Source organism: Eleutherodactylus coqui, chromosome 10 (genome assembly GCF_035609145.1).
Source record: "Eleutherodactylus coqui strain aEleCoq1 chromosome 10, aEleCoq1.hap1, whole genome shotgun sequence".
NCBI classification, from domain to species: domain Eukaryota; kingdom Metazoa; phylum Chordata; class Amphibia; order Anura; family Eleutherodactylidae; genus Eleutherodactylus; species Eleutherodactylus coqui.
In genome coordinates, this window is record NC_089846.1 from 25691707 (window position 1) to 25980064 (window position 288358).

At 46.1% G+C, this 288358-nt stretch overlaps 9 protein-coding genes and 1 non-coding gene across 16 annotated transcripts in view; 5 read left to right on the top strand and 5 right to left on the bottom strand.

Moving 5' to 3' along the window:
* Nucleotides 1–8333: 8333 nt before the first annotated feature.
* On the top strand, nt 8334–9117 carry PIGH (phosphatidylinositol glycan anchor biosynthesis class H). Its single transcript, XM_066580643.1, has one exon. It carries the CDS (start codon nt 8409–8411, stop codon nt 8967–8969), a length of 561 nt encoding a protein of 186 aa, XP_066436740.1. The 5' UTR covers nt 8334–8408; the 3' UTR covers nt 8970–9117.
* Nucleotides 9118–14043: 4926 nt separating this feature from the next.
* Nucleotides 14044–36588, bottom strand: PIP5KL1 (phosphatidylinositol-4-phosphate 5-kinase like 1). Of its 3 annotated transcripts, XM_066580645.1 has the most exons (11): nt 36484–36588; nt 35956–36049; nt 31481–31654; nt 29837–29890; nt 28102–28256; nt 25626–25750; nt 21272–21306; nt 20103–20158; nt 19906–20018; nt 17155–17317; nt 14044–14684 (listed from the first exon to the last, which is right to left on the bottom strand). In XM_066580645.1, exons 2-11 carry the CDS (start codon nt 36001–36003, stop codon nt 14252–14254), a joined length of 1356 nt encoding a protein of 451 aa, XP_066436742.1. In that variant the 5' UTR covers nt 36004–36049; nt 36484–36588; the 3' UTR covers nt 14044–14251. The 3 variants fall into 3 exon arrangements, with proteins under 3 accessions (XP_066436742.1, XP_066436743.1, XP_066436741.1); XM_066580646.1 differs by lacking the exons at nt 35956–36049; nt 36484–36588 and adding an exon at nt 34240–34653 and having other exon boundaries at nt 29837–29887; XM_066580644.1 differs by lacking the exons at nt 35956–36049; nt 36484–36588 and adding an exon at nt 34240–34651.
* Nucleotides 36589–42569: 5981 nt separating this feature from the next.
* DPM2 (dolichyl-phosphate mannosyltransferase subunit 2, regulatory) lies at nt 42570–49045 on the bottom strand. 2 transcript variants are annotated; one of them, XM_066580648.1, is made up of 4 exons: nt 48939–49045; nt 48762–48851; nt 45875–45977; nt 42570–44112 (listed from the first exon to the last, which is right to left on the bottom strand). In XM_066580648.1, exons 1-4 carry the CDS (start codon nt 48939–48941, stop codon nt 44054–44056), a joined length of 255 nt encoding a protein of 84 aa, XP_066436745.1. In that variant the 5' UTR covers nt 48942–49045; the 3' UTR covers nt 42570–44053. The 2 variants fall into 2 exon arrangements, with proteins under 2 accessions (XP_066436745.1, XP_066436744.1); XM_066580647.1 differs by lacking the exon at nt 48939–49045 and having other exon boundaries at nt 48762–48928.
* A 20903-nt stretch (nt 49046–69948) lies between these two features.
* Nucleotides 69949–119926, bottom strand: EEIG1 (estrogen-induced osteoclastogenesis regulator 1). Its single transcript, XM_066580649.1, has 11 exons — nt 119154–119926; nt 95693–95813; nt 93601–93630; nt 89829–89945; nt 87660–87706; nt 87353–87492; nt 84161–84265; nt 79570–79759; nt 77531–77652; nt 76896–76965; nt 69949–74860 (listed from the first exon to the last, which is right to left on the bottom strand). The coding sequence occupies exons 1-11, from the start codon at nt 119297–119299 to the stop codon at nt 74815–74817; spliced, it is 1134 nt and encodes a 377-aa protein (XP_066436746.1). The 5' UTR covers nt 119300–119926; the 3' UTR covers nt 69949–74814.
* A 20311-nt stretch (nt 119927–140237) lies between these two features.
* Nucleotides 140238–158984, top strand: RBM34 (RNA binding motif protein 34). Its single transcript, XM_066580651.1, has 12 exons — nt 140238–140289; nt 142830–142946; nt 145342–145504; nt 146071–146210; nt 148762–148954; nt 150308–150367; nt 150495–150538; nt 152748–152831; nt 152927–152990; nt 153093–153135; nt 156096–156214; nt 157789–158984. The coding sequence occupies exons 2-12, from the start codon at nt 142879–142881 to the stop codon at nt 158077–158079; spliced, it is 1269 nt and encodes a 422-aa protein (XP_066436748.1). The 5' UTR covers nt 140238–140289; nt 142830–142878; the 3' UTR covers nt 158080–158984.
* Nucleotides 158985–166866: 7882 nt separating this feature from the next.
* Nucleotides 166867–174392, bottom strand: LOC136579705 (zinc finger protein 271-like). The gene is made up of 2 exons (XM_066579767.1): nt 174320–174392; nt 166867–169035 (listed from the first exon to the last, which is right to left on the bottom strand). The coding sequence occupies exon 2, from the start codon at nt 169022–169024 to the stop codon at nt 167510–167512; it is 1515 nt and encodes a 504-aa protein (XP_066435864.1). The 5' UTR covers nt 169025–169035; nt 174320–174392; the 3' UTR covers nt 166867–167509.
* A 14265-nt stretch (nt 174393–188657) lies between these two features.
* LOC136580251 (non-structural maintenance of chromosomes element 3 homolog) lies at nt 188658–207487 on the top strand. Its single transcript, XM_066580656.1, has 11 exons — nt 188658–188735; nt 190854–190915; nt 193459–193566; nt 195284–195347; nt 196517–196596; nt 196675–196769; nt 197408–197487; nt 203205–203247; nt 203330–203392; nt 205088–205202; nt 207155–207487. The coding sequence occupies exons 2-11, from the start codon at nt 190865–190867 to the stop codon at nt 207281–207283; spliced, it is 828 nt and encodes a 275-aa protein (XP_066436753.1). The 5' UTR covers nt 188658–188735; nt 190854–190864; the 3' UTR covers nt 207284–207487.
* LOC136581194 (small nucleolar RNA SNORA11) lies at nt 192435–192566 on the top strand. The gene has a single exon (XR_010787066.1). It is a non-coding gene; the product is annotated as a small nucleolar RNA SNORA11 (small nucleolar RNA).
* PFKFB1 (6-phosphofructo-2-kinase/fructose-2,6-biphosphatase 1) lies at nt 207299–282028 on the bottom strand. 4 transcript variants are annotated; one of them, XM_066580654.1, is made up of 14 exons: nt 281687–282028; nt 242576–242701; nt 240361–240457; nt 237291–237357; nt 234564–234638; nt 231017–231073; nt 230806–230927; nt 219986–220193; nt 219355–219501; nt 217333–217437; nt 214343–214472; nt 212139–212201; nt 210531–210595; nt 207299–209392 (listed from the first exon to the last, which is right to left on the bottom strand). In XM_066580654.1, the coding sequence occupies exons 1-14, from the start codon at nt 281733–281735 to the stop codon at nt 209333–209335; spliced, it is 1371 nt and encodes a 456-aa protein (XP_066436751.1). In that variant the 5' UTR covers nt 281736–282028; the 3' UTR covers nt 207299–209332. The 4 variants fall into 4 exon arrangements, with proteins under 4 accessions (XP_066436751.1, XP_066436752.1, XP_066436750.1 ...); XM_066580655.1 differs by lacking the exon at nt 281687–282028 and adding an exon at nt 265536–265717; XM_066580653.1 differs by lacking the exon at nt 281687–282028 and adding an exon at nt 253472–253722 and having other exon boundaries at nt 212139–212198.
* Nucleotides 282029–283984: 1956 nt separating this feature from the next.
* The window catches only part of APEX2 (apurinic/apyrimidinic endodeoxyribonuclease 2), a 14628-nt gene continuing 10254 nt past the window's right edge, over nt 283985–288358 (top strand). Inside the window, exons 1-3 of the mRNA XM_066580657.1 lie at nt 283985–284134; nt 286760–286875; nt 287102–287185. Coding sequence (XP_066436754.1) covers nt 284106–284134; nt 286760–286875; nt 287102–287185 — 229 coding nt within the window. The 5' untranslated portion in view covers nt 283985–284105. The remainder of the gene's footprint in view (nt 284135–286759; nt 286876–287101; nt 287186–288358) is intronic.

Below are 288358 nucleotides of genomic sequence, written 5' to 3' on the forward strand. Positions count from 1 at the left end.
GCCTTAGGCTATTTTCATACAATGGATTTCACCGCTTATTTTTTCCACGCAGAATCTGTCTGTGTTACTAGTATATATCAGCAGAGGGGGCTCTATTTTTACCATGTAGGGGCACAGGGGATCTAATACTACTATATAGGGCACAAGGGGATTTACTACTACTGTATAGGGGGGAAAGGGTGCTCTATTACTACCATATAGGAGACAGCAAATCTTTCCCTACTATATAGGGACGCAAAGGATTCATTACGGTAGTACTGTATAGGGGATTTACTATTATATAGGGGCATAGGGGATTACAACTATATAGAAGCACAGGGGCTTACTACTACACAGTGACACAGGGCACCTGGTCACATGTGATCTACTACTGCTATTATATGGGGGGGGGGACAGGGGATCTGTTACTACTATATAGGAGCACTAGGGGGCTCTATTACTACTATATATGGGCACAGGGGATTTATTATAGGAAAACAGAAACAAACTGAAGGACTCTTTTTACTACTATATACGAGCGCAGGGGACCTAATACTAATATAAAGGGAAAGGGGATCTGCTACTACTATATAGGAGCATGGAGAATCTATTACTATATGGGGCATGGGCGCTCTATTACTACTATACAGGGCTACAGGGGATCTATTACTACTATATAAGGAACAGGGGATCTGTTACTAATATATAGGGGCACATGGTATCTATTACTACTATAGAAGGTCATGAGGGATCTATGACTACCATAAAGGGAGATCTGATACTACTGTGTATATACATGGGGCTCTATTTCTATCAAATAGGGGACAGGGGATCTATTACTACTACATCAGCCCACAGGGAAACTATTACTACTATATAGGGCTTAGGGGATTTATTACTTCTAAATAGGGGCAGAAAGGGAGCTCTATTACTGCCATGTAGGAGACGGGATTACTACTATATAGGTGCACAGGAAGGCTCTTATTACTACTATATAACAGCACAGGGGGGCTCTTATTACTACTATCACTCTATTTCTACTAATGGGGGATAAGGGATCTATTACTACTACAAAGGTTCACAGGGGATCTGTTACTACTATATATCAGCACAGGGGTGGCTCTATTACTACCATATAGGGGAAAGGGGATCGATCACTACTATATAGGGACAGAGGTGGCTCATAACTTCTATATAGGGGGCAGGGGATCTGTTACTACTGTATATCAATACAGGGGGCTCTATTTCTACTATAGGGGAAAGGGGATCTATCACTACTATATAGGGACAGAGGTGGCTCATAACTTCTATATAGGGGGCAGGGGATCTGTTACTACTATATAGGGCACATGGGATTTATTATTACTATATAGGGGCATAAAGGGGGCTCTATTACTACCGTGGAGGAGATGGGATCTATTACTACTATATAGGTGCATGAGGATTTATTACTACTTTATGGGGGCACACTGTATCTATTACTATTATATGAGGGCACAGGAGGGCTCTTATTACTACAATATATCAGCACGGGGATGGCTCTATTACTACCATATCAGGGAAAGGGGATCTTTTAATATTACATAGGGGAACAGGGAATCTATTACTACTATATAGGGGCACAGGGGCTCATAATTACTATATAGGGGCACAGGGAGTCTATTGCCACAATATAGGGGACAGGGGATGTTACTACTATATATCAATACAGGCGGGACTCTATTACTTCCATTTAGGGGCAATGGGATTTATTACTACTATATAGGGGCACATGTCTATTAGAAGTATTATGTACACACAATCTGTGTAAGGTGTATTATGTCATTTATAGAATGCCTAAATGTTGACGATGACCTGCCTAAATGGAGTCCGCTCACGTGGACCCCCATTTACATCTCGTGCACCCCAACATTTTTTTCTTGCTGACATGGACCCCCAGCAAGTCAAAATCGACCCCTGGAGGTCCATATAGACCACTCTGGGAGCCACTGATATAGTGCAACATTAGGACTCTTATTACTACTATATAGGGGCAAAGGAGATCTGTTACTACTATATAGGGGCACAGGGGGTGTGGGGGCTCTATTACTACCAGGGGAAAGGATTGGCTGCAGGGTGTCATGTGGGACATCTGGTGGACTCGGGCATAGAGAGGTGGACTGGCTCCTGGTGTGCAGTTCATACCAGAAGAGAGAGGAACTACTGGCTACCTGCTGGGTGCTGAATCAGCCTTACAGGTATGGCCACATTGAAGCAAGGATTTACTGTTTAGATGACGGGGTATCCCTGGTGCTGTTGAGATGATAGCTGTATTCCTCGGACGTCCATGACTGCCCACGTGCTCCCCTGCCGCCCCTAGTACATGTACTTTATTACTTTGAACCCAGATACTTGTTTATGTAATTGGGACTGGTACTCACTGCAACATAGAAGACTTTACTACCAGAGTCTTCCTTACAGTGGAGTTTCCTACAGAACAGAGACTGTTACAATGTATCAGCCCGTGTAAACAGGCAGTATCACTTATGAACGACTGCCTGTTTACTGTGAATGGAGCTGGCTGGAACGATCCCTGGGTGCTGATCCTCCATTCATTAACAACAATTACTCCTGTGTAAAAGTGCAGAAACTATTATCGCTAGGACGACTGATTGGCATCTGTGCCCAACAGGCCGTCTTGTATAAAAGGGCCCTTAGTCCTCTGGGGACATCTGTGAAATGTTTGCTCAGGTTTGATTGGCTCCGACCTGATCGGAAGTACAATAGACTGCAGCCTTGTCTCAAAGGCTGATACCACAACCTGGTTCAATCCGGGCCTCAGTAATGGAGCTGTGTGTTCGAGTCCTGGAGTCTACACCTGACACGAGGATGTGGCCCAGTTACACTGGTGTTACCCGAAAGGCCAGGCTGAGGTAAGACCCCTATCCCCGGAACCTAGGGAGGGCCCTAACACCATCTCGGACCCCCAGTTTCAGCTTCATAAGGCGATAACATTTAATTTTGCAATATAATGTTAGAACTTGTTTTACAAGGTTGTAGAGCTATTGCTCTACTTACTTCTCCATTAGTATCCAATGGTTATGATGACCTATAATCTCCTGTGTTGTACTAGTCAGGCCTTCAAATTCTGTAATAATGACAGTTTGCACAGTTATGAATGAGCACTGGCCAGTAACAGGCAGTGGGACATTGTGGGAAATGTAGTTTTTGCACTTTCCGGTGGCCATTTTAAATATCAATCTGGAAATCTGAAGCTGGCTAGGAAGCAGCGGTGGCGCAGGTTGGCAAAAAAAGGTACTGGGGTTCTATTTGATGATTTAGATCACAAGTCAAATGTAAGGCTTGCGAACCAAGTCCAGCCTGCCACCTTATTTTATGTGGACCACTGACTGTGCAACAAACCCAGCAAGAATTCTACTCAGCTCCAGTCCAGCAATGGCAGTGCAGAGTCTGTGGCCGCTGACCCTTCCGCACCCCAGTGACTGTTTGCCCCTTCCAGTATGCAGCGCAGACTCCCAGGGGAGAAGTCAGTGGTCACAGCCTCAGCAGTGGATGCCGCCGGACTGGCGCTACAGGCTGGCTGAGTGGAATGCCTATAGGGATGCTGTCAGACCAGAGAACAATAGGGGGGGTCGCTATTGCTACTGAGGCCACTGTGGGGTTTACTGTTACTATGGAGGCTGCTATTACTTCTGGGATCACTATGGGGATCACTATTACTACTGGGTCCACTATGGGGTGCACTTACTACTGAGGCCACTATTGAGGTCACCTTTAATACCAGGGGCCACTATGGGGGTCACTGTTACTACTATAGCCACTATAGGGGTACACTGTTACTACTGTGGCCACTATGGGGTGCACTTTCTATTGGGGCCACTATTGAGGTCACTTTTACTACTGGGGCCACTATGGGGGTCACTGTTACTACTGTGGCCACTATGGGATGCACTTACTACTGCAGCCACTATGAAAGTCACTGTTACTACTGGGGCCACTATTGGGGTCACTGTTACTACTGTAGCCACTATAGGGGTCACTGCTACTACTGGGTCGACTATGGGGTACACTTACTACTGCAGACACTATCAAAATGACTGTTACTACTGGGGTCACTGTTACTACCGGGACCACTATCGGGGTCACTGTTACTACTGGGCCACTATGGGGGTCACTGTTATTACTGGGGCCACTATGGGGGTCACAATTACTACTGTAGCCACTGTGGAGTGCACTTACTACTGCAGCCACTATGGGGCTCACTATTAGGGCTCACTCACACAGGCGTAAATGCATTTCAACCGTGCAAATATTTTTGGTTGTATTTGCATAATCGAAAATCAGTTACACCCGTGTTTTTCATCCATTTCGGTGTGTTTTTATGTGTATTTGCACGCGGAAAAAAAGCATAGATGGTCCATTGAAATGGTGTCCAAATATGCAGTGAATATGTAGGTTTCTGCGTATCCACTGCGAATATGCGCCGGCCCATTAATTTCAATGGCTTATTTTGATGTGTAATACTCACCAAAATAGGTAATGATGACACGTATTTTGTTCGTGTGATTGCACATCATATGAATGAACCCACTGAAATCAATGGGTTCTATTCACTGCATATTACGTGCACAAAAATTGCGTGTGTAGTAAGCTGCGCAAATACACTCGTGTGAACGAGCCCTTACTATACAGTCTTAGGGTGACTACCCCCTACAGTTTTTTTTCACTGCGAAATTCGCAGCGTTTTTTTTTCTACAGGGGTCTATGGGACTTGTAATGTTAAAATCGCGATTTTAACATTACAAGTCACATAGACCCCTGCAGAAAAAAAAACGCTCCGAATTTCGCAGTGAAAAAAAACTGTAGGGGGTAGTCAGCCTAACAATTACAATCAGCCCATTGAAGGCAGCCATAAGGCTGATGTGGCCCTCGGTAAAAATGAGTTAGACATCCCCTGATTTAGCTGGACATTTGGAATAATGGTAGTAAGTGGAAACATTACGGAAATTTTGAAAATTTTGCCCAATTTCCGGAATACCCCTTTGAGGGGCATAAAGGGACCTCTATTACTTTCTGAACATTGGGGGTATTACTTTTCTGGGGCCCAAAGTGGGAATTATTACTTTGTGGGGGGCACAACATAGGCAATATTTCATGTGGTGGTCACTACAGGGGAATTATTACAGTGTGTTGGTAGTATTATTTTATGGGGCACAAGAGGGGGCACTTTTACTGTGGGAGACACTGTGAAGGGCGTCGGGAATAGTAGCAGGATGGGTAAAGTTTGCAGAGACAAGTTGTAGTTTTAATAGATCTTTATGGCCGCATCAAGAAGAAAAGAGAAAGTGGACAACTCCAATCAGAGAAGATGTCACTTGTGATCGCTGGAGGTAACTGTAATCACTATCACTGTGTAGAACTGGTATTTATTGATTATATGCCCTGGGTGAAGCGGCGCCCCCCAGGACCCGAGCCATCCGATGTAGAACGCGGCAACCCTGGCTCACGCCTCAAACACGCTTCATCCGGCGGTGCTCGAGAAGTGCTAAACGGCTGTAGAGGAAATCGCAAACGTCTGCAGACTTCATCCACTACAAATTGATGCTCAGAACCTACAACCTTGCCCTCCATCACGCCAAACAAGTCTATTTCACCTCTCGTCTCCTCACTATCGCACAACCCTAAACGGCTCTTTGATACTTTTCACTCCCTTCTCAGCCCTAAACCGCAGCCCCCGGTGACGGATCTCAGTGCTGTGGAGTTGGATGCCTTCTTCAAAAAGAAAATTGATGACATCTGTCAGGAAATAACTTCCCAATCCCAGACTAGCCCTGACCCTAGTCAGCACTGCATCTAGCTCCTGCTCACTGTCTATACTCAGACCAACGACAGAGGAAGAAGTCTCCAAATTGCTCTTATCTGCTCGCCCCACCACCTGTGCAAGCGACCCCCTCCCCTCACACCTCCTCCGATCCCTCTCCCCAGTGGTCATCTCCCATCTCACCATTATATTCAACCTCTCTCTGACCTTTGGCATCTTTCCTTCTTCTTTCAAACACGCCATCATATGCACACTGCTAAAGAAGCCGACTCTGGACACGACTGATGCTGCCAACTACCGACTCATCTCAAACCTCCCCTTCATCTCCAAACTACTAGAACGCCTGGTTTACTCCCGCCTTGTAAGCTATCTATCAGAGCACTCTCTCCTTGACCCCCTACAGTCTGGCTTCCGACCTCAACACTCGACAGAAACTGCCCTTGCAAGGGTATCCAATGACCTACTGACAGCCAAATCGAGGGGCGATTACTCCCTACTGATCCTCCTCGACCTTTCCGTAGCATTTGACACTGTTGACCACAAACTCCTCCTCAGTATGCTTCGCTCCATCGGCCTGAAGGACACTGCTCTCTCCTGGTTCTCCTCCTACCTATCTGACTGCTCTTTCAGTGTCTCCTTTGCTGGCTCTACCTCCCCTCCTCTTCCCCTTGCTGTTGGGGTCCCCCAAGGCTCGGTCCTCGGACCCCTCTTTTTCTCTATCTACACAGCCCCAATTGGACAAACCATCAGGAGATTAGGCCTCCAATACCACCTGTATGTTGATGACACCCAGCTATACACCTCTTCCCGTGACATCTCTGCACCGTTCCTCCAAAACTTCACCAACTGTCTGTCTGCTGTCTCTAACACTATGTCCTCTCTCTAACTAAAACTAAACCTCTCTAAAACTGACCTGCTGGTATTTCCACCCTCCACTAACCGACCTCCTCCTGACATCTCCATCTCAGTGTGTGGCACCACCATAACTCCCAGACAACATGCCTGCTGCCTTGGGGTCATATTCGACTCTGATCTATCATTAACCCCCTACATCCAATCTCTGGCCCGAACATGTCAGCTGCACCTCAAGAACATCACAAGAATCCGCTCTTTTCTCACTGTGGACACGCTAAAAACGCTTACTGTTGCCCTCATCCACTCCCGGCTTGATTATTGCAACTCGTTGCTGATCGGCCTCCCCTGCACCAGACTCTACCCTCTCCAATCCATCCTGAATGCGGCAGCCAGGCTCATCTTCCTGTCCAGCTGCTACTCGGACGCCTCTGTCCTGTGCCGGTCACTGCACTGGCTGCCCGTTAAATACAGAATACAGTTTAAACTCACTGCCTTCATCCACAAAGCCCTCCACAGCGCAGCGCCCCCCTATATCGCCTCCCTCATCTCAATCCATCACCCAGCCCGGGCTCTCCGCTCTGCTAACGAAACCAGACTGAGCGCCCCTCTAATTTTACTGGGTAAATATGGATCCGTATTTGTCCAGTTCAAAATAATACCAATTGTTACGAATACGGACAAAAGTAGCGCATGCCGCGTTTTTGCAACGTGGGCGTAAAATATACAGCCATGTGAGAGGCAAATCGATTCACATGAGCGCCATATTACTGTCCGTAAAACACAGACCAAATACACGGTTAAAAATACGCCCATCTAAAAGCGGCCTCAGGCCACATTAACACGGTTAGATTTCTAACATACAGGAGATGTAATTCCACATTTCAAGGCCGGCTTTACATGGGCGTATTTGTGCGTGTAAAATTGGCGTGCGCGTAACGCAGAGAATAGAACCAATTGATTTCAATGGGTTTGTTCACATTTCCGTATTTTTTGCGCGCATTTCAGCTGCATAAAAAAAAGAACATGCTCTATTTTTCTGTATACTTGCGCACCAAAGATCCGCAGAGAAGTCAATGGCGGAGGGGAGGGGGTGCAAATGCAAGCGCAATACATAAGGACATGCGTGAAACGCTGCGTAATTCTGTTGAAAAAACGCACATCTAGAACTCATTAAAACTAATTTGCCATTTCAATCGGTGCGTCTTTGTTTGCCGAATGCAAATGAACATGTCATGCGGGCGCAAAAAGGGCGCTGTGTGAAGTCGTCCAAAGTCTGCGGACAATTACCGCTTGTGTGAAAGGTCCCTAAATGTATGTCTGCCGGGGACACTGATTGCAAAAAAAAAAAAAACTACTCCAAGCTGTGCTCTTTGTGTAGGATAGGGTTAAATATTAACCCCTCGCGGACTGTTCAGGGCGATTTCAAATGTGCAGTTTGGATGTCAAAATTCAGCACTCATGTTAAAGGGCGAGTAGAAACGCCTCTCTTTACTATTCGCTCCTTCTTTTGACTTCAAGAACTGCGTCAAACCGCTACGGGCGACCGCACCACCACAGGAAAGAGTTAATCTTTAACCTTTTCCTTTCCAAAGTGTAGTTTACAGCAGCTATTGTCCCTCCTCCCTCTGGAGGACTGGTCACATGATGATGACATCATCACTATAACCCCACAGCCATCTACTTCCTCTGTGCCCGGTCACATGGTGGTGACATCAGAGCAGTCCCTTTAACTCTCTACACTCCAGCATACACAATGGAGGAGAAGGAGTATTCGGACATCTACGGCAATACGATCACACTGCAGCAGCAGTCGTACAGCGACACCTGCCAGGACTTCACCATCACCAGCTCCAAGGTCTCCATCCGCTCCCTCACCACCTGGACGTGCGTCGTGTGGATCATCGCTTACGTCCTATTCGTCTGCACGCAGCAGACCGCTGTCCTGACAGTCGCCATCTTGTTCTCCATCGTAGGACTTCTCCTTTACTTGCATCTGGTGAAGGTAGATCATGAGTCCTTGCTGATCCTGGGATCCCTGGGGATCCAGAGAACTTCGACGTACGCCTCCGGGCGAGAAAATACGGTCTTCATAGAGATGTGCAGAGTCCAAGACGTGGTCATCAATGAAGGCATCTCCATGCACCGGGTCAACTACTATTTGTGCCTCCTCCTCAAGGATCCCAGTGACCCTCAGGCCGGGGTGTCCCAAGTCATCCCGGTCTTCCAGAGTTGTCAGCCCCGTCTGGACTGCCTGGTGGAGGTCTACCGGAGCTGTCAGGAGGTTTTAGCTCACAGAAACAAGGTTGCAAGTTGACATGAAGCTGAGAAGAAAGCCGGACTTGTCTGGAGATCCGCCTAGAAGAACGCTCTCCTTGAGTTCTTGTCGTCTATTGAATATTTTGTTTAACTGTTGTATCTTACGAGGCGCCCCTAATTGTTAGATAAATGACGGGTACTTTTTAGGACATTGTTCCCCTTTATTGATTCAGAGGAAGGTCGAAACTAAAACCCCGTAAGCATGCCTTTTATACTTGCGATCGCTGTATTTTTTAGCGCGAATGTCAATAGGACTTTCTAATGTTAAAAACGGATCGCACAAAAATCGCAAAGCGCAAACCCGTGATTTTTGTGCAATACGTTTTTAACATTAGAAAGTCCTATTGACATTTACGTTAAAAAAACGCAGTGATATCGCGATCACAAATGTGAAGGCACCTGAGGCACATTGCGCCAAACTGGCGGGCTTTGGCATTGCGCCTGACAGAAGGTTAAATACTTTTGGGCACTCTTTTTGACTCAAAAAGGGGCCTCGGCTCTGTAATAAGGGAGTGCGGCCTAAGTTGTGTCGAAATTTTGGTGCAATCTTTGGCGTAAACTAAGCCAACTAATAGGTGGCATAAGCTAAAGGTGCGTTTATACGAAACTATTATGGTTCAAACCGATTTAAAAGGCTATTTAGCCTAATAAGGTCCAGAAGTGTTTTGTTTTTCACGGAATTGCTTACCATATTGTGCATTTGCGCAACTCCCATAGATTTCTAATGGGACCTTTTGCTGCGCAATAAGATAAACCAGGTCCTAGTTTTTTGCGCATGCACATCAATGGGTTCTATTCTCTGCGCACGTATATTTTATGCGCACAAAAAAACGGTTGTCTGAAGAAGCGCTTAAGGTACCTTTTAAGGTTTTTTTTTTTTTACACGGGGCGATTATTGCCCAAATAATCCCTGGAAACAGCAAACTTGGGTATTAGTTGTCTCACACACACGTGGCCGCCAATAGCACACTGAGCGAGAAATTTCTCAATTGTCCTACAACTATATGGAGGGAAAAATAAAGTTCTGTCTGTCAGAAGATGGCGGACAAAAATAATAATTTTTTCCAGAGATTTTATTTTTTTAAAGTAATTCTTAAAAAAATGTTGCACCCTCATAATGGTACGAACCCACAGTGTGTGCGCTGCAAAAACAGGACCCCCCCAAAGATGGTGGAATGAATTACGTTTTTTTTCTATTTCACTCCATGAGAATTTTTTAAACCTTTTTTTTTTTTTTTTTTTTTTTACTATTTAGCGTACTTATATGGTACGCTAAATAATACTATAGGAAAATACAACTGGTCCAGCAAAATAAGCCCTCAGACGTCTACGATGATGGATAAATAAGAGTTATGATTTTTTGAAGGTTGGGAGGAAAAAAACAACAAAAAAAAGGGTGGTTCTTGAGGGGTTAAAGGAAGTCTGCTGCGTCATTTTTGCACCTAATCCCAATTTACTGTAAAATGGGGGATTTGTGACTGAAGTGGTACCAGGTGTTGCTAGCCGTAGACTAATGCTGGTGGACCGTATATATGTAGGATCGAGCTTCTGTACGCGCCGATTGCACATGCCAATAAAGACGAGGCAGCCATTTTGCGGTACAAATCACGAAGTATAAGAACTCGCCAGTAAGCGCTGTATTGCTATGTGCTTCCCGTCTCACTGATGCAGCCACCTGTTTTCTGTACCGAGTCCCACATCTATTGAGGCCCCCCGGTATATTTCGGTAATCTGCGCCATATTCCCCGCTGTGTGTGAGAATACCACCTGCACTTATTTCAGACCGGTAAACAGTGGCTCCTCTCACAAATAGAGTATTGATGCAGCGAACACTGTGGAGGCGGCCATTTTGTGAAGTACGCTAGCGCATACTTGTTAACATTTTTTTGAACCGTGATCAGGGTACATCGCAGCGGCCCGACCCCATCTGTGCCGCCACAGAACAGCGACATATCAGAGGCCAGATAGTGCTACTGATGCTGATCAGACTACGGCTCTAGGCCAGGGGTATCAAACTCCTTTTCACCGAGGGTCACATCAGCATTATGGTTGCCACCAAAGGCTCCAGGGGCTGCAGTAATAACAGGGCTCAGTCCGCATTCACCCGACGCCGCAGTGTAGGACCAAGATAGCGGCCACGACCCTGGTACCCAGCGGCAGGGCGCAAACCAGTCTACAGCGCTTCAGAGGTCTTCCAGGCACAGCTCAGGGCCCTCCAATCTAGAAGAGGCTCTTCTGCGTCCGCACCTTGCGGGCCTCCAGTTTGACGCATGTTCTAGAACAGGGGTCCCCAACTCCAGTCCTCAGGGACCACCAACAGGTCATGTTTTCAGGATCTCCCATAGTAAGAACACCTGAGGCACCGACAATAATTACATCCCCTGTGCAATACTGAGGAAATCCTGAAAACATGACCTGTTGGTGGTCCCTGAGGACTGGAGTTGGGGAACACTGTTCTAGAAGAAGGTTTTAGATCTGTTGTCCAGGATTAGAAAAAAGTGTCTGCTTTGTTTTTAGAAACAGCGCCCCTCCTGTCCATGAGGGGTTGTGTGTGATATTGGAATTTAGCCCCAGTCACTTAAATAAGTATGTGCTGCAATACCATTCACAGACTGTGGGCAGGAGTGGCGCTGTGTCTAAAAACAAAACATCCTTTTTTCTAATGTTGGACGACCACTTTAGGAGTGACTACCAGAGATCTGCCTCCTGGGGGGAATAGGCGAATATAAATGAAAATGTTAGACTGCAGTTGTGTCACTGTTAAAAAACCAATACAGCTACAAAATGGCTGCCATCTTTTTGTGTCATGGCTGAAGTCAAGTGGAATTATGTAAACTATATTTGTTATAACAACTGCATTTCACGGCAGGCTGAAAAGTGCGGTTTGTACAATATGAAGGCAGCTCGCCCCCTGCTGGTGGCTTTTAACGATAAGTCCTCCAACCGTAACTTTGGCATAGGCTCCTGCAATCTACACCAGCTAGCCAGAAGGACGCAGAAGGCTCGGCTGTCCACCTTCCCTGGAGGACGCAGCCAGTGCTTGGCAGAGGGAGTGGCGCCAGCACGGGGAGCGGGTGCCATCTTGGATTCTGAGCTCCGCCGCACCTCCACACCGCTCTGTTCAGCAACTCTCAGGTGGTGGCACAGCTTTGCCAGCCCTACCTTGGCACCTTAGGGTAGGAAGCTTGTCACTAAAGAGGTGGAAGGGTAGAAACCCCATCATAGTGCAAAGAGCTTCACAGTCGTATTAAGGAGTAGGTACATTTAGGGCTCATTCACACGAGCGGATGCAATGTCTGTTTGTCAAATCCGCAGTGTTTTCATAGACCGAAACTGCGCAATACTGACCGTATTCGTCACGTGCGCGAGAAGGTCCCGTAGATTTCTCCTGCCTTCATGCGTAAATACATGTATCACGCATATTTACACAATTCCATTGACCTTACTGGGCAATTTCAGTCCGTACAAAGGACCAAAATAGGAGATACTGCGATTTTATCATGCACGTAAAATACACACGTGAAAAGCATATCTCTGAATACCCCACTGCAAATCCATGGGGTTTAACCCTTTCAGCTCCACCGTCAGAGGTCTTCCAACATAATTAGTGAAGCCTGTACAGCTCCAATGTCGGAAGACATCTGACAGGGTACACTTACAGTGTTTCTGCCGGCTGCCCGTGGCTCCCAAACGCGTCCCAGCATGTAGTCACTGACTTTAGCCAGCAGGTAGCGCCGTTGTATAACTTCAGAAACAGCAAGACCCCCTAAGAAACCCTGAATCCTAAAATGGATTGGGAAGGGTTAATACAGAACTCGTGTGAATGAGCCCTTATAAATGGCCCTTTGAAGGTGACCATAATGTTGATGTGGCCCTTGAAGAAAATGAGTCTGAAACCCCTGGTTTAAGCCCTTTTAAGATGGGAGGTGCAGCCTCCATTGACTTGTTTTTCCAGCACATTCCCCAGACGCCCAATGGACTGAGATCTGGAGAAGTTGGAGGCCATGTCATCACCTTGAGCTCTTTGGGCATGTTCATCATTGCAGCCCGAGCATGCTCTGAGCGTGGAAAGCATAGTACCCAGGACTGGGGAGAGGCGGAATACAGCTGGCCAGGAGTGGGAGGGAGCTGATAACGGTCACTAGCAAGTACTACAGTCCTGGTTTCTATGTTTTCCATGCTCCAAGCATACTCTCTATGCAATGATGAACACGCCCTTTGTCTTGCTCCTCATCCGTTCCTGAACAGATTTTGCACTGCGACCGGCGCATTCTCCTGCTGAAAGAGGGCGCTGCCATTAGGGAAAACCACTGAAGGGGGTACTTGTCTGCAAAATGTTAGGTAGGTGGTCAAATCCACATGATGCCAGGACCCAGCAGTACATTGCCCAGAGAATCACAATCCCTCCGCCGGCTTGTCTTCTTTCCATAGTGCATCCTGGTGCTATCTCAGCCCAAGGTAAGTGACACACACAGCCAGTCGTCCACACGATGTAGAAGAAAGCATGATTGATCAGACAAGGCGCCATCTTCTATTCATCCACAGTCTAGTTCTGATGCTCATGTAACCATTGGAGGCACTTTCGGCATTGGACAGGGGTCAGCATGGGCACTCTGACCGTCTGTGGTACACAGTAAGGACCCGACCGTATTCTCTGGACCAGAACTCGGAGCCTCATACGCACATATGGTGCTCCGAGTTCAGGTCCAGAGACCGGTGGTCAGGCCGGGACACCCTTCTGCACTGGGATCAGACCAGATAGGCTAGTCTTCACTCTTCAAACGCAATGAGTCTTGGACGCACATGACCCGTTGCCAGTTCACCATTTGTCCTTACTTGGACCACTTCTGGTACTACTAACAACTACATACCGGGAACACCCTACAAGACCTGCCATGTTCGCACCTAGTCCTCTACACATCATAGTTTGGCCCTTGCCAAGATCGCTGAGATCCTTAGACTTGCCCATTTATTATGTTTCAAACACCTCAACTTCCAGAACTGACTGAGCACTTGCAGCCTAATATACACCCCCACCCCTCGCCATGCGCCATTTTCACAAGACAACCAGCGTTACTTAGTGGTTTTAATGTCATGGCTGATCGATGTAAGTCGCCGTGCACTTTTTTCTTACCATTATCAGATTCTCAGTAACAGTCGGTCCTATCGTTAATATTTATAAAATAAGGCATTCATAATGAAGCGGCGTCTGGAAGGCCAATAATGTCTAAATATTGTCCCAGTAAATGGAGTCAGGCCGGCGCTGGAGTACAGGGCGGGTTACACGGTGTGCGTGTCCACCCAATTATACAACCTCTGTGCGTAGCGAGAGGGGCTGACAGTGGAGAACTCTTGGCCGTGGTAACGCATACTCTTCCACAAGTGTTCTAGTTTTTTCTTCAGCCCGTAGACAGTGAATATGTCAATGATTCCAATAAAGTATCTCAGCTCTGGCCCGTCCATCACATGCAGGGGGTTCTTGTAATTAGGAAGCAGCCGGCGGTTCTGAGCCATAACCTCAGAGATATCGGACACGGCGCTGACCTGCTGCCCAATTTTTTTCATGGGTGGGCGTCTAGCAGAAGTCGTGTCCGGGGTGTCACTGAATTCAGTCCCCTCTTCCTCTTTATCGGTGGTTTCACCTTCCTCCTCTACAACGCCGGGGACAGACATACACTGGGATGTAGTGGGACTACCCGGCCCATTTACAGACCTAGAAGGCAAGGAAGAATTAGTTTACCAGTCTGTTCATCACATAGAATTTGGGGTCATGCAGATTTAGAAAAAAAGGTCACTCTGCACCCCCCCCCCCCCCCCCCAATAAAAAAATTTTAAAAAAACAGCACTACAGTTCTCTATGGGTTGTGTCTGGTATTGCAGATCAGCGCTATTCACTTGTGTGAAGAAATACCAAGGCCTCTTGACACCCAATGATTATGAGAATGAGGGTCACTGAGTTCTCTGTTTGATTCGAGTGATGGTCAGACATGCATGCTGGCGCCCCATTCAGTTCTATGGGTCTGACTGAGATAGTCACTATACTCCGCTTCTCCTCGGCAGACCTATGAGTTGAATCGACCGTTTCTCAATTCAAACAGCGAAATCGGGGACCACTGTTCTCATCATCAGTGGGGGTTCTTAATGGTCAGACCTCCACTGATCAGACACTATGGATAGGTGATAAGTATACATTTTGGGCAACTCCCTTTAAAGGGTTTCTCTAGTTTAGAAATAACAGTTTCAAATACCCTACAAGGGAATTCTTAGCTAATACAACGCAGTCCACTGATTAAGACCCTTATCCATTAACTCAGAGCAGCTACAAGGAGCACCCCTCACTCTGTAGGACAAAATACATCCAGGCATCACAGCCTGTCTATTTCTTTGGTAACTGTGTAATACTTCATTGCTCCTGTGGGGGAGCTGCAGGGGATCTGAACACATGTTGCTGTTCCTTCCAGATTACAGCTGAGCGCTGGGGTTCTCAGCAACGGGCAATCCGTGTTCAGTTGAGTATGGGTGGAGGATGGAAAAAAAAGGAGTTTCTCTAGTTTAGAAATCACATTTTCAAATACCCTACAAGGGAATTCTTAGTTAATACAACGCGGTCCATTGATTAAGACCCTCATCCATTAGCTCAGAGCTTAGGACCCTCATCCATTAGCTCAGAGCAGCTACGAGGAGCAACCCTCATTCAATATATCCAGGCATCACATAGACAGCCTATTTCGTAGCTAACTGTGTAATACTTCATTGCTCCTGTGGGGACGCTGCAGGGGACCTGAACACTTGTTGCTGTTTCTCCTAGATTACAGCTGAGTGCTGGGGTTCTCAGCAATGGACAATCCGTATTCAGTTGAGTAGGGGTGGAGGGTTCTAAAGAAAATTAATTATCTTAAGTGTTCAAGCTGTTTAACCCCGTGGCGCCATCAGACCTATATGAATGTTGGATAGGAGCAAGGCTTGTATGGAGTGAGCTCAGGAGCCAGGCCCGCAGCACAAATGGCGGGTCCAGCAGCAATAGCTGTGATCAGGGATAACTCCGACTGCAGCTATTAATAATTTAAATGCCATTTAAATGTTCCGAATGGCAGCGTATCATGGCAGCCAGGGGTCTTTGGAAGGTCTTCAAGACTGCTGTCTATATTTATTTTTCCATTGACATAGTTGTGCGAGGGCTTATGTTTAGCGGGACATCATGTAGTTTCCATTGGTACTATTTTGAAATGCATATGACTTTTTAATTGCTTTTTATTCTTGGAGACAGGGTGACCAAAGCAGTGCATTTCTGGCGCTTTTTTTTTTTTTTTGAAGTTCACCATGCGTGGAAAATAATGCGTTATTTTGATAGATTGGACTTTTACGGATGCAACGATACCAAATATGTATTTTAAAAAATTCTTTATTTTGTCATTTTCCGTATAAAACTGCGGTTCAACAATGACATAATGCAAAGGTGATACCAAATATGTATTTTTGTTTTATTTGTATTCTTTTATTATAAATATGGCAAAAGGTTTTTTTTAAACTTTGTATTCCTTTTTTAAAAAAATAATTAGTAAAACTTTATTGTTCTTATTTATACTTTTTTTTTTTTTAGTCCCCAGAGGGGACAACAACTTGCGATGGCTTGATCACTCCTGCAGAATGATGTAATGCAATAGTCTTACATCATACTGCAATCGGGCAGGCAGTCTATCAAGCCACCCCATATGCATGGCTTGATAGGCATTCTGCCATGACAGCCCTGGGGCCTTTCAGAAGGCCCCCAGCTGCCATGACACCCGCACTGCTTCCTGCGATCTCATGTTTGGGGCATTTGAAGATAAACTTCTCCAATGAGCCACACGGCTTATAGGAGCTGTTGACGCCGTGTGTCAGCTGTAAGAAACAGCCGGCAGCTGCCATGTATGGAGGGACATCGCCGTGTGATCCCCCTTCATACATACCCTGATGCTGAAGGTTGTCAAAAGACGTAGGGGTTAAAAGGTATCATGTCTACAAGATTACTTGGTTTCTCTTGCTGGGAACAATCACATAATGCAAACAGAACCAGCTTAGGACTCGAGCAGAAGCGCAACAAGATGCAACTTCTATGAGGTTTTTGTGGCATGATGTTTTTTACTCCCTGCCGCCATACGGAACGCCCGTGTAGAGAGCCCCGTAATATGAGGTCTTCTCACCTCTTAGTGCGGACAATTAGGCTGGCTAATGACCAGCCCTGGCTTTTCTCATCTTGATGTAGAGGCTGAAATCCAAGGAGAAGACTGTAATCCAGAACATTGAGGTCCTGTAAGAATCGGGTGTCCAGCTCAGTCTGGCGGAGCAGCCAGGAACGTTGTTGGCCTGCAGGAGAGGCGAAGAGTTATTATAGCGTTATATTATAGGGTAGAACTAGAAACACACAGATGTATCAAAAATGTTGCAAAGAAGAAGTGAAGCAGTTGCCTACAGAAACCTATCGATCGCAGCTTTCACTTTCCAGAGGGCTTCTGACAAATGCAAAAGTGAAATCACTCTACTTTGCACTAGGTTTAATAAATCTCCAACATCGTACTTGTGCTTACAATGTCCCCCAGCGTTCGCTTGCTTGGAACTCCGTGGCCTCCTTCCTCTTGCATATTGTGCTTCAATAATAGCCACGCAATAGCTGATGTTACTTGTGATTGACAATTGGTGGTGAAGACCACCCACTTGACAGAGGGATAGCTTGGGCTCTGAAAATATAGGTTTGGTATCGCCGTATCCGTAATGACCCATGCAATAAATTGAACATGCCTTTTATTAAGCAAGGAAAACGCTATAAAAAACGGAGCTAAAATACTTTTTTCTGTTCATCCTGCCTCCCACAAAATGTGATGAAAGTGATTTTAAAAAGTCATATCTACCCTAAAATGGGACCAAGAAACATTACAGCTTGTCATGAGGCGAACAAGTGGGAAAAGTAAAAAAGTTATAACTTTTGAAAAGTTCGGATGAAAATTCAGAAAAACTCTTGTGCGCCTAAAGGGGTTTATGAGATACAACTATTTTTTTTTTTAATTATCAAGCCCCCTTGGCCAGAAAAAAATGTAAAATAAAACGCTCATACTCCCCCACCCCCCGTTGGCACCTCCGAGTCTCTCACTCTGACGTATTGTTTACAGGCTGCAGCAGCCAATCACAGGGCTCAGCACTCGATCAATTGTTCATTTTGCCTGTCAAAAAAATACAATAAGGCCGCCTGCAGACAGACGGGTCGGATGCCGCTGCAAGAATTCTCGCAGCGGGACTCGACCCAAGCCCCTGCAGGGACCAGTGCGGCGCTCACCTCTCCCGCGGCTCCAGCTCTCTGCGAGCTCCGCACAGAAATAGGACATGCAGCCAGGGGTGTAACTATAGAGGATGCAGGGGATGCGGTTGCACCCGGGCCCAGGAGTCTTAGGGGGGCCCATAAGGCCTCTCTTCTCCATATAGGGAGCCCAGTACTATGAATAAAGCATTATAGTTGGGGGCCCTGTTACAAGTTTTGCATTGGGGCCCGGGAGCTTCAAGTTACGCCTCTGTATGCAGCGATTTGTTTTCTGTGTGTATTTTCATACAGACAAATCGCGGCCATCTGCATAGAATTGCGTTTTGCAATGCAGGCGGGCATGGGCGGAAATTCTGCGGGAAATCCTGCCGCAGAATTTCCGCCTGTGTGCAGGGAGCCTAAAAGTGATTAAAAAAAGCTGTATGTACCAAAACATGGTACCAATAAAAACAGCAGCTCGTCACACAAAAAGCAAGCGCTCACAGAGCTCCGTCTATGGAAAAATAAAAGATCTATGGGATTTTGAATGCAGCGATGCAAAAAAAAGACAATTTCCACAAAAAGGGTTTTCATTGTGCAAAAGGGTAAAAACCTATAAAAAAGAATATGGTATAAAATTTTGGTATTGTCATAATCGTACCAGCCTGCAGAAAAAATGTATAATGTCATTTATGCTGCATGATTAAAGGCTGCCAGACGCGGGTGTAATACGCTCAGAATACTATGACGTATATGCGCTATGCAGGGTGCGGCCAAATGCAATAATACCTGTAGCGACGCTTTTTACTATACTTTATTGGGCTGCCAGGCCCGCTCACATTAGCGCGGTCCCGACAGCGCCATGTTTAAGTAGGCAGGCCAGCCAACTAGTTATGCGGGCCAGCCTACTTAGTCCCAGGAGTTTTCGATTTTTCCATTCAAAATTGCGCATTTCAGTGCACCATTTCCTGCAGATGCTGGTCTTTGGTTCGCAACTGCACACCAAAATAGAGCAAGTTGCATTTTTTTCTGCACACTTCAAATTTTGCCAGGAAAAAAAAAACAGTGCGAAGGAACCCATTTAAATCAATGGGATTTAATCCGCAAATGTGCTCGTGTGCGGAAGCGCTAATCCGGTAAATAAAAATGGCCGAATGTTTTCTCTCTGCTCTTTAAAATAAACTACTATAAGTATTACAATACATTGAACCTAAAAATGGTACCAAGAAAACCTACAGTTTGCCACAGAAAAAACAAGTCCTCATACGGGCATGTCGACAGAGGAATAAAAAAGTTATGGCTTTTGAAAATTAACCCTTTGCAATCCAATTTTGGATTCAGGGTTTCCTAGGGGGTTTTCTCTTTCTGCCATTATACAACAGCACCATCTGCTGGCTAGAGCCAGTACTGCAGTATGGGGCATGCTGGAGAGGCCTCCGACAACAGAGCGGCCAGTAATATATAGTAAGAATACCCTGCTGGACGTATTCCGACATTGGAGCTATACAGCCTTCAATCAGAATGTCTTTAGATGTCAGACAGTGGATTGGAAAGGGTTAAAGATGAAAATCTCCCCAAAAATCGTTGCTTCCTTAGGGCCAAAATAGGCCCCGTCGCTAAGGGGTTAAGAACATTGAAGTGATTACTGCATTTGACAACGTACTCAAACAAATAACATTTCCTTCAAAGTTCAGATCCTTGAAGACCTGCAGGACTCTGCTCCCCTCGGGTTCCGGCTCGGTCCATCGGCTCACATGGCAGCCTTTAATATCGTAGCTGAAACACGAGAACAACACTTATTACCCCAAACGGGAACATCCACAGACACTGAGAGCTGAAAGGGTACAACGCCATCCTCACCGGCCGGTGATCCTCTCATCCGGGAAAAAGACGCTCTGCATGATGATGAAGTATTTCTGTAGTGGAAGAGAATAAACAAGGATTAACCCCTTAAGGACCTCCACCTTTTTTTTTAATTCTATTTCTCCCCGCTTTCAAAAAAATCATAAAAGCTGTCTGAGGGCTTGTTTTTTTTGTGGGACGACTTGTATTTTTCAATTATTACAAATAAAGGAAAGGTTTTTTTGGTTGAACCTTTATTTTTTATAATAAAAATGTTTATTTTCCAGCTATTTTCACTTTTTTTTTTTTTTACATGCGATTGTTTGATCGCTTATACCATATACTGCAATACTTCAGTATTACAATATATGGTATTCCTGTCAGCATTCTTTTAGGACTGGCTACAGAGCTGTCCTAATAGGCAGAAAAAAATATGTTAACCCTGGGGGTCTTCAGAAGGTCCTGGGCGGTCATGACAACCAAACAGTACCTCGTGATCTCATCGCGATTGGGTCATTCGGGACCCCCAAACACCGATCAGGTGCATTTAAAGGATGAACAGCCGCCATCGGCGTCAGTGCTGATCATGGCTGTTGCCTGCGAGTGTCAGTTGTTAAAGACAGCTGGTACCCGCCATGTATGGAGCGGAATTGGCTCCCGATCCCACTTCATAGAAATCCAGATGCTGGACCCCCAAAAGTGTCAAGGGGTCAATGATACAAAGTGCCAAGTAGAGGTTGGCTGAGTATTAGCCACTTGCTTACATCACATTATGGGGCTGTGATCAGAGCACAAACCAGAGAAGTCTTCTGACTTATGGATCGACCATGGAGACCTGATATATGCCACTTTACAATATACAGCGACATACATCAATCAGAGGCAAAATAAATGGCTGTGCTTTCATATGCAGTAAAAAAAAAATGGATACCTGCCCGGTGGAGGGTCAACTTTTAGGCATTTGTCAGGCCTATAGATGTCATTCGTGTCATTGTGTAGTCCTGCCTATCTTGTCTGCTGCAGTACAGATATACTAGAACTACTCACACTGGATGCAATTAGATGAGAGCAGGAATAGACACGGGGGGTCTCTGGATGGGAAAGTTCTCAACCACTGACAGCAATGAAGGATGTTGAAATCAATGAAAAACATATAGTTTATATTGACAGAGAACTAGTTTTCTTACCTTTTTCTCCTGAGCTCTGGTGATACTGTGCGCACCTAGAAAAAGAGTGACGTGTGGTAAAATAATTCAAGCATCAGTGGTTGTTGTTTGCTATAACCACAGTACAATGAAGAAATGAGCCATCTTTGGTGGAATCTCCTTAGGCTCTACTACTACTTCTAGCCAAATCAGAGACCTGCTATATAAAATTGAACAGCAGAGGGAGCCAGTCTAGAAAGCTGAGCAAGCAAAGACACAAATCATGCAGGCAAGTCTGTGCAAACAGCCAGGGCCGTATTTAGACTTCACGCTGCTCTAGGTGCTCACACCCCTATTAGTAAAGCAAGCTAAGGGCATGGTTACTGCATAAACCACATAGGGGCGAAACCTCGCTGCAGGGGTAAATAATAATAATCTTTATTTATATAGCACCATCATATTCAACAAGAGGGGGGGGGGGGGGGGGGGCAGAAACAAAACCACAGTTACATGTAGTAATCAGTTGATTGAGACAGTAGGGGTGAAGGTCCTGCTCCAACGAGCTTACTTACTATAATAATATTTATTTGTAGGACAGGGAGCATGTTATCAGGGGGAGTACAGAGGGGTTTGCTTAGGAAATATGGTATACCTGCCTGAACAGGTGTGCTCTAAAAACGCACCTCAAGTTTTGTGTGTCAGGGACTGCCCGGATAGTTTTGGGTAGTGCGTTCCAGAGGACTGATGCTGCTCTGGAGAAGTCTTGGAGGCGGGGGAGAGAGGTTCAGGGTAAAGGGGCACTTAATCTGATTTTGTGAGCGGAGGGTGCAGACTGGGTGGTGGATTGAGATGAGGGAAGCAATGTAGGGCGGCGGTGCTGTGGAGGGCTTTGTGGATGATTGTGGGGAGTTTAAATTGAATTCTGTGTTTGACGGGCAGCCAGTGCAGTGACTGGCACAGACAATGGCTAACACTGTTCTTTTAGTGGCAAAATCTTCTGTCCATTGGGCATTGCAGGTGGGATTTTGGCCGTAGATGGTTTATGTAGCGTGAGACCATACAATAAAAATGACCATACATTTTATATAACTGTCAGCCAAACAACTGTTAGGATGGCAGATACATATTCCTCCAAACATCCATATACACAATCGCTCAGCCAGGAGTATATGGGCATTTATCGCTGTCAGGAAATATACTCTTTGCCAAAAAAAATCCGGCCCCTGGAAGGAGTTGTCATTTTTCTTTAAAACCCGGCATGCAGTTCCATCTCAGGCAGATATGCAAATTATTAGAGTTGGGGTGTAATAAGATGGTCGGTCTTGCCACTTGATGCCCTAAAAGTGGTTCCGCCCCTTGGCCTATAAAAGGCTCTCGGAGGCTCCTTGTGTGTAGTGGCCTCTTCTTCCGCTTGTGTAGAGCTTGTTGACCACTGACGCCTCTACGGCGCAGAGAAGAGATTTCACCCCGTTACCAGAGTCTGAGAGGGGCGCATTATTGGGATGTGAGAAGCTGGATGGTCGTATCGATGAATTGTCCCCCACCGGGCCGTTCTGACCAGACTGTTAGGGGGTGTTGGGACCAGTGGATGTGTGAGGGCACACAAGGTGACCGGGCTCAGGACGTCCTCAACAAACCACCAGTTGAGAGGGTCGTCTGATCGTCCGACAAGCACAAGCAGCTCCAGCTGTTCCATTGTCCACCATCCAGAGAAGGTGGCGCCATCATTACATCCCCTGTGTCTGTTGGAACAATTTCCAGGCACTTGGCTGAAAGATGCTTGGTCTCACGGCGCCCATTACGTGTTCTGCCTTTGACATCCACTATCGCCTCTGTTTGTAGTGGTGCCGTGAAGAACAAAACTGGACGCTACTGAGTAGAACCGGGTTGTCTTCAGCCACAAATCCAGGTTCAGTTTAGGCACTGATGACGGCCGTGTTCATGTCTGGAGACCTTGGGGTGAGCATCTCAACCCTGCCTTTGCTGTGGAGTGGCACACTGCCCCCTGCTGGTGCGCTGGTCTCGGGCCATTGCATATGACAGTCTGTCCCCCCTAGTAGTGGTACGAGGGACAATGACAGCTCAGCGATATGTTCAGGACATCCTGTAGCCACATGTGTTCCTCTCATGGCGGCTTCCAGCAGGATAATGCTCGGCCGCACACACAAGGGGGTCACAGGAGCCCCCACAACATTGTCACACTTCCATGGTAGCCCACTTGCCAGATTCATTACTCATAGAACATGTATGGGACCATCTGGGACACCAATTTCGACAGCCTACAAGTTTGCATGATCTAGAGGCTCAGTTACACAAATGTGGGGTGATATGCTGCAGAATATCATACAGAATCTGTGGCTGCTAAACTCCCTCCCTCTGCCCCCCCCCCTTCCGCGTGCAGGCTCACCTCTCGTTCCTCTCTGCTCGTTCTGTGCAAAGGCAGAGGGCGGAGCTAAGTGCCGGTCCACCCTGCCTCCTCACATTGAGGGCTATGGACAAGGGGCAGGATGTGGGTGGACCTAAGTGCCCGCCCTCTCCTTGCCGCTTGTCCATAGCCATCAATGGGAGGAGGCGGGGCGGATCGGCACTTAACTCCGGCCCCTTTCCCGCCACCTCCCATTACACAAAACGAGCGGGGAGGAACGAGAGGTGAGCCTGCAATAGGGAGGGGAAATGGGCGATGGCCTGGTGAGCTTGGCGCATTTGCGCTGGCCTCACCAGGCCATCTAAACAGGTGCATAAATGTTTGATTTGTGTGCCCGTTCACCAGATTTTCCTCTTCCAACGTAGCGTATATTGGCCGGCCGTCAAAAAAGGTGGCCGATATGCGCTCGTGGGAATAAGGCGGGGTTCATATTCTACGGCCGCTAAGTAACTGAAATGCATATTTTTGTGGGTTAGTATAATTACAGCGATACCAAATGTATACAGTATGTTTTAGTACTTTTAAAAACTAAAAAAACTGTTGTTTTTTTTCTAAAAATTGCTTGCTGTCGCCATATTCCAAGACTTTTCATCAACCTGGCTGTGTGAGGGTTCTTGTTTTAAAAGGCAAACTGTAGTTTTTATTTATACCTTTTTGGGCTACATACATCTTTTTGAGCCAGGGTAAAAAAAGCAACCTGCAGTTTTAGCATTCTGTAGGGGTAAATATTGTAATATTTTAAAGGGGTTGTCCCGCGCCGAAACGGGTTTTTTTTTTTTTCAACCCCCCCCCCGTTCGGCGCGAGACAACCCCGATGCAGGGAGGTAAAGAAAGCTCACCGGAGCGCTTACCTGAATCCCCGCGCTCCGGTGACTTCTCTACTCACCGCTGAAGATGGCCTCTTCCTCCGTGGACCGCAGCTCTTCTGTGCGGTCCACTGCCGATTCCAGCCTCCTGATTGGCTGGAATCGGCACGTGACGGGGCGGAGCTACACGGAGCTACACGGAGCCCCATAGAAGACTGCAGAAGACCCGGACTGCGCAAGCGCGGCTAATTTGGCCATCGGAGGGCGAAAATTAGTCGGCACCATGGAGACGAGGACGCCAGCAACGGAACAGGTAAGTATAAAACTTTTTATAACTTCTGCATGGCTCATAATTAATGCACAATGTACATTACAAAGTGCATTATTATGGCCATGCAGAAGTGTACAGACCCACTTGCTGCCTCGGGACAACCCCTTTAAGTTATTCCTCTGGTAACCTATAAGCTGAAGTTAGCTCTGATTGCAACAGTTAACTATTCAAAGGTGTCTAAACAGTCAGCTGGAAGGAAAGGAGGGGGGCGCTCTCTCTGGCACCCCATTGTCTCCACCCCATGACGTGATCATACATTGCCAGTAAGCTAATTGGCAGCCTGTAGACTAGTGAAGGCTCCAGGGGTGCCAAGCATGGATAACAAGTCCTGCCTGCAACATTAAAAATCACTATATACTGCAGTACTGAAGTATTGCAGTATATAGTACATGCGATCAAATGATTACAAGTTCCGGTCCCCTGTGGGGCCTAAATTAATTAAAATGTACAAAAAAGTTGAATATAACTTTTTTAGTAGTCAAGAAAAAAAAAAGCTATTAAAAAAATCTAAACAGGCAAAAAAGTGCATAGTTGGTATCACCATGTTTCTATTAAAGCTTGTGGACTGATGCAAGATCTCTAACATGGTCATCTATAATACTGCTGTCGTCTTATATGGCAGAGGGGTCTTCGGGCCCCATCAGCTATCAAGACCCAAGAGCGACTGCTACCCCCGCACCATCTATAGTTACATCCCTGATATAACTTTGTAAGGTGGAAAAAACGTCATGCTGTACTTTTTTTTGCAATAGAAGTCAATGACCTGTTGGAAAATAAGGTCAGTAGACGAACAACCTTAACCCGGTCATAAAGCTAATAATCGGTACTACTCACCCAATATCTTCACCAGCAGGGAGTGCGGATAGGACTGGAAGTGCTGGATGTACTTGCGCAGGATCTGCAGAAGGAAGTGCACCTCTCTCTTACTCTGCGTCTTCAGGAACAGCCGTTTGTCATTCCTGAAAAGCAAACCATTTAAATGCTACATATGATATTCATAGCCATAGGGCTCATTCAGACGACCGTATATCGGCCGTGTTTTCACAACCGCCCCGTCACGCCTCTACCATTGCAAATAGTGGCGAGTGGCGGAGAGGGGGCGGGAGCTCAGTTCCTGCTCCCAACTCTTCCAGCCTCCCTCCCCTGCAGAGAGGGACACCATATATCGGCCGGGCGTAAAAAAACGGACGATATACGGTCGTCTGAAGCCGCCCTTAGGCCCATTGATTTTAATGTGTTTGCTCACATTTCTGTATTTTGGACACGCATTTCGATAATGCAAGAAAAAAATATATAACATGCTCTCTTTTTCTTCATATTTGCGCACCAAAGGTCCTCACATTAGTGAATTGGGGTGCGCACAATATGCCAGGAGATGTGTCAAATGACCATGGCTTGCGGGCACAAAAAGTACAGTAAAATACATTTTTGCACACATTATTCATTTCACAAAAAATGCAACAATCAGGTGCGTGCAAATACATTCTCACCCGTGTGTAGCTGGCCCTAGGGAGGCTTTACATGGGACAACGATTGTCCAAACAGTCACAGAGCGAATGCAAGCAATAGTTCCATGTAAACACGGCCAACAACTGTGCGACAAGTGAGAATTCGCTCACTAGTCGCTTCATTTCACCTCACCTAAAAGTAGTCGCTGGTTGATTAATTACCATCTGGTGTAATCAGGTGATCGCTGTCTTTCAACGACTAGCAACAACTTTGCAGGAAGTTGTGCACTTGTTCGGTATGCGCCTCTGACCGAATGCTGATTGGCTCCTGCTTTTTTTGAACATTTTGCCTTTCCACTTAAAGGGGTTGTCCAGTTACAATTTAACTTTTTTAATTTAGAGCCAAATCGGTTATAAAAATAAAATAAAGGGTATTTACTTGTCCTCGGTGATCCCGATGATTCTCCCAGGCTCTGTCTGCCAATCAGAGGCTGCAGCGTCACCGTTCTGAACTCCGCACATCATGCACCTGGGGTGTGAACGCTGATACCAGGAGAACAAGTGGTAACGCAACAGCCTCTAATTGGCAGGCAGTGGTCACCTGACCTTCGCTGTCAACAGAGACTGGGAGAATCATGGGGCTGCATAGCTGGATTGCCGGGGCTGAGAAAGGTAAGGGTCCTTTGTTTTATTGTTTTAACCCATTTGGCTTCAACCCTTTGCAATTCAATTTTAGATTCAGGGTTTCCTAGGGGGTTTTCTCTTTCTGCCATTATACAATGGCGCCATCTGCTGGCTAGAGCCAGTACTGCGGTATGGGGCATACTGGAGAGGCCCCGAAAACAGAGCGGCCAGTAATATACAGTAAGAATACCCTGCCGGACGTCATTCGACAGCGGAGCTGTCAGAAGATGTCAGACAGTGAAAGGGTTACTATCAAAAAGTTAAATTCTAACCGGACAACCCCTTGAACGCTAGTTTGTTCCTACAAAGACAGAAATACGTGCGAATGATCCTCGAATGACCAGTCCATGCTTCTGGCTGGTTTTGGTCTTCGAATATACACTCACTGCAGCACCGACTGTTCAGTTGAAGCGGCGAGGGGCCGCAGCAGCGAGTGTTCACTTGAAGACCTCTCGCATGTATTTATATGCGTTAAGTGGACTCAGCAGCCAATGAGCAAGCGTTGGGGAGGGTTCGAAATTTCAAATATACACCCACCCAAGAACCTCACGCCCCCACACAATGATATTTGGACTTGTGTAATGCCACTCTGAGTGCGTGGTTAAACATTCTTTATGTAGGCGTACCATGCGGGTGGCATTTCTGCCATCATATAGGATGGTGATCACCAATCTACGGCACAACAACTGTTGCACGACTACAAGTCCCAGCATATCCTGGCAGCATTTGGCATGCTGGATGTTGTAATTTTGCAACGACTGAAGATTCGCAGGTTGGAGGCCAATGACATATGACCTAACGTTACAGTAGTCACTACCGATTGGAGTCGAGAATTGAGTCATGTCTGAGGAAGGAAAGTTGACCTCTGTATGTTAACCCTTTCCAATCCAATTTGTATCCTGGTTTTTCTAGGGAGCTTACTCTTTTTCTGCCATTATATAACGGCGCTATCTGCTGGCTAAAGCCAGTACTGCATGAGGTGACACGTTAGATAGGCTCCGACAGCAGAGAGGCTGGCAATATACAGTAAGAGAACCCCGACGGACGTCTTCCAACATCGGAGCTGTACAGCCTTAAATCATAATGTCTTTAGACGTCAGGCAGTGGATTGGAAAGGGTTAAAGGGATTGTCTACTTTGGACAGTCAGCATAGCGGAGCTTTATAACTTTATACTCACGTCAGGAAAAAGTCTGCTTTGCTCTTTGAGTTGCTAATGAATTGTAAGTAGAGGCCACAGGAAGCGAGAGATCTCTGGTAGCTTTCCTCCGATAAACCCAGAGACTGGCGGAAATACTTGAACACCGGCCCTGCATAGGTTCTCATGACATAGCCCTGTGAGAGAGAGAACGCCATGACCATACCCATCAGCTTACAACATCATGCTAAAGGGGTTGATCGCTTCGGAAAATGAGTTTTTGTTACAACAGTCAAGCATTGATAAGTTGATCACAGAGTGTCCGGCCGCCAGAACCACCAGGAATCAACTTTAATCCATTGCAGAACAGGGCAGGAGGCGTTGACTTCCCCTACAGCGCCACCACTGGCGAAGTCGATCAGTACACAGTTCCCATTGGAATCAATGGGGTGTCTGTATTACGCAGGAATGAGTCAGGTCCTCCAAAGTTGGAGACGCTCTTTGTAGCAGCTAAGAGATGAGGATTCTGCATTATGAAAAGCATAATATGGTATTTGACATCAAATTTTCGAATCAAACAACCCCTAAGGAGGAGCTGTCACGTCCTCTCAATGGCCCCCATTACTTTCGGAACTCAACACTAGTCTACGATCATGTGGGTGCTCCCCACTGTCTTGTGACAATCGAACACTATGACAGCTATTGACATGACCGGCCTTGGCTACGTGTGACTTGTGCAGTTGCATGCAGCGCTATCCATCAGCTTGTATGGGAGAGGGGCACCACATGGATGTAGGTTGAGAGCAATTGCCCCCTTAAGTCCACCTGGCCAGGTGATCTTCCTCTGTGTAGCAGCATCTTGTGTAACTACATGAATCATCCCCTTCCTGGATCTATCTCTTAGGTCTACTACTGTATTTGTTATAAGCTTGGTTCTGGTGTTGTATTAATGTTATGAGCTTGGCTCTGTGGCTATATTTATAGAATGAGTTTGCTTTTGGTGCTGTATTTATGTACTGAGGTTGGTTTGTGCCGTTTTTATGTACTGAGCTTGGTTCTGGGGCTGTATTTATGTTATGAGCTTGGTTCTGGTGCTGTATATACATACCAAGGCTGATCTTGTGCTGCATTTATGTTGTATTTATATTCAGAGTTTGATTCTAGTGCTGTATTATGTACCAAAGTTGATTCTGGGGCTGTATTTATGTACCAAGGTTGGTTGGATCATACTGTACTTATGTACTGAGCTTGGTTCTGTATCTGTATTTGTTATGAGTTTGGTTTTAGTGCTGTATTTATGTACAGAGCTGGGTACAGTATGTATTCACAAAGCTTTTTTGGTGTTGCATTTATGTTAAGAGCTTGGTTCCGGTACAGTATTTATTCACAGAGATATTCAGTGTGGGTATGCTGCTATCTTGATGATTTTCGCACAAGCAGACTGCCCATGACTGCAATATGTATCATTTTTTCTTATGACTGGGGTAAGGGGGCACCAAAAAAAAAATTCTGCACAGGGTGCCATCCAACCTAATGCTAGCACTGCCTACTGCTGATGAACTATGACGACTGCCCACGTGACAGTGTTGATATCCAACAGTAACACTGCAGCCAAACAGAAAATGTGGCCAAAACCAGAGTAAAAACAGAAACGGCAATGGACTCCGAGGAGATGTGGCTGCCCCGGTGTGAAGTCTGTCCCCCTTGTAGAAGGACATAACGGGTTCTCTTTAAAGAACCATGGAGTAAAGACTAAACTTTTGGCGTAAAAACCTACCTCATGCCCCTGCGTAAGTTTGGCGCTGTAATCCTCCTCTGCCGGAATTGACTGCTGAAAAAGAAAAGACTTTCTAAGATAATGTGTGTAAACCACAGAAGTGCCACCATAATGTTTCACAAATAGCCAAAAATGGTAGGATGGAAATAAGTGCTGGATTATGACTTTCTGGATTAAATGGTGACGGATTAAAGGATTTTGGTATAAATGATTTACACAATTGATATGTTATTTATAATGTATAGTGACTAGAGCATACTCACTAAGGGCAATTGCTCGATCGAGCATTGCCCTTAGCGAGTACCTGCCAGCTCGGGAGCAAAGATTCGGCTGCCAGCGGCGGGCGGGGAGCGGCGGGGAAGAGCAGGGAGGAACGGAGGGGAGATCTCTCTGTCCCTCCCCCCCCCCCCCCCGCTCCCCGCTGCTCATGGCCGCAACTCACCTGCCACCCGCGCCGGCACCCGAACCTTTTCTTCCGAGCGGGGAAATACTCTCTAAGGACAATGCTTGATCGAGTAATTGTCCTTAGCGAGTATGCTCGCTCATCTCTAATAGTGACCACCAGTCCAACCAGAAGTGGGACAGAGCATTCCAGCCCTCAGGATTGTGTGTGTTATACTCTATGGAAGAAACGGAATAGTCTTACCTAATAATCAGTGGGGAGGGATCGGACATGGATAGTAAATAGAGATGAGCGAGTATACTAGCTAAAGGCAACTGCTCGAGCGAGCATTGCCTTTAGCGAGTACCTGCCCACTCGGGACCGAAGGTTTGGGCGCGGCGCGGGGGAGCGGTGAGTAGCGGCAGTCAGCAGGAGGGAGCGGGGGGGAGAGAGGGAGAAAGAGATCTCCCCTCCGTTCCGCCCCGCTCTCCCCTGCAGCTCCCTGCCCGCCGCCGGCACCCTAACCTTTGGTCTCGAGCGGGCAGGTACTCGCTGAAGGCAATGCTCGCTCGAGCAATTGCCTTTAGCGAGTATACTCGCTCATCTCTAATAGTGAATATCAGATCAGTAGGGGCCGACTCCCAGCACCCTTGCCCGTCAGCTGTTTGAAAAGACCGCGGCGCTCAAACAGGCGCTGCAGTCACTTCATTGGTCCGTGACGTGACATTCATCAGTTGAATCGCCTTTCTGCAGATCAGTCCTATTCAAGTAAATGGGACTAAGCTGCAACACCATGCACTGCCACTATACAATATATGGCGCTATGTTTGTTATATAATGAAGAGGTCACAAAGCTCAACTAAGCAGCGCTGCCCCTTCAAGCAACTGATCGGCAGGGTGCCAGGAGTTATCTTAGGATATCTGGGTCCTGGAAAATTCCTTAAGGACCAAGCACCATAAATTTACAGCGCTTGGTCCTGGGCTTTAATCCTGGCCGATCGCAAAAAATACAGCGTTCAGATTAAAGCTCCTACTCCTGCAATCATGCAGGAGCAGGTCCGGTCCTCGGCTGTCAGACACAGCAGAGGACCCGGAGGAGAAGGTAGAAGTGTTTATTAAATTAGCGTTATGTACTAAATAGAGCCGTAAAACCATCACATGGGTAAAATCTCCAGAAAGTGTCTCGTCCTTTAGGACCAAAACACCCTAGGCCTTATGGGGTCAGATGCCGAAGAACAGAGTGGAGATAGTGTTTGGCTCACCGTGGCCTCGCTGTGGATGGCATCCTGTACAGCATCTCTCAGCCCCTCCTTCAGATCACAGGTCAGTGGATAGAACTCATGATCCTTATCAATCTCAAAGAGACCAAGAAGTTTCCAACGTTGTCGGAGCTTCCAGAATAGCCGGCGCCTCCGTGAGCTTCCCCGAGACTCCCCCTAATAAAGAGAAATGGGCAGAAGGAAATTAGGTTGAAATTGAGATTTACAATACAGAGAGTAACGAGCATGAGAATGATCAGAGCACCATGTAAGTAGGGGGTGCGGGAGCGACTACATCAGAGGCAGAGAGGGTGACAGCACTGGCAGCACTAGTACGCTAGCACAAAGCAGACAATGGTCCCAGGAACAGTCCTGCACAGTCAGAGCATTTACAAGAGGGTGTGATCTGACCACGTGAGCCGTGCGGTCAGCCCTTTACTGATGCCCCTCTGATGGAACACATAGTTACACTCATCCCTCACTGCAAATTAGGTGGATTTCCAAAATGTGCAGTTTGTAAAAAAAAACAAAAAACAACAAGAACAATATAAATAACTCATCACAACTAATATAACAAGCAGTTTCTCCAACTTTATCCCAAAATATCACTTTTAGGCCCAATGTCCACGGGCGGATCTGATTTGTGGAATCCGAAAGATCGCCCATAGGGACACATAGGCACCCGCAACTGAATTAAGGAATGCGGATTTGTTTTGCGGACTTTTTGGTCCAGAAAACAAATTGCAGCATGCTCCATTTCAGTGCAGTCAATGGAAGCCGTCCGATCCGCGGCCCGTGCACGGCTATCACTGCGGACGGGCCGCGGTAAAGCAGAAGTTTAAAAAAAAATAAAAAATACTCCACTGCACATGTGCGGCGGCGTGAAGAAAACAGAAGACTCGGATAGGCACGCAGAAGACCCGGACGGATACGCAGTGTCCTCAGCCGCAGGCAGGGTCTGATCCACCCGTCAACATGAAGCCGTAGGGCTCCTTCACACTGGCGATAAAACGGTGCGTTTTTTTTTTTCACGCGATGCGAATGTGAGTGACATCGCTGAATGATGAAGCCATTTATTTTCAATGGTTTCCTTCCCATTTGTCATATTTCCACTCATGCGATGTGGAGTGAAAAAAAAAAATTGCGGCATGTCCTATCTCTCTGCGTTTCGCGATGTTTTATCTCCCATGCTATGGAGTCTCCTTTTTATCGCATCAGATTTGCGATTTCCGTGCGATGCATTTTTTAAATCGCAAGCGGCAGCGATGTTTTTGCAAGATAGGGCATGCCGCAATTTTTTTTTCACGCAACATCGTATGAGTGAAAACATTGCAAATGTGAAGGAAACCATTGAAAATGAGTGATTTCCTAATTTTGCGTTTTCACTCACTCTCGCATCGGGTGAAAATCGCGTTATTTTATCGCTTGTGTGAAACCGGCCTCAATGACTGCTGCAGTGTCAGAAAATTTCAGCCATCAGAAGGCCGCAAATAGGAATATACAGTACCCTGCGCAGATGTGCGCAACACCCTGATTATAGTCCTCTCCAAACCTTGTTCATGCGCAAATCCGCGGCGCTGCGTCAATCGTATTTGTGCGTATGCTCGCGTGAGGCCGTTCTCAGGCGAGATCTACACGCAAAAAAATATGCACACACAGTACGCAGTGACTAGTAAAACCATCGATTTCAATGAGTTTGTTCACGTAAGTGGACTCCTTCGCACGGGCGTATTTCCGCGGGCAATTATTTTGCGCGCAATGCACAACCATTAGAACCCATTGATTTAAATGGGTTTATTCTCACGGTTCCTTATTGCGCACGCATTACGCTTGAGCAAATAAAAAAAAAACGTAACACGCTCTATTTTTGTGCACATTAAAGGTCCCCAGAGAAGTCTGTGGGGGGGGGGGGGGTACAGGTGGGTATGCGCAAAAAACGGTGCATACCCGTGAACACCGGCAGATCGAGAGGCTTATTCCCCTTTTAAATCAGGGCAGAGGTGATTCCTCTGCCCGCGGTGCCTGCGCAAATTCTTCAGGGCTTCTTCACACGGGTGTATGCGCACCTTTGCTCGCCGTTACAGAGCGTGGTGGCGCATGAACAAGGTAATTGTTTTTTTTTTAATCTTTCAAACTCCGCGCTATTCTGTGCGAGTTTGTAAAAAAAACATTATGCAGCACGCTCTATTTTCCTGCGCAGTAAAAGAACACACCTCTGGCAATCATTAAGGGCCCCCTCACACGGGCATTATCGTGTTTCTGAGTGTTTTCGCGGAATGAAAGTTGCGCATTTGCGCACACAACTGTTTTACTGTACATTTCACGCATGTAAAAAAATACGCCCCGATCCTCCTAGCCATTGAAATGACCAAATTCTTTAATAAGTGCGCAAAAACGCAACACACAAACGTGTACAAATACGCCTACGCTCGTGTGAAGGGGCCCTTAAGGGCGTAATATGTGAATATGCAGGAAACCTGTGTATTTGCGGCGTATTTGCGCAGCACACACATGGTACTTTTTTTTGCATGCACTCAGTCTATTTTCGTATGAGCGAGCGAAATAAGCGTGCAAATGCGATTTTTGGTCATGGTAAATATGCAGCGTCTTTGTATGACCGAAACCCCGTGTGAACGAGCCCTAAATCACGGAGAAGTATAAAAAGTTTGCATACGTAAGCCTGGCAAGCAAGTCGGTGACCAATTACTGCCCGGTTTCTGATGCAGAAGGGGCACACTGGGCACGGAGGGATCGCTGCTTACCTTATTAATCATGGCGCTGCGGACTGAGTCACGGCTTCCTTCCCTCTCCATTCTTAGAAGTGTCAGAGTTTGCAGCCCCCACGTGTCCTCATCCTCGGGGTCTCCTTGCACCTGCTCCTTGTGATATCACTCATCCAGATAATTGCCAGTACAGTATTCCCTTCTACATACCACCGCCTGTCCTATCTTGTGCCCCCCAACCACCCTCTCCTGTATAAGTGGACAGCCCCCCCTGCCAGGCGGATTCAGGAAGGGGGGTCTGCACTCAGCATATCACCCTACAGCAGCGTATATAACCCCCTACATACAGGATCACCTGCTCCTGCAGCTCCGAAAGCATCAATGAGACCCTCCCCTACAGAGTAGAACTGTCTCTGCAGTACGGAGGCGATGACACAGACATTCCCTGTGAAGACAGCGAATAGCGCGCTGGAAAAGTCAGCACACTGATTATACGGCATCAGCTGACGGGGTAGAAAAAGGGAAGCCTGTTCTCTCCAGGCACAAGTGCCGGAGGCCGGGATTAGGGCCCGTTCACATGTGACATTTCACTTTTGATGCGGAAATGCACAAAAAATTAGATTTTTGCGTCGGAGTTCCGCATACGGATTTTTGCCATTGACAGAACAAATTCTGCATGCAGATCCGCACGAAAAAAAGACGGGGATTTTAAAGGCGGAATTCGCATGGAATTTTCCACCTTGAATTCCGGCCGTGTGAATGTAAAAGGCTGGCTTCATACGAGCGTACGTGCCTTTGTGCACATATGAGCGTAGCGTTTTTGCGGAATGAGACCTTTTTGGGTATTTTACCGTACTTTTAGCGCACATAAGACATATTCACTTGCGCGTAATAAATAAATATGCACTGATTGAACTCGCTAATTAGTCTTCATGCGTTCCAGATGGGTTCTTTTTTTAGGATGGGATTATGCAGTATTTCACGCATCTCCTTGAGTATTGTGTGCGGATTAGCGCACCTTCCATTCACTTCTATGGGGACCTTCGATGCGCAAATACGCCGAAAAAAATAACTAGAAAAGGGTAGCGGACGCACAAAGCTCGTGAGATTTTATTGCCCGTGCGATCGCCCCCTTTAGACAATCAGTTGGACTGTGAAAACCAATTTTCCATGTCACTATATATACGTTTATAAAATCCTAATATCTCGCAGTTTTCGTCCAAGCCTTATAATAGTTTATTTTCTCTGCAGTAGCTTCATGAACCATAGACGCAATAGATTAGAGATTTTCATTGACATCTATGAGAGAGTGATGTGGCATGCTATGTTACCTGTGCAGGGAGGGGGAGGAGGTGAGCTGTGCCCATAAGCTATTATGAATGGTGGACCCAGTGTTACTGTATATAGAAGAGTTTACCTTTCTTTGTAATCCTGTCTGTGCATTTGCGCATCCCCACTGACTTCTATACGCAGCAAAATGCGTGCATGTGAACAAACCCATTGAAGTTAACAGTTCCTATTCGCTGTGTAATATGCGCAAATACGTCCTAAAGGCTCCCAGAGAGTTAACACTTCTGATTGTCGCTGCAGATTGTACATTAAGATTTTTACTTCCCGTAAACTATAACCCGGGGGGGGGGGGGGGGGGCAAGCTGCAGCTGTAATGCAGTTATAATGCAGTAATAATTTCCTGTAGTTCCTGGATGGCGGCCAAATATACAGTAATATAGATGGACCGAGAGGTTCTGCACTTACGGACACTCTGCTTCCTGTCTGCGATCGGATCTTGTTAATTCTCTCCATTTGTAGTGCTGTTGGTGACGATGATCATTCTGGAAGCTCAAGAACTCTGTAGGTAAAAGACGTAGATATTGAGTGGTGGCGAAGGGACCTTTCACACAGCATCGCGGAATATTCTGCCCCAAAATTTGCACCGCTAACACGGGGAATCAAAAATATCGGAATTTCCGGCAGGATTCCGGAACCCTGCCGGAAATTCTGCATCAAAATCGGTAGTCAGCCATGCAGATTTTGGTGCGCCATATTCCGTCCCGTATCAAAGGTCCCCAAAGATCCAAAACAGGTAAGATAGAAGGAAGGATCTAGAAGAATGAAATCGGATGCATCAGTCTTGAGTCAGGTTGGCAGCAGTCTTCCTCGTTGATGAAGGTCATGGTTGGACCACCAGAATTCAGCTAATATGGTGCACCAGACACAAAGGTCGATCCAGCAAAAGTTGCATGAGTCAAATGTCAAAATCAGTGGAGCAGAAGAGAAAAGCACCTTGGAGAAGATCCCCATGAAGATGGTGTGAGGCGGCGAGGGTGGGGCTGCAGGTAAAGGAAGACCCAGGTGAAAAGAAGAAAGGAGCATGGAGTTTCCTGCCTGGGTGTCGTTGCCAAGTGACAGTTGAGCTTTGTTGTGGTTCCCCTGTGTGTGACAAGATGTGACGTCTCCCCGGCATCTATACAAGTCACCAGCAGGGTCTCGTACAGAAGACGAACTGTGCAAAGTCTTTCTAAATTGGTTTATACTGCCCAGTAGCTCAGTGGTTAAAACTGCCATTGTGCATTGAAGCTACATGATCTCCCAGGGTTCATGGTGATTTCATACACTGGGTTGACAAAAGTATTGGGATGCACACAGAAGGTGATGAAATTCAATTTTATTGGGCCACCTTGGGCCCCAATGACTGCAGTGACCCTTCTAGACATGCTTTCCACCAAATTCCGATAGATGTGGGGAGGGATAACCTGAATTACTTTAGAACTTCAGATAGTAATGCGAGGAATGATGGGCGTGCATGGAGACGGAGTTCTAGTTTATCGCAAAGATGCTCGATGGGATTGAGATCCAGACTTTGGGCTGGCCAATGAAGTTTGCAGATGTCCTACTCCACCAACCAAGCCTCAAAACCGCCTGCTCTATGACATGGTGATCGGTCATGTTGGTAGAGATACGGAGCTGCACCAAAGTATAACCACAGGGCAGGTAATGCCACATTGTATGGAATGTCTCTGTACCCACTATGGATTTGACTATAACCAATGGCCCTAGCCCTTCCCAGTAGAAACACCCCCACATTGCAACTGCTCACATAGCACTAGACTCCCTGGGCATTGCAGTCATATGACAATATGGGGGCAGGGAGCAAACTTTATAACTAGACCCTACTATTAAAGATATTGTCTAATAAAGACAGTAACAAGTTGCTCTATTTATGTCGGCCCACTGATTGATATGGGTCCAGTAACCTTGGACAGTGACAATGTGCAGATGGCTATAGACTGAATAACCCCTTAGAAACCCCCATCTAGTAGCACGTTGGAACTTCTTTGGCCTTCAGAACCGCAGCAATTTGTTCTGCAGGACTAAGCGACCCGGAGTGTCCCAAGGAAGGACACAATGGTGCTGGAACAGGTCGTGCTGTTATAGTCCTTCCATGCTAAGGAACATGTTGTGTGTTTGGACATATTCGGTAGAGCACCAGCATTGTATTCATCAGCAATGTGCCTGTGCAGAGCCTGTTGGTCAGAGCAGTGCTGACATCCTCCCCTGACCCATTCCATTGATGAGTGGTTTCTGTCCACTGGTTCCCCCCATCGCTGGATGTTTTTCTTGATCACCATTCTCTGTATACTCTCTACAAGAAGATCCCCTTATGTCCATATAAGAAAAACATCTAGTCTTATGTAATTTATTATTGTTCCGTTAGATCAGCATATTCCCATTCGTGTTATACCTGGTTCTAATCCTGAACCTCCCCCTTGGATCTTATCTCCTGAACTTTTTAACCCCCTATTTTTTTAAATGTTGCAATTTATGTAGATTGTATTGAACTGCATAGTAAAATGGTCAAGAACCCCCACCAAGAGCAGCAGAATACGTTTTCTCTACATAAATAACTTTTTTTTGTCAAAAAAAGTCCAGCCACTTGAAGTTGACGCTTTGCTTCAAAACTCGTCCTGCAGTTACATCTCAGGCAGATATGTAAACGATGAGAGTTGTGGTGATTAGATGAAGGGTCTTGTCACCTGAGGCCCTAAAAGTGGTTCCCCCCTTGGCCTATAAGATGCTCTCGGAGGCTCCTTGTGTGTAGTGACCTCTTCTTCTGCTTGTGTAGAGCTTGTTGACAACTAGACGCCTCCACGGTGCAGAGGAGAGATTTTACCCCGTTACCAGAGCCTGAGAGGGGCGCATTATTGGGATGTGAGAAGCTGGATGGTCGTATCCATGAATTGTCCCCCACAGGCCGTTCTAAACAGACTGTTAGGAGGTGTTAGGACCAGAGGATGTGTGAGGCACACAAGGTGATCGGGCTCAGAACACTCTTGACAGACCACCAATAGAGAGGAGCGTCTGACAAGCACAAGGGACTCCGTGTCGTTGTCCACCATCCAGAGAAAGGTGCCGCCATTGTTACACCCGTGTCCGTCGAAACCATTTACAGGCGCTTGGTTGTAGGACATTTGGTCTAACGGTGCCAATTACGTGTACGGACTTTGACATCCACCCACCATCGCCTCTGTTTACAGTGGCATCGTAAACAACGAAAATGGCCCGCTACGGAGTGGAACCGGGTTGTCTTTAGTGACGAATCCAGGTTTAGTTTGGGCGCTGATGACGGCCGTGTTCGTGTCTGGAGACCTAGGGGTGAGAGCCTCAATCCTGCCTTTGCTGTGGAGCTGCACACTGCCCCCTGCTGGTGTGATGGTCTGGGAGGCCATCACATATGACAGTCGGTCACCCCTAGTAGTGGTTCAAGGGACAATGACAGCTCAGTGATATGTTCAGGACATCCTGCAGCCACATGTGTTCCTCTCATGGTGGCTTTCAAGAGGCTTCCCACAGGATAATGCTTGTCCACACACAAGGGGGTCACATGTATGGGACCATCTGGGACGCCAACATCGGCAGCCTACGAGTTTGCATGATCTAGAGGCTCAGTTACAGCAAATGTAAAGCGATGTGCTGCAGGATACCATAGAAACTTGAAAGCCTCCATGCCCCCTGTATCACATCTTACATCCAAGCTAGAGGTGGCCCAACAGGGTACTAGAGCCTCTATGCCCGCCTGTATTACATTTTGTATCCAAGCTAGAGGCGACAACAGGGTACTAGAGCCTCCATGCCTTCCCGTATCACATCTTGTATCCAAGCTAGAGGCGGTACAACAGGGTACTAGAGCCTCCATGTCCCCCCGTATCACATCTTGTATCCAAGCTAGAGGTGGTACAACAGGGTACTAGAGCCTCCATGCCCACCCATATCAATCTTGTATCCAAGCTAGAGGTGGTACAACAGGGTACTAGAGCCTCCATGCCCGCCCATATCACATCTTGTATCCAAGCTAGAGGCGGTACAACAGGGTACTAGAGCCTCCATGCCCACCCATATCACATCTTGTATCCAAGCTAGAGGCGGTACAACAGGGTACTAGAGCCTCCATGTCCCCCCATATCACATCTTGTATCCAAGCTAGAAGTGGTACAACAGGGTACTAGAGCCTCCATGCCCACCCATATCACATCTTGTATCCAAGCTAGAGGTGGTACAACAGGGTACTAGAGCCTTCATGCCCGCCCATATCACATCTTGTATCCAAGCTAGAGGCGGTACAACAGGGTACTAGAGCCTCCATGCCTTCCCGTATCACATCTTGTATCCAAGCTAGAGGCGGTACAACAGGGTACTAGAGCCTCCATGTTCCCCCCGTATCACATCTTGTATCCAAGCTAGAGGTGGTACAACAGGATACTAGAGCCTCCATGCCGACCCATATCACATCTTGTATCCAAGCTAGAGGAAGTACAACAGGGTACTAGAGCCTCCATGCCCGCCTGTATCACATCTTGTATCCTAGCTAGAGGAGACTCTTCAAGGGCTCAGTTTTCTGCAATAAACTATCCTTTTGTTCTGATTTTACAATCACACAGAGAAAGTTTCATTCCACACCGACAACTTCTAGGGGAGATGTTTTTGGCAATGAGTGTACATGAGGTTATCGTTTAAGGGTAGTGCAATGTGAAATACAAGTAGTCATTGCCATAGTTAATGATATCACATGGCTCCTGTTTGTCACTTGCTCAGTATGCCGCCGGTCCTGGAGCCGCTCACACGTCCCCCGGGACACTATAATCCTTTCTCTATTTACAGCAATCAGCGTGCAAATAGCTGCAGTGATTGTGCCCTGGAGGGCGGGGAGCATGGAGCAGCCCTATTAATGGCTGGAAGCATCAAACATACACCTTACCATTAACCCATTACACAGCAAGACTTGATTATCACTGTAGACAACACGGATCTGTGGCTTCCCGCACACTTTATATCGCTTAATCCCATGCAAAACATAAGCGGATCGTGATAATCGTTAGTGAAAGTGATGCAGAACATAAAAAGATCATTATTTAGGTCTTCACTCTGCATTAACCCTTTCCAATCCACTGTCTGACGTCTGAAGACATTCTGATTGAAGGCTGTACAGCTCTGATGTCAGAAGACGTCCAGCAGGGTATTCTTACTGTATATTACTGGCCGCTCTGTTGTCAGGGGCCTCTCCAGCATGTCCCATACCGCAGTGCTGGCTGTAGCCAGCAGATGGCGCCATTGTATAATGACAGAAAGAGAAAGACCCCTAGGAAACCCTGAATCCAAAATTGGATTGCAAAGGGGTTAATCCCACCACTGCCATCACTAACTGCACATCAGCATCGAGTAACATGGCCTCCAAAGGCTGTATGCACACAGGCAAGTGTGATGTAGGTCAGTGAAAACCTGACCAATTTCCACGCATGTGCAATGCGTTTAGCCATAAAAAGGTGGGTTTTTGCATCCGATTTTCACGAGTGTGGAGTAAAACAAAAAGCTCACGTGGTTCTAATAGTAAAATGTTTGTAAAGCAGAGTGCATAATGTGTGACACGCTCCCATAGAAAATAACATGTGATTCTTGAAACAGAACCGCACAGAAATGGGACACACTGGGATTTTTCAATCTCTGAGTTTCTGCTCCAAGATAAAAATCACTCAAATGAATCAAAACGCTGAAATGGGTCCTTTTACCACGTAATTTCAGTGTATATCACAATCAGACAGAACTCCCGTGGAAATACAGCCTTTGGCTACATTCATATCGGCAAGCGAGATATTGGGCCGAGAAACTCAGCCTGATATCGTGCTTTCCAATATGCATTTTTCATCCTGATGGGAGGCGTTTTTTATTCAAAAGCCCCAATGATCCCAAATTCTGAACACCCCATGAGGATGCAGCACCTCTGTGCATACATGACCATTGCTCCATACACTTCTATGGGATGGAGGAAGAAGACATCAATCTCCCTCTGCCCCATAGAAGTGAATGGAGTGGTGGTCACACATGTGCACCACTGCTCTATTCTCACTAGGAAATTGGAGTGCGCAGATGTCACTATTGAGGGAGTTCCCAGCAGTCAGACATTTATTCTCTTTCCGGTGGATAGGAAATCCTAGACTGGTAGAGTTGGAAGGGACCTCCAGGGTCATCGGGTCCAACCCCCTGCTCAGTGCAGGATCACTAAATCATCCCAGACAGATATTTGTCCAGCCTTTGTTTGAACACTTCCATTGAAGGAGAACTCCCCACCTCCCGTGGTAACCTGTTCCACTCATTGATCCCCCTCACTGTCTAATATCTAATTTGTGTCTCCTCCCTTTCAGTTTCATCCCATTGCTTCTAGTCTTTCCTTGTACAAACGAGAATAGGGCTGATCCCTCTGCACTGTGACGGCCCTTCAGATAGTTGTAGACAGTTATTAAGTCTCCTCTCCGCCTTCTTTTTTGCATAGGACATGATTTGCAGACCGCTCACCATCTTAGTAACTCTTCTCTGAACTTGCTCCAGTTTGTCTATGTCTTTGTTTAAAGTGGGGTGCCCAGAACTGGACACAGTATTCCAGATTAGGTCTGACTAAGGAAGAGTAGAGGGGGATAATTACCTCATGTGATCTAGACTCTATGCTTCTCCTAATACATCCCAGAATTGTGTTTGCCTTTTTGGCTGCTGCATCACATTGTTGACTCATGTTCAGTCATTGATCTATTAGTATACCCAAGTCTTTTCCACATGTGCCGCTGCTTAGCCCAACTCCTCCCATTCTGTATGTGCTTTTTTCATTTTTCTAAATAAATGGGAAACCCCCTTTAAGCCGTGAAGCAACCCCATGGTATATAGCTACAGCTGTATGCAGTGATCTGCCAATAGAGCGGCTGCTGCACGAAGGCGCCATGACAATGTCTGGGCCCCCACCTACCACAGGCTGCATAGGAGTCACATATCGTTAATCCTCCCTTGGTCATGAGCTGCCCAGAAAGTAAAATTAAATAACTAAGGAATGTGTTCCTGCAATAAAAAGAACTTTTTATTAACAAATGTATTGATTAAGTTAGTTTCCCTTCAAGGTATTCCAGTGGTCAGCACACCGAGGGGAGAGACCATGTATGTCCACCTGGTATTTATTAGAATACTGCCTGTTTAAGGGGTTCTCCAGGACTTCTACCTGCTGCTCAGGATCTCCACTGATCAGCTGATCACACTGTTAGTATTGCAGTGGACCAGTTTGGTACTGCAGGCACAGTTCCCACTTAAAGGGGTTGTCCCGCAAAAGCAAGTGGGGGTATACACTTCTGTATGGCCATATTAATGCACTTTGTAATATACATCGTGCATTAAATATGAGCCATACAGAAGTTATTCACTTACCTGTTCCGTTGCTAGCGTCCTCGTCTCCATGGTGCCGTCTAATTTCAGCATCTAATCTCCCGATTAGACGCGCTTGCGCAGTCCGGTCTTCTCCCTTCTGAATGGGGCCGCTCGTGCCGGAGAGCTGCTCCTCGTAGCTCCGCCCCGTCACGTGTGCCGATTCCAGCCAATCAGGAGGCTGGAATCGGCAATGGAACGCACAGAGCCCACGGTGCACCATGGGAGAAGACCTGCGGTCCACCGTGGGTGAAGATCCCGGCGGCCATCTTCGCAAGGTAAGTAAGAAGTCACCGGAGCGCGGGGATTCGGGTAAGTACTATCCGGTTTTTTTTTTAAACCCCTGCATCGGGTTTGTCTCGCGCCGAACGGGGGGGGGGCTATTGAACAAAAAAAAAACCCGTTTCGGCGCGGGACAACCCCTTTAATTCAATAGAAGCGGTGTCTGTAATACCAAACTGGTCCAGTGCAATGCAGACAACATCTGCTTCCAGGGCTGTCCGCACTGACAGGAGGTCTGGCAATCAGCATGGATCCCAAGCAGTGCCCCCATGATTACCCATCCTGAAGATAGATAATCAATAGTAAAAGTCCTGGAGAACCCCTTTAATCACCAGCAACTTGTAACGAGTGTGGCACAATAATTTCTGACGATGTGGCCAATTACCATAATGCACTAGGATCATTAATACATTCTAGTTCACACCTGCTTCGTGTCACAGTGGCATTTTAAACCCTAATCAAAAAGTTATGTATTGAATGTCTCATATGATAATGGATATCATAAAACAAAAAATTAAAATACATCCTGTTCAATAACTGCTTAAGGGCTCATTATCATAAATAATCATTTGCTGGGCTTTTAGAGGAGACCTGCAGCTTGATTCCCAGGTATAGAAAAAAACCTGCACCTGTCATAGCAGACTTCAGCCAGCAGGTGGCGGTGTATAACAGCTGTACGCAGAGTGCAGTTATATGAAGGGCCATAGTGCGTGTACTGGGATGTGCAGTAACACAGTCATATCAGCGCCGGGAGATATGATGTCACATGACAGTCAGGAATGTTGGTTGGAGTTCAAATCAGTCACATAAAAAAGGGTCCAATAACTTGCTCATATCTTCACTGGGACTTCTTTTTAGGACTTCGACTTTTCCACATGACGTACGTCACAAAGACACCTAATAGAAGAGATATAAGAATGTAATTAGTGGCTGTACGAAAAGCAACACTTCCATGTGCAATCGAGTTGGAGCTGCCAAATAACACCGAGGCACGTTGGTCACGAGTCTGTTGATAATGTAAAATGGACTTTACTTAAAGCGTCTCCACCAATCAGGATAGCCATACACATTAGACAGCTGTCATATATCTTGCCTGACCCCCATATACACACGCTCAGCTTGGATGACTATGGGGAGTGGAGAAAGTCACTGCCAGACACTACTGGCAGCAGCTTATCTCCAGAGTACAAAATGATTGGGCAGTGGAAATCCAGGGCAGCTCCAGGCCCACTTACATGGTGGAGCCCACCCAGTGCCACGGATCCCCAACACCAATTTTAACCATATCAGCGTCTACAGAAAACCAATGGTAGAGCTTTGTAGCCTACCATTCTCTGTCTTGCAGGCTGGGCTTCAGGCCAGAGGTCTATAGAAAGTCGAAACCATAGACATAACATCAGGGCCCAGGAACTATGGCAACACTGCATCATGATGCCCGAGCCGGGTGTTATAACTGTACAGGCCAGCATTAGGCAAGTTTACTTTTTTGAGGGAAGGGCATAAGTTATTGTTTGGGGGCACTCAGAGAGCATTATTATTTTCTAGGGGGCATTATTACTGTGCAATGAGCACAACAGTGGGCATTATTACAATGTGGGGGCAGCAAACTGGGTGAAGCAATATAAGGAACAAAATTACTGTGTGGGGCACTGAGAAGATAACCATCACAAAATGGCTTCTTGACCTTTTTCAGGGTTACAATCTATGTTAATCACCAGGGTACAAAAGATGGCACCATTCCAGCGTTGTGCACGAATACTGTCTCTGGCCTAATACGGGGCACTATTAGAACTATTATTTTAGGGTCAATATATCAGTTACTATTTGTAGGGGTGCTGCCTGAGTGGCAATATATAGAGGGGGATTGTTAATTATAGTTATGCCAAATTTTCTTCTGAAGCACAGTATTTGGGGGCATAGGGCCACACAGCAGGTACAGTAATCAGGGCAGATTGGGTAAAACAGACACAGAATCATGGGTATCATCAGTGTTTGTGCAGGTAGGTAAGGCACTGAAAAAGCGATAAGCCAAAAAGACTGTTACAAACTTTGAAGAGACAAGTTGTGGCAAGGAGTAGTCATGGTGGTCTGGGCGGGATGGAAAGGTGAACAACTCCCTTCAGAAAAGAGGTCACCTGCGATCACTGGATATAACTGTATGGTAATCCCTTACAGTACGCAGAGTGCCTACGTAGAACTGGTGTCTACCACTATAGGGGAGTAATATTGGTCTTTGTATAACCACTATGTGCCTCTGCAGTTATAGACATGCATTACAAGGGACGGGGGGGGGGGGGGGGGGGGCACTCAGGATATTTTGTCCCTCCTTGTTCAAACCCCCCAGTTTTGCCTCTGAGGATAGACCCTAGTAGGCAACAGTGCCAGGAATCTTTATCCCACTAAATTCTGCACACCTTTTATATGACAGGGGATTGGGAAGTCAGGAGTCACAGAAAAGAGGCCCAAGAGTTTTTCCTCGGTGTAGCCACCCCCGCTGTAGAATATAAGGAGCCGGTGTGACTTTTTTTAGAAGCCGCGAAATGAAGTCCCACACACATCAATTGACAACTACTTAAATTGGCGCCAGAGGCGTATGTCTGGCTGCACTGTTAACCTGGCGCCTGTGGGGCGGCAAGCCCTAGCGTAATACACGACTCACCCATGAGGAGAAGCAGAATGAGTCCGGCTAACAGCGGCAGCAGCACCGCATACTCGCGTGGGAGGAAGAAGGAATGAATCACATGTTCGCTGTCAATAAATGGCTGGAAATAAAGAAAAACAGGAGGCGGCATTACCGATAATGATCAATCATCTTGTTCTAATGCAATATCACAACAATAGTGCCCACTTATAGGTCAGACGAATGTAGGCCAAACCTGGTAATGTATATGGTGCGGGCCCTTATGGTAGGTGGAAGGATCAGGCTTGTCAACGGGCATCCATGCCATCCACTGTCTATAGTGGGCAATCTACGAAGAACTGTGCTGTATGGGAATTTCACATTTGATACCTCTAGGATATCCCGTAAACGGCTGAACTTTAGAAAAGACTTTGTGGTTCAAGATCACTGCTTTCTGTCTGTGAACGGGAATATTCTTAGAACTAATGGCTGAAAACCCGTACATAGAGGTGACTGCAATGCTGTGTGGAGGCTATACTGTAGCACACCCTCAGGTCTGAGAATTTGGAGAGCAGATTTCCACATTAGGCTGGGTTCACACAGGGTGGACTTGCCACAGAAATTGCATCCAGAATTTCGCCGCTGCAAACCCCGGGATTGGCCAACCATGTGGATGAGATTTGTCAAAAATCTCGTCCACGTGGGATAGCGAATCCATCATGGCAAAGCTGGCACTGCGGCATGGATTTCCCGGCCACAGCATGCCCATTCTTTATTTTTCCGTTGCGGCCGCACTCTCTTCTATTGGAGAGCTGTCCGCAACAGAAAAGCATGCGGCCGAGCCGCTCCAAATGCCGCAGGTTTTGAAGCGGCGCTTTCCTGGCGGAAATCTCGTGGTTTTTTGTTGCGGCAAAACCACGAGATTTCCGCCGGGCACACGTCCCGTGTGACCCCAGCCTAAAACAATGCCGATAATCCGCAGCAAATCTGCACCAGTAGCTACAAGGAAACAGTGCAGATACTCCGCTCAGCAAATGCGCCGTGTGGACTTACCCTAAAGGTATGTTCACATATGGCGTGTATCACATATTCTCCACCATGGATTTGTGTGCGGACAACATGCAGCATATTACACCACAAGCCAAGTGGATGAGAATTCAAAAAACCCTTCTCCACGTGCTGCAAAAAAAAAAAAAATCTGCAGCATAAATTCTCCTATGGTGCTAATTTTCAGTCCTCAGCGTGTCCATTTATACTGTAGATTTTCACTGCAGATTTCGCCCCTTCAAACAATGAGGTGAAATCCACAGCGAAAAAAGCCAAATGTAACACATTTTATTGCAGATTTACTGTGGATTTTCTGCAGCAGACAGCATGGCGATTTCACTTTTTGTGTACTTATTGCGAAATCGCAGCTGAATTCTCGAGAAATCAGCCGCTGACTCTCGGCATGCTGCAGAGTTAACCCTTTCCAATCAACTGTCTGACGTCTGAAGACATTCTGATTGAAGCCTGCACAGCTCCGATGTGGCAAGACGTCCGGCAGGGTATTCTCATTGTATATTACCGGCTGCTCTGTTGTGCGGGCCTCCCCAGCATGTCATATACTGCAGTACTGGCTCTAGCCAGCAGATGGTGCCATTGTATAATGGCAAAAAAGAGAAAGCCCCCTAAGAAACCCTGAATCCAAAATTGGATTGCAAAGGGTTAAAGGGCTGCTCCAAGACGCTTTTAAACTTTCGATGACTTTCAGGTTATCAATAGATGATCAGCTGAACCCTGGTGTCGCGGTCAATATGGTCAGTGGAAGACACAGAAAGTGCTGGCCAGAGTTAGTGCATTCACGCAGGAGATTTTCACGCGCGAGTTGCATCCGATAGTGATATGGATGGAACTCGGTATCAGATGCAACTCGTGTGGTGCAGAGTACTAAGGCAGCAGAATGCAGTCCTAAGCTCTCGCTCACGATCTGAAGGTTGCGAGTTCAATCCCAGCATGGTTCAGGTAGCCGGCTCAAGGTTGACTCAGCCTTCCATCCTTCTGAGGTCGGTAAAATGAGTACCCATGGTGAGGGGTAATATATAAGTTACCTGAAAGCCCTGAGTAATAAGTTGGTGCTATACGATTTTTATTTTTTTTACTCGAACGTGAAAATAACACATTGATTTGCGATTCCTCGTAAGGATACAAATGCGATTTTTACCACTGAAGCTATTGGAAGCACCTGCAATTTTTTTTTTCACAAATGTGAAAAATCGCAAGCACATAAATGTAATGCGTTTAAGCAAAAACGCATCGCGCTCGCACCCAGAATCTGTGGCGTCATTTTTGTAAAGCGCGAATCCTTCAGGCTGTAGTTAGATGCGCGGCCACGTTCACACAGGACGGATTTGCGACAGTAATATGGATGAGACTTCGTCTACGTTGCTGCAGAAAATATCCGCACTCAGGGCGGATTCGCACAGGCGCACTTGCTTATGCCAAATTTGCACACGCATAGAACAGAATATATTGATTTTAAAAAGTACAGTGAAATATGCGAGCGCGCGCGGTAAAGAGATTCGTTCGCGGCACAAATACTTTACACTGATTTGTGCACAATTGCGCATACGCCTGAGCGAAGCCTCCCTGCATCAGCGTGGACATTGATCGCAGTGCGGAATTTAAAGCCTAATTTAAATCTAACAACGGGCTACAGGCTGTCTGAACAAGCACATAACACTTTAGCCCAAAGCATGCTGGGACTTGTAGTGCATGGGGAGCTACAGGCTGTCTGACCAAGCACATAACACTTTAGCCCAAAGCATGCTGGGACTTGTAGTGCATGGGGAGCTACAGGCTGTCTGAACAAGCACATAACACCTTAGCCCAAAGCATGCTGGGACTTGTAGTTCTGCCTGGCTCTAGTGTACCGCCCAGGACTTACCAAGCAGATGACCCACACTGTGTAATAGAGAAATAAGACAGCGCTGAAGGCCACCAGCCCGACCCCCGCCAGCCGGTCACCGCCTGTCGCCTGTAAGAAAACACAGACAATGAGCGACAACCGTATGACAGAACAAGTCGTGTCTTCCATCACACTGAACCCTCCGCTCCAACTCACCATGCTGCTACGTCACTGCGCCGCATACGTCCGGATTACTACAGTAGCCAATCAAAACAAGGCGTACGGCGCAAAGGATCTTGGAAGTTGTAGTTCTGTCATCCTTGCACGTAATTGACGCGAAGATTTGACTTGGAACGAACCAAAATGAAAAGCGGTGGGGGGAGGTGGGAAGCCTCATCTTCACTAAATTGATAAAATGGGGTAATTTCTCTTTCTTGACGTTTGTTTTCCTCTTAAATCCTGTCGTTGCCGTTTTTTATTTTAGATTTTCCTAAATAATAGCTGCTTCGTGTGGTGATATAATGGGTGTTATATGCTGGATATTGACTTGATAGGATTTATGGGAAATGTAAAAGCCCCGCCCTCAGGTAGTCTGAGCACGTCCCATAAATCCTAGGGAGTGCCCCATAACAGTAGCTTCTAAAGTGTCATTTTTCATGTTTCCGGGGTTATTTTCCTGCCTTTTCCCCCTGTCAGCAGAGCCGTCTAACGCCTTGTGTTTTGCAGGACGAGTCATAATTTTTTTGTAGTACCTTTTAATGGACCTCTATAAGGCCTCCTTCCCACGAGCGTGACGGGCTCCGCCGCGTAATATTACGCAGTGAAGCCCGTCACGGCGCCCCCCAGAGCCCCTATACTTACCTGCGGGAGATAGCGTGAAAACGCTTCCCCGCCCACCGCCGTCGCGTCGTGTGACACGCCCACCGCGTCACGTGACGCAGCCGGCAGTGTCATGTGACGCGCGGGCCGCGTCAAATGACGCTGCGGCGGTAGGTGGGGAAGCGTTTTTTCACGCTATCTCCCGCTGGTTACAGCGGGAGATAGCGTGAACGGACGGCTTCCATTGACTGCAATGGAAGCCGTCAGCGCGTACAGCCCGTCCTCACCCGCAGCAAATAGAGCATGCTGCGGGTGAGGACGGGAGAAATCGCGGTGCGTAATTCCGCGGTGGAATTACGCATCGTGAGCATTGTGCTATTAGGTTCAATAGAACCTAATAGCAGGGGGCCACGCAGCGGATTTTTGCCGCGAATTTACGTGGCGTAAATCCGTTCATGGGTATTAAAATGCACTGAAAAATACCCAAGCTTTACTGATATAAGGGCAGGTGTATAGAGCAGTTACCATCAGGAGGGAAATGCTATATGGGGAGGCAACAAGTGCAAAATACTGATGAACGACCAGTCACGCACCTACCATGCACTGGGGGGCGCTGCTTAGTATTATATTTGCCAAAAGGGCATGTAGTTCATCTCAGGGCCCGGCTGCTTCTGCAAATATATATGAGGTATTAGTTGGTATTTTGGCCAAAATACACATTTCTCGCAGCCCAACATCAAGGATCCTCCTGTCTTGTGAGTCCCTACACCAGCATTAACCCCTTAAGGACACGGACTATGTTGGTCATGACGATTTGGGGGGATTTTCATTTCCACTTTTCAAAAGCCGAAACTTTTTTATTTTTCCGTAAACATGGTGATGTATTTTTTTCTGCGGGTCGGTATGATGACAACGATACCTAAAATATAATTTTTTTTAGCTTTTTCCACTTTTGCACAATAAAAATCTTTTTTTTGGAAATTATTATTTTTACATCGCTGCATTCAAAGTCCAGTAACTTTTTTATTTTTCCATGGTCAGAGCTCTGGGAGGGCTTGAGTTTTGTGTGATGATATCGGTTTTCTTTGTACCATTTTGGGGTACATACAGCTTGTTAAATCATTTTTATTGCGTTTTACGGCAGGCAAAATGAGCTAAATAAGCATGTTATCTCAGTTTTTAACTTTCTTTTTTAACAGTTTTTGCCGTGCAGGGTGTGTTCAATTTATAGTATAGGTCGTTACGGACACGATGATACCTAATATGTGTTGTTTTTTAAATTTTTTTATACAAATAGGGGAAAATGCTCAAAAAGTTGTTTTTTTTACACTTTTTATATAACTGTAGGAGACTTGAACCATAACAGCTAAACTTATGTCCTGTGGCATTAAGGGGTTAAAAACAATTCACTGCTAAGGTCCTTTTTTTGCACCTGCTACCTCCCCCACATGGCATATACCTCCGGCATGCTGCTGGGAACTGGTCTATGTGCCGGCCCTCGTAGCTTTAGATCAGTAAGTTTGGCCATTTTTCACAACTCTTTTTTGTGGATTTTGTCCTTTTCAGTGAATTGCACATAATGTATTACAAGTGAAGGTGAATTGGAAAAATACATTTGCACCATTTTTGGAAGGTTTTGCTTTTGCAGCATTCATGGTGCGGTAAAAACGACCTGTTAACTCTATTCTGAGGTTCGGTACCGTTATGAGAATAATACATTTCTAGATTTTTTTTCAGTCTTTTAATGTTTTAAAAAAAAAATTTAAAAACACGTTATTTAAAAAAAAGGTGCTCTTTGTCGTCATATTCAGAGCCCCGTAACGTGTACAATTTTTTTCTTCATTGCCGGGGCTCTGTGAGAGCTCGTTTTTTATAGCTACTCTTTATGGGTACGACTTTCTGATTACTTTTTATTTAATTTGTATCGGGAGATGGGGTGACCGAAAACACGCAATTCTGGAAAGCTTTTTTAAGGCCTCGGTCAGACGAGCGTGCTTTTTGTGTGCGCAATATGAACGCTTCTAAAAGAACCAACGGTTCCTATAGATGCATTCATATACGCAGAAGTAGGGCCGCAAAACGCCGCTCACCTAAGCAAGATGTGCAGGAGTTTCCATTCACTCCTATGGGAGCAGGCGTTAATGGAAACTCCTGCGCACAGAATAGCATCCCTGCTGCTTACAGCAGGACATTTAAAAGGGGCTTCTGGGCAGTAGCCCCTTTTAAATGTCCCGCTGTAGGTAGCGGGGTATTCCTCCTGCCCCCCTGCTGGGAAATTCGCCCAGGGTCAGTAGGGGATTCCACCCACGTCTCTCCACAAGGGATTTCCCTATTCCGGGGAGAGCAAGGGCGGCGAGGTTACAGGGATTCCCCCTGAGAACGTAGGAGGAGGGGGCGGTGCTAGACAGATCACCCTCTAGCCCCTCCCTCTATGGTTTGCTATAGGGATTCTCTGGGCTGCTATACGGAAAAATCGCGGCATGTTCTATTTTCGTGCAAGTCATGAGAATAGAACATGCTGTCTGTGTGTTGTGCAATGTGAGTTGCACCCAAGAATGTTGGGTGTTTGTGTGAATGTACCCTAAGGCCGGCTTCACATAAGCGTCTTGTCATTCGCGTGAGCATGAATGTAGCATTTTTGCAGAATGAATTAGGCTTGTTTGCGTGTGCATCGGCGTATTTTACGTTTCTTTTTGCGGGCAGCAAACAAAGAAGCACCAAATGAAATGGCTAATTAGTCTTAATGAGTCCCAGGTGTGTCCTTTATCTGCGCAAATCTGCAATGTTTCATTCATCTCATTGCGTATAGCGTGCACATTACCTTCTATGAGGACCCTTTGGTCCGCAAATACGCGGAAAAATGGAATTAATTTTTTTTGCGTATCAGAAATGTGCGTGCAGAATACGAAAATGTGACCCAAGCCATTGAAATCTAGGAGTTCCATTCTCTGTGTATTTTGCACATGCAGACACGCATGCCAATACACCCGTGTGATAACTTTATAACTTGCTACAGCCCCTTTAATAAAGTGCGTCCCTTTGATTTGAAGACTTGACTCTAGAGGACGACCCAAGGATACGTGTTGATTGATGACTATTTGATTTTAAGCGGAAGCGCTCGTTAGTGTCATTTTCGTCACTCCAGGCTGACGTTCCTAATTTCCATTAGTCGGTGGACTTTCCAAATCGGAGTTAATAATAGAAAGATTTTAGTAAGCGTAAAAAGCCGTTACCTAGCAACACGAGCGGAGATGGTTGGCGTGATTGTATAATTAGGCATTTCTTGGATCACTGCTGACTCGCCATGGAAATAAGAATTACGCGTTACTTTTTATATTTTACACATTTTAAGTTAATTTTGTCTTTTTTTTTCTTGCTGAGTATTGCTTTTATTTTTGGCCAGTAGAAGCCCCTCCCCCATATGTAAGGACTAGAGATGAGCGAGCATTGTCCTTAGCGAGTACCTGCCCGCTCGGAAGAAAAGGTTCGGGTGTCGGCGCAGGTGAGAGGTGAGTTGCGGCAGTGAGCAGGGGGAAGCGGGGGGGGAGAGAGGGAGAGAGAGATCTCCCCTCCGTTCCTCCCTGCTCTCCCCCGCCGCCGGCAGCCGAACCTTGTCTTCCGAGTGGGCAGGTACTCGCTAAGGGCAATACTCGATCGACTAATTGCCCTTAGCGAGTATGCTCGCTCATCCCTAGTAAGGACCCTTTTTTGGGAAAGATGATGAAATCAGTGCTGGAGGCTCAGTACAGAAAAATAGCGCCACATGTGGTTTTGGTATGGGGAGATTACTGCGGTTTATTTTCCCGTCCCACTGTACATGATGTTTTGTGATGCTGTAGTTCCAGCCGCCTCAGCTTAGAATATAGCGTTTCTATAGTCACAACCCGATCATTATGTTTATTTCTAGTTGGTATTTATGGCAGAACGGCCTCTACGGCGGCGGCATTCTTCCCTGTAATCCCCTCACACGACACCTATTCATCTTACTTCCCTGTCATTTTACAAAAACTTCACAAGTTCCTTTTTATGAAGAAGACAAAAATAAACATGAAAGAGGCTTTCTTCTAAGATGTGACATTGGCTTTGAGTAGGAGAGCAGAGCTTAATCACATTAAGTTTATTTTTGTCATATCGCAGATGAGAGTTACAGCGTTCAAATACATGTCATCCGTGTATCGGACAGCACATGGGCAGGTTTCTGGGTTGGTGTCCAATGCGAGTTGCGCCGAAACTTCTCAGGCGCATCTCGCATGCATGGCAAGTGTGTACCCGACCCAACAGCAGGCTCCCTAATCACCCCGATACTGGCAGGACATTCTTGGTTTTGAACCGGTGTCCAACTGTCCAGGGTGGTCTTCTGTGTGTCCTGGCTGCTCCTTCTTTCAGTGCCCAGCATGATCCTTTCATCGCACTCAGCGTTGATGGCGCAGAGCGCTGGTGCCGGATGCCTCAATGGACTCCCAGCTCTGCTACCCGGAACCCCCATTCTATTTGAAGCAGTGGGATGAAACTGAAAGGGAGGAGACACATACTAGATATTAGACTGGGAGGCTGATCAATGAGTGGAGCCGGTTGTCACGGGAGGTGGTGAGTTTGCCTTCAATGGAAGTATTCAAAGAGAGCCTGGACAAATATTTGTCTGGGATGATTTAGTGATCCTGCACTGAGCAGGGGGTTGGACCCGATGACCCTGGAGGTCCCTTCAGGGAACGTTATGCCATTCACTGTTCGGTCTGGTGAACCCAGACCGAACAGCAGAACGGACTCCATACTCCTGGAGAGGCACAAACCAATGGCTGATAAACGTTGAAAACACGCACCAAGCATACCTGCATGTATAAACAGATGGAACAGATACAATATGAGGTATTCGTTCGTATTTTGGCCAAGATACTTAAGCCTCCAAGCCCACTTCAATGGTTCTTGTTGTCTCATGGGTCCCTACACTAACGTTACAACTAACCCCAGGAAACCTGCCTGCAATACAAAATGATTGTCCCAATACGGACGACCCCCCGCTGGAATCTAGGGACCTACCTCTGATGATGAAGGACCCACAGCAAGACACACTTCACACCACACATACCAAGAGCCGCACATATATGGAAGAGCATGACACTGTTCACACTGAACACCCAGAACGCTGCACAGACACCTCATATCCAGCCACATGCACAGACATGCAGGAGCAAAACACTGAAAACAGAGAATGCTTTCTGAAGAAACATTTAGATGCCTCGGTCAGCTGACAGTTTAGATGATTGCAGCAACTGTGGGGTTAAATTGCATAGACAAGTGATTAGATGAGCAAGTGCTAATGTTTTCACTCCTTTTCTTGGAAAAAGGCCCTCCTGTGACAATCAGAGAGTAAATATGTTCTCAGATCAAAAAGGGGTGTCAACATGAGCAAATGTCCATGTTACCCTCCCCTGGAACATCACTGCCTGCTCACCCCTGGTCCTTACCCCTTGCTCTGCACACAGACATGACAGCTATACATTCAGTATTACTAACCCCGCTTCAAACTTCTGAAGTAGAGCAAACTGAGTTTGTTTGAAATTGTAATGTCCTTGGACTAGCTTTGTAAGGGGTGGGGGGTTAATGGGTGGCTCTAGTACTGACCTAACATGATGAAGGGTAAATTGATGAAATGGCCATTGTTCTTTAAAATATGGGAAAAAGGTGACAAGATCTGAAGAGGAAAAGATTGCAGTAGTAATTGTCTTGTCTGATTAAAATTGTTCACTTTCCCTTTTCTTCTGTATGCGGCCCAGACCACATTGACAACTTTTCCAGGCCCAGATGATTTTGGCATTTCACTTTGGGTAGCTCTATACAAATCTACCATCCTGCTGCCCCCTTTATCAGTACGCTACTGCTGCAAAAAAGTGCCATACAAATAGTGTACCCTTAGTGCCACCACATTGTAATGCTGCCCCCTACACAGTAATAGTTGCCCCACAGTAAAATTAATGGTTTCAGTTAATCTCTGCAGAGCCTTGGTAGGTCGGCTCCAGCAGCCTGAGAAGAAGCATTAGTAAAGCTGAGTTTTCTGCACTTGCACTCCTGTGGATTTCTTTGCTGCGCCATTCCTCCATGGTGTGGTGATGTCAGACTCCTTGCTGTAGAATACCATATGCTCCTCCCGTTTTGGCGTTACACTGCGACTGCTTCTAGTAGCTTTCCCTCTCAACACTCACATGGCAATCTACAATAGCAGAGTCTAAGACTGAAGGCTCCCTGCTCCACCATCTAAGCACACAGATACCATTGAATCGGGCTTTCCAGAACAGCGGGATGGTGCCCTAAACCCAAGACTGTCCCTCTGGATTTGGGATGGTTCAGAGTAAGTACCAACTCCAGATGTCCCCATAACAATCTGCCAGGTGCAAACACGGTAATAAATGTCAATCACAGATCCAACAAGGAAATTGTCTGCCACAGAACCCCCCATTACTGCCAGACACAGATGTCCATATAACACTGCCAGCCACACCTCTCCCCCTGCCTCCATTTGTTAAAGTCATAGACCCCTACCCCATAAAAACCCAGCCACATGCTCATCTCTTTGTGCATGCTGATGTAGAGACGCAGCTACAAGGGGCAGACGCAGCATCAGTGTTTGGCAATACAGCAGCAAATGGCCCAGTTAGAAACATACCTGCTCTTAAAGTGGCAGAAGCAGTTGTGTAGGTGAGCGTCCATGCTCCTATGCTGGAGCAGCCAGTAGGAGACTAATGAGATTGGGAGTGGCGAGAGCAGCCGTATCCCTAAACTAGAGAGCAGACATGGACCTGTGTGTTCGGACATCAAAGGGCCCTGACGACCTGAGGGCCGAAATGGACAAAAAGGAAGCTGAGAGGGAGGCTGTCTTCCTGTCCCAAAGCAGATGACAACGCTATGTACCTGAAAGCTATATACACGCACACATACTTCTAACAAGGCACAGACATGGATGTGATTAATTTGCAATTAAAAGAATGCCATAACAGGATGAGTAGAGAAATTAAATAAATACTTATAGTCCACTAATAAAGATGTGAAAGTTTTATGGTCTCGGAATTAGTGTTATGGGGTCACCAGGCCAGAGTGTTATCTGTGCTATAGATTTCTTAGACTTCCCAGTCATACATGAATCTTCTTGAAGAACCCTCTGTTGAAAGTGTCAGAAGATGTTATAATAAATTTGTACTCCCAAATTCTTCTATGGCTTTGTTATTTGAAATTGCCTTTTAATATGGTGACTTTCAGGTGTTCTATGTTGTGTCCGTGACTAGAAAAGTGCTTGGCCACAGGTAATACTGTCTTTCTCTGTTTAATTGTGTGTTGATGAGATCTCATCCTAGCTTTCAGTTTTTGTCCCGTTTCTCCAACATAAAGCCCCCCAACAGGACATTTACTGCACAGGATCAGGTACACAACATCAGACGTGGAACATGTGAATACCCCGAGATATTATAGTCCTCCTGTGTGTTGGGGTTATGTATTCTGTCCGCGCTCCGTACATGTGAGCAGGTCTTGCAGCTCCTTACATTACAGGGATACTTTCCTGTGTGTGTCAGAGGGCAATGCACTCCTGATTATAAAATTCCTCAAATGTGGAGGTTGGTGAGTGTCACGCTGCTCTCTGCAGAACCTCTGGTCGGGTCCCGCTGCGAGAATTCTCGCAGTCGGATCCGACCTGGCTGTCTGCAGAGAGCACCGCAGACTCACGCGCTCCTGCAGCTCCGGCTCTTTCATGCACCGGCTGCCGGGCAGTCGGCGCATGTGCAGAGCGGAGCCGGCGGACAGTGAGTGACGTTTCTGTGCGGGGCTCGCAGAGAAACCGCGGCCGTCTGCATAGGATTGCGTGCTGTAATGCAATCCTACGCAGGCGTCCAGAGGCGGAAATTCTGCCGGGAATCCCACCGCGGAATTTCCGCCCGTCTGCAGGCGGCCTAAAGTGAATATTTAAAGGGGAACTCCATGACCCCCCTTATTAAGACTCATGTAGGGATTAATTACCTGATTATGTCTTTCTCTATACTGAGGTTGTTGCTTGAAATTCATAATCAATCTATCCTTAAAGGGGATATCCACAAGATAAGGAATAGCTGTATAATTGGGATGGGGAACGGGGTCTGACTGCTGGGACCCCATCAATCATTAGAACATGTTTGACCCCCACAATCATTAGTCCCAAAGGTCCTCAAATAAATGGGGTAGTAGTCAAGGATGTGCACTGCCGTTCCGTTACTTTCAGTGGGACTGCTGGAGATAGCGTTCTGTTATCTCCAGCAGTCCCATTCAAAATGAATGCAGCAGTAGTGCACACATGAGATCACTGCTGTATTCACTTGTGGACACTCTGGGACCTCCATTCTCGAGATCGGTGGGACCCCTATTGATCAGATAGTTATCCCTTTTTTCTGTGGGTAGAGGATAACTTTATTTAAGGGGTTAACCCCTTTTACGTAGTGGAAATTATATATCCTTGTGCTGGCCTTGTGCTTATACACATAGTCAGTAAGAACAGGCAGAGCTGCAGTGTAAAGTATTGGGGTAGGAGCAAGCAGCTATCAGTCTCCCATGTGAGTAGCCCATGTGAAAGCAGTTAACAGTGAAGTAAATAATAGCAAGTAGGCATTACCCAGATGTAACATAATTGCATCTCCGCTATGATTGTAAAAGGAAAAGTAAGCGATGAATGTCAAGAGCCGTTTTAGCAGGCACAGACTACTTGGCGCCGCTTCTCTACTGATTTGCAGCTGCTTCCTTCCTGGAGATCACTCCTTTCATAGATGCAGTAGAGGGCAGCATGTCCCTGTAGAAGGATGTCAATCATAGTAATGACCCAAAGGTTAGCTTGTGGATAACGAAGGTGGAAATGATACAAAGAAATGAAACAAGACCGTTGGATCACTATGGATGGGTTTACACTGGAGCTTGCGACAAGTTTTAGGTGAGCTGAAATGAAGCGACTAGTGAACGGATTCTCACTCCTCACTCGGTTGGTGGCTGTGTTTACAGGGAACAACTGTCGCTTACGTTCGCTCTATTAAGGGGCTATTAGACGATAGTTGTCCAGTATAAAGCTATCCTATTTCATGGAGGCCCCATGTTCCTCTATGATAATATTTTTCTGGGTACTGCGGCAAGTGGGGTTACTCGCCTCTTGGATCACCGACCTCTCCGTCAGGAAATGGGCACCACACATGTAGAAATACTCAGGAGACTTGTCTTTCTTTAAGTTTGGCGTCTACAAGTTTTATTCCCCGTCATCAGCAAAGATATACAGCACACACACAGTTCCTTTGTACCTCCACGAGGGTAGGAGTCGAGGGTTGTCGTCCCTGTCCAACTTAAGGCCTCTACAGGTCCACACGAGACCTGAGGCTAGCAACCCTTTCAGCTCCACTGAGCTATCACTTCCCCCTTAGCGTGGCAGGAACTGACTCTTTTATGTTGCTTCCTACCACACCCACAGTCATGGAAGCTTTAGTACCCTGTTGAACCACCTCTAGCTTAGATACAAGATGTGATACGAGTGGGCATGGAGTCTTTAGTACCCTGTTGTACCATCTCTAGCTTGGATATAATATGTGATACAGGCAGGCATGGAGGTTCTAGTACTCTGCTGTACCGCCTCTAGCTTGGATACAAGATGTGATACGGGAGGGCATGAAGGCTCTAGTAGCCTGTTGTACCACCTTTAGCTTGGATACAAGATGTGATACGGGCGAGCATGGAAGTTATAGTACCCTGCTGTACGACCTCTAGCTTGGATACAATATGTGATACGAGTGGGCATGGAGGTTCTAGTACCCTGTTGTACCGCCTCTAGTTTGGATGTAAGATTTGATACGGGTGGGCATGGAGTCTCTAGTATCCTGTTGTACTGGCTTTAGCTTAGATGCAATATGTGATATGGGCAGGCATGGAGGCTCTAGTACCCTGTTGTACTGCCTCTAGCTTAGATGTAAGATGTGAAAGGGGTGGACATGGAGGCTCTAGTACCCTGTTGTACCACTTCTAGCTTGGATGCAAGATGTGAGATGGGCGGGCATGGAGGCTCTAGTACCCTGTTGTACCGCCTCTAGCTTGGATACAAGATGTGACATGGGCAGGCATAGAGGGGGCTCTAGTACCCTGTTGGACCATCTCTAACTTGGATGCAAAATGTGATACAGGCGGGTATGAAGGTTCTAGTACTCTGTTGTACTGCCTCTAGTTTGGATACAAGATGTGATACAGGCAGGCAAGGAGGCTCCTGTACCCTTTTAGGCCACCTCTAGCTTGGATACAAGATGTGATACAGGCGGGCATGGAAGTTCTAGTACCCTGTTGTACTGCCTCTAGCTTGGAAACAAGATGTGATACAGGTGGGCAGGGAGGCTCCTGTACCCTGTTAGGCCACTTCTAGCTTGGATACAAGATGTGATACTGCAGGCATGGAGGCTCTAGTATCCTGTCGTACCGCCTCTAGCTTGGATACAAGATGTGATACGGGCGGGCATGGAGGCTCTAGTACACTGTTGGACCGCCTCTAATTTGGATACAATATGTGATACAGGCAGGTATGAAGGCTCTAGTACTCTGTTGTACTTCCTCTAGCTTGGATACAAGATGTGATACAGGTGAACAGGGAAGCTCCTGTACCCTGTTACGCCACCTCTAGCTTGGATACAAGATGTGATACTGCAGGCATGGAGGCTCTAGTATCCTGTTGTACCGCCTCTAGCTTGGATACAAGATGTGATACGGAGGGGCATGGAGGCTCTAGTACCCTGTTGTACCGCCTCTAAATTGGATACAAGATGTGATACAGGAGGGCATGGAGGTTCTTCTCATAGCAATTAAATGGCAAATGTTTTCCAAAAATTGATTGAGCATTTTGAGTCATCGGTTCTCCTTTATTACACTGGGGGTGGAAGACGTCCTGCCAACCAGTCAGGGTGGTAAACTACAACATTTGTTTTTGTTTTCCACTGTCTACGTAACAAACTTTGCAGAACATTAAATTCCAGAGATCATCTGAGCCTTGTAATCCCTTCAGATGCCATAATGCAGGTTAAGACATGATTAGAGGGATTTTTGGGGGTAAATGTGCTCTGTCGCAGGGTGGTAAGATAAAGCAATGCCCGCCTATCTGGTATTTAAAGGAGCTTATCCTATCATACCTGCAGGAAACGGAGGTCATATTGTGTCAGTAATGTCTCAAGGATTGGTGGGTGTTGGTGCTAAGATGTAATTATTTAATATGTCTAATGACTCCTGACAAATGTCTCAAATATTAACGATAATTAAAAATCATCAGGCGAAGTCTATCCTGACATACATGTCCTTCTGATATTACTGTGTTTGTGACTAGCAAACTGCATAGTTACTTTTTTGCTGTCACATTCCTGTTGAAGACCGAAAATTAGAGGTGTCTTAAGGAGCCTAAAAAAATCCCCTTCTGTTTGATATATAGCCAGGGAGTCGCATCCAGTGTGGGTACCTGACCATCAGCCCGGGAGTCTCATCCAGTGTGGGTACTTGACCATCAGCCCGGGAGTCGCATGCAGTGTGGGTACTTGACCATCAGCCCGGGAGTCGCATCCAGTGTGGGTACCTGACCATCAACCCAGAAGTCGCATCCAGTGTGGATACCTGATCATCAGCCCGGGAGTCTCATCCAGTGTGGGTACATGACCATCAGCCCGGGAGTCTCATCCAGTGTGGGTACCTGACCATCAACCTGGGAGTCGCATCCAGTGTTGGTACGTGACCATCAGCCCGGGAGTCTCATCCAGCATGGGTACTTGACCATCAGCCCGGGAGTTGCATCCAGTGTGGGTACCTGACCATCAGCCCGGGAGTCGCATCCAGTGTGGGTACCTAACCATCAGCCCGGAAGTCGCATCCAGTATGGGTACCTGACCATCAGCCCGGGAGTATCATCCAGTATGGGTACATGACCATCAGCCCGGGAGTTGCATCCAGTGTGGATACGTGGCCATCAGCCTGGGAGCCGCATCCAGTGTGGGTACCTGACCATTGTTTCCAGATCTTCTGAAAGTCCTGTACTGGGAGAGGAGTAGCGATCTACCGGCCTGGGATAGGCTCGTAGAGCTTGTCTGCAGCTTTGTGCACAGGGGAGCCTCCTGTAGTCTATTCTGTGACCCAATTCAGTCTTTGGCTAGCCCCACTAACGGTAAGGACTCATATTGGCGAAGTCCCTGAGAACTGATGTTCCTGCTACATGCTTCAACTGGTTTATTAGACCAGAACCAACCAAACACAAATAATTTGAGATGCCGGTTTCTGTCGATGAAGGACTATGCAGGAGATCACGCTCCTCTCCTGGGTATCGGTATTCTTCTCTCGCCTTTCCTTTCCTCTAACCATGCTTTTATTTAGGCCTGCAGCTCCCCATGGCGTAACTACTCTCATCAGCATTGCTGCATCATAGACCGCATAGCTTAAGGGTAGTTTTACAAAGGCTAACTATAGGCAAACAGTGCTGAGGGTTAGGCAATTTCAAAAAACCGGCATGACGCCCTTGTCTCACCCTCTGTATTCATGTGATCTTGTTGTGTGAGACTTTTTTTTATGAGCGCTTTGAGCAGTGGAAAAGGAAACAAAATTTCACAGTTACGTGTGGTTCGCATAAATCGGCTAACGCAAAATAGGCGAAAAACTGAACAACTTTTTGCAAAAAAAAAAATCACTGTAGCCGAACGCAATAGTTCCCCCAACAACGTCGGCTGGCATACCGCCTCAGAAGGGTTCCCCAGGCATTCACCTGTCAACAGAAGCTGGTACTAGTAACACCCCGCACACTAGAAGAAGATTCTTGTTACTTTTGGGTACCCCCTCATATTCTTCCCTATGGCACCATCCAGATTTCCGTCCCTTGGTGGTTTTCTGTATGGAAGACTGAACTAGTGCTGGTAGCTAAAAGTTCCTGTTGTACCGCTCCAAGAATATGGGGGCATTTATAGTCTGTCTGGCATCCAACTGGAAAGGACATATGGGAGGACTATTGGGAACTGTCATAGTTGTGCGATCACCTTGCGCTCCGAGCGGGGTATATAGAAGACAAGCGGGCCGCTTGTCCTTTTGCATCCAGCTGTTCTCTGCTTGGAGCGCCCAGCTGGTATACAGCTGAGCGCTCCAAGTGGAGTATACAGAAGACAAGCAGGGAGGTTTGTCTTCTGCATCCAGCTGTACTCTGCTTGGAGCGCCGAGCTGGTATACAGCCGAGCGCTCTGAGCGAGGGATGCAGAAGATAAGCAGGGCCGCTTGTCTTCTGCATCCAGCTGTTCTTTGCTCGGAGCGCCCGGCTGTTATACAGCTGAGCACTCCAAGCGGGGTATGAAGAACACAGCTGGACCGCTCTGTTGTTCATACAGTGCCTGTGTTCAGGGAGCGGGATACAGCTGAAACAATGGTATCAGCTGTATCACGCTGTGAATTCCTGATAACTGATCTTTCAGCATGCTGAAAGAGAACAATCAGCGGCTCGTTAACAAAAACTGCACGATGTCAGGGCAGTTAGACACAACGATTATTGCTCAAAAGACGGCTTTGAGCGATTTTTTTTGAGCAGAAATCGTTGTCTAAATCAGCCTTAGGTCCCGTCCGGTGTTGAGCAGACACTGTGACCTCTCCTTCCATCTGCGATGCGTACAGAACATAGAAGAATGCAGACACCGGGAGGAGACGTCAGGGGTCACTGTGTCTGTTAACAGCAGCGGTGGCCGCACACTCGGGCACAAAGAGGGGGCCCTATTAGGGCCCTTTCACAGAAGCATAAATTTGCAGTGTTTTACGCAGTGAAAAAGTCCATTGATTACAATGAGTTTATTCACAGAGGCGTATTTTTCGCGCAAGTTACACTCGCGTGAAATAAACCCCGTAGCGTGTCCTATCTTGCGTATGTCGGGAGGGGTATCATCACTCCTTAAGCAGAGCACCTAGAAGGTGAGTGAGGAGACTTATAAGGCCATGCATGCTCCTCTAGGAAATATGCAAATAAGGAAGATGGAACAATACCTCTGCAGAGCCACCTATTGGATGGCAGCAGGGTCGGACATTGGTTTGCAGGAATGCTGCCATCCAGTAGGTGGCGCTGCAGAGGTATTGTTCCATCTTCCCTATCTTCCGTATTACGCACTAAAATCAATGAGCAGGAAACCTTCCGTGTACTTTTTGTAAGCGTGTAAATATGCCGTGTACACGCATTTAGAAAACTGACGGTGGGTAGAAACCTGCAGAAATTGGCGTATTTTGGGTCTATGAATACGCTGCGTATACACGGACCGGAATACGCATACGTCTGTGTGAAAGAGCCCTTACTACTGGGGTCACTGTAACTATTAGGGCATTTGCCCAATAGGCGTTGCGTCTTTGCTCCCGTGTGCGTGTACTTTACTGTAATCTTTGCGCACGCCAAAAAAATGCAAGCATGCACCCATTGATTCAATGGGCAATTAAGTTTAATATGTGCTATTTTCAGGCGCAATATGCACGAAAATAGAACATGCGTATCTCTTTACGTGAAACGAACCGTGAGTGCAAAATACGTTCAAGCGATCGAACACATTAAAATCAGTACGTTCTGTTTAGTTCGTATTGCGCGTGCAAATGCATTCGTGTGAATAAGCCCAAGTAGAGGTAAGAAAAAAAGAAGCGTGATAAGCCACACCCTCTTTTACCTTGGCTGTTTTGTTTTTTTTTTTTGCACCAAGGTGGCGAACCCTAGCTGTCCATGTGCAGTCAAGTACACATGCGGGCGGCACAAAGAACGAAAATACGTCCATGTTAATTAGTCCTAACATTCATCCCAAGATGAATATATAAAACGCACAATCTGTTTGTTTGTGTCAGATACAAATCCACATTTCTGGTCCAAATTTTTAGTGAAATTTCACATCAGCATTCTTCAGCACCAGGTGACGAATACTGGCGTAATTAAAAACTGAAAACTTCCCCCGCAAATTTGGTTGGCAAAAGCAACCAATCACGGCGCAGCTTTCATTTCGTATATTGCTGAGGTAAAACAAAAGCTGCGCTGTGATTGGTTGCTATGGGCAACACAGATTTACTTTTGGACAGCTTTCATAAATATACTGCTGAGGTAAAATGAAAGCTGCGCTGTGATTGGTTGCTGTATCTTATACTGCTGAGGTAAAATGAAAGCTGCGCTCTGATTGGTTCCTATATCTTATACCGCTGAGGTAAAAGCAAAGCGGTGCCGTGATTAGTTGTATCTTATATGGCAGAGGTAAAATGAAAGCTGCGCCGTGATTGGTTGCTATTAGTTATACTGCTGAGGTAAAATGAAAGCTGCGATGTGATTGGTTGCTATTTCTTATACTGCTGAGGTAAAATGAAAGCTGCGCTGTGATTGGTTGCTATTTCTTATACTGCTGAGGTAAAATGAAAGCTGCGCTGTGATTGGTTGCTATTTCTTATACTGCTGAGGTAAAATGAAAGCTGCGCTGTGATTGGTTGCTATGGGCAACACAAATTTTCTTTTGGACAGTGTGGTGCTCGGCTCATTTTTGTGTCGCCCACTTTGTATACTTCACAACTGCAATTCATAAAACGGCCGTGCACCACATGAGTATATCTCCTAGTTGTGTATAAAATGACCAATTCCCCGTTACGTTTTTTTTGCATACTATAAACTGAAATCTCAGAAGATCTGAATCCGCCTGAAGTCCCCGTGAGAACGGCGGGTGGATCACTTTCTGTAAGATGTATACAATGTGGAATCTTCTGGAAAAGCCCCATTTGTACTGAATGTTAGCTGTGAGTGCTGAAGTCCGTTTCCAGCGACGCTTCCTGGTGCAGCCGTGCGACTAATAGCTAATATCAACCCGCTATCTATCCCTGCACCTGTTTATTGCAGCTTGCCTGGCAAATGGACAACTCCTGGCACCGAGCTGGGCTGGCACGCCGCAACGTATTAACGGTCTAGCCTGCTTGTCCATTTTAATAGCTACTTAGCCCGATTTAGCTGCATAACCTGGTAACGATGCAGCCGGCAGCCCGGGAGCAGCAGCGCCATCTAGCCATGGATTGTAGAGCTGTCCTAAGGGTCACTCTGACCAACATCACCCGGGGCATTCTCCTCAGCGCCAATCATTTACTGGCATCACGTTGTATAGAATCAATACATGTGCGCGTCCCAGCATGGCCTGGAAGCTTGCAGATGCCAGGGCATGCTGGTATTTGTAGTCTAGAACAGCCACATTGGAGAAACCTACATCAGTGCTGACATGGCAAGCACAAGGCCGGCTGCACACGGGCGGATTTACGTTGCAGAATCTGGAGCGGGCGTCCGTCTCCAGATTCCGCAACATATACCGTCCATAGCAGGCTATGGAAAAGTGATTCTTCCTGCACACGAGCGAAACCAATTGTGGTTTCCGGTCGCAAAGAAAGAATGGCAGCATGCTACATTTTTGCGTGTATTCCAGAGCGGGGCCTAGGTACTGGTGTATCTTGTCGACAAGGGTAAGGCTGTTTGACAGCCAGGTGACGCCCCCTGTTCCTGATTGGCTGCACGGCTCGCTCTCCGTCCTCGGCCTCTCAGGTCCTGCCTCTCACCACTCCAGTCACCCTTCTCCACTCAGGACTCGCTTTAGTCATCGGGCTCTCGGGTCCTGCCACTCACCACTCCCGTTCTGCCTTCTCTGCTGACAGGTCGCTCGTCCTGGGCTGATCATAGCTCCTCTAGTCCTCCTACTGTGGCCATGAAGCGGGGGCCGCTGTCTGCATGTGTGGATAGAGGGTCGGGGGTCCAGGAACAGCTGGGCAGCGGGGGCCAGAGGGTCGTCTTGCGCTGCAGATAGGTGCTCCTGTCCTCGTAATGTGCCCATGAAATGAGGGAGGCAGATAGGCTCACCGCGGAGAATCTTGGAAATTCGCAGCATGCTGCGATTTGCTGGATGCGAGCGGAGAATCGCGAAGCTTCTCCACTCGTGGACGGGGGGGGCTGCGCTTTTCAAAGCAACGCTATGGAAAGCGGTCCCTGTATTCCTCGCAGCCGGATAATCGCCGCGGGGAATGCAGTGAAAATTCGCCCGTAGACAGAAGCCCTAACCCAAATCCTCCATCCCAGCCATAACTCAATCCCCACACTGCTAGGAGCTTGCAGTTACCAATCAGGAACCTTGGGGGCGTTACCTAGTCCTTAGCTGTCACTCAAGGTCTCCACCCATTATTCTGGTGGAGACCTAATACAATAGTACCCTGGCCTATACATGACTAAAGGTAAAGGGGTACAGGGAGGTCTATAAATGACTAAGGGGGCACAGCAAAGCCTATACATGACTTAAAGGGACACAGCAGGGCCCATAAATGACTAAAGGGGCCAATGTAAGTCAATTGTACAAAGGCCCATGTAAACCCGGCCCTGTGGACATAAGTATCTACATCCCCATTGTTATACCGCTGCAGATGCATCGACTAGCTTTGTTCTGTCGTTGGTTTATATTTGACCATTTTTGTATTAGCGACATGAAGTTGGAATGTTCTCCTTGTGTCATAAGACAAGATTGTTTAGCCGACAGTTAACTCCACCGTCTTTCATGAATCTCGCTTATCCGGTGAGCGATATGATCAGGTGGGTCAGATCTATTCAGTTCCTGATCTTCCCAGTGTCAGTAACTGGAGCCATGAGATAAGATCATTGGTGGAAAATATCATGACTGCTCGTCTCCAGGATCTCTGGTGTCCTCTCATGTCCTCACGGGCAGAAGAATGTGCTATGTATCGGATTTTCTACCTCTGTGTTTGTTCCAAGCCTGGCGCTAATGAAAACTTCGCTGCAGCATTGCAAAAAATGTAGAAGATAAACTTTTTGCCATATACTTACCATATAGATTGTGTTGTTCTATAAGGCTATTCGGGCCATCAGTAGATAGGAGATCTATGAATAGTATAGCATCAATCCACATCTGCTATATAGACGTGTTGCTGTCTAAGATGTAACAATTGACCCCCACCCGCATCCGAAGAGAGTCTGCTGAGAGCGGTAGTTCACTAACTGCCGCTTGGTCTCTTCGGTCGCCTTCCCTGTGGTAGGGGACATTCGGAGAGCCCATGTGCCTGTCCCAGCAGCTGCCATGCGGACAATGCCGGTGTGGAGAATGTCATCCTCCTCATCATTAACAGCAGGCTTCCTGTTTGGTGAGTAGATATTCTCACTTGACTGGCAGTAAATGGCGGAGAGGGAGAACATGATGGAAAAGTAATGCTGAAGTAACATGTAAGATTGCTTACTGTGCAAGGTGAGGGCGGCTTCACACGGGACAGGTAATGTCGGAGTAGTCACTCCAGAGGACGAATGTAAGCAACAGTTTTTCTGTTTAAACATGGCCACCAACCAAGTGATAAGCGAGAATTAGTTTGAGTCATTGTTTCAGCTCACCTAAAAATAGTCATTGATTGATTAATCATTGTTTGGTGTAAACAGGTAATCTGTCTTTCAAGGACCAGCCGAGGTGTGCGGTTGTTCAGCGTGCCGCTCCCACCGAGCACTGATTGCCTCCCACATTTTTTTAAACATTTTCTCCTCCATGGAAAGTTCTTAGAGGGTCCATAAGGGCTCCTGTCCACGGGCGATGGTGCATTGCGTTACTAGCGGCAATAATCCGGCCATGAGTAACGCAATGCACGCTTTCCATAGCGCTGCTATGGAAAGCGCAGCCCCCTGTCCATGAGTGGAGAATCATAGCGATTCTCCGCGGTGAGCCTATCAGTTCTCTCCCCTACAGCGGAATATCGCTAGCGATATTCCGCCTCGCCCGTGGACAGGGGGTCTAATTCTCTAGGCCAGCGTTGAGTCTGTTTACTCTGTAAGTGCTTCTTCTTCAGTGCGCAGTCTACAGACACTGAATGCCATATCACCCCTGAACCACATCATATCTGATGTGCCATTTGTTGCCGTTTCGGGAGAAATCGGAAAACCGTTTCGGCTGACAATTGCAATGAAGAGGACTCCATAGAGTATTTCCATGTATGAGTGAAGGTCCAAATCAGAAGCATAGAATAAAGTTGCAGCTGCAATACCAGACACAGCCTATAGAGCAGAGTGGCGCTGTTTCTGAAGAAAAGGCAGATCATTTCTCCAGTCTCACACAGGACTTTATCGCTGTTAATGAATAGTGGGTGTGACCGTCTGACTGTTGCAAAACACATTACATATAAGAGTTTCTACTTTTTCAACCATCTTGGATTTTTTTCTATTTTTACCACTTAACTTTAAAAGGGTTGTCAGATATATGAAACATTAGTGGGGGGGTCTTTGGCAGCAGCAAGGTCACGTGACCGCTGCAGCCAATCTCCAGCCCCAAAATAGAACATTGTCAGTGTTATCCTGTATACAGTACTAGTCCCATTGACTAGAAGCCAAGGGGGAGAGGTTAGCGGTCACAGACTCTGCATGCCGCCGTGGGACCTGTCAGGTTGCTGCACGGCCGGTGGGCCACATAAAATGAGGCGATGGGCCGGATTCGACCCGCGGGCCTTGTGTTTGACATAAGTGCTCTCAAACCATTCGGGTCTTAATTTACATATTGGCCACTCCTTTAAGTTTGACAAATTTGTACTTCAAGATTAACGATGTGTAAAGCAGTTATTTAATTACGGCCGCACGACTGATGTGGTAATAGACAACACAGGTTTGCGACCCTGGGAGCTGTAATACATTACCTGATAATGGGAGGGAGTGCTGGGAGCCATCGGAGGTCACTTTGTACACGTTCTGCTCTGGGCGCGGCGTGTGATTGCTGTTATTGCTGCCCTGGTCTCTGGTTGCTAACAACATTATGTAATCCAAAGAGCAGGTAGTACAGATAAGAACAGCCATCGGACAATATTAGCACAACAAACATGGCAGGTTTACAGAGAGGGTGCTGTTCTGGAGGAACCGACGTGGTATGTGAAGACGGTCATGGATGGGAGGGGTTTTCATAGGTGGTCTCCAACCCGGGGTTCTCCAGCTCATGCAGAACTTACAGGGGTTGAACTCGGGTCACAAGTTATCTCCTATCCACAGCATTATTTGCTAGTCTCATTGTTAAGACCCCCACTGATCTTGAGAAGGGGGGTCCCATGTCGATTTTTGCTCACCTCCCACGGTGGCATCGGAACGATTGGAGGGATGGCTATGGATACGCAGCAGCCATCACCGCTCTATTTATTTCAATGAGACTGACTGAAATATCAAAACGCTTGGCATCCCATTAAAACTGAAGGGGTGGCATAATGCATGCGCCACCAGCACTCCATTCAGTCTCCTCCTCACTGTGGGGGTGCAGTGAGCCCGCAATGAGGACGACGGGGGATGCAGACCACTCAAACCCCCACCGACCAGCAAGTTTTCCCCTATACCCCCCCTCCCCCAAGAAAAAGTACAAGGCACTAGAAGTGTGTTATACAGAACTTTATTTAACCCAGATCTCTCCTGAATGCCACTGATTACAGGATTTACAGCTGTATTCAGAAGAGCAATTACAATGTAACAATTGAAACAGGCGAGATGTAAAAACAATGAAACGTGCCGAGCTTTTATCTCAAACTCCGGAGAACAGAAAAAAAAAAATAGAGAGGCAGAAATTCTTGTAAAATTTAGCTTTATGAAAACTATAGACTCTTCACCAGGCCAATAGATTCTGAATTCTGTGCGCCCTTGGACCTTCTCTTAGCAAAAATAGCTTTAGACTTTTTATATATCTCTGCATATAACTATCATCTGCGTACAAAACAAAACCGTATTGGATTTCTCGTTACTCGAATTAGATTCGAAATAAGAAAAATAGTGGTTATATAAAGAAGTGCCAGTCAGGAGCGGTTTGGGGCGAGCCAACAGTCACACGACTCTTTCGGTCTAGATCAGTGGTCTCCAATGGCTGCGAAACCCGACAGATCTACAACGTGCCTGATGCAAAGTTCGTTAGTTTTAGGTATTTATGTAAAAAAGTAGCTTCTGCTCCAAAAATATGGATTTTATATTGTGATCATTTGTATTAGAAAAATAAGTGCATTGAGAGGCTCCGTATTTACGTCTGATGGGCGGCAGGATGCGCGGCACGGTCATATTCTCGTAGTTCTAGTTTATATGGTTGGGCATATATATATGCTATGGACTATAATATTTTCCTAGCATGTGTAATCTCAGCAAACCAAGGGCCTATCTCCAGTCTTCGCTATAGGGATGTGTTCACGCGTTACGGATTTGCTGCAGATTTAGTTGTAGATTTAACGGGAGGGGTGAAATCTACGGTAGATCTGCACCAAAATACGCAACAAACTCTGCAGTAGATCAGCGATGTGCGAACGCACCCTGAAGTAAACTTTGGGGTTGTTGAGATTAGAGTTCTTTAATTGATTGGAAACTACAACTCCCAGAATGCCTCAACAGCTGCGGGAGTTGTAGTGTCACAACGACTGGAGAGCTGCAGGTTTTAGGCTAGAACCACGCGGTGACTTCGGCCATGGTAGGGACAGCGCGACCAAAGATCGGTGTACAGCCCTGCGATCTTGCTCATCTTCTAGAAGTCAATGAGGTTGTGGAATGATACGTATAGGCGGCTGCTGTGACTGCAACCCTCAGAACATAAAAAAATCCACCGAGGTTGGATGTTTCCTTATAGGCGGGTCTCCATAACTTGTCAGTCACACCACGACGCCATTGACTTGAGTGGATTGTAGTAGGGTTACACGATGATCTCTGGTTGCATGGCCAAGGTGTCCGTGTAGCCCCATAGCCTTAGACCACTATGGTACACGACGCTTTACATTATAATTCGCTCTATAGGTGTGACTGAAGCCCAATTCTTTCCCACTAGAAAGGCAAATTATGCCTGGAGGAGGCCTACAGTCCAATGTTACAGGTCACGTGACGCTTCATAGCCAATCACACTGCAAGTAAAATTACTCTTCTGTCACATTATTGGCAGACAAGACTGCACATGATATAGACTAGGACTCTGGTCAAAGGTCAATTAGCCGTCCGCCAAAATAGTTTGTTTTTTTTGGTTCATAAGAAAATGTGCAAATATGTTGATACTATTAGACATGAAGTGATATATATATATATATATCCACTACTGTGCAAATGTTGGCTCCGCCCCAAACCGTCATCCTGTTGGGAAGTCCTGAGACTAATTCTGTGTATTAGAAAGCCACAATAGTCCTACAGTGAGGTGCTTGAACATGGACGCACCAGGAGGGAGCAATTTTGTGTGGTGAACCAAACAACCAATTGTTCAACAGCGGGACTCAGTCAGCCAGAGCTCAGCTTTAATTTCTGAAATTGCTCTGGTAAGATCAAAGCCGTGTTGTGATTGGTTGCTCTGGGCAACAAGTCTTATCGTAAGGCTATTGGCACATCTCTGTTAGGAACCTCCATTCAGGCGCAAATTGCCGAAAGAAAAAGTCCTGAACGAAGGACTTTTTCGGCTGGTAAAATGCGGGACAGCTGAACGGATACCAATAGTCAGCGAGGTTCCTTTAAAAGGCGGATCAGTCCAGCCAGAGGATTCTTTAATGCCGATGTGAACATAGCCTTGGACAGTCCTGGCTCTTAGTAACTTCATAGTCTGCACCAGGTCCACTTTACACGGTGGTTGCCTGTGGCTCAGACCACGCTGCATACGCAAATCAGACGTAATATTACTTTGGCACGTCAAATTTTTTTTAAACACCCTCCCCCCACCCCAAATGCATGCTGGGAAGTACAGATCAATAAACTCATAGCTCGGTTGGCGAGCCACGGGCGGCCTAACCCCTGTCACTAGGAAATCTCATAAGTGAAGTAACTGCAAATCACCACACCCTGATAATTATACTATTTTTACCGCAGTTTGATCAATTACTCAGTCGTCCAAAAAAAAAAAACAAATCTGAGCATTAATCCCTCGTCTGAAGAGATTACGGTTAGCGAATTAACCCCTCAAGGGTTCAGGAATTAATTGTTAAAAATCGGTAGGAAAACGTTACATGCTTCTGGAAAGTCTACAGTTTTTGTTCATCTTATGACTCAGACGACGGAGGGAGTTAATGACAGACCTTTATATTCCCTGCACCATGCCCAAACAATCATTAAAGTGCCCCAAACATTAGTGGTCGCTTGTGTAGAACGGTAAGAGCAGTCTGGCGGCGTACGCGGCGCTGCTGCGGAACATTCCGTATTAAAACTCACACTCAAAGTAGGTAAATAGGGGCAGGTGACCACTTTTACCTTTTTTTTTTTTTTTAATGCACGACAACTCCAATAAACATCTGAGGTGATGTATTTCTCTAGTAGGGATACTGCAAACGCTTCCTCGGCCTGCAGGAATCCGGATGGATTACACACAAAAAGAAATAGTTCAAGACAAAAGACAACACGAAAACACTGCCCTGAGCACTGGAGGACGCCACGGAAGAAAGTTTCACATTGAAAAAGAAAAAAAAAACAAAAAAAACTAATTAGCTACAGGAATGAAATGAAACACCAGCCTGCTGGCTCAGGATATCGTTGTGCCGTCTACACCATACGACAGTGGGTACAGAAAGCGAGCGCAAATCTTACCAGGACTGGCTCCAGGGAGAGACAGGAGCTGCGGCCCGCACAGCTGACCCCCGGTGACAACTGGCTCTTGGGTTTCTCGTATATTGGAATGTTTCGAAGAAAGGCTCCGGTACAGAAAACAGTGGACTCCACACAACTTTTTTTTTTTTTAGGTCCACTTTTGAGGGATTCACCATCCAGCTGTGTCTCCCCGGAAGTAGTCCCTACAGTATCTTTTACAGCTCTGCTGCTTACACGTAAGTCCTCAAGTATTGACACAGCTCAGCTGTGTTTTTGTGACTCCTACCCGAGGAGTTCTTAAAGGTAATAATACAGACCAGCTGTGTCACATGACCCCTGCCAGAGGGTGTCTACAGTCCAGCTGCATTGCATGGCCCCTTCCGGAGGGTGCCTTGTAAACAGTCCAGCTGTTTTATATCATCTAGTGTAGAGACTAAGCCTCTGGTCTGTACTGGCGCCTTTCTACTTAGGGGGGGAACGATGGAGAATAACCCAGAAGGAAATCACAGAACAGGAATGGTACCATAATAGTAAAGATGGAAGAGGGTAATAACTGCGTGTGAGGTTGAAGTCCGGGATTGCTATGGCATCATTTATATACTTGATGGCATCTCATGTCATTTAGTTCCAAATTTCTAGGTCCAACTCATCTGGTCGCTATGGGGTTTTGTGTACATAGGCACAGGAGGCCGGTCTCACATGGACAGGTCGGAATCTGCATACGGGAACCCGCAGCGGAATCTGTTCCGACCGCGGCCGTGCAAAAATGTTCAGATCTGTATGGCGAATGGTCCGGATGGCTTGCCGTCAGACATGCACAGTACAGATTTTTTTTTCAAAATCTTTTTTTTTTCCTGCGTCGTCACTGATGTGAGCAGACTCGCCAATGCTCTATTCTGGTTAATGGATGCAGAATATAGCGGATCGTCCACACGGGTGACGATCGCAGATTCCACAATCCAAGTCCGGTAGTATGAGACCGGCCTGATGCTGAAAGGAACCTGACGCAAGAAAATGCTTTTATAAATGCCTCATGTACCCCTCCACTCAGCTGTGTTCCTCAGGGTGCACTTATATATAATACTAGTGTAGCATTATTGGACATCATCCTATATAATCTAAATTTAAGTGCAGCCGATTCCGGCATCAGGTTCCCTTTAAATGGTCTCCCTACGCAGGATAACAGGACCGAGCCCTCTGCTATGGTTTTGCACAGGATGCTTTCCCGGGACTCCAACCTCACGATGCAGATGAGGTCCCTCTCATCTGTTGGATGTTAGACCAGTAACAGTACTAACATGACCTCTGAAGAGATTACACAGACATTTCAAGGAACATGCAAGAACGAATGCTAGCTGCAGTTGTCACACAGTAAGAACGGCGCTTTGTCTCCTCCCCGCTATCGCAGAGCGAGCGGGACTTGGGAATGTGTTCTCACCAGATGCCTGGTCGGATTCGGAGTGATTAGAAGCAGACGAAAACACTGTCACATGCTGGAGAGCTCAAACACGCTGGATATGTGCACACGACAACTGGACAAGTGCCAGGATGACTCAAGAACGGAGGGAACCAGGAGAGAGTCTGTTGAGGGCTTCCAGACCTTCGCTGCGTGTCTTGTCTTCTCCCTCACGTGAGGAAGGTCTTCAGTCTTGCAGCCTGGATTGGTATGTTTGGTTTGTAGCCGGGGACTCCTGACTGGATCCTCAGCCTCTTGTACATTTAGTGGATTTCGATGACTACAGGCTCGAACACTCCCGCGGAGACTCTGAAAGGAGAGAGAGAAAGGATTATGTAATGTCTATAGGGGTATCTGCGAATGGACTTGTATGGACACTATACAGCTGCGATCTTACAAAGCAGATGTTTATAAAGGGTCGCTGATCCTAAACTCAGCAGCTTATAAAAAGGGCGACTACTATCAGTCATACGGAGGTGTATGAAGCTTCTGGAGGTTCTCCGGGGAGATGCAAAATAAAGTAGTGATTACGGTGCTGGTCAGTAATGAGAACGCTCAAAATGGCTGATAACAGGGAACAACCCACCACCTTCATCTGCACAGCAACAACAGAAACTATAGACTTTAGGTTTAACACCCTTTTTACTAGTCCACTGAGCTCAGCAGTAAATACAGATCTGCAATACGGCCCCCATAGAAATCCATATTTTAGCTCCGCACGCCTCTGATTCTGTTAAAATGGATTGGTAATGCACTCTCTTAACCCTTTCCAATCCACTGTCTGATGTCTGAAGACATTCTGATTGAAGGCTGTACAGCTCCGATGTTGGAAGACATCCGGCAGGGTATTCTTACTGTATATTACTGGCTGCTCTATTGTCGGGGGCCTCTCCAGCATGTCCCATACCGCACTACTGGCTCTAGCCAGCAGATGGCGCCATTGCATAATGGCAGAAAGAGAAAGCCCCCTAGGAAACCCTGAATCCAAAATTGGATTGCAAGGGGTTAAATGACCCTCCAGTTTCAGGACTACATTCTGTCCTGGGACCAGATGGCTCGGGGGTTTATTATCTGCAGTTGTTGTTCTCTGCCGTCCATCTGATCCACTGGTTCCAAGAGTCGTTTTCAGCCTTCAGACTACCCTAAGGCCTACAGTGCACTGATAGTGTTAGACTATTAATGCAGTATACCTCTCTCTGACTGACCAGAGCTGATCACATCCTCAGTACTAGCCAATCAGTGAGCAATGTACAGTGTGCATTAGATTGTTAGAAAATTGCTGCAGACATCTTGGACAAAAATGGATCCAGAACAGGTAGATCCTACAACCCCATAAATGTATAAATTACAGTAGAACGTAAAGTTTTGCAACATTACAATAGATGTTTCTCCCATTTTATATAGCACTGCTGGCTGTGAGTGAAAGGTAACTATATTGTTATTATCCAAAGATTGATAATCAGGAGTTCGGGTGTACTGTGGATGTACGGTCAACATCACAGGTCAAAGTTCTTCATATAAAGTCTCAGAACACGTCAGGATTCTGATGATCTCCAGGAATAGGTTCTGGCTCCAGTTACACAAGGGATAATATAATTTATGGCAACTTATAAAGATAAGAACTAGGTTCCCCTTATGGCCACGTAGCCATATATACAATGCAGCCAACAGCTACGGTGTGAAAGCTCTCTTCTCATCTGTATTGTGACTTTCATTTATAACGGATGTCACAATGTTGTGCTGGAACCGTTGTAGGACAGACAACAGCAGCAGCCGACAGACCCCACTGAAATCTGATGGTTACCACTGAGGAGTCAGTTGTTTTGGTGGGGAAAATGATGGAATCTGCAATAGAGGCTCAGGTGAAGACAGCCTAAAGGCCCATTTACACGGAGCGATGATCGCTCAAATGACAGTTTGAGTGATAGCTTTGAGCGATCATTTTGCCTAAACTTTTAAGTAGCTACTCAGCTACCTAAGAGCAATTAAGTGTGCAAATGAAACCTTAGCTGAAAGCAGTTAATAGCCTGAGGGCTCTTATCTGCTTTCAGTTCTTTTGTTCTCCAGCGGGAAACAATGCTATCAGCACTCCCCGTGGAGAAATGCTGATAAGGCTGAAGGATGATTTTTAGGTTGGACTGAATTTAACAATCAGCTAGCAGTGCCCGAAAAGTGCACGATGGCCGTGCGTTTAGACGCAACGATTATCGCTCAAACGATCGCTTTTTAGCGATTTTTGAGTGATCATCGCTCCATGTAAATGGTTCTTTACACAGATGGATAAATAGATAATTTGCCACGTATTATAACTTCCCTTAGATAGGAGACATGTAATTCTAAATACCTGTTAGCCATCTGTATTCCGCTGAGAGTAGTGGAGCCATCTCTGCTGACAAAGAGCCTCAGGTGACTGTCTGCAAATAGAGAGATAACAGCATGACATGGCGTCTAGAACAGCACAGCGACACGAGGCATGGTGCATTATGACAGAAATGCATTTCTGCATAGGTTAGCAGGAAAATGTCTCTAAACAGCCTGGGAGTTTACAGGGGATTGGATGCGGAGAGAACTCAATGCAAGATTAATTTTCTGCCCTGAAGGAAAAGTCTAAGACACACTTGACTTTAACACTTACAAGAATATATACATTCACTAGTAGGGAATATACATGCAGCACTGCATGCATCTGCTCTGCCGACTCCTTAGGCCTAAACGCAACGGGCTGCCATGTAGGGATCTCAATCACTATATAAATTGTTGATTTAATGGGAAGGAATTTAATGCGCTTTTTTTGCATATGCATCTGGTCACGTAGACATCCGAAAACAAGGGGGAACGAGAAGGGTTGAACATCCTGGAGTAAGTGGAATTGTAGAGTAGAAGCCAGCATTGAATGAAACATTCCTGGCGTTCATAGACTAGTACACACTTGTATATCATAAGTCCCCTCTCCCCGGATACATTCCTCTTTATCTTTACCTTCATTGTTACTGACATCCGTGAAGTCCTGGCTCTGCATGATTTTCTCGACGATATCGTCAGCATCGATCCTGGTGTCATCCACCCAGGTGGGATGACTTTCTACAGAGTCCTTCTTTCTCCTAAAATGGTGAAACATCAACATAGATGAGATGGGAAAATCCCAGACAGTGTGGCAAGAACTAGACTCAACTTTATGCTTTATGTTCAAGAGTAGTTATCAGAATACCAAGTAAATGTGTCTCAGGTGTGGTCACATGTCGCTAATTTGCTGCAGATCTGCAGCAGATTTCACCCCTTTAGGCTGGATTCAGACGAACGTATATCGGCTGGGTTTTCACGCCTGGCCGATATACGTTGTCTCTCTCTGCGGGAGGGAGCCTGGAAGAGCCAGGAGCAGTGCTCTGAGCTCCCGCACCCTCTCTGCCTCCTCTCTGTCCCTCTGCACTCTTTGCAATGGGAAAAGGCGGGATGGGTGCGGGGCTAATTTGCAGAACTTAGCTACGCCCGCCTCCTTTCATTGCAAATAGTGCAGAGGGGCGGAGAGGAAGCAGAGAATGGGCGGGAGCTCAGTTCCTGCTCTTGGCTCTTCCATCCTCCCCCCTCCTGCAGAGGAGGACACCATATATCGGCTCGGCGTGAAAACCGAGCCGATATACGGTCGTCTGAATCCACCCTTAGGCTGGGCTCCGACGGGGTGGAATTTCTGTGCGGACCAAGAATAGCACAATGGGAGCAGGCTGATGGAAGAGCACACGACAGGATTCCATCCATCAGCTGCAATTTGCAGGACAAAGCAGCAGGAGAAGATGAGGGTCATGAAAGAAGGAAAATGCTGCTTCAACTGAAGACTATATGTAAAGTAATAGTATTTCTACACGGACCAACTAATGACTGACAGTCGTCCTGAGTAAAAGCGGGATTAGACGGGGTACTAAGCAAGAAATCACTCTTTATTTGCTACATTTCAGCTCACTGATGAGCAACTTCTTGCTCAATACCCCGTTGGATCCCAATATGAACAACTGCCTGTTCACAAGGAATGGAGGCGGGTGGCCGGAAGAGTCCCCCAAGCGCGCTCTGACTTCATTCACTGAACCACTATCGCTCCTGTGTGAAAGCACAGGAACAAGTTGTTGGGACGGCTGTTAGGTGCTTAATATCCCCAATACCCATTCTCCTGATCCGACTATATATACACAGCCAATGCCTTTAATAAGCAGTGATCAACATCCTATAATGTTCGTGCTGGTTAAAGGGCATCCTAATATGCCCATGTAAAACCACCCTTAATTTTACCTCACTGAATGAGGCTACCTACGCACGGCTGAGTGTGATATTGGGTCATGAAACTCAGCCAATATCGCGCTCGCCAACGTGCCATTTACCTGCAGATGCGAGGCGTTTTTCATTACTAGTGCCTCTCAGCACTTCAGGTGAAGTAGTGATCCTACTAATTAGTTTTCAATGGGAAAGCACAGATTGCACCTATCTACACAATCCACACCATGCAATGTGTTTTCCTGTCCCATTGAAAACAATGGGCGATGCATTCTGAGGAACGGGAAAAGATACGACATTGTGTTTTTTTTCCTGCAACGCGACGCAGGGAGAAAAAAAAATTGCTCATGTACTTACAACCTAGAGAGCAGGATAGTCAAAAGAATCACAAAAGAGAAACATCTCTAGGCTAACAATAAAAATCCACTGGCAGAAGCCAAGTAGGAAAATCACGAGTGCAGCGTGTGTCAGAGGAGCTGGTGCTGGAATCTAGAGCTACCCGAGCCAACGCTCCAGACTGACTCAGCTGAGTCACATCACATATTCCGTACTGAGACTGGGGAGAGACACTCACAACTCTGTCACTAACTTGACATTTCCAAGACAGACGTGTTTTTGTTTCAACTTCTGCTCTCTAAGCTACTGAATAAGAACATGTCTAATAAGACCGCTCAGACACTCCCAAAATTAAAGTGAGAGACAGCCATCATATAAAGAGGAGCCCGCGCCGAAATCCTGAAATAAGTGTAATACTGTACCTGGACTGTCTTTCGAGATGAAGAGGAGGTCTAATTGGCCTTGGGGGCTTCTCCGGTTTGCTCTCCTTTTCGGCATCGGGTGTGTCTGCAGTAATGCTGATTCCCCCAGAGGCGCTGCTGCTAGTGGAAGTGTTGCGCCTGTGAGTCAGATCTGACATACTAGAACATCGGGAGTGTTCGGAGCTGTGACCTGCACGCAAAAAATCCACAACACGAATGAAGCTACTGTAATCGGATGTGCTCAGAGTAATGGCCGCTGCTGCACTATTATAGGCCACTTTCACACAAGTGCATTATGGGGGCCTTTTTTGCGCTTGTATTACGCACAAGTGTTCCGGGCGAACTGCGAGTCTACTGGCATGTGCTCACAGCATAGGGCAGTGATGGCGAACCTTTCAGAGACCGAGTGCCCAAACTGCAACCCAAAACCAACTTATGTATCGCAAAGTGCCAACATGTCAGGGGGCGGGGCTTATCACGACATGATTTTACCCCCGTCATTCTAAAAAGGACAGGGCTGCTTAAAAATAGACAGGGTGCAGATTCTGACTGCTTTTTGGATGTGGAAAATTCTGCAGCATTTCTGCATCCAAAATCTGCACCCTGTCTATTTTGAAACAGCCCTGCCAGTTTCTGCCGCATGTAAACATACCCCAGTGGTAATAGTAGCCTTCCTAGCGATAATAGTGACACCCCCCCCCAGTGGTAATAGTGACATACCCCAGCGGTCCCCCAGCAGTAATAATGCCCGCTTCCCCCCCAGCGGTTCCCACAGCAGTCATATTACCCCCCCAGTGGTCCACCAGCAGTCACAATGCCACCCCCAGCTGTCTGCCAGCAATAATGCCCCCCTCCCCTCAAGCGGTTCCCCCAGAAATGATAATGCGCCCCCCTCAGCGGTCCCCTCAGCAGTCATAATGCCTTCCCCCCCAGCGGTTCCCCCAGCAGTACTAATGCCTCACCCCCCAACAGTTCCCCCAGCAGTCCTAAAGTCTTCCCCCCCCCAGCGATTTTCCCAGCAGTCAGAATGCCCCCCCTCCCCTCCCCCCCCCAGCGATTTCCCCAGCAGTCAGAATGCTCCCCCCCCCCAGCGATTTCCCCACCAGTCAGGATGCCCCCCCCCCCCCAGCGATTTTCCCAGCAGTCAGGATGCCCCCCCCCCAGCGATTTTCCCAGCAGTCAGGATGCCCCCCCCCCAGCGATTTTCCCAGCAGTCAGAATGCTCCCCCCCCAGCGATTTTCCCAGCAGAATGCCCCCCTCCCCCCCCCAGCGATTTTCCCAGCAGAATGCCCCCCCTCCCCCCCCCGCGATTTTCCCAGCAGTCAGAATGCCCCCCCTCCCCTCCCCCCCCAGCGATTTCCCCAGCAGTCAGAATGCTCCCCCCCCCCAGCGATTTCCCCACCAGTCAGGATGCCCCCCCCCAGCGATTTCCCCACCAGTCAGGATGCCCCCCCCCCCCAGCGATTTTCCCAGCAGTCAGGATGCCCCCCCCCCCCCAGCGATTTTCCCAGCAGAATGCCCCCCCTCCCCCCCCCCCCAGCGATTTCCCCACCAGTCAGGATGCCCCCCCCCAGCGATTTCCCCACCAGTCAGGATGCCCCCCCCCCCCAGCGATTTTCCCAGCAGTCAGGATGCTCCCCCCCCCCAGCGATTTCCCCACCAGTCAGGATGCCCCCCCCCCCCCCAGCGATTTTCCCAGCAGTCAGAATGCTCCCCCCCCCCAGCGATTTCCCCACCAGTCAGGATGCCCCCCCCCAGCGATTTCCCCACCAGTCAGGATGCCCCCCCCCCCCAGCGATTTTCCCAGCAGTCAGGATGCCCCCCCCCCAGCGATTTTCCCAGCAGAATGCCCCCCCTCCCCCCCCCCCAGCAATTTTCCCAGCGATTTTCCCAGCAGTCACAATGCCCCCCTCCCCCCCCCAGCAATTTTCCCAGCAGACAAAATGCCCCCCCCTCCCCCCCAGCGATTTTCCCAGCAGTCAGAATGCCCCCCTCCCCCCCCCCCCAGCGATTTTCCCAGCGATTCTCCCAGCTGTCAGAATGCCCACCCCCTCCCCCACATACGTACCCCTCCTCCTCGCGGGAGCGCCGCTCCTCTCCTGCCTGATCCCAGGTGCTCACTGAAGGCAGTGTGCTGCTGTTAGATGCCTCCTCCCCCTGCTCTTGCGGAACCAAAGTAGGAGACGTCGGGGGACGGGGGAGAAGGATCCTAGCTGCACACTGACTCACAGTGTGCGCCGGGATCAGCACAGAAAGCAGCGCTGAGTGAATGTCAGCAGGGGAGCCGCGGCCCCTGCAGGCATTCACTAAGGTGGTGAGTGGCCGATGGCGGCGCGTGCCAGCAGGGAGGGCTCTGCGTGCCGCCTCTGGCACGCGTGCCATAGGTTCGCCACCACTGGCATAGGGGCTCACTCACATGGGCGTATCTGTCCCACGTATTTTGCACTATCGTAAAATACACAGTACGCAGCAAATACGAATGTACATACGCATTTGCTGTGTTAAATCCCCATAGGCTATATTGGTGGATAATACACACCAAAATAGGATATGCCGAGTTCCTATACACGCGTTAAAAAAACCCAAACAAACAAACAAAAAAAACAACGCAGGTGTGCGTGACCCAATAGAAGTAAATGGGCTTTTAGCAACACATACTATGGGCATGGAAAATACATGTGTAATATGTAGGCGAGATACACGCCTGTGATAGGGTCTATACTGATGATGCGAGTTCAGGTCAGTAGAAACACAGTTGGGCTGGACTATACAAATAACAGGTCCTTTCTATACTGCGCCATTTAGCATCTGTAACAACTCTTAGGAAAGACAAAACAAAACTGTGGGTACAATGGAAGTGTGTCGTAGCCGTGAGCTTTTGTCTGTTTGCGTATTCTATATCAGTGTGTGGATCCGTGTCAGAAATATGTGGTCTAACCAGGCATTTCTGCTGTAGTTTTTAGAGGTGGAATCCGCATGGAAAAATCTGTGATGGCTATGGCTATGTACACATAAGGCCCATTTACACACAACGATTATCGCTCAAAAGATGTCTTTTGAGCGACAATCGTTGTGTCATTTGCAGCGCAAGATGATCGCTCAAGATGAGCGATCACCTTGCGCTCAGAGTGGAGAATGCAGAAGACAAGCGGGGTGTCCCCGCTTATCTTCTGCATCCAGCTGTTTTACCCGCTCCAGCGCCCGGCTGTTATACAGCCGAGTGCTCCGAGCGGAGGATGCAGAAGACAAGCGGGATGACCCCGCTTGTCTTCTGCATCCAGCTGTTTTTTGCACGGAGCGCCCGGCTGTTATACAGCCGAGCACTCCGTGCGGGGTATGGAGAACAGAGCTGGACCGCTCTATTCTTCATACCCCGCCTGTGATCAGGGAGCGGGATACAACTAAAACAATAGTATCAGCTGTATCCCGCTGTGAATCCCTGATAAGGCTCATCGTTGTCTTTCAGCACGCTGAAAGATGACGATGAGCGACAGGATAACGAAAACTGCACGATGTAAGTGCAGTTAGACACAACGATTATCGCTCAAAAGACGGCTAATCAGCGAATATCTTTTTGTTTAAATGGGCCTTTACCCATAGTTTGCTCTTCTTTATACTGAGCACTGACTCCCTGAGTAGGATTGGTTATTCACTAGACCATTTATTGGGTCATATAGTGTTACTGAAGCATTTCTAGTGTAAAGACCCTTATTAAAAGGTGTTGCCCAGAAACTCAACAAAATGGCTGGCGTCTGTGCAGCCTATGAAAACCTGTCCTAGGTTGGAGAATGCATCTCTGGACTGGACGGAAAGGTGGCGGGTGATTGAGTATAATGCCACACTGTTTGGTTCTGTCAGCCAGGCAAAGACACTGTGGGGTTAGGCCATGCCCCCTTTGGTCAAGAGATGAATTCTCCCATCCTAGGGCAGGTTTCCACAGGCGGCACGGATGGCAGACATTTTGAACTGAAAAACCCCTTTAAATATTCTGGTGCCTTGAAAGCCATTGTGCGTGGCCAGATCTGTTTGCTACAAGCAGCCAATCCAGATGCCACCATTTATGGTGATCGAGAAACATTAGATACTGTTTACGAATGGCCCTCACACTATATTCAGGGGGGAATATATATCATGCGGGAAAGTCAGTGTCTGACTATCAATTAAGAGGGTCTGAAATGAGCCATCAAGGCAGTCAACAACACAATATCATATAAGCATGCCATGTGATGGGCAGATTTAAAAGGGATTGTCCTTTCTCCTAGGAGGCTGCTCAGAACATAAGCTAACCACATGTAGTCTCATTACCAGAATCCCAGCAGTCAGCTCTAATCTACAGGGAATCTGGAAGCAAGTGTTTCATTCTTCTGCAGTGCCTCCACAGGAAAAATGAAGCATTACACCATGCCCATTGAACCTAATCAGTCATTCATGTAACACACAGATGTGCTAAGTCCTCCAGAGTGAGAGATACTCTTTGTGCTTCCTATCCACTCTGGCTCAGAAATGAGACAACCCCATTAAGACTTTTTGTTATGAAAAGTGAAAGCCACAGCAATCGGTATGAAGAAATATTGGAGAGGGAAGGGTTACCGGATACTTTGGACTGCTGGCTGGCTTGGCTGGAGTTCCGCGAGTGGCCTGAATGGGAAGTTTCTTCAGGGCTTGAGAGATTTTGATCCGCTTCTTCGAAGACCCCTGGAATGTTTAAGAAAATTTAAAGGCTTTAGAAGAGGTTCGGGGAAGTAAATCATACTGGAAGGAAACCAGCTGCCAAATCTGGCTTCTATCCTACTGTCTGTTCCCATGAGAACCAGAACAGATAGCGGGGATGTTCCCTGCCAGATGGAAAACTTTTCCTCCATAGCGGTTGCTTCTAACCTGACGAGACGTGCGCTCGCTCCTTCCCTCAGTTTCTGCACTGCTACAAAAACTTTACAAAACCTCTTGCTAAACAAGTTCGCTGTATGGAGAAATCCTCCTATCTAGGCGTGTTACCTCTGACGACTCTGTCAGCGCTTTCAACATAGGTAATGTCACAACTGCAAGTGGGTCTTGTTTAACCCCTCAGTAACACAGCCTGTTTGCAAAATAAGTTGCGTTTTTTTAATGGCATCATTTTTGAGTACAAATAATGTATTGTACAATTTTTTTAGGCGGATGGAGAAAAAAAACCAAAAAAACTACTTCACCATTTGTACTTTAGATGCATTTTGGTGTTCAGTCTGCAGAATAAAACATGGGATAACATTATTCTCTGGGTCAGCACAATTCCGGCGAGACCAAGTTTATACTTTTTTGCTATTTTCGTAAACCCCCCCCCAAATTTTTTTTGCTTTTTTTTAAAAGATTTCTTTTTATGTCGCCGCATTCCAAGAGCCTTAGCATTCTCATTTTTCCATCTACAGAGCTCTTCGAGGGCTTGCTTTTTGCAGTATGAACTCTAATCTTCATTTTTGGGGACACGTAACATTTTGATCACTGTTTATACCAGTTTTTTTATTGGCAAAAGTAACAAAATTTGCAATTCTAGCATGTTTATTTTTAGCATCGTTCACCGTGCAAAATCAATAATATGTTACATCAAGGGCTCAGTCACACAAGTGACTTTTTTCATTCATGTATAGTAAAAAATTTCGTATGTCGCGTGTAGAAAAATCGCGTGACTTTGTCAATTGACACTCATATGTTCCATCTTTTGCAGGTGCAAATTTTTAGCACATGTGAAAAAGAAAAAAAATAAATAAAAATTGCACATGTGATCGCTGCCATTGGTTATATGTATTTTATTTATCTTAAAATTGCGCTCTAAAAAAAAAAAAAAAAAAAAAAATGTGCTCATGTGACTGAGCCCTAATTCTGCAGGTCAGTATGATTTTTGTGGATCCATAGGACTTTTTGATCACTTTCTGTTCTGCTTTTTTTTTGTAAGGCCAGATAGCCAAAATTAGCTATTTTACCATGTTTTTTATATCATTTTCTTTCATCGTGAGTAACGTATGGGTTGAATAACGTGCAAAACTTATTCTGGACACGGCGATAGCAGATTTGTGATGGTTATGACTTTTTTGTTAGTACTTTATTATTTTTTATTTATACTTTAACTTTTTCTTTATGTCCCACTATGGCACTTTCACCACACTTTGATTTAATATACTGCTATACTTCAACTGGCAAACCCAGAGGCCATATTAAAGCCTTCAGAAGTCATAGCAACCCCTACGGACTCCGTGATCGCATCGTGGTGGTCTGATGAGTGACAGAGGGAGCTGTATGCTGTGGTCGCATTGATCGTGGTATGTAAAAGGATTAAACCGCGTGGATCAGCGGTTTCTCAAATTCCTGCTGTTTGAGCAAGTGCCAGGCGATCATCCGACAGCTGAGCACCCGCTCCCCTGACCCAGGAGACCCGTGCAAGACTTCTGATGCAGCACCATAAAAAGGTGTATGCAGCAGAATAAATCCCATTAACGGTCACCGTAAAAAGGCGTACAGGCGGTTGTAATGGGTTAATGAGAAGGTTGGGAAAACAGAATAGACTGCTTTTTGGTGATCAGTAAAACAGATACAGTTCAAGGTGCACTCATATTGAAAATGCATACTAGATCAGAGCACAAGGATAGTTCGATTAACAAGTTGAGCAACTTTGTAAATACACAGTGTTCTGCTTGTAATTACAGCCTGCATTCTGCTCCAGAGCTGCATTCCCAAATTGGCCGCTTGTTATTGGACTCATTTAACATTTTGTCGACGGACACGGCCCAAGTGATTAATGGAGTTCACATAAATGCTATGCTCTCTATTGCAATGCATTATGGGAGAATTAAGGCATTTTTCTATGGTACAATTTTCAGGCACGCACATTAGGGCGCTTTCACAAAGGACGATTGTTGGACGCTTAAGCGTCCAGTCGTCCCACTGATTAGAACTCCTGTTTGTTCACACAGCAGTGAAGATCGCTTCGTGAATGGAGGCGGAACGGACCGGACTATCGTTTAGATTTACACGATCTAGCGAGAATCTGAACAAAAATTGGTCAGTGTATAAGGGCCCTTAGTCTAAACATTTGTTGGCCTGATTATCGGGCCATGTAAGAGAGACAGTCGGCTGATTGGGGACTTTTCAGCAAGCATGTAAACGCTTGCTAATCTTGCCACATGAATGGAGTGACATATAGGTGGCCTATGGGAGTGAGCGATCACAAATCCAATTGTTCGTCCCCATAAGCGGATTCTCAGCCCATGTAAATGAAAGTTAAACAAGCGCTGATCGATATGCATGTCGATCAGAGTTTGTTACATCATAATTTATACACTGTCTGTATAAAGGACTGCACCTCCCAGAATGAAAAACCACACAAGTAAGCCCTGTACAGACACTGAACTAGCAGGGAATGAGAGATGCAAGTTCAACAACACTGCGAATGCAGCTCTAGATGTACATTAAAGAGATGTTCCCATCTTGGCCGAATATGACCTGACGGGAGGACAGAAACAACAGTGTGCCTGGCCATTGCCGTTTCCGTAATTCCCATAGAAGTCAATGGGGGTTACACAAAATGCGTAGCACAGCGAGCTAAGCCATTTCTGTCTCATACAGCTGGACTAGAGGGCAGTGGGGCCACAGCTAGAGATAGATGCAGGTCCCAGGAATTACGAGTATATTTAAGTGATATTTAAACTGCAAAATTATCTTCAGGTGTAAACCGTATGCTTTTAGAATATGGAAATTACTTGAATCTTAGCCATGTCGGAGATACAAGAAGGTACCAAGTTGTTCTGATACCTGAACTAAGCAATGCTTGACGGCTTCTGTTCTGACGCATAGTGCCACTAGCTGAACGCACGGTCCCCTCGCCCTTACAGGTCATCTGTAGAGAGGAATCTTGTCCAGGGGCGGAGACAGTCTTGGCTGTGGAGGGAGGCCTAGAAGAGAAAGATCCACACACAAGCATTACAATACCCACTGGAGGTAAAGAACTTAAGCATCTCCTTTAGACCCCAGACGTGTACAGCATAAGTTAAGACATTGAAATGACATGGGATAGGTCTAATGAGGAGTCTCGACACCAAATAAATATCTAAACACCTACGTTTTGAAGCACGGGTCTCCGGAAAGGAGTGACATTCCAATGGTGACCTGTCAAGAAGAGATCCGTGATTACATACTGGTAACCAAATAATACTACTACAAATATGTGATAAAGGACCCCAAGCTGTGGCGTAGAATCTGATGGGACACTAAGCATCCAATCAGATCTTGGCTGTACCAATGCATTAAAAAAAATAAAATAAAATAAGCAACTTTGTAAATAGTCTGATGACTGAAAATGCCTTACTGTTTTGCGTATACAGCTCTAATGCAGATCCAAGTGTCTCCATAGTGACAGACTACAAAGAATCTTTGTACAACCTGATACCATAGTCATACTTCCTTCCATTCATGAGAATACACGGGGTACATGTGTAGTCTATAACCATGGAGACACATAGGTCTGCAAGGTGGCCGTATACACAAAACAGTAGGACATTTTTAAACTGGACTTTTTGCAATGTTGCTCTCTTTTTAATGTAAAAAGGCAATAAAATGGTTGGGCCTAAATAAATGTGGGCCTACAAGTTAAAGAACACGTGATAAAAGCCTGATGACAAGTTATGCATTCGGACACATTAGTTAGAGCAGCAGCATTGTGTTCAGCTACAATTTCCTTGACTGTGCAGCGCCTGTTCGTCAAACAACTCCTCATCTGGCCCCTTATGGTGACAAGTTGTTTACATCCATTAGATTGCTGAATGTTTTTCCTTGATCACAGTATACTTTCCACATTGCTACATGAGAAAACCCCCTGAAGGTTGGCAGTGAACTCCGGGCCCCGGCTAGTCTAGCACCGGTGACCAGGGCTCCTTGGAAGTCGCTCAGATCGCTGGATTTTCCCATCCCAATGTGGATTCACACAAACGAATTCATGGAGAATTTGCCACGTGGTTTTACACTGCACTGCGGGGTCACTGGTCTAATATCCATACAAGAAAGCTCCAACCGTGAAAGGGCTGGGGTCTTCTACTGAAGTGGCTATTCAGTGTATGCCTGATAAAGCAATGGTCATGGTGGCAGACATTTATGAGGACTTGTCATTCGTAACTCAAGAATGCCACAGTCATCGGTTGGCAACAGAGAATGGAGAGAAAGCAAAGGTAGACTTTATGGGGCTCATGTACGAATGCTGTCTAAATGTTAGACATTGCAAGCTTAGGCGAGACAATCCTAAAATGCGCCAGTTTATCACAATACTCATCACAGATGATAAATCTGTCAAATTTTAAGACTATTCAGTCTAAGTTTAGACCCCCTATTAGTTGGCTTAGTTTACGCCACAAATGGTGCCAAAATTTCCGTGCAATTTATTCCAGATCCCTTTTTGGACAAGTCGGAAAAACTATCTAAAAGGGTCCAAATCACATAGTAAATGTGGCGTAAAGCATGCAAGACAGTTTTTTGGCGTAATTTGTGACAGAAAACTGTCATATTTTTGAATAGTAAATAATCCAATTAAAATCCAGTTTGTAGAGTGAAGTAAATGATACGATTGTGACTTTAATTGCTTAAGGCCCCCTGTCCACGGCAGTGATTTCGACTACGGCAAATTGCCGGTTGAAGCTTTCCATAGCGTTGCTATGGAAAGCGCCGGCCCAGTGTCCACAAGCGGAGTATCATTGCGATTCTTCGCTCGCGGTCGGCAATTCGCAGCATGCTGCGAATTGCCACGATTCTCAGTGGTCAGCCTATCTGTCAGATAGGCTGACCTGTGGAGAACGGTCTGCCGACTCCTGCTCCGGGGCGGCGGCTCCCGCGGCTAAGATTCGCCGCGAGATGCCACAACGCCCGTGGACAGGGGGCCTAAAGTAGAGCAGAAAATGGGATGATCAGGCATAATAGACACAATGACTGTGTTGACAAAACAACATTCACCTTACAAGTTCATTAGAAATGAATGACATCTCCGGAATGTGAGGCACATAATACCGCACGCCTCAGTGAGGCAATTAGTTCCTGGAATACGAATATCTGCCTGGTGTCTCTGGTTCACAGTGACAGGACGGGCAGAAAACTAGTTTGATTAGTGAATTTTTATGTTGATTTTTACAGGAGATCATGAATTACATTAATACCGGTAAGCACTAGTTAGCGGGAAACAGGAAAGGGAAAAATGACAGGTAGCGATACTGGAAGTGTAATAAGATTAGTAGATATTGACGGCTACCTTTAGGATGGAGTTATCCTGCCTGGTGTTCCGTGTATCGTATCCCTCAAGAAGACAGCAGCGTCCTGTGGATCCGGAACCAGCAAACTCGGACAGATTCAGGTCAGCAAAGCCCAGCTGGAAAAGAGAATTACACTCAAGTTAAAGCTGTGCTGCGACATATCAGGGCTCACGTAGCAGATACGAGGCCAATACTTTGTATACTATATGTGTACTGCGCGACCGTTTTCTACTCATTAGAATGAAGTTGTAGTACTGCAAAACAGGCACCATCCGGTTATGTGTACCAAAATAGTGGCATACATGAACAGGCCAGACCTGTCCTACAGGATTCCTTGCAGTTCAAGGTCTGGGACACTTGAGAAATGACGCAAGACTTTTTAGAAATCGGCCTCGGTCATCTTCTGTGACATATAAATGGTTATTCTTGCCCGTTTAGAGAGGCCCCCGTGGTCAGCTGTAATCTGCACAAGAACCAGGCAGTAAAAGGGCACCTTGGCACCTGCCTTCTGTTTAAACTTAGTGACGTGTCACTGGGATAAGCTGCGCCAAATGTATTAAGAGCTTCAAGCCTCTATATACATTTAGTGCACCTTGGGCCGCCCGTTGGCCACCACTTGAAATCTATGCAAGCTCATTCTCACTATAACTCACACCAATTTCTGGCGTAAACTATAGTAAAACCTATGGACCACGGGTGACCCTGCACTCTTCCGTTAAGCCCTTTCCACTTTGAGCAAAAGTAGCAAGGGTGGCGGAAAAAGGCCAAAAAAAGATGCATTTTTTGTGCAAGTACAACTTGCTAAAAAATATGCAACTTTTTTTATGCCAGAATTCTTCCACAAATGCCTTCGTGAATTCCCCACTAAGGGTTCGATTTTCCTGCACTGGCCGGAAGTGGGGTGACCACCACAGCCAATCAAAGGCTGCAGTGTTCCATTACGAACTCCTAGCATCATGGTGCCCAGGATGTGGAGTACTGATGCCAGAAGAATGGGAGGCGATGCTGTGACCTCTGATTGGCTGCAGCGGTCACATGACTTCTGGCAGTACACCACAGCCGCTACTCTGCTTCCTAGGGGGAAGATGAAAGGTAAGTATCTATTCTTTTGTTATTTTATAACATGCCTGGCCATTCAAAAAAAACTTTTCATACTAAGACAACTTCTTTAAAGGGCTATATTGATCTCGGCACATTGTGACTTGATGGAAATACCTCTATGTTCACTGTGGTCAGGAGCAAGAAAGCAGTCGAGTGGGCTTCTGTAACTCCCAAAGCCCCCCTGGCACCACGTATAATCGGACTGGGAGTCGGTGGCCTCAGTTCTGGAGAGAAGCGCGAGGCCCAGAGACGAGACCCGTATCCATCAGACTTTCATGGTAAGTCCCGTGGATAGATCATTCGAGTCCCACATGGGAATACCCTTTTTAAGCATTACACAGTTCTTAGTCCAATCAATGGGTTATCTGTGTAATACCGGACGGTCCCCCCAGGGCCATAGACACGGATCCAGGGTGGATCTTGATCAGGAGACCCATCTATTCACGGCCAATTCCCAACACAGTATGTGAAAAGGTTTTAACCAAACAACCCCATTAATAGCGGGACTGAAAGCTGCTTCCTGATCTTCTGACTATTGCTGCTATGCTGTCAGACAGACGACGCATCGTAACACAAGAACGCACTGCAAGCTTCCACTTATCCCAGCAATGCAGCATTCCCTGCAAACCATCAGCCGCTTAACCCCTTCTCAGCCAACGCTGGGAGACTTGTTATTCTGAAGAGGACGAATAATTTTATCCTGAGATTTGTGTTTGTTATCCGCCTTACTACTTTCCCACTGTATCCAGTTTGCGTCATGCATGGTTGTTGGCAGGGGGTCCCTACATCCCACTATCATGGCAGGAAACCCATAGAGGAAGGGGCTCTGAAGGAAAGGATGCTCAGCCCAAAAGACTCCGCTCACCAGCTTCCTCATCACGCTGCTGATCAGGCTATTTCTTCCAGTTCTTTGACAATGTGATAGTGACCTGATTGATGTCGGAGCCATTTGCCACGTGTTCCACTGCAGGAATCTGCACAGCGATACTTTCCGAATACAATCAGCGCTCATTACTAACCCCGATGGTGACTCAGTACCTGAAAATCTGCAACTAATTACCTAATTACACATCAACAAACAGAATCCTGGACATAGCAGGAGTTGCTACTGTCACCAGCGTCGCATCCATCACAAATAGCAGAGATGTTTCCGAATCTTACTTACACTCCAACAATGAATGGTATGTTTTCTTAAATAATCTTAAAGGCTCAAAAAGACAAACAACATGTACGAAAGGTTGTTCACTGATCTTGATGGAAGAATAGACAGTGGATTAACTAAGGACTAACGACGAAATGATGAAGGTGAAGCCTCAATTGAGGATAGACCACCTTACACCACCTGAAGGACAGAGAATCATCGTCTAATAAAATTCTAAACAGGGGAGAACCAGTTTCTTAAGGACCAAGCACTGTATGGGCAGTGTAGTATCCACAACTCAAAACAGGAGACTTGCACTGATCTACCCCTGAATTTACTAAGAATATGGTGTAAGGTGGTCTATCCTCAAGTATCCGTAAGGTGGTCTATCCGCAACTTAGCTCCGCCCCGTCCCTCCCGTTGCAAACAGTGGCGAGGGGCAGAGAGGGGCGGGAGCTCAGTGCACTGCTCCCGACTCTTCCAGCCTCCTCCCCCTGCAAAGATGGACGCCGTATATCGGCCGGGCGTGAAAACCCGGCCGATATACAGTCGTCTGAATAAGCCCTAAGGGGGAGTAGGGGGCATATTTCTGGTTGGACCACCATCAATCAACCATGATTCTGGTTGGATGACCCCTTTAAAAAGGTTCCATACTTCTAATGATTGACTGTATGCCGTCAATATGTTTGCTTTTTTTTTACTTCTCGTCTATTTGCATACTGCTATGGTGTCCCTTTAATTGGCTGCCCCTGAAGGGCTTTCTAAGAGCTTGTTTACATCAGCATATTGCATTTCGTTTTTTGAAGTTGCGTTCACACGTTGCTGATTTGCTGCAGATTTTATCACATATTTTGATGCGGATTCGCAGCAGATTTCACCCTTTCAATTGAATTCAAATTGAAGGGGTGAAATTTGCTACAAATCGGGACGAGAAAAAAAATCAGCAACTTGCGACCACACCCTTACAGATAAAAAAAAAAAATAATTAAAAGGGATAGCAAAACAGAATTAAACAGGAACCAAACAGAACCAAACTGTCCGTTTTTTTAATGGATCCAGTAAACGGATCTGTCAAAAAAAACTTGACCAGTTCTAGCAGTTCGTTTTCATTTCCATCCACTCCCTTCAGCACACGCTCATTTAAAAATGGATCCATTAAAAGGGCAACAAAAGCAGAACCCTTTCTATTTCATTACGTTGCCCATTGGCTATGTTGAAGGGGGGGGGGGGGGTCCTTTCCGCTGCTTTCAATTTTCTTAGTGAAGAAAAGAAAAAAGTGATGCAGTCTGCCCTTTCCCTGTTAAAGAAGGAAAGCAGACGGAAGGGAACTGAACTGAGCACAACTCCGAAAATTGCAATGAAATCGACGGGAAGTAAAATGGAACAGTTTTTTCCCCCCATTTTGTTGCTCCCATGAAGGAATAGCAGAACGGAAAACAAAAACGATGATATAAGTGAGCCCGTAGTCAGCTGACTGAACAGAATTACGGGTGAGGGGCATGTTGACTGAATTATATCCTCTGTCTTACCTTTGAATATGTTTTTCCACCCTTTAGTTCCTGTAACAGGAAAAGAACAGATTATTATTTCCACTCTGACACCATCTACAAACATTAGCAGAGTGTGAGAACCTTCTGCACGATGGTCATCACCGGATGCACGGTCGTCAGGATGTCACACAAGGGGTTAAAGTAAAGCCTACGGGTGTACATGCGTGCATTGCGGGCCACATCTTCCATCCTGCACCCCACACGCAGAGCGTTATACACAATACCTCCCACACCTCAGAGAGAAAAACAATGCACCTCACACAGTGCTTACTCCATTAATAGAATGGGCAGGACATCACGTACCCAGACTAGCCGCCCTCAGCAAGCCCAGAACCCACGCCATCGTCATAGTTACACTAAGCCATACCAAGGGTGGCTTTATATGGGACAACTACTGTCTGAATAGTCGCTCGAAATAATCACTGATGCAGAGCGGCTGCTGTTGTGTGCCCTTACGCAGAGCGATTGATGGTTAGTGGTTGTTCAATTTTGCGATCGCCAATCTAATGGTTGGGAGCTTTTATATGGGCCGAAATATTGTTTGTTGATTTATTTGGAGGTGTGAGGTGGGTGTGCACCTGAAATTTCGACACCTCCCCAATGACCACTCATGGGCTGCCAAGTCCACTTGCGAGTATTTATCTGTTTTCGCGAACCTATAGTTAGGTCGTTTTTACACGGTCGAGAAAATCACGCAAGATTCGTGTGTTGTGAGAAGCACAAATCTCGCACGAATATGAACACCATTTTTTGGAGTCATATTCGTGCGATAGGGTCATGCACATGAGCGATTGTTTTTCCCCACATCACATCGCAGCATGTCCTATCTTTGTGCATTCTCTCGGAACGCCTCACATCGCATCACCCATTGTATTCAATGGGGCTGGCATAGCATCGCACAGAATGCGAGTGTGATGTTTACCCATTGAAACCAAAGGGAAACACTCCGTGATCCGCAAGGACTTTGCATTGTTGCTGTATAAGGTTCTGTTCACAAATAGCAGAAATACTGCAGATCATCTGCTGCAAAATCCGTCCCGAAACCGCACTCACCCGTGTGAAATTAGTCTTAAGTGGGAAGTCAAAATGTTCAAAAAAAGGTCGGAGCCAATCAGCGTTCCATGGGAAACGCACGCCAAAAAAGGGCGCATTTAGTTAACTGGCTAGTTGTTGAAAGACGATGATTACCTATTTACCATTATTGATCAACCAGCGACTATTTTTAGAGGAGCTGAAACGATTTGACTAGTGAATGGATTCTCACTCGTCACCCCGTTGGTGGCCGTGTTTAAGTGGTACAACGTTCGCTTACATTTGCGCCATCAAGCGAACAATAGTCGTCCCATGTAAGTGTGCTTTTAGATTGGATGATTCTCCAACCAGTGACGCCATCGCTGGCTTGTTTGCTCCTGTGCAGCCGGTTACGACAAGCAGATTCATCGTTGACCCATTCAGCGTTTCACATTCGCTATGTGAAACGCTGAACGATCAGTTCGTAAACTGAATGAGCCAATGATGATTTTTATGCCTGCGTAGGCTCGTGTTTAGACCAAACAATTATCGTTCACTCTCGCTCGTTTGAATGATTTTTTTGAACGATCGGTCCGCCTCAAAAAGCGCCCAAAGGTGACAGCCATTATTTGCCAAAGATAAAGCTTTTCCAAAGCTAAATAAATACACTGTCCACTAGGGGCGCTGTCCTGTTGCTGTACATTACCAGTACTGCTTGCATCCATGACTACACACAGTCGGACCGGTACGGTGGACAGTGACAGGTTCCCGGTGACGTGATGAGCACTGACCCGCTTTTACAGACTGGCGTCTGCCTAGACTTTGGCCGGCTGACAGCCTCCGCTCCACATGCATACTAATGCAATTGTGTATCTACCGATGAGGTCATCCTGCCGATTCAATTGCATATCCCCCTCCGTGCATAATTACATGGCCGAGGCATCATGCTAAATCCACAGGCTGCACGCTCAGATTATAAGGCTTAGGAGACATAATAGTCTCTTCAGGCAGAAGCCACATTACTACCCCCCCATCCCAATTTACGTTGTCATCCGCTTACCTTCCGGACGGAGACTCTGCAGATACACGGGTCCAGGACTCCAGTCGCAGGGTTGGCACTCATTTTGCAGATGAAGGTCAGCTTTTTCTTCCAGCGAACGCAGTTTTCTTGCACTTCCTCCCTGTGATAAGAGACAAAAGGAAACACGTAAGAGCGCGGACCGTAAGAGCGCGGACCGTAAGAGCGCGGACCGTAAGAGCGCGGACCGCTTACACAGTGCAGGTCACATCACAAACCGAGGTAGCGGATCTCTAGTCATAGACAACAGTCAAGGAAAAATGGCCGTTAAAGCTTACGGGACGACGATTGATGGAAACTTGTCATGTTGATCGTAACTCATTTAGTTCTCAGTCACCGCTGATAAAATGGTTTAGGTTATTCGCTTCTACAAGGCGGCCACGGAAAAGTAGGCCGGGGCCGCACTCTTATGAAAGCAGTCTAAAAGACTGTTGCCCATAGCAACCAACCACAGCGCAGCTTTCATTTTACCTCAGCAGTCTAAGAAATAACAGCCAATCACAGTGCAGCTATCATTTTACCTCAGCAGTATAATAGCAACTAATCATAGAGCAGCTTTCATTTTACCTCAGCAGTATAAGAAATGGCAACCAATCACAGCGCAGCTTTCATTTTACCTCAGCAGTCTAAGAAACAGCAGCCAATCATAGCACAGCTTTCATTTTACCTCAGCAGTATAAGAAATAGCAACCAATCACTGCGCAGCTTTCATTTTACCTCAGCAGTAGAATAGCAACCAATCACAGCGCAGCTTTCATTTTACCTCAGCAGTAGAATAGCAACCAATCACAGCGCAGCTTTCAATTTACCTCAGCAGTATAAAAAAATAGCAACCCATCATTCAATTTTACCTCAGCAGTATAATAGCAACCAATCACAGCGCAGCTTGCATTTTACCTCAGCAGTATAGGAAATGGCAGCCAATCACAGCGCAGCTTTCAATTTACCTCAGCAGTATAAAAAAATAGCAACCCATCATTCCATTTTACCTCAGCAGTATAAGAAATAGCAGCCAATCACAGCGCAGCTTGCATTTTACCTCAGCAGTATAGGAAATGGCAGCCAATCACAGCGCAGCTTTCATTTTACCTCAGCAGTATAAGAAATGGCAGCCAATCACAGCACAGCTTTCATTTCCTATACTGCTGAGGTAAAATGAAATATTTGGTTGCTACGGGCAGAAACGGATTTTCTTTTAGCCCGTTTTTTATAAGACTGCGGTTCCAGACTGCTTTTCCTTGGCCGACCTTGTAGATAAACTGAGTGACCACCACTACGGCCGGTGGGGTTATCACCCAGCTTTCCACGCAGAAAACCAGTCAAGCGGATTTAGGAGGGGGTTTTCATTTTCAGGGAATGGCGCTTTTACATACTTCTCATCGGTTTCTCACTTCTGCAGCCAAAGCCACAAGTCTCTGACAAGCGTGAGAAGTCGGTTCTTTCATCTTAGGAGTCGCGGTGGGTTTCCTTTCACAACCTCCACCCAAACTGTCCAGAAGGAGCCATCAGATTATGTCGCCTCTGAAAGCGAGCGGTCACAGTCCAGCGCTCCGCGCCGCCTCCGCGCTAATCACTTATAATCGTCTATTCCGAGAGGCCCTTTCTAATGAAATACCCTTTTCCCCCTGCTGACTGCCACAATTCCACACATGACATGAAGCAGGACCTGTGTCAGCGCTCATCCTGAGCCTCCTGGTTCATGCACAAAATGGTCCAAGGAAGGACAAACAGGTGAACCAGCAATGGGTGCTCGAGGTTCAATAATGGCGGCGAGAACCTCTGACCCGATCCCACAAGAGCTACTGTAGCACAGATTGGTGAAGGCATTAAAAAGGGGTTTTCCACGTAAATAGTACTGATGACCAATCCTCAGGATAGGTTATCAATAGTTGAATGGCGGGGGTCTACCGCTCGGCCCCAGGCTGAGCAGGTGCCAAAACACATAGGGGTCGGAGTGGAATCTACTGCTCCGACCTGTGTGGTGGCTTGTGCTGGTAATTGCAGGCAAAGCTGTCACTTAAATCAATGACAGCTGCACCTGTAATAATGCGTTCCTGCCACAGCATAGGGGTCAGAGTAGCAGCTTCCACTCCGACCCTGAGTGATGTGGCGCTGACAGCGGGTACGCGATCAGCTGAGGTCTGTCGCTTAGACTACTGGCAATCAACTACTGAGGATGTATCCTAAGTAGAGATGAGCGAACGTACTCGTTTAGGGCGATTTCGCAATCAAGCACCGCTTTTTTCGAGTAACTGACTACTCGGACGAAACGATTCGGGGGGAGGGGGGGGGCGGGGGAGAGAGCTGGCCCCATGTCTGCGGGCCAGGTGGAAAATGCTAGTGTGAACTGGACTTTACTTAAGATGCACCATGGGAAGAAGACAAGGAGTCGGTGGCAGTGTGATGCTCTGGGCAATGTTCTGCCGGGTACTTTGGTCCTGGCATCAAGTGGAAGTGACACGTATCACCAACCTAGCATTATACAGCCAAGTACCCCCTTCATGGCAGCGGTGTTCCCTAATCGCAGCAGCAGGATTATGCGCCGGCCGCACTGGTCATGAATGGATGAGGAACGTGACAGAGTTCATGGTGAGGACTTGACCTACAAAGTCTAATCGAGTGGGATATGCCGGATTGGAACAAGTCAACGGAGGCCGCGTCTCGCAACGTACAAGTCTTACAAGGACCTGCTGCTAACGGCTTGTGCCCGATACCAGAGGACTCCGTCAGAGGTCTTATGGAGCCCACGACCTGACGGGTTAGAGCTATTTTGGCGACACGAACAAGATCTACACAATAGTAGGCAGCTGGTTCATAATATTAGGACTGGCTGGTGTACGTGTAATGACAGTTATTCTGGGCCCAGATTTCTCCTCCAGCATCTGCCAAACCTGACAACCGCGCAGACACCAGGTAAAATTCTGCTGCAATTATTTTGCTCGAAACCCGGAGCTGCGGCAACCCGATGATGTGTGATTGCAGCTGATGGGCGGCCAGACTGCCACATCTAGCAGAACTTCCTTTACTTCACAGCTGACTGCACAGGCACACAGATAAAAAGCAATGAGACCCATTAGAATGAGCCCAGAAGCTAAGAGCGGGGAGAGAAGCCTCCGGTCTATAAGCAGACTCAGTAATTGCTATTCCCTTTCAGCAGATGATAACCTTCCGTTTTCAAGTAATTTGCTATTTCAGGTAAACGTGGGGTCACTGTGAACAAAACCGGCGTTGGTTTGTTTATACGTCTATTGCAGAATCAGGGCAATTATTTTTATAAATCCTAGCAATAAACTAACATTTTTTGTTCTATTGAGCGCAGCAACTGATAAAAATGCTGTTAGTGATTGTGAAACCAATTACTTGTGCATATATGTAGTAACATAGTGTGTAAGGCCAAAACAAAAAAGACGTATGTCTATCCAGTTCCGCCTAGTACCCCCCAATGTTGATCCAGAAGAAGGCAAAAAACAAACAAACGAGGTAGAAGCCAAAAAAAAAAAATTCTTTCCCGACTCTAATCTGGCAATCGGAATAATCCCCGGATCACCGACCCGTCTGAAGTTATTAATGATTATAACATATTATAATATTGTAACGCTCAGGAAAGGCATCCAGGCCCCTCTTCTACTCTTTTGTTGAATTCGCCACCATCACGTCCTCAGGCTGTGCGTTCTGTAGTCTCACTGCTCTTACAGTAAAGAACCCCCTTCTAGGTCGGTGTAAAAACCTTCTGAAATACGGTTCCATGTACAAATCCGTCAACGACCAATCAGATTTGCTGCTGCTCCGCAATCAATATGGAGGGCGCAAGACAGACCAATCAGCTTTCAGCATATAGAGAAAGTAGCCAATCTCTAGCATTCACCAGGGAGTACAGCAGTTCGAGAGAAGTGGTAGTAGCATTTACAAAGCACTGCATCGCTTCACCGTCTCCGTTTTCCCAGAGGCCGCATGGTCAATGACTGCAATAGGCCAACAAGGAAACCCCCAGAGTGGAGCCAACAGATGACAAAGTGGCGCTGTGCCTTCTACGGGCAAAACCCAACATTGAAAGTATGTCCTAGCGATATGCCGTCAATGACAGTCCCAAGACAACCCCTTTTAGAAAGCCAGGGTAAGCCGGATGTCGGCCATATTGTTGCAAGCTAAGAATGGGAGACGGCGTATCTCTTACATAAAGTACTACAACTCTCAGAATGTCACAAGAAATATGTAAAAGGACAGTAAGGGGTTATCGCTGTGCTGAGAGCCGGAACATTATATGCTCACAGTAATCCTGTTACTCTGGATCTTGCCGTCTTATCAGACACAAGGGAGAAGGATATCTGGCGCAGCGCGTGATACAGCGATAACAAACTGATGCAAGCAGCGGCTGGGGACCCAGCGAAGCTGTAAACACGAATTAACATGACTGACAGAGCCTCCCTTCTGCACAACGGGGCCAGGAGATGCAAAATCATCTGTTTTGTGGTAAGGTCACATTTCCTGCAAATAAAACGTGCAAGACCGACTTGGTGGTGACAAGGTGCAGCAGCAGGAAACGGGGTTTTACAAGAAAAAGATATGTGTTCTTAGAACCAGGGGAGGAGGGGGAGAAAACGATAAATGAAAGAACACGGGAACGCTTCAACGGGGCTTCAACTGTTTTAACTAGTGGAATGGTGGTGGTCATCTTCTCAATAGGAGTCCATAATAAGGTTTGACCTTTAAATTATTGGGGTTGCTATGGAAAAAGTGTCCTACTTAAGTCTCGCATTGAACTCTAGGGGAAAAGAAGCTCAAACTGGGCTTTATGGGACGTCAACATGTTAAATCATACAAGAACCCATCCAAAATCTTCACAAATTTTTCGAGAAGCTAAAAAAGCCAAAACATGACTAACTCCTCGAAAACTAGAACAAGCGGCCTCATAACTCAATCACGAAGGCCGTTGCGCGTTTAGCAGTCGCTGCTGACACTACACAGATCACGGGCCCGGGCCGACTTTGGCTCAAGGTTACTTTGTAATCAGTTTTTATTTAGGCCGGGAGTATTGTCGGGGTGATGTACAGGCTTGTAATAAAATGCTAAAACTGGAGGGTTTTGGAACGTATGCAATTAAATAAAGAGCTATCCCATGAAGGTTACAGCCAGAACGGCCAGAACCGGCAGAAGAAAGTCAAACTACTCTTCTCTATAGGTGGGACTTACCGCAGGATTCATAATTAGAGATGAGCGAGCATTGCCCTTAGGGAGTACCTGCCCGCTCTGAAGAAAAGATTCGGCTGCCGTCGTGGGGGAACAGGGGGGAGGGGGGGGGGGGGGCGGGGGGAGAGAGATCTTCCCTCTGTTCCTCCCCGCTCTCCCCCGACGCTCCCCGCCGGCACCCAAATCTTTTCTTCCAAGTGGGCAGGTACTCGCTAAGGGCAATGCTCGCTCGAGTAATTGCCCTTAGCAGGTATGCTTGTTCATCTCTATTCATAATAAAGGGGTTTTCTGCACCACGTATAATTAAGGCATTTAAATAGAATTTCCTTAAATTTTTGATCAACTGTAGGGGTGGTATCTACACTCCATTTTGATATGACCCAAAGAGTATAATACAGAGTGCACATGGTACCCTCGGGATCGGCAGGCCATCCAAGTGGTTGGACCTCCATTATAAATATAGAGATCCACTTCATATCTACTATTCTAGTTAAAGGGATAGAGAGCAAGAGCACGGGATTCTGAAAAGAGTCAGATTTTCGTGCTGCGCACCAACATCAAAAGGCGGACACCGCTGGATTGTGGGTGAATATAAAAAAAAAAAATACATCACCCGTTTTCCTGCCAGTTACCCTACCAGTGCCATAAAGTAGTTTAGGGTCCTATACAGGTTCCCTTTAAGCTGCCACCCTAGTGATTTGGGACACATTTAACACACTCTGGACATGTGTGTGTAAAAAACAGTAGAAATAATGCAAAAACTTACTTTTTCTTTTCATGGCACCCTGTATGCAAATTGACCTGCCTCGAATCATGGCGGAGGGCCGCTGAAGCCCTGATGCATGCTCCCTCCACTGCTCAACTTCCACTGCTCAACCGCAAGCCGCTATGAAATCCTGCACTTGCGCCGAGCAATCCTCTGTCTTAGCAGGAACGGACATGCGCACTGAAGTAACGCACATGTCCGTTCTTGCTGGGTTGGAGGGCCACAACAGCGCGAAAGCCGGATTTCACCGCGGCCTGTGCTGATGCCCTTAGTGCTCAGGTCCATTGCCGCTGGCACAGAAGGCTGCGCAGCGCAGGAATTCACCGCAGCTTCTGCTGATGATGGCGGTAGGAGGGGAAGCGTGCATATTTAAAGGACTGCGTGACTTTAGGCTCCAGCAGTCAATTTGCATACAGGCACCATGAAATAAAAGTACGTTTTTTTGCATTAATACTACTGGTTTTACACACAATTGTCTAAAAAGGTATTAAATGTGCCCCAAACCATTATAGTGGTGGCTTTAGACCCCCCGCCCCCCCCCCCCCCAAAAAAAATCTAATGTCAGAATCCCTTTAATAGGCCATAAATCCCCTAGAATGGCGGACACCGATAAGTTGTCAACAAGTACATACGACTTCCATGTTCTTATCTTTAAAGATAACATTTAGAATAAAAGGCTTCTGGAACATTTCAGGTTTTTGAAGACCAAAGATTTCGCATTATTTCCAATAAACCGCTGAGGATAAAAACGGTAAGAACTCTCGAGTGATTACATAAAGGCAATTAGTCTGATGTACGCCATAGGTGGACCAACCGGATTCCTGGACCTGCCGGCAAGAACAAGTTTCCAATCAACACATTCCTAAAATTCTTCAGGGATCACAGAAGGTCAAAGTGCAACCTCACAGTATGAGGAGGAGAGGACGGGAGAAGGTAGGAGCTAGACCTACCAAGAAAACGGTCACACTTCTAGAAAGATATACCAATAGAACTCACCCCCGATATACCCCATAACACAGGGCTGATAACAGAGAATCACACAACTGGGATTATATAATCATAGGAAAGGGTTGGGCCCAACTCTCATGTGTCCACAGGGTCTCATGTATACACACCACTTTATGGTCCGCACAACCCCTTGCATTAGCCCACTGTTGTACCACAGGTGCAGGCAACAAATACTTACACCCCACCTCCCAGAAGCATGTACGAGACAGGACTTGTAATATATGTATATACACTGCTGAAAAGAAAACAGGAACACTAAGAGGTTCGCCCTTCTAACTTTTTTGGGACGGCGTCATACATTGTGCAGTGGCCCGAGTTGGTACTGTAAGCCAAGTGCAATTCACTTCAATAGGACTCAGCCTGCAATACCATCCCAGACCACTGCACAATGTATGGCGCTGTCTGAAAACACCTATAAGAGGGACAAACCCCTTTAAGCATCACAGCATAATGCTGGATCTAAAGGTAAAGATAAACTGAAGGAAAGTGAACAATGAGTTAGTATATAGCGACTCGTTAGCATTTGCACGATCGCCAATGATCGTGCATTTACATTAGTTTTTGAGATTGCTCATCGGTCCTGCCCCGAGCATTTACGCTTCAATCGTCACTCTCATTTTTGAATGATTTGACGATTATTGTTCAAATTCACTCGTCGTAACGATAAATCACATGATAAATCGGCCCAGGTAGATGGAACATGACCCTAAGGGCTTATTCACATAAGCGATGCGCACAAAATACACATGAACATGAAGACCATTCTTGGAAATAAAAAAATACAGCTTGTTCTATCTTTGGGCGTTTCCTTGGAACACCTCGCCCCGGTTCGCCATTGGCGCCCCGTTCTCTTCCCAGATGAGAGCAGGTTCACACTGAGCACGTCTTTCTTTCATTGCGACCCAAATGTACGATATAGGTGCTGCCTTAATTTTTTTGGTACAGATCAAGTCCCCTGGTGCAAGCACCGAGCCATGACTGACTGACTCCTCGGGTCACGTCGGAACGCGACGTTTTCTTTTCAGACTGTTTTTGCGGGCTAGTTTGTCATTGCTTTTCCTAGTCCTCAAGCTGGGTATTCATTTTACCGACCTCGGAAGGATGGAAGGCTGAATCAACCGTGAGCCGGCTACCTGAACCAGGCGGGGATTAAAGCCACAACCTTCAGTGTATAAATAAGCAGATTCTTGTAGTTCGATCTACAGCAGAGCGTATCGTCGCGAAAGATGGTCCCGTTACAAAAAGAGAGCAAGAGAACAGTGCCACCTAATGGGCAACTAACTAGAAAAATGGTCCCAGTCAACAGCAAACTTTGCATGTTCCCCGCTGCAGGTTATATTACATTGGTTATTATAAGATATGGTACAATTTGATAACACAGTTTTCCAAAAATGTGACCCATTTATTACTTTGGCTTACTAAACCCCACGATGGCGGATTTTTAGCAAAGTCTTGGTAGATGTCAGAGGGTTGGCTCTCCCCCGCAGCCCACGCCGGGGGTTACTGCTCCTGCTTGTTTGTGGAAACAAAGACACATTATAGAGCTGCGGGGATGGAATTTCTCCAAACTCCGGCATAACAATTGCCGTGCCCTCCTCCCCCCTGAGACACACAAAAGGACAATAAGATGGATGCCACAATTCCTTCTGTGTAACACTATAGACCTGCGGGTCAGCTGCCTGGTACTGAACCAAAGGAGGGGACCGCTGCACCTGCGGAGAGATCAGGGCAGGCGGCCATGGGAAACCAGCTTCTGTACCTTCTGCCGCAGCAGGTGCCATCCTCACCCACAGTACACAATACTAGAAAATTATTTCATTGTCAACCAAGAACTAAAATGACGTCTTGTACAAACTACATTCTGGAAACACGAAAATGGATGACGGCGCAGAAAAATCCAAAAACGCCCCTTTTGGGAAAGCTCTTGCTCCTTCTTTCTTCTGGGAGCCACACGCTTATAGGGCATATGGACAGAGCAGATCGGACTGGGAACATGCAATCACTTTAAAGACTGCACAGTTTTCCCCCTCCATTTTTTTTTTTAAGTGTCGATGAGAATATAACTTCTTGAGTCAGCTGAGCTGCAACAAAAACAGCAGCAGCGACGGGACATAAAATGTGCACAATCATAGATGGAAGCACCATAGATCTGGTAGGCTGTATTCTCCTGTTTACCGGCTCCTAGAACTGCTGCTCTGGGTTCGAAATAGAGCAAGTCAGCACGTACGAGAAGTCTCTACGCTTGTGTGCTCCGAGGTCGAAACAGAGCGGGTCAATATGTACAAGAAGTCTCTATGCTTGTGTGCTCCTTCCAGGTGCTCTGGGTTTGAAACAGACAGGGTCAATATGTACAAGAAGTCTCTATGCTCCCTTCATATTTGTGTGCACCTTTGAGGTGCTCTGGGTTTGAAATAAACCAGGTCAACATGTGCAAGAATTTTCTATGCTCCCTCCAGGTGCTCTGGCCTTGCAACAGACCAAGCCAATAGCCGCAAGAAGTCTTTAGGCTTCCTCTATGCTTGTGTGCTCTCTCCAGTTGCTCTGGATTTGAAACAGACCAGGTCAAACATCTGCTAGAAGTCTTCATGATCCCTACGGTTACTCTGGGTTCGAAACAGACCAGGTCAACTTGTGCAAGAAGTTTCTATGCTCCTTTCATGCATGTGTACTCCTTCCAGTTGCTATTGGCTATAAACAGACCAGGTCAACATCTGCAAGAAGTCTTTATGCTCCCTCCTGTTCCTCTGGGTTCGAAACGAACCAGGTCAACATGTGCAAGACGTTTCCATGCTCCCTTCATGCTTATGTGATCCCTCCTGTTGCTCTGGGTTCGAAACGGACCAGGTCAACTTGTGCAAGACGTTTCGATGCTCCCTTTAGCTGCTCTGGACTTGAAACAGACCAGGTCAACATCTGCTAGAAGTCTTTATGCTCCCTCCAGTTGCTCTGGGTACGAAATTGACCAGGTCAACATCTGCAGTAAGTATTTATGCTCGCTCTATGCTTGTGTGTTGCTTCGAGGTGCTCTGGGTTCAAAACAGGCCAGGCCAACATGTGCAAGAACTTTCTACGCTCCCTGCATGCTTGTGTGCTCCCTCCAGGTGCTCTGGGTTCGAAACAGACCAGGTCAACATCTGCAAGACGTTTCTATGTTCCTTCACGTTTGTGTACACCCTCCAGGTGCTGTGGGAAAGTACAGTAATATGAAATATATAGAAACAGCAGGCAGCAAGTAAGTGCTTGCCACAGCTCTGTGCCTGCATGACAGGTGTGCTATGCAAATGAACAAAACCTACATTCTAAAAGTGGGATCTCGTTCTTCCTGTCACATAGCCCGGTACGGGAGGCAACATACGTAACCGCTACAGCATCTTCTTTAGTCTTGTTAATGCTTACGTAAGAAAAAAAAAAAGGGAACTGCGGAGGCAACAAGAGATGATAGGTTTGGTTGACTAATGACAAAGGCCTGGAGATGATGACAGGCTAGTGTACCCGCCGGGGTCAGGGTTAGAATTACCAGGCCACCAGGACAAGATGCTGTTGATGAAGAACAAAGAACTGGCACTTTACTGCCTTAGAAGACCAGAAAAACTTGACTGCGTCACTCAAGACTTCATGTCCGACTAGATCAAGACTCCTCAGATGGACAAGACAGTGGAACCCCATGCCCATATACCCATCCTAATACCAAGTAATCCGGGGGGCAGAACCGTCCGTAATCACACAGAGGTGACAGATGGGCACAGAGGATCGCCTTGAGCGAAAACAAAGGGATGTTCTGATATTTCAAGAATTAGGGATTACTGTAATACAATAGCGCAAGTACAAGACTCCACCGACTTAACCCTTTACCTTGCGCTTATTTTTTTTCTCTTTTTAACGAGTCCCTAGGTTTTTCACGGCTACATAGGTGTTAAAAAAAAAAAAAAAGGAGGACGCTGGTAAGATTGCATTTTCTGGTTTCCATAGCGATGCGAGATGTAATAGAACCGTGCCGTTTAGTTAACTTTTTTTTTTTTTTTACTGTGAGTGACTGGAACCAAAATAGCTGAAAATAACAATGCGCTGAGCCCACGCTCCGAGAGGGGAGGAGGGGGGGATTGGAGATCTTGCATGGTGTTCTTGGGACGGAGCGGCGGTGCTTTACAAGGTGCAGGGCTAGTCGTCCGTAATTGCTTTCAGATGTTCTGTTCCACCTCCAGCCCCAACTTTTTCCCTTTCAGGCCCCCCCCCCCCCCATGGCCGGCATCAGATTTCAGCGGAAATTTTTGGACACAATGGAAGAATTTAGCAAACATCACTTTACTGTTATTACTTTCCTTTGCAAGGGCAGAAAACAATGGCTTGTCCACCGCCGGGCCCACGCGTGTTTGTTTAGCCGCTATAGCTGCGGACACAACATGAATGGTTATGGCACTTGCTATTCGAGAGCCGTACCTTTCCCCATGTACGAGGACGCAGAGGACGGCCAGGCTTCTCGTGTTCCCTGCGTGATCTAGACAAAGGCCTCCTTTTATAAGCTGGCGCTGATGCCCCGTGGTAATAAAGATCTCCTTTAGTACCTGAATAGAGCTCAGCCCCGAGCCTCTCAGACATTTCCAGGACATTATACGCAAGGTGGAATTGCCCTTTAAATGCACTTTTTTGGCCAGATTCTCCATATGCTGGATGGGATCCATGAAGAGGTTGCACGGCCGTGTTTTATGGACTCATTAGAATCCAGATGAGACTTGTTATTCGGAGAAGCGATCCTATAATTACAAATGCCCTATTTGTTTTGCTCGGTGATGTAATAGGCCTCGTAAACCTGCAGTCCAATGTATAGATCTACTACTAAGAGCGACTGAGGTTACGGTACGGGCATCTCTGTCTCTTTAAGACGGCCATGTTGTGGACTGATCTAAAATTCATGAGAAAACTTCGCCGAGCACTTCAAACGCTTTGTGACAACGAGGGACGTTTAAAGGCTATTTAAAGCTCCGGCGCATTAATACAGACGACTAAGACCGCTCAAGCAGCGACTGCTCCGCCGTAATCATCGCAGCATTTGTTTTTCTCCATTAACTTACATAACTTTATAAGGGCCGTAAACCTTTATTTCAAGTAGTTCTTCACCGCGAGAGCAAGTATAGTCATGTACAGACTTTCTGTCTTCCTCTTGTTTCTTCCCAAATTCCAGTAAGTTGACAGGCTTCCAATGAAATTTTCCTTAGTTTGAACCCCGGCGATCAGTTGCGACCTGTTGGGGAAAGCTGTTCAGTTTCCCTGCAGCACTACCACAGGGGAAATGAAGCATTACACAATGTTCATTCAAATCAATGGCTTGTGTGACAAGACGGGTCCTCCAGAGTGAAGGATACTCTTTGTAACTGCTCTTTGTAAGCAAGAGATAAGGATGCAGAACAGGGGCGCCCCACTATGTACTCAGAATTCCTTTACAGGATATACGAAAATGGGTTTGCTTGATTGGACAACCCCTTTAAAGCGACGCACCAGGTTCGGGACAAAGTTTTTTCCTTGGACATATTATTAACAGTTATTGCTGTCTGTCGTCCCTCCAATTTGCCGGTTTCCATTTCTAGCCGTCCAAGATCGCGGATGCAATCTTCAGACTGCCCATTCCTCACAGTGCATTGATAGTGTTAGACTACCACCTTCTCTCTGATTGGCCAGAGCTCCTCACTTGATTAGAACTGACCAATCACAGAGTAGTGCACAGTGTACATTAGGCAGTTAGAAAATTGCTACAGCCATCTTGGATAGGTGAAAAAAGGGGTCCAGAACTGGCAGATAGGAAAGGTAAAAGAAAAGACTAATTGCAGGTAATATACCCCCTTTCCGACTGACTACGAGGGGCTGCTGATAAGTCTTTGGCTTTGTGTTCTTTTTTTGTTTCTATGGTAACGAATGTTACATAACATGAAAGCCTTATGTGTCTAAGATATGTTTTCAAAATTTTGTGTTTGTAGCTTATGGCATCCGTGATCTCGGCACGCGGGAAAACAAAATGGCGGAGTCTAAGGCGATATTCACCGCAAATGAGAGCAGAGGAGGGATACAATTCTTGTTTCTGCAAGGAAAGTCCACAAAGGATATTCATGGATGGTGATATGTGGCAGACATTGGGGGATCAATGCCCTTCATATTCTACAGTTAGGAACTGGGTTGCCAAATTTAAAACAGGCCACTTCAGCACCAATGATGAGGAACGTCCTGGACGGCCGAGAGAGGTTGTTGTTCCGGAGATCGATGCTGTACACAACCTCATACTGGAGAATCGGACAGTTTCAGCTGCAGGAATAGCAGACATCATGGGGATTTCTGGTGAACGTGTTTGTGTCATCATCCATGAACATTTGAACATGAAGAAGCTATCTGCAAAGTGGGTCCCCAAATGTTTGACAACAGATCAGAAAAGCATGTGAGTGAAAACTTCCCGGTCCATTTGTCAGCGTTTCCAGACTGATAAGAACTTCCTGGATCGCCTGGTCACTATGCATGAGACCTGGATTTATTTGTATGACCCTGAAACCAAGAAGCAGTCAAAAGAGTGGAGGCACAGTGGTTCTCCTCACCCAAAGAAGGTCAGCCACTAAGGTGATGGCGTCTGTGTTCTGGGATAAGGAGGCCGTGCTGCTAGTGGACTACCTTCACAATGGTTCCACCATCAATGCAAGGCATTACATTGAACTTTTGGACTAATTGAAGGCAGCTCTGAAGGCCAAAAGGTGCGGCAAGCTGTCCAAAGGAATCTTGTTCCTGCAAGACAACGCCTCCGCTCACACTGCACAAGTGACCACGGCAAGACTGGTGGAGCTAGGCTTCCAGCTGGTTGACCACCCACCTTATTCACCAGATCTAGCTCCCTCCGACTATCATCTGTTTACAAGCCTGAAGAAACCCCTCAAGTGTACCAAATTTCACACCATATCTGATGCCATGGCTGCTACAGATGACTGGTTTGAGGCACAACCAAAATCCTTCTTTTTGCAAGGCTTACAGAACTTGGAATACCGATGTAAGAAGTGTGTTGGCATCAGTGGAGAGGATGTGGGAGAAATGTAAAGTTTCATCTTCCTATCTCGTTTCTTTCTGGGTAAAGCCAAAGACTGATCAGCAGCCCCTCATATAATGGGCTCCAACCAGATTATATTATGCCTTCCGGCATTTTCAAGGACAAAATAGTGCTGCAAGCAGTGCTAATCTATCCTGCATTTTAAACGGAAATCTGCAACAGGGACCCCAAAAAGAACCGCCGATATGAATGAGCCTTAATTATTACTACTGAACTTGGGCTAAGACAGACTTCGGATGGGCATCCTTTGATGGAAGCTAAGGCTGTGAGCAAGGCCAGTGATAAACTGCAGTATTTTGGCCTCTGTTTTGAGTCCGTCATACCGAAGTGCATCCCGGCCTGACCGTGCATCTCCTGACCCTAACTCCGAACATCATAAGAATGTATGATACTCGGAGTTTGGGTCAGAGGACCCGGGGTCAGGCCGGGACCCACTTTTGTATTATGGAGGACGCCAACAAGCCAGACCTTGCAGTTGTAGGAAACTCGGTAGTCCAGTGGAGCTCCTCTAAGCCACACACAACTGAGACAAACCTATACCAGGACTGGGTTATCGAAAAAGGTGACCGCTAGAGATATTAAAAGGGGTCACCAGTTTAGAAAACCCATTTTCATAACTCCATTAGGGAATTCTGAGTGGGGGTCCTCAGTTCAGGATCCTCATCTCTTGGCCAGAGTAGAGAACAGTTACAAAGAGCGTCTCCTTCTGGAGTATCTGTTCAAGAACCCATTGATGTCGTCAGTAGATACAGTGTAATGTTTCATTGCTCCTGTGGTGGCGCTGCAGGGAAATTAAACACTTATTGCCAGGTTTGGAACAGCCGATCACTGGAGGTCCCGCCAGGTGGACACTTTTTGATCAGCTTATTCTCCAAGAACTCTTCTAAAGTCTTTTTTAGACAGGACAGCTGTCAGGCGCTAAAGTGCCCACCAGCCTTCCCACTGAGCGATCACGGCTCAGTGAATGGAGGTGAAGTGCGCCAGAGATCATTCCGGCCAGCCAGCCTCCATTCACATTAAATAAGTAGTCGTGCATAGATCTATCGCGCAGTTTGCATGATAATCGTGCCGTATAAAAGGGCCTTAACAAGCATTGCCCAAAGTGGAGAACCCCTTTAAGACTGTTTAATTATATTGCAAATCTGAAAACTAATTTTCCCTACCCCGGCATGTAGGAGAACAGTGGTTGATATATAACTAGTTAAAGGGTGAGCCCAGCTGATATGACCCGTGCATTCCTGAGATAAGCGGCGCAGGCGGGCCTGGAACCCGGGGCAGTGCGGCAGGAAGGATTTTTTAATGATAAACTAGTAACTTCCTAAACAACAGGATTTGAGAGAGGAAGAGCATCGGGACAGAGAGATGTTATGGAGAATTTCCCAGCGGGTTATGATACTTTTGTAATAATGTACAGGATACATGAGAGATAACACATCACGCTCCGCGGCCAGATAGACAAGTCCCTATCCACATATATGACTACTGGTTTTCCTGGAGAGGGATGACATGAACGTCCTCCTACTACCAGGATATCTGTTCTCTACATATAAAACAACCCTAGCGTCAAAGGCAGCCCAGGAAGGATACGCAATTATATCCGTTTTTGTCACCCTCGTCACCTGTAAAACAGATCAAGAAACAGTCACTGGTTAGGCAATGAGCTCTCACTTATCTCCTTGCTCAGTTGTGGGTCGCTAGAGTACTGTTTCTCCTTGTGGAGAGCACCAAGATTCCACACAATGCTCCCTGGGAAAAATGTATGCAAATGAGAGATGTAAAAATGCATCCATAGCACCACCTTTTTGAATTGGGAGTTCCCTATAAGTTAACGCCCAACCTTTTAGCAGGTCTTACTATATAACTAAAAGGTACATTCGCTGATCTGCAGCAGATTTTCTTGTAGATTGTGGCGCCGATCTGCCGCAGGTTTCACTCGAACAATTGAATTCAAATTGGAGACGTAAAATCTGCACCAAAGTTCACAACAAAATCTGTGCCGTACGACTGCACCCCAAGGTCTCTTTCGCATGGACAATAGCGATTTTGCCAAGAGAAAAAAGCCGCAAAATAGCGTCCTTGCTCTCGCGATTTTTCAGCGATATCGCTGTTTTGCGAGAATAATTTTGCATCGCAGCCGCCTGCCAAAAAACACACGATTTTTTATTCCGAAAGTCAATAGGACTTTCTAATGTTGAAAAAAAAAATTGGCAAGTTCGAATGATAAGTTAAACTAGAAGGCTCCATTGGGAAGCATGGACTACAGAACCCCCCCCCCCCCCCTCTGCAAAAAAAAATAGCAATTGCAAGATAGAGCATGCTGTGTTTTTTTTGTTTTTCTTCTCGCAGCATCAGAGAAAATATCGCTAATGTTAAGGTTTAAAGGGGTATTCCCACCTCAGTACTTCCTGGCGTAGATGAGAAACACACGACTGGTTTCTCAGCCACCTCGGCGGGTGTTATAGAAACTGGTCGAGCGTGGCAGCCTTACGCCGTTTCCGTGACTCTCATCAATTCAATGGGAGTTAAGGAAACAGCACAAGGCTGCCAGGCTTGGCGGTTTAGGTTACGACCGGCGTGGTGGTCGCGAAACCGGTCGTGGGCTTCTCATCTTAGCTAAGTAGTGCTGAGATGGGAATACCCCTTTAACCAGTCACTAAGTCAATGGGTTGCAGCCAGTGCTGCGGTAAGAACAGGAATAAAGGCAGTAATAAACACCGCCTCATCGTGATGCTCTGCTGTTTTTGAAGATCTGAATATTTCTACAGTCGTGGGCACACACGTAAATATTCTGTCAGTGTAAGGGGTAAATAATAGCCAAGCATCTGGCAGCCAATCAATGCACGCACCGGCTTCTGTAGTCATAGCTAGCAGATTTAATTGGTTTGGATGTTTATATTGGACCCAACATGTGCCATACTGGTCAGGATAATATCTGGGCAACTTCCAGAAAGTACGTCAAATGCAACGCGAGGCATCACTTTGTGAGAACCTCAGTAGTGATCCTAATATACCACAAGTTCAATATTAAGCCCTGTTCACATCAACATTACAACTACCGTTGAAGCCACAATGCTGATCCATTGCACAATGGATATCAGTGGCGCTCAATGGACCCACCAATGACTTATATTGGGATCCATTGGTTTAACCAAGTTGGACTGGTCTAGTGAAGTGCCAGGAGATAAGCGATGGGCCAAGGATCAGAACTAAAGGTTAAGGAGATGACTACCCCACTTGCCAATGGGTTTAGATTCACAAAGAACCCATTGGATGTATTGGCGATACGTCCTTTGTGCGCTGCAATAATAATTAAGATTGCGATGTAATTAAAAGTGGATGTGGGCATATTCTGTAGAGATAGAAGCTGGACCTCCAGTGGCCCCAAGGAACCCAAGTCCGATGCTGCATGGATGGCAAGAATGGAATGTTTGCCAAATAGGCTAATGCTTCCCGGCAGCCACCAAACCGATAGAGGTCTGCCGCTTACACCGTGACGGTAGTATCACCCATGACCTTTTTGCACTCTTGCGACCACCGATGTACGTTTCTAGATGACCCAACACTCCTCATTCATGGCTACGTCGTATAAAAGTAAAATCCCGGTAGTCCTCCGCTGGCTCTAAATAACCTGATAGACAAGTGCAATCTTACAGGAAGCCGGTCACCTATTTTGTGTGCTATAAGCAGAATGCTTGCGGCACGCTGATGGCACATGACATCAGTCCTGCCGAAGACTCGCGAAGACTCCTGACCGAAGACTCGAAGCCCAAGCACGGAGATAACGGAACGCGTGATGTCTACAGCAAGCGGAGATGGAGACATGACTAAGAATGGAAAGGGGAGGTTTTTCAAACACTGGTGAGGGATAGAGCCCGGACCGATGGCAACGGTGGACCACCGATCGTAAGGTGCAAAGCTAATTTACATATGGCGCAGGATAAACATAAAGGCTAATATCTGGGCAACGGAGGCAAGTAGAACAGAAATAAAGGTATCTATGGATTCCACGTAATGTTGCAGATAGTACATTACATTTGGTTTATAGCACAAAAATAGGTGATCGACTTCCTGTAAGACTGAGATGCAAGGAAAGCTATCGGATTTCATTTTCCGAGAATCTGACGTTCCCTAAAACAATGCAAGGTAAGAGACAAACATCAGGAGGAACGTCCGGCATTCAGCCCGGCAATCTGAGAGCTCGGCACCTATCTGGTTTCTTCTATGTTGCCAAAGCACCTTGTGAATTCAGCACACAATGGTCCTAGCAACGAGCTGTCACGGCGCCATCTACCTTCACTCGGTCACCTCTTCAGAAGGGATACAGTAGATCCAGAACACATATGGCCGGTTTTAAATACCGCGGTAATGGCCAAAATGGACTAAAATGTGTAAGGCAAACGTTCAACCATCAATCCACATAGCCAATCTACATGATTTTTTGCTGGGACCTTTGCTGATCTGCTGTTAGCTGGGCCATTGTACACATGCCCTGAGCTGATTTCTGCAGGAAGTAGACAGCTCTATTCTCACTGCAGTGGCCCGGCTTGGTACTGCAGGTCAAGTTCTCTTTGGCGTGAATGAGAACATGGCCTGCAATACCAAACCTGGCCACTGGAGCGGGAACGGAGCTGATCGGCAGGGGTCCTAGGTGACAGAAACCCACCAATCTACTAGTGATTATGAGGATAAGCCATCAATAGTTTACAACTGAACAATCCCTTTAACAAGTGGGAGAAGAGAAGTGACCGATGTCCAATCCCATAAACCGTACATTCCCAAATCTGCAAACGCATGATACAAGTGACGCGTGGGGATTCAATGTTACTCATGTCTTGTGCAAGGGACATTTCAGAAAGCGATAGATGACACATGCCAGGTCTCCTCATATTTGCAGTAGTAGCTTTGCTTCATATGACTCAAGGAAGCATTAAGAATTCTCAGAAGCACTTGGTTCTAGGAGCTTCAATACGAGAGATTGAAGACGTTGACTACAACGAATCCATCCAGAAGACGCCCGATGACCCAGAATCCAGCGGTCAGAAAGGTCAGCCTTCTTATCGGGAAGGTCCATTTCATCGATCAGAGTTTAAATTATTAATGCGTTTCGATCACAACATTACTGCAGGGCATTATGGGAAAAAACACAGAAAAGACCACAAATGACTGCAGATCAATAGAGAGTGGATAAAAGACACGCTAACCGTGAGAAGAACATGAAAACAAGAAGGGACATCCAGAAGTTGGTTCAGAAGCAGAGCTCTACCACTGAACAAGTGACCTGGCCGTCCGGCCGCCGCTACGCGTGATGGGATACACAACTGTATGCAATCAACGATGAGCCCGAATGGGACAATCTCCGCAAGAGCTGGCAACGAGGAGCATTCAGGGCGGCCAGATGTCAAATTCCTTCCAACTTAACAAGTGATAATACGGAAAAAAAAAAGATCAAAAGGGCGAAAGGCGTGATCAGCCGCCCACCGTCAGAGAACGGAATAACAGAGCCGTCCGGGATCATCGTAAATCCAGGAATGTGTCCCAAAGAGAGAAGGCAGTCCAGGTTGTTTGTACTCAACATCTAGATGTAGCAGAGCCGAATTGGTTATTATGTCTATGCAGAGATCATGATGAGTAGTGCCAAGCTCTGCTACCGCTATATGTAGGATGCCTATAGGGGCTTATTTATATTAGCGGATCCCAATTTAATCCATTGAAAAAGGACTAATTTGAATCTGCGTATATCTGTGTAGGAAAAAAAAAAAATCTGCTTTGGATTCTGCGATGTGACCGTGCGCTTACAAGGGTCATCAATCGCCATCTGTATAGCCCCATTGACCATAATGGTCTGTGCAAACACTTACGTGAAAACTGCGCCCAATACACAGGCCGAACAATGGCCTGCATGCCTTAGAACTGGGATAAGGGTCAACAAGCTGGTGTATGATAACAGCAACGTGGCAATTCCCAGGAAATTCCCGTAAGATCCCATATCCACAGCGCCCGACGTCAGCGGGCGATTGGCGTATCCAGGATCCGACCCCATGCCTTATCTGCATTCAGAAGTAACCCGATATCACAGCGGTGCAACCTCACCGCCGTCCGTGTGCTGCTCAACCCTACAGGTGCGAATACGGCTCAAAGCGTAAATTAACCATTAACTCCTACCCTGCCACGACTATGTGTCCCCCCCTCCTCTCCCCAAGACAAGTCAATTTTGGGACTAAATGGTGCATGAAGAGACTCGCTGCTAAAAGGTAGTCGCTGTCTAGTTCCAAAACCTGATAAATTATAGAAAGTCAGAAATGGATAAATCTGATCGTTTAGACCGCGGCGGTGTCAAGACGCAAAACGTCTTCCCTTTAAAAAAAAAGTTTACGGTGGAGGAGCCAGAATTTAATGTGACGGGTCCATCAATCATTCAGGAAACACAAGGTGTACAAGAGTCACATTCCAGGTCATGTGACCGCGTAGCGAGCTGCTGGCTTACAGGTCAGATTCCACCACCAAGTGATCCGTGTATACCGTACAGCGTGCCAGCGGCCCGGTGACCGCAACGTACATGAGAGGAGCATGGCGGACAGAGACGCCGCTTTGTAGATGAACTGACATTCACGTGTTAATCTGCCCGACGTTCTGAGCAATAAAGGCGAAAGGGAGATGTGCGGTATAGCGGAGTAACGGGCTGCAGTCACACCTGGGGTCTGATACCTTAAGGGTCCTAAACGGACAGTGCCGCTATAAGTAGACAATTTTGAAGGAGGGGTACAGATGGTTGTTATAGGTCAGGTTCATTGCAAGTTTCCATTCTACAACTTCAAACAGCCCCCAGATATTTCTGCTTTAGCAAATACTTGCTTTCCTCATAGAATGACTATTCTGGTCCCTCTGTTGTTCCTCCTGGAAAGGTTTGAAAAATGTACACCAGTGCTCTAGTCCCAGGGGGTGTCCTTACACAGTCCTATACTGTCAGTGCTTATTAAACACTAGAGGCACACCACCAAGCGGTAACACAATAGTCCGTTTCCAGTAGGAACAACAGAGGAATGGAACAATAAAACAATGTTGGCTCGTTCACATAACGCTCTGTTTAAACGGCGCTCGTTCAGCGAACGCGATACAGCGAATGACCATGACTGATTGATTCTCGTAGGAACGAGCCAATGACGCCGCTGCTGCTTGTCCAAAAAAAGAATGGACATGCTGTGGCCGGCGGATCCGCGCCACAATGCCGGTTTTTGCCGCAACAAATTTGCCGACCCGTGTGGACGGGATTTCTGAGAAATCTCGTCCACATGGCTGGCTAACCCTGGGATTACCGGCCGCAGGCGGATTTGCCGCGGCGAGATTCCGGACGGAATTTCCGCGGCAAATCCGCCCTGTGTGAACCCAGCCTTAGTGTTTAGCGCGTTCTTACTGCTCAGGAGGGATTAAGTAACAAGTGTAAAGGGCAGGTTGGGACCAGCCGGTACCTCGCCGCGCCTGTACAAACACACATGTACAACTTCTACCTGGAAAGCGCCTCGTCATGGAAAGCTACGCAGACCTGTGCGGAAATGTCCGGTTATAACCAACAACACGGAAAACGCGACGTTGTATTACACAAGCAGTGAGAATTCTCATTTGGCACGACTAGCAGAAGAAATGCCCGTGGCACGCAGGTCCTCCTCTAGTCGGCCGTCTCTTAGTTACATCTGTTTCTTCTATTTCCAGGAGTGACAAAAGGCCGTCATTACTGCTCCCTCGAGGCTCTCGCCCCACATTTCCCAGGCTCCCGGATAACAAATCCGCCAAGTTACTGGGAAAACATGGAATTCTGGGAAACCGGTAATGACCACCGTACTGGTCGTCACCCAGAAGTAGCGCTATAAAAACGACGGGTTAAAAGGAAACAGCCCTTATTTTTTTATTACTCTACTTCATGTGTCTCAGGCTGCGCGAATACGCCCATTAGAACAGACACAGGCGAATGTCTGGCGCACATCTGGCGCAAAATCCCGGAAAAGAAAAAAAAAAATCACGCAGCATGCCGGAAGCCCAGCAAACCCATTTACAGTTAATGGGGTCGGTTAGAAGCCGACGTAAGACGGATCGGTCCCAGGCGGACATTCTGCTTTCCCATTCCCACGATGGAGTAAAAAAACGGAACACCCAAAGGCAAATGTGAATGCGGCCTATACAGATGTAGCAGAGCAGAGTTTGTCACGGATCACAATATAGTGATGTAACAACGTGCCGTTCGTGTGTTTACCCACAACGGTGGGTTAAGGTACCTTTAGACGGGACGACTATGGCGCGAAAGAGCGAATTAGAACGACAGGCGTTCAGCGTAAACACGGCACAGACAGGGCGACGAGCGATCAGACGCTAGTTATTTCGTTTCAGCTTATCCAAAGCAATAGTCGCCGGTTGATCAGATGTCGCTTGGTGTAAAGTCACGGTCGTTCCCATTTCAATGACTTGCAAAAAAAAATGGCGTGGCGATTCCCCTACGAACTAAACAACTAAAGTGTGAACACGGCTATACAGGTGTAGCAGAGCAGAGTTTGTCGCTCATCACAATGCAGTGCTAGAACAACGTCTGCGTTTTTTACATACCCTAGTGGATCAAGCTTCTGCAACCTCAGAGTTAAAAGACAAACTCAGCTCTGCTACATCTTAAAAAATCCTGAGCACAGTTGGGGCGGCTACATTTGCGACTTGGGAAGCAGCGCCAAACAGAACGATAAAAATATGTATTTTACAAAAATGCTAAATACGAATTTAGCAATGTAAGAAAAAAAATTCCATAAACTAATGTCCTTACACCCGGCAGATCATAAACCAATGAACCCTTGCCCCTTTATGTGGCAGATTATATAACCCCCTCACATGCCTACTCATATACCCTTACCCCCTTGCATACCCGCTCATATACCCTTACCCCCCTTCGTATGCCAGCTCCTATTATTAACACCTCGCATACCCTTACCCTTCATGTGGCAGCACATTTACCCTTATATTGCACCTTACGCACAGTTAACCCTTTGTGTGGCAGTTCCCATATAGTTCTCCTCTTGTGTGGCCGCTCACACACCCTCACCCCCTTATGTAACACCTTATACACAATTACCCCCCTTGTGTTGCATCCCATTACTTCTTCACATCCTTGGTAATTGGCACACAATTTGCATCACAAAGGTGCTGTCAGGAATTCGAGGGGGTGACATACCCCTTACTTCCAACCTAAGGATCAAGGCCGGTCTTACTTTCAATTGCTAACAAGATCAGCCCAATAAACCTGCTAAGTATACACCTAATTAAAAGGCACAAATGATTGCGCTCAAGTCTCACCGGTCGGCGATTCGGAGAAGAATGTTCACTTAAGGACACCCGGTTCCTTTCCGACAACCTTGACTTTCCCTCGGACTTACCTGCTAGACAAGCTGACGAAGTCCCCACCGTCCAGCAGCCGGACCTTACAGAAGAGGACCCCATTCACGAAAGGAACGGCCGTCAGCTCCTCCAGGGTAAAGACGGTCTGGAACTTGAATTTTTTCTTCTTGGTCAAGAAAGCCATGAGTGACCCTTCAAGACAAGGCAATGTCTCCAAGCGTTAAGGTTAAGAGAAAGCAGATGGAACTTGAAGAGTTTGGAAGAAGGAGGGGGGTTGGAAGGAATTTTTTCCCCCCTTGTTCCAAGAAGAAGGCAAAAAAAAAAAAATCTAGAGCTTCGAAGTCTTTTATCGCCCGTCTACTTCTATGTATCTGTGGTTGGGGTGTCCGGCCCTTCTTCGGCAATGGATGCCCCAAGAACTGATTGAGAAGATGAAGGATCTTTGGAGCATCTCCAGGGGGGTTAGTAGGACTGGACCCGCAAACTCCAAACCAGCAGAGATGGGGGGGGGGGTGTCCCTTTAATTTCTTCGTTCTCGGAGGGGGAAGCCGGTTTGTCCTTGGTGATCTCCGAAGGCGTAAAGTCTGGAGTGTTGCGTTACTTCTCTCCAACGTCGTAGCAGCAGGGAGAGCGGTGGGCTCGTTCCTCCGGAGGCTGTGGAGGTTCAGCCAGTGATCAGCAGGAATCTGAACTCAGCACTGGGCTGCTAAAGACTCCTCCTCTACCGGCAGGATGGGCGGTGGAGGGGGAGGAGAGCCGCTTCTCTCTGTAGCCACTTCTTCTCATAGGCACATCATCACCCTTCAGGATCAGCAGCGCCTGCAACAAAACAAACACATCTGAGAAAGGAAAACAATCAGCAGGCAGCAGAGACGTCACCAGCTGGGATCCGCCAATAACACCGCAATCCCATTTATTGCGGTACATTTAGGGGACTACGTGGCGGTGACCTATTCTGCAGCATCAGAACGTTTTAATGGTCGCGAACGAAAAATTGTGTAATAGTGCTTCAATCCAACAATTATAATATAGATTAAAATTCCTTTCATTCGGCATTAACTGGGTGGATTATCAAATATTCTGGATTACCGGACAGTCAGAAACGAAGTATGTAAAGATGTATAAAACGCATCTTCTGCCGCCGCCGCTTCGTGTTTTGTTTTTTTTAATCAGAGAAAAAGTCTCGGAAAACTTAGGAAAATTAAAGAAAAAAATTCATTCTAAGGCCGTAAGCGCATATACGTATGCATTTGCACAATGGCCGTTGTGTATTTGCACACGCTTATGTAGGTTTCACTGTACTTTTTGCATGCGTGAAGCATACACATTTCCGCACACAGAAAAAAAAAAACATTCCCCGCTATATTGACTTCTATGGGGACCATTGGTGAGCAAATCCGCAGAAAAACGGAAACGTAGTCTATTTTTTTTTTTTTTTGCAAGACCGAAATGTGACGCAAAATACAGAAGTAGGAACTTTAGTGACCCCTCCTCTATTCACCTCCCCAACATTCAGGCTGAAGGACGCACAGCACATCTACCATTTCCAGCAAAGCCAGGCAATTGCTTAAAAAGCGATTTCCCGCTATCTTAATCCCCCGCTGGGCGGAGGACTTGATCTGCTAAGACGCGACATGTAACCTTTGAAGACGACACTTCGTTTGATTTGGACTCCTGCAGCAAAGTGGAGGGGGAAGAAAAACTGCACTTTGGATATAAATGAAGGTGAAGCCGGCTTTAGGGCGCCTCCTACAGGAGCTGAAATAGACGACAGCGAGATGCAAATCATGGTCTGTACGGATCACATTTGCATTCGCATTTTGTTCGTTGTTTTGCGTAGAGTTCAACAGGTCAATAAAAGAAAACTACACTGGATGTCATCAGACGCAGCTTTACCGGAGGGGAAAGCGCATTCTGCCAGGCCGTAGGGAGAGAGGGGGACGCCACTGGCGGGCTGCAGGGAGAGAGGGGGGACGCCGCTGCACACGGCAGGGAGAGAGGGGGGACGCCGCTGCACACGGCAGGGAGAGAGGGGGGACGCCGCTGCACACGGCAGGGAGAGAGGGGGGACGCCGCTGCACACGGCAGGGAGAGAGGGGGGACGCCGCTGCACACGGCAGGGAGAGAGGGGGGACGCCGCTGCACACGGCAGGGAGAGAGGGGGGACGCCGCTGCACACGGCAGGGAGAGAGGGGGGACGCCGCTGCACACGGCAGGGAGAGAGGGGGACGCCGCTGCATACAAAGTTTTTAAAAATTTCATCAACATTGCTGCTTCTGTAAGTGCGACGGATTGTCCGTGCGGAAAACCCGCAGCAAATCCACCCCGTGTGAACAGGGCCTAACTGTGTGCAGTACAGGCAGCAGCTGAGCTGCAATCATTTTTCTTTGATGTTGTGCCATCTATAACCCCAAGGGACCAATGCACATTCTGTTTCCCCCTGCCAACGTTTAATGACCCTCAGGCTTCCTTCCCCCTTTCCATTCCCCCAGTTCCTCTCCTCGCCCCACAGAACACTACACCTAGTCTCTCCCCCAACAGACCCCTTCGTACCTCCTGTCTCCACCCTGCTGCTCCACAGAACCCTTGCTAGGTTGCGCCTTACCCTCTGCCCACCAACACTGCCTTCTCCGTGAGAATGTGATGGCCAAAACCCCTTAGGCAGTATAAGGCCCAGAAGCTCTGATCGAGTCGGGAACTCAACAATTCATGCAAATTACAAGAGACAAATGAAAAAAATATATAAAATATGCAAACTATTTTAGGACTGGGCTGAATATAGTTTATAGAATAACACTGACGACTCACTTCGTTTCACCCCCCACCCCGATGACCTCAAGGGACGGTCAGGAGTCTATAAATGCGCTATTATACGGTGTTCTTTCATCTGTAGGGACAGGTACCGTTTCTTCTTAGGGAGAGAACCCAGCAGGTGGGAGGAGACTTCTAAGGCCATGCATGCTTCTCTGGGAAATATGCAAATAGACAATGGAACAATGCCTCCACAGCGCCACCTATTGGAAGGCAGCATCTCTGAAAGTCAATGTCTGATCTTTTAACAGTTCTTGTAACGTGACTGGGAATATAAGCCAAAGCCAGAGTCTTCTCCAGAAAGAAAAGATAACCAGGTACAGACTGTTTCAGGGTGATTGCCCCCCCCCCCTCAGAGTGAGGTAGGTGGCTGGCTGGGTGAGAGGCCTATAACATGGGTTGGGAAGGGTATCATTAGGGAGAGCACCTAGAAGGTGTGAGGGGACTTATAAGGCCAGCCATGCTTCTCTGGTAAATATGCAAGTAAAGAAAATGGAACAATACCTCTGCAGCGCCACCTATTGGGAGGCAGCATTCCTGCAAGACAATGTTAGACTTTTTAAACAAGTCTTATAACAATGACTGGAGCTTGTCTAAAGAACCTAACATTGACTTGCAGAAATTCTGCCTTCCAATAGGTGGCGCTGCAGAGGTATTGTTCCGACTTTCCATTTGCATATTTCCCAGAGGAACATGGGATGGCCAATTTTAGTCAATAGGGTCAGTTGAGTTCCATAATAACTCGGACTGATTCGCCAGGGGATTCCGTTCGAGGAGCAGGAAAACATAACCCCGAGGGCAGATGTAAAAGCGGCTGAAGCCCGTTACAATACAAAAAAAAAAAACCAAAAACCCGAATGATTTTGCAATAGAGCCTCTTCTGTAATCCGGAGGTTGCAGGAACTCGCATGACTACATAGAAGTTCCCAGAATTTCATTTTGCATGAGAACAGATTGGGAAGCAGGGAGCGGGCTTGTCTGGGATTAAGTTGAGCTCTGCTGAATTAGAGGCAGCGCAGCCGGGGCTATTTTTGTTTATGTCTAAATCCTCGGTGGGAAAGACTATACGTCTTCCAATTATCTCTTCATAGTCCTTGTACTAATCCAACAAAATATGACCGGTTTAACAATAGCTCACAGATCTTAAAGTCACACGAACCAACAAACTCTTACCTGAATATTACCGCCCCCTATTGTTCCAGACTGTCCTTGAAACCCAACCATGAAGAGGACAGAAATCCGAGTCAGCAAGAGGTCTCTGGATAGCAAAGGCTCCTCCAAACGTTTGGCATCAGAGTGGTTGTCCAGATAGACTAAATATCCATACGGCACGCGATATGACAACCTTCACTTCTTGCCTGGTTCTGACATGGGTCATGTTATATAGCTCCTGTCTTTGTGCCGTCAGATCATTAAGGGGGTAGTTGTTGGGCTTGTCTTAATAACTAAGTCCGTCTCCAGTCCGCTTGATGACACGGCGCACACACAGAAAGGGGCCATACCACTTCACCCGGGGTCGGAACCAGGCAAGTGGAGGATCTAAATACCACGGGTCCGTGTAAGCATTTAGTCAGCTTCCATGGACAACCCCATTATCTATATATTATATTATGCTCTTGGTTATACTCCGCTGAATGTTAGTGAAAAAGTGTCCCTTCAAGGGCTTGAAGAGTTTAGGGTATATGCAAATAGGCTATTAGTGAACTCAGAGTTAGTAGAGGGGGGTCCTCATCTCTTGACCAAAGTAGAGAGAGTCTGGAGGACCTGTCCTGTTCTGCACTGACATACCATTAATCAGTGGGGGTCCCAGCAATTGAGCCCCCATCGATTAGACACTAAGGCTGAATTCACATGGCCATATTTGGGAGCACAATACACAGTGAATAGAACCCATTGATTCTCAGGTGCTGAGACCCCCGCTGATCGCTGAAATGAAGGGGCTGCGGCGCTCACCCAAGCGGTGGCATTCTTCAGCTGTCATGGTCACCCTTCGACTCCTCTGGGCAGCTGAAGATGAACGCATTGGCTTCTGCAACGATGGCAGCCGAAGGGGCACAACGCTCAGGTGAGCACTACAGCCCCTTCATTTCAGTGATCAGCGGGGGTCTCAGCACTTGAACCCCTATAGATCAAAGCTTTTGACAGGTCGCTCTAAGGTGTCAGAAGTTTTTCTTTTAAGATTATTTTTTTGGCCCGTCTGCACTTGGAAGTACAGGATCTGCTCGGAGGATAAGCAGTTTTATTTTTGGTCAGCCTTCTACGGTAAAACATCAAAGTTGATGAAGAATTACAGGGAGCTGGCAGGACCCTGCCCATGCCCAACTTCCATCGAAACTGGGCTACAATTCATATCTGGTCGAGGCCAGGCTGTGATCTATTTACGGTGCCAACACCATTACCATCCCTTCGGTGGGCTGCGGGCAGTGCCGGCACAGTGTTCCTTTCAGATGGCCAGTAGAGGACTCATAGAGTAGGAGTAGCCCAGGAACAATGGTTTAAATGCACATTATTGCTACGGCCATTTTTCCCCACTTCACAAAGCAGTGGAAAAATACAATTTATAAGAATAAGTGATTTTTTTTAACAAATGTCCTTGTATTTATAGTCAGGCTTCTAGAACGTTCTTTTTTTGCTTGGGTACTGAATGTCTTTTTCAAGGACTATTTACTTTGCAGTAGAACATAATGTATCATTTTCTCTGCATACGCAGCTATATATACATGCATGTGCACGTTGTAAACTTACTAGGATTTGCTATGAAAGGTTTAATAAATTAGGATTGGTTGTTGAGGGGGTGAAGTCGTTTGTGATCACCTCCAGACAAGTGCTGGAAAGGATGCTGTATGAAATAACGAAGCACTTCAGAAGAACTCGGAAACATCACTTGACTGTTTCTCATTGTTCTCTTCTCCGATGCATCAAATAATTAGTCCCACCTGATTGATAAGACGACGATATCCATTGAGTATCACCTAAATTAAGTGATTACCTCAACACTATACTCCAAAATATAAGAACCCCGTGTACTAGCTGCAGTTACAGATACAGCCATGGAAGAAGAGCGGAAGAAAGGAGACAGTTTAGGGAATGTTCCCACATAGCCGAAAATGTTGCAGAATGCCTACAACGGACATTCCACACCAAAACTATGCACTATAACAGCGACAGAAAATCCGTCAAAATTTTTCCGCTACATAGGAATAGACAAAATCTATTGACAACCCAGCCTCAGGATAGGTCAATAATAGTTAATCGCCAGGGACCCTGCCGCTTGGGATCATCTGTAATAAGATGATTGCCAGGGCCAGCAGGAAGAACGTGTCATAGGGGACAGCAGCGGAAGTGTTCTTATTGCAACCAATGGGCTATCACACTTCCAGCACTTTTGCCACCGGGCAACCCTTTAAAGGGCCACTCTGGGGAAACTTTTTGCCCCATGCATACAATTGCAACATGGCGCATACTAGAACAGATAATATACATACCGATCGCTAGATCAATGAAGTATCTGCTCCGCTCCAGAACGCGTCATCCCAAGTGACATCTACTCCGTTTAATTGAATCCTCCTTCGTTCGCTGTGAGACCAGAAGCGGCTTTCTCTATTCATTCCCATGACAGCTGCAAATCGCAGCATGCTCTATTTTGCTGCGGAATCCGCTGGATGACTTCCATTGATGTCAATGGAGGCTGTTTGGCCCGCAGCCCATATGGGCTGCGGGTACCCACTTCGCGTATGGGCTGCGGGTACCCACTTCATCGCTAAGCGACGGCACAGGAAATACACATAAACAAAAAAAACCTGTACTGCGCATGACCGCCTGCAAGCCTTCGCAGTACGGTTATAGGAAGTACGCAGGGTCAGCGTCTGGAATACGCTGCGGGCCTCTTGCATGCAGAATCCGACCCACTCATGTTAGGCCGCCTAAGGCTCAGGCGCAACTCTCATCAAAAACCTGTCCATGTGCTGTCCGATCTACGGACGACCCGCACATTTACGTAATACTCATTCGTGGTACTGACAAGAATAGGACATGTGATGAGTATTTTCACGCAGTCTGCATGAAAAAAACCCTAGTGTGTAGGTAGTGTGTGCTGCCTTATCGAATATCATGGGGCGCTATGGAGGATTCGGCTCATGTGGACCCGGAAAGTAGCAGGTATTTCATCAATTTAGAGATCGGTAAGTATATCATCTGCCCTAGCGTGCTCCATCGAACAAAATAACGCTATAGAACAGTTTCCCCGGAGTGACCCTTTAAATGACTAAAAATGGCAATTCCTACCCAAATATTTTTACACTCACAACCCCAGAAGTGAGAAGACCCAGAAAAAAGACACTTGTAAAAAAAAAAAACCTGAAAAGGTTTGACTTATTAACAGTGAATCTCATACTGAATGACAGATGAGTCAAAGAAAATGTCAGCGTGGTGCGCCAGTGTGCGCCGCCTACGTAGCGTGACTCTGACTTTCACCCGCTGACACAGTGAACACGAGAAGCACATGGCGTCAGTCCCGCTGGATCCCCTTCCCGGAACGAATGTTCCATCTCAATATAAATCAGTGCCAGTCATGTTAGTAAGTGGGTCATAAAGTCCTGACATGTGACCCCAACGAACGGGCAAGTGACAGGGATAGCGAGGAGGTTTAATCACTACCAAGACCCGCAGCCTAACAAGATCATCAAGTGCAAGGAGATCCTCAGGAGACTCAAGACGTTCAGAGGAAGATAATCCAAAACACTGATAATCTCTTCAATTAAGATAAGGAGGAAAAAAAAAAACGCCACTTAATCCAAATGTGACAGATGTCCCGTCAATCAGCGAGCCAATGGCTGATAACTGCGGGCACTAGATCACAGGTAGCCACTTGTTGGCTTGTCATTAAGGGTCTGTTTACACCAAATGATATATCGTATGAACGAGCCAACGATGTCAGAGTTCAAATGAGAAAATCGGTCAGCCGCTCACATTCGCTGTACCAAACGTGCGCCATTTAAACCGTACGATCGGTGAAGGAGCCGACGGCTTTTATGCCTGTATGAAACGAATGAGGAACGAAAAGCGAAGGATTTATCATTTGTCGGTTAGACGATTAGCGTTCATTTTCGTTCGTTTAGACTAATTTTTGAACAATAATCGTTCCATTTAAAAGGGTCTTAACCCTTTCCAATCCGCTGTCTGACCTCTGAAGACATTATGATTTAAGGCTGTACAGCTCCGATGTTGGAAGACGTCCGTCGGGGTTCTCTTACTGTATATTGCCAGCCTCTCTGCTGTCAGAGCCTATTCAACGTCACCTTATGCAGTACTGGCTTTAGCCAGCAGATAGCGCCGTTGTGTAACGGCACAAAAAGAGCAAGCCCCCTAGGAAAACCAGGATACAAATTGGATTGGAAAGGGTTAAAATAGATGACTAGAACCACAAGTCCGCAGGACAGGGGATAAGTGTCAGATTGGTGGGGGGTGCAACTGCTGGAGCCTTCACCAATCACAGGCATAGGGGTCCTGGAGGTCCTGAATGAACGGAGGGCTGGTCACGCATAGATACGCCTATTCATCTTAATGGGACTGCCTGTACTCCGCTATCTCCGGCAGTCCCATACAGATACATGATGCAGAGGCGCACATGTTAGACGGGCACTGTATTTATATGGGTGGACATGGGACCCAGTTCAGGTGATCAATGGCAGTTCCAGCAGTAGGACCCCCACAGATCAGACACTTATCCCCTGTCTACAGAATAGGGGATAAGTTTAACCCTTTGCAATCCAATTTTGGATCCAGGGTTTCCTAGGGGGCCTTCTCTTTTTGCCATTATACAATGGCGCCATCTGCTGGCTAGAGCCAGTACTGTGGTATGTGACCTGCTGGAGAGGCCCCCGACAACAGAGCGGCCAGTAATATACAGTAAGAATATCCTGCCGGACGTCTTCCGACATCAGAGCTGTACGGCCTTCAATCAGAATGTCTTTAGACGTCAGACAGTGGATTGGAGAGGGTTAAAGGCAACTCATCAGTTCCTGTAAACCCCGTAGAGTAAAGTTATGGGCTCATAAGAGAGCAAGCGCAATTTTTATTCTAACCTGCCTCCTCATTCCCCCGCTGTCTGTCTGGCGCATTTCCAGCACCAGTCTTATTATAATTTTCCCTGGGACGCAATGATCTAATACGTGAAGGGGTCGGTCCCACTGGATTGGTGCATAGCCACTGTGGTGCCAATATAAAAAAGGGGTCAAAAAGTGAACCTGGAAACTACAGGCCAGCAGGTCTTACCTCTATTATTGGTAACATGTTTGAAGGGTTTCTAAGAGATGCCATCCTCGAGGACCTCAAGGAAAATGGCCGTATAACTCCGTATCAGCATGGGTTTATGAGAGATCACTCTTGTCAAACCAATCTGATCAGCTTCTATGAGGAGGTACGTTCTACACCCGACTGGGGAGAGTCATTGGATCTTCTATATCTGGACTTTTCCAAAGCGTTTGATACTGTGCCGCATAAGAGGTTTGTATATAAAATGAGAATACTTGGTCTGAGCGAGAATGTGTGTAAGTGGGTAATTAACTGTCTTAATGATATACAGCAGAGGGTGGTTATAAATGGTACATACTCTAATTGGGTAACCGTTACTAGTGGGGTACCACAGGGGTCAGTATTGAAGGGGGTCAACGTTACTAGTGGTGTACCACAGAAGTCAGTATTGAAAGGGTCAACGTTACTAGTGGGGTACAACACAGGGGAAGTATTGGAGGGGTCAACATTACTAGTGGGATACCACAGGGGTCAGTATTAAAGGGGTCAACGTTACTAGTGGGATACCACAGGGAGCAGTATTGGAGGGCCCAGCGTTACTAGTGGGATACCACAGGGGTCAGTATTGAAGGAGGTCAACATTACTAGTGGTGTACCACAGGGGGCAGTATTGGTGGGTGTGGGGGGTGGGGGTCAATGTTACTAGTGGGATACCACAAGGGTCAGTATTGGAGGGGTGAACGTTACTAGTGGGGTACCATTGTAGGGGTCAACATTACTAGTGGTGTACCACAGGGGTCAGTATTGAAGGGGTCAACGTTACTGGTGGGATACCACAGGGGTCAGTATTGAAGGGGGTCAACATTACTAGTAGTGTACCACAGGGGGCAGTATTGAAGGGGTCAACGTTACTGGTGGATACCACAGGGGTCAGCATTGAAGGGGGTCAACATTACTAGTGGTGTACCACAGGGGGCAGTATTGAAGGGGTCAACGTTACTAGTGGGGTACCACAGGGGGCAGTATTAGTAGTGGGATACCACAGGGGTCAGTATTGAAGGGGTCAACATTACTGGTGGGATACCACAGGGGTCAGTATTGAAGGGGTCAACGTTACTAGTGGTGTACCACAGGGGTCAGTATTGAAGGGGTCAACGTTACTAGTGGTGTACCACAGGGGTCAGTATTGAAGGGGTCAACATTACTAGTGGTGTACCACAGGGGGCAGTATTGGTGGGTGTGGGGGGTGGGGGTCAATGTTACTAGTGGGATACCACAAGGGTCAGTATTGGAGGGGTGAACGTTACTAGTGGGGTACCATTGTAGGGGTCAACATTACTAGTGGTGTACCACAGGGGTCAGTATTGAAGGGGTCAACGTTACTGGTGGGATACCACAGGGGTCAGTATTGAAGGGGGTCAACATTACTAGTAGTGTACCACAGGGGGCAGTATTGAAGGGGTCAACGTTACTGGTGGATACCACAGGGGTCAGCATTGAAGGGGGTCAACATTACTAGTGGTGTACCACAGGGGGCAGTATTGAAGGGGTCAACGTTACTAGTGGGGTACCACAGGGGGCAGTATTAGTAGTGGGATACCACAGGGGTCAGTATTGAAGGGGTCAACATTACTGGTGGGATACCACAGGGGTCAGTATTGAAGGGGTCAACGTTACTAGTGGTGTACCACAGGGGTCAGTATTGAAGGGGTCAACGTTACTAGTGGTGTACCACAGGGGTCAGTATTGAAGGGGTCAACATTACTAGTGGTGTACCACAGGGGTCAGTATTGAAGGGGTCAACGTTACTAGTGGTGTACCACAGGGGTCAGTATTGAAGGGGTCAACGTTACTAGTGGTGTACCACAGGGGTCAGTATTGAAGGGGTCAACATTACTAGTGGTGTACCACAGGGGTCAGTATTGAAGGGGTCAACGTTACTAGTGGTGTACCACAGGGGTCAGTATTGAAGGGGTCAACATTACTAGTGTGATACCACAGGAGCAGTATCGGAGGGGTCAATGTTACTAGTGGGGTACCACAGGGGGTAGTATTGGAGGGGGTCAATATTACTAGTGGGATACCACAGGGGTCAGTATCGAAGGGGTCAACGTTACTAGTGAGGTACCACAGGGGGCAGTATTGGAGGGGTCAACGTTACTAGTGGGATACCACAGGGGGCAGTATTGGAGGGATCAACGTTACTAGTGGGATACCACAGGGGTCAGTATTGGAGGGGTCAACTTTACTAGTGGGGTACCACAGGGGTAGGTATTGGAGGGGTCAACGTTACTAGTGGGATACGACAGTGGTCAGTATTGAAGGGGTCAACGTTACTAGTGGGGTACCACAGGGGCAGTATTGGAGGGGGTCATTGTTACTAGTGGGTACCACATGGGGCAGTATTGGAGGGGTCAACGTTACTAGTGGGGTACCACAGGGGTCGGTATTGAAGGGGTCAACGTTACTGGTGGGATACCACAGGGGTCAGTATTGAAGGGGTCAACGTTACTAGTGGGTACCACATGGGGCAGTATTGGAGGGGTCAACGTTACTAGTGGGTACCACAGGGGGCAGTATTGGAGGGGTCAACGTTACTAGTGGGGTACCACAGGGGGCAGTATTGGAGGGGTCAACGTTACTAGTGGGGTACCACAGGGGCAGTATTGGAGGGGGTCATTGTTACTAGTGGGTACCACATGGGGCAGTATTGGAGGGGTCAACGTTACTAGTGGGGTACCACAGGGGTCGGTTTTGGGCCATATTCTTTTTTACTATATTTATTAATGACCAGTAAATATTTGCAGATGATACAAAATTATGTTAAGTAATTAACACGAGAGGACAGAATGCGAGCGGATCTGGAGACGTTTGGGGCAAAAAAGCAGCAAATGAGATTTAACACTGATAAATGTAACATTATGCAGATGGACAAGGAAAAACATGTCACCATGATACACTACATGGGAAACACCGACAAGGGAAAGGACTTGGGGGTTTTAGTTAAAGGAGTTTTTTAGGGAAATCCTATTGATGACCTATCCATCAGGATAGGTCATCAATAGTTGATCGGCTGGGGTCTGTCGCTCAGGACCCCGATCAATCAGCTGAACGGGCGCATGCTATCAGCGCCGCAAATACACAAAGGTCAGAGCGGAAGCCTCCACGCCGACCTCCTTGTGGTGGCCGGCGCTTCTAACTGCAGACACGGCTCCGATTGATTTGCTAAGTTGATCAGTCAGGGTCCCGAGCGACGGACATCGGCCGATCAGCTATTGATGACCTATCCTGATGATAGGTCATCAATAGGATTTCCCTGGAAAACCCCTTTAACTGTAAGCTTAACTGGAGCAACCAGTGTCAGGCAGCTGCTGCCAAGGGGTGCATGATGAGAACATTGTTTGTCCTCTCTACAGGTCACTGGTCAGACCGCACATGGAATATAGTAGACAATTTTGGGCACCGGCACTCAAGAAGGACATCTCAGAGCTTGAGCGGGTAAAAAGGCGGGCAACTAAGGTAATAAATGGAATGGGCGGACTACAAGACCCAGAGAGGTTATTAAAGTTTGGGTTATTTAGTTTAAAAAAAAAAAAAGACATCTGAGGGGCAACCTAATAACTATGTATAATATATCAGGGTACCATACAGAGATCTCTGCCATCATCTATTTATACCCAGGACTGTGACTGTGAAGGGGGTTCTTTACTGTAAGAGCAGTGAGACTACAGAACGTTCTGCCTGACGATGTGGGGATGACAAATTCGATAAACGAGTACAAGAGGGGCCCGGACACCTTTCTTGAGCGATACAACAGTACGTGTTATATCATCGAGTACTTCAGAAGCGTCGGTGATCCGGGCATTATTCTGATTGCCAGATTGGATTTAGGAAGGCTTTTTTTCCCCCTTAATGAGAAAAATTGGCCTCTACCTCATTGGGGTTTTTTACCTTCCTCTGGATCAACGTTGGGGGGGGGGGGGGGGGGGTAATAGGCTGAACTGTATGGGCATACGTCTTTTTTCAGCCTAAGGCCACCTGCACACGAACGGGTTGGATTCCGCATGCAGAATCCTGCAGCGGAATCCGTCAGTATGCCCGGCCGGTGACCTCGTGTCTGTACTGCGGATGGTCCGGCCGACGCACATGTGCAGTACAGGTTTTGTCGTGCCGTCACTAGGTGAGGACGCGGATCCTGCGACCTTTCTGCAAAGATTATTGCAGAAGGGCCACGGGTCGGACGACTTCCATTGACTTCCATGGAAGCTGTCCGGACGGAATCTACCTATTAATAGAGCATCGCCATGGATTTCCGCTCGTGTGCAGGAAAAAAAAAAATAGAAAGTGTTCTATCTTTTTTTGCGCGACAGATATGTACGCACGTGAACAAACCAATGAAATGAATGGGTTCTGTTCACTATGTATTGCGCATGCTAATACGCCGGTCTAAATAGGAGTTACTCTGGGCCATAAATTGGAGGTCCTGAGCGAAAGATCCCTCGCTACGGCCTTCGTGGTGCATACAGATAATGGCGTTTCGGACCCTTTAAAGGGTCCCTCCGATGTCACTTCGCCACCACATTTGACATTAGGTATGGAAAGACGAAACGGCACCCTGGGCAGTAGTTACCGGGGGGAACCATACAACGCCTAGCGAGTATCGCGTGCAGCGTCAGATCACATGACTGCAGCAGCCAATCACCAGCCCCCCAGGGGCAACGTGTCACGTATAGTAACGTCACCACAACAGAAACGCCTGGCGACAATTTTGCACAAAACTGTTTTTAAGGGGTTGGAAAAACCCTTTAAATATTCAAATTAGTTGCTCAAAACAACATCCCTACTTTGCATTGGTCATAGCCAGGATGCATATAGCATACCAGCAATGAAAGGGTTACTCTGTAGGCGCCAGGCAGATTCTGGCATTGCAAGAGATTATGCCCCCCCTAACCACTGACTACAGAGTGCACCCCAATAATGGTGACCACCAGTCTGGGCTGCAATGACTTACCTGGTGCGACCTCAGTTCTTCTCTCCCAGCCGCCGCTCAACAACACAGCCAGCACAGTGTCCTTACGCTAGTTACGTTAGAAGCGCCACGGCTCCAAACACTGTCCTGCTGGACAACACAGGGGATTTACGCAATCTACGTAACCACCTTCCAGCATACTAACGCTCGGAAATCATAGCAGCAGTGACTCGTCCTGTGGAAGGCGCGCAGTGATTGGATGCTATTCACAGACTGGCCACATTCTATTGGTGGGTTACAAGAGGCGCTGAATTTGATTGGCCGGAGGTTGAGCAGCGAGGTCTATGATTGGAGGAGAGATCAATTGAATAGCTGAAGCTTGTGTTTTGGACTCGGATACAGGCGCTTGATGTGCCTGGAGCTGACAGCTGCGGGAATTACAATGGGGCTGCAGCTAATGAAGTCGCTGGTTTTGTGGGAGAAACACAGATTGTTGAAAAAAAGAGAAAAACTACTATAAAATCAGCTAAAATGCTAATAAAGGAACAGGCTGCTACAGATAATCTCCTCAGCCCCCTTCATATCCAACTTGTTACCTCAGAATGTGGCGCTTTTGCGTAATTTTACTACTGGGTTCTGCCCCAAAATTCTGCAACAAAAGTCCAGTCCGATGTTATATCCGTTGCGATGGCGTTACTCTATACGCCATATATAACGGAAGCAATACGAACCCTCATCACTAATGACCGCGAAATGTTCTGTTCGCTTACATTCCGGGATCCGTCACAATTAGAGATGAGCGAACGTACTCGTTTAGGGCAATTTTGCAATCGAGCACCGCTTTTTTCAAGTAACTGACTACTTGGGCGAAAAGATTCGGGGGGCGGCGTGTGGAGCGGGGGTAGCAGTAGGGAACGGGGGAGCTCTCTCCCCCCCCCCACTTCCCTCTGCAACCCCCCGCTCACCCCCAGCGCCCCCCAAATCTTTATGCCCGAGTAGTCAGTTACTCGAAAAAAGCGCTGCTCGATTGTGAAATTGCCCTAAACGAGTACGTTCGCTCATCTCTAGTCACAATGTTGCCTTCGGCGCCCGTGACAGAACTCCCTGACAGAATCCCACAGTTCAGTGAAAAATATTGGCGCATGTCCACGGGTTGTTTTTCACTGCGTATTAGGCGCATAGACTTTCATTGATCCGTCCGCGTGTGTGTAGAAACGCGCGAGAAATAGATCGCAGCTTGTCCTGTTTCTTGGCGTATCACGCAACGCGAGCCCTATACATTTTCGTATAGGCAGCGTATGCAATACATTGTGAACGGACGGCGATTCATACGCAACCCCATAATGAAGCAGCGGCAAATAAAAATAAAAGTCACAGCACATGACCGCGTGCGTGTGATACGCAGCCATGTGCGATCTCTGCCGACATTTACCACCACCGGTAAAACGCCGCAGGAAGTCTCGCAGCGTTTTACCAAACGCCCATGGACAGGATCCCTAAGGCCACTCTCACACGAGTATGAACTCCATTCTTCTTTTGAATGGAGTCATATACATGAGCGGTTTTTTTCCTATACCGCATCACAGTGTGGGAAAAAATCGTGGCATGTTCTAACTTTTCGCGTTCCTCGAAGCGCATAGCCCATTGCTTCGCATGCCGTGCGAAGTGCAAGCGAGTGCGATGCACATTTTCCCACTAAAATCAATGGAAAACACTTCCGATCCTCTATCGCACGTGAAATTTTGTTTGAAAAACATCTTCATCCGCGGGTATATCGCACGTTCACAAGCACAAAATCAGGCTGAGTTTCACAGCCCGATATCGCGTTCTCCCGTGTGTAGGTAGCCTAAGGACGTCTCCACATGAGCGTACGTGTATTTATGTGCGCATGAGCGTAGCATTTTTTCTGAATGAATGTTGCTTTTTTGCGCGCACATCAGAGTATTTTAGGCTGGCTTCCCACTGGACGGAAATCCTGCAGAAATCCCATGGTGTGGCAGCACCGAGAAACCGCTGTCGGCATTCCGTTGCGGCTTTCTCTCCCCATGGAGAGGAGAAAGGCCGCAACAGGAAAAGAAAAAAAGAATTGACATGCTGCGGCTGTCAATGCCGCCGCGTGTGGACGAGATTTTTACAAAATCTCATCCACATTGCTGGCTAATCCCGGGATTAGGAGCCGCGGGCGGATTTGCCGCACAGAAATTCCGCACGGAATTTCCCCGGCAAATCTGTCCTATGTGAACCTAGCCATAAGGCCCATTTACACTAGCAGAAAATCGCTCAAAGATCGCTCAAACAACATTTTAAGTGACAGCTTTGAGCGATCATTTTGCATAAAGTATTTAGTTTTAAGTACAAATTTAGTGTGTAAATGAAGCCTTAGCTGAATGTAGTTAATAACCTGAGGGCTCTTATCTGCGCTCAGATCCTTTGTTCTCCATGGGGAAACAATGCTATGAGCACTCCCCATGGAGAACTGCTGATAAAAGTGAAGGACAATTTTTAGGTTAGCTTGAATTTAACGATCAGCTAACAGTGCCCGAGAATCGGACGATGGGCGCACACTTAGGCCTCATGTCCACAGGGAAAATAAAATTTAAAATCCGCAGCGGATCACCCGCGTGCGTGATCCGCACCTAAAATTTCCCATTGGAATGCATTGACCACCCGCGGGTAGATAAATAGCTGCGGATGGTATTTTAAAGTGATTTTAAAATTTCATGCGCGTAAAAAAAACGCGACATGCTCCATTTAGGCCGCCTGCAGACGAGCGGGTCGGATCCGGCGGCGAGAATTCTCGCCGCGAGACCTGACCCGAGCGCCTGCAGAGACGAGCGCGTACTCACCCGTGCCCGGCGGCCCCGGCTCTTTCATGTGCCGGCTGCCGGGCAGCCGGCGCATGCGCAGACCGGAGCCGGCGGCCGGGTGAGTGCGAGCCCCGCACAAAAATAGGACATGCCGCGGTTTGTTTGTCGCGCGAGATTTCGCGCGGCCAAACCGCGGCCGTCTGCATAGGAGTGCGTATTGTAATGCACTCCTATGCAGGCTTTGAGCGGCGGAAATCCCGTGGGAAATCCCACCGCGGGATTTCCGCCCGTGTGCAGACGGCCTTAAGTGCGGATCTCGCGTGCGGGAGCTCATAAAGCTTATAGCTCAATTTATCTCTCGCAAGGAAAAATAAAGGACTTTAAGCTCATCCGCAGCAGAAATCCGCGTTACATATCCGCAGCGGACCTGATTTTCCCCGTGGACATGAGGCCTTAGGTTTTACGCATCAACTTGCATATTGCGTGAGGCATTTGCGCACTCCCATTTACTTCTATGGGGATCTTTGATGTGCAGGAAAATAGAGTATGCTGCGGTTTTTTTAGCGTGACCGAAATGCACTGAAAAATACGCACATATGAACGAACCCTTTGAAATTAATGGTTTCTCTGCGTATTGCGTGCTCAAATACGTCAGTGTGAATCGAGCCCAAGGTCAGATGAGCGTACACTGAATTATTCATTCGGATTCCCGCGATACAGAGGGATTTTGAACGATTATTGCTCCACCTTCATTCACTAGTGATGCATTACTTCCCGTGCAAAAGTATCGTTTGACGGCGAGCCATTCGGACCATCCACATTTAAACATTTCAAACTGTTCGCCGGCAGCGGTCAGGGCCGGATTTCGCTGCGGGCTCCCGCATGCGGACTCCAACCCGTTCGCGTAAGACCCCGACCTAAGGCCAGATTCAAACGGGTATATTCAAACAAGTCTAGCGTTTTTGCAGAACTGTGTTTTCGTCCGCGCATCGGTATATTGTACTGTACGTTTTGCGCCTACAAGGTCTGCTCATTTGTGCGCGGCAAACAAGGATGCACTGATTAAAATGGCTAATTAGTCTGCTGTGTTCTTTTTCCAGCAGTATTACACAGCGTATTACGCATATACTTGCGTATTGCGCGTGCATTTGAACATCCCCCGTTAACTTCTATGATGTGCAAATGCGCAGAAAAGTAAAGCATGCTGAGATTTGGGGAAAGGTCATGGACTCTGCGTCATCGCTAGGCAATGACACGCATATCCGACGACTCGCCATGTGGAACATCTGCAGTGCAAAAAAAGATGAAGATATGAGAGGTATGCATGGAGGCCGGCCAGGCACGGGGTCGGATTCCACTGCGGGCCCCCACATGCGAAATACGACCCGGTCGTGTGCAGCCAGCCAAAGATAGGGAAAATCCTATTATTTCTCCCCGTACAATTAACGGGCGAGAATCCCAATATTGAAAACAAAATCACTGAAATCAGTGGTTTCGTTTTGTCTCGTTATGCGTCCGTGATTATCACAACCGCATAACGGGAGAAAAACATGTTGATATGTTTAACCCTTTTCAATGAACTGTCTGACATCTTCCTACATTCTGATTGAAGCTTGTACAGCTCCAATGTCAGAAGACGTCCGACAGGATATTCTTACCGTCTATTGCCAGCCACTCTGCTGTTGGCGCCTCTATGGCACACACACACTGGCTTTAGCCAGCAGATGGCACCGTTGCATAACAGCAAAAAGAGAAAGCCTTTTAGGAAACCCTGAATCCAAAATTGCATTGGAAAGAGTTAAGCCCTCAGGAACACAGAATGCTATATTAAGACTCTGGCCACACAGCCAACTTTCCTGTATGTATCTGCGGGGGGCGCTGCTGCTCGGACAACATCATCGGAGTGACTACACAACCGGGCGTTTTTCATGTTGTTTCGGATGCTACCTTTGGATTAAAATGCTAATTCGTTCGCAGTTGTTGGCGCTCCTGCAGAGTGTTCAGACGGGCAGATCATCATTGAGAATTAGTCACTTTTCTCTCAGTGCGTCAAATTCTATGTGTGTTTAAACGTAACGAAAAGCGAGCCATCCGGCGAGGATTTTTATGCCGGCTGAAACTGAGCGACACACTAAAAGCAAATAAAAAGTGCGCGTTGGCTCGTGTTTAGATGGAACGACGATTGCGCACTTTCTTCGTTTGAGTGAATTTTGAGCCTCAATCGATACGTGAAAATGGATTTCAACAGCACTGCTAATGAGATTTCCTTATGGCTAATTAGTCTTGTACTACGCGCCCCGTTACCTTTCCAATCTACAATTTGAAGTTTTCCTGCGCTGTATTATAACGAGCTGAAAAGAGTCAGATTTTCCCTGAGCGCCACGCCGGACACGCCCCAGATCTTATTTGGCGTTCGTACTGATTTATGTTCTTCGCTGTAATCTCGAGCAGGCGCACTTCAGCTCTCCCTTACTTGCTGAGACAGCAAGTAAGCGCCTTATGTGGCCACTTTCACTTTCCCTCCCGGTGGGATAGAACGCCGCGTTCAAAAATGCGGTAAAACGCTGTACACCGCTTTCTACTACGGTTCTGACAGCATTGAAAACGCTCCTTATTGATTTCAATGGGGGCCGAATCGCGTTGAAAAACGATTAAACACCTAAAATAAAACAGACAACACGAAAATGCGGCGTTAGAAACGCCAGGTTTGAACGCTAGTCTGAGAAGCCCTACTGAAATCAATGGAGGCGTTCTACAGCGTTCAGCGAGATATCAGTCTGAGAGACGTGGCCCGATATTGCGCTTGCCAAGGTAGGATTTTGACGGTGATGCAAAGCGTTTTTAATAAAAAATTCGAATCTCTTCTGTGAAATTGCGATCAATCCAAACGCGCATATTTCACGCACGGTTGCAAATGGGAAACATCACATTTGCATGCACATCACATGGCTTGCGAGTGCCATGCGATATCTTTCAAGGTCCCATTGAAAACAACGAACAAGGAGTTCCACGGAAACGCCAAAAGATAGAACACGCTGCAAGGAAAAAAAAATCGCTTGTGTGAACGAATCGATCCAAAAGAATGGATTTCATATGGATGCGAGTTTTGTGCGCATCACATCGCACGAAACTCACGCAAGAATATTGTTCGTATTAATGCGTCTTTCAAACACCTGCCATACTTCCTTTGGAGCAGTCAGAATTAAGGCCCTTTTACACGTGTCGGCAGTCTGTTAAGTGACTGCACAAGTGCTGACGTCACGGCTAAGGTCATCAGCGGCCGCGCATTGCTTTTGAACTGAAAGTCCTGTCTGCGGATCGTGGGCTTCTCGTCCGTTTCTCGCTCCCCGCGCCACTCTTACTATGGGAGCTGTCACAAAGGACAAGAAGCCAGCGAGCGCTAACGAGGCTTTTAAAGTCAGCTTAAACAACCGCGAACGACAAGTGAGCGATATTTTCGTTTCACACTGGACGATTATCGCTCACTTTCACTCGTTTCAACTAATTTTGAACGATAAGCGTTGTGTGTAAAAGGGCCTTAAGTTCAGAAGCGCCCATCACAAACCTGGGAGGATCTGGCGCGGAGCTCAGGGAAAAATCGGACTTTTTTCAGCTCATTTCAGTGCGTGAAAACCTCACAATGTCGATTACATTTGACTTGCTGACAGGTCCCACAGTGTTTTACCGATGCAATGCCGGATACCGCCGTGTATATCAGCGAGTGCACTGCGCATGACCGCGAATCTCACATACGCGGCCACGCGCAGTGTGACTTTGCCTCATAGCGGCGTTTCGCATGTATCGCTGCCCATGCGCAATGTATTGCGTATGGAAAGCATTGAATACGCTGTCCATAGAATAGTATAGGGCTCACGCTGCATGATACATGGAGAAATAGAGCATGCTGCGATCTATTTCTCACACGTATAAGCACGCAGTGTTTATACGCTAATGTGAATGGATCAATGAAAGTCTATTTACTTTTATTGACCTCATTCACCGCGGGTCACATGACACCGTAATCATGTGTGAATAAGCCCTATTAGCTGAATAGGATGTACTGCTAGGCAGGTTTATACACAAGCTGTATGATGTGGGAGTCACAATCTGTATTTCCCCACAGATATGTCTTCTGTCATTGTTTTTTAAAAACATAGGTTGACTCATTGGCTGTATTTTGTATCTATACGAGGTGTAATAAAGTTTTGTTGAAGAAAAAAAACATTACCGGCTAACGTTCACTATTGTAGTTTTTTATAAAGTTTGTTGAAAGAAAAAAAAAACGCTGTTTAACTGCAGCCGGAAGTAGTGTGAGCGCTCGGAGAGGCACGTGTGGTAAGTGGTCGCCGCGGAACCTATCTATAGGGGTCCCAGGAAAAGACCGGGTGGAGATGAGAAGTAGCAAAGGCGGAGGTTTAGTCTGTGGCACAGCATTTTTTTGGATGATATGCTAGTAGGACTACAAGTCCCAGAAAACCACTGGAGAAGCTGGTAGTAAAGCAATCCTCCCCATGGAATACCCTTCCCAGATTACACAGCAGACAGCCCTATGAAATATGTCATTTAGTGCAATACTGGAGCTGTCAGGGCATGCTGGGAGCTGTAGTTCCTCACCACAGCTGTAGGGTATCTGTTGTCAATGAAAGTCCATTCACCATGTATTGCGCCGCAGCACATCGCATTGATTTTCATGAGAGCTGTGCCTTCAATTACAAGCGCCGGCCACTACACAGGGTCAGCGCTGACTGCTTCTGCTCTGTGCCGACAGCTGGTTCCCGATCAGCTGATCATTCGGGATCCCGAGTGGTGGACCCCAGCTGATCAGCTGTTGGTGATCTATCTGGAAGATACGTTATCAGTGGTATCTGCATGGATAACCCCTTAACGCCACAGGGCGTAACTGTACATCCTGGCAGAGGGGTAGTTAACGCAACAGGATGTACACTTACGCCCTGTAGATAGCAAAATCTTCCACGCTATCCGGCAGTCGGAGATGGCTGTCACCGATGGCTGTCCTCCCGCTGCAACAGCAGGGATGCATCAGGACAGTGCCCCGCTAGTAACCCCTTCCCTGCTGCGATATATAAAGGTCACCGCATGTTAAGGGTTCACAGAGTCACGTCACAGACTCTCACGATGAAATCGCGGAGAGACCAACGGGTTGTCATGGCAATAGGACGCCAGATACAGGCGTCCTGCATTGCCAGTGCCTATGATCGCTGTAAAAAGCAATAAGGCAATGCAGGACAGAAGTCCTGCAATGCTTTATCAAAGTGATCATAGGTGCTGTGGTACAAGTCGTAAAAAAAACCTTTTGTGCCATTTTCCATTTTAGCATAAAAAAATTAAAATCCCACATATTTGTTATCGCCATATCCGTAACAATGTGTACAATAAATTGAACACACTTTTTATCCAGAATGGCAAAAAGCGTAAAAAAACTAAAACCCCTAAAAACTGAGGCAAAATGCTTATTTTTTTCATTTTGCCTCCCGAAAAATGCAATAAAAGTGATCAAAAAACGCCATATGTACCCCAAAATGGTACCCGTAACAACTACAGCTCGTCTCGCAGAAAATAAGCCCTCACAGAGCTCTGTCCATAGAAAATGTAAAAAGTTATAGGACTTTAAATGCATCGATTTAAAAAAATATAACTTTTAAAAAAGGGTTTTGTGGAAAAACCTAAAAAATTAAGAATTTTGGTATCGTTGTAACCGTAGCGACCCGCAGAAAAAATATATTGTGTCATTTATGCTGCAGGATTAACGCTGTAAAAAAAACAAACCAAAAATCTCTGGCAGAATTGATGCGTTTTCTCTCCCTGCTATCATAAAAAAAATTAATAAAAGTTTAACAATATGGTCAATGTAGCCAAAACTGGCGCCAATAAAAACTACAGTTCGCTGCACAGAAAACAAGCCCTGATACGGCCGCGTCGACGGAAAAATAAAAAAGTTATGTCTTTTGAAAAATGGAGATGAAAATCCCCCAAAAATCGTTGCGTCTTTAAGCTCAACATAGGCCGTGTCATTAAGGGGTTAAAGGAGTATTGCCATCTCAGCTCTTCATAGCCAAGATGGGAAACCACTGTCGTCGTTACGGACCCCCCAGCCGGAGCCTATAGAAAGAGCGAGGACTTAGCCCAGCGCTGCTTCCGTAGTTCTCATTGAAGTGAATGGGAGCTATGGAAATGGCGCTCGGCTCTTTCAGACAGGAGGTCGGAACAGAGCGACGGGTTTTCCTATCTCGGCCATGAAAATCCAAGATGGGAATACCCTTTAAAGCTAGCGCTACACCGCTTTGGCTGTTCCATGGTCATTAAGGTTAATGGGGTTACGGTGCGATTCGCAGCTGACCACGCCATATTTTGTTGCATATTACGCGCCATTATCATAGTCTAGAGCATAAAATATGCAGTAAATCCGTATGTTACATATATGCATATTTGCGTTTTCTGCACTAAAAGCCGCATAATTTCCACATCAAAGTCCGCACAATTGGATTTGGATGTGGCGTTTGTGCAGTTCAGCAGCAGAATAGGGTCGTACGCGGTCTGTGGAATCACTTATTAGCATTATACTGTGATATGACAGCCATAGACACCTATAGGGCTATGCTGTCGCTCTGTGAATCACCGTTCCCTACGGAGGAACACAGAGGTTTTTCTCAGATTCATTGAGAATCTATGTGAAACAATAATCATGGCGTTCCCCGTCACATGCCGCGCTGCGCAGGTATTCACCCCCAAATACGTTGCTGGTGGGGGAGGAATACTGTGCTGCTATGCTGGAGGCCATCAGATCGCTATTCCTTCTCGTGTCTGAAGAGAGATCGCTGCATATTCTAACCTTCGTTTTCATCAATCTTTATCAGATTCCACTGAGTTTCTCATCCGAGGCTTCGCCCTTCAGAGTAGAAGGAAATGAAGAAGGAGGGATTGAAAAAGAAACTGAAGAAGGTGAAAAAGACTGAGAAGGATGCTGAGGCCGTGTGAGTACAAAACCCCTTCAACCCACCTTTGTAAAGGTTTTTGCAAACAAACAGGATTGGATCCCAGAAAAGAGAGGAAGAGGTGAGGTAGACTCTACAATTCAGCATGGGAAGTCGGGGCAAGGAAGTGCAGGACAGTGAACTATGGGCAGAGTGCTAGGCTTGCTACATGCCCCCTGCATGAACGTTGATTGTAAACAGCAGAAAAACTGGGAAGAGTGAAAATCAGATCTTCCAGATATGAAACAGGGTGCAAATAGCAGCAAATGAAGAGGGTAAGGAGAACCAGTTGTATTTTAGGCAACCTCTTGAAAACTCAGGTGCGATTTAAATTGGCCTCGTGGCTATTTGTCGTCTTTTTTTTTCTCTTTCTATTGAAGTTATGTACTCTTAAAGTTGTTGCCCACAGCAACCAATCACAGCGCAGATTTCAGTTTACCTCAGCAGTATAAGAAATTAAATCTGGGCTGTGATTGGTTGCTATGGGCAACAAAAACAGACTTTCTTTTAGACAGCTATAATAAATCTGCCCCATATTGTTCCTTCTGCAACAGTGAATATTTATTGCGCAAAGTGGATCAATTAAGGAAAAGGCAGAGGCCTTTGCTAACAAGTACTCAGGGCCTCTGCAACATGAATGTTAAGGCAGCAGAAATGCAGTCCTAAGCTCTCGCTCACGACCTGAAGGTTGCGAGTTCAATCCCCACGTGGTTCAGGTAGCCGGCTCAAGGTTGACTCATAGTAACATAGTATGTAAGGCCGAATGAAGACATTGTCCATCTAGTCCAGCCTGTCTATCCTACTGTGTTGATCCAGAGGAAGGCAAAAAAAACCCCAAGGCCAGAAGCCAATTAGCCCTTTTGGGGAAAAAATTCCTTCCCGACTCCCTAATGGCAATCAGACTGTTCCCTGGATCAACCCCTAATAGTTCCTACCTGCCTGTATACCCGGATTAACAATTAACCTAATATTTATATCCTGTAATATCCTTCTTCTCCAGAAAGACATCAAGTCCCCTTTTAAACTCCTCTATGGATTTTGCCATCACCACTTCCTCAGGCAGAGAGTTCCATAGTCTCACTGCTCTTACAGTAAAGAATCCCCTTCTATGTTGGTGATGAAAGGTACTTTCCTCTAATCGTAGCGGATGTCCTCTTGTTACCGTCACAGTCCTGGGTGTAAACAGATCGCGGGAGAGATCCATGTCTTGTCCCCTCATGTACTTATCAGACTCAGCCTTCCATCCTTCTGAGGTCGGTAAAATGGGTAAAAGATGACTGTGAAAGGCAGAGCACCCCAAGAAAACGTCACCCTAGGAGTCAGTCATCAGTCTGGATGTTCAAAGTTGTTTTTGACATATAGCCCTTGCAAACCACTGCAGACTGTCCCAGCACGTTTGTGTATCATGAATGACGTGTCAGCAAGTACTAAAATATCTAAACCTGAAGCCATACCGAATAATGTGCAGGAGCGGAAAGAGCGCGACAAAGCTAAACGTCTAAATTACCGTACGTGGCTGCTGACTGTGATTGTAAGGATTTCCATATGAAACTTCGCACCCCTGTAACTTTTTTCTCCAGCCCAGCCTTTCATCCGATGTGGAGAGATGTTAGACCGGATTCACATAAGCGTATTTTTTTGCGCAAGAAAAATTTCTGCGTGCAATACACAGAAAATAGAACCCATTGATTTCAGTGGGTTCCTTCATGGGCATGTATTTGGCGTGCGTATTTTAGGCGGGCAACAAAATACGCAGGATGTGCTATTTTCCTGCACATTTGCACAGGTAAAGAGAACACATAGAACTCATTAAACTAATTGGCCATTTCAATGGCTGACAGCATTGGCGTGTGCTTTTTTTTTTTTCGCACGCAAATTCACATGATTTGCACCCACAAATACACCGATGCATGCGCAAACAGGCAATGCCTGTTCTTCAAAAACGTGCGCAAATACGCTTACGCTCGTGTGGATCCAGCTTTAGAGGGCACATTGAGTGGTAGAATTGGCAAAGCATTTCGTGCAGGGGGCCTCAGTGATATGTGCATGACACTTCTCAGTGTTGTAAAGTCGCCCGTGCTACCAGCCTTCTTCATGTCCAAGAATTTCCAAGAAGCTAATTAAAAAGTGACGGCTAATACAGCTGCACTTCCTGTTGTCATGTTTTCAAAATGGCTGCCGCAGTAAAGCAGACAAATGCCTATATATATTCATAAATTAAAAAGAATTACCAGACTCGCCATTTTTACGTTTTGCGTGGAAATCCTCTGGCATAGGAGAGTTGTAGACCAGCCGTAACCGTTCCCGCTCCGCTGTGATGTGTTTGAGCCTGCTGGAGGGGAGCCGCAAACGCTTCATTGCCGTATACAGTAATACGATATTTTTGTCTCCGCAGGTGTGAAACGAAAATCTCTGAAGTTGAAGCCGAACGTTACGTGGCGGGAGAAGTGTGCGGCAGCCTATTCTCAAAGAAGTCCCAGCAGAGCTCCACTCCGCTCTCATCGCTCTTCGATACCAAGGCTTCCTCCACTCAACCCCTTTATGTTCCTGTTGTAGTTGTGAGTTTTATTCTCCCTGATTAGATATAGTCATATTTTGGACAGTATTAAACTTGCATTTGATTAGAAAAAAAAGTCTCCCCCAGAGAAAACAGCGCCACGTTTCTCTAATGGCTTTGTCTGGTACTGCAACTCAGTGTGTAATACCAGGCACAACCAGTAAAAAAAAAGTCTGCTTCTATTTTTCTAATCATTTGACATATCATGTAGATGCATCGCTTTCTGGGCCGCGCTCACATGTGCCTCAGAAGCTCCTCTGGTGCAGATTCGGCACACGATCCTGGATGAAATTGCGCAGCATGCTGCAGTATTTCTTTTGGGAAAACACTAGGCGAAATGCTGAGAGCCTTAAGGATTCCATTCTAATCAGTGGAGTCCATCAGCTGTTTGCGTGCAGCATGTGTCTGGTCCGGCGTTTACGGGATTTTTGGTGTTCGGCTCCAATGACGGACATTATACTGGAGTTGTGAACATGGCCTTACACTATACACCAATGACCTCCGTGGAGATGACCCTTTGCTGAAGGGGATTACCTATTCTATGATTTTCTTTTTTTTTTTTTTAAGACCAAAGCAAAGAGAAAACTTCCTGAACCTGATGATGCAAAACAGAGCAAGAAAACGCCAGCTGTCCCTCAAGCGGATGCGAAAAAGGACAAGGCGACTAAAAGAGAGCTGTCCTTATCTGAAAAGCGAGTGGAGGACAGGTAACATGTGGCCAGAAGACCGTACATATTAACGGGATGTTTAGGGACGGCTTCAGATCTGTGTAGACCCCCTTTAATTCAAGGGCTGGTACAAGCGCTTGAAAGTGCGCTGTGCTTGTTTTCCCCCTTTATGTGTTTGTCCCTTCCCTGATGTACCTGCAGTCACAGGCTGTCCCTGATTGTCCCGTGCACAGCTGTTAGTGCCTATGAGCGGTCAGTGTCTGGGGTCTGCCTGATGACCCTCTGGATGGAATGCAGTGGGCCCCCAAATCTGCCTGGCTTAGCTGGGTGCTGATGCCGGCCCTGGGTATGTTATAAATGGAGTTGAATGCCCTTCCTGCAGTGACGACCATGAAGCTACAACTAAGGGCCCTTTTACACGGAACCTTTATCGTCCAGTTAATCACCAGGAGGATGTGGAAAGTGCAATAGAAAGTAAGTTATTGCCTTTCCTCTCCATTAGGGCTTATTCACACCGGCGTATTACGCACACACATATTGCGGTGAATAGTGTCAATGAAAGTAAGGCCGGCGGCACACAGACGGGTCGGCTTCCGCATGCAGAAGCCAGCGGCGGAATCTGGCTCTGTCCCTGGCCGGTGGCCCTGCGTATCTGGTCTTCTCTGCATTGCGGATGACCGGGTCAGCTCGTGGTCAGTCATGTGCAGTACAGGTTTTTTTTTTAATTTTTTAAATCTTTGTTTGTCTAGCACCATCGTTAGGCGATGACATGGGTACCTGCGACCTATCCGCAATGGAGGCCGCCCGTGTGGACACCGCACAAAGATAGAACATGGTGCGATTTTATTTCTGCTCGCAAAAATTGCAATTGTTCCATTCTTTGAATCCATGCGGAATAACGCAGTTCTTCCGTGCGGGAGACTATCGCAGATTCTGCAGTTCAAATCCGCCCGTGTGCTGCCGGCCTAAATGGATGTTCATCAATCGATTCACACTTTTGTATAGTCATTGTGTTTGTTACGCACATAAGAAAAATCGCAGCATGCTGTATTTTATGGCGTATTAGGCGAGTAACAGCTTTATTGTTCTCTATCGGTGCGTATGATACGCGATGCATAAGCAAGTACAAGCGAAGCAGTTGCGTTTTTCGCGTGTGTAACATAGGCAGTACATACGCAGGTATACGCATGCCAAAAAAAACTGCACACGCGATCATACACCGGAAAAAATTGAACAATACACATTTCAAAAGCTGCAATCTTTGCGCAGCGTTTTCTGCATACGCCCGTGTGCATGGGCCCTTACCCAAAGTATCTTTATGCTGCTTCTACAAGGCTTTTAGTTGGATGAATCTGCACATGCTCAGTGATGAAGCTCCTCCTCTACACACCAGAGAAGGCAGCACTGGGCAGCTGGCATGCTGCACCCATCTCAGAACTGGTAGAGAGTCCAAGACGGCGGCATTAACAGGAACCTATCATCAAGTTTCTACAATACGAGCCACGATAAACTCTTAACAGCGCTGCTAATAAGATTTTCTTATTGCTAATTAGTTTTTTACTATGCGTCTTCGGACTTTCTTAATCTGCTTTTGAGGTTTTCTCTTACTGCATTAAAATTAGTCGAAGAGAGACAGATTTTACCCGCCGCACCTGCACCGTCCCTGTTCTTGATTGGCATTCATACTGATTTCTGTTGCCGTGTTTACACTGAACGACTATTGTTTGAATTCGCTCTTTCGAACAATTTGGCTGATCGCCATATTCTGTGTGAAGGTACCTTAAGACATTGATGGCCTGTCCTTGGCCTTGTTCAAGGGTATTTTAATCCTTGAAAACCTCTCTAGCGTTGTGAAAAGGGTTGCAAAATAATGTAATCAGCTGTTTCTTAGTTTCTGGGATGGTTGGGTGAGAACTAGAGATGAGCGAGTATACTCCCTAAGGCTAACTACTCGATCAGGTAGTGCCTTAGCCGAGTATCCTCCCGCTCATCTCTAAAGATTCGGGGGCGGGGAGGAACGGAGGGGAGATCTCTCTCTCCCTCTCCCCCCCCCGCTCACCGCCGCAACTCACCTGTCACCTGCGCCAGCAGCCGAATCTCTACAGACGAGCGGGAGGATACTCGGCTAAGGCACTACTCGCTCGAGTAGTTAGCCTTAGCGAGTATACTCGCTCATCTCTAGTGAGAACCATTATGGCCAACTCAACTTCTTTTGCAGTAATTATCATTGCAACATATGTTTCCAAGAGTGCTGAACAGTGTATCTGCCTACTAGTGCAAAGCTACACGGTGGCAATGTTGGTTATCACATACCTTTCCCAGAAACTGGAAATGAAGGAAGAGTCTGAGAATGACATGCGGAGAAGAAGCGGCACATCCTAGCTAATGCCACTTTTATTCTAGTGCTAGGCTGGGGTCACAGCAGTCGGACCCCTGCCTGCTGGACATTGCTGGCATATTTCTATTACTCACCTTCATTCTGTCTGATCTAGGTAACAATATTTAGTGTAATCTGATGTGTGATCATTTGTGTTTAAGCTTCAGTCCCTAAAGTCACTAAATATGGATGCGTGTTTTTGGACTCTTACAGAGAGCAAGCATTGACCAATGCAGATGATGATGAAAAGGTGAAGACTAATAAAGTGAAAAATCTCAAAAGCAAAAAGAACTTGGATGAAGACATGACACAGCAAGATAAAAAGAGAATGATCATGGCTGAGGAAAGGGTGAAGAACAAAAGAACCATCTTTGTTGGTAATTTACCGGCCACCTGCACTAAACAGGTACATGAAACGCTGTCAGCAAGATATGGGAAGAGCGAATGAATAGATTAGTATAGTAGTGGTGGTTTATGACCAGTAAAAAGGGTATCTACGATTATGAAGAAGCAGCGCCACTCTTGTCCGCAAGGCATGTTTGGCACTGCAGTTCGACACCCCCCCCCTCCCATTCATTTGTTAGCCTGTGCCCAAAATTAACACCGTTTTGGAAAAGGCTAAAATCTGATATCCCTTTAAAGGGGTTGTCCCGCGCCGAAACGGGTTTTTTTCAATAGCCCCCCCGTTCGGCGCGAGACAAACCCGATGCAGGGGTTAAAAAAAAAAAACGGACAGTGCTTACCTGAATCCCCGCGCTCCGGTGACTTCTTACTTACCTTGTGAAGATGGCCGCCGGGATCTTCTCCCTCGGTGGACCGCAGGTCTTCTGTACGGTCCATTGCCGATTCCAGCCTCCTGATTGGCTGGAATCGGCACGTGACGGGGCGGAGCTACGAGGAGCCGCTCTCCGGCACGAGCGGCCCCATTCAGAAAAGAAGACCGGACTGCGCAAGCGTGTCTAATCGAGCGATTAGACGCTGAAAATTAGACGGCACCATAGAGACGGGGACGCCAGCAACGGAGCAGGTAAGTGAATAACTTCTGTTTGGCTCATATCTAATGCACAATGTACATTACAAAGTGCATTAATATGGCCATACAGAAGTGTATAACCCCACTTGCTTTCGCGGGACAACCCCTTTAAAGGGGTTTTGCAGACACAAATACTATTGATGGACTATCCTCAGGATAGATCATCATTAGTTGATCGTCCCAGGTCCGCCGCTCATAAACCTGACCGATTAGCTAAGCAAGCACCTGCCGTCAGCACCACTGTACATGGGAATCAGAGCAGAAGCCGCTGCTCCGACTCCTATATTGTGGCTGGCACTGGTAATGCAGGCTAGGGTCTTATTGAAATTAATAGGAGCTGTGTATAGCGGCACTGATGTCATGTGCCCGCTCAACTTATCAGCCGGGTTCCAGGCGGTCAGAAATTGGCCGATCAATGACCTATCCTGTGTTGTATTTGTGCGGGGAAAACCTTTAAGTTGATATTAAAGAAATACAGCAATGCCCTCTAAAATCAGAAGTGGTCACATGATATCAGTTCCTTCCCAAATCCAAAAACAGGTTTCTTCCTTGTTTTAGGATTGTGGGTGGAACTGTACAAATCAGTGACAGACGTGTTTTTTCTTTCTATGACCTGATATGAGGCTAGTGCCTGGCTTTTAGTTTACTTCCCCTCTATATTTTGTCTGCATGTAATACGTGTGATTACTCACGGGTACTAAGTGATGGTGTTCTTTTTTGTTTTAGATGCTGAAGTCTTGCTTTAAAGAGTTTGGGACAATTGAGTCTATGAGGTTCCGTTCTGTGGTACGTTTTCCATGTTGGAGTTAGAATCTTGCTTTGGAGCATCTGATGCGTATGTGAACGTAGCTGTGCTTTATGTATAGCCAGGTGTCCTATTAATGCTTATTTTTATACTTCTTTCTATAATAAGGCTCGAGCAGACCCCACAGAGTCAAGAAAAGTTGCTGCTATACAGTAAGTTGGCACTTAGATTTTTAAACCATTATATATTGCAGTTCTTTCTATTAGTTCCATGGCTTATCTATATGATAGACATGAAGTAAGAATACCCTTCTGGTGGGTTCTATCAAATAGATCCCATCCATACATTAGACTTCTTGCAGCTGTTCATCTGATCCAGGGCTGGACAAGAGCCCATGCTTTAAAGGGTTACATGATGCTTTTTTTTTTTTTTTTTCCAAGTTTTCATCCACTGGATGGGTAAAACTGATAAATCGGACTGCTGGGACCTCCAACGATCCTGAGAATGGGGGTCTCCTTTTCCCTGTCCTCCTCACTTCTAGGTTGCTTCTCTCACCTGCAGTGAGACATTGAATGGAGTGTAAGTTGTGCATGCATGCCACCTCTCCATTCATTTCAGTGTGGCTGATGGAAATATCTGAGTGCTTGTACTCGGCTATCTCAGGCAACCACATTGAAAATGAATGGAGTAGCACTGCCCAAGCACGACCTGTGCTCCATTTAATCTCCTTATTGTGGGAGCTGCAGAGAGGAGGACAGGGGAAACGGGACCCTCATTCTTGGGATTGTTGTGATTCTCAGCGGTTGAAAAAGATCGTTAATGTGAATGAACCCATTCCAAAGAATTGAGTTTCATATTTGTGCGTCTCGCAACGTACAAATCTCGCACGATTTTCTCACCAGTGTGAAGACACCCTTAGTCTATGATCACCATCATTATGTATGTTTAATTCTGAAAGCGGAAATATACAGTACCAGTCAAAAATCTAGACACGCCTTTTCATTCTCTGGTTTTTCTTGTTTTTATTTTTTTCTTTGCTACATTGTAGATTCATGTTATAGACATGAAAACTATGAAGGAACATATGGAATTAAACAGTAAACAAAAAGTGTTAAACCAAAATACGTTTAGCATTTCAGATTCTTTAGGGCTCATGTCCACGGTTGGACTTGATTTGTGAAACCCTCAGGGGACATCCGTAAATCAAGCCGCCCATAGGGATGTATGGGCATCCGCAAATCAATTTAGACTGCCTGCACACGAGCGGAAATCCCGCGGCGGGATTTCCGCCGCTCAAAGCCTGCATAGGAGTGCATTACAATACGCACTCCTATGCAGACGGCCGCGGTTTGGCCGCGCGAAATGTCGCGCTGCAAACAAACTGCGGCATGTCCTATTTTTGTGCGGGGCTCGCAGAGCCACTCACCCGGGCCGCTGGCTCCGGTCTGCGCATGCGCTGGCAGCCGGCACATGAAAGAGTCGGGGCCGCCGGGCGCGGGTGAGTACGCGCTCGTCTCTGCAGGCGCTCAGGTCTGGTCCCGCGGCGAGAATTCTCGCCGCCGGATCCGACCCGCTCGTCTGCAGGCGGCCTTAAGCATGCAGATTTGTTTTGTGAACCTTTTGGTCCCAAAACAAATCGCAGCATGCTCCATTTTTCTGCAGATCCCGCAAGGACCGCTTTCATTTAAGTCAATGGAAGCCGTCCGATCCACGGCCTGTCCGCAGCTGACACTGCAGAACTGCCGCAGATCCAGCGGGAAAGCAGAAGATTCGGGGGGGAAAAAACTGCACTGTGCGTGTCCAACGGCACGGTGAGGACCATGCGCAGTACAGCGAACCCGGAAGTGGAGGGATCCGTGAGGATGTTGGGGATCCCACTGCCGGGAAAACGCAGGTAAATGGGGATCACCGGCCGCGGGTAGGGCTGGATTCCGTGCGAGAATCTGACCCGCCCGTGGACATGAGGCCTTGCAGTAGCCCCCTTTTACTTTGATTGCTTTGCGCACATTTTGCATTCTCTCAATCTGCTTCATGAGGTCGTCATCTGGAATGGTTTTCCAACAGTCTAGAAAGAGTTCCCAAAGGTACTGAGCACTTGTTGGCTACTTTTCCTTCACTCTGCAGTCCAACTCGCCGCAATCCATCTCAATTGGATTTAGATCAGGTGACTTTTCTTGACTCCAAAGCTATCATCAAAGCAAAATGAGGCTACTTTGAAGAATCTAAAATATAAAACATATTCTGGTTTAACACTTTTCTTTACTACTTAATCCCATATATGTTCCTTTTGTAGTTTTCATGTCTTCCATACAAATCTACAATGTAGAAAATAAGAATTCAAAAATCATAGGATGAAAAGGTGTGTCCAAACTTTTGACTCTATTTCATTTTTAACCTTTTGTAATATAATTTCTCTCCTAGCCGAAATGTGCATCCGAAGCGGAAAAGCATAAATGCATATGTGGTTTTTAAGGAACAAGACACTGCTGCAAAGGCTCTAGTAAGGTAACATTCTTAGAGGATTTCCCATTGACCTGACTAGTTTAGCTTATTGTTATAACCCGATGCCTGGTAATTTATGTATCTGTCCCTCCCCTTAGAAATGGCATTGAGATGAGCAGTGGATTTCACATCAGAGTTGACCTTGCATCAAAAAGCTCATCGGTAAGTAGTCCGCAGATGCTGCTGCTAATGTAAACTGTTTTTAGAGAAGTTTGTATTGATTTTGATTTACTTTATTTTTTTCCTTTTTTTGCTTTTTAACAGCACAGCAACAAGAAAACTGTGTTTGTGGGGAACCTTTCATATGGTAAGCTGACACGTCCACGGTGATCAAACAGGAGTCCATAAATCGTCTATAACGATTATTGTTTTAAAGAAGTATTCCGATCCAAGCCAAACATGGCTGAGATAGGACTACCAGCCGTGTGCCGCTGCCACTGGTATCCATGATTGTGGAAACAGTCCAACTGACCGTTCTATGCTGTTTTTGTAACTCCTCTAGAAATGAATGGGAGCTACGAAAAAAAGGATAGCACAATAACGTACGCTATTTCTATAAATGCCGAGCGTGACTCGCTGTGCTACGCTGTTTCCATTGTTCCTATTCATTCCCAAGGGAATTATGAATACCGTGTAGAATATGCAGTTCATCTGTTTCCATAATCCCAGCACCTCGTGGCCATGGACCTGAGCCAAGACAGGGTTGGGGTACCCCAATCTTGATGATATGTGGATTCCCAGAGATGAGACTTTCAGCTATTAGACCTAGGGTGCACAACTCCAGTTTTCAAGGCAGCCCAACAGGTTATGTTTTCAGGATTTCCTCAGTGTTGCACAGGTGATGTAATTATTGTCGGTGGTCTTACCGTAGCAAATCCTGAAGACATGACCTGTTGTGGTCCCTTGAGAACTGGAGTTGTGCACCCCTATATTGGACATTTTTGACATACCCTGTGGATATGTCATAAATGTATGAAAACGGGAATACGCCTTTTAAAGGAAGACTTAAACTCTGTGAATCTCTTGCTCTGGAGGTCATGTAGTACACTGACCACCAACGTATTTCATTGGCTACCATGTAAAGGACCATTCCAATAGCATTATTCACTATGCTGTGCGATTCCTTCGGGGGTTTCTGTTACAGCTGCCGAAAAAAGCACTGTGATTGAACCCCTAAACTGAACTGGTCTCTTGAATTAGTGGGACGGACATCACATTGGTGTCCATCCGACATGTGTTTTGTAAACTTTCTTTATATTTGGAGGATAGAATAGTGTAGTTGAATAGAAACTTCGTAAAACGGATACTAAAGTGGTATTTTCATCTCCCTAATGCAAGTGAACGGTTCCTTTCCTTTCGGGTTTCTGGCAGCTGTGATGGAGCTCCTTGGCGTAATCCCACAGCATAGTAAGAAATGCTGTGTGAACGCTCCCTAAGGCCTCATGTCCGCAGCGGGTCCCTCCTTTCCGGCAGACCTGAGGCCTGAAAATAAGATTTACTTACCTGTCCAGACGCTGCTGATCTGCCCTTCGTCGCGGCCAGATCTTCTTTCTTTGACCCGGCGGATGTGCTTGGCACACTGGCAGCATGCCGCGCATGTGCCGTGCTCTTTTTTTTCTTCTTTCTTTGAATCCCTGCTTTCCCCCGGCAGAGCAAAAATTCAGCTGCGGGTGTGCCGCAGATACGGACTGCTTTCATAGGCTTCAATGAAGCCTGCGGGAGCCGTCCATGCGGGAAACCCGTAGAAAATGGAGCATGCTGCTGGTGTTTTCCCTCACGTGCGATCTGCGCAGCAGGGAAAAATGACATCCGCAGTTATTTACTTACCTGCTGGTGTCCAATGCAAGGCTTCAGTTTGTTGTGAGTTGGCTGGAAAACGGAGACCGAGCTGCTGCGTTCCCCTACAGTTAACAGCTTTTTGCTAACGTTCCCAACATTGTAGCTTTCTCTGATGTCCTAGATACATGTGAGAAGATTTGATGCCCTATCTTATGTCTAACGAAGGGCTCTGTAGACTCCTCAAACCCTCTTGGCCGTGCTACTGTATATCTGACAGATCATTGTAAGCTGAGGCTCGTACGCTCACAGGTGACTTCAGTGTGTCCCTATGGGAAAGAAAGCTGCAAGTGAACTTGTAAAAATTGCAAAAACCTGACCTGGTCATACCGTTGGGAACAATACAGCTGCCTGCCACTCGTGGTGATGTACCATCTTGCATATCGCTGGTAAAGTATTGGTCATTTGTACTAATGAGCACAGTGAACCTCGCCGAGTCGTGAGGCAGTCCTGCACCGGAGCGGTGATCAAACATGCGTGCTGCTGCTACACTCAAGGTATCTTCATCAGTCCTTTAATTGGAGCCACAACATGCATGCTTGATTTCTGCTCCATTTAAACATCTCCTTGCTGCACGATCGTCTCATGGGACCCCTGTTTTAGAGCTTGATAGGACCCCCTGCGATCAGATCGATTACCTATCCTGTGAATAAGTGATAAATATTGACTGTGGGACAGACAGCTCCTGTAAATGGCGTGTTCTTCTGACCGTTTCTATTTGATGTATGGGACTATGTGGAGATATTGATGAATGCAGCAGTACTGTATATGCGAGTACATAATATTATGTGTATTAGCCCAAATCAGGATTGTTACTCTGATAGCAGTGCAGGAAAGGATGGCGATCGGGGTGGCAGTATTGTCCCCCTACTTTCCGCTTTATTAGAATTTTATAAAAATGAATTTGAGGAACTGCATAATATACGAGTAGTAGACACACCTGAAGGGCCTGTCTAATATAGAGTGTAGTCAAAAAGTCGGATCCAGCACTATATCTCAATACTGGTGTCTTCTAGTGAAATAACAAGAGGAAGGTATGGATACGATACTCGGTGGTATGACGTATGGATCCCGTATGGACCTGGCACATGGATTTCAATTTTTTCGTTGTGGCTCCTGTAAGAGAATAAAACCCATATTCAGCTGAAGAGTAACATGTGAGAAGCAGAAATCCACTTTTACATCTCTGAGTCCCGTGGGACCACTACTAGGACTGATGTAAGGAAAGCGTACACCAGTATTGAGATACAGCGCTGGATCAATCTTTGGCCTACACTCTGTAAACGAGTGGGCACACCTGTAGTGCCTTTGGCATAAGTAAGAGTGGGCACACCTGTACCTCCAGTCACATATAAACAGAGTAAATGCTATTACTGTACCTGCCTTCTCTTCTCAGTACGTGACTTTTCTCTCTTTCCCATTGTGCCTTAGACATTGAAGAGGAGGCCTTAAGAGAACACTTTTCTCAGTGCGGCACTGTAGAGGGTGTCCGTGTCATCAGGGACAAGAACACGGGGATTGGCAAAGGTTTTGGCTATGTTTTATTTCAGGTATGTAATAAGAATGTGTTGCTTCAATCTTTATTGAAAACATTACACTGATTTTTATGCTAAGTTTTGTGAAACCGGCAGCGGGCAAAAAAACTGCATAGCGAGTGGAAGCAAGGACAGAACCTGAACGGCACCATAAGGAGAGAATATGTGAGACAGAGACCTCTTTGGTTTTCGTCTCATATAGCTTCTATCCCTGTCAGACTTTTATACCGGACAGAAAAGTGCCAGACCCGCCGCTATGGTCTGCGCCCAGCCAAACCACAATCCTGCTGTATACTGATGAGGGGCAGTAACCCCATAACAGCTGTATGTACAGGGATATTCTGATTTGGCTTACCTCCCTAGTCGTATTGTAAGGCCATTTAAAAGGTTGATTATTGACTCATAGGGTAGCTAATAGGTGGTGCTGTGGACCTGTATTCTATCACTCATTTACTAAAATAAAGACGTTAGAAAATCCCTTTTTACTATTTTTTTTGCATGAAAACTCAGATAGAATCTTCATTTTCCCGTCTATAAAAGTCTGATTTTATGAAAATATCACATTATTTATCCTGCACGGTAAACTCCGTCAGAAAATAATGCACAATGCCAGAATTGTACTTTTCTAGTGACCCCTACCCTAATAAAAGGCAATCAAAAAGTTGCATTTACCCAACAATGGTACCAATATAAACTACAGCTCATCGTGCAAAAAACATCTTCTCATTCGGCCCCTTCGATGGAAAACTAAAAAAAGGTTTGGGAGTCGGAAAATGGCGGCAGAAATCAATCTTAAATGAAAAGTGTTTTTTTTTTTGTGCAGTTCAACATAAACCCTAAAACGTTGGTATCTGAATAATCGTAGAAAATTAACAGTTTTTTATTGCTTTATGTGGTACATCTGGAAAAAAAAATGTTCCGCAGAAAACAAGCCTTTTATGTAGCTGTGACAATGAAAAAATAAAGTTGTGATTTTATTTTATTTTTTTAAAGGGGGGGGGGGGGGGGGGATGAAAAAAAAACTCCCCCAAAAATGGCTGTGGTAGGAAGTGGTTAATTGCATTTGAGATGTTTCTCTTAACTTGTCTCCATTGTTGTCAGTTATCCTTTTCTGTTCAGCAATATGTTGAAGGAGTTTTCTGAGACTGCAAAAAAAAAGTTTTAAAAGCTTAAAATGGTAAAAATTAGAGAAAAAATGGCTACTTGTCTACCAAAGCACCTCCTCATCCAGTACTGGAGCCCCGGGGTCCGCTGCTCGGAACTTAGAAGAAGCCGGCAGACGGTCATGTGCCATTCACGGTGCACATGACCACTCGGCCAGTTACAGGCCTTGCCTGTGATACTTCCATGACTGCTAAAGCCTGAGATTAACTAAGCAGTCATGTACATGATGTATGCCGCCTGTTGGCTTCTTACGGGGTGCTAGCACAGGGCAGGAAGCCGGTGGGTTTTTTCCTTTATTCTATACCATTTTAAGCCTGCAAACCTTTTTTTTTTTCTTAAGTCACAGAAAACAACTTATATTAGACTTTTTTTTTACACTTCTCCAATGAAACAAACCTCACTATTTCTAAAACCATTCCTTGCAGGGAACCGACTCTGTGCAGCTTGCGTTAAAGCTGGACAATTCTGAGCTAATGGGGAGAAAACTCCGAATAAAACGATGCATGCCCAATGAAACGAAGGGAACGCAGAAGACTGGTGGCTTCAGACAGAAGTTGCAATCCCCAAAGAAAGGACAAGTCAAGAAAAACAGCACATTTGTAGGTGAAACTGCAAACAGTGCAAAGAGTAAGACGAAGAGGCCAAAACATAAGATAAAGAAGTCTGCCGCAAACCCCAACAAGAAGCCAAACAAGAAGCAAACAAACAGGAAGTGAACTCGGTGGAGAAATATCAAGATTCTGTTATACGTCGAAGAGACTTCCGGGCGCTGCCGTTTCTTGACTGTGAATTTCAATACAATTTTAAAGAGTCAAAAGTGACCTTCAGCTGTTTTGGAGCGCCTGCTCACATTGTGACGGGTCTGTAGATTGGAGGTATACTGTAGATTGGAAGTATTCCCTGACCTATACCTCCAATATGTTACCACATCATCATGCAGCGGTATATGTCGGCTACTGGGTGTGCTGATATAATTCTGCCCATCAGTGTAGATTTATGTGTCATTCAGTCCGGTTGTCACCCAGCTTGTCACTATTTTAGCAAGAGTTTGTACAAACGTTTTCTATCGCATTACATTTTTTGTATTGTGTAAAGGTGTTCCTATGACAGTTATTGGTGTGATGGAGGCCTCTCATGTGTAAACATGATTTGTTTCATTGAGGTCAAGATGGCGCCTATTAAGAAGTGTGGCGCTGTTTCTAAGAAAAATGCCCCTTTTTTCAATATCATACCCATATAAGAACGCACTGCATACAGAATTTTGCTAAGGCCTCGTTCACACGGGCGACAGTCGCACGATTTTGTTGCTGCAATGCTACAGATCGCATGTATGTGAAGCCCATGGTTTCCTATAGGTTCCTTCATACATGCAATGTTTTGTAGCATGCGACAACCCGACACAAAAACCTTACAGTTCTGGCAATATGCCTGCGACTCGTGAGGTTTTGTAGCCCATGTTTTCCTATGGAGCCTTCCTCTCTGTTGCATCGCATGAAAACGCAGTTTTCGTGTGGTGCGATGCAACTATGACAGTAGGAAATCCTACTGTCAAAGCTATAATCTAAGCTGTAACTGCAGAAAAAAATTAAAAAATACACATACATCCCCTTACAAGCACTCTCTGATGCCGCAGCAGCTTCTTCCTGGGTCCCGGCGCTATCTCTCTTCATTATCTTCTGGCCAGGGATCAAAAAATCCCCGCCTCCTGGAAGCGCTGACTGTGATTGGCTGATGCTTAGCCAATCACAGCCAGCGCTCGATTGGTTCAATCACAGCCACTCGTCGAGCGCTGGCTGTGATTGGCTAAGCATCAGCCAATCAAAGTCAGCGCTTCTAGAAGGCTGGGATTTTCAATCCCCAGCCAGAAGATGAAGAAGAGAAACAGTGCCAAGACCCAAGAAGAAGCCGCTGCGGCGGTGTCAGAGAGCGCTTGTAAGGTGATGTATGTGTATTCTTTTTATTTTTTTCTTCAGCTACGGCTTATTTTTGGGGTAGGGCTTATATTTCAAGCCCCCTTCCCCACCAAAGATCCTCGCATGTGGTGCTACAAAGTCGAAGTATCCTCGCCAGAAAATGGCAGTGATATTGCATGGACCAGCGATGTGATAGTGCTGCGAGTTTCTTGCAGCGATGCTGTGTCGCTCGTGTTAACGAGGCCTAACAGACATAAAACGTTGCGATACATTAGTATTGCAGCAGTGTTATTATAACAGTAATCAAGTCCCGTTTGTTGAGAAATACTCTAGTGGGACTTTAAAAAGAAAATGTAAAAGAAATAATAAAAACGTTTACTGAAATGTTAAAAACATATTAAAAATAGGGAGGGGGGGATCGTTTTTTCAATTAAGAATGTTTTTGTTTCTTTTAAATAAAAAGTAAAATGTTAAAACATAAAGTACACGATTGGTATTGCCACATTAATAATGACCTGAACTATTAAATAAGCACAGTATTTAACCCTTTCCAATCCACTGTCTGACGTCTAAAACATTCTGATTGAAGGCTGTACAGCTTCTAATGTTGGAAGATGTCCGGCAGGGTATTCTTATTGTATATTACTGGATGCTCTGTTGTCCGGGGCCTCTTCAGCATGTCCCATACAGCAGTACTGGCTCTAGCCAGCAGATGGCACCATTGTATAATGGCAGAAAGAGAAAAACCCCTAGGAAACCCTGAATCCAAAATTGGATTACAAAGGGTTAAAGGGGTTTTGTCATTAGAAAAAAAAATCAATACTTATACCTCCCCCGTTCCTTAACTCATTGAATATAATGGAGTCACTCATACAATCTGCTAAACGCCCGTGTAGAGCTGGTTTCTATCACTTTACGGTCACTGTATGGTGGGAATATTAATCTTTGTAGTTTTTTTTTAAAGTAACAATATAGAAGTAATCCTCAGTCACTATGTAGTGGTCATGGTCTAACAGTATGCTGGTAATATTTGCTTGGGGTAGGGATGCAACACATGCCTCTGGGCTTGTGTCCTTGATGTTTTAAGACTAGTGAATGGTGAGGCTGTGTGACCACGTGCCTGCTGCTCCGTATAAAGGGGGAGACTTGGTGGGAATTTGGACCCCCACCAGTCACCTGCCGCCTATTCTATGAATAGGTGATGTTTTGTTTTGGCAGGAAAACCCCTCCATCCAGATGGATCCCATTTTCCAATCACCCATGACAGCAACAATTATAGAGGTCTTTGCCCTAGAGCTGGACAGCAAACCTAGAGCAAATTAAAAGGGAACACCCACGTCTTCCATCAGTGATGTCCTGTGGACAGAGGAGCCTTGGAACATGCAGTTGGTACAGCCCTGAAGATTGGACTAGTTCTACGGATTGAGGGTCTTGGGCAGGGATATAGTCTGCCTGGTAGCCTGCCGTTAAACTTCAGCCTGAACCTGCTGCCTCTTTCCTCTGGTTTTGGCTTAGCATAAAGCTTAGTCTTTCGCCTCTGATCTTTGCCTTGGCCTCCAGCCTTTTGCCTCCTCTTTCCATTCAGCGAGCAGGGGTTCACTTGTTGCTCCCTGTTAGGAGTCATTAGTTGGGCAAGTCTGTACAAAGTCTGGTAAAACCAGTTGGGAGTCATTATATAGGCAAGTTTGCATGAAGTTTGGTAAGACCAGCAAGAGCTCAGTCAACTACTGGTTGGGAGTCGCTAGATGAGACTAGTTTGCATGTAATCTGGTTAAACCAGCGAAAGCTCCGTCAATAGAGTTGTAGTACAGGCAATCCACCTGAGTCCCCCTTTTTTCCACCCTACAATACTTGTCAGTTGGTGAAATGCAGGTAAAGCCTTTGTTCCTCATCAAAGGCCATCAGTGAAAGCTATCCTGGGTAAAGATGAAAACCTTTTGAAAGACTGCAGTAAGACTGTTCTGATCATTATATAAGAATGGTAAAAAAGAAAAAAAAAAAGTACAATTCAGGAAGTATAATTGTCACCTTGGAGTAAGACCATGTGACAATCTGTTGGTAAAAGTTTATATAAGAGACTTTATTCCTGAAGTTACTTCCTTAAATAAAGAAGTAGTTGTAGTGCTCCTTTGAGCTTTGGGCCCTTTACACGGGACGACCTGTTGGGTGCAGATGCCCTACGGTTTGTCCCAGCGATAATCTCTGCTGTGCTTTTACACAGGAGCATGCATTGGTGAATGGAGGCGGAGCGGGAAGAGCTCTGGCTCATCTCCATTCGCAGTTAAGTCGTTCATAAGTGAATGACTACCAGTTTACACGGGCCGGTCCGTCGTTCAGTTTTCTGCATGAACGAGAAGCAAATAAATTCTCGTTTGTCGTTTAGTCGGGGCATGCCTTTACACTGAACGATAACCGTTCAGATTCCCGCTGGATGCAGGAATCAGAGCCATTTATTGGCCTGTGTGAAAGGACTCTTACACTATCCTATCAAAGGTAATTGGACACCTGAGCAAGAATCAAAAGTAGTATTTATTCCTAGATATTAGTAGGGCCGCCTTTGTCATAATAACATTGGTTGCTCTCCATAGCATGCTTTCTACTACTGTCTGATTAAACTTCAACTGGTATTCCCCTGTATTCATCCTGCAAATGTCTGGCAAGTTCTCTCGATCCATCAGCCCTTCTACAATGGTGCACGGAGCATCGTCGTTGGACAGTGGAGCAATGGAAGAACGTACTATGGAGTGGAAGGATTAGCTTTGACCAACTCAAGTTCCCCCGGAGTCAGTAGAGTTCCTCAACCATGATTCCCGGAATACCGGGGGTTGTCGAGACATCCTCATTTTTTTTATTTACAAAGTGACCAAAAAACCCACATCTGGCATTGTCTATTTTTTCTTTTACAGCATTTGCCTTATGAGATAACATGATATTTAGATAGATCGGGCTTTTTCAGATACATGTGCTCAATTTTTTTTATCATCTCTCCATTGGTGTTTACTGGTATCTCTGCACATTGGCAAACACCACTGTTAGCTTCCCTCTACTGCTGAAAGACGCAGAAGATAGCTCTGGGGAATTTCAAGGGAGCAGTGCCACTTCAGCATCATTCAAAGTCGGATCGTATCCATGAGGGGAGCTGAGAGTACTCACCCCCATCCTCCGCGATGTCCCGCGGCATTCTGGTCCTCCAGGACCTGACGTCTGTGCGCTAGACGTCATTACGACACGCTCAGGGGGCCGGAGGGTATACATGAGGGGAGATGAAATTACGTACCTACGTCTCCCGGATCTTACCACGGCTTTTGGACGTGCACCCATCGCCAAAATGGCAGACGCATGCGCAAAAGCCGCAGATTGCTGTGGTAATTTAAAATCTGGCTACCAAATGTAGCAGAGAGTCTGGAGATTTAACAGGGGGCTACGGTACGCAGTTCTTGGTCACATGATTGCCGTTATCCAATGGATAACGGCGATCACGTAAAAGTTAAAAAAAAGGGGTTAAAGTTTCACCTCCCGTCACGGATCCAATCCATGAGGAATGGTGAAAAATTACTTGATGCCCCCCGGCAGGATCCTTATCCCCGGACCTTTCCCCAGCTTCGGCGCATGTGCCCGTCGCCAAAATCATTGAATGGTAGAGTTGGAAGTGACCTCCAGGGTCATTGGGTTCAATCCCCTGCTCAATGCAGGACCACTAAATCTTTGCAGCCAGATGCCTGTCTGTGGAACGAGGACTTTTAGGCTATAGTTTCTCTGTTATCAGCCAGAAGGCTGAAGCATATTATATATTGTTTATTCTACTGTATACTAATTTGAGCCATACTAGCTTCCTTCTCCTTGAAACCTAGTTGTCTGTACATGCATTCTGCTTTGATGTGTATCTAATCTTTTCCTGTGTGATACAAGTTGTAGCTAAGATACACTGATACCCCCCTTCCTTTACCCACACTCTCTACCCCTCCCTTCTCTAAACTTGTAGGTGAAAGTAAACAATACTTCCATCTTTCTTTGTCTGATGTTAAAAGATAACATGAGCCAATACGTGTTAGCTTTTAATAAACCTGCCTACTCAATATAAAAAGCCATGTCCGTGATGTAATAAGCCACTCTTGAGATTTGTGAACATACACTTCCCTCAGAGTCAATTGTGTCGACACAAATAAATATTTATTCACTTCCTATGTTCTGGGTATCACATCAGATGTCACCTCGTACATCATCTCCAGCTTCTGTTTGAAGACTTCCATTGAAGGAGAACTCGCCACCTCCAGTGGCAACCTGTTCCACTCCTTAATCATCCACTGTTAGTTTCAGATGAGCTTATTGTCACACGTCTGTAATATGGACGTGTTACAGACGACGTTTCAACCGCATGTCATCAGTACTAGATCTGTATTCGCTTCTGTATATGCGATCAGTGGTATTATTTTCTATAGGGCAAATACGGATCCGTTCCAAATAGAACACGGTCACAGTTTGTGTTTTCCAAGTATTTCTAATATTTGCTTATGGAGATTTTTAGATGATGTTTTTATTGTATCAGAATATACATTTCAGTTTTACACCTATAATCTCAATCTACATGTACAGTAGATTAAAGACGATGCCGAGTGCTCCAGTTCAGATACGGCAACTGTGGCTCCTAGTCCACTAGTTTATACATAGAAACGAGGGCTATCCATTGATAAACCATAAGGTTGGAAACCTTTGTGGGAAACGATTGGTCTTTATAAAGAAAATTTTTGGAAAGCATTAAAGAATGGAGACTGATTCTAATTCAGCATTTTTGAGATCTATTAGGAAAATTAAAAGAACCCGGCAGTCAAGAGTTTAAGGTTGATATGTAAGTCAGTACCTACGGAGGACGGTGACTGAATATTTTTCCTTCCATCTTACTCTTTGGCTGCTTTTTACTTCAGTTCTATTAGGATAGAGCTGTGACCATAGTTTGCCTACAGTGTCTAGTTTGAGGTAGTCTTGGTCACACCCCCTGTTTCATCATTGGTTCAGACTGCAGATGAAGCTTCCTGAACCAATGATGAGACGGGTATGTCCCAGACTACTTCAGATTAGGTACCGTAGCTAAACTATAATCACAAATCCCAATTAGAACTGAGCTAAAAAAGCAGCCAAGGAGCAAGATGTGAGGAAAAATAAATAAGGACTGGAAGGTTGCTCTAAATATATTTGACATTCTAAACATTTTTTGTGCAAAACCAAAATTGAATGATCAATACCTTCAAGCTTTTCTTTGACATAACTGACGATGTTTGACTATGGCACCACTACAGACCAACAGGTTCTTGTGTGGCCCGTCAGGGTGTGGTAATTCACTGAATTAGTTAAAAGCGGCTGTGGTCATTTGCAGTAAGGGCATCAATGGGTGTGCCAGCTTTGGATATATGTAGAATTACGGTGTCAACCAGTTTTAGGCTTGACAAGCATAGTCCATTTACCCAGATCACTATGGACTAGACATGCCAGGTTCTGACTCCAGTCCTGTCTCAGACCCTTACCAATTTGCTCTTCTGATAAGTCTTATTAATGTCAAAAATGGTTAATTAGAGAATCTCCCTATAGGGGTTTTCTGCTTTTAGTACATTCTGTCATAACTTTAACACTTTCGAACGGGTGTCACCACTTAAAAGGGTTGTTCAGGGTTAGAAAGTATGTCTACTTGCAGTCTGGAGATCTATATTATTTCAATATGGCCTATAGACTAGCCCTTTTAGACTCTTGACAATCTTCCTAAATCCAATGTTTCCCCCAGGTCTTCAGCCAGAAGCTTTTTGGTGGGAACTCAACCATCTGAGGTCAGTATCTAATTTTAACCCTTTGCAATCCGATTTGTATTCTGGTTTTCCTAGGTGGCTTACTCTTTTTCTGCTGTTATAGAACAGCGCTATATGCTGGCTAAAGCCAGTACTGCATGAGATGACACATTGGATAGGCTCCGACAGCAGAGAGGCTGGCAATATACAGTAAGAGAACCCCGACGGACGTCTTCCAACATCGGAGCTGTACAGCCTTAAATCATAATGTCTTCAGAGGTCAGACAATGGATTGGAAATGGTTAAGAAATAATAATCTAAACTGAGCGGAGGATTTTTATTCCTTTATAACCTTCCTCCAGAGAAAACCTTTTGTTACTTTCAAATTATTAACTTCCTTAAAACTTCCTTCCGCGAGGGACTCTACAAAGCCAGTTAGTTCAAATTGATTTGTTTGATGGATTCTGCAGGACGATGTCTAATTTTCATTATATATGCTTCTCTTAATAACCCTGCTTCTGACTCTTCACACCTATTGTCCCAATGTAAGACAGATTTGAACATCTTTATATCTTCATCTAGATGGCCCCACTGTTGTGAGATGATCACCGGGGGTTATTCTCAGGTTTCATAAATAGATACAGATGTTAAGGTTCTCTACCTTGTTTATTGTGTCCGTACTAAGTTCACTTTGCTATACCCAGGGTGTCAGATCTTTGTTTCCAAGGGTGTGATGTGATGGGTAATCACTTACCTATCTGGTGGATGTGGCTAGTTTCCTACGCGTTTTGGAGGCTAGTTTTGAACTTACTCAATATTTGGTTGACCATTTCACCTTAGTCCTTCAGTATTCCTACTGTGTGACAGATTCTCGGGTATCAATTTTAAGACTCATAAATTCATCCAGTCTATAGCAATGGCTGCGAAAATTCACATTGCTTTTAAATGAAAATCTGCTCTTTCAACTAAAGTAGATTGGCAGTCGATGATAGTCGTCAGGTTGGATTTTCTTTTTTGTCTCCTTTTTCCTTTCTATATCAATAATGAAGCGTTTTACTTACGTTTCATATATCTTTGGAGTATATTCTGTACCAGACATGTCATATGCCATATATTCATATGTGTTTTTGTTTCTTTCAACCCACTACTATTACCCTGTGCAGGTTGATGTTTGCTGCCTGTTTATGTTGTCTCAGTATATTTTTTATAATATGTCAATAAAAACGTTTGAAACTAGAAAACATGGCTGCTAGAGATGAGCGAGCACCCAAATGCTCGGGTCCACGTTATTCGAGTCGAGCTTTCCGTAAAATTCGAGAGCTCTACTCGAGTAACGAACCCCATTGACTACAATGGGAGACTCGAGCATTTTTGTATGTGGGACGCCGGGTCCCGAGCTTTTTTTTTTCTCTCCCTTTCTCCCTCTCCCCCTTTCCCCCTCTCTCCCCCTCCCGCCTCTCCCTGTCTACCAGCCAAAAAATTTGCCATTGGCGCGCGCTACGGCAGGAAGGGGTCAAAACAGGCATGTCACAGCAGGGAGGAGCCAAAAACTGGGGCGGGGTCGAATACGGCGTGATGCTAGTTCGAGTAACGAGCACCATCGTGTACGCTAATACTCGAACGAGCATCAAGCTTGACAGAGTATGTTCGCTCAACTCTAATGGCTGATTAATTTCAAATACATTGCCACACATGTCCACTATCTGTGTTTGCTTTTGCAGTTCACCTCAACTTCACTTCAGTGGAGCTGAGCTGAGCAGCAAAAACAAACCATGGACAGGTGTGGCGCTGTTTTTGGAAATAAGGTTAGATTTGGAATCTCATACTGGACATCCCCTTTAAGACATATTACAACCATCTACATTGTTATTAGATGTTTACATTTTCCATATATCTGACACTTAATTTTAACATATCAGAAGCTTGTGTTAGGGGTGGTCTGGGAACTGGAACAACCATCAATGTCCTCAACAAACATGGCCCAGCACTCATGGTCATCTCTCTTAAAAAAGATAGCAGGTACAGAAACCTACAAGTGCTCTCAGTAGTTTTCAGGAACAGTATCTCCTTGTTGAAGGAGAAAAGGATCTTCCTGTAATATTTGTGCAATTCGTCTTTCAAAAATTACATTTTTTTCCAGTGTACATTTTTGGTGGTTATGACACCAGTTAGGCCACTTTCACACCTGTGCTAAGAGCTCAGTTCAGGTTTCTGTTTTTCTGCTCCATTAAGGGAGCACAAACATCGAATGCCTGCCAACAGATCCATTCTATGAAGAAATCAAACGGCACCTAATGAACCCTATTGATTATAATGGACTCCATTCGATTTCCGTCCAGCTCTCCGTCATTTTCCCGGATGAAATAACACAGCATACTGCGCTATTTCAACAGAACTTTTATGGCAGACATGTAGCAAAGGCCACAAAAGGTGCCTCCAGTACAGATATGAATGTGGCCTTAGACCAACACAACTTCTATTGAGTTGCCATCATCAACGTCTACTAAAGTCTCACTTTCCTCACAGGCCCCCCGTCCTTGATTTTTCGGATGGGACTTTAAGTAAGGCATCTGCGAATAAGTCTCATCATTCTGGTGAAAGTTGACTGCCTGGTTCTTCGAATGGACCTGCTGATGACGCGAGAGATCACTGGATTCTCGAAAAGCTTTGTCGCAGTGATAACGTCGCTCTCTGGTGTGGATCTGCTTGTGTCGGTCAAGGTGAGTGAGCTGTTGAAAAGTCTTGCTACAGATGTGACAACTGAAAGGCCGATAGCCGGTATGCATCAAGTAATGACGATGCAGGCTCGAAACACGGGTGAAATACTTGGAACATAGACTGCATTTTAGTTTGTCTTTAATGTGCTTTTCTTGTATGGGATTATCATCTTTCCAGTGGTTTTTGTCATGATGTGCACATCCTTGTTTCCTCTTTATACCGCAAGAGTCTTCAGTCACAGTAGACCTGGATTGAGAAGATAATGAGATGACCTCAGGACTTCGCTCTTCTTTCAGAAGCCTCTGTTGTATTCTACCAATATGCCAGACTGGACGCTGATAAGGTTTTTCACCAGTATGAATACGTTGATGCTTTAACAAGTCACTGGTATCTCTAAAACCTTTCGGGCATATAGAACATTTAAATGGCCTCTCCCCTGTATGGACCAAGTAGTGACGCTGAAGGTGGGTAGCTTGCCGGAAAGACTGATTGCAGATGTTGCAGGTGTAAGGTTTCTTGCCCGTATGTATGACAGTGTGCTTCCTCAAATTAGAGGAATTATTGAAACACTTCTTACATTCGACACATTCGTAAAGTTTCTGCCCCGTTGGTCCAATCCTTAGATGCACAGGGCGATGAGCATCAAGTTCTTTCTTTGTTACAAATGATTTACTGCAGAAGGAACACTGAAATTCTTGAGGAATCTCCTCATTCTCATTAGTCAGTATAACTCTATGACAATTTTCAACTTTTTGTATTACCGTTGGTTGAGTCTTTGCATGCTTTTCCTTATGTCTCCTCATATAACAGATACGAGAAAAGCTCTTCTGGCAGATGGGGCAACTATAAGGCCTCTCGCCTGTGTGTACTCGAAAGTGAACCCTCAGCTCGGTGGAGTCCCTGAATCCCTTAGTACAAAAGGCACAACGATATGGTCGCTCGCCTGTGTGCACCAAGCGGTGGCGGTCAAGCTGTGATTTTTGACGGAAGCTACTGCCGCATAGATCACACACATAAGGCCTCAGGCCTGTGTGGATATTTTTGTGGCGCCTCAGGTTGGAAGCGTCAGAAAAGCAACGATCACACAAATCGCACTTGTACTGCTTGCGTCCCATCACTATGGTTGGCTGATTACTTGAGACACCCACTTTTTTCAAAAATTCTCCCATGGAAAAGGGGCTGTTTTCCAATTTGGCTTGTGCTGCCTTCACGCTATCAAGCATGTCACTCAGACAGGAAGTAAGCCCCTCCATCATCTTGTAGACCACTATGAAAAGACAAAAGTAAATATTGTTGTATAACTCGTCATATAATAACAGCATAAAAGACACCGAAAAATAAAGGAAATATTAAAACTGGACAGAGCGTTTTACACATAAAACCAGTGAATGATTATCCATGTTCTGTCACATAGGAGATCTATGAAGAAATAGAGAGAGGCCAGTTTTATGAGACTTACAGCCGCAAGTCCTGGCCAAGTATGGGTCTAATGATCCAAACTAATGGCGACATAGGGATCTGTGGTGCCATAGGTTGGTATGGCCTAAAAGGGGTTTTCCGGGCACAAAATGGAAATTCTGAACATTCGGAAATCTAGGAGGTTCAGCTAATTAGTGGCAGCCTGAACCTTTTACTTGCCACTCTGCACCCTCTTCTTTGTCCCATGTAGCCGATGATCTACCGCTGTGTTTACATGCATCACTTCCACGAAAGACACAATAACAGACTGTTAGCTACAACTCCCAGCATGCATAGAGCTTGTCTCACGGCCTATTTCAATGGTTTTCCAATTAGTTAATTTACACAGACGAAGAAATATAGTTACTAACACTATTCCCATAGGTATTGTCACACGGTCTAAAGGTTTCTTGTCTACTACTTGCATACTTTTCCTACTTTTGATAAATAACTTCAGGGAAACATGTAAAGCGTACTGCACATTTTCAGACTAATGATCTGTCCTTTAAATAAAGGTAACACCCCTACTGGAGGTTCAGTGATGGCAGCTGGGATTAGTATCTCGGCCTATATGGTTGCCGAGTAGGCATGTGTGCTTAAAGGAGTTGTGTCATTATTAAAGAAAAATTTTGACTTCTGGAGGTGGAACATCAAGGAATGGCCGATTTTTATCCCGCTTCCCCCGGACCAGGCATTTAAACGGTATCCACACCGTGGAGACTGGGAATATAACGGGCTGCCAGAGCTTCCAAGACAGCTCACCTCTCTGTGTAGCTCTGGGTGTGCGCCATTGGGGACACTTCTCTGGAGTCCAAAGGTTTGTGTCCGCTTCATAGGAGGCTGCAGAAGTATGGGTTCCATACTGGACACACGGCCTGCTTGTACAGATCCCTCGCGCATTGGAAGACCTGGCTGCCTTGAACACATTCCTTCGCTATAGCTGACAGATCTCTGCACTGAAGCAGTGGAAGAGATTCCGCAGACAGCGCCATCTACCCTCTTGCAACCCACTGGAAAACTGACAGACAACGGAGGTACCTGGTAGGAAGGGAGAAACTGTGAGGACTCAGGCCACTGCTGTGATTCCTGACAGAGACTGTTGGTGGGGTAGAAAGGACCAGCGGGGTCCAATACCCACCTATACTGCTACCCATTAACACACAGTGCTTCCCCTCTGCTGCTCCTTAACCTAGCTTGTCCAACAGGAACTTAGAGCAGCTTCTTATTAAACCCCAGTCACATATAATGCTGCATGTTGACCATCACTATATTTGAGAAAAACCCCCGCACTTCCACTTCTGCCCACTAGAGGTCACTACGGCTTCAACATTACTCCATACATCATCTGACTATAATAATCTACTTTTGACTATTTAGAACACTTTAAAGCTTCCCAATAAAGGCCCATTTACACACAATGATTATTGCTCAAAATGTATTCAAACGGCCAAAAGTGACTGATAATCGTTACATGTGAACATGGGCAGTCGTCCACTATTCCTCCACTTGTTTAGCGCTGTTTTTTAACCGGCATAAAAATAGTCGGCAGGCAGCTCAAAATTCCATTTGAATGGAATTCATGCAGTCTTTTGAGCAGCTTGAGAACTTGAGGGGAGTAAACAATGTACTACATACATTGTTTACTAATGGCGGAAGAAGACAATGGAATCCTGCTGGCCAGATAATCCCTCGCATAAACACAAGCCCATCTGAGCAAACTAGTTCTACTTCTACTAAAGATTACTTTAGCTAATGAGGGAAAAAGAGATGGTTTCAAGCCATTAAATTTTATACAAAAAAGTCATCAATTTGTTCAGTCATTCGGCCGTTTAAGCGATAATCATTGTGTGTAAATGGGGCTTAAGAGTAGACTATCCCCTTACAACCTGACTTGGTGATATCGCATATTATAGTGACCGTAACTGCCTTGATTTTGTTGTGATTACTACTAGAGACAGTGGGAACTTTTCATACACCTGATCTCTGTATCCAGTTTCCTATTTTCCCAAGCATGATTACTGGACTCTCCATGCAATGGTTCTAATTAGCATACAAATGTAAGTCGATGTCATACATTACTTCCACGGCGGCCGTATATCTTTACATCTGAAGATCGCTTATCCCTTTCCAATCCACTGCCTGACGTCTAAAGACATTATGATTTAAGACTGTACAGCTCCGATGTTGGAAGACGTCCGTCGGGGTTCTCTTACTGTATATGGCCAGTCTCTCTGCTGTTGGAGCCTATCCAACGTGTTATCTCATGCAGTACTGGCTTTAGCCAGTAGATAGCGCCGTTTTCTAACGGCAGAAAAAAAGTAAGCCCCCTAAGAAAACCAGGATACAAATTGGATTGGAAAGGGTTAATACGCTCTTTCTTTTTGTGAGCATGTTGGGTTGTGGAAAAATTTCTGCTCCCTCAATCTCAAGACACGGGCAACATGAAATACCAGTGACAAAACCTCCAAAACGTCTGAGACACAAGCGATAACATATTGCAGGACCTGCAGAGTGTGGGATCCTCCAAATGTGAGGCACTGATGTTGAAAGCTCTGTCACACCCCACATGCTCCCCATAACATTTAGGAAATCCTTGATTAGATATCATTAGGTAGAACTTACCAGATCGCCTATAGCTTTTATATTCGGCCAACATCTTGTGCTATGTTGTAAACCTGGAAAAACTCTTACTAACTTGGAAAAGGTTTCCACTTACCTTTATGCCTAGAGTGCCAGGCAGGCATTAATACTCCCGCACATGGTTTGGGGTGTGGAGGAGGTTTGGCAGAGACAGTCTGGGTGAGAATGTTTGGTTTCTGTATCTACTACATGTACTACCAATATATCTTCATCCCCGGGTCGAACGGTAAATCAGTTTCCTTTTATAGGACATATATTTGGGGCGGGGAAGCAGTCCAGATTACTAAAATTGATATCTTATAACAACCTAGATACTAGAGGGGGGCTTGAACTTCCCCGATATCAAACCACTGAATTGGGAGGTACAATATAACATCATAAAGGATTGGATTCATGGTAGTTCCTACAAACAAACCCCTCACTGGACCAAACATTCTCACTAACCTCCTCCACACCCAAAAACAAGGGTGGGAGTACTACTGTCTGGCGCTCTTGGCACAAAATTAGAGCATTTAAAAGGTCTAGATCCTACTAACTCACTATACAAAAATTATTTTTATGCCATTCTCCATGAAAGATAAGTATGTTTATTGTCCAGGTTGTTATGAACACGACAATATCTATTATGTGCTGCTTTTTGAAAAAATAAAAATAAAAAAATTGGCATTTTATCCATTCAAACGTGTTTTTGTGGAGAAAAATTACATATTTTTTTAAACTGGATTTTTGTTCTTTAATTAAACTTTATAGAATTTTTTTTGACGCTATTCATTAGTCCCTCAAGGAGACTTGAAGGGTATTAGTGTATCTTGACGCCACCGGAACCTAGGGGTTTGACAGGAGGAATGCCCCTGTCACACCCCTAGCTCCTGATTGGCGAAATGCTTGAAAGTGATAGCAGAATCTGGATGTCTTTTTGCCAGCCGTGGCTGGTTTCGGTGAGGGTTAGTTGCCCACTTAGGCTTAGCTTATTAGCGAAAACGCTAAGCCTATCTGCAGAACTAACCCTCACCCTAACCGGTCACGGCAGGCAAAAAGACATCCAGACGCTGCAGCTGTCACTCACATCTCGCCACTTCCGGTGGTGACAAGATACACTAATACTGACTTGAAGATGTGATCATTCAATAGCTAGGATAGTACACCGCATTACTTATGTAATGCATTCTACTAAGCCTATGACAGCAGCATATTTGACTCTGCTGGAGATGCGGCCTAATAGGCTGAGTTACATGGCAGACATGGAGGCCTTTGTCAAGCTTCCAGCTGCCATGGGAACCCATTGGTACCTTGTGATGACACTGCGGGTTGCTGATGGGTGACAGTGACTGTCAGCTGCTTACATGCTGCAATTCCTATTGATTGTAGTATGTAAGGGATTAAACTTCCAGGATCTAAGGTTTCTCCTCTCCTGGCTATTACAGCAGGAGCCTGGCTGTCAGTAGTCAGCTAACCCACTGCCCTAAAAAGTTGTATGTGCAGGTTTAAAACTAGAGATGAGCGAGCGTACTCGGATAAGCACTACTCGCTCGAGTAATTTGCTTTATCCGAGTATCGCTGTGCTCGGGGCTAAAGATTCGGGTGCCGGCATGGAGCGGGGAGCTGCAGGGGAGAGCGGGGAGGAACGGAGGTAAGATCTTTCTCTCCTTCTCTCCCGCCCGCTCTCCCCTGCGACTCACCTGTCAGCCGCAGCGGCACCCGAATCTTTAGCCCCGAGCACAGCGATACTCGGATAAAGCCAATTACTCGAGCGAGTAGTGCTTATCCGAGTACGCTCGCTCATCTCTATTTAAAACCCATTAATGAGGTCAGTAAAAGGCATATTGACCATCACTAAGGACTTCTTCACACGAGCGTAGACGCATTTGTGCACGCCTCAGCACTGCGTTTTTGGAGAATTAACTATGCTTTTATTTGTGCACATATCAGCATATTTTACTGTCTGTTTTCCACCCACAGGGCTTTTTTTAATTGCGCATAGCCAACAAGATGCACCACTTGAAATGGGTAATGAGTTCCAGATGTGTTTTTTTATGCAGTGTTTCACGCATCTTCTTGCCTATTGTGCGCACATTTGTAGACTCCCCCATTGACTTCTATAGGGACCTTTGGGGCGCAAATGCGCAGAAAAGTAGAGCATGCTGCGGTTTTTTTTGTGCAACCAAAATCTGCATACAAAAAACTGAAATGTGAACAAACCCATTGAAATCAATGGGTTCTATTCTCTGCATATTGCGTGCATAAATTGTACATTTGCAAATACACCCGTGTATAGGAGCCATAAGGGTTTAAGGTAGTGCATTAACAATACAGTGCACTATGGTGAAAGCAGCCTGGACATCATTCTATAGGATTACAGTAATCCCACATCCAACTGAACATGCGTTTCCTTGGTAACTGCAACAATGTAGCAGCAGCCTGTCTGTGAGTCAGTGCAGGGCGGTATATATTACCTCTGACAGCTGCAGCAGGACCACCTTAATAAGTGCAGCCACAAATGTCCAGCAGCATCTCCAGCTCCTCCTCCCCTTCTTCTAGACATTAAACAGTGTACCCATGAGCTCACAGGAAGTTGTACGGCTGTTACTACGGAACAGGGAACACAGCTCAGAACATTAGTTCCTACTCATTTAATATTTAGGGACAGCTCCGACAAGGATTGTCACAGAGCTTTTCAAGAAACAAGAGCCGCATGGACTCTGTGCCTCCTTACAGCTTTGCCATTTGCATAAAGCCTGTCCGTATAGCAGACATATCCACTGTTTAATGCACTCTTTGTCAAACAAAATCAAGCACATAGAAGAAGTTGTCGTTTTGCTGCAAAACTCGTCCTACAGTTAAATCTCAGGCAGATATGCAAATGATTAGAGTTGTGATGTGATTAGATGAACGGTCTTGCCACCTGAGGCCATAAAAGTGGTTCCACCCTTGGTCTCTCGGAGGCTCCTTGTGTGTAGTGGCCTCTTCTTCAGCTTGTATAAAGCTTGTTGACCACTGGACGCCTCTATGACATAGAGAAGAGATTTCACCCCGTTACCAGAATTTGATAAAGGGGTGCATTATTAGAATGCAATAACCTGGATGTCATATCAGTCTGACCAGACTGTTAGAAGGTATTGGGACCAGTGGATTCATGACTTCACACACACAAGAGCTCAGGACAGTGTTAGGGGGGTCTAGACAGACCGTTCAGCTGATGCTGTCTGCTTCCGAATTAGTCTTAGATATGAGTACTCAGACGACGCAAATGGACGACCACATGCGACATGTGATGCCTAGCGAAGTAAGTTTATTATTTGCAAAGTACAGAATTTAAAGAGAAGAATTTGTTACGTAATGATTCAATCACTGCGCATGTCCAGGGTCGCTGGACATCTGGAGAAACAATTAATAATACTCCTTTCAAAGACACCTGGTTTCCCAGGACAGTACATCAACATATTATGATCAGTTTATCAAAGTAAAAAGTATTCAAGGATACTTTCCCAGAATGGAAGAAAAAGGGAGGATAGATGAGAACTCGTGTGAGAGAAAAGGGAGGATAGATAAGGTGAGAACAAGAACAGAAAGAAATACAGAAAGATAATATTTCAGACAGAGAAATTAAAGCTTATTTTTCTCTATTTTATTTGAGACAGGAGTAAATCTAGAATTAACCCCTCACATTCCCCCATCATGCTAGGTACGTTCACCCGAGTGGTGCCAGCTCCTGCCAGATTCCCTAGAGTCATGTGGTGGTCCCAAAGTCCATCTGGGTTAAAGTTTAGCAAAAGCCTTTTCACTACAACATGTGATACAAGACATGATTAACTTTAAAGCAACATATATGACGAGCAAAATCATTACTACTTGAAGCATACTTTGTAAACTTCCCATGAACCATCCTCCCAGACCAGAGAACCAATTAGCGGGATTGAGAAGGCTAAATGTGTTACCTCACCAGCTATCTCTGGTTTCTGAGTCTTCATTTGTCCATGCAAGCAATTCTTTTGGCGAAACAGGAACAGCCAGGAAAGGAAGACTAGTGGCACCAGGTGTGTGTGCAAGTCCAACAGTCTTTCACCTGTGAGGTGTTCAGTCCATCTACCAGTATTTGGTGGTGTCTAACAAAGTGGTTCTGGGCATTGTCATTTTGCACCCTCTCATAGGGGCGAAGCATGGAGTGAGGAGGCCAAAAAGTCCATCAATAAACAAAATATTCTTCATTTTCCTTCTCATAGGGGGGGCAAAGCAGGGCGTGAAAAGTCCCATAAGTCCCAAGACAAGCAACAGTTCCTTCAACTTTTACTGAAGTAGGTGTGGTCAGCAGGACTTGATAGGGCCCCTCGAATCTGAGCCCTAGGGATTTCCAGACACGCCTCTTTATGACCACCCAGTCTCCAGGTTGTAAAGAGTGTGATCCCTCTAAGTTGTCTGGGTCTGGAATGGGAGAAAAAGACTAGATTCTGGGTTACTGTTAGTTGGTCACACAGGTGCTTTACATATCCGGCTACTGTGTCATAGCCCTGCTGTAGGACCTGTGAATGATACAGCCCCAATCTTGGCACAGAGCCAAACAAAACTTCTTTTAACTTAAGCGTACCATTTAGTCTTTTAACTTTGTCTGAACTCTGCGGGTGGTATAGGGTGTGAAACGCTTGTTCCACCCCAAGGGCTGACATCACCTCTTGCATCACTCCACCTGTAAAATGTGTACCTCTGTCACTCTCAATTGTCTCTGGTACCCCAAATCTACATATAAGTTCTGACACAAGTTTAGTCGCTGTGCATTGTGCGGTGGCTTTGGACAGGTACACGCACACAAGGACGTACTCATACCTGCCTGATTTGGAAAACTGGATGTAATCGATTTGTAATCTCTGAAAAGGATACAGTGGTCTGGGTGTGCACTTCCGGGGAAGGGGGGGGGTCCTCACCACTTGTTGTGCAGGGTGCACACTTCACATGCCTTCACATATGCCTTTGCCATCCTGTCGAACCCTGGAGCATACCATACCTTGTCCACAACAGAAACCATGGCATTCCTAGAGGCATGCACTTTCCCGTGAGCTAGGACGGCAAGGTGGGGGTAGGCAGCCGCTGGTAAACACACTCTGTCTCCCATTCTCCATACATCATCTACGTACCTAGCTCCTGCCTTGGTCCACCGCTCCACTTCATCCTGTGTGGCGCCAAATCCCACATCAACAAGGGTGGTGGGACCAAGATCCAACTTACAGCACAGAGGGCTTGGGGGGTCTTGAGTCCTGTTCAGGAGTGCTGCAGCCTTGGCTGCCCTATCCACTCTATCGTTTCCCTTGCTCTCTGGTGACTGCCCCTGCGTGTGTGCTTTAACCTTTATTATGGCCACCTGTTCGGGCAACATGATGGCTTGCATTAATCTACCTACTGATACACCGTTCTTAACGGGCTTGCCTTGTGCCGTGAGAAAGCTCCTGGACCGCCAGATGGGTCCATAATCGTGTGCAGTACCAAAGGCGTACCTGGAATCAGTGTAGATGTTAGCAGTGGTACCTTCTGCAATCGTATCGTACAGGCCTCAGTTAGAGCACGGAGCTCAGCCTCCTGCGCTGACATGTGTGGCGGCAGTGGTTTTTGTACAAGTATCTCATTCAGTGGGACTACTTTAAAACCTGTTACAAACCTTCCTTCGTCATTCAGGTATCTGGATCCATCCACAAACAGCTCAAACTGGGGGTTCTGCAGGGGCTTGTCTGTGACATGCGCAAACCCAGCCGTTTCCTGGGCCATGAGGGCCACACAGTCATGCTGGTTTCCGGTGTCAAATGCCTCCTGTTTGTCAGTCAGGGAGTTGTAAAACAACTGATCCCCTGTACTTACTCCCCCATTTGAATCTACGTCACCTAATGGAAGTAAGGTGGCTGGATTCAAGGTGGTGCACCTTTGGAATGAGATGTTCGAGGAGGAATGCACTGCGAGTTCCATTTTTATCTGTCTGGCAAGAGACAGATGATGACGACTTACCTGAGTCAGGATACCATGTATGTCATGTGCGGTGTAGATCACCATGGTGTGATCTAGGACAACGTCAGGACTTTTGTCCAGTAGTGCCTGAACTGCTAGAACCGCTCGGACGCATGATGGAGACCCTCTAGCCACCGCGTCAAGATGGGCACTGTAGTATGCTACAAGTCGCTTTTTGTCACCATGCATTTGTGTCAGTACAGCGGTGGCGTGTCCCGCCATCTCAGTGACGTACATTTGGAAGGGTTTGTCATAGTCTGGCAGCCCCAGTGCGGGTGCACTGGTTATCTGTACTTTCAGCTGATGGAAGGCTGACTCGGCCTGCGGGGTCAGGGCAAATGGCCGTGAACCCAAACAGTCGTACAGAGGCTGCATGGTCATGGAGGCAGAGTGTATCCATGGCCGACAGTATGAAACCAGTCCCAAGAAGGTACGCAACTGGGCATGGGAGGTGGGAAGTTGCATGTCACTTACCACCTTCGTGCGCTCCGGCGTCAGGTGTTTAGTACCTGGACCTAGGCAGTGGCCCAGGAACACTACGTGAGATTTGCAGAATTGAAGTTTGTCTTTGCTGGCTTTACAGCCATTCTACTCTGATGGAGGAAACACAAAAGGCTTAGTGATGCATTGAGGCAACTATTTGGGTCAGGAGCACACAAAAGTAAGTCATCAACATATTACAAGAGGGCAGTGCCCTTGGGAATTAGCCAGGCGTCTAATACCAGCTTCATGCATCTGGTGAACTGGGTTTGGGCTATTCTGTGCCCCTTACGGTAGCACTGTCCAACAGTACTGCTTTTCTCTGAAAATAAATGCAAACAAATACTGACAGTCTGGCTGTCCCTTTATACTCTTTCTCTTAACGGGGAACAAAAGGGGTATTGGCTGGGAAGACACATTCCTTAAGGGCTTTAAGTTGACATAAAGAAGAGACAGTATCTGCAATTGCATCTTCCTGGACATGTGCCAGGGGGTACTGATGGACCAAGGGGGCTTTTTCCCCTTCCTTTAGTTAAACCATTACCGGTGGGACTGACAGTCTGCCGAGGTCCGTCTGTTTGGTAGCCCAAAGCCTCGAAGGAACGACACTAAAAACTTGTTCCTCTGCGTGTGTAAGAGTGAGGACAGGGAGAGGTGTCGCTTGGTCTGCTGCCATCCGACAGAAGGTCGGGTGACTTTCAGACCCGGGGTGTATACGAGCCTCACCGGACGGGTGAAGTTCGATACAACATCCCAAGGGTCCCATCACGTCAGTTCCCAATAAGCTTTCAGGACCTTCCAGCACAAGGAAGCACGTGAGGAATCGCGACCCTTTAAACATTACCTCAAGCGGTTCAGTTTCTGCCAGCTGAATTGGCACTCCTGAAACCCCTTGCACCGATTACCGCTAGACAATCAGGCTGGTATTCTATTTCAAATAGATCAGAACCTTGTTGCAAAAAAAAAAAATTTTTTTTAAATAGCTGACCTGCAATACCTAGATCACCTATGTCTTCTCCTCCCCCCCCTTTGAACTAGGGTACTTAATTGGAAGAAGAGTAGCCGGGTTAAAAGTAGTAGCAACATTGAAAAGAATGAAAAGAGCACATTGTAGCTGGATTTGACGGACCAGAAATAAGTGCTTGGGTTGCACTTGCGTGTATATGCTCCAGATGTCATGAGGGGTGAGGACCACTAGGGGGTAGTCCAATACCAACTCCGAAGATTTGTCAACCATTGCCTGTACTGCTGCCACCGCACAAACACATGAGGGAGCTCCTCGAGCCACTGGATCCAGCCTCATGGAGTAGTATCCAAGTGGCCGTGGTTGTCCTCCGTGCTTTTGTGTCAATACTGTCGTCACATGGCCAGAAAATTCAGTACAGAAAAGAATAAATGGTAAAGTGTAAAAGGGTGGAGAGCTGAGAATTGAGCTTCAGGGGTGAGAGAGACTAGAATGATTGAAAGACAGTCATAGAGTGGTTGCATAAGAGAGGAAACAGAGTGGATCCATGGGCGGCAGTATGAAACAAGGCCCAGAAAGGTGCGGAGTTTGACAGCAGGTGTAAGTACAGGTATGGCTTTTGGACAGCAGCCTTTTGTCCCTATGTCCGATGTCCAGTTCCTTGGGCTAAGTGATGACCCAGGAGAACAATCTTTGTTTTGCAGAATTGGAGTTTGTCTTGGAGGTGGCTTACTATTTGTCAGGACCTGCGGAAAGCTGAGTTTCTGCAGTAGCTGTCAAGACAAATACATGAGCCGGATCCACCAAGAGAGCAGTTAGTTTACAAAACTCTTCTGAACTGTCACCTGAGATCTCAACCTGTACCGATCCATCTGGTGAGAATTTGATGGATGCAGATAAGGCTTGTAAGATATCAGTACAAATAACAACGACATGAATTACAACAAGGCAGAATAATCCATAAACATCTATCCACATTGGAATATTATATTCTTTAAGCAAATTCATTATTAATCTGATACTGTTACCATATTGTGTGTATTTCCTATGAGGTCTATGATTCTGATGACATATCATTGACTCCCTGAGATGCAATCTGTCAAGTTTCTGTCAATTATTATATTTGTTTGTACTGTTTGTCTTTTGGGGATTTTAATGCATTTTTGAATAAATATGTGATTTTATGTGATTATTATTGCAGTGATAGTGTTTTCATTTATAGTGGTCCTGCGTATATACGTCTTTGTCAAAATAAAATCCCACCCCTAGAATGAGTTGTCATTTTACTGCAAAACTCGGCATGCGGTTACATCTCAGCCAGATATGCAAATGATTAGAGTTGTGGTATGATTAGATGAACGGTCTTGCCACCTGAGACCCTAAAAGTGGTTCCGCCCCTTGGCCTATAAGAGGCTCTCGGAGGCTCCTTGTGTGTAGTGACCGCTTCTTCCGCTTGTGTAGAACTTGTTGACCACTAGACACCTCTACGACGCAGAGAAGAGATTTCACCCCGTTACCAGAGTCTGAGAGGGGCACATTATTGGAATGTAGGAAGCTGGATGGTCATAACAACGAATTGCCCACCACCGGGCCGTTCTGACCAGACTGTTAGGTGCTGGAACCAGTGGATGCGTGAGGGCACACAAACAAGGCAACCGGGCTCAGGAGGCCCCCTACAGACCACCAGCTTGTCTGATTGTCCAACAAGCAAGAGCAGCTCCAACTGTTTCATTGGTGCGGAGTTTGACAGCAGGTGTAAGTACAGGTATGGCTTTTGGACAGCAGCCTTTTGTCCCTATGTCCGATGTCCAGTTCCTTGGGCTAAGCGATGACCCAGGAGAACAATCTTTGTTTTGCAGAATTGGAGTTTGTCTTGGAGGTGGCTTACTATTTGTCAGGACCTGCGGAAAGCTGAGTTTCTGCAGTAGCTGTCAAGACAAATACATGAGCCGGATCCACCAAGAGAGCAGTTAGTTTACAAAACTCTTCTGAACTGTCACCTGAGATCTCAACCTGTACCGATCCATCTGGTGAGAATTTGATGGATGCAGATAAGGCTTGTAAGATATCAGTACAAATAACAACGACATGAATTACAACAAGGCAGAATAATCCATAAACATCTATCCACATTGGAATATTATATTCTTTAAGCAAATTCATTATTAATCTGATCCTGCCTGCAATGTCTCATCAAATTTGAAAAAAACCCAAAAACTTTTCCTAACTGCCCAAGCTTCTCACCCCTCCTTTCGGAGAAGAGAGGGATGAAACATTACGTACTTTTACATCATCTAGCTCCACCCCTTCGATACTGGCCGTTTGCGTATTTCCCCTACAGAACATTCTCTCAGAGACAGTACAGTACTAACAGCATTTAGCAGTGATACAGACGTCCAACCAATCACAGAACTGACATTTACCCAAAAAGCAAAAATATACCTTAAAATCCCTATATGTTTTCTATTTTTAAAACCGTATAATTCACGTAATTCATTACAAGTTTCTTGTTTCATCAACGTTTGTCTTTCTTCTATGACCCTGAATTTTATCTCTCTATGAAACAGAACAATAGCTAAGATTTTAGAAAGCGGCCAGAACATTCAGACTTTAAACAACATTAATCATTAGTAATTATAAGAGGTATATTTCTCTGAGGATATGAAACACAGATGGCAGGGGATAGTTAAACACATAGAAAAGACAACATGCTAAGCGCTTCTAACAGCGCAACATTTCTTTCGCATTTTTGACCCTTGTATTCTTAAAGGCCCCCACAGATGTGAGTGGGGTATAACTTTCTTACACTTGTATGAAGGAGACTAAAACGTACAACAAAGATTAGATTACATAGCATCAAGACATACAAGACAAACAATAATGGTTATTTGTCACATAATTGTCCACAGATTCTGCATGAACTTGCTTTATGTCCCAAAGGAACACAAACTATAAAAGAATTCCCTTTCTCTGATAACCCATTACTGCCGTATCTACACGTGCCTCAATCCATCTGTCTAACATACTTTTATCCAACCTTTGACTATCTCTGAATCTTTCCCAAACTTGCTGGTCTAAGACTCCCTTCTCCCAAAATTCTAAACACCTGCTTTTCTCAACAACTTACTACATTCTCTCCCCACGGCTAACTTGCTTTCTCTGTCTTTTGCTATTTCTCTAGCTGTTTCCATATATGCATACTGGGCGCCAAGTAATGTTAGGGGGGTCTAGACAGACCGTTCAGCTGATGCTTTCTGCTTCCGAATTAGTCTTAGATATGAGTACTCAGACGACGCAAATGGACGACCATATGCGACATGTGATGCCAAGCGAAGTAAGTTTATTATTTGCAAAGTACAGAATTTAAAGAGAAGAATTTGTTACGTAATGATTCTATCACTGCGCATGTCCAGGGTCGCTGGACATCTGGAGAAACAATTAATAATACTCCTTTCAAAGACACCTGGTTTCCCATATTGTCTGTTCCTTTTTCTAAACCGGCGTCTCTGATATCTTTCATGCTTTTTCCGTACTATTGCCAGAACTCATAGTTAAAGGTTCCCGCTTTTCTAAGTCCTATCCGCTTGTATACTTTACAGGCTTGCCCACAAATGTCCTTCCCTTCCCCCTCTCTTCTCGATGGGTGTTAGGATAGTCTTAGACTGGTCGGACCCCATTCTGACTATGGACTTACCTCTTGATTTACCACTATTGTCCCTTCTGCCAAGTCCGCAACTGGCAGGATACTTATGGACTTTTCAGTCCCTTCTGCCACGTCCGCAACTGGCAGGATATTTATGGACTTTTCAGTCCCTTCTGCCACGTCCGCAACTGGCAGGAATTCTATGGCCCTTCTGCCAAGTATTGGCAGGAATTCTATTTGCAATATCTTTACTTCTTACGGGGATAGGGGAAGGACCGTGGCTTGCCTTGCTGGGCGGCTTTTAGTAATCTTATTACAAATTACAGCTAACATTATGAGTCCGGCAAAAAGCAATAATTTCTACAGCACACAGCAGACAGCATGACAATATACACATATAGGTTCTTCCGTCTATTACAGTTACTAAGAACACCAAAAATAACAGGCAGAAGCGTCCTATAAACATGCAGCGACTCACCTCCTGTCAACACGGGACTGAAGTCAGGGGAGCCCAGAGCTGGAGTGGCAAGTCAAGGGCTTACCTTACACCGGTGTTTTGTAGATCTGGGGTCCCGTGGCCTCTGGTCCGGCTGGTCGGCAGGTAGGGTCGTCAGGTATCGGCTGCAGGTAAGGAGTTAGCTTCTGCCCCACGTTGGGCGCCAAGTAATGTTAGGGGGGGTCTAGACAGACCGTTCAGCTGATGCTGTCTGCTTCCGAATTAGTCTTAGATATGAGTACTCAGACGACGCAAATGGACGACCACATGCGACATGTGATGCCAAGCGAAGTAAGTTAATTATTTGCAAAGTACAGAATTTAAAGAGAAGAATTTGTTACGTAATGATTCAATCACTGCGCATGTCCAGGGTCGCTGGACATCTGGAGAAACAATTAATAATACTCCTTTCAAAGACACCTGGTTTCCCAGGACAGTACATCAACATATTATGATCAGTTTATCAAAGTAAAAAAGTATTCAAGGATACTTTCCCAGAAGGAAAGAAAAAGGGAGGATAGATAAGAACTCGTGTGAGAGAAAAGGGAGGATAGATAAGGTGAGAACAAGAACACAAAGAAATACAGAAAGATAATATTTCAGACAGAGAAATTAAAGCTTATTTTTCTCTATTTTATTTGAGACAGGAGTAAATCTAGAATTAACCCCTCACATTAGCCACAAGGGATTTGAACTTGAGATCATTTGAGTGCTTGTACTATATACTGCAATACTGTTAAGGTGCAGTGTTCAGACACAATCTTCTGCTTCTGTGTCTGGCAAATATGAGCGTCGTCCCATTCGCTCTGTTCCCTGAGCTTATATTCACTCTCTTCCAGCACTACCAGGGTTAATAACTTCTGGTCTTCTGTTCAGCTGATGCTCATTTTTATAATCACTGTCCTATATAGCTTCCCTGGGTTTTTCAGACCTTGCTGCAGTGTTGTTGAGAGTTTGTTTCCTTCACTTCATGTCCAGCCGCTGTTTCGACAGTTACCTTGCTACCTTGCTGTTACGTGTGCTGCTGAGACATGTTGTACTACTGAGCTTTCTAGCAGCACAGCCCTCACAGGGTTAATTGATTGAGCTGGCTGGGTGTGGTACTTCCTGCTAGCCTATCTCCTGGGTCCGTGCTCACATATAAACCCAGCTCCTGGTCAATTTCTGTCTGGTGTTTAGGGTGAGCAGTCATGAATCCTTGTCTGTTGATGTTGCACAATCCCAGCGTATATCCCTTATGATCCTTTCATTAGATGCTGAAAAGGCATTCGATTAGATTAGCCCAGCCTGACCTTCATTCATTTTTTTTTTTAAAGAAAGATATTTTCGATTATATTTTAAAATAAGCTAAAAGGAACTAATAAACTTTTCTTAGACACAAAAATCGCGTTGCCTAGTGTTACCGTTACCATATTGTGTGTATTTCCTATGAGGTCTATGATTCTGATGACATATCCTTGACTCCCTGAGATGCAATCTGTCAAGTTTCTGTCAATTATTATATTTGTTTGTACTGTTTGTCTTTTGGGGATTTTAATGCATTTTTGAATAAATATGTGATTTTATGTGATTATTATTGCAGTGATAGTGTTTTCATTTATAGTGGTCCTGCGTATATACGTCTTTGTCAAAATAAAATCCCACCCCTAGAATGAGTTGTCATTTTACTGCAAAACTCGGCATGCAGTTACATCTCAGCCAGATATGCAAATGATTAGAGTTGTGGTATGATTAGATGAACGGTCTTGCCACCTGAGACCCTAAAAGTGGTTCCGCCCCTTGGCCTATAAGAGGCTCTCGGAGGCTCCTTGTGTGTAGTGACCGCTTCTTCCGCTTGTGTAGAACTTGTTGACCACTAGACACCTCTACGACGCAGAGAAGAGATTTCACCCCGTTACCAGAGTCTGAGAGGGGCGCATTATTGGAATGTAGGAAGCTGGATGGTCATAACAACGAATTGCCCACCACCGGGCCGTTCTGACCAGACTGTTAGGTGCTGGAACCAGTGGATGCGTGAGGGCACACAAACAAGGCAACCGGGCTCAGGAGGCCCCCTACAGACCACCAGCTTGTCTGATTGTCCAACAAGCAAGAGCAGCTCCAACTGTTTCATTGTCCACCATCCGGGACAGGTGGCATCATTGTTTCATCCCCTGTGTCTAAACCATTTACAGGCACTTGGCTGAAGAACCTTTGATCTCACAGCATCCCTTAAGTGAACTGCATTTGACAGCTGTCGGCGCTTCCATTTGTAGTGGTGTCGTGTACGACAAAACTGGACACTACGGAGTGTAACCGTGTTGTCTTCCGTGACGAATCCAGGTTTAGTTTGGGTACTGACGACGGCCGTGTTCGTGTCTGGAGATTTGGGAGTAAGCGCCTAAATCCTGCCTTTGTTGTGGAGCAGCACACTGCCCCCTGCTGGCGTGATGTCTGGGGGTCCATTACATACGAAAGTCGGTCACCTCTACTAGTGGTACGAGGGACAATGACAGCTCAGCGATATGTTCAGGACATCCCACAGCCAGATGTGTTCCTCTCATGGCGGCTTCCAGCAGGATAATGCTCGGGCCCCCACAACATTGTCACACTTCTGTGGTTGCCTGTGGTTTTATCACCAATAGAGCATGTATGGGACCATCTGGGATGCCAACTTCGACAGCCTACGAGTTTGCACGATCTAGATGCCCAGTTACAGCAAATGTGGAGCGATATGCCGCAGGATACCATACGGAATATGTATGCCTCCATTCCCCCTGTATCACATCTTGTATCCAAGCTAGAGGCGGTACAACAGGGTACTAGAGCCTCCATGCCCCCTGTATCACATCTTGTATCCAAGCTAGAGGTGGTACAGCAGGGTACTAGAGCCTCCATGCCCCCTGTATCACATCTTGTCTCCAAGCTAGAGGTGGTATAACAGGGTACTAGAGCCTCCATGCCCTCCTGTATCACATCTTGTATCCAAGCTAGAGGCAATACAACAGCATACTAGAGCCTCCCTTCAAGGGGTCAGTTTTCAGCAAACAAAATGATCCTTTTGCTCTGATATTGCAATCACACAGTGAAAGTTTCATTCAATTCTGATAACTCCCAGGGGAGGGATTTCTTTTTGACAATGAGTGTATCTCTTAAGGCCCTTTTAGACACAACGAGAATGGCTCAAAAATCACTCAAAGCCGTCTTTTGAGCGTTTCTCGTTCTGTCTAAATGCAGGGACATCATGCAGTTTTCGTGCACGAGACGTTGATCTAGTTTGCTAGAATTGAGCGATGTATGCAAAGATGATCGCTCAAAACTGTCAAACTATCGTTGGAGCGATTATCTTTAAGTGTAAATGGGGTCTTAGTGAAATTGCTACTTCTACACTCCCTATAGCTACTCCGGTGAGTACCACACTAGAGACTTGACAAGTACCCATGAGTTACATAAACCAGAGGTTAAGAGCTTAGGAAATAAAGCCCTATGCACACCGCATTCAAGCCTATCATCGAGGTGTTCGTTGGGAAGATTTCCTGACGTAGGCCCTTGCACAGCCATAACTCTCATATGTTGCCAATTGACTGTCATTATAGGGTGATTCAAAAAGAACGGTGCAGAAGTAAAGCCGATTTCTTCAGATATTGACGGACATACAACAGCCGGAATGACATGAAAAGATCGAGGAACGCTTCAAGTTTTTAATGCACCTCACAGATCTCCGATGTTGGCGCCGTTGGTGACACAGCAAATGTCAAATCTTTAGTCCAGTTCTGCCCAGATGTGTCCCGGAATATCCTCTGTTATCGATTCTACTGCAGTGGAGATGTGCTGTTTTAGGCCCCCTGCACACGGATGAAAATTCCGCGGTGGGATTTCCCGCAGAATTTGCGCCCGTGGAAGCTGCTATAGGATTGCGTTAGAAAACACAATCCTAGGCAGACGGCCGCGATTTGTCTACGCGAAATCACGCGCAGAAAACAAATCGCGGCATGCTCTATTTCTGTGCGGGACTCGCAGAGCTCCACACAGAAATGTCACTCCCGGGCCGACGGCTCCGGTCTGCGCATGCGCCGGCTGCCTGGCAGTGCCGCGATGGTCTCTGCAGGGGCTCGGGTTGGGTCCCGCTGCGAGAATTCTGACGAAGTCTGACGATGGTGAACATTACACATTTTTTGCCTCTGTCAGCTCAATGATATGCTTTAAGAAGTATGGCAGGAGCAGAGGTGTAACTTGAAGCTCCCGGGCCCCAATGCAAAACCTGTAACAGGGCCCCAACTATAATGCTTTACTTATAGTACTGGGCTCCCTATATGGAGAAGAGAGGCCTTATGGGCCCGGGTGCAACCACATCCCCTGCACCCCCTATAGTTACGCCCCTGGGTCAGGAGCTTTTTTTCAATGTATAAGCCAAAGCATCCTGCACAGTAATTTTTTTGCTGTTTGAATGTTCATTTGCAGCAAACAACAATGGCCAATTAGTTCCAGATGTGTTTTTTTTTTTGCAGTGGAATTACGCAGCGTATTACGCATCTCCTTGTATCAGCGCACTCCCATTCGCTTCTTTGGGGACCTTTGGTGCACAGTAGAGCGTGCTGCGTTGTTTTTTTTAACGTGCCCAAAATGTACACGCAAAATTTGGAAATGTGAATTAACCCATTGAAGTCAGTCGGTTCTATTCTCTGTGTTATTGCATGCAAATACGCCCGTGTGAAGGAGCGAAATATAAGAAAAACACAACTTTTTCCTTAATGAAACTGCCTGCTTTCACGCAATGTGCGCGGTTAATAACGCAGCTAGAAAAGTGTAACCATAGCCTGATGGCGGTCTCAACCTAAGCTTTTCGATAGCGCTTCCAATTTATTTTCTATGTACGCTTCTGCCCAAGAACATTGGAATTATTCCATTTTTGGAGAACCATGCTCTCTAATAATAAGGTTTAAAACACTACGGTTAACTTCACACGGGCGAGCGCAATACGCGCTTTTGAATGGGGTCATACACATGAACGGACAACAACTCCCAGCATACCCCGATCACATTACACAATCAGGGCATGCTGAGTGCTGTAGTTCCAAACAGGTAATGCAGCCAGAGAGCTCCTGCACTGCACTGACACATATTTCTATCTATTTCACGTCCATGCACCAAAAATCTCCTCAGGAACCGCGCGGGGCGCCAACAGCCAATCAGCTGCGGTCCTTTTTCCCGCCTAGTAGGATTGTCACGTGGTCTTAAGCGTCGCGAGGAAGGGGCGGCGCCTGCTTGTTATGGAGTCGGTGATGTAGTTTCGGTTTGTCTCCGTGCCGGTAGCAGCAGCAGGTAACGGCGTGACAACTGTTCGTGCTGAGCGCTTGGTTTTTTTTAACGGTTTCTATTCATTTCTCTTCAGTCATTTTACGAATGTATTGTATACTTTGACCCCAATAGTCGATCTAATATATGAAACTACAACTCCCGGCATTCTTCTACGGCGAGTGTGTGCAGGGCATGCTGGGAAATGTAGTTTCACAGCAGATATAGTTTGTAAATCACCAACGCTTCTGCCCATGATGGACATGTTGGAGTCCTGAACTAAAACTAGCGTTGTTGCCCATAGCAACTGCTGTAAATTGTTTGCGGCGACTGCACTGACATTGGCGCCATCTTATCTATAAGGCAACTTGTACAGGTTTAAGAGGGTGATATCGGTCGGGGGTTTCTCGGACCAATGTTGTACTTGCTGGTGTCACGCAGTTGTATGCACAGTTACACGCGCGCCGTGTATTTACGCATAGGGACATTGCGCTTTTGCACGCGCCTCTGCATGTTTGGCCGGGCTCTCACAGGTATAGGATTACCGCGTCTGATGTCGGCGCTGTACGCCCGTGTGACGCACGGTAATCCGCAGGCAAATGATTACACTTTACGCGGTTTGTGTTGGAATTGCGTAATACACAAGCGCAATAATAATGGCAGTGTGTTCTATTTTGCTGCGTGTATACGCATGATGGAGCTTTTTGTTCTCCGTGGACGCGTATATACGCAGTTTCATTGCGTATGGGTGGCGAGTATACACGCCGTTGGGAAACGACGGTACGGGAAATATAGAAGCGAACAGGTGGAGGTGTGTGACGTCATGCGCAGTACAATTTGGCTGCCATATGCGGCAGTACGCCAGGTCACTGCTGGCTCCACAACGGTAAAATGCTGTGTGACCCACGTTGCGGTTGTGTGCCCGGCCTTTTGCGCCTGGGTGACACAGGCCTAAGACGGCCACCGTCTACCAGCAAGGGGCTTTCTCGCTGAAGAGTGTGCCCCCTTTTTATTCAGAAGGGTTCTTCCGCAATACCCTAAAGCTGGGTTCACACAGGGCGGATTTGCCGCGGAAATTCCGCGTGGAATTTCGCCGCGGCAAATCTGCCTGCAGCCGCTAATCTCGGGGTTAGCCAGCCATGTGGACGAGATTTCTCAGAAATCTCGTCCACACGGGACGGCCAATCCGCTGCGGTAAGTCAGGCTGAAACCGCGGCTGCCGCAGCCGCGGTTCCAGAATATGCAGCATGTCCATTCTTTTTCTCTTTCCGCTGCAGCTGCGCTCTCCTCTATGGGAGCGCCGGCCGCAGTGGAAGAGCGAGCGGCCGGGCCGCTTCAAAGCCGCCGCGGGTTTTTCCGCGGCGGTTGTCCCGGCCAAACCGCGGGATTTCTGCCGGGAATACCCCCCGTGTGAACCCAGCCTTACTGCTGCGGCTCCCGGTATTGGCGATAGGACGGGGACCTGGCACCTGTTACATTTACCTACAGCGCCTCCAGAGGGAAAACCAATCGCTAATGGGCATTACTAGGGTGTATGTGTAATGCCGGGACAGGCCGGGTCCTCCAGTCACAGATGGATAATAGTGGAGGGTCCTACACTGGGACCCTCCAGAATTTCCTAATACGGTACATAAAACGGGTCTTCTGCAACTGTTGCCCCCTTTTTTTTTTAAAGGGGTAATCCCACAGAAGCTTTTGACGTCTATCTACAGCATACAGTAGGTGGCAAATACTGGTAATCCCCCCGATCACTGTAGTGGGGGTTTCAAGCCCCTCGCTATACAACTGCAGGGAGGAGGATTTGGATATGTATCCCTCTCTTTTCTCGTGTCGTAACAGAAAAGAACTCGTGCGAGGAAATTGCCCGTGTTGATATCCTCTCATTCCATACAGGCTTTTCTCGGATATGCTTGTGATTCCCCCAACTATTGGGCTGCTGCCGCCCCCATAGGCTTCTGAGTGTCGAATTAGATGGGTATGTTGCTGGTTAGATCTGGTGTGGAAGGCAGCGGACGGCCCTGGGGAAGTTGTATTAGTGGACGTACTGCCCAGACTTGTTGGAAACTTTCTTAAAACTTTTGAGGAAACTTCCTTTGACCATTCATCTGCTGCTTTACTTTAAAGTGAGCTTGTGTGATGTTGCAGGTCCAGCAGCCATGGCGCAGAGGAGGAGAGGCCGGCCTAGTCTTTACCGGGAATCTACTCAGGTAAGAGTTGTGGGTTATGATCAAATGTAATATTTTGAAAACAAAAAAGCGTATATTTGACTGTTCACAAAATAGCGCAGCATCCTGCATCATTTCGTGCAGATTAATGGCAGGCAGCAGGATGGAAGCCCAATAGCTAACCTAATCAATGAGGTCCGTCAGGCGCCAATCCTTTCAGTCATGTGATGAAACAGGAGAGCAGAATACCGCAGCACGAATGTAGGCAAACATGACTTTGTAGTAAGATATGTCCGTTACTCCTCCACTGACTAGAGCTGTCCCGCAGGGTCTACACATGATGAGGGCAGGCTCAAGCAAGTGTAAGGCTTTACAGTACGCTGTGAATGGAGTCAATGAAAGTACATTGATTTTCATTGATCCAATCACACTTGCGTATAATGCGCTTGTAAAAAACAAAAAAAAAAACGCAGCATGTTTTATTTTGCTGCATATTACATGCAGTAGAACCCTATTGTTTTCTATGGATGCGTAATACATGCTGTACATACGCAATTACTCTGCGTATGTGCGATTGTTTATAGGCAATGTCGCTATGCGATAGAGCAGGAAAAATAATGAAATGAGTCAGACTGCGCATGACAGTGTGTGTTATTTATGCAGTATTTGACTACCCCCTCATGTGAGCCCGGCCTAAGGGGGAGTTCACATATTGTGTGAGTGTTTAATAATGTGTACTGAAATTTTGCAACAAAGGACAATACAATATAAGGCCTCATGCCTACGGCCGTGTAGGTCTCTGTCAGCGGAATATCGCAGCAGAGTCCGTCACGGCGCCCCCCCCCCCCCCTACTCGCCACTCCAGATCCGCTGTACGCGGCCCTCTCTGCCATGTGCCGTACATCGCATGACGCGCCAACAGTGCCAGATGACGCAGCCTGAGGTGTGCGAGGACGCGATGCATCCACTGTGCTACAGCGGAAGTATAGCGTGCCGTCCGACTTCCATTGACTACAATAGAAGCCAGCCGCGCTAATTCCCACGGCAAATAAAGCATGCCTCGGTTTCTTTCACGCTGCGGAATTTCGTGGTGGAATCCCGCAGTGTGAACATTGAGTTATTAGGTTCAATAGAGCCTAATAGCTGCGGGACAACGTCGCTGATTTACGCCGCATAAAACGCGGCAGAAATCCGTCCATGGGCATTGGCCCTAAGTGTGGAGTGTTAACCCCTTGTTTTTTATTTGTTTCCCCTCCACTTTAACCCCCCCCCCCCCCCCCCCCCCCAAAAAAAAAAACTTAACACTTGCAAGATTTGTTGGACGGTTCAGCAGTGTAATTTTTAGTGTGTATGTGAACTTAAACATATCGGTACAGGCGCCGGCCGACTTCCTCAGGCGTGTCACAAGACACACAGAAAAAATAATGTAAACTCCACCATGTCCAATCTATTCAGCCCTCTGTCTCCCAGGTAGAAGCGAGGCATCGGAGGTGTGATTGTTGGATGTATGCTGTCAGCTGTGGTGTTAGTGTGAATCCCTGTGTGCCGTAGAAATGTCTGTCCGGTGCGCTCAGAGCAGCCTTTGGTGAAACCCTTCCTTGGCTGTTTATACCGCACCGCAAATCAATCCACTGCAGCCACCACTATGAGACATGAAGCCTGTGTCCTCCTTGGTGTTGGCTGCCGTACATCTTCTCTGTTTTTAGGTCTACCTGCATTGGGCCCGGTTCTTCTTGGATTGCCCTATGATGCCATCATTCTTCCAAAACACACAGGGAGATTTATCAAACCCAGTAAAAGGAATAATTGCGCAGTTGTCCATAGCAACCTGTCAGATTGTAAGGCTAAAATCTGCGACAGTCTTGATAAATCTCCCCAGAAGTGTCAGTACTTCACTTGGTTAATCCCTGGGGTTCGGATAATGATCCCATAATGGACGAACGCCTCTGGGCTTTAGCGCTGATGTCTGAAGGGGTGTGGACTTAAAGTGGTTGTTTCGCGGAATCAAGTGGGGTTAAGCACTTCTGTATGGCCATATTAATGCACTTTGTAATATACATCGTGCAATAAATATGAGCCATACAGAAGTTATTCACTTACCTGCTCCGTTGCTAGCGTCCCCGTCGCCATGGTGCCGTCTAATTTCGGGGTCTTCTTGCTTTTTTAGACGCGCTTGCGCAGATGGGTTTTCTCCCTTCGGCTCTGCTCGGCAGCATCCGCCCCATGACGTGTGCCGGTTCCAGCCTCCTGATTGGCTGGAATCGGCATGTGACGGGGGTGGAGCTACGCGATGATGCGTACAAGGGGGTGGAGCCAAAACGCCAATGCTGCCGAGCAGAGCCGAAGGGAGAAGACCCATCTGCGCAAGCGCGTCTAAAAAAGCAAGAAGACCCCGAAATTAGACGGAACCATGGCGACGAGGACGCTAGCAACGGAGCAGGTAAGTGAATAACTTCTGTATGGCTCATATTTAATGCACGATGTACATTACAAAGTGCATTAATATGGCCATACAGAAGTGTATAACCCCACTTGCTTTCGCGAGACAACCCCTTTAATGCAATGGAGTGTTGTGTTTTGTGCAGGGCAGAGATGCTGATCTGGAGGAAGATATTCCATTCACTCAAACACAGACACTATCACAGGCGCAGAGGAATTTGGAGAAACACTCAACTGAGCAAGTGAACCTGAAGGTTTGTGTTCCCAGCGTGTCTCATCAGAGGACTAATCAAATAAAGCTATAGTGCATATGTTACATGTGGTTATTGGTTTTTTAATGCTTTTAAGAGGTTGTCGGAGATATATATATATTTTTTTACATTATAGTTTAACCCCTTAAAGTCTCAGGCCGTAAGTCTACGTCCTGGCTGCAGAATACTTAACGCAACAGGACGTAAACTTTCGCCCTGTGGATGGCGTGCCATCAAAAGCTGATCTTGCACCATCCTGCAGTGAGAGCCGTCTGTTACCGAAAGCCAGACGCCCACTGCAACAACGGGGCAATATAAGGACAGCAACCCCCGCTGTTAACCCCCTAAATGCTGCATATGTAGATCACACCAGCGTTCACGGAGGGAGGGCGCTCCCTCTGTGACGTCATCGGACCGCCGTGATGTAATTGCAGTGAGCCGATGGGTTACCATGACAACAGGATGCCAGATACTGGCGTCCTGGCTTGCTATTGTCTATGATCGCTATTAGAAGCGATAAGGCATTGCAGTAAGAAGTTCTGCAATGACTTATCGCTGCTATGGTTCAGGTCCCCTTCAGGGACATAAAGAGTTAAAAAAAACAAAGGAAAAAAAGCCTTTTTTCATACGTTTGCCCTATTTATATATATAAAAAAAAATAATGTAAGAAAAAACCCACATTTGTTATCATTGTGTCCATAGTGACCTATTAACTGAACACGTTATTTATCATGTAAAGCAAAAAAAACTCACGCAAAAAACAAGCCCCCATATGTCCGTGTCAACGGAAAAATAAAGTTATGGCATTTGAAAAGCGGAGATGAAATTGTGGTAAAAGTGACACCTTTTTGCTCGAGAGTGCAATTTATGGCGATTTACATACAAACTGTGTTCTACTACTAATTACTCATGGATAGCATCGCAGGATGCTAGAAGGCTACCCCAACCCACAAGACAGCTGCTTCGGGTCCCTGCAGAACGTTGTAGTTTTCTCCACAGGTTGCGGTCTGCAATGAGCCTTGCAAATAGTGTTATGACACAAAAAAACACGCAGGCATGTAGTTTTATTGCAAATCAAAATTGCTTCCAAGCTGACTGCTCATGGGCATGTGATCTTGTGGGTAAAACTGTGGTTCACCTGCAAAATTGTGCATTAAAAAACTTACATTTTGCAATAAAATTGTGTATCGGTGCACTTTTTGGCCATGCTGTGGCCATTACCTGTGATCTCTGTTTTTCTATGGGATGCCATGTCTCGGATCTGCACCTATCCGGAGAACAGGAGTCCACCCATTCTGGCCCAGTGCATTCTCCATATACTACGGTGGAGACTGGGCCCTGAATCAGATATTGTACTGTACCTGTAGGGTGGGCCCCCAAAATAAATTTTTCTGGTGGGCTCTAGGCAAACTCCACAAGACCTGTCTAGCTCTGTAAGCAGTTTGTTGCACTCAAATCCACTGACAGTTTCCCTTCAATGATTGATCTAATAAAAGGCATGGGCCACTAGGATATCCTCTTTCTCTATGTAGATTGGAGTCTGTGTAGGTTATAGATGTTGGGCAAAGGGGATGTTTGTGCTGGGGATCAGCTTTTTGAAGAGGTAATTTATAAAGTGTATATAGAATTGCCCTTTGTAGGACTTCTGAAGGGGCTTATTGTCATATTTAATAATGTATGGTTGGTACAGTAGGCTAAAATATCCATTCTGTCCTTGTAGGTTGGAGAGCTAGTCCAGTACCTGCTGATCAGGGACCAGAAGAAACTGCCTATTAAGCGTGCAGGTATAGTAATATAATGATATGAGAAAGGGGTGTCTTAATTTCTCAATTTCTTGTGGGATGTTTGGCTTCAAACACTTGTAGCATTTTGTAGAGTTCATTATTCTTCCAGACTCCCAGCGCCACTGACTGCCACGTAATGGAACCAGGGAAGCCAGTGCCGATCATCCCAAATATTGTCTTACTGGCGCCCCCTGCTGTTCTTTTAGAATCCCTCTCAAAATCCATCTAAGGTGTGCAGTGCTAGTGGGAAGAAGCTGCATTTAGGCTCCTTCCGCGTGGGGCACAAATACTGCACACTTGCACAGCAATGGAATTGCTTGTGGAAATCTGGAGTTTAGTGGAAGCAGATGAGAATAGCTCATGCAGTGATTATTTCTTTTCTTCCTTACATGGACTGTTGGTCTGTGAAAAATTGACCGTCTCATAGGAATACACAGAAAGCAGACAAAATAAATATACGGCTGTGTGAATAGGCCACTAGGCTAACTTCTCACTTGCGAGCCCGATATGGGGCCGTGAATCGCAGCCCCATATCGTGCTCCCCACCATGTGACTTCCCCGAGGGAGCGAGGTGTTTTTATATCAAAACAGCTTTACATCACTTTTCAGAAGAAGCAATCCTCTGTCGTGGCTGACAGCCGTGGCGGAGGATTGTGGAGTTTCCCCTATTGCTTTCATTAGGAGACCTCACAATGCTGCTGCTGGTCCCATTGAAAACAATGGGCGCTAGATAAAAAATGCTGCTATGTTTCCTGCATAGCATTGCGGTGCTATGGAGGAAAACATCGCTAATAGGGTTCATATTTGTGCATCTCGCAACGTACAAACCTCACGTGTTTTTTGTTTTTTTTGTTTTTTTTTACGTTTGTGAGAAGGCAGCCTTAGCGGGAGGTCACATTGCGGAATTGCTGTGGATTCTGCCCTGAAAATCTGCAGTAATTTACAGCACAATACAAATCCCATCCACATGTAGCAGAGAAAAATCAATGTGGAATTGAGCGCATGATTCAGATTTTCTGTCTGTACTTCTGTAGATTTGTCGAATTTTCTCTGCAGATGTCAATATTGTTGTATAACGTGCAGATTTCGTTGTGTATTCGTCGAGGTTTTGCCTCGGGATCCGGGAAGTGTGCGTGTGCGTATTTTACATATATATATTTTATATGCAGATCTTATAAAGCACGTGGTGAAAGAGTACAAAGATGTTTTCCTTGAAATATTTATCCGTGCTAAGAAGGCATTGCGAGACGTAAGTACACGGTGTAAGCTTAAATGATGAAAACCTTCTTGGTGCAAGTATTAAAACATTTATTTTTTTTTCTTGCAGGTTTTTGGTTTTCAGCTGGAGGAAATCGACACAAAGAACCACATTTACATCCTTGTAAATACATTGGACCGCCTGGAAGGAGATGGAATGAAAGTGTAAGAGCTATTTGAAGAAACTTTGGGAAGTAGAAAGCCGTGATGTAGTGGGTTGGAAAAGGAGTGATTCATTCCCTTTAGGGTACCTTCACACATACTTTATGGCGTGTTTGTGTGTCTCTGCTTTTTGGGCTTGTAAAAAAAAAACAAACATGATTTCCAGTTCCATGACTTTAACAAATCCAATCCACATGGTGTGAGAAAAATCTGGAGCAGAATTAACATTCAGTACAGATTTCTCATTAGTGTCCACTAATGCACAGAGGTCAAAGCAGAAGCCTCCGCGCCGACCTCTGTATTGTGGCCGGCGCCTATAACTGCAGGCATAGCTCATTTTGATTTCAAGGAGAGCCGTTTTTGCAGTTACAAGTGCCGGCCACTACACAGGTTTCCACTCTGACCTCTGTATTTGCGACGCTGACAACATGCGCCCGCTCAGCTGATTAGTCGGGGGCCCAAGTGACACACCCCAGCCGATCAACTATTGATGACCTATCCTGAGAATAGGTCAGCCGTAGTATTCTCACTGGAACCCCCCTTTTAAGTGCGTTATTTTAGAGCCTCGTAAAAGAGCGTTTCTCAAGTTCTTCTCAGGTGGAAGTAAATGAATTGACACAACCATTACCCTCTTATTTCAGGGATGACAGTACAGCAAAACTGGGCCTGCTTACAGTAATTTTGAGCCTTATCTTCATGAAGGGAAACAGTGCCAAAGAGGGTAAGGTGCTTTTCCTTGAATGCTCCAATATGTCTGCATCTTCTGATTTCCACAGTCCCTTCCATGTCCTGACATTGGTTCACATTATTGTGCTGTTTGGTTGAATAGAGAACATGTCAGAATATGCTGCCCTCAACTCCTTCATGACCGCAGATACATCTTTTGACGGCCTGTATCGGCGGCCTATGTATAAGGAGAGATCACGGGATGATCTCTCGTCATACACCGTGAGTGCTAGCTGTTTCTTACAGCCAACACCTGGCGGCAACAGCCCCGAGAACCTGCGCAGCTCATCGGGGCTGTTAACCCTTTTAAATCCCGCTGTCAATTCTGAGATCTCAGGGAGCCGCGCAAAATGCCTATCAAGCCAAACCTTATAGGGTGGCTTCATAGACTGCCATAGCACATTACATCCTACTGCTGGAGCAATCAAATGACTGCAAGTGTTGGCCCCTCTGGGGACTAAAAAAAAAAAAAAGTAAAAATAAGAACAATTTTTACTAATAGTAAAAAAAAAACAAAAACCCTTAGACATATTTATAATAAAATCTAAATCATAAAACAAAAATACATATTTGGTATCGCTGCATCCATGAAAGTTTGCTCTATCAAAGTAACACATTATTTACCCCACACGGTGAACGTCGTCCGAAAAAACAAAACACCAGAAATGCGCTTTTAGTGATCAAAAAGTCGGATGTATTCCAAAATGGTATCAACGCAAACTACAGGACGTCCTGTAAAAAAAGAGCCCTCGCACAACCACATCGACGGAAAAATAAGTTATTGCGTGCAGAAGATGCAGCAGAAAATAATTTTTAAAAATTTAATGTCTTTAAAGAAAAAAAAAAGGTGTGCAGCAAGAAAAACTAAGTTTGATATCTGAGTAATCGTACTGACCCATAGAATGAAGTTATGTCATTTTTGTTGCAGTTTGTGCGCCGTAGAAACAAGATGCACTGAAAGATGTCTGAATTTCGTTTTGGGGTTTTTTTTTCATTTTACTCCACTTTCAAAGATTTGAATTTTTTTTCAAAGTTTTTTTTTTTTTTTTTTTAGTACATTATACAGTATTTTAAGTAGTACCATTTAAAAAATACAACTTGTCCCGCAAAAAAACAAGCCTTCATACAGCGATGCAACATCAACGAAGGGGGCAGGGAAAAAAAAACTTGGTCACCTAAGGGGGTTAAAGAGGACCCTTAGGCCTCATGTCCACGGGGAAAATCAGGCCGCTCTGGATTCTCCATGGAGAATCCGGAGCGGGTCCCTCCTGCCCCGCGGACATGAGCGCTGAAAATAACAATAAATAAGCATAAACTTACCTCTTGCCCGCTCCGGATACTTCCTTCGCTGCGGCGCCATCTTCTCTGCGTCGCGGCCGGATCTTCTTTCTTCGGCCCGGCGGATGCGCATGATGACGTCGGTGACGTGCCCGCGCATGCGCCTGACCGAAGAAAAAAGATCCGGCCGCGACAGAGAGAAGATGGCGCCGCGGCGAAGAGAAGAACCGGAGCGTGTGAGTAAAATCTGATTTTTGTCTCCCGCGGATCCGGACGGCTTCCATAGGCTTCAATAGAAGACCGCGGGAGCTGTCCCCGCGGGAGACCCGCACGAAAATGGAGCATGGTCCAGATTTTTTCATGCTCCATTTTTTTTTTTTAAATCACTTTTATTGACGATCCGCGGGTATTTATCTACCCGCAGGTGGTCAATGCATCCCTATGGGGTGCGGATCCGCGGGCAGGAGAAGAGTTAAAATCTGCTGCGGATTTTAATTCTTCTTTTGCCCGTGGACATGAGCCCTAAGGCCTCATGTCCACGGGGAAAATCAGATCCGCTGCAGATTCTACATGTAGAATCTGCAGCGGGTCCCTCCTGCCCCGAGGACATGAGCGCTGAAAAGAAGAATTTAAAAGAATTTACCTATCCGTAGCGGACGGGGAAGGTCTGCTGTTCCTCACGGCCGGATCTTCTTTTTCGGCCGGCGGATGAATTCGTCACGCCGCCAGCACGTCGTCGACGTGCCGCGTGCATGCGCCGGGCACATCCGCCGAGCCGAAGCAAGAAAGATCCGGCCGTGAGGAATAGAAGACCTTCCCGGTCCGCTCCGGATGGGTAAATACTTTTAAATTCCTATTTTAGGTCTCCCGCGGATCCGGACGGCTTCCATAGGCTTCAATAGAAGCCCGCGGGAGACCCGCATGAAAATGGAGCATGGTCCAGATTTTTTCATGCTCCATTTTTAAAAAAATCCCTTTTATTGACCATCCGCGGGTATTTATCTACCCGCGGGTGGTCAATGCATCCCTATGGGATGCGGATCCGCATGCGGGACATCCGCTACGGATCCTAAATCATATTTTGCCCGTGGACATGAGGCCTAAGGCCTCATGTCCACGGAGAAAATCAGGCCCGCTACGGATTCTACATGGAGAATCTGCAGCGGGTCCCTCCTGCCCCGCGGACATGAGCGCTGAAAATAGGAATTTAAAAGAATTTACTCATCCGGAGCGGGCGGGGAAAGTCTTCTCTTCCTCACGGCCGGATCTTCTTTTTCGGCCGGCGGATGAACTCGTCACGCCAGCGGCACGTCGCCGATGTGCCGCACGCATGCGCCGGGCACATCCGCCGAGCCGAAGCAAGAAAGATCCGGCCGTGAGGAAGAGAAGACCTTTCCCGCCCGCTCCGGATGAGTAAATTCTTTTAAATTCCTATTTTAGGTCTCCTGCGGATCCGGACGGCTTCCATAGGCTTCAATAGAAGCCCGCGGGAGCCGTCCCCGCGGGAGACCCGTACGAAAATGGGGCATGGTCCAGATTTTTTCATGCTCCCTTTTTTTTAAAATCCCTTTTATTGACCCTCCGCGGGTATTTATCTACCCGCGGGTGGTCAATGCATCCCTATGGGGTGTGGATCCGCGGGCAGGAGAAGAGTTAAAATCTGCTGCGGATTTTAATTCTTCTTTTGCCCGTGGACATGAGGCCTAAGCCTCTCCTGAGAATACATATGGGAGGCGCTTCAGAGGGCAGTCTGGAGCATTAGAAAAGTAGTTGGAATAAAACCAGTATAAGAATAGAAATTAATGGTAGGACTCACCCGGTGTATAGTGAGAACCCCTGGGCAGGAGCTCCACTAACACCTCCAAATCCAAGTGGGCTTATAAAATCGCAAAGGATCTTACAGTAGTACTTGTCAATCCCTCTGGCGTATGGAGTCGGCTGCAGAGCTTCGGTGTCCAACGGTCTGGTTAGACCCACTCGGTTAATGGAATGCAGATGGGGAAAAAAAACGCCCGCGCTCGTCTCAACAATTCACTAGGGTAGGTCATAAATGTATTCAGAAAGATATGTACAACGCGTTTCGTCGCTGCGTGGCGACTTTTTCAAGCACATATACAGTAAAAAACACTTCTTTATATAGAAATACACTTACATTCAGTTATGGCAAGGCACAGATGGCATTTCCAGGGTCATCATGGCGGCGTGACACTTGTCTCACATGACCGGGACTGTCACGGAGGCGTGACTTATGTATCACGCGACCGGGATTGTTACGGCGGTGTGACGTATGCATCAAGTGGCCCGCGTGTCATGGTGGCGTGACGTATGTCTCACATGACCGGTGTGCTATAGCGGCCGTAATTACAAGGAACGTCATTTTAGAGCTTTTGTAAGTATACATGTATTATTTTTGTTAATATATCATAACTATGTCCAATATATATCGTAGTTTCGGGGACACGTGTCATTTTTTTACATGATGGAAAAATGACCCATTAATTCTAGTAATGAGTATCCCGATGATCTACTTCATCAAAAACTCTAATAAGATTATACTAAAAGCTCTAAAATAACATTCCCAGACTGATGGTATTATACTACTCTTAATTCTTAGTACGCCATGACGTTTTATATAATGATGCCATTACACATATTTTCTTCCCTATTTTTGGCCCTCAGCCGTACTTGTGATGGGCATGACCTGGCGCTAGTCACATGACATGGCATGACGCAATGGCGTCCTTAGTAATGGCTCTAGTCACATGACACAGATGCAATAACGCCCCTTGTAATTACGACCGCTATAGCACGCTGGTCATGTGAGACATACGTCACGCCACCATGACACGCGGGCCACGTAACAGTCCCGGTCACGTGAGACAAGCGTCACGCCGCCATGACTACCCTGGAAATGCCATCTGTACCTTGCCATAACTATTTCTATATAAAGAAGTGTTTTTTTACTGTTAATATGTGCTTGAAAAAGTCGCCACGAAACGCGTTGTACATAGCTTTCTGAATACATTTAGATTGGATCCTACCCTGGTGAATTGTTGAGACAAGCACTGGCGGTTTTTCCCTATCTGCATTCCCTTAGCCTCTCCTGACATGTCTGTGTTAGTTTTTCTACTTGAGGTTGCCTGCTTGTATTCCCCATGAAGCATTAATTCTGGAGCATCTCAGAGCTCTGTTTGCTCTAGAAATGTGTAAATTGACAACCAGACACTCTTCAATCTGGTTGTCAATTTATTGCCCTAAAGAATAGTGGGGAAACCCAGCGTGGCGAAGGGGGACCAGCGGGCCGGGTTTTTCATTACTATTTTGCAGTTCCTTATTGGTTTCCTCCAGGTTCCTTGCATTTCCATTGCACAACCGTTGGAGGTACCGTTATTCTTGGTTTACTATTATTCCGTTTGTCGCTCCCTCTGCACTACGGACTGCTGTTTTGTTGGATTTTCTCTGTTTCTAGGAGGAATAAGGGGAATGGCACAATGCAGATTTCTGAGAAAAGATAAGCTTGTCAGTGACCATCCTGGACACGTCCTGATGAAGCTTTCTTTCCATGTTAAAGGGGTTGTCTCACTTCTAGCTGTTTTGCTTCAGGAAGCGGACAGCTCCATACACTGCACAGTGGCTTGGATTGGTACTGCAGGCTGAGTCCTACTGAAGTGAATGGGACTCGGCTTGCAGTAGCAATGTAAGCCACTGTGCAATGTACAGAGCTGTCGGCTTCCTGCAGCACAACAGCTAAAAGTGGGACAACCCTTTTAAAGAATTCTCCACGATTTTCATTCAATTCTAGATGGTGCACAGAACAAATTCCTGATATGGCAGCAGGTCTAGCCGTGAAGAGATGTATGGATAAGGCCGGTCTCACATGACCAGGTTGAATCCGGCATGTGGGAGGCCCGCAGCGGATTCCGGCTGTGAGCCCAGCCGGTGACGCTGCGTACACCTTTACTGTATTGTTTATGATCGGGGAGTCTTATAGGTGGTCATGTGCAGTACAGCTTTTTTTTGTTTTTCTCCTGCGCTATCGCTTAGTGATACCGCTGTTACCCGCAGCCCAGAAGCGGTAAAATAGAGAATGCTGCGATTTTTCTTCCGCTCACAGAATACGTAATTTGTATCCACGAGTGTAAAGAAAAATTAGAAAGTGCATGCCTTTCAATGCCCTCGTTTTACAGCCGAATCTTCAATTCCAATCCGGTCGCGTGAGACCGATCTAAAGCATTCAGCGTTCTTTCCAGATAAAATAGCAGTTTTGTCTCATCAGATACTATAAGTAGGAACCACTCGCTGCTTTGACACATGCCGTTAGCTGAAGATGCATTCCATCTCTTCATGGAATGGGTGTTGCTGATTGCTTCTGACTTGGTAACCAAAATCCTAATTCCCGAATATAATGCATGTTTTGTGTTTTTTGCTTTGCAGCCGGCATCTGGGAGACCCTGCGACGTCTCCGCGTTGATCCAGGGTATGTTCAGACACCTAGAATAGTGCTTAACTGTGCCACTGTAAATGTGTTTACTCTCCCACTCATTGGCACTACTTTGTAGGGAACGACACAAAGACTTTGGAGATGTGAGAAAACTTGTGACCGATACATTTGTAAAGCAAAAGTAAGTTATGGGAGGCATTGTGATCCGTACTGAAGGACGGTGTGTTCAGAGCAGCCTGGGTGGAGTGCCTTGCTGTTTACATCACACCACACAGCAATTGCAGTTTCTCTCTTGTTAATCAACAGTCTGGTTAATGGCAACGGAAAGAACTGCAGACAATCTTAAGATGGTGATTTCTCTCATTGATTCATAGAAGTGACAGTGTTTCATTAAATGGTAAGCTGAGACTGGTATTACTCGGCTCCACTCAAGGATACTTTTACTTAAGATGACTGTTACCCCTGAGCTTTCACACAGGAGCGATAGGCGTGCAGTGAATGGCGACGAATGTGCCAAAAATCTTATGGCTGCATACCTCCATTCAATGTGAACAAGGAGTCATTCAAAGATAACAGCTTCTCTACATTGAGCAAGAAGTCTCTCACTAATCGTTTTGGTGAGCTGAAATAAACCTGAGTGATTTTTGCTTAGTACCCCGAGCTGGCTCAATATTTGGCCCTTGTAAAAGTACCCTAAAAGCAAATTTCTGGTTACCTATGGACAAAAGCAGTCCTGTTTTTAAGGCTCCTTTTACACTGAGCAATGAATTTTTTGCACAAGCGCGGAGTTCGCTCAGGCAGATAAATCATTTGCAGTTTCGTTTAGAATTGCGTTCGCAAATCATTCACACTCACTGTTAGTGAATGTCTGAACGACTCAACAATTGTTATTCACACTCGACAACAAATGAATAGTTTTTATGCCTGCGCAGTCTGACCGTTGTTTTTTTTTTTAATTGTACCCGCTCGTTTCATAGCAGGGTTGTGTATGAAGACTCCACACAATTTGCAATGTATTGCGTATGGACAGTGTGTGCATACGCTGCATAGACCAATGTATAGGGCTTGTGCTGTGTGGTACGCAGAGAAGTAGAGCATGCTAGTTGTGGTGCGCATCGACATGCAGTGTCTACACGCACAGGTGCATGGATCACTGGAAGTCCATTGACTCCATTCACACGGCCGTGCAGCATTCACGTAGTACGCGGTGAAAACATGATTGTGGACGTGAGTCCTTAGACTGAAATTCTATAATAACATGTGACTCAGGTAGTTGGAGAGGTTGGTGCGGCCATCTTTGTCTGTTCAGGCCCAGACGGTCGCTTTTAAGGCAAAAACTGTTTTCATTTTTGAATTCGGCACCCATGACTTGGCTAAGAACACGGTTTACATTCTTTGTAACAAAAATCCTGTTTACCAGTGTAATCGTTGTGTCTAAACGGGCCTTTAGACTAGCGATACAGTCTAGTTTAGGTGGTCAAAAGCAGTGTACCCGTCGTTTGTCTAGGACCAGAGGGTCTCTAAGGCACAGCTCGATGTCTTATTATAAGTTAGTGGTAAAACCTACACTTGGATCCATTCCTCCTTTTGGTAGGGCTGGGTTTACAGCTGTCTCTTGTACTTCCATTGGGTGGAACCAACTAACTGAAAAACTGGTGCATCAGATCCCTTACACTGTACAGGGGTCTGTCCGGGTTCTGGTGTAGCTGCTGCTGTTACTGGATGTGAACAATAGCCTTACACATGCAGATGGGACACACTGACAGTACGGCTATAATATGATACTGGACTATTGTAAGCACCTTCATTTATGTTGTAGGGAAAATATAACGGGTCCCTACAAGAAAACTGAGCTGAGATAATTTTGTCTTTTTAGATACTTAGAATATATTAAAATCCCGCATACGGATCCGCCAGAGTATGAATTCCGGTGGGGCCCAAGGGCGTTTAAAGAAACTTCCAAACTGAAAATCTTGGACTTTGTCTCAAAGGTAAGAGGTTGCACATTGTACTGATGTTTGCTGTAATAACCTTCAAAGCACAGCAGCCTAGCCTAAGGCGGCCTATTTTAACATTGCCACGGGACCACCATGCAGAGAAAAGCCGGGTCCCAGATGATAGTTCCTGACCATTTAACCCCTTATATACTGCAATCATGGTGTGTAAGTGGGTGACAGGATAAGGTAGCTCCTCTTATCAGCACCCTGTTGTCCAGTGCTGGGATACACCAGGCCGGTGCTTGTAAGTATAGACTGAGGTTTTGCTGAAATCGCATGAGTTGCACCTGCAGTTACAAGCGCCGGCCACTACACTGGACAGAGCAGCAGCTTCTGCTCCAACCTCTGTGTATTCTGGTACTGACAGCGGGTGCTGCCTGGGAAACCTCTGTAAGGTCTCTGTCAGACATGCCAGCCTATCAGACCCTAGTTCCAGCAGGATCTCATTGCTGCTCGTTGAAATGCACATTAATATACTGCACATAAGTAGTGCAGAATTGATCGAACAATCGTATTTTCAAGTTCCTTGGAGGAACAAAAATGTTTGTTTTTTTTTTTAAAAAGAAAAAAATTAAAATTCCCTACAAACCTTTTATAATAGGCTTATTTTTTTCTAGCTCTGTTCATAACACACTATAAAAATATTATGTCAGTTATCCCACATGGTAAATACTGTAAAAATAAAATGTTTTAATCTATATGCCTCCTAAAAAATGCATTAAATGGTGATCGAAAATGGCACTACAGCTTGTCTCAAAAAAAAAAAAACATGCACCCCCCACCCCTTTAGCTGCTATGGTTAAAAAATAGAAATGCTATGGAAAGTGGGGAAGTAAATTACAATTTATTTATTTTTTCTTTCTTACAAAAAGGGTCTTTATTGTGCCAATTAAAGTATATAAATTTAGTATTTCCAAGTTATCAACCCAAAGTATAAAGTTAGCATATTTATTTTGCATGGTAAGTGCAATTAAAAAAATATATATAAATACGAAAATTGATGTTTTGGGTATCTTGTAATGGAAAACAAAGTCGCAGTTACCACAAAATCGCAGCAAAGGAAACCACAACTCCTCCTACAAAAAATACCTCACCTACCTCTATGGCTCTTGGAATACAGAGAAGCAAATACAATTTTTCTACAATAAAGCCCCGCCCCCTAAGAAATTTAAAAAAAAAAGTAAAACAAAACTATATAAATTTAGTATTGACACAATTGTATTCACCAGCAGAATAAAACATCTCATTTATACCGTTAAAAGACTTCACCAGAGCAGCACCCGTCCTCTGGAACGCTCTACCCCAAGGTATCCGGACAATTCCTGATGCACGGAACTTCAGAAGTGGCTTAAAAATGCACCTCTTCAGGGAAGCAGACCAAATCTCCTGACTTGGTTCCCCTGCCCCTTCCCACAACTTCCATCCTGCTTATTCCATATGACTTCTACCCTTGCACCTCCTTACCGCCCCACCCCATTTACTTCCTAATAACTGATCTCCACATGTAATTCCCATACTGCCTGTGTTCCACCGTGCCTCATCTCCCTCTCACTCCCTTGTATCACCCGTACCCTGTTGACTTCAAACTGATTGTATAGCACATGTAACTGTTGTCTGTGCTCTCCCATGTTTGAAAGCGCCGTAGAATAAGTTGGCGCCCTATAACTAAAGTTTAGAAAAGATTTTTTTTAAAAAGGACACACAAACACACACTCTTTCCCCCCCCCCCCCCCCCCCCCCAATGTGGTACCACTTAAAAAATACAACTCATCCTGCAAAAAAGAACAACATGTGGCTATGTTGGTGAAAATTAAGTGTTATGGCTCTTGGAATGTAATGATGTAAAAATGAAATAAAATATTGCCTGATCATTAAGGAGTTCATGTAAAACGGTGTTACCCTGGACAGTTTCCTTTTGTAAAGTAACACCCTTCATCTGTTTGTAGATTCAGCAAAAGGATCCAAAGTGTTGGCTAACGCAATACGAAGATGCACAGGCGGTCCCCAGACCCCAGCTGCCCACCGCCTCCCAGTCGACAACACGGCGCTCAGCAGTTTCCCTCCCACCACAGTAAACGGACACACACAGATGAGCTTATGGGGCATTTATTAAAACACAGGTGCAGTTCTGTATCTTGGCCACCAGAGGGCACTTCCTTCATTACTCTGAAGACCTGGTTGTACTTGAATGTGCTTTCTGCAGGGAAAGGATCAGCACATAACATGATTTCTAGGCCAGGTCTAGCTTTCTAATATTAAACCTCGTTTAAGATGTTCTATAGTAAAACTTGTTTTCTACAAAGCCTTGTATTCCTTCTAACGGTCTCCGTCTAGCACACCCCATGCATTTCTGGCTGGTAATTATGGCTGCCTTGTGCTATAGCCTCTACAAAGGAGGTGACTATTTGTGTCACAAGGACACTAACATCAGTGATTATACTCCAGATACCAGAGGTTAAATTAAAAAAAAAAAAAAAGTTAATAAAAACTGAAGACCAGAAAGGAAGCTGGAGAAACGCAAACTAAAGAGTATAAAAATATTAGGAGAGGCACAGTCCATTCTTGGCTTAGGTTTACAGACGCAGCATGGTCACCACATACTACTCCTTACACTTGTTCCTACACTCCAGGCCGCTAACTCTGCTTGTCCAGAACTAGAAAAACTAGGCTGCCACAGCTTGTGTATCGCCGCTCAGTCCCACTTGTGTCAGTGAACCTGAGCTGCAATACCGGACACAACCCATGGGCAAGTGTGGTGCTGTTATGGAAGTAAATAGCCATGTTAATCTACTGCTCCTGCCCATTCAATTCTCTATTTTTTTTTTGGCTGTCCAAGATGGCCATAGCAATTTTCTAACTACATAATGCAGACTATCCATTGCTGATCACGTGAGCACTTCTGACCAATCACAGAGCAGATATAATGCATTGGTAGTCTAACATTAACAGTACACTGGGGGAATTAGGGAAACTTGTATAGCCAAAAATGGGACCTGGAATCTGTGAATTGGGGGGGGGGGGGGGGGGGGGGACCATGGAGGAAAATTGCAGGTAGTATACTCCTTCTCCTGTTCCAGGGCAGAAGTGTGTCCCGAAACCAGGGGGGGTTGCTTTAAATTAAAAGATGGAAGGGGGTCACAATATCTGCATCCATAATGCAGACCCAACAATACCACCGTATTACAGCTATGGAAAAGCAGCCTTGGGCTATGTTCACACGTTGTGGATTTTGTGCTGCGGATTTTGATTCTGAGCAGCAGACTTCACGCTTTTAATTGAAGGGGCAAATTCTGGAGGGGTATTTGGCACAGATGTTGGTGTGAGTTTTCCATTGGGGAAAATCCAAACCAAGATCTACACCCAATCCCACGCAGTAAATGCCATATTACAGCTGTGTGAAGCTAGCCTTAGGGTGTGTTCACATTACGAATTTTTGTGCCGATCTGCACCAAAAACTACGGCAGTCTGAAGCAAATTTCACCCTTTCAATTGAAGTTTTCGGTGGGAAATTTGACTGAGTTGGGTGTAGATTTTCTGCGCACCAATTCCACTCCGTGTGCCCGTACCCTTTGGGCTCCTAGCCACTTACGTTTCTTTAACGCGAATGTCAATGGGACTTTCCAATGTTAAAAACGCATCACACAAAAATCGCAAAGCACAAACCTGCGATGCGGTTTTAACACTAGAAAGTCCAATTGACATTCGCCTTAAAAAAAAAACAAAACCGCAAGTGGGTAGGAGACCTTAGGCTGCTTTTACATGAACATATTAGGGATAAGTGTCCCTACCTCAGCATGGCTCTCGTAACTCGAACTCAACAACATGGCTCCTGAAGATGCTGTGATTTGGGGGCTGTAGACCTGCGGTTGAGCCAGACATGCGTTCCTAATCCAGGTGCAAAAAGGCGCAGCCCTTAGGAATCGGCAACAAGTGTGGATGGCTTGTGTCCTTCCTTATACAGACGGTTCTCTGTGACCTCTACAGTGCGACAACTAAAAAGGGGTTACCCCACGACACATTCTAACACTGCGGGTTCCACAGACCGCACTAGTTCTCAGCTTCCTACTTGATAGAATTTAAAAATGTTAAAAAAATAAAAATCCAGCTTGCTTCATTTTTCCGAATTAAAAGTGTTCGGGGACGGTGTCCAGGGCCTCCTCGGGATCACGAGACACGGCTACGTTCTGCAAAGAGAGCGACAACCGTTAGTAAGAGGCGCCATTTCGAAGATGGAGGTTCTTAAGCTAATTTATAAAACACTTCCATTTCTTTGCTGTCAGTGGCTTAATTGCCACATCAAGCTAACTTTTTGAGGTCCATCGGGTTGCTTTGGATGGACTGACCAGCAGGTATATACTGCATGGAGGTATACAGCAGAACATCCCCAGCACACAATGTTTGATTCCTCAGCATAAGGGCTTATTCACATGGGCGGCAAAATCAGGCAGAAGTTGTGTAAGAAAAAAACAGGGCTTAACTCCGCTAAAAATTGTACGAATGGGCGATTTTCCTCGATCAAGTCTTGGGCCTCATAAGCGTAAAACTCTCCCAGTCACACAAGACAAAAACATGCTGCTGTTCGGAATTCCCTCGGTCGGTAGAAATCCTCCTCATAACTTCTATGTCTAAACTACAGCCACCTGTCTTCTGTTCCAAGTGCTGAACGCAGCTAAACTCCCTCCCCCTTCCTTTTTTTTCCCCATCCTCCATTGGAGTCTATGGACACTCCAGTGCATCACGCACCACACATCGGTCAGGTCCTATCTTTTCATGCAGCAGGGAAATTAAATTGCGTGAATTTCAGTCTCTGATGTCTGATCTTTTTTGGTGCTTTTTTTTTATTTGGTGGCTAAACTTCCTTCATCAGAACCGGTGGCTTCTGATGGAAACATTCAAATAGTTGCAATTTTTTTGCTGCACAAATCCCCCCCCATGTGAATGAGCCCTTACTGCTGAACTGACGCTGGGGTGAGGGTGATACTCAGACCACTTTCAACAATCCTGTTAAGAGGCCCTCAAAAATAGTCTAATTAAATAGTGTCCCGCTGCTCGGACCCCCTGCAACACCCCGGGCAAAATAAAGCAGTAGTGTTCATTCAAAGCTATGGGCTGTTTGTAATAGATGTCAAGTGCTCTTGTGCCACCTGTTGTAGTGCTTGGGGGGGGGGGGGGGGGGTGCCTGATAAGCATCAGAAAGGGGACTGCACTGCATGGAAGTGTCTGCAATACATGAAGGCGACAGGCAATCAAGTAAGGGGGAGGGCAAGCATGGGAAACTGTGTTTTTGATAGAAAATTCCTAGTTCACGGTTCATCTACTCACCGATGGCTTTTCCCTATGTGTATTTACTGCTTCGATATTCAGGTATATGGACTCTACTTTACAACCTACATGAAGAGAAGATACGCATTAGTCTTCACCATCTAATAGAATACCATAAAGAGCTATGGCTGCTGTAACCACATGCCTGAACGCTGCGTATTGGCAGAATGATTTTTTTTTTCACACGAATCTGCGTATTTTACAGTCCTCTTTGCTGCGTGTGAATGAACATGCCCTGCGGTGGCAAACAGCCGCACCAATTGAAATGGCTGATTAGTTCAGGTGTGTTCTTTTTCCAGCATAACTACGCAGTGTTTCACACATCTTGTGTATTGCATGTGCAGTTGCACACCCCCTATTGACTTCTACAGGGACCTTTGGTGCGCAAATACGCAGAAAAATAGAGCATGTTCAAATTTTCTTTTTTGTGGGTGTGTGTGACTAAAATGCTCAGGAACAAACGCACATATGAAGTTGGCTTTAGAGTCCACAGTACCTTTCAAATACTCTGCCAATCCCATGTGGAAATTTTCAGCTCCCTGTGGACAAGGTTTTTTAATAGCTAACAAAAATTCTTGAGGTTATAGCGAGCTTTCGAACCTATTTGGGTATTTACTCCTACTCATCCTGGTGTGTGTGTGTGTGTGTGTGTGTCACACACATTTTTACATCTATACTTCCTTGGATCAATTCCATTATATGCCTGAGGAAGAACCCTGTGTAGTTTGGAAAGCTAGCTATAACATCATGTATTTTTGTTAGCTATTATAGGTCTCATATCTACAAGATCATGTGGTTTCTCTTACTGAGAACAATCACATCCTGAATAAGAAGATATAGATGTACTGCATGCTGGTATGGCACAAAGGTCCCTGGGGGCCCCAGAACATTGTTTTTAATATTCTGTTGTGGCCCCTGTAAGACAGAGTAAATCCCAATTGTAAAGGTGAAGAGCAGCAGGTGAGAAGCAGAAATACGCTTTCTGTGTCTCTATGTCCTGTGGGACCGCTGCTAGGACTGACAGGGGAAATGTCCTCCTTCTGCTACAATGCATGCATGGCGCCGTCGCTGGACTTGTGTTCATTCCAGGGACTCGACGAGGATCGGTACCAATCTCCTGCAGACAATAGTGATGACTTCCTGGATGATCTGCTGCTATCATAGCAGAAGGAGGACACTTCTAGTACGCTTTCCTTACATCAGTCCTAGTAGCGGTCTCACTGGTCTAAGAGAGAAGTGGAAAGCAGATTTCTGCTTCTTACATGCTACTCTTCAACTTTACAATTGGGCTTTACTCTCTGTTATATGGGGTCATAACAGAATATTAAAATCCATGTTCCGGGGCTCGCAGGGGCTGGTGCACCATAAAATCCATGTCCTGGGGCTCGCAGGGGTCGGTGCACCATAAAATCCATGTTCCAGGGCTCGCAGGGGCCGGTGCACCATAAAATCCATGTTCCGGGGCTCCCTGGGGCCAGTGCACCATGCCATCATGTAGCGCATCAATGCCTTCCTATTATTACACTATTATCTCACTATAGGACCCCGGTACTGAGATATAGCGCTGATCTGGCTTTTTGACTACACGCTGTATAGGGCGGCACTTACCATAAGCTACGGGCGTCAGCTTCAGTACGGTGTGCAAAGGACATTTCAGGTATGGCAGTTCTTCTAGGTGAAAACACAGGTAAGTTATTCTTCCATACAGAAGCCAGGATTCCTTCCTATAGGCCCCGGTGTGTACAGTAAATATGACAGTGCCTAGCGTTCTCGGGAGGGGGCAGCTACATAAGGATTTCCCTTACCGCCACAGGGGTGCGCCATAAATGTCTGGTAGATGCGGTCCCACCTTTAGGACCTGCACCTTTGTGGCGGACAGGGTTCCTCCGGCCCGTGCATGCAGATTGAGAATGAATAAGCTGTGGCGGATGAGGACTTTCTTCATTCACCTTTAATGGAAAACAGTCAGCAAGTTGATCTCGACAAGAGGTGTGGGTCACAGAGGTGAGAGCGGTGCCTTTCCAATATGCATAGCATATCATGTGCCATAAATGTCTATGATGAGAATATACCTTTAAATGAAGTTTTTGAGGATTAGGGGGACAAAGAGCTGAAAGCGCCACCCTTATCCACAGGCTGTCTCTGGTATAGCAGCTCAGCCTAACAGACTTGAACGACAGAATGCTAGACACAGCCTGTGGGCACAAGTGCTGCTTGGGGCGGTTTCTGTGCCAATGAGGTGGAGCTAGATTGTGAAACTGGCTTGACATCACAGTGGGCATTTCTAGGGTCATAAGTAGGAGGTGCAGAAGTTCCTGTTAGACCTGGGAATTCGTATCAGAGGTGGTGCAAAAGCTTATCTACCCCAGGACAGCACGGTGGCCCTGCAGCGCTTGTGTCCTGGGTTTAAAGATGACCATGGGCAACATCTGCATGGAGTTTGCATGGTCTTCCCGTGTTTGTGGGTTTTTTTCTCACACTGCAAAAACATGAAGTGAATTTGGAATTTTGATTCATTGTCCTCATTGCGGCTCACAAAGATACTATATAGATGATGACAATATGTGTACAGTGCTGCGGTATATATGTGCACTGCGTAGAATAAATGGTGACCAGTCCTGTAAATTGCAAAACATAAAGAAGTATTCCCATCGCAGACTTTTTTGGCGTACCCACAGGATATGCCATAAAAATCTGGTAGGTCCCACCTCTAGGACCCATACTGCCCCAGAAATGGTAGAGTGACCTGCATTACGCCATTTTTACAACTCCCATAGAAGTCAATGGGAGTTCCACATGCTGTTTTCGTAACTCAGGAGCTGTGAAAACAACATAGCTCCATGTGCTACACTGTTTGATATCACAGGCCTCTTGCTAGCCATGCCAGAGGGGCAAACACCCCGAAACACCCATTGAAGTCAATGAGAGTTATGCAAACACTATAGCTCAGCCGTTTACCTCATACCATCCACCTCATAGTAATCTTTATTCAAATGGCGCCAACATATTCCGCAGCGCTTCATAAATCAAGGGTAACAGTCAGCCATGTTCCCAAGTTTGGCAGAAATGGGAACGCCCCTTTAATAGACAGTTACAGCTTTTGCCTTGGAGCTTTAAGAGGAAGCTGTGATCTGAAGCCACTTTACTACATTCATTATTTCCTATTAATGTGATTGCAGAGGCGTAACCTAAACGGCAGGTTGGAAGACACAGTCACTATGTAGCCTATAAGTAAGGACTCGCGCACAGGCTTACGTAATTTCAGTGCGTCAAAATTGCGCTGCTTTCAATGCGTGGACATAAAATACGGGATGCACAGAAATCGCACGTGAAAAGAACCCATTATTTTTTATGGTGTAATATAGACAAGCAATTTTTCTCTCACAGCAATAGGGAAAAGAAATGAGTGGAACAAGTTACCACAGGAGGTGGAGAGTTCTCCTTCAATGGAAGTGTTCAAACAAAGGCTGAACAGACATCTGCCTGGAATGATTTAGTGATCCTGCACTGAGCAGGGGGTCGGACCTGATGACCCTGGAGGTCCCTTCCAACTCTACCATTCTATGATTCTATGGAATGCAGCATGGCCTATTTTTGGGCGATTCTGTTCAAGAATAGCCATTATTTCCTATAGGTGTATGCAAAAAAATAAAAAATAAAAAAAGCAGAGCGATGCGTATTTTTTTGTAAAACGCATTGCAAGTGTAGAAAAAGCACAGGTTTACGAGTGCGATATCAGTCAGATTTTCTCGGAGCGATACCGCACTCGCCCGTGTAAATACAGCCTTAAACCTGGAAACAAAATTGGATACCTGCACTTTTATCCAGGAAATAAGCCAGCAGACAGCGCATGACGGCCTGGTGACAGATCACCAACACGTTCTCCTGCCGCTCCAGCTCCATGATCACCGGCTCCAGTCTCTGCACCAGGTCCTCGTAGGACTAGCAGAACATACAAAGATAGATTAGAATTCTAAAGGAGCACAGTCATTTCTCAGCGCAACATTGAGCAGAGGACCCCGGGGAAAACTGAAGCCCGAGAGCCCCGTGAGCCACAGCTACTACCATGTTTCCCTGAAAATAAGACCCTGTGTTATATTAGTTTTTTACCTAGCAGGCTCAGTCCAGGTCCCTACCACTGCTCTCCGATTGGTCAATTCATAAATCCTGCCTCCACAATGTGATGGCTGTGATTGGTTCTTTAACTACTGCTCAGCCAATCAATGCAGCGCTCGATAGTGCTGCATTGATTGGTTCTCGAGCGCTGCTCAGCCAATCAGAGCTATCACTTCCGGGAGGTGGGATTTATGAATCCTGTAACCAGGAAGCGATCTTCTGTGGGCATCCGAGGACTGCAGGGCACACGGCGGAGCTCCAAACAGCAGAAGGAGGACCCGGACCGAGCCAGCTAGGTAAATATTCCTTTTTTTAATGTAATGCAGCTATGGCTTATATTTGAAGCCTCACCCAAAATCCTGAAAAATCAGGGTAGGGCTTATTTTCAAGGAAACTGTTGTAACAGCCAATATATTGGAGATCAGCATAGGCAGACATAGTTTTTAGGGTTTCCCACTAATGACATTCATCGCTGGAGGGTAAATGTCTGATCACTGGAACTCCCAGCCATCCTGAGACCTGCCCATCTGAAATCCCACCTGAGACTTGAGCCGTAGTGTACATGCGGGGACCACCGCTGCATTCATTTCTATGGGAAGGAGGGAGATTGCTGAGTGAATCAATCTTCCTCCGTCCCATAGAAGTAAACGTAGCGATGGTCGTGTATGCGCACCACCAGTTCCTTGTCATGTAGGATTTGGGGATTCCAAAATCTCACGATCACTAGGGATCCCAAAAACCGGACCCCCAGCAATCAGACATTTATCCCAAATCCTGTGGATATGAGAGAAGCGTCATTAGTGAGAAAACCCATTGCTCCAGTCAACCTCCTCCTCACCACAGGGGGTGCAGTGAGCTTGCAGTGGAGTAGGAGAGGGGGGGTGGACAGGACCCTCAGAATTGATGATGGTGGATAGGGGATGAAAGTCAATTATGGTGCAACCCCTTTAAGGAAATTAGATTTTTAATGGCTAACACAAAAGAGAACAGCTGCCATATATGAAATGAGTGTAACTTTCCATAATATTACCAGGACTGAGTAGCTGAATTCAGCGGAAAAAAAAATGTCCTACTACAATTATATCACTAGTCACTGCGACAAATGTCCCACGTGAGACATGTAGGGCTGTGTGGTGGTCTGAAACCGCTGACATTTAAAAGGGGTTCCAGGATTAGAGAAAAAAAGTTAACCCTTTGCAATCCAATTTTGGATTCAGGGTTTCCTAGGGGGTTTTCTCTTTCTGCCATTATACAATGGCGCCACCTGCTGGCTAGAGCCAGTGCTGCGGTATGGGACATGCTGGAGAGGTCCCCGACAACAGAGTGGCCAGTAATCTACAGTAAGAATACTCTGACGGATGTCTTCCGACATCGGAGCTGTACAGCCTTTAATCAGAATGTCTTCAGACGTCAGACAGTGGATTGGAAAGGGTTACTAGTAATGAACTGTAATACCAGATACAGACTTCTTCTAATCCTGCACAACGCAGTTAAAGACGACACCATCACTCCTGACTCGCTATTTTATAGAGTACAGGTATTTGCTAAAATAGACAATTACGGGGTATCATGAGGGGCATTAGTTGTAAATGGAGGCCATGCGGGCAATTAGTACTTAAACGGGTTTTTAGAGTTTTTTTTCCCTGCAGAACCCCGTTCCTCACACAGTAACATAACTAACCAGCATGTACTCACCTCTCCCTTCTTCTCCTGTGTCATGTGCCACTGCTCCAGGTCTCCCCGTGAAGTCATGTTTACAGGCTTCCCCAGCCAGTTGACAGGATGTGGCAAGTTTCTGCAGCCATTGGGAGAGCTCAGGAAATAATCACTGAACCCTTTCATTGGCTGCAGCAGCCTGCGACTACCTGCAAACAAGCTGCTTGTAGACAAACAGGAGCAGAGGACTGAGCGGTGCCACAAGACACATCAGGGAGCTGGGAAAGGAGTATATGACTGCAAATTGGAGAACCCCCTTAATTTAGTCCATGAGGGGCATTAGAACTGAGTGGGGCACTATGCAAGATTATGTAGAGGTTTGGAAACAAAGCCAGGTGATTGGTAAATTAAGGAGTCAAAGATATTGGTCAAATTTTACAGACAAGTTGTGACCGGGAGAGGACATCATGGCATCTGGCCCGGATGGAGAAAAAAAGGGAAAGTGAACAACTCTAGTCAGAGGGAGCATCACCAGTGATCACAGGATATAATGGTAGGGTCTTCAATTATGAGGTCTGCAGAGCACTTCGTGAGAGCTGGTATATACTGTCAAGTGGTCACCGTATTTGCAAGCCACATAGCTTTTTGCCCTCCTGTGGCTGACAGTTTCTTGACCCTTGCATACTAGTTTGTTCCACTTACCGCTGGTTTTGGCCCAGCTACAACATGAGGCCACTGGGCAATTTTTTTTCCAGGGCTACTTTGAGTTCCCAATCCGCCCCAGGGGCCATCCGTATATTGGACAGCACATGGACAGGTGTTCCTCTGCTGTCCAACGCGAGTTGCACCCGAGTCTCTCCGCCTCGCACGCAGTAAGTGTGCACCCTCCCTTACCAAATATATGTTTTCCTTTAGCTCCTTCTATGCTCTACATGTTAAAATGCAACATAAAGTGGAATTTCGGCCGAGGGAAGTTCCCTTTTCGAGACTTGGATCCAATACAACACCCGTTCACTCGCTGCACACTCACCTCTCCTTTGGGGTATCTGTAACGATATTTGTCCTGGTCTCTTAGTGCAAACTCTTCAGGAAAATGTTCTTGTATTTCTTCATACGTCATCTCCTCACACACACCCTGCAAGGAGAACGTCTCGCTGATTGGGGCACATACTGCTGCACATTGATCACCAAATGCGAGAACTTGAAATATTTTTTTTTTTAACCATTAAAACACTAGATCTAACATTACAGTATGAACACCTTAAGAACGTGGCCTTGTTTGGACCCAAGGATGTGTCAATTTTTGGGGGTTTCAGAAATATGTATATGAGGGTTATTTGTTGCGTGAGGAGCTGTAGTTTTTATTCGTCCAGTTTTGGGGTACATATGACTTTTTTGATCACTTTCACATGGCATTTTGGCTCAAATTTTTTGTGCATCTTTTTTTAAACGAATGCAACAATACCAAACTTTTTAAAATCTTTTCTTTTTTTAACCAAAATAGGTAAAGTGCGCAAAAATTTTTTATTTTTTTTTACATGCATAATTATTTATTTATTTATGATATTCCTGTAGGGGACTTGAACCTATGATCTTCTGATCGCTTAGATAATACACTGCAGTACTTCTGTACTGCACTGTATTATATGATTTACTTGTCAGTAATTGCTAGAACAGATCCAGAGGCCATTTTTAGGCAATGGCAACCAATTGGCCCTCCACAATTTCATGGCAGAGGGCCAATGAAGTGACAAAGCAAGCTCCCTCACTCTTGTTATCTTCATACATGCCGTGATCAACACTGATCGTGGTCTGTAAGAGGTAACGCCGGGGATCAGTGTTGTCGCCGATCCCCGCTGATGCAGCAAGACGCCGGCTGTCAGTCATAGATGCCTCCAGCTGTGGAGGCATGGGCTCAATTCCTCTGGCTGACACCAACTACGTGCTGTAAATGTACGGCATTTCACGCTAACTCCCTCCTGCCCATGACGCACATGTATGGTATGGGTAGGATGGAGTTAATACCCTTACTTTATACTCCATTGAAATAAATGGGAACTCTATGCAGAGGTATTTGCTGGAACAGCTCTTAGGGTGAATGTGGACTGTCACATGGATTTCCTACCATAGTGTTTGAGACCTATCCTTGTGTATGCACAGAAGAGACAGCCAGAGGGTAAGCCACTTTCACAGAGGATGACTGCCAGAAGCAGAAATCGCCAAACAGTCATCCCAACAAAAAAGATTCTTATACTTTCATACAAGATGGAGGATCAACCAGTGAGTGGAGGCGCAGCAGGCCGGAGATCGCTTCCACCCACCTCCATTTACAGTAAACAGGCAGTCATAGAGAGATGAGCGACTGCCTGTTCACACAGGCTGATCGTAATTGATTTTTAGGTCTACAGAAACTGAACAAATTATCGTTCGTCGTTCAGTCGCTGCCGGCATTTACATTGCATGAATATCGTTCAGATTCCCGAGAGCCAGCGAATTAACGTTGCGTGTAAAAGAGCCCTAATGCATACTCATGTTCAGTTTGTTTGATTCAAGTCAGTTTTCTATAACCTCTTATAACATCTAGGGTTCTAACTTCCTTCCTACATTCAAAGTAGGAAGAGCAGCTCTGGAGAACAAACTGCTGGTCCAATTAATGAAATACTTTGCATTTATTCGCAATCAATTTGGGGCATGGCTTCCTCACCATACTGCTGCTGTGGATTCTGTAAATAGTTATATGAGGGATGATGTCGTCCACTGAGGGGCGTAACTAAAGGCTCAGGGGCCCTGATGCAAAAGGTGAGCTGGGGCCCCCTCTATCTGTATCTGTACCCGTACCCATACCTAAACCATGCTGCACAGAGACATAACTTGAAGCTCCCAGGCCCCAATGCAAGACCTGTAACAGGGCCCCCAACTATAAAATGCTTTATTCATAGTACTGGGCTCCCTATATGGAGAAGAGTGGCCTTATGGGCCCCCTAAGGCTCCTGGGCCCGGGTGCAACCGCATCCTCTGCACCCTCTTTAGTTATGCCCCTGCATCCACTTACTGCATCAATCTCATTCAAGGCCTTCCATTGCTCATAAGGGACACTCAGTGCTTCTGCTGTCTGGATGGTGCGCTTCATATGACTAGTCCATACTTTTAGGTCCGAAATCTTCTGAGATCTTACAAAGTTGCCAAGTGCATGAGCGAACTGGAAAGAAAAGGGGAGGTGGAAAAAAACAGTAAGTCAGGAACTTGGCAGCAGGAAATCTAATGCTGCCCATGCATTATAGATAGCGGTCAGCTATTGCACCTCACGCACAGATGCACTCAGCTCGGCCAAGCGTGCATGTGTAGAGAATGTAGGAAAGGGAGGAAGCCGTTGCAGACTCCTCTGCAAGCCGCTTATCTCCAGAGAACAAAAGGATGGGGCAGTAATGAGTCCCATGGCCATCTTAGGAAGTGCAGGTGTATGTGCCATTCAGTACATTGGAGAGATCCTCGTTAACTGGTTGCAGCACCTCCACAGAAATTCATGGACTCTTGGTAAACTCAAGAGTAACTCCTGATAAGCTTCAGACTACCAGCCTAATCGAACCCCTACTCATATCAGGCCAACAGGCACCACTTCTTGGGTTTATTCAACCATTCTTTATTTTTCAGCTTCATAAGATTGAGTGTAGGACATTTCTTACCTGCTTTCCCCGAAGTGAAAGTCCAGAGTCTCCTCCAATCCTGCCCATGAGGTTCAGCTCGCTTTCTCCATGCCGGGATAGGTAGATAGAGCGAGGGGTCACGTGGATATTCATCAAGTAGTAAACTGTGCGGCTCTGAATGTGATCCTGAACTCTGTTCACCAGATACCGGCTTCCAACATTAAAAATCTTAATATAAGACAGATCACTGAAAGAGAAGAACAGGGCAAGGAGTGGCAGAGGGGTTATATGAGTGGAGATCAACGAGTGGCAGAGGGGTTATATGAGTGGCTGAGGAGGCATACGAGTGGAGAGCAACAGGTGGCAAAAGGGGGCATACAAGTGAAGACCAACTGGTGATGAGGGAGTTATACAAGTGGAGAGCAACGAGTGGCAAGTGTTTATACGAGTGGAGACCAACAACAAGGGGGCATATGAGTGGAGACCAATGGGTGGCAAATGAGTGGAGACCAACGGGTGGCGAGGGGTTATACAAATGGAGAGCAACGAGTATCTAGAGACACTGGTATCTTAAATTGGTAATAGATGCTGGAGAAGGGCTGCTGATGGCAGCAATTATGATGGGGCCCATTAAGATTGCGAGACAGCTTCCACAGACCCTGAATAGCATATGGGTCTACACTCTCAGGCCTGATTCACATGGGCGAGTGAAATTTTGGTCAGTAAAAAAACAGACTGATTTCACTGCGAGTGTGAGTTTTTCACCAGTTTTTGTTGCGTTTTTTAACATTCGAGTTTCAAAATGTAATCAGTTACTCCGACGCATAAAAAAAAAAATAAGAACACAGAAGGTGGCCCAAATGATGTAATCTAAAACTCCCATTGAAGTCACTGGGTGCATAAAAAGAAAGAAAAAAATATTTCTCTTTTTTCCACACATTCATTGACTTTAATGGGCGATTAAAAAAAGAAAAGGAAAAGAAAGGGGATTAAACGGATGGGTTGCCCCCCACCCATCCCCAGCAACCCCCTTTTTTCCCCTTCTTTCTCTTCTTGTTTTCTCTCTTCATGCTACCTTTTGTCTCCCCCACCACCACCACCATTTTGTGTCAATTCATCCTACTTTGGTTCCAGTGAGACAACAGACAAGTCCTAGTGGAGAAGTGCCAAACCCAAAAATACTGTTGGTGCACATGGTCCAAACTAGTTTAACAGCGACATGTTCTCAGTCTAGGTTATAACTGTTAATGTTGCTTGAAACAAGTCGTTGAAAACATGTACACCTGAAGTTATCGCTGCATTTGACAACGTTGTAAGTTATCTACACTTGGGAAACAAATAAAGAATTTATAATTGCATGTGCTCATCAGACCATCCTCTCTGCTGGTGGCTTGTCGAGGGTGTTTTGAGCCCGGTCACCTTGTGTGTCCTCACACATCCACTGGACCCAACACCTCCTAACAGTCTAGTTAGACACTCCCCTCTACTGGTGGTCTGTAGGGGGCATCCTGAGCCCGGTCACCTTGTGTGCCCTCACACATCCACTGGTCCCAACACCTCCTAACAGTCTGGTCAGATGCTCCTCTCTACTGGTGGTCTGTCAGGGGGTCCTGAACCCGGTCACCTTGTGTGCCTCACACATCCACTGGTCCCAACACCTCCTAACAGTCTGGTCAGAACAAGTCAATTTGTTGATACAACCATCCAGCTTCTTGCATGCTAGTTAACTCTGGTAACGGGGTGATACCTCTTGGATTACGTCATAGAGGCGTCTAGTGGCCAACAAGCTCTACACAAGCGGAAGAAGAGGTCACTACACACAAGGAGCCTCCAAGAACCTTTTTATAGACTAAGGGGGGAACCACTTTTAAAGTAACAGGTAGCAAGACTGTTCATCTAATCACCCCACAACTCTAATCATTTACATATCTGCCTGAGATGGAACTGCATGCCGGGTTTTGCAACTTCTTTTAGATGCTTTTTTTTGCTTTATTTTTTTTTTTACAATGAATGTAGATCATTTTTAGAATTAAGACCCTTCAGGGGCCTTGGCTCTAGATGCAGAATCCATGCAGCTTGCTTGTTTAGAAGTAACCTGCTTACTTATAGGTGTTGTCCTATTGATGGCTTATGCATAGGATGGGCCATCAGTAGTAGATTAGCAGGGGTCTGCTGCCTGGGATCCCTGATGATCAGCTGTTCTCTGGGTCTTTGCACTTGTGCACTAGGCTGATATCTGCAGGAAACAGACAGCTTCATTCCCACTGCAGTGGTGAGGTTTGGCATTACAGGCAAAGTTCCCATTGAAGCGAATGGTCTGCAATACCAAGCCTAGCCACTGCAGTGGAAACAGAGCTGTCTGCTTCCTGCAGCAATCAGCTCACTGAATGAGTGAGCCAGCCTGGTGAACAGCTGATCAGCGTTGTCCTAGGCAGCAGACGTCCTGCAAATCTACTATTGATGACCTATCTTACGAATAGGCCTTCAATAGTTTACAACTGACAACCCCTTTAACGCATGTAATGCTCTACAAATGGAGTTAAAAGGAGTTACACCAGAATTTCCAGTTATTCCCTATCCATAGTATAGGGGATAACTTGCTGATCTCAAGAACGGGGTTTCTGTGTCCCTTGAGCTCCTCACTGGGGGGTTGCTGCACCCAAAGCAAAGAGGAGGGGACTGAATGAAGCTCTGATCGTGCAAGGGCTCCGCAGTTCCATTCATTTTCAATAGAACTTCCGAGCTTCGCCCGCTCGGGTATTTCAGTCAGACCCATAGAAATGAATGGAGTGCTGACCACGCATGTACAGCCAGCCCTCCATTCAGAGTGATGTCACAGCAGGGGGAGAAGTGACCTCCGCAGTGACAGGAGAGAGGGACACAGGAGTTCCGTTCTGGAGTTTGGCGGGGATCTCAGTGGTGAGACCCCCACCGATCAGCAAGTTATTTACTATGCCATGGATAGGGGAAAACTAAAAATTCAGGTACAAGCCCTCTAAGCCTTGATCATTGCAATCTACACAATCTGAAAAAAAGCAACTTTTTCCTCCAATGAGCATACGACCATCATATCCAAAAATGAGATAAAAGCCAGACTGCAGGTCAGCCTATACAATGAAACTAATGGTTTTCTAACCTTTGTAATATGAAACAAGGGGTAACCAACGTCTGTGTTGAGCAGACATCTGGGCAGACTTTACTAGCCTGGACTATCATGTGGAGGACTACCGGACTGCCGTGTGGAGGACTACCGGACTGCCGTGTGGAGGACTACCGGACTGCCGTGTGGAGGACTACCGGACTGCCGTGTGGAGGACTACCGGACTCTAGTCTACTAGATGAACCCAACCACACAAGCCAATTTTCTTTGCTTTTCGCCATCTTGACTCTAGACTGATCTGCAGACACATATATTACCTCTGCTAATCCTTGAATGACCAAGCTGCACAATAGCTGACAGTGCGTAGTACTGTACATATTTAAAGGCTCGTTGACATGAGCGTGGTTTTAGCGCAGTATAGGCGCGTGAAAAGATTGCGGCTATACTGCACTAAAAATAACGTGAACGGGCGATTCCAGCTATTAAGTCTCGGGCTTAATTAGTAGTGAAATTGCCCATCATACGATCAGGAGCGACGTGGTGCGAGTTATTCAGATCCCATAGGAGTCTATGGAAACCCCTGTGCAGCTCTCAACAAAGATAGGTCAGGTCCTATCTTTTCTGGTAGCACGGACCTTAGATGCGAGCATTGCAGTTGTAGGTCCTATCTTTCTTAGGTGCGAGTGTTTTGCGCGTCTAAAATTCCTTCATCTGAACGGTTCTATAAGGAACCATCGGATCTATTAGATCCTTTCATTCGCCTATATTAAGCTAAAACCACTCCCGTGTGAGCGAGGCCTCAGGAAGAGAAGAGGAATGTGGAGTGACTTCTGCTAAGAATAGGAGTCACATGATGAAGAAAAAAATATATATATTTTCTTTTTTAGGTAGAATGTAAGATTCTGCCAGTCCAAGTTTTGCAACGGGGAAGGGGGGGGGGGGGGGGGGGCAGTAATGTAACTTGCAGAACATTAAAGATTACGGATGTAGTGTCCCAGACTTAAGGGCCACCACAGCACTTTAATTACCTCCTGCCGTTTGTGTAAATGTATAGAGGAGGTGGTGTTTGGTGTATTGTCTAGGTCAGAGTCACTGTCTGTCTGGTGTCTGCACCCTAAGGCTGGGTTCACACAGAGAGGATTTGCTGCGGAAATTCCATCCGGAATTTCGCCGCGGCAAATCCGCCTGCGGCCGCTAATCACAGGTTTAGCCAGCCATGTGGACGAGATTTCTCAGAAATCTCGTCCACACGGGACGGCAAAGCCAGCAGAAGCCGGCACTGCGGCGCGGATTAGCCGGCCATAGCATGCTCATTCTTTTTCTTCCTCCGCTGCGGCCGCGCTCTCCTCTATGGGAGCGCCGGCCGCAGAAGAAGAGAGAGCGGCTGGGCCGCTTCAAAAGCCGCGGCTAAGTGCCGCGGGTTTTGAAGCAGCGCTTCTCCCGGCGGAAATCTTGCGGTTTTTCGCTGCAGCCAAACAGCGAGATTTCCGGCGGGATTCTACTGTGTGGGAGCCCAGGCTAACCTGTGCATGATCGTGTGATGATGATTATCCATTCAGTGGCATCCGACTGGATAAATACCAGCACAGCGGTGTGGCGAGTTAGGCCTAATGCACACGACCGTATTTGCACTGCGGGTTCCGGAGCGTCCCGTGTAAAAGGAACATAAGACAGGGTTCTTTGCTCCCGTAAACTATATGATCAACTGATAAATTAGTGCGTTTGTCAGCTGATTGCGGACAGCTTTACATGGGCTGATGAATGGGAACAAATGTTCATATGAGTGTTCATTTGCCTGCTCATCGGCCCTCCCACTAATGCCATTCATCCCCTATGCACCGGATAGGTGATAAGTGTCTGATCACTGGGATCTGACTGCTAGGACCCCCATCGCACCCCGAATGCCTCATGTGAATAGAGTGGTGGTGCATATGTATGAACGACGCTCCACTCACTTCTATGGGACAATGTGCTCAGCAGTCATCCCATAGAAGTGAACAGAGTGGGGTTCACACATTTACCGCCGCTCTAGTCACATGGGGCATTCGATAGGCATAGATGTCGAAATTGCTGAAAGGCCCAGAGGTTCGATCTTTTGCAATCTTGACACTTATTCTCTATCCTGTGGATTGGTGATAAAATCCTTTTAGTAGGCAAACCCCTTTAATCACATCTACTTCTGCATACCCATACCAGTATATACTATCCAGAGGCTATAGGAACAATGGTTGCTGCACATATCGATAGTCTACTACCCCATATTATAATACGCAAGAGTGCACAGAATATATCCACTCAGTCCCCGTCCTAAGTCTAGCTTACAATTTCTCGGTAGCCCGTTAATTAGTAAGGTTTTGGAACCTGCAAAAAGGATTACTAATGACACCCACAAAAAGAACATCGGCTATATAGGGAGTACATTGCAAAGTTTGGGAATGTTCATGTCCAAATTAAAAGGGACATGTAACTGAGCGCATCCATATTACATAAGCAAGTTGAGAAGGATGTAGACTTACATGTATTGTGGAAGTTAATACTCCGTGTGACGTATCCACAGATGGGCAGAGCGGAGCATGGTGTGAGGTTTGGAAGGAGAAGACAACAAGTTAATTGAAAGAGGAGGAGGATGGGGGGGTAGAAATCTCCTCCCTCCTGGCAGCCATACCATGGCTGGCTCCAAAGTAAATCTTCGCTTGGCCTTTTGAGTGTCCCCTGCTGTAGCATTAGGGACAATACATCTCCTGGTAAATATGCACTTGGACTATTGTTCTATCAAGATCTGGACACAGATTGCCAGTCCCAAATGAGTAACACGCTAAAGATACACAATGGTGCTCTAATCCTGCCAAGTACAAGCGGAGATGTTAGCCAGGAAGGCAAAGTATTAGTATCTGGCATCTAATGTCAGACTTCGGGCCCTTTTACACGGGCCAATAAATCGTTCAAATTCCCGCATCCAGCAGAGCCATAATAAATTATTCAAATCAGCATTTTCATATGGGTATCTATGACACTAAGAGGCTTGCGACCTCCCCGTATGGTGCAACCTACTTTGAGTAAATTAACATTGATGAATCATATAGAGAGTTGTATAAATTTATTATTTCCCGATGGGGATACCTGTAGGTGAGATCCCATGGCAGCCCCATAGCTCACCATCTAACTCAGAAATTAACTTTTTCCACTTAGAGAATGCAGTAATCTCCCTTGGTAGATTGCGTAGACCACACGTGTCATTTTATGTGGTCGACAAATAGCTTCTTCTAGATTGGAGGACTCTGAGCTGTGCCAGGAAGACCTCTGGTGCACTGTGGACTTGTTTGCGGCCTGCTGTTGGGTACCGGGATCGCGGCCGCCAGCCTGGTCCTACCCTGTGATGTCCAGTGCATGCAGACTGAGTGCTGTGGCTGTTACTGCAGCCCCCGGAGTCTTTGGGCTGCGCTCCCCTGTCTGCTTCTCCCACTGAGCCCATCCTGCAGTACAGTGCTGCTTGCAGGGGCTCAGTCCATAAGGCCTCGCTACCATCCTGCAAAGGACAGACTGTTCCAGCCTGCCTGACCGTATCGTGTTGCATGAATCAGGGAAGACGTAGTTTTATACTGCCGCTCTAGCCAGTGAGTAAGTTTAGTGTCTGCGTTGGGGGACCTGTGCCCAAATTTTTCTGGACTAGAACCTTGCTCTTATCTGTCTGTTCTCTCCCTCCTTTTTAAAATACCCTTTAAAATACAGTCTTCCAATTACAAATCGGGCCTTGAAAGGAGAATGGGGCCTGTGGATACAGGGCCAGTACTGAGTGCTTTATCCTAAAATAATGAAAAAAATCCAGCTGAGGCATTTGTTGTCTGTCACCCAGAGAAACAGAAAGGTGTCTATATTAGACATAGCTCTGGGTATGGTTGTGTTTGAGTTTGCCAAAAGCAGGGCCATATCATCTGCATAAAGGCCTATTCTAACCCCAATATATGCCAAATCCTGCTGGAACTGAATAGCCAGAGGTTCTACTGCCAGAGCCAAAAGCATTGCCTACAGGGCACCCCTGCCGAGTGCCTCTGTGCAGAGAGAAAGAGGGAGATAATACACCGTTAACCAGGACTCCGACATGGGGCTCTATAATCTTATGCCTTTGCCCTATCTAATAAATCTGTTACCAAAATGGAATTTCTGTAGAACCGAGAAGGCCAAAGCCCAGTCCTGCTCCTCCTGCCACCGTATTTGGAAGTCTACCTGCACCTTTCTTATATTATCTGATGTAGACTTTCCGGGAATAAAACCACATTGATCCGAATGAACTTCCTCCAGAATGACCAATCTGAGCTATTCGCTAGCAATTTAGTTAGGATTTTATGGCCCATGTTGAGAAGTGAAATGGGCCGGTGTGAGTCGCATTCTTCAGAATTGTTACCAGGCGTCGATATAATGATAATAATGGCATCATTTAAGGAGTCTGGTAGTGCATCACAATATAGGAGTGCTCAAACATTCTTAGCAACCAGGGTGCCAATTGTTCCTCGTAGTTTAAAAAGATTTCCAAAAGACAGACCATCAGGTCCTGAGGCTTTACCCTTGGACATGCTAATTAGAGTATCTTGTATTTACTTTATGGTAAATGGTGCACCCATCAGCCTAACAAATGCCTCTGAGGCTCGGTTCCCACGGGGCAGATTCCCAACGAAAATCCCGCGGTTTGGCCGCAGCAAAAAAACGTGAGATTTCCGCCGGGAGAACCGCTGCTTCAAAACCCGCAGCGGTTTTGAAGCAGCCCGGCCACTCTCTCTTCCGCTGTGGCCGGCGCTCCCATAGAGGAGAGCGTCGTCGCAGCGGGAAAAAAAAATGGACATGCTGCGGTCAGCAAATCCGCGCCGCAGCAGCGGCTTCTGCAGGCTTAGCCGCAGCGGATATGCCGTCCCGTGTGGACGAGATTTCTGAGAAATCTCGTCCACATGGCCGGCTAATCCCGGGATTAGCAGCCGCATGCGGATTTGCCGTGGCGAAATTCCGCACGGAATTTCTGCGGCAAATCCGCCCCGTGTGAACCCAGCCTGAAAGAGCAGGAAAGGCAATAAAGTCAAGATAGTGATCTAAACCTGCAGGCATATATTCAATTCTAGAGCTATGTAAGTTATGATAGAAGGTGGAAAACGGTTCTAGAATTCAGATATTATTAAATGCTGCATGGTATGTACCCATAAGGGATCTTTTACACGGGACGGACCGCAAGCCGTGGGAAATTCCGCACCAAAATCTGCAGGCTACCTGTGGATTTTGATTCAGAATTGAAAATGGCTTAAAACCTGCTTGTAGCAGGCAGAAAAAGCAAAAATCTCTGCGCTGACGGACTCCAAGGGATGAAACCGGGACTCGATGGTCCGTATTGCATTCACTTTATTACAATGCAACGCGGTTTGGCAACATTTACTAGTCACCCTTTTCAACCTGCTTGCAATTCTGCATCAAAATCCGTATTTAGACCTGCAGATTTCGGTGTGGAATTCTGCAGCTATGGGTTTGGCTGCGTCCTGCGGTGCAATTCCGTCTCGTATGAAAGCTCCCCAAGACAAGTGGAGCAGAGGAGGCTTTCCAGACCATTTGGGCAAATATCTTAATGGACCGATTTCCCAGTTCAATAGAAGACTGATTGGTAAAGAATAGCTTTCGAGAGGCTTTAGCCTTTAAAATTTGTAAATACGGTATCCCAAATATCTCTATTAGACAACATAGGGTCAAGTATAAAGGCCTCATCTTTTTGCCTACATTAGCTTAAGACCTCAGAGTCAAGCGCCAACAAGGATTTCTTAACACAGCAAATGGAGGACTAGAGGCACCTCTCAAATAAGCCTTAGAAGTACCCTAAATCAGCGATCTCTCCTCCATATCGCTATGTGCTGCTAAAACTATCTGAAGTTGGTCTGGAATACGATCATTAGTACTAATTAATTTTAACCAGAATGGCCTTTAGCTTACGCAGGCCTTACAGCCCATCTGTCCCCCAGCAATATAGAACTATGATCCGAGATACTTCTGAGCAGATATAAGAGGTTTCTAATATCCGAAAACCAGGCCCGAAGAACCAAATACAGTATATAATCTATTCTATAAAGAGCATTAAATCATGAAATATGAGAAGAAAGTGCTTTGACACCCGATTTCCAAATATCCAGCCAACCAACCTCAATTAGTAAGGAGCCAAGCTGAGTTGGGAACGAAGACCCAACAGCCAAATGGGCAGAGGATAGTTAATCAAGAGCCGAAACCATCAAAGTACCCATAAAAATGAGTTGTGCTTCTGAGAATAAGGCAGCAAAACAGATAGCTTCTTGAATAGTTGCCATGGAGGATGATGAAGGATTATACGGTATTCCCATGATCAGAAACGGTCTAGAGTTAATTTTAACATAAAGGCGTATCTACCCTCCGAGTCAGTTCTAGTCTGGAATGGCTCCCATCGTAGACCTGTACGGATCAGCAGAGTCCACATGGGATTACATAGTATGATAGGAGTGCAAGCTCATTGAACTCACCTATTAATCAAAACATGACTAGTATCTGACGTTAAGTGTGTCTCCTGCAAGCAGACAATATGGGGTGGTTCCAAGGCATTTTTTGAGTGATAATCATCCATTATCATCAACTTTAATCGAAAGTGTAAGTTTGAGTTCAAAGTTTTACGTGGAGATGCAGTTTTTTTTAAAGGGTTGTCTGGGATCAGGAAAGAATTTAGGCCATGGAGAAAATAGCATTAAATAATAACAAAACCAGCATTACTTACCTGTTGAATTCCCCCTGTGCTCCCTGAAGTTTTTGTTTACAGTGCTGCCGCAATTACATCATGTCCACAATGTGACTGATGAGGCCACTGACCAGCAGCAGCAACCACACTTATTGTTGGGACGTCATGGCTGCAGCAGTCTTAACAAAGCCCAGTAGGGAGCGGTAAAAGGGACACACAGCAGAACCATGCACGGGAACATACAACCCTCTACTACGGGGTGCTGCCAAATTGTGCACCAGTAAGGGACTGTATGTAGAGCTTTTCCTCTAGATCCAACCCAAGAACTTCCAGTGAAAATCCACCATTAGTACAATGATAGGCTTTATTAGACCATTAAAAGTCAGTAAAACAACCTACGCATTTCGGACACGTTACGTCCTTTACTCATAGTGTTGGGCTTTTGCTGGAAGTTCTTGGATGTAACTTTAGACTTATTGATCCACAACAGGGGCATAACTAAAGGCTCAGGGGCCCTGATGCAAAAGGTGAGCTGGGCCCCCCCTCTATCTGTATCTGTACCCGTACCCATACCTTAACCATGCTGCACAGAGGCAGAACTTGAAGCTTCTGGGCCCCAATGCAAAACCTGTAACAGGGCCCCCAACTATAATGCTTTATTCATAGTACTGGGCTCCCTATATGGAGAAGAGAGGCCTTATGGGCCCCCTAAGGCTCCTGGGCCCGGGTGCAACCGCATCCCCTGCACCCTCTATAGTTACGCCCCTGATCCACAAGCAGTCCATGCATTGCCCCTATACCCATGCCCAGCAGCAGATGTAATCTACTGCTGATGGGTTAACCGTTTCCTTGGATGCATTTTATATTCTCCTGTAGATCCCTCGCTAGGAAATAATACCTCCGTAATACGACATGCAATAAAAATCAGAGACATTCGAAGGTATAAGATCCCATAGACATCCATGGGTGCTCCATATGAGCCTTAAAGCAGTATTAACGCCTAATTTCATATCTATCTACCTAGAGGCTTACCTATCCAAGTCATCGTGTAGTGGCTCATAAGTCAATTGATAACATTCAATTCGTTTGAGGAAATCTTCCACCACCTTTTCCCGATCACAGTCCTTGTAGTCCGGACTCGATAACTTCACTTGCTAGGGGAAAAAAAAAAAAAAAAAATTAAATGGAAAGGGAGAGGATAGATGAGACGGATGAGTAGTGTCTGTAATCCGTTGGGTCTTACAGTGATATTTTCCGCAATGATGTCCGGGTCATCACAGATGGATTCAATAAAGAAAACCTTATTAGGGAAGAGAGAGAGAAAAGAGTCATTAATGAGACGTACTGAGCAACAGTCCAAACCAACATTGGTCCTTAGCAACCAATTAGCTGATCACAGACACTCAATATTTGCTGGCCCGAAAGCTATCCTGGACAAATGAGATAATTCCCATTGACAGTGTCTAGTGCCGCCAACATAGTAACATAGTATGTTAGGCTGAATGAAGACAATGTACATCTAGTTCAGCCTGTTTCAACCCCCTTGTTGATCCAGAGGAAGGCAAAACCCCAAGAGGCAGAAGCCAATTAGCCCATTTGAGGGAAAATTCCTTCCCGACTCCGTAATGGCAGTCAGAATAATCCCTGAATCAACCTTTGGTAGTTCCTACCTAAATATAAGATCCGGAACTACAAACCAGCTGGTCAACTAATGTCTATATCCTGTAATATCCTTCCGCTCAAGAAAGATGTCTAGTCCCCTCTTAAACTCCTCTATGGATTTTGCCATCACCACATCCTCAGGCAGAGAGTTCCACAGTCTCACTGCTCTTACAGTAAAGAACCCCCTTCTGTGTTGGTGATGAAACCCACTTTCTTCTAGACGTAGAGGATGCCCTCTTGTTACTGACGCAGTCCTTGGAATAAACAGATCATGGCCTATACATAGCCTTCCTGTAATTTTTTTTTGACCCTTTAAAAATCAACACCAAGCATAGAAAATACAAAAAAAATATCCCAGCACTTTCTCCCCTCCTTTCCTTTAGTCTTATTTTGTATCGTATTGCAATTTAAATGGAGAACTATATGAACAATTCTTCTCTGTGCACCCCAGCAGCTCAGTCAGGTCTCTTGTCCTCCTCACAATTGGCTGTAGCAGGAGCCTCTCCCCTCCGTCCTGTATGCAGTAGGACACACAGTCCAGCTGGTCACATGTGGCCAAAACACACCCGAGCATGCAACCAATGGCTACACGTTTTATTGACAGAAACGTGCAATCATTGGCTGCTGCAAGTGGGCGTGGTTTGGCTGCATGCAGCCTGCCGGGCTGGTGTGCTCAGCCAAAGCTTACTAAACTCCGCTTCTTAAAAAGATCCTTTGATCTTGGGACAAAAAACTCTGTCCCAAGACTGGAGGGGGCAGGAAGTATATATTACCTGATGTTTTTCTTCTCCACCATTCCTCTGATTCACTGGTTCCAGGTCCTGTTTTCAGCCTCCAAGATGGCAGATGCAATCTATGGACTACTTAATCCCCACTGTGAGTTGGTAGTGTTAAGTACCTTTACATGGGAGAACTGTTGGGTTCATAAGTGCCCAACAGTCATCCAATCCCAACATCCATCACTCCTGCGCTTTCACACAGCAGGGATAGTCATTCAGTGAATAGAGGTGGAATATGCCGGAGACCTCCTCTGGCTGGGTTTAAGTTCTGTGTTCATCCATCCTGGTCTCTTTAAGTGCTTCCCATTCTTCCATTTTTAGGGATTGTTAACGATTGTGCTTGGAGAATCTCCTTTCGCAACATTTCTCAACCTTCTTGGATATTTCTGTCCTTAAGAACATCCAGCCATTGGATTCTTCCTCTCCTCTTTCTGAGTTCATTGAAATCTGCCTTTCTGAAATCCAACCTTGAGGTCTGAGTTTTCTCAGGTCTTCCTCCCCCTTTTATCCAAAATTTTATGATAGGATGATCACTGCCTTCTAAGGTCCCAGACACCCTTACTTCCTCAACCATTCCCTCCCTGTTGCTAAGAATTAGGTCCTTTAACACGGGACGAGCTGTGGGACAAACAATGCCCAACAGCTTATCCCAGTGCCGCTCGCTGCCGTCATGGAGGCTTAGGGTTCAGTCTTGAACCAATAATATTTTGTTGATCAGCGAACGATACGGTGGACCAGTTCACGCCCTATGTAAATTAACCTTAACACAGAACACCCTGCCCCCATGGGTTATTATTATTTTTTTACTATGAGCACCGTTGCCTGCCATGATAGATACGCCTGAGGATCTATTGTAACCATATAATTAAAGATTTTGCATGAGGAAAGAATTGCGTTATTGGCAGTTCCATTGTAGGACGCTTCCTTATGCCTCACTCTGGACATGATACAATTACCCACCCCGATTCAAGAGCAGGTCTACTGGCTTTGTAGAGTTCTGCTATTCGACAGCTCTATGAAGGACGGGTGACATAGGATCACTCTATGTACGGCCGGCGGCCTGGCAGCTGAGCACCGGGTCCACTTTAAGACTACGCTGCAGGCAATGTCTACTAATCACCCTCCTGGAAGCGGCGGCTTTGAAGCGAGCGGCCCAATCCATTAGTCTGGCTACAACAAGCCAGACAACCAGTTCAATACCCGTAATTATCCAAGCTGCGAGAAAAGGATTTCACAATGGGCCCCAATGTATTTACAGCCAGACATATGACACAACAGAGTCTATGAGGAAAGGGTAATAAAGAGCATTGACTGAACACATATTATATCACTGCTACCGACAAACTTGCCAGCACACAAAGCCTTGGGGAAACAAGTAGTACAGCCCTTTTCTATCACTGTTGCCGGATTGTTCTTCTGGTGCTACATTCACATCTGCATTTGGAGGCTCCATCGAACATCCAAAATGAATTGCCGGGAGAAAAAGTTGTGCGTGAAAGACTTTTTCATCCAGTAAAATGCCGGACGACTGAAACTGAACAGATCCCATTGGTTCCATCATAAAATGCATGTTTGGTTCCATCATAAAATGCATCCGTTTGGCCAGAGGACTCCCCATTTTTTGCATCTCTAATGGAACAGGAACCCGGAGATCCCCAAAGCAGACATGAACATAGTCTAATGTGTCTGCGTAGGGGAATGGGAGTCAGACCCCACAGGTTGCACATTGATGGCATAGCCTAGCTATATACCACCATTGACTATTCAGAGACAACCCCATTATAGGGGCTGTCCAGTTGTAAGCTATTGATTGCTTATGATCGGACACCAATAGTAGGACAGTAAGGGTCCACCACCTGGGACCACTGCTGATTTCTGCAGTAAGTGGACAGCCCCATTCCCACTGCAGTTGGACTGGAATTACACGCAAATTTCCCATTCACAGCAATACCTGTAGTACCAAACCTGGCCACTGCAGTGGGAACAGAGCTGTTTGCTTCCTGCAGAAATCAGCTCAGTGCACAGATACGCTAACTTAGCAAACAACTGACTGGGGAGGGTCTTTGGGTGGTAGATTCCTGTCAATCTAGCATTCATGGCTTATCATACGGATAGAACATCAATTCTTTACAACAGTTTTAATCCTCCAGAGCCAGGAAGAGAAAAATCACCACTGGTATGAGGTCTCTGCTAAGCAAATCCCCATAGTTCTCTATGTAGCCTGTCACAGTAATTAAAAGGTACATCCAACCCCAGTTAAAAACAAACAACAGGTGTCACATTGTATAACCATTTCAGACATGGGTAATACACCAGGCCATGCTACATCTGCTAGTCTTTGAAGACTACCTTGAAACCACGTTCCTTAGCAAACTGCAGTATCATGGCTCTTCTTTCTCTAGTAGTGTTGGTGGCATCAAAGACCTAAAATATAAAGTTCAATGCATTCATTAATAATTCATACAGACATGAACACAATATCTACAATCCAGATGAATGAAATCTGGTTTTGGGCCCAAATGCCAAGATTTTACTTGGGCAGCTTCTATAAAGAGATGTAGCACAGGCAGCACAATATGAGGCTACAAGTCAATATCTATATATATTGGAGTGCAGGATGGATCGTATCCTTCATTTAATAGCTCGGACACTCATAGTGCTGCAGAGCATTGGGTGGAGTGTTTAAGTCATGCAGGTGATAGAAGATCATTATTGATTAAGGTACGGATATGCAATGCAACACAAGATCCATTTCCCAAAATTCTATATAAGGACTGTAATTCTATATTAGGACTGTGTTTGGGGTCGTGTAACAATTATTAAGGTTCCGATCTTTAAATGACAATGGCATAAGATATGTTAAAGGGGTTGTCCAGTTGTAAACTACTAAAGGCCAAGCCTTACTATCAATGGTACATCACTAGGGTTTGACCGCCCACGATCCCCTTGGTGTATTCATGTACTAAGCCGATTTCTGCGGTAAGCAGACAGCTCTGTTCCCACTATAGTGGCCCAACTTGGCATTACAAGGAAAGTTTCTATTCACTTTAAAGGGAACTTTGCCCATCATACCAAGCTGGCCCATACCAGTGGGAACAGAGACGTCCATTTCCTGCAGAAATAAGCTCAGTGCACAAGTACGCTGGCCTGGCAATCACCAGATCAGAAGGGGCAGTGCTGGTCTTACGTTAGATGGCACTCAGTACAGACTTTTTTTTTGCATCCCCTCATCATAAGAAAAAAAGCCAATATATATATTGCACCGATAGTCAGCCTGTCTGTATTCTGCTTGTGCAGAGAGCAGCATACCCACATCAGAACACCACAATACAGCACCAGAACCAAGCTCATAACAAACAGCATAAACCAACCTCTGTACATGAATGCATATCAGAACCAAGCTCATAACATACAGTACCAGATCTAAGCTCAGCACATAAATACAGCATGAACCAACCTCAGTACATAGTTACAATACCAGAACCAAGCTCATAACATAAATGCAATAGCATAATCAAGCAGTGGTGTTGTGGGGGCGCTGATAGCGATGCCTTGAAATGTCAGTGGGGAGGAGGCAGTGCCAGGTAAGGACGATTTATGCATCTCCACAAGACACTGCTGCACTGAAGAAGATCATCTGGCCAGGCGGACCTAAGATGGGCCACTGTCCCCAGTCTACATCCTCTTGGTGCCCCACTACAAACTGGTGGCCAGCACCCTGTATGATTGCACAGGTCGCACATAGCCAAGGCTGGCAATGGGTAGGAGTCTCAAGCGACAGACCCCTGCTGATCTACAATTGGTGGCTTTTTCTAAGGCTAGACCATCAATATCTTACAACTGGACAGCAGCTGGACCATTTAAGGAGCACCCGCACTTTTTGTTTTTAATGAACAGAATAGCCAATTCTAAGCACATTTGCAATGTTTAATCAGCCTATTCTGTACATTTTTCTAAAAAAAAAAACCCTCTTCTGCTATGCAGCTAGGTAAAGATGGGGCTGAGAAATCTGCTCTCACCCACCATATTTCCCCAAAAATAAGACACTGTCTTATATTAATTTTTGCCCCAAAAGAGGTGCTAGGTCTTATTTTAAGGGAATGTCTTATTTTGCTTACCGAGCAGACTTGGTCCACGTCCCTCCTACTGCTCTCCAGAGACCAGCGCAATTCCTGCAGTCCTCAGCCGCCCACATAGGATTACTTCCTGGTTACAGGATACATAAATCTCGCCTCCACAAAGCGACGGCTGTGATTGGCTGTTCAAGCGCTGCATTGATTAGCTGAGCAGAGCTAGAAGAACCAATCACAGCCATTGCTTCATGGAGGCAGGATCTATAAATTGGCTAAGCTGCAGCTCAGCCAATTCATAAATCCTGCCTCCACAATGTGATGGTTGTGATTGGTTCTTCGAGCGCTACTCAGCCAATCAATGCAGCGATCGATGAGCCAATCACAGCCATCGTTTTGTGCAGGCGGGAATTATGAATCCCGTAGCCAGGTAGGGATCTTGTGCGGCAGCCGAGGACTGCGGGAACTGCGTCGGGCTCCGGAGAGCAGCAGGAGAGACCTCGACTGAGCCTGCTAGGTAATGGATTCCTATTTTTTCTTCTATGTAATGTAACTAGGGCTTATTTTGGGGGTATGGTTTATATTTAAAGCAGAGCAGTCACTGCTATACTATTGTGTATGAAGTGTCTTTACTATATATACTTAATTTTCAGTAACTGCCCTACCAGCCCCATGTGCTTTACTGGCCTCTCGGCTCATATGCTGCCGCCATCCCTGGGTGCTGTGGAGAGAAGCCATTCTATGCTGCAGACAGCTTCTCCCCTCCACAGTGAACTCACTGCCGGACCCAATGTACTGACAGGAGCTCTCACTGCATCAGGTGCACACCACTATATATTACAGCCGATACACTGATACCCTGTCAGTGCCGCCAGTCCATGAAGACATCCTGTATATAATGAGGTTACACCAGAGTTTTCAGCAGCGGAGTTATTTTAACACAGTCACAGAGTTACATGACAAACACCGCTTTGATAAATCACATATATTTTGTCAAACTACTTACAGCAACTTGTCCCTCTTCCCTTGTCAGAAAAATATTGACGTCTCTCAGGGCGTTGAGTGCACACTGCCTGTAACAATATCATGGACACAGCTTTGGTCAATAATAATAATCGATGGAAATAGATGATGCCTGCAGTCATGAGGCTCTATGGCAAGTTCTAATACAGAATACACTATCAGGGAAGGGGGCTTTTTAGCAGCCAGAGCTCTATGTCTTTTGCACGTACAACGTTAGGGCTTGTTCACACCAGCATTGACCTGCATTTTCTGTTGTTCGGCTCGATCCTAGGAGCCCAACAACGGCAAAAGCAGAATTGCCGGATCTAGTACATGTCAGAACCAAACACCACTGGATGGAACCCAATGACTATAATGGATTCCGTTTCGCGCCTTTATACACTCCGGCATTTCCATGGAAGAAAATGGTGCTGCACACAGTGCTATTTTGTACAGGATTTTCTTAAAACTCAACGACCGAGACTCTAAATGGAGCCTCCAACTCGGACGTGAATGAGGCCTTAAAGGGGAATCCCCATCTTAACTTTTCATGGTCAATATGGGAAGACCACCTGCTGCAAACAGCTGAACACTTCAGCCCAGCACCGTTTGTGTAGCTCTTACTGAAGTGAATGAACGCTAAGGAAACAGTGTAGCACAACGTACTGCATGGTTCCCGTAGCTCCCATCCACTTCAGTAACAGCTATGCAAACAGCGCTGGGAGAAAGCGCTCTGCTTGTAGTTAGCGGCCGAGATTTTGATGCTCTGTAGAACTAAAAGATAATGTAGTATGTAAGGCCAAAAAAGACACATGCCCATCCATTTCAGCCTATTACCTCCAATGTTGATTCAGAAGAAGGCAAAAAAACCCCCAATGAGGTAGAAGCCAATTTTCCCCATTTAACCCCTTGAGTGGCGGGTTTCCTACCACCCTGTCGTGCCCACCAGGGCAGGTTTTTTAAAATGGTCTAATCATTGAATTTCAACTAATTTTGCAGTTGCGTCTCAAGAGCCATAACTTTTTCATTTTTCCATTGACATGGCCATGTGAGGGCTTGTTTTTTGCGGGACAAGTTGTGATTTTTTAAACAGGGGGGAGGAAAAAAAGAAATGGGGAAAAAAGAAAAAAAGGGGCCATGTTATTAAGGGGTTAAATAATGTATTAACTTCCTTCTCTGGGTCATTACGATGCATGGATACCACATGTGTGATTGTATTTTGGATTTTTTTACAAAGTAAAGGGAGACAAGTGTTTTTATAATTTTTTTTATAATTTTTTAACTTTTTTAAAAAATTTTTTATTTTTTTTTGTCCCTTTAGGCGACTTCCACAGGGACCCATTAGGACCCCTGATCACATTCCGGGGGTCCGATGGTGACAGCCCTTTACATGCTGCAGTGACAGCCCTTTACATGCTGCAGTCACATAGACTGCAGCATGTAAAGGGTTAACACAGCAGAGATCGGAGGTTTTCTCTGACCTCTGCTGTAAGAGCTCGTACCTATCTGTCCTCTGACAGCTAACAACCAGCTCTCCCTGCCACAGAGACCATCAGCTTGCTTTTGACAAGCCGATGGTCTCTATGGCAACCAGTAAACAAACCAGGAGATTGCCGACATATCGGCAATATCTTCCTGCTTCTCAATGTCCTGCTTTGTTCTCTGTGGGTCTGTGCAGGCAGAGCACACTGTCACAGCTTGTGGCATTGTGCTCTGCAGCTCCCATAGTGATACATAGCCCGGAAATCTTCCGGGGTATATCACTATGGGCAGTGGAGCTCGTCCCGGAAATTTTCCGGGCGTGCCACTCAAGGGGTTAAGGGAAAAAATTTCTTCCTGATTTCAATCTAGGAATCGGAATAATCCCCGGATCACCGACCCTTCTGAAGTTATTAATGATTCTAACATATAATATTGTATCACTCAAGAAAGACGTCCAGGCCCCACTTGTACTCTTATCAAATTTGCCAGAAAATATGCTCTCTGATTGATGGGGTGTGATAACATGAACACAAATTCATGTCCCCCTGCCCTGGAACAGAGAGAGAAACGGAAGAATCACAGACCTTCTCTACTGCAGCTGGTCTCCCCTTTCCCCTCCTCCTCTGCTCTACACACACACACTGAAAAGTGACAGCTATAAATTCAGTATTCCCAACTTCACTACAAATGGCTGTAGCTCCAGTTCTGTAAGGCATACTTTTAATCTTGGCTTTAAAATTAAACCCAAAGCATGTCAGTTAACACTGATAGAACTGGAGCTACAGCTGTTTGAAGTAGGACAGGCTAAGCTTCTCCAAAAGTGAAATGTTCTTTTCTTGCAGAACTAACTGAGCTCCTCCTAAACTCTACGGAAATTCAAGTGTCATAGCCACATTGAAAAAAGATTCAACATCATCTGACATGTCAAAGGCATTGTGAAGGAGGTCTTAATGTCCAGAACTGCATTCACCATCTTGCTTACTAGGGGTTTAAGTGTAGGTGTTGCTGAGGAGGCCCAAGTAAGGAAACCAGTAAACTTTTGATGGATTGACGCAGGATAGTTGGGGGTCCAGTTACAGATTTGATATTGGGGCCAAGGAGAAATTACATCCCCACTCTCATCCTGGGATAGATCAGTGGGAATCAACACGCAGGACATTTAGAATAGGCGGCTCACTTCCTTTTACATTAATGGCAGATTCCTAATTTAAAAGGGTTTTATGAAATTAGGAAAATATGGCTGCTTCCTTACAGAAACGGTGCAAAACTTGTCCACAGGCTGGATCTGGAACTCCAGCTTGACACAATTAATCCCAGTCTATGGAGAAGAGTGGAAATGTTCCTTGAAGAAAGCAGCCATGTTTTCCTAACCTCATACAACCCCTTCAGAAGAGGTCTAAGACTTGGTCACAAGGACAGAGTTACTATGCAGAAACTATTGCACAACTAGTAATTATTTACTCTACATGGAACGGCTTCTACCAGGGATCTGCAAACACAGCAATCCAAAGAACCTCCGGCAGTGAGGGCTCACAACTGTCTGCATAGGAGGCCAAACATAACCACTCCATCGCATGAAGGCGCACACTCACTTTCGTATCTTCATGGCTTCCTGGTTGTCAGAACGGAAGAATTCATAGTTTTTATAAATCTGCACGGCTTCTCTGCGATATTGTCCCACGTTAAATACTAAGACGAGAAAGAAAACAAGTCAGCGTGGAGTCCATGAGGAGCAGGTTACACATTGTCAGATCCTTCAATGGGTGAAGTCCAAGGAACTGACGGGGAAAAAAATTGCATTAGTCACGGATAGCCTGGTTTGAAGTTATATAAAATGATTTCTCGGATGTTATGTGGTTTATGACACATCACTCAAGTCAAACCTGAAAATTAAGAAATTCAGGTTGCAGCTACAATGTAGTCATCTCTGAAATCGCTAATTTCACCTTGGTCCTTAAAGAGCTCCCATCACTCCTCCTGTAGAATGAAAAGTTCTACAACTTTCTAATAAGTCATTAGTCAGCATTTTTAAAGGGAACTTGTCCTGCCATATGAGCCCATAAACCTCGGTCAGGGGCCGCTGAATCCTGGAATACTGGGGGACTACAATGACCAGCACTCTGTAAAGCCGACCCTAGATAGGAGATTATGGTCTGACAAACTGTAGGATGTCTCCTAAACTAATGACCATTACTTGGTGATTAGTCTGCCGGATGACGGAAATATACCAACAGTGAAAAACAAAATGGCTTGCAAATGACCGACTGCTGTAAAAGAGTACCAAGTTCCAGTTGCCGCCAAAAGCTTCACCTGGTGGGACCTTTGTGATTAGGGCATAAGTGCCTTATTACCCTGCAACAAAGTTAGGGCCCTTGTAGTGTGCGTCAGCCAATTTCAGGCCCATGGTGAATGCCAATCCCTGAACACTTGAAGGGCCTTCTCACAGGCTGAGGCAAACCATATGGGGAATAACTGATTGGTAAAGAGTAACTGTGCTTTGAAGAAACTTTTTATATGTCAGAAGGACATGTCCAACGTTTTTGACCAGTGAGGGTTCGGGGGTCGAGGCCACCACTGGTTGCCGAAATGAAAGTCCGGAAGAACTCACACGGGTGCTGTGCGTCTTCAGCTGTCAATGTTTCTTGCTGGTTCTCCTCGACAGCTGAAGATGGACATGTAAGACGTCTATAAACTTATACGTCTTCAGCAGCCAAGAAGAGCCAAAAAAGAATGATGATAACTGAAGAGGCAAAGTGCTCCCATGAGTGCTGATGACACTTCATTTTGGCAACCAGTGGGGGTCTCAGTTCCGTGATCCCTACTGATCAAAACTTTTAACGTGTCGCTTCGACATGTCAAAAGTTTTTTTTCTTAAAGTGCAGTTACTCTAATACAATTGTTCATTATACACTTTCATTAAAAGGGTAACTAACATTTTTAGAAACTTTTGACATGTCAAACGTTTTGATTGGTGTGAGTCCAAGAGCTGAGACCCCATCGATCGCTCAAATAGACAGAAGCACACATCTGTGCCTGTTCGGCTGTTTCTGTCACTTCTCGGAGAGGTGTACAGGCTCCATAGAAAGTCCACAGAGTCCGTAGACCACTTGTAATGACAGCCGAAACGGGCTCAGCACTCAGATGAGTGTATCTGCCCATTCATTTTAGTGATCGGTGGGATCTCGACACCCGGACCCGACCAATCTGACATGTCACTATGGAATGTCAAAAGTTTTTTCAAAGGTTAGTTATACTTTGTTAGCAGCACATTCCCTGTTGACACGGTAAGACGTGCAGTTGTGGCCGCATAAGAGATATGACCGGCCAACAAACACGTGTTTGCTTATTTATCGGCTGATTGTTGTTCTGTATACACGGGGCAGCAATCGGGAATGAGTGTTTGATTATCGACCATGTGAAAGGGCATTAACTCTGCACCTCCTCCACAGCTGGCAGCTGATTGAAGGTCCCTTAGCAGCGGCCCCCATGGTCGGCTTGTCTATGGCAATTTGATAGAGGATTTCTCAAACCAAAAATATGCTTTAAAAAGGTAAAAACTGCAAATAAAACCAATACACGGTTATGTCTAGAGCAGGACATGACAGGAATTCAAAGGCCATGAAAGAAAACCAACGTGTCATGTTCCACCCCTACACTAGACATAATACAGCATCAGTCTTGTCCGGAGTGCTACTTTAATGTTACACTTGGACTAGAGAAAGCCAAACACCTTCCCATTCTTGGACGAAGAAGATAGAGGAGTGTAATTGATGGCTATCATGTAAGGGGTCTGGAGTAGCATCTTACCTTTTGTTGGGGTCCCAATCCAGTTGAGGTAGCGAGTAAGTTTCTTGGAGATATACGTTTTCCCTCGGGCCGGGAGCCCGACCATAATGATCATAGTGGGGGAGTTTGTGAACTGAGGTATAGATGCTGCAAAACACAAATGCAGAACGTTCATTTTTTGGTAAATAACCATTATGTTTTCCACATGACTCAATCTTCCGAGCATTAGCCCCACCAGCTTTACCCTTCTTAGGAAACTTTCTCAACCACTTTCCCCAGAACCTGATTAATTGTGCAGAAGCCATCAGGAGCCGAAGATGGGGACAAGGAAAACTCATTTCAGCCCACGCTCAGCGTGTACAGGGAGAGAATTTTTAAAAGGCATCAGAAAGAAGTTCAATCTAATTTAATTGGCTGGGAAGGAGCTGTAGACACAGGACATGGACAAGAGTGGCGCCATTTCAAAAAAAAAATTATATATCAAGACAATCCCTTTAGTGTCAAAGCGGGGTCTCCAACCTTTTGCAATCTCTGGACCACATTGGAAGAAGAGTTGTCTTGGGCCACACAAACCCGAACAAAGGCTGAGAAGCCAAAGAAATAAGATCTGTGCATAATTCTCATGATATCTGTCGCCACAGGCAAGCAAGTCCTCCGAACAACCCCCATTGTCCTCCAAACAATCTTTATCATCCTCCAAATAACTCCCACTGCCATTACCAGGCCATATGGACTCCAGACTAACTACTTCTGCATGCAAGGCTGGACAGAGAAAGCTATCCAGGCTCACATACAGTTTGCGGCTACAGGCCCGTTTCTGACTCCACAGGCCAGAATGAGACCAACGTCTTTCGTCCTCAACTCAATACTGGACAGGAGCGGTCAGGACTCGGGAGGACAGGAAGGAGAATCACCGCCGCATGCTGGACATGGAGTTGACCAAGTAAGTCATACAGTCACAGAGCTGCAAGTACCGCCCACTGCTTAGTCATCTGTATGATCCTGTCTGTGAGCGGAAACTACAGCCCACCGCTGCAAGGTACTTTGTGTTGGCCTTCGTGATGGCACTTATAGCCATCCTGGGCCACGGGTTGAATACCCCTGCGCTCCACCAAGTCCCAAGGTTCAGCAGTTCTCTGGAAGAGGTCAGGTCCATTTCGTCCAATTACAGAAGTTCACAATTAATTCAGTGAAAAAAGTTTTCCTCTTTTTAGGATTTTTAATTTTTTTACAAGACCAAGAATTGGATTTTAAGCAACAAATTCCTAACTAAGAACAGTGATGGTGGCCACCCTGCCATGTACCATTCAAGGGATTCTCGTGAGCGCACACCAAGGTTTCATTATTCGTATCACTGAGAAGACACTGTGCGCCCAACTACAATATTCCAGGTTTTAGGGCTTAGCAGTATACAAAACATGATGTAGGGAGAGTAGAGTGAGTAGTCCATATCACTGCGGTATCTTCTATACATTTATAACCAGGACTCTTATATGGAATGGTCTCTAGATAGAGCTCATCATGACAGATTCAGACAGATCCTTTAGGCTAGGGCTACACGGTGACTTTGGTTGTGACACAGGTTGAATGATCAAAGATCACTGTGACTTAACACTCTTAGTTGCGTTAGTTTGTGAGTCGCACCACAACCCTATTGACTTCAACGAGCGTCCGATGTCACAGAGCTATGCAACGATCTTTAGTGGTGCCACCAAAGTTGCCGTGTAGCTCTAGCCTTCGGCAGTAGAGTACCCAGTTATTTTTAGGTCTTCACGGGTACCATTTTTCTTCAATTCAAACACTTGCTCTTTTGTTGTGGCCAATGAGCAGAAGTCACACATGGTTCCTTCACAGCTGTCCCAGCCAGCTTCAATGACACAACTGGGACGTTTAGGGGTTACAGTGGTAGGCAAACTGCGAATGGTCCATTGGTAACTTAGCTACAGTGTCCTCCACCCGGGACAAAAGGTTGAGTTTGCTGCTCTAGCCTTCTATTGGAATGCCCCGGGGCTCATTACACCCAATCTCCTGTAGACCTCTTCCCCAGCTTCACTCCTAATGATAGGGCCTCCCAACAGAACTGAATGCCCTTTATGCATACTTGGTGCTGGCCTTCACCTTATGAAAGGACTAGAAGGAAATCTACCCTCTGGCCCTCCGCTGGGTAAATGCACGCGCAATACGCAAGACAATGTGTGAAACTCTATGTAACTGCGCTGGAAAAAAGAACACATCTGGAACTCATTAGCCATTTCATCAGTGCGTTTGTTTGCCGCACGCAAATGGACATGACCCTTTGGGCAGAAAAAGTGCTGTAAAATACATCAATATGCGAGCAAAAAGCCTCTTTCACAGCACCAATATGCATACAAGTATGTGAAGCCGGCTTTATATGCCTTTAGCGCATTTAGCAATGAACAATCAATATGGTGGACGCCACTTACGGCGTGTGCGCCAGGACCCAGAAGATGTCTGAGTGAGGTCACCTGAGAGTGTGGCGACATCAGCGGACACATAATTGTCCATCTCCGTCACGTGGAAAATAATCATGGCAACTGGGAACACAGCCAATACATGGGTAACTGACGTAACTCGTCACGTCGCAGCTCCGTAGCTCCATCACTAAATTAGTCACATAATTGACGATACATGTCCCTCTAAACAACAGAAACTAATAGGAAAGCAAAACTTTCATTTTCTACGCCATTATACCATATAAATGTGGGCGGAGCTGCGTTACTGGGAAAGCTGGTAGAGCCGCTTGTGTCTAGAAAAGTTGACTCACATCCTGTAGACCAGCTAAATTAAGTAAAAGAGGAATAATAACAATCTGACAAAATGGGGCTTATAGTCTTCGGAGTCTAATGGATTGGAATAAGGGCCCAGGAACATCAGACACATGCCATTCATAACACTGGCATCTGCTGTGGCAGAGGGGCCACTGTCCAGCTTGGCATGGGGGTCTGGGTGCGACTGCTACCTCTGGTCCCCAATAGCTACACCCACACTAGTGATTTTATATTATGGGGGGGGGTGACGATTCATGACCCCATTGTGCCCGCACCATGGAAAGGGTACAGGAGGGAATCATTGTTTTAGAGAGATGTAGTAATAATCTGGGTGTTATAAGTGATGTTGGCTTCATAGTGTGGAATATCGCGAGTGATCACGACCGCACATATAGGATAGAGATCGGAGAAACCAACCGTGCTCCCTGGAAGCCTCCCTGTCTCAAAAAAATGTATTTAAGACATAAGGCACGTGACCACATGAAAGCTCATTCATATTGCACCCACAAAAAGCTGATGTTTTTCCATCAAAGTGCAGTTCCACATGCCATTCGCATCTTCGTATGTAGTCCGTACGCCCAGTTTTTTTTCTACATCCATTTTTAACATCCAACAAAATTTAAAAATTCCTATATATTAAAAAAAAAGGAAAACAACACGAAAAGAAAAAAACCAAAGAAAAAAATAACGGAGACAGACCAATTCTTTTTCTCCCCATTGGTTAAGAACGGGCTCATAAAATACGGACAGCATCCAAGTGCTGAGTTTTTTTTGCATCTCACAGACTTGAATATGCGAGTCGTGTCCATAGAAAGTTATAATGAGGTTTTTTTTAATGCGACTTATTCTGCAGCGCTTTCAGGTAATTTATGTATTACCTCCCACCAAGCTGGGTACTCGTTTTACTGACCTCGGAAGGATGGAAGGCTGAGTCAACCTTGAGCCGGCTGGCTGAACCATGCCGGGATTGAACCCACAACCTTCAGGTCGTGAGTGAGAGCTTAGGACTGTATACTGCTGCCTTAACAATCTGTGCCACACGAGGCAATTCAGCCTCCAGTTATGCGAATCCATCTCTGCAAAAGTTGCGTGACAACCTACACATATAGCACATAACACCAGCGCCACAAGGGATGTTACCCAGATTTCCCAAACTACCAAAAATCTGCCTCGCTTTACAGGAACTGCTGCAGTAACCGTCATGGCAGTCATTTTGGTTTCCTCTCACCCCAACTTCCCCAGAAACAAATAAAACTAGTAAGAGATTGATCTCAAAAGTAAGGCAACAACTGAGATCAGCGGGGGTGCGAATACTGGGACCGTCTCTGAACCGGAGAATGGGACTTTGGTACATCCTGAAGTAACAGCAGCCCTGTGTGAACTGCTGCACCAGCCAATGAATGAAGTGGCACTACACATGTATGACTGCCATCGCCCTCACTTCAGGATATGCTGGAGTCCCATTCTTAGGATTTGTAGGGGTCCCAACGGTCGGACCTCCCCTCACGGATCTGATAGTTTTTCTCAATCCACAGGATCTCTCTCACTCTCCCCGCTACCCCCTGCCGCTCACCCCCACCACCCCCGAGCCTGCTCGGACCAGTAAGCAGTTACTCCAGAAGAGCGATGCTTGCTCGAGTAACTGCTGTATCCGAGCGTGCTCGCTCATCTCTAGATATCATACCATCTTTGCTGCAGTGAGTACACCATAAAAACAAGACCCACTCCCAAAGATGGCAGAATTGTGTTTTTTTCCATTTCACTCCACTTAGAATTTTTTCTTTACATTTTCAGTACATTATATAGTACCACTGAAAAATACAACTCATCCCACAAAAAAACAAGTTCATAAACGGCTGTGTTGGCAAAAAAATTTAAAAAGTTGCGATTTCTTAAAAGTGGGTAGGAAAAACAAAAAAGAAAGGAAAAAAAAAAGGCCTGCAACTTTAAGGGTTAAAAAATGTATATATTTTTTTTTTTACAGGCTTAAAGGGGTTATCCCGAGCCAAAACCTCAAAATTTTCAATTAGCCCATTCCCCCTGTCACCCCCCGGCATAAAGCAGCCCTTTAAAGCGGTTATAAACCGCTTCCTACTTACCGTTTTGAAGAAATAATAACTTATAAAGTTCTTCTTCCAAGATGGCGCCTGTGATGTCCCAGGGTGCGTCCCACGGTGCACCGCGCTTCCAGGAGGCTTTCATGCGCGCTCCTGAGACGCCGGTCACGTGGGAGCGGGCACGGGGAGAGTACAGACTGCGCAAGCGAGTCTAAAACAGACTGCTGAGGAAGAAATTAGACGGCTCCATGGTGACGGGGACGCAGACAGCGCGAGGACGGAGACAAGTGAGTGAATAACTTCTGTATGGCTCATATTTAATGCACGATGTATATTACAAAGTGCATTAATATGGCCATACAGAAGTGTATAACCCCACTTGCTTTCTCGGGACAACCCCTTTAAAATGGTGTGAAATAATGAAAAAAAATGGATGTTTACCTACTCCAGATGCTCCCTGGTCCCCTCCACTCAGACCCTGGAAGAAGCCAGCAGTCACGTGCCATACATTGTGCTGCCATGAAAGAATCACCGCTGAAGCTTGAGATTGGCTGAGTGGTCATGTGCACAATGTACAGCACATGACTACTTCCTGGCATCTTCAGGGTTCAAAGCTCCGGCGCTGGACGTGGAGCCACTGGAGTAGGAGAATATACACTATTTTCTTTATTTTAAGCCTGTAATTATTTTTTTTTGCAGTCTCAGAAAGCTCCTTTAACTAGAAGAAAGTGATAGGATGCAAGCGGACACGGTAAATTCTTGTCAGCTCAACAACCACCAATTAAGTTTTATATATTTTATGTTATAATTAGAAATGAGCAAGTATACCCGCTAAAGGCAATTGCTTGAGCGAGCATTGCCTTTAGCGAGTATCTCCCCGCTCGAGACAGAAGGTTCGGGTGCCGGCAGCGGGCAGGGAGCGGTGAGTAGCGGCAGTCAGCGGGGGGTAGCGGGGGGGGGAGAGAGGGAGAGAGATCTCCCCTCCCTTCCGCCCCGCAGCTCCCTGCCCGCCGCCAGCACCCGAACCTTCCGTCTCAAGCGGGGAGATACTCGCTAAAGGCAATGCTCGCTCGAGCAATTGCCTTTAGCGAGTATACTCGCTCATCTCTAGTTATAATCTAGAATCTGTCAAGCCTGTCCCATCACGTCCGGCTAATTTAGAATTAAAAGATTTTTCGTTTGGGCGAGGAGCACTGAAGGCCATAAATACCAACAAAAATTCTTTATAGAAAATGGGGGGGAAAAAAAAATCCATAAGCCGTCTCCAGTCCTCAGAGTTGATAAATGTGATGTGGCCATGCTAAACTGTTTCAGACAAAGGTGCCCTGTTCTCCTAATTAAAATGGCGCGCTCACTACAGTCCTTCCCCTAGAAATAGCCTTTATTGCACAGAGCAGCCATATACAAGGGGAAGGGTCATCTGAGTTGTCCGGTAATTGTAGACTGCAAAGAGCAAATGAGCCTAAAATGCCAAATATAGAAAATATAAAGATATTTTTATGCGCACATACTGGAAAGTCATTTCAACAGAGAGTGCGAATATGAGAAGATCAATATAAATGGGGGTTGAGGAGAGCAGCGAGGAATTAGGGGCTCATATTATGAAGTTGGGTTCACAGCACCGTGGCAGGCAAATACAACATACAACCTCCAAAAAAGTTGCTGTGTTAAATGTAAATAAAATGTAAAAGAAAGCAATGATTTGGAAATCTCATATAACCATATTTATCCGTAATAGAATGGAAATTGAAAGGGAGACATTTTTCCATTTCATTTAAAAGAAACTTAACTCATTTAGAAATGGATGGCAGCAATACAACTCAAAAAAGTTGGACAGGGTTAACAGAAGACTGAAAAAGTAAGTGGCACTAATGAAAAACAGCTGGAGGGTTAATTTTGTATTAAAGGAGATGTCCCGCGCCGAAACGGGTTTTTTTTTTTTAAACCCCCCCCCCGTTCGGCGCGAGACAACCCCGATGCAGGGGTTAAAAAAACCACCCGCACAGCGCTTACCTGAATCCCGGCGGTCCGGTGACTTCAATACTTACCGCTGAAGATGGCCGCCGGGATCTTCTACCTTCGTGGACCGCAGCTCTTCTGTGCGGTCCACTGCCGATTCCAGCCTCCTGATTGGCTGGAATCGGCACGTGACGGGGCGGAGCTACACGGAGCCGCTCTCTGGCACAAGCGGCTCCATAGAAGAAAGCTGAAGACCCGGACTGCGCAAGCGCGGCTAATTTGGCCATCGGAGGCCAAAAATTAGTCGGCTCCATGGAGACGAGGACGCTAGCAACGGAGCAGGTAAGTATAAAACTTTTTATAACTTCTGTATGGCTCATAATTAATGCACAATGTACATTACAAAGTGCATTATTATGGCCATGCAGAAGTGTATAGACCCACTTGCTGCCTCGGGACATCTCCTTTAAGTCACATGACTGTGTATAAAAAGAGCATGTTAGAGAGTCAGAGTCTCTCAGAAGCAAAGATGGTCAGAGGTTTAACAATCTGTGAAAACTGTGTCTAAAAATTGTGGAACAATTTCCAAGACTTTGAATATCCCCCATTCAAACTACATACGGTATCATCAGAAGACTCAGAAAATATGAAGAAACTCATGTGCACAAGTGACAAGGTCAACAGTCAATATTGGATGCTTGAGATCTACGTGCCCTCAGGCGTCACTGCATTAAAAACAGGTTTTGTAATGTATATCACTGCATAGGGTCAGGAATACTTCCAGAAATCATTGTCCGTGAACACCGCTCGCCGTACAATCCACAAATCTAAATTAAAGCTGTATCATACAAAGAAGCAGCCGTATATCAAGACAATCCAGAAACGCCGATGTCTTCTCTGCGCGAAGGCTCATTTAAAATGCACCGAGACAAATTATAAAACTGTTCTGTGGTCAGATGAATCAATTTGAAATTATTTTTGGAAACCACGGGCACAGTGTCCTGCGGACTCGAGAGGAGAGAGACCAGCCAACTTGTTATTAGCACACAGTTCTAAAACCTGCACCTCTGATGGTATGGGGCTGGCATGGGCAGCTTACACATCCTGAAAGGCACTATCAATGCTGAGCCGTATATAGAGTTTTTAGAAAACCATATGCCCCATCTAGACAATGTCTCCTTCAGGGAAGACCTTGCATATTTCAGCAAGACTAGGCTAAACCACATACTGCATCTATTACAACCGCATGACTTCCGAGAAGAAGAGTCGGGGTGCTGAAGGGCCGCCTGCAGTCCAGACTCTCCACCAATAGAAAATATTTGGCGCATTATGAAAGACAACCCAGGACTGCTGAGCAGCTAGAATCCTACATCAGGCAAGAATGGGACCTCCCTCTCCCAAAACTGCAGTAATTGATCTCCTCACTTCCCAGACATTTACAGACTGTTGTAAAAAGAGAGGATGCTACACAATGGTAGACATGGCCTGGACCAACTTTTTTGAGATGTGTTGCTGCCTCCTTTCTCCTTCTGATGTGTGTTCTCTGTTCTACTGTGAATAGAATACGGTTATGAGATTTCCAGATCATTGCATTCTTTTTTTTCTTTACATTTCTATACATTTTACACAGCATCCCAACTTTTGGCAATTGGGTTTGTACATTAAATACATATAAAAAGTCCTCTATTACCAGATCCCTCTAGTATTGACTATCCAGGTGCTGATCTATCATTACTACATGTAAGACAAAGTAAATCTCCACTATTCTTCTTCTTACACTTTCTTATTCTTGATCCATTATGTTACAACCTCCAGTGATTATTAAAGAGGGGATTATAATAATCCTATGAGCATCCCACGCATTTTACAGGGCAAACAAACTGAATGGAGTTCCTGTTATCTTGGAAACCAGCATAGTTTCTAGCTGGTGGACCTCCAACAATCCAATGATCTGGCAGGTCAGAAGATATGTAGAAGTGGAGGTCCACGGTGGGTGCTACCGATACTACACTGTATATCTCTTACCACAGAACTAATATCACTTTATACCTATACCTCAGCCCCCCACTCCCTGACATCTCCTTCATATCTTGGATGCAACTAACTAATCAGCAATTTTGACCATCAAAGAGGGCTGGTTCAATGTGCCTGAACCATGCATGGTCTAATAAGTCACCTCTCACCCACTAGGTGCTACCCTAAGGAGGAACTTTACCCCTTCCAACCAACATCATAGGCTTCTCACCCAGCCAGTCACCTACAGCACACTGATGAGGGGCAAAAAACCCAAACCAATCTGTCTGTGCCTGGTTATCTGTTCCTTCTGGTTGTGGTTTATACTCCCAGTCATCGTTACAAGACCTGTTAGAAGGTCAGACATTGACTTGTAGGGCCATAGACCATTGTTTCATCTTCCTATTTGCATACATTTCCCAGAGGAGCTTGCATTGCATTATAAGTCTCCTCACACCTATCAGTAGTCCTCCCCAAGGGTGCATATACATGGGTGAGTGCAATATTGGTCCGGGAAACTCGGATCAACATCGCACTTGCAAACCCCCGATTTTTTTATGCGAGTGCAATGTATTTTGCGAGAAAAACACATTGCATTGATGTGCTTGCGATTTTCATGTGCATGAAAAAAAATAAATAAATAAAAATAAAAAAAAAATCACAAAAAACATTGCATCACACTTGCACCTATACACGAGTGCAATACAATTTATTTTTTTATTTTTTTTACGCACCCTGAAGTGCAAAATAGCACATGTTGCATTTTTTTCATCTCACAGTATTGCAGCGAGAGATAAAATAGCGCATGTAAAAACAGACTTACCTAAAATAATGGGTTCCTTTAAACGTACAATTTCTGTGCATCCCGCAATGCAAAGAAAATCGCCCGTGTAAGTGCGCCCTAAGGCTCCTTCACACGGGTGTATTCGTACGGATAACATTTATGCATGCAATATGCAGAGAATAGATCCTATTGATTTCAGTGAGTCCCTTCACGCATTTCTGTTGCGCAAAAAAACCCATGCAGCATGCTTTACTTTTCTATGCATTTACGCCCCAATGGTCCGCATTAAAGTCAGTGAGGGGTGTGCAAATGTGCGTGCAACAGGCAGAGAGATGCTTAATACACTGCATAATTTAGCTGGAGAAAGAACACATTTGGAACTCATTAGCCATTTCAAGCAGAGCGTCTGTTCGCCGCACACAAACGAACATATCTCGTGGGTGGAAAAAGTACATAATAAGCCGATACGTGCGCAAAAAAGCCTAGTTCAAGGTGCAAAAAAGTTGCGCTGAGGTGCACGCCAATGCCCATACAGTTATGTAAAGGTGTCCTTAAAGAACTGGAGGGGTAAAATTTATCCAAAATCCAATACACTTGATAAGGGCATATGTAGCACAGCGGCAGACAATGCGGCTCCTATGGGGCCCAACGAGAGAGGGGACCAGCAATGTTTAGCCGCACCCACATTTTCTACTGGTTGGCAGGAACCAGTGCCGGACTCCCATCTGCAGAGCAACTGAATTGCAAGGGGGTTGTGAAAGGTGTAAAAGGGTCATGTAGAAGGAGTGAAGTGGAACACATTCATCAGACCCTTTTGTCTTGGGTGCCAAAATCCAGCAACTTAATCAGGGGCCCCTTTTGATTTCACTATGGGGCCCCCATTCTTCTAATAAAACATTAGCACAAAAACAGAGAATAATATGATAATTTGCACCAAATCATGACATAACATATAAGATACAGTCCAATATAAGTCTACAGCAACGATCTACCTTCCCGATGAAAGAGAAGGACCGGGGTCAAGAAGTACCGTCCCCCCAAAAGAAAAAAAAAAAAGAAACTTAGAAAGTATACGCAAAGTTACATAAAGTTCTACAACTTCTATTGCAACTTTGTAACTTCTCATATTATATAACAAGCCCAACTATGGTGTCCCAGGTTAATATTGGCATACCCAGCTTTGTTTTGCAACCTTGTCCTACTCATAAACAAGTGTGACAGATAAGAAAGCTGTTGACTACTGGAGAAGTAGACCTTTCGCCCCCCTTCCTGAGGTCCCTGTGCTCCAGTGTCAGCCATGGCTGAATGCACTCACATCCTCGCCTCTGCTGCAGCCTCTCACTCTGGTGGGGGATCCATATTTTCTGGAGTCTGGTCTGCTTCAGCTCCCTCAGCATTTCAGCCATCTGCTGCTTCTGTGTCTTCAGTGCCTGTGCACGAGCTGGCTCTGTGTCCTGGGCATGCATGGTCAGAGCTGACCTAGGGGTTGGCACCTGATCCAGCCGTGCCCTGTGTGTGGGTCACCTCGTGTACCTTATCTGTATGGGGAGAGAGCCAGCTGTGTAGACAGCAAAGTCACTCCTACCCTCTCCTCCTCCTGAACTAGAAACTCAGCCAATAAGGGAGGGATCCAACGTCAACAAGGGAGGAAGCCAAAAAATAAAAGGAGCACGCTAAGCCGGATGCAATCTTCTCCATTCACAAATCAATGGATTGCAAGCTCTTCGGAACAACCGCCACCATCGCCTCCTAGCTCCGAAAGCGATCTATTCCTACCAAACCGAGGGGTCGTCTTAAGACGGAAGTGGTTAATCTCTGCCGTGCAGACAGATTGGAGGCGTAATTACTTGGTTTACAGATTAATCTGGGTCACTTAAGAGGTTTACGCAAAAAAAAAATATCAAAATTCAATGAACCGATTAACCTCTGCGCAAAATATATATAGAGGTTGGAAGTCAACGGCGGCGGATCTGCACAGCTGGTAAAAGAGAGGGCTAAACCGTAAAAAGGTCCATTTACTGCAAGGATAAAACGGAAAATCTCCTGGAATGGGGCTAAAAGGGGGTTTATAGGTTTACCAACCTGTGTCCTAAAAAATGAGGTAGCTCTAAGGTTAACCCCTCTGTGACCAACAGGACGGTTTTAGGTTAGCGAATGCTAAGCGACCTTATTCCGTGTCTAGTGTAGCAGAAGCACAGCTATGCAATGACAGCGTGGCTTCTAGTCTAGTGGCCAGGATTGGAGTAACCTCAGATCCTCGTCCATTTAACCCCCTCAAAAAAAAGCTGCTCCGTCAGCGGAAAAAAAAATGGAGGAGACCTTTCACGTAGGACGGAAAATTCCGCAACAATGTTGCAAAGTATGTCGCCCCTGAACCCCCTAGAGCTCTCTTACACAAACCTATTGTTACAACATATTCCGAGGGTGGAATACACTGTATCAATCTGCCATGTTGACGCTCACATGAATTGCGCAAAATACGTGCGCCAAAATACTCTTCGCATGTTCTATCTTGGCACATTTTATGCGATGGCGGGAATTCCTCGACCTTTTTTGCAATGATGACTGCCAAAGGGCTGCTGTCTCCTCGGATTCCACTGTAAAACAGAGCACACTTCGATTTTTCCACATAAGCGGAAAATTGCAATTGATTTCCGCTCGTGGGCAGGAAACCCCACTTTTGCATTGCATGCCATGGCCGATATTTGCCAAGGAATCTGGAGGTGGACGCCCGCTCAGGATTCTGCAATGCAAATCCGTCTATGTGCAGGTGGCCCAACGCTCAGTGGTGTAACAATAGGGGTCGCAATTGTGCCCGGGCCCCTCACCACTAACATTGCTGGGCTTCGCTCCAGAGGTTTGGCAGGTCTGTTATCCTCTTTTACAACTTCTGACTTGGAGTGAATGTAACAAACAAGGATGTAGAAGCGCCAAAGACTGCACTTTCCTTTGAGGAAGACTTACAAATGACTAACAAGGTGCTGCTTCTTCCTGTCATTGCTGAAGGCCCCTAAGCTGTCTGTCGGAAATCCCTCAGTGTGTAATGTGCCCCCTCCCCCTCCCTCCTGCTATATGTGCTATACATGCTGCAGGGCTCAGTGGTCACTGAACATTTACATTAAATAACCTTTAATCTCCTATGGCAATCTTCAACATTTGACATAAAATGCTGGAAAAACATCCTGCAGGGTTTCTTCATCTGGTAGATTGACGGACAGTTGAACGGAAACTGAATGGACCCCATTATTGTTAACACGGTCCGTTTTGTTCAGTCATAAGACAGATCTGTTCATCCAGGGTCCCCCCCCCCCTCCTCCTCGCCAATCTTCTCCAGTACCCCGGGTCACCTCACCTCCAGCTGTCCAGATCCTCCTCTTTTTGTTATGCAAAGTCCATTCTCTGCAGTCTTCTTCTGGCAGGTCAGTATAGGTTATGTCACTGGTGACGTAACATTCACTGCCTAGGAAGGAATGCCGACCTATTGATGATCCTGCGCATGTGCGCGGCTCACCGTGCGAGTTTATATACTATTGCAGAGAAACAACGCGCATGCGCAGTCTCAGCAATAGCTCAGCACTCCCTGCTAGGCTATGAACGCTATGTCACTATTGACATAGAGTACATTGCCCTGCAGGAAGGAGAATGCCGGCAATGGACGCTTAGTCACCAGAAGATGAAGAATTGGCGAGTTGGAGGCCATAATAACCGTATCCAACAGTGTGGTACTAGAGGTATCCCACAGAAATATATGTGTGGATTCACCTATTGCGTGCTCAAAATTCACTCTTGGGTACTTAGGTACTAGCCGTTTTTCACAGATTTCCCCAAACAATGAGGGTCCCCCTTTAGAATGAGTCACAGCCTTTATGTATAGGCTTGCGTACTCTTAAGGATACAGTATAGAAAGAGTAGCCTGATGTATATGAACCTATAATATTTGGTTAGCGGACTAACCCCCGTGGGGATGGGTCCAGCCTACATTAGTCTACACGCCGTTAATTCGTATATTCAATACGGTTTGTTTGATTCAATGCATTTTGGTTGGACTTCATAACTCTTCAGGAACCGAGTAGGGATATACACAAAAGTTGAAGGAAGAACCCAAATTGGTTCTTTTACCTTCAATGCAAAATCCTGTGAAATTGACAGAGGAAATGCTAAAGATCATAGAAAATGTAACAAAAATCAATAACACCAGAACGACTAATAAGGTATTGAATGGTGGTCATTCCTTGCTGAACTGGACTACAAGTATATTAACCCTTTCCAATCCACTGTCTGACGTCTAAAGACATTTTGATTGAAGGCTGTACAGCTCCGAGGTCGGAAGACGTCCGGCAGGGTATTCTTACTGTAGATCACTGGCCGCTCTGTTGTCGTGGGGCCTCTCCAGCATGTCACATACCACAGTAGTGGCTCTAGCCAGCAGATGGCGCCATTGTATAACTGCAGAAAGAGAAAGCCCCCTAGGAAACCCTGAAACCAAAATTGGATTGTAAAGGGTTAAGCCTAGGGCTAAAGTACAGTACTCCTCGGACTTCAGCTCTGCCTGAGTGAACTAATATTAACCAGCACAATAAACCAAGCAGATTCTACAATACCTATAAAACACGGCTACCAGTCCCATTTATGTTGTAACCTAAAATAAACAAATTAGGGGCATTATCACTTTTAAGGGGGCGTCATTACTGTGGGGAGCACCAAGAGGATCACTATTACACTGTGGTGTGTAGAAGATGGTTCTTTGACTGCGTGGTACACTATTACTGCCTGTGACACAATATGGGACACTGTTTGGCACAAACTTTAGAGGCACTATGCAGCACAATTGTTTTCAATGTTTCTGCCTGTATGTCATCCTTTTTTTTGCATGGGGGGGTTAAATTATAGCTATGACATTATTACTGAAGTACAGTATTTGGGAGCACCTGGCCCTACAGCAAATACAGTAATTGGGGCAGCAACAGGTACATAAAGTGGGGGTAGCAGAAGGATGCATTTTCTGTAGATCAGAAAAAAGTAGGGAGAGTAATGGGAAAGTCAAATGCCAAAGAAGTTCTGTGTTATAAACTTTGCAGAGACAAGTCATGGCAGGAAGAAGTCATCATGGTGGTCTGGGCTGAATAGAAACCATTGGAAAAATGAACAACGCCAATCAAATGTCACCGGTGATAATTGGATATAACGGTAGTGTAATCATTTACACAGTTTGTATAGCACCTGTGTGGAGCTGATATCTACCAGTATATGGGGGTAATATTGGTCTTTGTATAACTACTATGATTAGGATGCGACAATGTTGTAAACATGCTTTACAATGGTTGATGGCCCACTCAGGAGATTCTGTCCCCCTATAATGAATCTATAGATACGCCTTTAGTACAAAACATTGTAAGAGAAAATAAAGGCACAATGGGGAGCCCTTTAAAGTTTATGCATGGCCGTGCGTTCTTAGTTCTAACAGTCATTTGGACAGATTAGGGTCAAAGTGTAACTATAGGAGGTGAAGAGGTTGCAGTCACATCCAAGCTCTGAAGTTTGATGGGGCACATCAGTCCTGTATGACACAGAAGGACATTAGAACTGTAAGGCTGGGTTCACACGGGGTGGAAATGCCACCGAATTTCCATACGGCAATTCCGCCCACAGCTCCTAATCCCGGGATTAGCCAGCAAAGTGGACGAGATTTTGCAAAAATCTCATCCACACGCTGCGGCCAAGCTGCGTGGAAACAGACATGCGGCGCGGAATTCAATTCTGCAGCATGTCAATTCTTTTCGCTTTTCCACAGCAGCCTCTCTCCTCTCTGAGGGGAGAGAAAGCCACGGCGAAACCGCACCAAAACCCACAGCTAAAGGCCGCGGGTTTTGAAGCTGCACTTTTCCAGCGGAATTCTTGCCATTTTTCGCTGCGTCCATTCCGCTGGAATTCCATCCCTTGTGACCCCAGCCTAAGTGGTACATGATTGTTGGTGTCTCTAGTGTAAATTTTGAATTGGGGCCCAAAAAGCTTCAAGTTGCAGCATATTAACCTAAACAAGTTATCCGACTACTGGGCAACCCCTTTTCAATAGGACACCTTGGGGTAAAACAACAAACAGAGATATGCTTACTCCTCCGCAGATGCCAGAAACCAGCACTGGAGCGGTCCCAGAAATGTCGCAGGAAAGCAGGTGACCATTGCAGCCAATAAGAGAGGCTGCAGCTTCACCGTCCATTCTCCTGGCATCGACTCTTATATTCCGAGTGCCAAGAGTTCAAGAATGTGACGTTGCAGCGATCATGTGATTTCCTGTAACATCATCGGTCACAAAAAACCCTGCGAGCTGCAGCACTGGATCCTGGCATCCCCAAAGGGGTAAGTATCTCCTTGCTTATTATTTAACCCAGGGAGTCCTTTTGAAAAGGGGTTGTCCCAAGGAGCTCAGGGACCCGGATGCAAAAGTAGCGAATTACAACTGCAGTCTCTTAGTGGTAGGGAGAACCATGCACAGAGGGAGTCGGCAGCGTTGAATTGGCTGCTCACTGCCCAAGGTAACAGTCCCTCCCCTCCTTGAGCGCCATATTCTAATCTAATGTCTAGAGGGGTGTATACAGGGCCATGACAAGAGGTCGGTAAGGTAGGCATCTGCCTAGTGTTCTGTGACCCCTAATGGAGGGATATAGTCAATACTTAGCACTCAGACACTGTTCTCACTGGACTTTGTATAAATATATTTAATGGAGAGATTCACAAAATAATGGCCTGGTCAGAGCCAAACTAAATGGAAGGAAAGGAAAGGAAAGGAAAGAAGAGGGAGATAAGGAGAGGGAGTACAAGGCTATAGAACAGTGTTCAAGTGATTAATTATAAGGAGGTTAGGAGTCTATTATTTTGAGAAGGGAGGTCCTAGTCTCTCCATGAGGTCCACATTTTTAGAAATCCATCATCTCTGTCCGCTAATATTGACGTTAAGTTTTCATTAAATTAAATACCAGTTCATTTGACGTTCTACCTCAGAAAAGTTCAGAGAAGCTTTTCACCATGATTGGGCGATTTTTTTTTCTTCCTAGCTACAAAATAAACAAATTTCCTAAAGTCTGGAGAAAGTTCTCAATATGCTTATTCAATAAAGCTTCCCATGGATTTTTATGTATGTTACAGTTGGTTACTGAATAGAATAGAGGATAGACTCTGAGCCTGAGAAACTTAACTTGGGGACAGGACTACCAAATGTGAAGCATGGCACGTGGGGATCAACATCCATGAAAACAGTTTAAAGAGTATCTTGGTACTGCATGAGCTATTCGAGTGGAAACTAAGTACCAACACAGTAAAACTTTGAACGATGCTTCCAACATTCGTGTTAGGTCTTCTACCCGTGTCTGCTGCCCTCTTGCTGTTCCGGGCGGTTTCTGGCGTCACTCTGCTCCTTCTGTATAAATGTACTGGTTTCTTCTACTTTCTATCTGCACTGCACCAGTTAATCCTGATCAGTGCTCACAGCACAGCAGCAGCTTAAATGGCAATCACTTTCTTATTTTAAGGGAGCTGAGAATCCTCTCTCTTTGCCTCAGTATTGATGTGTGTTTGTATCAGACACTCAGCATATCTAGGTCAACAGTCTCAGGACTGTTTTGTCAGTTTGATCCTGTTCATTCTAGATGTTCTTTGCCTTGTGCTTTTGTCCATTTCCTTCCGGTCTGTGCATCGCTCCCATCTCTGTGGTAAGTCAGTCCTGTTCTGTGTGCCTTATGTTCAGTACTTCATCCCTGTGTCCTGTCAGGGATAGTTAGCCCCGAAGTTCCAGTGCAGGTTTGTGCTTATCAGGATGCCTACCCTGCTTTCAGGCAGGGGTCTTCCCATCTTCCTGATTAGCTAAGAGCAAGATTCCCCATCTGAGTTTGTCTTGAAACTCGGGTCAGCCGCCAGCCACAGCAGGTCTAGTCGAAAAGCCAGGCTAGGTTGGTTAGCACAGTGCTTCCACAATCAGAGTCTGTAACAATTCGTATATTGCGGGCACTTTTACTGGTCAACTCCCAAATCTGAGACCAAGCTTCATCAGAAAGGGTGTTACCCATATGTTTCTCCCAACGTGAAACATGTCAATTGTGCACGGTATGATGAATGAGTGAGTCTAGAGTATATTTGCAAGATAGGGCCTTTTGCATGTGGATATTTAAGACAGAAGGATTCAAAAGGGGTTAAAGTCAGTGGGGAGTTTGTGTGCTTAAGGAGAGAGGATATAAAGTGCTTGAGCTTTCAATATCAAAATATTTCAGAAAGATGGTAAATCAAATTTTTGGGGGGAGAGTGGGGAATGAGGTAGCACCTTCTAACAAAAGCAAATGATGTATTTTGGCGAGAGCTTGTTGTGTCTAGATTTTAAAGGATTGGGGTGGAGAAAACAGACGATTCTGTAGAAATGGTAAGAGGAGTAAATGAGGATAGATCAGGTTTATTGAGTACTAGCTGATATACCCGGCTTCACCCGAGTTAATTTGGTACTGGTGTATATCTGGTGTTCACATGGAAAATCTTATGAAGTCGTGGTTACTTTTGAGATACCGAGGTAAAAATATGTTCACCATTTTGCATGGTTACCCAGGAAACACCATGTGGAGGTAACCATGCGACGTTTCCATTATATAAAATTACATCAGGAAGTGAGAGAATTAGATTCCGTACGTAAAATTTGGACACTAATTCTTTTGCGCTTAGAATTGAATAATCGAGTTGGGACCCATTAGCTTTTCCTATCTATGACATAATCAATGCTTGTGCCAAATTTCATGTTTCTATGACATCAGGAAGTGAATTAGATTTTGTACGCAAATTCTTTTGCGCCAGAATTGAATAATCGAGTTGGGACCCATTAGCTTTTCCTATTTTGGACATAATCAATGCTTGTGCCAAATTTCATGTTTCTATGACATCGGGAAGTTGGAGAATTAGTGGCGAGTCAGTCAGTGAATCCGTGAAAGAGTCAGTGAGGGCTTTCATCTTTATATATATAGATTTAATAGAGTCCCAGATCATAAGAGAATGTCTTATAATAGGATTGGTAATAGAGGGATTATGAATTGGTGGGGTCCACAGAATTCATTCAATAGTGAGAGGATAGACCTCAGTTGCTTCTAGGGATAGCCAAAGAGGAGCATTAGTTGTAGAGTGGAGAAAAGCTAACTGGGCTGCCTGATAATACTTTAAAAAGTTTGGAATGCCCAATCCTCCTTTCAGTCTCTGCCTGTATAAAGTGGAACATAAAACCCTTGGAATTGAGTATTTCCAAACAAAATGAAGGGACATCTGTTGAAATGTCTTTAGGGTGTGCCCTGGTACATGAATTAGAAGATCTCTAAAAAAACAAAAAAAATTGTATAAGAGTTTGGAAAGGAATGTCTTTTTTAAAGAATTTTACTCTTCTAATCCATGAGATATGGTTTCTAGGAGCATTCTGAGTTTATGGAGTAGAGGAATAGAATTCTGGGTATATAGAGATGCGTAAGAGTTAGTTAACCTATTAAGGACCAAGCACTGTAAATTTACAATGCTTGGTCCTGGGTTTTAATTTCGTCTGAAAAGAAAAATAGAGTGTGGGATTAAAGCTCCTGCTCTTGCAGTGCAGCAGCTGAGGACCCTGAGGAGAAGACAGGAAGTAGTTTTTAACTGCTTCTGCCTTCTCTCTTGTAGGGAGCATAGCGCTTAATGAATAGTGAAGGGAGAAAGCGGAAGCATTATTTCTGCTATTCGACCCAGCAATCACGTGACTACTGAGTACCCCCTGTCACAGCAGAGCTGCAGGGTCTTCGCAGACCCACATCAGCTCTGTTAATGAATACTGTTACTACAGGGGATGGTTTCCCCCTGGGGCTCCTATAGATCCTCTACAGTGGAAAAGTATGAAATAAAGAAAAAAATGTTAATGACCCCCACAGCGGGAGTAAAAAAAAAAAAAAATACAGAATAATAATAAAAAACATTCAGGGCTTATTTCCACTAATGTATGCGTAAAACGACGCAGTTCTCCTGCGGCGTTTTACACATACACAGCCCTTTCGCTCTGCCGGCAGAGATAGGGCAAAGACCGCGTATGGGCTGAGTATGCACTGTGCATGCCTGGAAATCTGACGTCACGGAGATGTGCAGTGTGATTTATTTTCGCCGCTCTAAAAGGGCCCCTTATCATTCACAAAGATAGTGCAAGCTGCGATTTATTTCTCTTGCGTATGTAAACCTCGACAGTTTACTAGTAAGTTAGGGATATTAGTGTGGGGAGAGGTCACCATCATTAGAATATCATCTGCAAACATGCAAATCTTATGATGAACCAATGCAAATCTCAATTCCTTAAATATTTGGGTTAATGTGAATTTTAATTGTCAAAGGTTCCACGGCTAAAATAAAAAGTAAGGGGAATAGGGGGCATCCCTACCATGAGCCACGGAATGGAAAAAAGGTTTTAGCAAAAGTGTATAATACTGGCAACTATGTAAGAAACTCGGTAGGAAACTTCCAATGTTCGAGTACTGAGAAAAGATATCAGTAACAACGAGACCCAGAAGCAGACGTAAATAATGACCGAGGCAATGCAATTAGACAGTTGTGCAAACACCAGGATAAAATCCACATTCGAAACAAGAGAACAAAATCAGTGATAGAGGAAACACTGAGGGGATACAGACAAACAACCAAATTAACACATAAAGAAATAACAAACCACCAAAACATAAACAACAACCACCTGTCAAACAGACTGGAACAACGCAGCCAGTCCATCTATTTGTCGAGACCATCGTGCCACAACCCAGTTGCGGCCAACAGACAGTTACAACATGAAGATTTTGGTGAGAAGCTTTATATCCCCATTAATGAAAGATTGGGCGATAGTTTGCTAGTTTGCTTGTTTAATGGGTCTTTTTCTGATGTAGGAAACAGAGAGAAAGCTGCCAGGAGGGAAGTTTGTCCCACTTGGTGTCCTCCTCACATAGTTGAAATAATCAGCAAGATGTACACTTAGAACTGGGGAAAAAAGTTTTATAATAGGAGGCCGAAAAGCCATCAGGGCCTGGACGTTTATTGACCTCGAGTGGTTTAATAGCATTTGCTACCTCATCTAGACTAAGGATTTCCTAAAATGTTTCAGTAAGTGTGGGGAGTGTAGTATCTTGAGGTTAATTGCTCTGAGGAGGGAGGGTGCAACAGAGTAAAGTTTGACAAAAAAAAAAAATCTAAATCCTAAGACTATTTTAAGTGGGTTTGTAGCGATTGTGTCATGTTTTCTGTGAAGCCTATAGAAAGGGCTCGTAGAAGGGTTTGACCAAAGTCTACAGGCCAGAGACGTGAACGGTTTGTTATCCAGTATGTAATAACGATGGCGGGACCACCGAATTTTACCCTCAATGTCAGTAAGACATAGGTCTAACTTAGTCCTGGCCTGAGAGAGTCCTTGAAGATTAGTTCTTGATGTCTGTTTCTTGGCCTTTGCCTCGAATTGTAAGACTTTCTGTTCTGCTTCTAACTGTTGTGATATACGTTCTTGTTTATATCAGGCTGCTAATTGTATTAGGAAGCCTCTGAGTACTACCTTATGCGCTTCCCATAGAGAAATGCGGGAGGAAACAAAGGGACTGTTTATTGTAAACTATTTTTCTAGTTGTGCTGTCAAAGAAGATAAAGCCTTGGCAATTGTCAGAAGGGAATCGTTTTAGGGGACCATGTAGTGTTGGTGGGTTTGGACATTAAAGAACTGCAAGCGCTTGACAGGTAGCAAGATATGATTGATTCTTGTATATAAGGAATGGGGAGCCCAAAATGGTAAAGTCCCTAGTAGTTGGATTTATTTTGCGCCAGGAATCGACCAGGTGGTATTGAAGGAGGAGTGATTTAACAAGTGAGATATTGAATGTTTGGTTGATGGGAGAGGGAGTGGCAGTGAAGTGGCATTCCTGTCCAGGCTTGGGTCAAGAATACAATTAGAATCGCCACACAAGATAACTGTGCCAACTTTATTGGTCTCAAGTTCAAAAAGCTTAGATAGAAAATGGGTTTGTCTAGAGTTTGAAGTATGAGACTATAGTCACTGGAATATCTTGGATGGAGCCTATAAGTAATAAATAACGGCCTTCAGGGTCTTCAATAGTGGATGAGTGAGTAAAAGGAATGGATCTGCCGAAACAGGTGGTAGTTTTAGTTGGGGTAGTTCCCGAATAAAAAAATAAATAAATAGGGTAGTGGGGAAAAAGAAAATGTGGGGAAGAATTAATAGAGAAGCGAGTCTTCTATATATATTTGACAACTTGGGGGTTGTTAGCTCATTGGATCGCCATCTTTCCTCCATTAGATGGATGGTCGCACACCGGTAAACCGCATCCAGGCCAGAAGATTAGTAAAAACATAGTAAATCCATCCTTTATTGCGGTAAATTAATAGCAATACTCAGAGGCATAGCTTGAAGCTCCCGGGCCCCGATGCAAAACTTGTAACAGGGCCCCCAACTATAATGCTTTATTCATAGTGCCGAGTTCCCTATATGGAGAAGAGAGGCCTTATGGGCCCCCTAAGGCTCCTGGGCCCGGGTGCAACCGCATCCCTTGCATCCTCTATAGTTACACCCCTGGCAATACTACAATCTTCTTATTATTACTGCAGTAGACTCAGCATTCTGCTCATTCACCAGCTCATCAACACTCACAGCTCTTTATCTTTTGTAAATGCAAGAATCAGCTGGTTGCCATTAGAAACCACAACACTTTCACCCAAGATATACATTGTGGCAGCATCCAATAGGTTAACCACAGGAATCACCTGTGCATCACACAGCACATTTTCATTGCTGCCAGTTAACCTGGCCACTAGGGGCGCATTTGAGCTATTCCCCACATATACGCTTTTCTTAGACACCAATTCATACCGTGCAGATTCCACTGCACCATCCTGCAAAGAAAACATGTTAAGTGCGTCACATGACTCTGCAATCACATGATTCTAATTCTGCTGTGTGTCATTTCTAGAAACTCGTTTTGCATCAGACAGATCCTACAACACACGTTTAACACGGAGTCCATCAGATTTTACAAGTTCATGCTGCACCCGGTTACCAGTCCCTGGGATGATTTCACCACCCTTCAGACTGGTCTTGCGACACTGCAGCTCTTTAGGACACATGGATGACAGAACTTCGACACAGTTCACATTTTCAGACAGTAGAACTCTAATCACCGTCTGTTCAGAGACTTCTTTCTGGCTTGACTGCTGAACATGATCCTCTCCCACCCACAACTACTAGAAGTATGGAAAGTCTTTGCCCTGAATGAACTCCACTTTTTGATTTTCACATTTAGTAAATTCATATGTTACAGTTCAATACACAGTCCCCAAATTAATAAGCACCATCTTACCAGTCTCAAGACCAAACTGGGCAGTATCTCAGGCATGACCCGTGAAACCTCCTGGTTTGCATCAAAGTCCATCAGCAATGGGATTCCACCCACAAGCAACTGACCTTGCAGAGGCCATTCAGGTGTATATCCATTCACTTGGTTGCACCTCCAGCAAGAGTCTTTTTGCTTATTTGTGACAGCCACCCGCTGTTGACGTTTGTTACCGCTGGTAACCTGAACAGCCGGTCTCAGTCCACTTGGCTTTGTGGATTGCAGCACCATCCTGTGGTAACAATGTGCAACTGGACTGTATGAGCAGAAGTCCATTTGCAGACAACCCCGACGTAGCTCCTGTTGGTTATAAATGTTCATAACAACCATCAGTTCGTCTTGCACTCCAGCCGGAACAAGTTTTTTGACTTTTGTAACAGGGTACCTTGGCGTAGACACCTCCAGTCATGTCTTCATAGCCACATGGTCAACTTCCAACCGTGCCCTACATTTTCACATTATTCGCTTCTACTGGAGCATTCGTCTCCCGGCGCTTGGCATTCAACTGCACCATTTGCCTGAAGAGGAGTTCTTCTATGGTCACACTTCACAGCAACAACAGTCTTTCATCCAGAGCAAAGACAGTCTCATACTTTAGGGTTTACTGGCTCTTTAAACTTCTGCAATCCCAGCAGCAGACATATGACTTGCAGTATTTAATCATCTTGGCTCTTTAGCTGCAACACATCTCTTTTCATCCATAGACACCAGTACTTTCAACTCACCACAGGTCATCAGGCCTTTCAGGACACCACAGCAAGGTTATACACCATTTTCTTTTGCCCGCATCCTCCACCATAAGTGACAACTTGAGGGTTGTTAGCTCATCAGATTGCCATGTTTCCTTCACCAGGTGGATTGTCGCACACCAGTAAACTGCATCCAGACCAGAGGTTTAGAAGAAACTTAGTAAATCCATCCTTTACTGAGGCAAATCAATAGCAACAATATAGTCTTCACACTGTTACTCATCAGGGTGTACACGAATACATACAAGTCCCTGGCCATCTGGCCATTACATAACATAAACTTTGCACCTAAGTAAATAAGCCTAATGCCCTAGCCTAACTCAAGGTCCATCACCTCATACCTATCCAGGGTGCCAGCCTATGGGCCGTCCACCCTTGTCAGACTCCCTGTTCTCCCATGTAACAGCACGAGTTTTACTATAGACCAATGCTTGGTCCCTAATGGACACTGAGCTAGGAAACTCATGAGCTTTTATGTACTGCAGCCACATCCACTCAGTTGTTGATTAGATAAAAGAACCTTCCTGTGCTGGAGATTTTCCTCTCAAAACCTATTCTCAAGCCCCCTAGAGACCACTTTTGGTACTGCATTCCTACACCATATAATGCCAGCATGAAAACTTTTATAGTAATAGAAGGCTTTTGAATGTTTATTGGGGAGTTAAAGCCTTGTACATATTGGGATATTATTTTTAATTCCATGATAAGTTATAAAAAGAGATTGGGGATGGCCAACAAACAAATAGAACTGTCAAAACAATGTTTAGACCAAAATTGGTGGCAAAAGAGGTTTTGCTTGTCATCATAGCTGCAAATTTTGGGGATGACAAACCACAACTGCGCCAGAAAGGAATAGTGTATAGAACATTGGATAAGAAAGGAAAAGAGACCCAAGGATAAGGGGAGGAGAGAAAAAAAGAGGGCGAGGAGAGATAAAAGAGGGCGAGGAGAGAAAAAAAGGGGGAGGAGAGAAAAAAGAGGGGAGGAGAGAAGAAAAGAGGAGGGGGAGGCTGAATTCATAGATAAGAATAGGAGGGAGGGGACAAAATAATTGGAAACGATAATAACATTTGACAGAGTTTACAACATTATGCTTAATGGTTAAATTTGGCAAATTAGAATCTCGCACTACTAGCTAACATAATAGTCAGATGAGATGACCTGGCTACTAAGGGATAATTCGCAGGGTTTGGAAAAACTTAATCAAACAGTAGGGCATAAACCATGCCATTCCGGGAATCTTAAGAAAACTGTAGAGCAAAGATACAAGAGCAGTCCATAGGGATCACGGGTTTTTATTGTGGGCGAGTGTCTTGTTGGAGTTGTAAACTTTCAAAACAGCTGCGGGCTCCTTCAGGAGTGAAGACTCCATGTAATTTATCTCAGTATTTAAAGATACATTCAAAAGGGAAGCCCCAACGGTATTGGATTTGGTGTAGGATCTCCAGATAGGGCTCTTAAGAGTTGATGGAGCAAAGTCAGGGAACAATTGGTAGTCATAGCCCCGAAATGTTACTTTTGTGGAGGATCGAGACGCTTTGAGCAATTGCTCCTGGGTGCGAAGGAACTGGAGTTTAAGTACAATGTCTCTTGGGGGACCACCAGGTTACGGGCATATACTGCTCTATGGGCTTTATCTATTTCCAACCTTTCAACTGGGATAGTGGGACAAAGCTCTTGGAATAAAGCAGTCTCGGTCAATTGCATATCTTTAATTGACCCAGGAAGACCCCATACGTGTAGATTGTCTTTGCAAGCTAATGGGACTCCAATACTGTAGTAAGCATTGTCCATGCAATCTTCCAGAGCCGATGTACAATGGCCTAGGTCAGTTTAGGGAGTTTGGTGGAAATATCGGTTCAGGTTTTAGATAGTTCTTTTTGTAACAGTATTTGTATTTGAGAAAGAAGGGAATCCGAGTTGTTTCTAAAGAATTAGGGCTCACTAGAGTTGAGCCTTGGGAAGGAGGAGGATCCCCAGTAGATGAACGTGAAGAGCCATCTTGAGGGACTGGCACGGGCAGCACTTTCGCTGATCATTTGATTGCTGAGTGAAAGCTTGGGCCAGGTTTCCCTGATTTGAGTTGAGATGGACTCCTGGTTAGTATGTCGTAAATTATCAGCCAAAAGGATCGGAAGGAATAGGATAAAAAAAAATTAAAAAAAGTGGGCAGGGGAGGGCTTCTTCAAGAGAAGAGGTTATCCTCTTCAAGGTGCTCGGCGTGACTTCACTGAGGCTCCATAGTTCCATGTGGTTTGCTAGATAGTCCGCACCTAGCCACGAAGGTGAAAGGAATTAGACTGGTGGAGTGTTTGTAAGCTTTAGTTTGTCATCTGCTTAGTATAGAAGAGAGATAGGCGAACTGTATGTTCTTGAGACTAAGGGCGCCCACCCACTGGCGTTTGCGATTTTCGTGCGTGAAAAACGCCGCGTTTTCGCGGCGTTTTTCCCGCGTTTTCGCGGCTTTTCCATTAATTTCCATTGACTTTCATGGGTGCATTAGGAGAAAAATAAGGACACATATGCAACTGACAGTTCCTATGTTAAAAAACCCATGCAACGCAACGCAAAATGCCAGTGGACAGGAGTACATTCAATTCTAATTGCTCTGCAGAAAAAACGCAAAGAAAAAAAAAATCGCCAGTGGGTGGGCGCCCTAAGTAGCAAGTTCTTCAAGTGATATTGAGAAGTGCACAAAACCAGCTGCTATACTGCATCCAGCCACTAGATGGAAACAGAATCAATGAGCTGTCAAATAGTAAACTATAGAATGTCTCATTTCCACAAAAATTAGGGCATAAATCCCTTGTATGATTGAGAAAACACAAATATTTAGGAATTTTAGTCGTCCTATGGAAGAGACTGAAAAATTAGGGCGCAGCTCTGAAGTATGTTTATGTATGGCTGGAATGAGTCTCTCTGTTTTTAGTTTAGTCTATAGCGCAGCTGAATAGATGGAGGCAGGGAGGTACCAGTGTCCCATGGGCTCTGAGGGTAACAAGAAATATCGCAGCGCCCAATGGTTGACTCACCACTACCACCACCACTGCAGTAGCTCTTCCTGCCGCCACTCAGATGTCTGTAGGCAGGATGGTGCCCATCCTCCTCCACATGTCGCCAGGATGCAGGGACTCGCCTTGCAGGTGAATCTCCCTAGAGCCGGTGGGTACTCAGCTAGGGGAATGGCGAAGGAATCTAAACAGTTCTATCCTGCTCCTCCTGCAATACAGCTGAGGATGAAGGTGGGGCCCACCATCGGAAGCTGAGCGCAGGCCAGAGCTATAACACCAAGCCAGGTGACAGGCGTGTGGGTAAGATCCAAGGTACCTGGAGCTGTGGCGAGGGTTCCTCCCACTGCTCCCTGAGTGCTTCTGCCAGTACCCACCACTGGTCTCCTTCTGCCCGTGACGCCCAATGTTTGGCACAGAGGGAGAATTATAAAGCAACATCTTCGTTATTGAGGAGCTGCGGTCATGAGCATCCTTTTCCTTTCACACCAGCATTGTATTAAGCTGCAGTTTACTCGACTGTGCCCGTTTGTCAGAACAATTCTTGACATCCTCCTCTGACCCTTTTTGTTGACAAGTTGTTTATGTCCACAGGATCCCCTGTTGCTGGATGTTTTTTCTTGATCATTCCATTCTCTGTATTGTCTTCACACCGCTGTATAATAAAACCCCACAAGGTTGGCAGTGATATCCTGGCACAAGACAACCCTACCTGGCCCGAGCTAGTCTAGCACCGATGACCAGGTCAAGTTCCTCAGATGGCTGGATTTTCCTATCTAAAGTGGATTCACACTGAAAATGATCCCCAGAAAACTTATCACATGATTTTATGCTGCACGCTGGTGCCATAGGTCTAATATTCATACAGAAAAGCTCCAACCTTGAAAGAGCCAGGGTTTCTAATAAAATGGCCAGTGTATCTATGTGCCAAAACACTTGGTTCTGTCCCTTGGGTTATTACGTGTCCTCCCGATTTTGCAGATGTCAGGGGAGATAAGGATCAGGCAAGTAGATTTCAATTTACTCCATTCTTTTGTTCTCAAAGAGGCATCTGGCAGCTGCTTACTCCCATCTCCCCACTCAAACACAGGCACACTCCATGTATATACGGGTTGGTCGGGAGAGGTAGGGGTCAGCTGAACAATTATCTAATGTGTTTGTCAGGTTAAGAAATTAAATGTCCCTTCGGCCTTCCTCACACAGGCGTTTGCAGAAACGCAGCATTTTTCAACACATTTCACTAGCATGCGTTACTCCAACGTTTTCAGCACAACTAAAAGCGCAGCCAAGGCTGCCAATAAAAGAAAAAAAAATCAATACTCACCTAGCTGGTGAAGTCTCTGTGCCCAGCGCCGCTGTAGGGACTTTGTGAAGCCGGCCGATTGCTCTGATTGGCTAAACGCCGCTGAGTGACAGCTCGCTGAGCTAATCAGAGCCAGTACTGGATGCGTCCAATCACAGCCATTCAATGAATGAATGACTGTGATTGGACGCATCCAGTGCTGGCTGTGATTGGCTGAGTGAGCCGTCACTCTGCGGTGCTCAGCCAATCAGAGCAATCTCTCGGAGATTTCAAATCCCAGTCACCAGAGAAAAAGTTCCCCTGCTGGCTGACAAGTCCCGAGAGCGCCGCCAGGGACAGCGACATCACCTGTAAGTTGAGTATTGATTTTTTTTTAAACTCAGGCGGCGTAGCTAGGGAGTTTCAGCGCTGCCGAAAACGCAGCACAGCTTGGTACTGCGCTTTTGGCAGCGCTGAAACTGCAGCCCATTTATTTCAATGGGCAACACAGGGCTGAAAACGGCCAAAAATAGAACGCTGTCAAAGTGCAGCGTTGAAGACGCCGCATTTTCAGCCTTGTGTGAGCAGAGCAATTGAAATGAAGGGGAGCGTTGTACAGCGCGTAACACTGTGCTGAAAAAGCAGCGCTAAATGCTGTACAAAAACGCCTGTGTGAGGGAGGCCTTAAAAAGGTAAGGCCTCATGTCCACGGGGAAAATGAGGCCCGCCGCGGATTCTTCATGTAGAATCCGGAGGCCCATGAAGCCAAAAAAATCTGAATAAACTCACCTGCTCCAGACGATGCGGATCTTCCTTCCTTCGCGGCCGGATCTTCTTTCTTCGGTCCGGCAGATGTGCTCAGCAAGCCGTCAGCGTGCCGCGCGCATGCGCCGGGCACATCCGCCGGGCCGTAGAAAGAAGATCCGGCCGCGAAGGAAGGAAGATCCGCATCGTCCGGAGCAGGTGAGTTTAATTCTGGTACACGTCTCCCGCAGTTCTGGACGGCTTCTATAGGCTTCAATAGAAGCCTGTGGGAGCCGTCCCCGCGGGAGGCCCGCACGAAAATGTCCATTTTTTTTCTCCGCACGCGGATCCGCGACTGACGGGAAAAATATCACCCGGAGGTATTTAACTACCTGCGGGTGTCCAATGCATCTCTATGGGGCGTGGATCCATGTGTGGGAAAAACGCTCCGGATTTAAAATAAAAATTATCCCATGGACATGAGGCCTAACTAAACTTTTTACAAACTTCTGACCCGTCAAAGTGTGGTTGCTGAAACTGCCATCCATCACTAAATGAACAAGCAGAAGTGCTCATCTGACTGCTTCTACCAGCTTTTTTGTAGAAATCAGTGGGGGTCTCCAATATCACTATGATGTGTCAGAAGTTTGTAAAAAGTTTAGTTACCTTTTAAGTATGTACAGAAGTAGCACGGCTCAATTTGTCATGGTATTGATGTGATCATGATGTACTGTCTGTGGTTTTCCATAGAGGTGCAGGTAAACACCAAGAAACTCAAAAAAATATGTACATGAAAATTGACAAATTCAGCTCTGCTACATCCGTACGGAGTGTTTCAAGCGCAAATAATTAAAAAGAGCATGACAAATGCTCCAGGGCACGATGCAGATTTCAACATAGGCATTTCTGGCCCAAGGTGTGGTTAAGCCCAGTTGCTTAGTTACCATCATTCACACCCTAATTTCTGACTGGCAATGTACCGCTCCCAAATACAGCAATATTTCCAGTAGATGACAAGTACTAAGAACTCAGCCGGGAAGCAAATAAAAGGAGAAACTTTTTACGAGATTGGTAAATTAAAAAAATATATGGTCATATGAAGGTTTCAAGAGGTCCCGGAAACATTCTAGAATGGGTTCCAGGAGAATGAAGATAAGTCTTTGTTGAGAAGAATCTAGAGGATATAAAGTTATAACCAGTTATCTGTACAATCCCATTGGAAAACAACTTGAAATCTTTTAGGCCTAATGCCCACGGACGAATTTACGCGGCGGAAATCCGCGGCGTATTACTGCAGCTATTAGGTTCTATTGAACCTAAAAGCTCATTGTACATGCTGAGGAATTCCGCAGCATGAAATTACCTGCAGCATGTTCTAAATGCCGCGGGTATACGCGTGGACGGCTTCCATTGTAGTAAATGGGAGCCGCCCGTCACGCTATACTTCCGCTGTAGCACAGCGGAAGTATAGCGTGAATATGTGCCCCGCCCACTGCTGAGCGCATCATATGACACTGCCGGAGCGTCATGCGGGACTTTGCGCAGCGGATCCGGAGGTGTCTTTGGTCGGGGGGCCCCGTGACGGACTCCACTGCGGTATTCCACTTGTGGAGCCTGTCACAGCCGTGTACATAAAGCCTTAGGGTGGAAACCCCCCGCCCCTAAAATAATGTGGTTGCATAAGTGTTCACACCCCCTTATATTTGGGTGTGTGGTTGGTGTTCAGAATTAGCCAATCACATATAAACTCATGTTCTCTAGTAGTCAGCACTCCGCTGCCAGTATTTTCAGGGATTCTGATTTCCTCCATATAAAGTTCAGCTTTTCTAGGAGGATTTTCCTGATACTTTCTTAGGCCTCTCTCACACAGGCGCTTTTGTACAGCGTTTAATGATGCGTTTTCAGCGCTGCACTAAACGCTTTACAACACTCCCATTCATTTCAATGGGATCTTTAACAGCGTTGCATGTTCTATTTTTGGCTGTTTTCAGCCCTGCGTTGCCCATTGAAATGAATGGACAGCAGTTTCAGCGCTGCCGAAAATGCGGCACAACTTGCTACTACGCTTTTGGCAGCGCTAAACGCCCTAGCTACACTGCCCGAGTAAAAAAAAAAAAAAAAAAAAAAATCAATCCTCACCTTGCAGGTGATGTCACTGTCCCCGCCAGCGCTCTCAGGACTTGTCAGCTTTCAGAGGAACTTTCGCTGGTAACGGAGACTCTAAAGTAACGGAGCCTCCAGCGAGAGATTGCTCTGATTGGCTCAGGCCGCTGTCACTCAGCCAATCAGAGCCAGCACTGGAGGCGTCCAATCACAGCCATTCATTGAATGGCTGTGATTAAACGCATCCAGCACTGGCTCTGATTGGCTTAGGCGGCTGTCACTCAGCCGACTCAGCCAATCACAGCAATCTGCCGACTTCACAAGGTCCCGACAGCGGCGCTGGGGCCAGTGGCTTCGCCTGCTAGGGAAGTATTGATTTTGTTTTTTTCAGCATCCTTAGCTGCGCTTTCAGCTGTGCTCACAATCTGACAGATTTGGAGCGTTTTTGCAAGGAAGAGTAGACAAAGATTGCCAAGTCAAGATGTGCCATACTGGTAGACACCGACCCAAAAAACTGAAAGCAGTCATAAAGTCAAAGGGTGCATCCACAAAGCATTAGTTTTATGGTGTGCATAGTTGTGCAACCACAATATTTTAGTTTTTTTTTTATTTTTCCACCCTAAAAGATTTCAGCTTGAATTGTACAGATAACGAATGAAGGTGGAAATAAATCTGAAAGGATTCATCTCTGTCTGATTGTTTTTTTTTTTAACATGACAAAAACCTGGCATTTTAAAGGGGGAGGTGTAGACTTTTTTAATCCACTGTAGGCATTATGAGATGCTGTATGAAGATCGTACTATTTGCAGAGAGTGCCATCTAGCTGAATGCCAGCTCTGTTCAGGGCACATTGCACCGCTTTGAGCCACCGGATAAAATAGGATGTAATGACAGGATATAAAATATCTCCCATGCCCATCTTCAGGAAGGATATAACTAACGCCCCGCAAAATCTCTTCCATCTTCTCTTCCCATTTCGTTCGGCCTTCCTGGAAGTTTTATTAATTCAGAGTTGAAGGCTGACAAAGCATCATCCCGCAATCTAAAGTCTCAAAGACTTGTACGTGAGCGATATAACTCTAAAGCCCTGGTCTTACAATGACCCCCCCCCCCCCCCCCCCCAAAAAAAAGGGCTTTTCGGATGATGGGCAATACATTTAGGCTGGGGCTCCATGGCGACATATAATGCTGTATGCTAGAAGGCAATAGCAGTAAGAAGGGTGAAAGACGAACTGGGTCTCTGCGGTAATCATTGTCGAATTTTCTACAATCGCGGACATACAGCAGACAACCCAACAGATTCCGGTTAGATGCAATATCTTCCTGTGTTCTCATGCGAGTTCAGTTGTATGCTTATTAGCCATGAGATGTCACCAAGGTGCTCCTAATGCTGGGTTAGCACATAGCCTAAGCTCAATTGTAAAAAACACAAATCATAGAATGGTAGAGTTGGAACGGAAGCCCAGGGTCATCTGGTCCAACCCCCTGCTCAGTGCAGGATCACTAAATCATCCCAGACAGATGTCTGTCCAGCCTTTGTTTGAACACTTCCATTGAAGGAGAAATCACCACCCATCAATAAGTGATTAGATGAACGGTCTTGTCACCTGAAGCCCTAAAAGTGGTTCCTCCCTTGGTCTATAAAAGGCTCTCGGAGGCTCCTTGTGTGTAGTGGCCTCTTCTTCTGCTTGTGTAGAGCTTGTTGGCCACTAGACGCCTCTACGATGCAGAGAAGAGATGTCACCCTGTTACCAGAGTCTGAGAGGGGCGCAGTATTGGGATGCGAGAAGCTGGATGGTCATATCCATAAATTGTCCCCCACCGGCCGTTCTGGCCAGACTGTTAGGAGGTGTTGGGACCAGTGGATGTGTGAGGCACACAAGGTGACCGGGCTTGTCTGATCGTCCGACAAACACCAGGAGCTCCAACTGTTTCGTTGTCTGACATCCAGAAACAATGGCGCCGCCTGTTACACCCCTGTGTCTGGCGGAACCATTTACAAGAGCTTGGCTGAAGGATATTTGGTCTCAAGGCACTCATTACATGTACTGCCTCCGACACCCATCGTCATCTCCATTTGCAGTGATGTTGTGAACAACAATGAATCCAGGTTTAGTTTGGGCACTGATGACAGTCGTGTTCATGTCTAGAGACCTCGGGGTGAGTGCCTCAATCCTGCCTTTGCTGTGGAGCGGCACACTGCCCCCTGCTGGTGTGATTGTCTGGGAGGCCATCGCGTACGACAGTCGGTCACCCCTAGTAGTGGTATGAGGGACAATGACAGCTCAGCGATATGTTCAGGACATCCTGCAGCCACATGTGTTCCTCTCATGGCGGCTTCCAGCAGGATAATGCTCGGCCGCACACACAAGGGGGTCACAGGAGCCCCCACTACATTGTCACACTTCTGTGGCCTGCTTGGTTGCCAGATTAATCACCAATGCGACATATGTGGGACCATCTGAGACACCAACCTCGACAGCCTACGAGTTTATACAATCTAGAGGCTCAGTTACAGCAAATGTGGAGCGATATGCTGCAGAATACTAAACAGAACCTGCATGCCTATATGCCCGCCATATCACATCTTGTATCCAAGCTAGAGGCGGTACAGCAGGGTACTAGAGCCTCCATGCCTCCTGTATCACATCTTGTATCCAAGCTAGAGGCGGTACAACAGGATACTAGAACCTCCATGCCCGCCTGTATCACATCTTGTATCCAAGCTAGAGACAGTACAATAGGGGTACTAGAGCCTCCATGCCCGCTCGTATCACATCTTGTATCCAAGCTAGAGGCGGTACAGCAGGGTACTAGATCCTTCATGCCCACCCGTATCACATCATGTATCCAAGCTAGACGCGGTACAACAGCATACTAGAACCTCCATGCCCGCCTGTATCACATCTTGTATCCAAGCTAGAGGTGGTGCAACAGGGTACTAGAGCCTCCATGCCTACCCGTATCACATCTTGTACCGAAGCAATATGGCGTGGCTGAAATGCTCATGCAAAAAACGCATGTGCTCGAACCTATTATTAGTTCTGTCATGTGACGATCCGGGAGACACAACCTAACCGCGTGCGAGGAGTGTCCGGGTGTCGGCGATTCGCGTGTCGAGGTGCATCGGCCCTTCCGGGTGTCAGCGATTCGCGTGTCGAGGTGCATTGGCCCTTCCGGGTGTCAGCGATTCGCGTGTCGAGGTGCATTGGCCCTTCCGGGTGTCAGCGATTCGCGTGTCGAGGTGCATTGGCCCTTCCGGGTGTCAGCGACTCGCGTGTCGAGGTGCATTGGCCCTTCCGGGTGTCAGCGACTCGCGTGTCGAGGTGCATTGGCCCTTCCGGGTGTCAGCGATACGCGTGTCGAGGTGCATTGGCCCTTCCGGGTGTCAGCGATACGCGTGTCGAGGTGCATTGGCCCTTCCGGGTGTCAGCGATACGCGTGTCGAGGTGCATTGGCCCTTCCGGGTGTCAGCGATACGCGTGTCGAGGTGCATTGGCCCTTCCGGGTGTCAGCGATACGCGTGTCGAGGTGCATTGGCCCTTCCGGGTGTCAGCGATACGCGTGTCGAGGTGCATTGGCCCTTCCGGGTGTCAGCGATACGCGTGTCGAGGTGCATTGGCCCTTCCGGGTGTCAGCGATACGCGTGTCGAGGTGCATTGGCCCTTCCGGGTGTCAGCGATACGCGTGTCGAGGTGCATTGGCCCTTCCGGGTGTCAGCGATACGCGTGTCGAGGTGCATTGGCCCTTCCGGGTGTCAGCGATACGCGTGTCGAGGTGCATTGGCCCTTCCGGGTGTCAGCGATACGCGTGTCGAGGTGCATTGGCCCTTCCGGGTGTCAGCGATACGCGTGTCGAGGTGCATTGGCCCTTCCGGGTGTCAGCGATACGAGTGTCGTGGTGCATTGGCCCTTCCGGGTGTCAGCGATACGAGTGTCGTGGTGCATTGGCCCTTCCGGGTGTCAGCGATACGCGTGTCGTGGTGCATTGGCCCTTCCGGGTGTCAGCGATACGCGTGTCGTGGTGCATTGGCCCTTCCGGGTGTCAGCGATACGCGTGTCGTGGTGCATTGGCCCTTCCGGGTGTCAGCGATACGCGTGTCGTGGTGCATTGGCCCTTCCGGGTGTCAGCGATACGCGTGTCGTGGTGCATTGGCCCTTCCGGGTGTCAGCGATACGCGTGTCGTGGTGCATTGGCCCTTCCGGGTGTCAGCGATTCGCGTGTCGAGGTGCATTGGCCCTTCCGGGTGTCAGCGATTCGCGTGTCGAGGTGCATTGGCCCTTCCGGGTGTCAGCGATACGAGTGTCGTGGTGCATTGGCCCTTCCGTGTGTCAGCGATACGAGTGTCGTGGTGCATTGGCCCTTCCGGGTGTCAGCGATACGCGTGTCGAGGTGCATTGGCCCTTCCGGGTGTCAGCGATACACGTGTCGAGGTGCATTGGCCCTTCCGGGTGTCAGCGATATGAGTGTCGTGGTGCATTGGCCCTTCCGTGTGTCAGCGATACGAGTGTCGTGGTGCATTGGCCCTTCCAGGTGTCAGCGATTCGCGTGTCGAGGTGCATTGGCCCTTCCAGGTGTCAGCGATTCGCGTGTCGAGGTGCATTGGCCCTTCCAGGTGTCAGCGATACGCGTGTCGTGGTGCATTGGCCCTTCCGGGTGTCAGCGATACGCGTGTCGTGGTGCATTGGCCCTTCAGGGTGTCAGCGATACGCGTGTCGTGGTGCATTGGTCCTTCCGGGTGTCAGTGATACGCGTGTCGTGGTGCATTGGTCCTTCCGGGTGTCAGTGATACGCGTGTCGTGGTGCATTGGTCCTTCCGGGTGTCTAGGTTGTACTTGTTTTGAATTACGTTGTACTAATCTATTGCTTATTATTTTACTATGCCTTGTGACTTGCATTCCCTCAGGGCCGGTTCACACGGGCGGAAGTGCATTCCTGTCAAATACGCTGCGTATTTACGCGAACGAAAAATCGCTTACTCCTACATATTTCGCCCGCTCCGGCGTGTTTGTGTGCACAAATACAATGCAGATTTATGCTCAAAAGAGGAAAAAAAAAACGCACAAGATCGCATCGATTTCATGTGTAAATGCTCAGTAAATACACAAGATTCCTGCGTATTTTGCACGTATTTGGGCACTGATTTCAGAGAGCTTCTATGATGCGTAACACACACCAAGATAAGACTTACTTATGTTTTCACACAATCAACCATCGCTAAAAAAAAAAAAAAAATCAATACTCACCTAGCTGGCGCTGTTTGGGTCTCTGCCACTGCTCTCCGGAACTCCCGACACTTGTCATCGCTCACAGAGGATCTTTCGCCAGTGACAGGGTTTGCAGACCCCGCCTCCAGCAAAAGATTGCTCTGATTGGCTAAGCCCGCTGAGTGTCAACAGGCTCAGCCAATCACAGCCAGTGCTGAGTGCATCAATCACAGCCATTCATTGAATGGCTGTGATTGGCGGAGCTGATGCTCCTGAACCAATCAGAGCAATCTCTCGCTGGGATGCGGGGATTTCAAACCCTGTCACTAGCAACAAATGCTCTGTCAGCTTGACAAGTGCCCGGCTACCTGCCTGCAGCTCCAGAGAACAGCGGCAAGGACCTCGATGGCGGCAGCTAGATGAGTATTTTTTTTTTTTTAGGTTGTGCAGCTAGCGTTTGCTTTTAGCGCTGCCAAAAACGTGGTACCAAGATGTGCCAAGTTTTCAGCAGTGCTGAAACCGCTACCCATTTATTTCAACGGGCGATGCAGGGCTGAAAACGGCCAAAGATAGAACATGCATCGCTGTCGAAGCGCAGCGTTTTGACGCTTGTGTGAGCAGCCCCATTGAAATGAATGGGAGCGTTAAACTGCGTTTAGAGCAGCGCTGAAAAGGCAGCACTAAATGCTGTACAAAAACATCTGTGTGAGGGAGGCCTTGTCCTTATGGACATTCTTTTTGAGGCATCTCCATCTATCTGGGGGTGGGGGGGCTATAGTTTCTAATATATTCATCTGAGGGTCTATTTTAGCTTCGTATTTTTTCTCCATATTTGGCCTGATATGTATTTAATGAAAAAAAAAAAAAACTTAGCTTATACTAAGGTGATATATTTTGGGATTACTTTTGTATGTATGTTTTTTGCGTGTAAGATATATATGTCATCAATATCCAACTGGTGGGGGTCCATCGCTCGGGACCACCACTAATCAGCTGTATGAAGAGGTGGCGGCACTCGGTCAAGCATCCCTTTTCACTGTATATGAGGCACAATGCTATACACGTCATAGTGGCGGTGCCTGGTATTGCAGCTCAATCCCATTCACTTGAATGTGACTGCGCTGCTCACAGGCTATGTGACGTCACTGCCCTGAAAAGAGGCCGCAGCACGCACCAAAGCGGCATGGTCTGGTCAAACAGTTGATCAGCAGGGGTCCCAAGTGAAGGAGCCCCACCGATCTGATGATGACCTATCTTGAGGCAGAAATGCTGTGGACTTAGTGACGTCATCATTGTAAATTTGCAACAGTTCTGTTTCCCACTCCAGCTGTTAGCTGCGTGGATAGCTTCTCTGCTGATTATTGCAATGCGTTTGAACGCACCCTGCGCTACTTTCACTCACAGAAAAACGTTTCTGCTGTATTTCCACAGCAAAATCCGCACATTATTTTGTCGCTGATTTGGGGTGGATTTGGTCACATTATTACGTTGCAATGAATGAAAACTGCTGTGAATTTCCTGCAACCAACAGATCATTCTGCGGTTTGGGAATTCTGCAGCATAATGTGAATGAGCGGCAACATTTTTCCGCTATGACTGAATGGGATTTGTTACAACCCCGATCACTTACATCATACTGTACAAAGTGGTGCAAAAAAATTCTGCAACTCATCCGCTGTATGTAAAAGCAGACTTAGGCCGCTGTCACACAAACGTATTTGCGCAGCGCTTTGCAATACACAGTGAAGGGAACCCATTGATTTCAATGGGCTCGTTCACATGCATGAATTTTGCATGCGCATTTTGTTTGCGCAAACCTCCCCCCCCCCCAAAAAAACCAAGAACGCAGCATGCCCTATTTTCCTGCGCATGAAAATAGCACATATTGAGCTAATTAACTTAATTTCAATAAATGGACGTATGACTGCGTGCTTTTTTGCAAGCGCAAATGCGCACAACAGGTACGGTAAAACACACAAGCGCTCAAATACACAGCGCTCATTGCGCAAACATGCAGCTCAAGTGCGCACGTAAATGCACTTACGCTCATGTGACAATGACTTACGAGGGGTTTTCTGGCCCATACTCAGTCGTTGATGAACGGGGGACCCATTGCTTGGAATCCCCGTCCATCAACTGAGCATCCAACCTGCTGTCGGTGCAACGGGGGGCCGGACGGCGTCATCACCAGTCAGGGCAGGAGAGCGGACTTCACTCCCATGGAAATCAATGGGAGCGCCACGCTTTTAATCGCACTTCCTGTTTCTATTATGGACAGAACCAGCTGTCCTGTCTTGACCATAATGAGGAGAAGGAAGTGTAATAGTAGCGCAGCGCTCCCATTGATTTCCAGGGGAGTGAAGCCGACGCTCCCACTTCCTGCCCTGACTGATGATGATGATGACGTCTAGTCTGGCTGCACTGACAGTGGGCCGGATGATTAGCTGATGGATGGGGAACGTGTGGCAGATCCCCGTCCAGCAACTACTGATGATCTATCCTCGGCAGGCCCCATGTGGTACAGAATGCGGTCCCAAGCTCTTGCTCATGACCTGAAGGTTGTGGGTTCAATACCCCACTTGGTTCAGGTAGCTGGCTCGGCCTTCCATCCTTCAGACGTCAGTAAATTGAGTACCCACTTTCTTCTCCCTACCCTTCCCTATCCTTTTTTTTTTCTTTTTTCAAGTGATGACCTATCCTTTTGAAGATAGTCCAGAAAACCCCGTTAAATACAACACATGTAGGACAGACCATTCACAACATAAAATATCAAAAAGTTCAAAAACGATGTATCTGAATTATAAATTGGCACTTTCATAGGTTTCCAAAATATACTTAAAGGGCTATACACCATTTTTAGATGCATACACTTAAACGGCAGGAACAAAAGTACAATAAAAGTTCAGTTGTGTTTCTTTTCCCCCTTCGGAGACGAAGTCATGTATAAGTGTAACGGATATGCCCTCAAGACTAATCTAGTAGTACGATACACTTCTGGAAGGAGCCGTGCAGCCAAACATCTCACCTGGGATCCGGGAGGCCTTTTCTTGCCGTGTCCTGTTTTTCCCATCCATTGTGCATATGACCCCGACCACTTCTAGGTTTCAGCTCCCCGCATGTGTGAAAGGTCAGCCTCACCAAACAGGAATAAAAATAAAACAGCCCCTGCCCTTCATGCCTTCCTGACTGCAGCTTAATATATTCTTCCAACACCTGCTGCTCTTGCAACACTCAATAATCCTCTGGCTGCTCACAAGTGAGCGGCTGACACCCTGCGCCAATCCCAGGACGCCCGACCTAAGACATAGTAGAAGGAAGTAAGGTTTCTGCAAGACAGGTACTGCAGCCAACAAGAGGAGGACAACTCCCTGCATGCAGCTGGGATAGTTCACTCCGGTCTGCAACCCATAGGTGACCTATGCTCTTATCACCCTGGCCTTGGGGGGGATTAACAGTGCAGCCGGTGTCTCGCTCTTGGGCCTGGAATCTGCGCACTCCCCCTTCTGCCCTTGAGAAAGTCCCATTGAGCACCGGCCTCAGTATAGCATATACGGGATTAACCCTGTGAGGGAATGCTGTTATTTGCCAAGTCACTGGGTCTTTGCAGATCTATCCGTCCAATGATGATGTAAAGGAAGACGCCGCGGACAACTGGGCCTCAATGACCAGAGAACGTGGCCTGGTGGGGAATTTCATCCGTTTCAGAGCTGTCCCACAAAAAACGAGCCCCGTGGGTGGAAACGTAAAAACGTGTTGGGCCTCTGGATGCCGTGACGCCAGTACAAGTAACGCCCCTCTTACACGGGACGATTCTCGTTTCAACGAGCGGGTGATGTCGCCGCTAGTTGTTCGCACAGAATGTTTTGACGGGCTGAGAATCGCTCACGTCTCGCTCAGCGCTTCACAGGCTATGCGATAAACGGAGAAGGGAGCGTTTAGACGTGACAACAAGCGAGCGAACCAGCGATGATTTTTCTGCCGGATGAAACTGAGCGACTAAAGAAAAGCGCAGGATGGCTTCGCGTTTAGACGTAACGGTGATCGCGCACTTTCTCTCGCTTGTAGATGGGCCATATCAGAGAGGCTGGGCACTAAAAGACGAACAATAACTTGTTTGCTGCATACGATAATCGATCGATCGCCGACTATTTTTTTAGCTCATATCCACAACCATGTGTTTTACCGCGTATCATTCATGTGTTACACAGACAGGACTTTCACTGAGCCACGCACATCAGCGTGCGGACGCTACGTGAGAGAAAAAAATGGCAGCACGCTCTATTTCTCTGCGTACGTTTGCGGCACGAGTCCTAGGCAGCGCCGTCCATACGTAATATATTGCATATAGGCGCGTTTCTCGGTTCTGAAGACAGTCTGTGAGAGTCTGATACACAGGCATGCGCAGTACCGTACGCGGTCTCTGCTGGCAGAGCGTATGTCTGCCGAATGTATAAAACACTGCGGGTCTGGGCCGTGGGCATGAGCAATAATTCCTACAGCAGGGTTCGACCTGGTGACCCTTACTTACCTCTCGCCATCTCCTACTTTGCTGCTGATGTGCTGGCGCAGATGTACAGCACAGGGGGCGCCGCGGCATCGCTATGGCGATGACGCAGCTGCCGTGACCATTCTACAATGATGATTGCAGAATGGCCGCGGGACAGTTGGCTTTTATTGACTTAAATGGAAGCCGGCCGTGCGTAGCCCGCACAAAATGGCAGCATGCTACGATTTCTCCCCCGCGAGCGGAGAAGCTCATTCGATTTCCGCTTGTGGGCAGGAAATCGCGTATTCTCATAGGATGCTATGGGTGTTATTTGCTGCAGAATCAGCAGGCGGAATCCCGCTCCGTATTTCGCAAGGCAAATTCGCCCGCGTGGAGGATGCCTTTACACGCGGCATAATCACCGCGGGCGATCCGCGACGGAAAATCGGCAATCCAATGGCCTTGGATTTTGGAGCAGATCTGCTGCAGGATTTAACCCTTGTGCAGGAATAGCGACATTATTAAACTGGGAGGCTTCTAGGCGCGTTCTGCTATTACATATAAGGTGAAATCTGGACAGCGGCCACAGTAGATGAGGCGGCGCACACGACGCCAATCTCACGCGAGGTTTGTGCGTTGCATGACTTGTGTACATATAAACTGCAGATGAGTGATTCCCCCCCAACAGCTTTAATGACCGCCTACTAGCCCTACACAGACGCTGCCGCGCAGCTAGGAGTCTCCTCCACTACACGGCCACTTATATACGGGGAACCTGTTTAGAGTGCGACGTCACTAGTCCCGCCTCTCTACGTCACCGATGCCCCACCCCCTGATGATGACGCGTAATGTACGCGCCGGGATACCGGAGACAGCATGGCATCCCTTGAACTAGAAGGCGGGAAATAGAAGAAAGCCCGACTGTCATGAGCTGAGCCTGTGATATAAGGGGTGCAGCATGTCGGGGGACGGGCCGGAGAGCTGTAGGTGTGTGTTATGTGTATGGAGAGGCAGTAACGTCATAACTCTTATCTGCTATAGCGGAGGCTGGGAGTTGTAGTTCCCTAACAGCTGATGTCAAGCCGCAGGTTGAAGCCCCTTTCCTGGCGACATCATGACAATGGGGGACCCTAATTTTTCAATTTAGGCTGGGCTCACACAAGCGTGTAAGAAAATCAGCAGAATACCCTATCTTGGCGCATATTATGTACGCATACGTGCCAAAATAGAGCATGGTGATTGGTGGCACACATCAAGCACGCTTGTGTGAAGCACATAGCGAATTATTGCCGTCTACGGCTGATTTCACACGCCCGACAAAATCTCCTGTGTGCCCAAATATGAACCCAGTTCTTTCGAAGGAGATCAGATACACAAGTGTTTTGTGTTTTTTTTTTTCCCCCATATTACAGTGTGGTAAAAAATAGCGGCATGTCCATCCTTGGTCGTTCCCAACGTACCGCCTGTTGTTGTCAATGGGGCCGGAAAACGCGTTGCACAGCGTGCGAGGCGCACACGAGAGCGATGGAGCTTTTCCCGTTGAAAACAATGGGAAACACTTTCCGATCGCTACTACCCTGAAGACAAAAACACCTCGCATCCGCAGGGAAATCGCACGTTCTCAAGCGTGATATCCAGATGATTTTTATGGCCTGATATCGTGATTGCCCATAAGAAATGATTAGTCTTAGGGTGCATTCACACAGGTGGTTGAGAAACGCGGACCAACATTGGGCTTTTAAAACTGATTCTAGATGCGCATTTAAAAAAAAACAAAACAAAAAAAAAAACGCATTGCATGGATGTACTTGTGAATTTTTTCTTTTTCTTTTTTTTTAATATAAACGCTTGAAAATCGCAAGTACTTCCAAAAGGTTTTAGTGGTAAAAATTGCATCGCATGCGAGTGTGATCCGATTATTTATTTTATTTTATTTTTTTTTTAAAGATCCCATAGTATATAATAGGAGATTCCTTATGAGGAATCGTCTAAAAATGGGACATGCAGCGAGTTTTCAATGTTGCAGCAACGCTACGAGGGAAAAGTCGTTCATGCGAATAAAGACATCAATATATTAATATATGTGCGTTCCGTCCATTTCGCTGTCAGGCGGTGCCCATGTAAATACACCCTCAAAGGCATTTCCTATTGATGATCTATCCTCAGGATAGGTCATCAATTGGCAAAGGTCTGCCACTCAGGATCCCGCCCTCAGCTGATCCTTCGGTGGTCAGAGCCAGGCGTTCAATAAAAAGACTTTTTTCCCAATGACTTCAATGGGAGTGAAGTCGTCTTATTACACTTCCGGCTCTGACCACCGATGCGAACATCCGGCCCCGCTAGACTGACAGCAGGTCAAAGAATCAGTCGATTGGTGGGAATCCCAAGCGGCAGACCCCCTACCAATCGACTATTGATATGCTACCCTGAGGATAATAGGTCATCAATAGTAAACACATGGAAACCCCCCCCTTTAAGGACATGGCCTATTTTTGCGTTGAGGATTGCCATGATTTTTTGGGGATTTTCATCTCCACTTTTCAAAAGCCATAACTTATTTTTCCGTTGACGCGGCCGTAGGAGGGCTTGTTTTTTGCGTGGCGAACTGTAGTTTTTGTTGGTGCCATTTTTGGGTGCATAAGATTACATCACTGATGATGTTACAGAGGGAGCGCGCTCCCTCTGTGAACCTTTTACATGCGTGTGAGGGGCTAACAGCAGGGGTCGCAGTCCCGATGCACCGCCTCGGGAGGCTGGCTACTGGTGACAGCAGCTCCCGCTGCCAGATCTACAAGGGTGTAAGTGAATGTCGTTGTTGCGTTGAGTACCCCTCTGCCAAAACGTACAGTTACGCCCTGTGGCGTTAAGGGGTTAAGGACGGATTCACACAAGCCTATTTATGCACGCAATACGCAGAGAATTTAGAAACCATTTAAATGGGTTCCTTCACAAGCGCGTATTTTGCGTGTGCATTTTGGTTGCTTTATTTTCCTGCGCATTTGTGTAGGAAAAGAACACGTAACGCACCCATTAAAACGGCCACGCCGCTTCCTGCATTCTCACTGAGCGCTATGTAGGGTGTAAATGAGGCAGAAGCCGATAAAAAGGTGAGATTGCAGGAGCTTTAATCCTGCGCCCTGAATTTACTATCAGCTGGGAATAAAGCCCAGGACCAAGTGCCGTATATTTATGCCATTTGGTCCTTAATGAGTTAAAGGAGTTGTGTCATTGTAGAATACAGCTATAAGAGTATACTTGCCTCTCTTCCCCCCCCCCAGTATTGCAATATACAGCAATACTGAGGTATTTTCCGTGGTGCAATACCTCGGTATTGCTGTATATTGCAATTTTAGCAGCAGTCTATTAAGCCCTGCTGTGGGCAGGGTTTAATAGTCATTCATGAATGGCTGTCCATGGAGCTTTCCCAAGGCTCCCATCTGCCATTCCAACCCATCGTCACAGGGAATGGTGGCGTTAATGGCACGTCTTTGAAAATACGGTTGGCGTATGAACATATCTAGCAGTGGCATCATGTATGCATCTAGTATGGCGATGGCACACGCTCGTCGGATCGGGCTCTGGAGTTGAATGGTTTAGATCTTCTATTGGCAGGATGAAGATCGTGAGCTGGAATATTAACGGTATCCGAGCGACGCGTGTCGGACTAAAGGACATCTTGGACTCTTTAGATGCCGACATCATCTGTCTTCAGGAAACTAAAGTCACCAGTAAGTGTCACAGGGGCGGAGTCTATGGGATGTCCTTGCCGGATCGGGTACATCGTTACCATATGGCATTTTTTTGCTTTACCAATTTGCCCTTCCTGACCCCTTTCCTCTTGTATTCCCAGTGCAGCCTGTGCCAGTCCGGCCCTGTGGGTGCTAATGCAGTACCCGTCGTGCCCGCTCCTTCACGTGCTGCAGGTACTAACTGTTTTATATCATCTCTGTATAGGAGACCTGCTGGAGGAGCCCGTCGCCATAGTGGAGGGGTATAATTCCTACTTCAGTTTCAGCCGTGTGAGAAGCGGTTACTCTGGTAAGTACTAATACGTGTTTAACCCTTTAGATTTCCCCTATTCATTTTGCAACATGGTGATAAAGAGACGGTCGCATGGTGCAGTTCTGTTACACACGTGTGGTTTTTGACAGGCGGATGTTCTTTTTGCTAAAATGCGCTGATCACTGCCGCCTGTTGATGCAATCAGGCAATAAAAGAACATTTACACCGGTCGGTCATCGGGAATGAGTGTATGCTTGCTTGATGGTTGACCCTTGTAAAAGGATCTTAACTAGTTAGCAGTGGAGTGCTAGGGTCCTGGGTTTAGTCTGACTAAGGCCGCATTTACACGGGCGGGTTTCATGCGCGAGTTCTGTCCGATAGCGGTGTAGACGGAATTCGCACATGAGAATAGCGTATTAATTTTAATGCGTTTACACTAGTGATTGTTCTCTCGGGCTGATGGTCCGAGAGAGAGAAATCACAGCAGGTCCTATAATTGGACAGTTCTGTTCAGGAATTGGCCATTAGTTCCTATGGGAGAAGGAGCTAATTGCATCGCGCTTACATGTAAATGTGAGTGCGATGCGTTTTCTTTTGGGGGGGGGGGGGATTCCTTATTTTTGCTATTGAAACATGCGATTTGCGCACGCGTGAAGCTGTGTGTTTTTCTTGCAAAACAGATTGTAATTGCAGGAAAAAACGTTGGTTTATGAGTGCAACATCCGTGTTTCTCCACCAATATTTGACTCGCCAGTGTAAATATGGCCTAAAGGGTAATATTTGCATGCAGTCTGCATGTTGTTTGTTCTTGCTTTGGTGTCCTCCAGGTTTACTCAGGCTCAACACGAATGCAGTGTTAGCTGAACCAACGCAATGCCTGTTTTTGGTTAAGAGCAGTGCTGCTCTCAGCCAATCACAGCCATCACATTGGTGCAGCGAGCGCTGCATTCATTGGCTGAGAGCAGCGCTCGCTGGTCATTCAGAGCCATCGCTTCCTTGACGCGGGATTTATGAAAGCCGCAACCAGGAAGTGATGTTCTGTTGACAGCCAAGGAGTGCAGGAACTTTGCAGATTAGCGGCAGGGACCCGGAGCGCAGCTGCTAGGTAATATATTGATTTTTTTTTAATGTAGTCTACCTAGGGCTTATTTTTGGGGTAGGCCTTATATTTCAAGCCTCCACAAAAATAGCCAAAATCGGGGTAGGGCT

What these genes read in the sequence shown, in the direction of transcription:
- PIGH (XM_066580643.1), top strand. Translation starts at nt 8,409, where the DNA reads ATGGAGGAGAAGGAGTATTCGGACATCTACGGCAATACGATCACACTG.
- PIP5KL1 (XM_066580644.1), bottom strand. Translation starts at nt 34,290, where the DNA reads ATGGAGAGGGAAGGAAGCCGTGACTCAGTCCGCAGCGCCATGATTAAT. An exon ending in AGGAAATGTTATTTGTTTGA is followed by an intron (nt 17,318 to 19,905) that starts GTACGTTGTCAA and finishes CCTCTCCTGCAG; the next exon opens with GCCAACAACGTTCCTGGCTG. An exon ending in CTAATTGTCCGCACTAAGAG is followed by an intron (nt 14,685 to 17,154) that starts GTGAGAAGACCT and finishes CTTGCCTTCTAG; the next exon opens with GTCTGTAAATGGGCCGGGTA.
- DPM2 (XM_066580647.1), bottom strand. Translation starts at nt 48,911, where the DNA reads ATGGAAGACACGACTTGTTCTGTCATACGGTTGTCGCTCATTGTCTGT. An exon ending in CAGTGTGGGTCATCTGCTTG is followed by an intron (nt 45,978 to 48,761) that starts GTAAGTCCTGGG and finishes CTTTATTTCCAG; the next exon opens with CCATTTATTGACAGCGAACA. An exon ending in CATTCTGCTTCTCCTCATGG is followed by an intron (nt 44,113 to 45,874) that starts GTGAGTCGTGTA and finishes CTCTTCTATTAG; the next exon opens with GTGTCTTTGTGACGTACGTC.
- EEIG1 (XM_066580649.1), bottom strand. Translation starts at nt 119,299, where the DNA reads ATGGCTTTCTTGACCAAGAAGAAAAAATTCAAGTTCCAGACCGTCTTT. An exon ending in GCAGAGTCTCCGTCCGGAAG is followed by an intron (nt 93,631 to 95,692) that starts GTAAGCGGATGA and finishes TTCCTGTTACAG; the next exon opens with GAACTAAAGGGTGGAAAAAC. An exon ending in GGATGTCAGTAACAATGAAG is followed by an intron (nt 76,966 to 77,530) that starts GTAAAGATAAAG and finishes CTCTATTTGCAG; the next exon opens with ACAGTCACCTGAGGCTCTTT.
- RBM34 (XM_066580651.1), top strand. Translation starts at nt 142,879, where the DNA reads ATGAAGAAGGAGGGATTGAAAAAGAAACTGAAGAAGGTGAAAAAGACT. An exon ending in GAAAAGCGAGTGGAGGACAG is followed by an intron (nt 146,211 to 148,761) that starts GTAACATGTGGC and finishes GGACTCTTACAG; the next exon opens with AGAGCAAGCATTGACCAATG. An exon ending in TGTGGGGAACCTTTCATATG is followed by an intron (nt 153,136 to 156,095) that starts GTAAGCTGACAC and finishes ATTGTGCCTTAG; the next exon opens with ACATTGAAGAGGAGGCCTTA.
- LOC136579705 (XM_066579767.1), bottom strand. Translation starts at nt 169,024, where the DNA reads ATGATGGAGGGGCTTACTTCCTGTCTGAGTGACATGCTTGATAGCGTG.
- LOC136580251 (XM_066580656.1), top strand. Translation starts at nt 190,865, where the DNA reads ATGGCGCAGAGGAGGAGAGGCCGGCCTAGTCTTTACCGGGAATCTACT. An exon ending in ACTGCCTATTAAGCGTGCAG is followed by an intron (nt 195,348 to 196,516) that starts GTATAGTAATAT and finishes TTTTATATGCAG; the next exon opens with ATCTTATAAAGCACGTGGTG. An exon ending in CGTCTCCGCGTTGATCCAGG is followed by an intron (nt 203,248 to 203,329) that starts GTATGTTCAGAC and finishes ACTACTTTGTAG; the next exon opens with GGAACGACACAAAGACTTTG.
- PFKFB1 (XM_066580652.1), bottom strand. Translation starts at nt 253,622, where the DNA reads ATGCATGCCCAGGACACAGAGCCAGCTCGTGCACAGGCACTGAAGACA. An exon ending in CTAAGGAACGTGGTTTCAAG is followed by an intron (nt 231,074 to 234,563) that starts GTAGTCTTCAAA and finishes TTCCCTAATAAG; the next exon opens with GTTTTCTTTATTGAATCCAT. An exon ending in CCTTGAATGAGATTGATGCA is followed by an intron (nt 217,438 to 219,354) that starts GTAAGTGGATGC and finishes TTCTCCTTGCAG; the next exon opens with GGTGTGTGTGAGGAGATGAC.